This window comes from Barbatula barbatula (assembly GCF_947034865.1).
Source record: "Barbatula barbatula genome assembly, chromosome: 9".
NCBI lineage: Eukaryota > Metazoa > Chordata > Actinopteri > Cypriniformes > Nemacheilidae > Barbatula > Barbatula barbatula.
This window is the reverse complement of record NC_136772.1, coordinates 4,975,000-5,263,357: the sequence shown is the minus strand read 5'-3', so window position 1 is coordinate 5,263,357 and position 288,358 is coordinate 4,975,000. Positions and strand designations below refer to the sequence as shown.

The window sequence follows — 288,358 nt, the reverse complement described above, 5'->3', positions numbered from 1 at the left end:
TTACAAAAAGAAACAAGTATGCGATATCACCCAAATGTATGAAAATACAAACATTCTAATGAATGTGACTTTTCCACCAATTCGCCGAAAGATAATACAGTTAGGATTTGCTTCTAGATTGAGTTGGATTGACTCGTGATGAGTGTTCAGAACATGCTCAGAAAACATTTCCTGCTCGATCATTAGTGCGGGTTTGGACTTTAAGATCTCACTCAGGCTAATTCCTGACCTGCTCTGGGTTAGAGAACAGAACGACCACACAGCAGCTTCGGTCAATTCTCCAATGAGCGAAATGATTTAAATTTGGCAAAGGTTTATTTCATTGCGCTTGATTTACCTGGTAAAGAGTTTGAAGGGTCTCGCTGCTCTTTAAGCGAACAGGAGGTTAATTTGTTTTAGTCAGGGACTCTGATTAAAAGCTTTACAGATGGCAGGCATGCACTGATAGCCTCCTTTTTCACAGACCTGTCTGCTTCTATTAAAACTAAAAGACAGGACAAAGCGTCTTGTCACGAGGGCCCGTGAGAAATAGACTACACACTCAAAAACAACCTGAACTCAAACTACCTCAACCTGAACTTAAAAGGCCTATCCAATTTCAATACAACCAGGAGAGAACTCTGGGCATTAGTGAGAATTTGTCTATAAACAAACCCCACAAGAAGAGAATATGCTAATAGCTGTCTCTCACATTGCCAGACTGGGGCTGAAGCCATCACTTTTATTAGCTTAGGAAATACGCTAGGCCCATAGAGTAATCCAATTCTGTAAATCGGTTTTACCCTAAATAGCGTACCTGTCCTTCCAGTGAATAAGAAAACCTGAACGGACCATATGACAAATATTTTTTTGTTTTCCAAAGAAATGTAACACGCGGTTGTTATTCAGCGGATAAACTGCAGCAGAATGGGCGTATAAAGTAATGACTTGTGGTCCCCGATGAGCGTTTGGTACATCATCTCTGACAACGGTGACAAAATAGATCCTTAACCCTCTTCATATTATTACCAGTCGAAAAGAGAAGAGGCAAGAAATACAGCAGAACGTAATTACCACGAAACATTAACGGGTGCTTGATATTTTCCCAACCACGCGAAACCTCTCTGAGGATTCCTACGTGCCTTGATATTCTGAATGCGGTGAGAACTTTTAATTATACATGAATGAGTTTTAGTGCTGCTTCTTAGTAAGGACCTCTGAGATTTGAACGCTGTATGCCGAGCTACCAGAGGTCATGATTTGATAGTCGCACAAGGCTGAAGGTATGATTAAATTTAGCTGGAAAAATGTAATGTTGAAATTTGATAGGATAGAGATTACTGTTAAAGAAACGTATATAATGCTGGCAAGAGCTTTAAAGGTACAGTCAGTTAAATCTGGCGACCAACCGCTCATTCCACCCCTCCCCCCTTTCGAAACACTACGGCAGCTGACAGAACATGGCAAATTACATGCAAGGGGACCCGCGGTGCACATAGATAGAAATAGCTCATTGTAAGGTAATTAAAACATAACGCTTCATTGTTTAAGCTCATTATTCCCTGTCTGAAGGCATAGCTTTGTAAATTATATCACATTTCTATCATAAGATCATCCCAAAAATTACACACTGGGCCTTTAAATGGCACTTGAGTTGGTTGTTATCCTCTGCGGGTCAGTAGTATATTTCAGAGTAAAAAACAGAGTGTATATTGATTGGAACAGTATTAGATTGATGTTGATCAAAAATGTTCAGTCATTAATGACAGAGACTGAATTCTTTCCTTTTTCTGCATTAGACTTAAAAGATATTAGGTAAATCTATGAAATTTCGGACTAATTTCTCCATACAAAAATGTGTGGGTTATTAAATGTGGTCCAATTACACATGAAGACGTAGTCTTTGCCTCAGGGAAGAGAGACAACTTCCATTCATCTGCATTTGCTAGAGGGAAGGAATACACTTTGGTGCTCTCTTTGAGTTTAGTTTAGATTGCTTGGATCACATGTTGCAGGGCTCTATACTATTCTGAACTGAAATACCTTTAAAAATTCATACTGAAATTGAAAAATACATTTTTATTATTTAATCTTTTTGTTTTTCATAAATAGTAACTTACCCATACACACTTTGCACAGTAAACAGAGTTTTTCATAATTTTTTAAATAAATGTACTTAATGTATAGTAGAAACTATTTATTTGCAGTGTATTTAAATGGACTGTAGAAGATCACTTAATTTTTTTAGCTAGTGAATATATAACCTCAATTATTTACTTGACATACTCCTAGTATTTTGAGCTGTTTAAGCTTTCAAAATATGATTAATTTTGCAACATTGTAAAATATTATGTTTAACAATGTAAAATAGTTCTGTTTCTGTTCTGTATTCTTATCGTTCAATTTTAATCAACATTTGGGAAAAACCTGTTCATGTGTGTCCCGAAACTCTTTAATATAAAGGACAATAAATAATCAATACATTCTTATTTCGCTGTAATATTTAAAAAGAGGAAGACATTTTACACTACTATGGCAAAATCTACCAGGACATCATTACATGGTGTGGATTAATAATATTCCTTTGTTGTGCAACTAAAATTTCTAAAATTGCTATGAAGTAAATTGCACCCACCATTCAAATAAAAGTATATGGTCTGTCGTGCATCATATTTCATCTCCATCATACCATAAGAGCAAAGTAAATGGTAGAAGGCCATGTTCTCTTCCTGTTGGGCAACACATGCCACTAAAACACTTGACCTCACATTTCAAATCACCTGCCGGATAGATTAAAAAAGACGGACTGAGGGATGTCAGTGGAGGATGAATTAAAAGGAAAAAAAAAAGTTATTTGGTGGTATGATTTGACACAGACCCCCCAAATCTACACGCAAGTAAGGCGTACTTGTAAATCTCATTGTATATGGGGTTTATTGTCTTTGTCGAGTCGAGTCGTGACATGGCGTAACACTGGTTGATCATGAAGGGCCAAAGCGTGAGTGTTATTTACCATTCCCTGCTGAAATGTAAGCTTGATTCTCTCTCACACAAACTCTGTTTGATGTTTATGGTTGTTTGTTTATAGTCTTGATAACGTCACATATAAAAGGTAAAATAGTAAGTTTAAAAATTTAACTATTTAACAATGTTTTTTTAATAAAACCATACCAATCCTTTACATCCTGCTCAAGTCGCGCTGGCAAAGTTGATGTATTAGCTTGAACATCTTCATTTTTAGATCAGATTCGCACTTGAAGGATATAAAGAAGTACCAATGACATTTTATCACCTGTCAGTACAATTGCTTTGGAACCTGATGTTCCGAATATGGTAAGAGGCGTTCAATTTCCATCACACGCTTGCAGTATTCGACCAATCACCACGCACTGGTTAACTGGCCAATCATAGCACGCCTCGCTTTTTCGGAGTGATAAGCGGAGAGGAGAAACAAACATGCCCAGTATGTGAAAAAAAGTGTTTTTTAATCTTAATTCGTGTATACACATTCATTACATCTAAAACAACCCGTAATATTCGTTTTAGCCATGTCATATGACTCCTTTAAAGAAGAGCATTCGCAACATCAAAAGCAGTGACTTAGAGCACCTAAAAAGTGCTGCCTGAAAACCAAATCAAGATGTCTGTAGTTTGATATTTTCTTGCCATTTTTAACCCTCCTTTAGCACAGACGAGTGAAGCCTGCGCTGTTTCTTTCACTACTTCACTGCAGGTGGGAACAAATTGAGCTGAAGCTCATTAAGGAAAGTGTTGTGACTATGACGATCTAACCTTCAGCAGTCTCTCTGTGGATCGCAGACGCCGGGCAGCTGCGGTTGTCCGTGTCCCTCTGCTGTTCGAGTGTGCAGACTCAGCCATACTGAATAATGCAGGACACCTGCCTGGGCTGAAGGAGGCCCGCTGTTTGCTGAAGAAAGAAAAAATGGCCCACTAATTGACATTGGTTTCTCATGCTGCGCTAATGAATTATCCATGGGGCGTGGACGACGCACGAAGCGCGCTGTCCCGTGAAGTGCCTGGTGGTGTCTGGGAGAGACTCGACAGATAAATGATGAGTGATTTTAAGTGCCATTTCATTTATTTCGCCATTATGTACCTGAGCTTATTTATCTCGGTTGGAGGAGAAGTCAGAAGAGGGAGATGTCAAATTTCATCAGGGAAATTATAGAAAACGTCTTCTGTTTGAACGCATGACATACCACGACAGTAAGTCATTACATTGAAAGAACAGGCTATTAATATACAGGCTAAATGTGTATTAGAGGAATGCTCATTTTTGTCCTTTCCTACACATTTGGATAGTTTTATGCTCCATATATGTCATATATTATATTAGGTATTTTGATAAAACGCATAACATTATACGAGAGCCACTATGACATTTCCTAAAGTCTTTTCCATACTGATAGCTCATGATCTTGTTTTAATAGGACAAGATCTGAGACTTTCTCTAAAAGACATGTACAGCAATGAGAAAACATTTCCTAAAGTCTTCCCATTCTGGTAGCTCATTGAGATGTTTGTAATTGAATAGGACAAGATCTGAGACTTTCCCTAAAAGACATGTACAGCAGTGAGAACGGTAAGAGACTATTTAATAATTAATGATTTTTATCTAATTTCCTGATGTTTAATTAAACATCTCTAATGTCACAGTATGTGGTGACAGCAGATAGAGATCTCAATTCTTTGACATGCACTGTAATCTAAAGCTCAAAAACCAGTAAATGATGTTTCAATGAACTAAGTTCGGGAGGAGCATGAGCAGATGATCAACCCAGTTGGTCCGCTATCAGCAATAACAGAATCTACCCTATCAGCACAAGAGAAGCTTTCTACAAATAGACAAGCCGTCTTACCTGCATTCTCTCTACAATCTCCAAGCACTCCTTCAACACCCGGCTCCTCACCACAAGCCCGTTTTGCTCCCGCAGGACAACAAGGGGAGCACCTCGGTTCGGGCTAATACCGATCTCAGAGCCCTCTCCCCGGACAGCACACCACGTACGCATACCTTATACCCCGAATTATAATTATTATCGGTGAACACGTTAAAAGGGTTATAAAAAGATATTGTATTTGCATTCAATGAACCATTTCTTTGATCAATACAGTGACAGTTTACATGTTTATTATCCATCTTCAATGTAAGCAATCAGTTTAGAAAGACGCATTTTATCCTGTGCATTACTGCCCACAATAGGTGCTGATGTAGACAAACAAGAAACAAACAGCTGTAAGTATGTTTAAATCACTGAGGATGCCAATGTGTTGCATATAAAAGACGAGTCATTTAACGTCTGTTATTGTAAATTGAAGCCGCACACTGCTTGGTTTCATACTCGCCTTCTAATTCACTTCTTATTCCCTCCATGCTCTTATCTGAAATTACCGTTCAAAATTACTGTCTTTTATGAACAAGTTTAAAGCCTAATTAGTTATACCTTGTCTGAGAAAACCAGAAACGTAATTCAACAATTTTCCTGTCATATATTCTATGAAGGCTTAACAAACTCAGAATGAGGCATTCTACATTTCATATAACAAAACTGTCTGTAGTTTTACTTCCCTTGTTTTATAAAAAAGATATGTAATTAAACATAACTGAAGGAAGTGATTAGTATTCTAGGGATGGGAAAAATCTTGGTACCTCTGTGGAACTTAAATATGTGCTTTAAGTGAACTTCAACAATGCACAGGGCCCTGCGGAGAATGCTTCTGTTTCTAAAATGATGGAACAGACTGCAATGCAAGTGACAGAACCAATATCACTATATAGGATTACTAATACTACAGTATATATCCTATTATTTTTCATTAAATGCAAAATAATCTATGCATTATGACTTGGATTTTTCTGAGTTTAACTGTCCTGTTTGAAATGTTATGTAGGGACTGCAAAAGTTATTTTGGGGTCAACGGAAAAAAACAACAACATGCACTTTCAGAAAAATGTGATCGGGTAAGTACGCGTCTTTCATTTATAGCTGAACTTAAATGGAAGGTGTTAAATGAGTCTTGCTGTTTCTCTATTGTGCTTGGCCAGGGAATGTTGCCAAGAAGTCTGTTTTTTCAGGACGAGACCGTGAGAGTTATTTTGGAGGTAGAGAGAGTAGAAAAGATCCTTTCCTCCTCTCACCTGTTCCTCTCTACAGACTATAACACCTGATGAACTGTGCCAGTTAATAGACCAGGGCAGATAATCAATAGCTGAGCTGAACATTCTCAAGTCCCATTTCCCAAAACCAGTGAGGTGCTAGACCCCCCTGTCTCTCTACCACTGAGCTCTATGTTCTCCTAATGATTCTCTGTAGTCTTGCTGACTTTTCAAAAAAAAAAAAAGAGATTTTTACCACTCCAATACTTCCTCAAGGATATAACCAAATATCCTGTTTTGGACATATACTGAAATCCTACATTCTAGGTGATACTTCCCAATGCTTGTTTTCCAAAAATATTAACTACAAACTGCAGCGTGTGGCGCAGTAATGCCTTCATTTGCATGTATTCATTTTGCTAGACATTCTCGGCGAGACCAAGAAACAAGATGCTCGCAGGCTGATTACTTCTCCTCTGTGACTCTTAGTTAAAATCAGCCCACATCTTATTCTCTTTGCCTTGTCACGTTTTTCTTCTACGCTATCTTTGTCTTTTTCAGCCCCTTTCATCATTTTCTATGTTCCTTCCTTCTTACAGTGCTGGGCTTCCTGCTCGCTCCAATTGTATTTGCATCCCTTTTAAACAAACACTCAATGCACCTCACGTCTTAATTTAAAATATTAATTCTGCAAAGCCCACATGATGCGAGAGGGAGTACTGTATGATATTTCTCTGAAATGAATAGTTACTTTCTATGAGTGTGTGAAATGAACCATGGGGACACACAGGGGCGTGTTTTAGTTTATCATTGCTGTTTACTCTTTATGGGAGGAGACTGGGGTAGGCCTTTTGTGTATCAAAATGTATTTCAAACTTGGATATAAGTATATAAGAATAAATAATTCTAAATGACATAAAAACAACTACTTATTGTAAGTCGGTGCTTGGCATTTCTGGTCTAGCTATGATGGGGTATATGAAACTCAAATTCAGTGTAAAGGCCTATATAGACATTCTGACATTGCTTTACATAATACGATAGATGCAGGATCCATTTCAGCTCCACATCTGTAAGCGTGCAGCAGCCCATTGCACCATGGCCCTGATATTGTCCTTAACAGATTTTCAAGGACTACAGAGAAACGGTTGGAATCGGAAAACATTCCTTTATTTCCCGGGTGCATGATGTCACTATTCCGAGTTTTTGGATAACCTCCACCCAAAAGAATATGCCAAAAAGTGTCGAGGCCTTCCTAAGAGAAGAGGTCGCTGGAGTAGTGTTTGGTTAACAGAGATTCTAAACATTTAATCGGCCATAAATATACCTGGGCGGACCGCCAAAGTAAATGCATTGTATGGGAAACCCTGTACAGTTTATTGCTAAAAGCCAAAGCTTATGAATACATGTGCACTGAGAAGCGGATGTGGTATGGGTCGGACATCTTCAGACACACACTCTAAGCAGGGAACCAAGCACGACAGACTGGGTCAGCTTTACAAATCAGAGCGTTACGGAAGGAGGCACTTTATACAAAACGGAAAAAATCCAATCGTTTTGTGAGAAGAGGGACAGCGGTGAACAATAGACTTGATAAATGTGAAATATAAAGTGTTTTTTTAAACTAGAAACATGAACGTTCATTGTTATGCACCCAATAACATATAATCAAAGCTTTGAAAACAGCCAACTAATGGTACCTCTAAATTGATGTAATATACCCAAAAATGCCCCTGGTTTAGTGCATTTTATAATTTGATCTCCCTTTTTATACATTTAACCTTTAAAACCGGATGTAGTCATAGCAAGCAGAAAATGTTTTGCCCTGGAAAATATTCGTCCATCAGTTAGGCTTGGCGACGTACTGTTGTGGGGTGAGCTTTTGTAATCTGTTGAGTGAGGCTTAATATAATGCGTGAGTGGAGAGGGGTGCTAAAGCCGGGCCTGTTGTTGATGGTTTTGTATATCCCTCTAAAGCTACTCAAGCAGGGTGGAGGGTGGGCTCACTTTCAATATTTATGAAATTGGCTCTGTGTGAAATTGGTTTTTGCCTAATGGATCCTTGCATCACTGCACCCCTTAAAAGACACTGGAGTCACAAGAAAGGAGAAATGAAGAGAGCAACAGAGTTGAAAAGGGATAATAGAAGAGGTGTGGAGTCATAGAGAAATGGCAAAACCCGGACCTGATGCAAGAGACACTAAATCAAGCAATGGTTCAGCACACAATTTAAGAAATTGCCAAATAAAGACATTAACAATTGAATCTCTCTTGATTGTACTATTTGTGGACTTATCAGGTAAAACAAATCATGACTTTCTGACTGAGCCATTCTCTTCAAATGGCAAGTCTGTGTCGCGCGCAACCAAGTCACCCAGAACGCTGAGCATAATTAACACAGCAGAGGGACAGTTTCAAGAGGAAATCGTTTCCATGCACGGAAGGAGGCTGTGGTTTTGCGGCGAGCTCTTCACGCCGTTTTTATCACCTGCAACCAACCAGGCAGCTAATGAGTATGACCGTGAGCTAGTGCGCTGTAACGGTGATATGAATGCTGGGGAAAAGGAATACGTGTAGCCGCTCGGACAGAATGGCACGTACTATAATACCGTGGTACATTAAGCAATAATTGGAAGGACCTCTTGATTATGAAGTCAGCCCATTTGGCTGGGGTGCCACATCTCCCTTCTTTCACAGATGGTTAGCTTAGATTAAGTGGGGGAAAATCAAATGTACGGGGCCTATCTCATTGGGGCAATGCTGGAGCATCTTACTCAGCGGCCCTGGTAATTTGCGACGAGGACGGGGCTCCCGGATCCCTCTGTTTCTCCATATGCCTGTCTTTTCTGCCTGTGACATTTACTAGACTATCTGGATTAAATCGTTTTCATGGGCCATCCGCATAGGGCATGTTCTGCAAGAATTTCCATGCTCGGTCTGAGATTCCAAGTGCTCCAAAGTGACATCCTATCCCGTGAGGAACACCCCCTAAATATTTATACATTTATCTCCCTACTAGTGAGCAGTTTGCCACACAGAAAGGCCAAATGGTTGCATTTCAGTAAGTGACAATTCTCTTGTTAAAAGGATATTTCACTCAAAAATGTGAATTCTGTTATCATTTACTCACCTTTGAGTTGTAAAAAAATTACAAATTTACAAAAATTTACAAATCACCTTTGAGTTGTCACCTTTCTTAAAAATTGCTTTCTTCTGATGGACACAGATAAAGATTTTTGAAAGAATGCTTGTAAGCTAATATTTATTGGACCCCATTGACTACCAAAGTAGGAAAAATACTTTATAAATTTCTTTGTTCTGTTGAACACAAAAGAAGATCATTTTGAAGAACATAAGACAGCAAACAGTTCTGGGGCACTTTTTTCCTACTATGGTAGGATGAGGTCCAATAACTGTATATGCTTACAAGCATTCGTCCAAATATCTTCCATCAAGTAAAGAGATGTACACAGGGTTGGAACAACTAGAGAGTGAGCAATTTGTGAAACAAATGAACTATCCCTTTAAGAGGTCAAATTTACCTGTAGATTGGTTGATTATTTGTGAGTTGAACATTTTTAAAATTGGTTTAAAATGTTAGTATAGTATAAAGGTAGCACAACTGTGAAGCAATAGTGATGAAAAAGCAGAGCAATATGGGGTATTTCTGAACGCTTTGGGACACACATTTCTCTGCGTCAGTGGCCCACAATGCTTCACTGCTTCATGTTAAGAAGGAAGGACTTCCAGGAGGAAGCTCTTCATTATACAATCGCTTAAATGAGCGAAATGCCTCAGGAGGAGGGGAGACAACTGACACACTCATCCCTCTCTTTCTCTCTCCATCCATCCTGTGTGCTCATGACAGCTGTCAGCCAAGCAGAACGCCTACTGCCAGTCAGGTAATTCATATTCCCAGCCTGCAACCTGCGAATGGGAGGAGAGTGGCTGGGGCGGGAGAAGGGATGGAGAACATTGAGGGATTAGAAAGGTGATGGTGCTTGATTCTTAAATTTTGTTTACCGCTAACTAGAGTTTGGATTTAAAGACAAATTAAAACATGACCTGTGGGAACATAAAGGTGTGTGGAAGAATTTGAAAGGCAGAGAAAGACCTTCGATTTTTTGTTTCATTGTTTTGCTAGAAATATATACAAATTAATTTGTAAACAATTTCACATACACAATATACATGTCACTAAGGTGATATCAAAGTGAGACTTTAAGTTCTTTTTCACTTGCTTGCTTTGAGGGGTGAGGGGTGGAGTGAGCTGAGCTGTTGGTTGAAATTCACAACCTCATCACTAGATGCTACTAAACTTCCTATACTGAACCTTTAAAAGTAAATTTAGTTTATTAGAAATTATTTGGTGATCACAGGCATCCATGGGTCAACATCAAACCATCAAACCAAGCATTAGCCAGAGATGTCAACAGACAGCCTAAAAAGAAATTGGAGTTTGATACACACATTGAACACGACACAAAGAAAGATTCTGTGTAGGCCAGTGAAATGCTTTAATAAACACTTTCAAACAGTACATTCATATCGAATCAGAACCATCCAATCATTAGAGCTGCTGTCTTTCTCCGAAAACTGGGATAATCCAATGCTTTGAATCAAACTCTTTAAATCAAGCTTTGTCTTCTGTTTTGTGTGTCTCTACCAGTCTTTAAGGCTCTCTTAGTCAGACAGTACATACAGTACATCATAAAAAAACTGTATTCGTGTTTTAGACCAGAACTGACTGATTTGTCCTTTGAGGTTTAGGACAAATCCATAAACAGAACGCTGAAAAAGCCTTCCCACTTGAGATCTGGGCAGAGGGAACTGAACCTGCTCTGCCTTGCGTGACCAATAGTTGATACAATTGAGCGTAATTCTCCATAATGGGAAGGCAGGCTCAAGGCTGTTAGCAGTAATGAGAACACGGTACGTGCTTTAGGGCCGCACTCTCTGATGTCCCTTTTTTTCCTTAGCACACACACTCCACTTTAAAATAAGCCTGACAAAAGACTCTGACAGATACAAATGTGGACCGCACATGGCTTATATTTCCGTCACCCCGTCAACACCCAATTCAGAAGCAATATTGCTATTTATATTAAATGGTTGATTTATAAGCTGGACCGCAGAATAGATCTGTTGTTTTTCAAGCAACAAGCAACATTCTCCCCTATAGGTGGAAGTCATTATGAGATCTGTAAACGGTGCCCTTTATTTGTTGAGGATTTGACCATTTGTCATTCGAGAAATTAGGTTTTCAAGGTTGTTTTCAACATCTGAGCTATAAAAAGGCTTCCCCGTTTGTCCCATTGATTTGTTTGATGGTCAGAGAGTTCATTTCGTTTACCAAAAAAATTCAATATCTTGTGGTGTGAACTATCCTTTTAAGTCTTTTTTGAGATTACAGACAGTTCATCTAAAATAAAATAAAAATGTAAATCATATACTTTGTTTTGTTCTGAAAGCCGAAAACGTTTTATTCGGTGAAACATAAAATGAGAATAAAAAAAAACTTTCTTTTAATGTTTTCCATACATGACAGTTCAAAGTGTCCAGTCCCAAAATGCAAAAAAAGTCAATTTGAGAACTTTAAAACGTTCATTTATTATATTATAGTAAGCTAATCTACACCACAAATATGTTTCTGGTGTAGGTTAGGTGTGAATAATAGCAAACACCATTACTTCTTGAGTTTCTCTCATTTAAAACACATACAGGTGAGTTAACAGTGAAAGGATTTTATTTTCGACTCAACTTGTCCTGTTTTTTTTCTTCTTCTGTCCTCCAGACCTGTATGTTGCAGGTTGGCATAGGAGGTATCGCCTGCGGTCCTGTCCCTGGCATGTATTTCTGGCACCAGCACGTGCATCTCACACCCCCTCCAGTCCTTCACATGTTACAAGCATGTTGCCAGCGCCGGACTTCCGCACCCCTGCTGAGCACAGCGAGACCGATCACATCACCCTTCTGCTTGAGTCTCACTTACTCCTGCACGCACACCAGCAGCAGTGTGCGGGACAGCCACCACAACAAACACAATCAACCATACGCCCGCCCACATTCACACGTTCATTTGGTGTGCATTCAGAAAGGCACAAGGATGGAGATTTGTGGTCTACTCACAGCTTGGTTTTGAAATGATTACTTTGAAAGTAACTTTTGCAGTTGAATGCGCCTGAATCGCTACATGGGAACAATACATCATACTCTCTCTGAGTGGATGGTTGATGGATAATTTGCAGGAATTACCAGGCAGTATGAGCGACTGTGAAACATCCACATAAAAAAGGACTTTATGACAAGCAGATGCCTTATTGTTCTCTGGTAAATCACCGATCAGAGCCGTTGGAGAGAGCGTGAGCTTGCCCAGTCTGAACACCCTCTGAATCAGAATCTGATCCAAATTCCAGGCCAGCCTGCAAGGCTCAACAATACGATTTTTTTCCTGCTAGTCCAAATGTATTATATATTACAGACTACAGTCATGTATATTGTATTATATCATACATATTTTATTCATGTACATTTATTATACTGTATAGATAAAACATTTGATGAATTTATTAATATATTTGTTTCTGCACTTGGCTGTCAAATCTATGCCACCTGCTTTACAAGACAATTTTACTTTATGTATACTTTACAAGTATTGATTTAGGTGGGTAACGCTGTACAAAATAACAACCAATGTGATGGCTTTGTGGTTTTATAAACAATGTTCACTCATTTTGCTGGCCAAGTTCGTGTAAGCCAAACTCAACTCATGAGTCATAAATGATTAAAGACAGTGTAAAATCGTGGTATCTGCGCACACTTGACTTACTTGAACATACGCGTCACTACGCAAGAAATAACGGTGCACGGTTTTGTATGAGGCATTGAAGCAACAGCGAAGAATCAAGAAACAACCTCTGATTTAGCATTGCTGTGGTCAGTGGGATTCTCTGGCCAGCAGAGGGGGATATTGCAGCTTCTAGGTCTATATAAATTGCCATTGCCAGTTCTCTCAGTCAACCCGTTTAAAAACAGACACTTGGAATCACGTGAGCATCACAAAAGAGTGACGTTATATCTTAAGAGATCAGATGCAAAATCCTGTTAATTGATCTGATTGGTCTGAATGTTTACTATGTGTGGAGAACATTCACTCAACATCATAATCTCGTTTTTGACGGAGGTGGCTTTCAGAGGGTTTTGTATCTGAAATCTATATCTGGCCTAAAACATCATAGCACTCTGAACCAAAACATTTATAATTACCCGATCCATGACCAGATGTTTACAAATGCTTGTCCTCATATTTGCATAGCTCTCATTAAATACCTAGAAACGCTGGAGGGGCAAAAGAGAGATATCAGATTCTTAAGTACAGCTGCCATTGAGATTTTAATGGCTTCTTCCAGCTCAGCAAGGCCTTTGAAAAAACTTCAAGGAACTCCCTGCTGTTAGTGTACATATCATCATCTCACCTAAACCAATACTGCACTCCCTCCAAATTAGGTTTATTATTAGCTTGGATACATACATTATTGATCCCAGACAGGAGGCGGTATAACCAATTAGAGGCTTTCGGATCTGTGCAGGAGCATTCTGAATACAGAAAACCCTGTATGTGGATTAAACAGACCAAGGGCCCATGTGGAATGGAAAATTGGCTAATCGGTGGATTTTTAGAACAGTTAGAAATTATAATTAGACTTGATAATGCAGTTAGCAATTCTGGTAACATATAATTGTTGCATTTAGGATTTAAAGGGATAGTTTTATATTAATAAAAAAGAAGTCATTTACCTGTATGTTGGTATGATCTAGAACAACGTGCACTATATTCCAATCAATACATTCAGCTTTTGCATAGGAGAGTCCGTGTTTCATCATCTCTTATGAGCTGTGGTGTTAAACCTGGGCTATTTTAATCAAAGCCTTAGCAGTCAAGGGAGAGGGGGAGATTGACATTGATGAGTCTCTATTGATCAGAGATGTTAAGAGTTGCATGCATAGATTCTGTTGACATGCCTGTCCCACACGTGGCATCATCTAATCTCTATGAAATCATCTAATCATCAGGTCACACTTCATAAATCAAGAACAATGGCCTTTATTGAATCTAAGTTTTAATTTTGATCTCGCTCCCTGTCTTAGACACACACACACTGCACACTGGTACGTTGGAGGAGGAAGGGCGAAACGTGACCAGTAAGTTTACCTTACTACCTATAACCTTTAGAGCCTGTTTATCAACGTCACGTCACGTTGAATGTTGTGCCATCTTGGGAGGACCGCTGCTAGAGCGTTCAATGAAGGGTTTTGTGTTTCTTGTTTGATAATAAAACATAACTATGATAGGTCAGTCTTGCTGTGTTAAAAACTGAAATAGCACTGCGCAGAGTCGTTCAGGAAAAGCCCCTGGTTCTTTCACTTTCCATTTCTCCATATATCAAATAAAGCAAGTAACGGTACATATCAAAACAATAATAACATTGGAGTATTATACTCCCAAGATGGCGGTGCCGCTGCAACATAGGGCGTGACATCAGCTTCAAATTCTCTGTAGAAGTGCGCATAAATCATTATACTATCACACCACATGATACATTTACAATGCTGCTCCAGACTTAAACGCAACAAGCCGAACAGCACACCAAGACAGTTATCACCAAAATAACATGAAATTCAAATACAATAATGCATTACGTGCTCTTCTTTTTTCCGAGACTTGATAACATAGTTCATCCACAGCCACAGGCTGTACGTGTTTTGCGTTTTGAATGACGTTTTCCGCTTTACTTCTTTTTTTAAGTGTCGCGGTTGTCAAACCTACTTCGGTTGCTTCTTCCGCTTTACCAGTTTGCTGGTGAACCACCCCCCAGATAAAGTTAGCAAAAAACAAAGTGCGCCCGTTTAGAAAGATGATATGATTGGTCAGTTTTATTGTCACTCAAAATGAATCTCTCCCATTGATATACTGAACTGTCAGCCGGCGTTATGCTAACAGGGGCGCCCCAACCCTGTGTAAACTCATGTTCGACTTCTTGCAGGCTCTTGAATTACTCTCGTGAGACTGGGAAATATCACGTGGATAGAGTCTGCATCGATCCAGGAAGTCAAATATACATATCTAATAGGGGAAATTGTCCTATTTTTATTGAAAATAATATTTAAAAGTTTTTAAATATTACTTTATACGATAGTTTAGGTCATAACAGAGGGCCTAGAGAGCCCTGAGGGTTCGCTGTGTCACACTCCAGTGTTGTTGCGCTATCATCACCAGCATGCATCAGTCACGGTAATGACAACAATGATGATTGAATCAGTTTGTAATTATGGATATGAGCCGCTTGTCTTCTTGCTCCTACACGGATAAATCAGAAATGCTTGAAGGAACAGCGAGAGCGAGGACGTGCCGCGCCTTATCTTCTCAAGAAAAGGCTCCAGGCAGAATAAATAGTCTTAATTGGGGTAAGGCGACAGAGGCAGGCGTCTTTCTATGTAACCTCATTTGAGCTCGCTGTGCCTTCCTTGTGTTTGCTCGCTAAGAATAACCTGATAAAAAGAGGTCTCAGGTATTGAATAGACGTGATACTACAAAAAACTCGATCGAGCAGAACAAGTATTGCAGTGACTTAAGCTACTTGCTCTAAATGTTTGGTGAATAGGGTTAGCCGCACATGGTGCATTTCAATTCACTTTTCAACACTACACTATTTAAAGTTGCAAACTTTTCTTGAGTACTTTACCATTAAATATTCTTGTGGAATTCTTAACTATTCCTCAAAATATAATTTCGTAGTGTTTTTCTGAGCACAAATATATAAAATGATTCAATCAAGATTTTAAAGATAGATTTTAAAGATATTTAAGTTTAGGTCATACAAGCCAGTTATAAAAGCTTTAAATAATATATAATGTCATATCTAAGGTAATTTTGTTTCTTAAGTAAATGTATCTTGTAATTTTTTTATATTTGTCCTGGAAATAATTTTTGTAGTACAGAAATACTGATAAAAAAACTAATAATATTAATATTACTAAACACACTAATAATATTTTCAAGGAACTGGAAAGACATCTTTTCTAAACGTTCGTACAAATTGATACATTTGTAAAACATAAGCTTGTTACTGTCAGCTTTCTCCGAATGGAAAGCTTTCAGCTTAGCCATAAGATCATTTTTATGCACAATAGTTTGCAGATTTTTAGTAGTGTGCCTATACTGTATGTTGCCAATCTTGTCCCCTGAGCATCCCTGAATTAAGAGCAAATATAATTACATATTTGAAAAGATCAAGAAAGCTAACAAAGTTCACCATTTCTGCGACCCCCGCAATACATAATTGATTTATCTTGCTTCCTTTTCCCATATTCTTTTCTCTTTAACATTTATTCAAGCACATTTTTGATCAGGGCCTCTTGTTTTTCTAAACACGTAACCCAGGAGCAACATCTCGCTCTGTTGCCGGGAGCGACACATTAAAAGCACACCACTCATGATACATATCTACCACAGAGAGCCAATATGACTTCAGTTCACAAGAGTAGATGATTGTGGCTGATCCAGAAGTGAATCAGGGGATTGTGGCACGTGTAAAATAAGAGTGAGATCAGTTTACAAAGAGCAGGTATTAGTCAACCAAACCACAACGCTCCTGTAATATTAAACAAAGTCCTATGCAAACATTGTGCGCGGTGACATGAGGGGAAACCTTAAGAATCCATCAGCGCAATGAAAACTCTATGTTTAAGACAGGAGTGCATGTAATCCATCCACAGAAAGCCAGAAAGGTGCAGATACAGCATCTAGACTAACTGGGACGTAATTACTATCCCCTGCTACAATGGAACAAAAAACCTTCTAGCAAAATTTTAACAACTGGGAGATCGGCACCAAATTTAATGACCATCTTTGAGAAAATACACAGCAGCATTTCCAGCCTCAAGATGAAAGCATTTAAAGAAAGGTTTTTTTTCAAGGCTTTTGTGATAGTTTGGATAATCAATATTCCTGCAAGTTCCCTTCAGAACACATTTTCAGTCTTTTCTGTTGAAATCTGAAAAAAAAACCATTAAAATCTGCCTGTAACTAGACGGTGGTACAAACATATATTCTCAGGTGTGATAACAGTACAAGTGTGGATAACATATTCAAAAGTGTCTGCAGAGAAGAGAAAAAGAGATGACAGTCCAAACTTCCAGCAATCTCTATGCCAGAGAAGGTGGAGAAAAATGGGAAAAAGTGAACAAACTTTTCAGGAACTTTGCCGAAATCCCATTACGAGCACAAACTATTTAGCTAACACCTGTTTATGTCGAACCTTGCCCGTTTCCCCAACCGGCCATTAATATTCAGTGGCTGCGCTTGTCTCTGAAGATTTGTAACTCGCTTTGAGCACATTAAAGCCACTCTCATCTCCACGTAGGCAGACACCAGCGCTTTCATCTCCAATGCAAAGCTGTTCATTTTTACAGGACAGGTTCAATAAGTTACAAGGGTGACATCAAATGGTATATCTCGGAGATGAATATAGTAGGTTAGAGGAGGCTATGATACTGGAGTAAATACTATAATTTCTGGGGGCGTCAGCAGGGGAGGAGAGAAATGAACATTACAGAGGTGTTTGATTTAGGACCAGTCCTGTGGAAGAAGTATGCATAAGACGTTTAGAACACCAGACTCTGCACCTGTTTTTGCTCTAATATATGAGAGTCTTAAAGCTTATACACATTGAGTGCATTTACATGCACAAAATAAATAGATATCTATTAAAAATCAGCTTATAAAAACGTGTTTTAACATGGTTACATGCATATCAAGAAACCGGCTACGCAGAAAACCGCGACTTGCCAGGTTTCTTGCGTGACGTCACCATCGATAGTCAGTCTAGTCATTAAAAATGCTGCGGGAAATCGTTCAGAATTGTTTATATCTCTTCTCATGTTCGCAGTACATGCATGTGCAACAATAGTTTTCATTTTGCTGTTTCTAAAGTAACTGCATTATTCGATAGGGGATTTTTTTGTATTATTTTACTCTTACTTCCGTTTGAGATGTTTACTGTTTCACTGTCAGACATGCACACATAAACAAAACTGGAGAGAACCGGCAAAGGTGTTTTCATGCAACATGAAATCCGAGTAATGGGCAAAAAAGTCGAACGGTTTTTGCTTACTCCGTTTATGACCTTTCCCAGTTAAAAGAAAAACGTTTTACATGTTCACATGACCTCACAAGCTTTCCTGTTGCTCAGTAGTTAGAGCATTACGCTAGCAACGTCACGCTCATGGGTTCGATCCTAGGGATTGCAAATACTCAAATTCAAATGTATAGTATCATGCAATGTAACTCACTTTGTATAATAGCACCTGCCAAATGCATAAATGAAATGTATTGTACTTGTTATTAGCGTATTAAGCATAATCAGACCGCCGCCATCGAGAGCGTCAAGGTGGCCGGAAGTCATTAATTTTCAACGTGAGCAGCGGCATTGGCCATTGAGGGCGTCATGGAGCGTTTAAATCTTGAAACTTTCTGGCAATGAGCTATGATGTGGTTCGGTGCGCACCAATCGGAACGTAGAATTCCAACGCTTGAGAGGATTCCAGAGATTTTAGCCCTGTAAACCTTGGTTCCGACCACATTAGGTCCCAAGCAAAATGGAGGAGAGGTTGTTTTATTTGCTGTGGCGGGTTTCCCAATTATATACGGTTTGCATTTGCGTACAGGGACATAAATAAAAAAATGATGCGTGGACCAAGGTGTCTAAGATTGTTTGTGTTCCTGGTGAGTTGCTGATGATGTGCATTAACTTTATACATTTTCAGTAAATAAGTGGGAATGTCATGCTAACTTTAGCGCAGGAACATGCAAAACAGTGTTACTGCTAGAGAATATAATTTCGTTAGCAAACGCGTAACTACAATAAAGTTCTTTCCACTGATCAAATTCTTGTGGTCAGTCTGCACAAGATCAAGAAGCTTGTTTGCTTTGCGTCCCCTTTAAATACAAGATAAGATTTCGATCTATGTCAGGGCATCAGCGCACCCAATACTCTTTCAACAGCGTTGTTGACAGGGCAGCCAGAGAGATTTTTTTACGCTTTGGACGGCGCCGGTCTGAACACACAGTAAGACAACTCAGTCATTGATCTAAAACATATTTTATTAGAGCCCATAGCTGTTTTAGGATAAAAGGTGGGCGTCACATATATAATTTTATAGTTTTATTTCATAAACACTGCATATAGGAATTAATAGTCCGTCTGATATTTCACCTGTGTTTTGACTTGCATAACCTTATATGTTTTGCTTATAGTCAATGTTTTCTTGTACAGCTGCTTTGTAACAATGGAAATTGTCAAAAGCGCTATATAAATAAAGCTGACTTGACTTGACATATCCTTACATGGATGCAAAAATGTGTGAGTAATCAATTCATATATTTCACCTACATTTGAGGACAACATAAGAATCTGTTAGTGAAGATGTGCTAATCTCAGAGTTACCAGATTGTTTTACCTACAGTACACTCTCCATCAACACACCGCTGACATTGCACGCCATACGGTTAGTCATATGCGTATAATAAATAAAATACAAATATGAGAAATTGTGCTAGCCCTAATACATGAATGCAAATCATGTAATATCATAGGGAACTATGTGGAAATCATTTGTCAGGCAACCTTTGAGCAGGCCATTTATAAACATGAGATTCCATGGTGGGAAGTCTGGCCAATAAGCTTCATCCCGGGAGAAGAGAGGGTCATGAGCTTGGCAGAAGGATGCAGAGTTTCACTGATGGCTTTCCAAAGAATTTAGGCAAGTTCTTCATATGAAACCCATGGAAGCACTGTATGCTGTGACCTCTGCCATGCTTTCAGGGTAAAAATAACCCAGAAGAAGCACATCTGAAAAGGTTCCTAATGAGTGCATTCTTACAGCACAATAGAAGTCAACAGAAAAAAAGCACAGCATGGACTTTGCTACACAATATCTGCTTTTAAATCTTTTCAAAGAACTCTCAACTATGCATCAAGGCTCAAAATGTATCGCTTTTGATCTTTTTCTTTTTCTCGTCAGTTTGTTCTTTTTGTACTTTTGTGGTACAGGCTGAATAATTTAGATGGCTTCTGTTGGAAAGATCCCTGGTTTGATGTTCAGCCAACAACAATGAAGACAATTAGCCAAAACCTCCCTCTCCAAGCAAAGTATATAAACAGAGATGGACCATTAGGTTCTCCGGAATCCAATATTAACTCTCCGTGGATACACAAACCTGAAAATGAACAGGTAATGTGTTGTCATGGCACTGTTTACACTGGATTTGCATTGTTGAGAGGCTTATAATTATGTGGTTTAGTTGACAGCACAGGGACACTCTTGTTGATATTATTTCGAAATGCCTCCGACCTTCATCACAGGTCTGAATATCAGATTTTAGTTTATTGTTGCCATGGTAATAAGGCAACACAGGAACAAAGTCCACAAAAATGCATTAAAGACTAAATATGTAATTTCATCTTAATGGGATTTTTGTTTCTGCTTGTTTTCAATAACGATAGAAAAATGTTCAAAGGGCCAAAATAATATTTCCAAGTTATATAACCATGAGTCTCATTACTCACCTGATGAAATCTGCATTGTTCTAGTTTCAAAAATGAGTGCCCAAGCTTCTGTCAAATACAAACCTGCGAAGGTTTACTTATGCCAGCTGACTGCACATGAACGGCACCGCAGTGAGTCTGACTTCATTACCCTCTTTAAAGCTATGACAGTTAGTCTCATTCTAACTTATGATGTCAGTCTCTCCCGGGCCAGGGACAATGTTTTATTCATCTAGGTAGCATTCAGTCGCATTGTAGCAGAGTTTTCTAGTAAACACGGATTTAATGGGCCAGGCTCGTTTTTCGCTGTCTGGCAGAAGTAGAAGCGGTAGAGAAAACCATGTATAAGCAATGAGGAACAATGCTAGTCTGGACTTGAGAACCAGAGATAGGAAACGAGAGACAACTACAGAATGAGGTGAAAAAGAGAAATACACGCCTGGCAGTGTAGTGCTATGTTCTCGGCAGAGAAGTGTCATGTAGTGTGACCATACTGGTGACACTGTTGTTGGAACGTTATTTTTTTAATGTAAGTTGAATTTGAATTAAACTGAACATTGTTTTATATGGTCAGTGTTTGGCCACTAGGTGGCGCTATAATAGCAAAGAACTCGAAAAGGGCTATAACTACGCAACCGTTTGCCCGGTCGACTTATTATTTGGTATGGTGTGTCTTTGTGTCATGTACCATGACTGTATAAAAGGACTATGGCGTTTCTCAAAAAACATGGCCGCCATCGGCCAATGAATTTTGAGCACTCATTAGACAGGGTTAACGGGGGCCGATCGAAACGACACTCGCTGGGCTTGTTCGACTCGTGGTCCTGAAGGTCTGTAAGAAATATGAACTCATTCGGCCACCGGGGGGCGAAGTAACGGTTTTAGAGTGCATAAACAATTGTGTATCACGTGACATTTGACATATACTCAAACTATTTACATCATATGATCCTCTCATTCTGAACAACTTTGCCTCTGGACACGCTTCTGTCGATGAAACGGTTCGTGAGTTATCGCTGATGATGTTAAAAACCTACTTTCGCGAACTAGTCCCTGGTTTTTCAACCGATCGGAACCAAACCAATGCAGATGACTTCTGTGTGAATGTAAATAATCATTGAAAAAAAGTTGAAAATTGTATTCATACACGGTAGGGAAGGCCAAAAACTGAACTGGGCGGAGCCTATCACATTAAAATGGCCATAAATCCAGAACGGATTAACACATCATCATGGGGTTTGGAACATATCTGATCAAAAACATGTTGAGTTTTTTTTGTTGTGTGACCATTACAGGGTCCTTTATTATATTAACGTGAAAAATTTACGATAAAGGTTGCTACTCCTTAATAAATAATCCAACTGACGTGCAATTAAGAAGTATAATACATATGAAGAACCCTGAAGGAATGTTTGAGACCGCACACTTCTGAGCTTCGCGTGATTCCCGTCTCATCTACCCGAGGATTGCTGCTTAATCCTGTAATTTTTCTGTGTGTAGGGACAGTGTGTTGGGGAGTGCCCCCTGAGCCTGTTCAATGATGTCACAGTGCCTTGGATGGCTCAGATGACGAGAAACCCGTTATTACTGCTTGCAGTTATATTTATAAAATACTTTTCTACAGGCACAAACTTTACATATGCTTTAGAAACTTTCATTCAATAACACACTTTCTTGTTCGCAGTATAATGTATTACCCATGCATCGTATCAAATGACTTGCGTTACTGGTTGGTGATTTTTCAGAAGGCTAAAGTAAATCACATTGACTCATGGGTCTCACGTATAAACAGTAGAGGATGTGAGTTTGGTCGGTGAAATTCGAGGAAGAAGAAGTTGATTACCCCGACAGAGTCATATTCATAACACACCGACCAGCTATTACTCTGAAAAAGTGATATAAACACATTTCTCCCTGACTGCCCTCATCAGCGAGCTTTCTCCACTGCGTATCAAATGCGAGCGCTATGTTCTCCCCGACGGGGCCAACAGCCGTCAGACGTGAAATGCCGCCCGGGCGAGAGGGCTGAGGGGGCTGGGTAGTGCATCACCGGGAGCAGGCGACATACATCAGAATAGCGTAACCTGTCAAGGCGTGAATGGGTTTTGTCATGAATGAATAACTACTGCAAATGTAGCGGCAAGGAAGAGAGCTTTACGCTACTAAGCCTTTTCATATTCGCTGATCCAGGCTTCAGGCCAGACAGAAAATAAACAGAATCTTCCACAAACACAAAATCTCTGTCCCAGATGGTAATGCAGAGCGAGGAGATTTTCTTTCTGAGTTAAGGTGTGACACAGAGCCGAAACTGATACAGGGCTTGTGAATGCGTGAAGTCTATTTTAACTAGGAGTATGGTAACCTGTATGTGTAAGATCCAGACAAACCGTGATATTCAGTCGGTGTGTGTGTTTGCCCAGTGACAGCCACGTCCGCTCTAGGCAAGTACAGCTGAGTACAGTTGTGATGGGTAATGAAAACATCCATTGGGTGTTTAAACACAGTGAATAGTTTCTGTCCTGGGGCGACATTTTATTTTAGCCAAGCATAGAAGATCAATTGTTACAGAAGTTTTACATGCAGAGGGCGTCTTGGACAAAATAGTGAAGACTGCTGACACTGCATGGCATATTATCACTCACAGCAAATGAAACACCTTTTACAGATATACAAGTAAATAAGAAAAGTGAAAGAATAATGAATAAAGAGACTGCTGATGAATGAACTGTATTGTTAGGGACGTTCAATAAAAATGTCTGCAAATTGTATAAATGTAAGTGTAAAAGTAGAAAAGTAGAAATGGTATATGAAAAGTTATATCAGAAATAAATTTAGTTATTCAAAAGCGACCTGCAAATGAGGTAAACAATGGAGCAATTGGCACAACATAAGGACGACAAAACGCATAAGTGCAGTAAAACTGGTCTCATATCGCCTACCACAGCATACAAAGAAGGCAAAGACAAAAGAAGTGGTTTACTATTAAATGTATCAGCGTTCTTACTGCGGCCAGGTAGGGCAGCAGTGGATTAAACAACTCTCACTGTGCAAAGAGAAGAACGAGAGAGGAAGGACAGATTCCTCGCCACATTGTGTGTACTTTTCCTCACTCCCAAAATACCTCCTGCTGCTATCCCATCTGCCTTGGCACTCCTCAACCCGGCAGCTGGCACGCAATACCCACCAATATCAAAATGGCAACAATGGATTCAATACAAAGGCGAACCATAACAGTTTAAAGGGATTTTAACTTACGGATTGTTTTGCGTCCGTCACATGCCTTCAAGGCAACCGACTGGCTCCACACAGGACATGATGTGTTATGCCTGTTATTGGAAAATCAATAATAGCTTTGTAAACTCCAGGAGGGAAGAGTCACTGTGTTTGCTATAGAAGTTAATCTGTCTTCAATTATTTTTCAAACTGCATAGAGAACGTACTCAGCTACTTACATGACATCGGTTCCCCAGAGATACGGGAACGAGTGCTGTTTAGGAAGACGCTATGGGGAAAACTCCTTTTTCTCCGATGACTGAAGCTTTTTTCCAATAACGTAGTGAAACTTAACGGCCATTGGTCTGTGAAAAGAAAAACTTTTAACTAATGGCAGCGTAGCTGCACAGACCTATGGCGATAGAGGCCGCCAAAGGGGGCGGGAGTTATGGCTATATAAGCAGACACATTGCTGCAGTGCCCTCAGCTTACTTCGACTAAAGGGACGACCATGCAGCTTGTAAGCACGGCAAGGAACGCAGTACTCATTCCTGTATCTCAGGGAAGCAAGGTTACTTAAGTAACCAACTATGTTCCCTATCGATACTTCACTTGTACTGCGTAGCAGGGCGCTATGGGGAACCAATACAATCCCAACATGCTACAAGAGGAACGATAACCCAAGACTACCCCAGAACTAGGTTCGGCAGACAAGCATGAGCAGTGGAAACCTGCCGAGTAGACAGGGCCAAGCTAAGAGGTGGCCCAGTCCGGCAATCGTCCCAATCACAGTGTGCCTAGTACTCTGTACCTAGTGTAAGTTCTCTAAGCAGAGAGGACCCGAGCCAGAAAGGCCGGGACATCCAGACTATAGAATATGGTAAATGTGGACGGCGAACAAATCCGCTATAGACACACCGCTAGACCAAGCCCAGGATGAGGGATATGTATTGTAGAGTATTAAAGGCCCAAGGAAGAATATGCTAGCATGATAGCCTCAACTATCCTGCCTGTATATCGGCCATGCGTTTAACCCATGCCAGCGCTAGAAGCAGATAAGTTTTTAGCATAAGGAAACGAAGGTCCACAGACAGCAGAGGCTCAAAGGGAGAGCTCTTCAGAGCCCGGCACATGTGTTGCCCTCAGTGAGCACAGATTGAACTGGGCCCATTCCAAGAGGCAGAGTACCAGGGAGAAAAAGCGCCTCGAAGAGAGGCCTCCCTTGTGATTTATGTAAGACACCACTGTCATACTGTCCTACTGTCATAAGACATGGCGTCCCCCATAGAACCGGCAGGAAGTTGTGAAGGGCCAGTCACACTGCCTGCATCTCCAGGCAGTTGATCTTCAGGTCCCTTTCCTGATCCTGCCAGCGACCAAAGCTGGCACACCATCGCACAGAGCCCCCCAACCCATGTTGGAGATCTGTCGTAACAACCATCCGTCTGCATGTGGTGCCTAGGGTCACCCCCTGCTCTAGTCAGAGTGGATTCCTCCAAGGAGCTAGGGCGGTGAGGCAGATTCGATCCATTTCAGATGCCAAGCTTGTGGTGGCAAAGAAGCGGCCGCATGCGAAGGATGCCTAACTGCAGTATTGCAGTATTGGGGATGCAGAGGCCATGAGACCCAGCATTCTCTGAATCTCCTTGAGGGGTTCGAAAGAGGTTGCGAGTCTCTGATTGGCCAGTGCGCATTCTGGCGGAGCCTAGCTGTCATTCGAGTAGAGTTGAAGACTACTCCCAGGAACAAAATCGAGCGAAGTTGATCCGGAGCACCAGGCATTCTAAGTGGCTGAGGAGAAGGGACCTGTGCCTCGGAGGCAGCCTCTGGTAAACTTTTTCCTCTGCGCTGTTTAGGTTCGGCTCGAAGACGAAGTCCGCTGACGAGGGGCTTGACCGCATCCCGGCAAGAACCACTTATCCAGGCATCCGCGAGTGGGTTCTTCCAGAGAAGACCACTCCACGCCCAGCTCCTCCACAGCTTTGGTGAGTACCCGAATGAGCTCGGCGTGTAGACATGGCTTGGCCTCGCTGTGCTTCGTTTTACATTTTTAAGTTTTACTTTTCACAAAGCAATGGCCGTGTAGTTTCACTGCGTTATTGGAAATAATATTGGAAGCTTCAGTCATCGAAGAAAAATGAGTTTTCCTCATAGCGTCCTTCTACCTAGTATGAGTGAAGTATCGATAGGGGATCTTAAAGTACTGTACTTAAAGACAGTTTTTTATCTGTAAAAGGCAATTCACAAATTACTCTACTCTAGGTTTTATAACTTTTTGGATAACGGTTAATCTGAGCGTACATATTTGATCTAACCCCTGAAATTCATTTATTAATTGAGCTTGGAAATACAACAAGGGAAGAAAAAAATCTGTTGCACATTTCCGTAGCACATTCACCCATCTGATACACATACCTGCCCAACACATGCTGGGATCCAGGATTACAGTCCCTACGATCCCCATTGATGTGCCCAGTAAACAAATAAAGGGCTCTTGTCTTAACAAGATGTTCAATTATGCCTTTATAAACCTCATACGTTTACAAGTAAATGTTTATGAGAACCATACTTCATGTACCTAAAGCCCTCCATAGCAGGGGCAGAAGTTAAAGCAGCAGCAGAGGGGATCCATAAAATGCTTTGGGATTGTATGATTACTATTGGTGCAAATGTAAGTTTCATTGGATTTATAGACCCATTTCCCTGGAGTGTTCATTTTAGTCTATGACATAAATCTTCTGGATGACCAGCTTGGGGAGAAAAGCAACTCCGAAGGACCTGCAAGATTGTTATATTATTGCGAAACTATGACAATACCACAACATATTGTAATAATATTATGATGTGTATTTATCAGTAAGAGACTCAAATATGACACAACCCGCATTACATCAGCCGGCGCTATAGATCAGCAGAACACGGCGAAGGTTTTGGCACGACATTGTAATGCTGTTTGTGTTTATGAGCGGTGTTATTTCAGTTTTACAACCACGGCCTCGCATCCGTATGCACCTCACCTCTCGTTTCCTATCTCTTGGCAGAATTTAACAGTGGTAATTAGTTCATTAATCACATTAATGGAACAGAGCGAAACAAAATATTCCCCAATACCATCTTTACCCATAATGCCATTCTATGCAAAGAAGAGGCGGTCCTCTTCAGCTCAGCGGAGGGGAGGTGAGACACTCAATCTATCAATTAGCTTATCGAGGCTTCTTGCTCCTCCAGCGCTAAGCCAGGGACATTTCCCACAGGACACGTTTCATGAAAGTGTTTCATTAAACACCAATCAGGAATCGCTCGGTGACAGGGAATGGAAAATAAATTGCTATTACTTTAAAAACTGTGTGATTTGTTGGAAGACGTTTAAAATGTGCATGGATGTTTCTACTTGAAAAATTCACAGACTAAACAGAAAACCCCTTGCCAAGGATTTAATGTAGAAGGCTTTAATAGGCTCATCTCTCTTTATAAACTGCTGTTTTTCTTAGTATCTTATAAATTCTCGGTTCAATCAGATCAGGAAGAAGCTCCGAAATTGGCTTGCACACACTTTTATACTTTTCCAGAATGCAAATATCTTCCCTGCTGGAACTAAGCTGGCGGCTGTGTTTGGGAAACTGGTAGCTGTTTTTTTTAGCTGGTCTTAAATGGTCATTAGCATCAAAGCAGTGATTCATTTCGATTTAAGGTGGTGAATCATTTTTTGTAATATGGAGTTTGCTTGACCATCCAATGACCGGCTTCGAAGTTTAAAACAGCTAATTAAAGTTCAAATTGATTGCATGGTTTGAACCACCTAAGTACGTCACCTGAATAATAACTAAAATTGTTATACTAGTCAATAATAGTAATATTACTTTTCAAACAACCAATGGCCGTTGAGAGACTCAATTCTGCTCAGGATTTTCTCTTAAACACCAGCTGGCAATGAAAAAAGATACAGCTGAAACCAGAACTGTCAGTGAGACAGACAAATAGTTTGCTGAATTATGTGTGTAATATAAACATCATAATTTGTCACACAAAAATGTATTAATGTATTAAGGAACAAATGCACATTGCACAGACGGCATGAGCACATCAGAGATCTACAGTAGAATTAAAATAATCTCGATTTTCCTCCACATTTGAAGACTTTCTTTAAACCCCCACACGTGACAATACACCCAGGAAACCGTTATTTTTTTTTGTATGTGTATCTGCCTGATGGCAGTCTCAAAACCTACAGTATGGAAATACATATGAACACACTTCATCTACCTGTCAGTAGATTCTGAATTGATGTGCGCAGGTCACACGTGTCCGTTTTGTTTGTCATCTCTGTTCTGTGTCTGTCACCTGTAAACTACACAAAAAAACAGTAATTGCTTGTCTGGGCTGTCAGCTCAGCTTTTGGGGAACCTACGCTTGCCGACACCAAACAGATATTTACACACGAAATGAAATTATGAGTTTTTCAGTGCAGCGCTCCACAGAGACTTTACTCACAGACCTGTCAGACACACTGAGTCAAATTGTTTATCTAATCTTACGGAAAAAAACGTACGAGCGTAAGAATGAATCTTTATCGTCTGTTCCTGTGAAAGCATAGAAATCCCAGACCTTGCCCTCCGTTGTTAAGTTGTTTAGTTGTTTTTTCATGCTATTTATACACCTAGGAAATAACCGTACAAACGTTTTTTTTAGTGTCTGTTGTTCCCTTGTACAGTTGTGAGATTAAACAGAGAGCAAAATGATATTTTGGTTTAAGTCAGGTGCGTTTTAGATTTAAGAGATTTAAGAATGTTTCACAGTGCCCTGGTATTACAAAATATAGAATTCTTACAATATAAACGCAATGATTTCTCAACAAATTCCTCTTAGACCCAACGGGCTGTGAAATCCACATTATTGATAAAAATTTGACCATTGTCTCACTTGTGTCTATTTCTTCTGAAACTTATTATTAAATATACCAAGCTAAAAAAGATCCAAATTGTAGCAATAAAACATTCCTTTGGGTGCACAAATGGACAAACAATACAAACTTTGAATCCCAGAGTTGCAGAAACATATGAAATGTTTGCAATGATGAGATTACGTTCAGCCTCGGGTTAAATCTCCGCTGTCCGAACGTGTTGTTTGCCCTTTAACATTAAGATAGATCTTGTGTTCCCCACAATAAATGACAGAGCGGCTGGTCATTTTCAAAGAAATGATTTCCCAATGCACCCAAAACAAAGACAAGGACATGTCTATCTAGAAAAATCCTCTCTACACTTTGCATGTCTCACAAAACCATTTAAATTCAAATACATAAAACATGCCATAATGCATCCAGTTTCTTTGAGCCGTCTCTTCTTTTCACCCCAATAGTATATCTAAATACTGTAATAGTTTACATATACAATTCATCAGCTTTATTCAAAATTATCACTTTTCTCAACAGTAAATATATATTAGTCTACATTATTGTAATGAGAATTGGAGGAAAAAAGTGCTAAATTCACCTAAATAAAATTGCACAGGCTTCATTTTCTTCAAGCAAAACTCAATTTACTATTTAGATATTATATATTTGTTCTACATTTCTATATTGCAATACCTAATAGCTATAAAAGTACAGATGGGAGTCAGAAAATGAATATTACATCTTATTTTTAGATCTTTTATATAAGCATTTATCATTTCTGAGACTTTGCTGAAGAGGCTTTCTCTTCCAAATGCATGAGGTTATTGTCTCATGCACGATCGGTTAAAACTCAAAAATGCAAAAATAGCAGCCAATATTGCGCAACGCTCTATTTACTGACTTACAGCAATATTGAAGTCAATTTCTGCACCATCCCAGGCATATCAGTCTGTCACATGACGCCTTAATTTTACAGGGGACTTTTCAAATGGCAGCTCCTCAAGAGAAATCCACAGCTATGAAACCTTTATTTTTAGACAGATCTCAGGATGACATTATCACAGAGCAGACCAGACACGGTCAACAGTCCAATAACTGCTTTTCATCTCCATAGGTCCAATTCTATTTGCATGATCCGCACAGAAAATTCTCATAATCTTCATGTTCGTGTACCTCAGTTGGTAGAGCATAACGCTGACAACATGAATTGAAAAGTCACTGTAAGGTGTTTTAGATAAAATAACCTGTCAAATGCATACATTACATTGAGGCAAGAAGGAGAATGTCTTTAGTCAGTGTACATAACATATTTAAAGACAGTTTAATGTTCTGTTTCATACAAAAATACTTCAAAGTGAGTACACAAATCACTGTTTTAACTGTTTGGGGGTAGCCAATGTCATTCATCACATCTCAGCCCTCAGCAAAGTCAACCGGTGATGTCTGGACCCCTCACGCCCCCCTTTTATTAACTATAGCCTCTTCAGTACCATCACTGTTCACACGTAAGAATATTGAATACGTATTTAAATGTGAATGCATGCATGCGCACGGCTTACTTTAATTCCTAGGGGTTCAACAGTTGGGTGAAGCTCAGAGAAGATACTCGCATGGGATAAGAGAGCATCCTTGTGGACCCAGTGTGTGTGTGATGATTAAAGACCACACCACAGCCGTCCAGAGTTAAAACGTGAATGAAAGGATGATCAGCACTTGATCAAATTCTCATTGCCACCCTCACAGTTTTAACACACATGTGTGTTACGCTTTCCTGTGGCTCAGTGGTTAGAGAATGTTGCTAGCAACGCCCAGGTCATGGGTTCGATTGCAGATAGTCAGAAAATGTAAAGTTCAATGCAATGTAAGTCGCTTTGGATAAAAGTGTCTGGCAAATGCATATACTGTATGTAAATGTGAATGTGTGCTGTGGGCTGGGATCACAACTGGGTCTTGCACCTTTCTGAATTGAGAAAGCATTTTAAATTCCACTTTAACTGGAAGCAAGACAAATGAGTGTGGTATCAGATTCTGTATAAAAGGAGTGCTTTTTATATTTAGGAACGGCTGTTTTACTGCAGTAGCCGCTAATGTCACCTTCATACCTTTCAGTTTACGCATTGATGATGATGCAATGCTGTGTAGATTGTGGGGAAGTACACCAGTGCGGATCCAGCAAATAGATGAAATAAGAGCTGCATGTTTCAAACCTTTGTAGGAGAAAGGCAGGATTAGGGACAGTATGTCCAGATTTGTTAGAATTATTAGTTTTGTAAGTTCCTGGGGCATCATTTATAAAATGTACGTACGCACAGATTTGATCGTATGCAAAAATCCACGGCAGGTGCTGCAGGTTTTTGGAAATATAAGCCATTCCTGCCGCTTATATAGGATTTGCATATATAATATTAATATATAATATTAATATTTCAATGAAAAAAAAGTAAGAAACCATTCATTGACAATTTTAGTTCTCAATGAGAATTAATAAAGTATAAATGAAAACGAGCAATGTAATGTAATGTTTTTGTTGTCCTCAAGGCGGCGATGAGTCTGCCTGTAGCACTGGACAGCTAGTGTAACTTCTTCCTATCTCCACACTTACAAGAGCAGCAGGAACCATGTTAAATCCATTGTAACCCAGGGAAAACATTTGTAGGGCAATAGATTTGCTTGAGAACACTAACAAGAGCTAAAATAGAACACAGGCAGTAAGAAGGAGCATTTTTCCCTTTGCCTTTGTTTTCCAAACAAAAAGTTCAAAATTACAATAAAGCATTTGTGATTTTGGTGAGCTTGGTTTTCTATTTTTCTAGTCTCAGCTCTCAGACGTCTTCTGATACATTTGGCCACTTTTCAGGAAACACTTCTGAATTTCAGAAGGTTTCTGGGAGGTGTGTCACATTCTTTAACAGTCCGCCTGGAAACAACACAAAGCTGTCTTATCGAAAAATAAAGCTGTCGTGTTTGCAACAGTTGCAATAAGAATTCATCACAATTGACTAAACGCTTTAATCTTAAAGTCCCCGTGAACCGAAAGTTTTTACTTCCGTATTCTGACACATTTCAGAGTGAAAAGGAATTTCAAAGGAGAAAATGAGTGGGCGTGGCTTGTGTTTTTCACTGCGAATTGATTGGATGTATAAAAACAGTTGCATTTTGTTATGAAACTAGCAGCAGACTGACAGTTGAAGGGGAGGAGTTAATGGATGCTCTGTGCAAGCCGTCATTTCAGGGCGGAAGTGCATTTTCAGATTTTTACTGAAGATTATGAGAGTAGATTAATTTTTAAAAAGAAAATGACCCAACATTGATAGGCTATTACAATAAACTCTGCAATATTTAATGAAAAAACAATTGTAATTTAAGATTTCACTGGGACTATAAAAGTATGCAAGGTTCACGGCATAACGTATAATCGTTTTTGCTGCTAACTTTCGACACGTTTGTGAATGTACACGGGTCTGTTACTGCGGGGAAATTTCCACACCTCTAAACATGACGCGGCACAAAACGAAATGTGATTGGTTGCTTTACCTGTCAGTGATATGGCCTCTCGGGCGGGTCTTGGCCAAAGAGAGCTGCGAATAGTTCCAGATCTTCAGTATGGAGGTCTGGCTACGCGAGACTACTCTTTTTCTTTAGTGGTACATGTGCAACAGTAATTTAGAATCACTAAAGCCACCATTTCCCCCTGTCAGAGGAGCACAGGTGAGACCTGGAAGAGACCTCCCATTACCAAAGAAGAAAGCCTACCCTTATTGTTGTTTATTTCTGAGCCTAAGAAAGAACTGTCAAAGCTCTGGACAACACACATACATGTATTTGAGATAAAACTCTGGAATTCTAATGATTTGATATAATGTGCTGTGGTCTCACCTTCACCTCACCTTTTTGCATTCAATTTGATTTTGTAGATTAAATATTTGTGTTTTAAAAAAATCAGTTAATTCCAAGGCTACAATTTATCTATTTTCATAAAAATGTTTGCAACTTATTTGTTAACAGAAAATCAAGCAAAGAGGTTGAGAGAGGTTAAAAACAAGAAATTTGGATATTTGTGGAAAACAAGAAAGTTTATTTATTAAAATTATTTATTGTACCACATTGATATGAATCGGATTTGGTCTACAGGCTTTAAACACTTAAGCTAATAACTGGCTCGGACCAGTGTTTCAAAACATATGTATCAGGACAATCCTAAAATGCACTTTCCAGTGTTTTGAATGTATTTTTGAGAGCAGGATAAAGACAAAAATGAGACAAAGATATTAGTCATGTCCCATTGGAAGAGTCATCCGTTTGGAGACAATAGATAATCTACACACCTTACATCAGTAACATCACGCTGCTCATCAGCACTACTTCACTAATGATCAGTCTAATTCATGATTGTATCACACATACCGATTAATGAACGTAATTGCCAGCAGAAGACAAACAAAGCAGAGCAAAGGTATACACAACAAGAAAATCATTGTCACAACAATAGTAGACCTGCATCACTCAAAATGCGTCATATCCATTCACCTTTAGGTTTCTTACCTTAGAATGGGAAATTTCTAACTTCACCTTACATGCAATTTGCAATGTTGCAGTAGCCCTAAACGGACAACTGCTCAACATAGCTTGTTTCGAAAAAACATTCTCTCCTTCGCCAAAGAAGCGAAAACGTGACGACATCTTAGCTCTGTGTCAGCCACCGCAGTGCTTCCAAAGGGAGGGGTGAGTGGTGGAGTGAGCCGTTGGTTGCAATCCACAAGTTTTAACCAAGCTGGATAACACTAAATTTCATACACTGGACCTGTGTTGAATTAAAGCAAGACCCTTTCTTTCAACATTTTCTTTTTGTGCAAACTTTAGTGCTACAAAATGTAACATCAGGGATTTCATATTCCAGTGCTACAGTTATGACAAAGCCTGGAGAGCCATTAGCCTTTTCCAGAGATCGTCCGTAATGAAACCCACAGGGTAAATGATTGATGTCAGGATAAATTAAAGCGCGATCGAAGGACGTAACGCACGGTTCAGGCTGACATCCATCAACTGAACCCAAAACTTTTAAATGGCAATTAGAGGACTGATTGGAAAAAAGAGAGTGAAACATACAGTAGCCATTTGTCAGGTGCCAGAATATCTCGAAGACATGTCATCAGTCTATCAGCCTGGATTAACATGTCATCACCTTTGATTTATCTGCAGATGAGAAAAGCAATACCATTTCATACCTCTCATTTGTGTGAGATAGTACTGTTTCTTTTGACATTTTAACATATCCAGCATTATCACAATATGCTTGACAGTAACAAATGAAACTTCGGTTGAAAACCATGCCCAAATTACGTTACGATGTCACATTCTTTTGTTATATAATATCAATATAGGCCTATTCCACTCGCTTTTTGCTGGATTGGCAACTTGAGGGTAATCTTTCGACATTATCATACAAATTTCTTAAATTTTTTAAAAGTATGGAACATTTCAGCATGAGATGAATGAACCAAATCCATTAAATAAGATAATACATATATATATATTTATTTTAATATTTGCACTACTCGTTTTCATTAAGCAACTAGATTTGGGTTTCAAAGATTTCAAAATAGTAAATGAAAAAGGAATCTATTCCTGGTATTATCTTGATGTTCCTAACACTGCATTTCACCAACCACGTTAATCGCAAGTCTTTCATTAGCCTATCTATATGAATAAATATGTTTATAAACATCTGCATTAGTATGTGTGATCAAACATTTAGATCCAGTTCACCAGGACAACTTAAGTCTTTAAGTAAGTGTGAAAAGGTAAAAGGAAGTTTTTAAGCAGACTTGTACTCCTACACAAAGTCATGCTTGCATACTAACGCAAGGAGAGCGAGAGAGAGAGAGAGAGAGAGAGAGAGAGAGAGAGAGAGATTGATGCTGTCATTCCCCACTGGACGGTTAGAGGACACAGCCTGTGTAATGAATTCTGACACTTCAATTAGCCCCCAAAGATAAACAATGCAAAAATAACCCACTTGTTTTCAACAACAGTCCTTTCAGCTTTATTGGCAAACTAACGCAATTCATTTTAATGGTGCCGTAATTTGCGCAAGAAGTGATCAATTATACAGTCTTTTTGACACACATGAGAAATTTGTGAAAAACTTCAGCTCCGTATGCATGACGATTAGCAGACACTAGCAGAAACACACATTCGGACAGTAAAACGTTTAAAGTGTTCAGATCTGAAGGAGTTCTCACCCGGGCTGTCTGATATTGCAAATGCATAAGCATACTGAACATATTGGATTGACAATCCCAGAAAAGTTATTTTAGACCCAATAACAACACTCTTAAGCGACAAGTTGCCAGGAACAAGCTAGTTACTAAGTAATTATATACTGTAATTTAATTAATTTTCACTTGAAAAGTAAAGTAAGGGATTACTCTTATTTTTTCTGTTATTGAATTACAGTTACTTCTGATATAATTAAACTAAATACAGTGTGTAATACTGTACAGTGTGTGTAATAGTGTCATTGACATCAAAATTCAAAGTCTAACTTCACGTCCGTGCTTAAATATATAATTCTCACATTTGTAATACGTTGTTGAGTTAATAATACTACTTTATTTTGTTTTATATTCTTTATTTGAACGAATTAAAAGAGCCGATTCGTGTCTATCCTTGAATCACTATATAGGATATAGAAAGTAATGAGCGATAAGTAATTCAATACTTTTCGGGGAGGGTAATTTTTACAGTAATCTTATTACACTATTGAATATGTATTTAATAATTGAAAATCATAATTAATGACTTTTTCAGAGTAACTTGCCCAACACTGTCCTCAGTGAATACAAAACTGACACTGACTTCTCAGCTAATGAGAAGACAAACATGTTCAATGTATTATTACATGAAGTGAAGTATTGGTGTTTGTACCTGAATGACTGGAGATAGCTGCCAGTAAGCGTTAGGAATGTGTCATCTGAATGATTTCAATTGCTTTAAAGGGACAGTTTTGTCTATTGTTCTGAAACCATATTATTATTTATCATCGCAGTAGGCAGCAGGTCTTCATATGATACAGTAAACAAACTCTGCGGCAAATTAAATGCAAAGTGTGGAGCTAAGCATCTCTTCACATGCGCTAATAATCTGCAGGGTCTTGCCCGCACTGAGACACATGATGTGTGTGCTTATGCTGTCTGTGGGCAAATGTATCTAATAATGTTGTATGTGTTTGCATGTGTGAACCACCATTAGAGCTGCTGGCCTGTCTGAAACAGACATAATTAGAGGTACAGTTATGCAGTGACTATTATACAGTATATGAATATGTCTGTTTACTGGAGTCTTCCTATGGAATGAAATGAAAGGAGGTAATAAGATGATATATCATAATAAAGAGTGCAGGAACAATCTAAAAAGTGTGGGGGACACGTTATAAACCTAATTAGGATTGGTTTATGATTATGGATGGCATTGGCAACCTTTTCTAGAAGTCCGACAGAGTTATTAGTTTTGTTGTAGTTTCATTTTTAGTTGTTTTATTTTAAATTGGCTTTTATTTTTAGATTTTTTATGTATATTTTGGTAACATTTTTAGCTATTTTGTTATATGCTTTTGTCATTTTATTATTTATTTGTTAAATTTTTGTGTTGCTATATAAGAATAATTCATTTGTTTTTTATGTTAAACATAAAGTCACAGGGGCAAAGTCAAATCATACAAAAGATTGCGTTGATATATATTTATACATATGAGAGATACCACGTATTAAAATATGTAAGACTATAAATCAGTTATGGAACAAAGGCATCAAATCAAACTTTCAGTGAGTTTAAAGTGACGTGTTGTAAGTGTAAATAACAACAATATATACAGTTCAGTAGGTTGAACAGTTTTGCACTTCGGTTTTGATAATAATAAAACACTTAAAATCAGCAAAACAATAAAAAAACTTGTACGCCTCAATTTCATTCAGGATCAAATAAATGTGACAACTATTATCATATTATGGTGCTGATGTAAAATATGGATAAATAGTGAGGTCATTTCAACAGTAATTTCAATAGGTTACACAAACCTTTAGCTTTCTGCTTTGAGAAAAGTTTCAAAATAAGAAAAAATAACGTGCATGGAAATGAATTAACTGATGTCATGATTCATTTCATATTTTGCTTTAATTCGTCACAGATTGTCTGACAAGGTATAGAGGCTGAGAATGGAATTGAAAATAAATTGGTCACTGACATCACACATCCAATCTCATTTGAGCATACACACACGTGCAAACATGCAGTCAATGCAGCGATTAGGTGAACGGAAGGGACATGCTAATGACGTGCATTAGTCGCTCACTTTGGCTCGGAGCCTAGTCCTAATGGCCAGGTCCGGAGCGCAGCTGCAATTATTGGACATGAGTGTCTCTCTGAAATTACTACCGGCCACTTTGTTTTGCCAAAGGCCATAGGTGGACAAATGTTGACTTGAGACCCCGCGCTGAAACGGTTATTACTGTTAAAACCCAATAACGCTGCAGACGGCAGTCATATATTTCCTGTGGGGATATTACTACTTTCAGGAAACTTTCAAGAGTTTGGGTTAGCCTGTAATATTTTCCACCTTAGCGCGGGAAGACTGGACCAAGAGGGCATAGAAACAGCGGGTGGCCGTTCCTTAATACCAACCACCAAGCTGTGAGTGGAGAATACACCATCATTTACACAACTGTCCCTGTAGAGCTAATTGACCCCACCGGACTGTCTACTAGCTCTGGAGTCTGAGGGCAGTATGAGTGGTCAGAAAAGTGCTCCATTAAAAAGATAATAACAGATGAGATCTCTTTAATATCTCAGTTATTTGTCATAGACATACATACTATTGCAAGGAGTGGTGTTCAGTATTACAGATATTCCCCTGATAAAAAAGACTCAGAAACGTCACAAATTTATCTATTCGTTTCAAAAGAGATCTCAACAGGACAGAAATTAACAAATTGAATACAAATACTCCCAAAAAGTACTTGTATGAGGTCTTGTTTTATAACATCTGTTTAAAATATCACAAAAGCGCTATCAAAATGCAGGATTTCAAATGTGATATTGAATCTATACAAACATTCGATAAACAAGAATTTGCTTCTACGAACCAAAGGCCAATTCCTACACATAAAATTGACATGTGCAGCTACTTATTATTTTAGACTTGTTCGGGTTATATGGATCTTTCAATAAAATTGGAGGAGTCTGGTTTGACTCGCTCTCGCTCTCCCTTAGTCTTGTTTTGGACTAGACCCCTCAAAGTCTTGGTCTTGGACAGGGGCCTTCCTGAAAATTCTAGGGGGTCCCCAGCAAACCTCTAACTCTTCATTCATGCATAATTTCCCAGTTACTTTACAAACTCACTGTGCTTTATAAAGTAGATTTTGAAAAGATGTAATGAAAATCACTACGGTACAAATTCATTTGAATAGTTTCTTTTTCGATTTGTACATCCAACATGATTCCTACTTTAGCCAATGATTTAATATGTTGCCTTACAATATCACACTTCTTATTTATTTTACACAGCCTTAATGTTTCTTTATACAAAATATGTATAGATGTATCTTATTTGGGGGTCCCTCGCATCGTAAAGTTTGAAATCCCCTGGTTTAGGTGCTCTTGATTAAAACACTAGCCAAACCAATTTGAATGGCTGGTATATTCCTAAAAATGAAAAAGTCATGTACATGTACATTCAATGGTGGCACTACTCTCCGTTTTTTCCAACACTGCTAATTACAGCATATGTGTGAGACATTGAGAGCGAATGTGAACTGTAGGAAAGAATGTTTATTTTGGATTCAGCGTGTGCCATTTTGTCTTTTTGTTGGAATATTTATCTAAAGCAGTGAATGGATTATTAGCAGAGTTCATGACCGACTACATTTCACCTTGCCTTGCATTTTTCATTGTATAAATTTCCATTCATTGCTTGTTCTCATGGGACATATACAAAGAAAGGAAAATTCTCTGGGCTGGCGAGAATATTCAAAAACTTACGCTGAGCTTAGAAACCAGGCGGCAGTGAGAGGTGATGAAGAGGAACGTGCTGCTGACCCGGGATGACTGCAGGACCCCCTGGCCTCTCTCCTCACACTCTCTCCCAGCCATCTCTGCAGAGGTGCTCGGGTCTCCCTCTTGACTTGCTACGTCTCATCCACCTGCAGCGTGAAAGGCGTGACTCATGCCTACAATAAAGATTTTTTGTTGGCACCAGCGGTCAGGGAGGCCATATTGAGTTGTTTGCTTGCCAAGCAGTGAGGGTGATGCTTGGCTTTACATTAGATCTGTGAGCCAATTCTACATACAAATTGAAAAGAGATCGAGGGGCAAAAGTTGATCAACACAGCTGTAGGCTTCTTTCTGATCAGACTGAAGTTTTAGGACTTTAAAGGAATCTTCGAATGAAATCACCAATTTTTCTGTGTTTAAGTGCTGTAATCGGATTATTAATCAAAAGTTTATTTTGGTGTGCCTTTCCGTGCAAGCATGTGAGAAATCAAACCGTTAAGTTTTGGCTCCTGATGTGACGTAAAAAGAGGATCTTATTATAATTCATCTTAATCTACACAACTCCACCCGCCGCAATCTTCAGCTCCTGTGCTCATGCCCATGTGCAAGAGGAGAAACTCTGCTCATTTAGAAAGAGCCATGTTTAAAAAAAGACGCAGAACAATTACCCTTAGAAGGATGACAGTGCGAACGTCTGGAGATCATTTCACTTCAGACCGGCGCTGCAGAGACAGGCCCAACGGTGATTGCGAAGACAAACTCACGAATGCGCGTCCTGCCACGGCTTTGCTTGACGGCTGTTTCCTGATTGCTAATTGTGATAAAAAGCAGCACCTGAGGATGGAACTGACCTAGAGAAGGATCCTGATGTGGGAGAGAAATAATTGAGGTAATTTTCTTTGTTCCACAGCTGTGTGATTAAAAACAGGGAGACAAGAACATTTTAATACGTTTCCGTTATCATAGGAAGAGAATGAGTCCGAAGAGGCAAGTATGTGTGAGGAGCCGGCAGAAACAAAAAGACACCGTTGCAAATTGAGAGAGCATTCTCCAATTGTGTGATGAATAAAAGGAGACTGCATCATTCTCTATTCAGACTAATGAGACATTGTGCCCAGCCGACTCTCCCTCCTGATGTACTAGAGCACTTTCCTCTCTGCGATTTTGGTGGAACTGGGTGTTTCAAAGGCTCAGTAAGTATGTGGACGGGACAATAATCCAGTCTGGTAGTGATTTACACTAAGCTTTGCTTTCCTCTGAAACCTTGTGAACTTCAACCCTTCCTGCTGCCTACACAAGCAACTGCATCCACTGAACCTTGTAAGCAACTTATTCGGAACACTCCACATGTGCAGCAACTCCGCAGGCCACACAAATAACACTCTAGGAAACTTGGATCATGTGATAACACACAATCTTAACCAGGGGCGGCGTTTCACCAAAACCTAGATTATGGCAAGATTTCCTCTCGCCATACAACGACGACATTCCAAAGTAACGGAACCTTATATTATACCACATCATATCTAAACATCCACGAAATTGAAAGAATGCACAAACATGCACAGAGACTTGCGGGCAACTAACCCTACCCTCAAATCGTCGTATAAAATGTGCTTTTTAAAGGTCTGATTTCTACAGCAAAAGGTGATTCCAACAAAATATTTACTATACCATCTGCCATTTATACTGTGTGTGACAACCTCTTCAAACCCTCAGCCAGATGTTGTCACAACCACCAACGCATCCAAGATTGATCGCATCCAGAATAAAAGTTTGTTTACAAATATATGTCTGCGTACTGTTCATATAATTTTTTTATTTATAAACAGATACAAATACAGTATGTATACATATAGGGAATATTTAACTGTAGTTATTTATATTTACCAAAAATGAATATTATATATAAACGCTTATAGATTTTTATGTAGGTTTTTATAACTACATAATTAATATGCATGGTACACAGACATATTTTATGTAAAAACAACATTTTATTCTGGATGCAAATAATTATATGACAGCAGTAGTTTTAATATGATAAATTACTCAAATTTTAATTGTTATTGGCTGTTTTACTTAAACTTCCATGCAGTACTTCACCCAAATAATAATTTGTCTTTCAGTTTGGCTACAGTATGTTTTTAGTTTAAAACATTGTTTAATATAAATAACTACGAAATTGTAGTTTTATGAATGTAAAATTTCTAGGTTACACACACAGACCAGCGCATGCGCATTAAACACAAGCCTTGTCTTGTCACCACTAGACTGCACTTTTTTTGAAGGTAAGTAAACAACTTCACAAATCAGTTGATAATTATTAATTTGTTTCAACGTTGTCTGTTAATGAAGACGTTTTGTACTTAAGTGTCACTAACGTTAGACTGAGATGAAAATGGCGGACTTCCGGATCCCGTTCACTTCTCCTCCTTAGGTGAGGCAAAATAGAATAATAATTTGATATTCCTGGCACTCTTTTATTACCGTGTTATGTGTAAGTATATTTTAAATAAAATAGGACAAAAAATAACCTTTTGATTTGATTGTATTTTATACATTTGATTGAGGCGTTCTCTGAAATAAGGGAAACCACAAGAAGCTGTTGATTCTCATAGATGCTTCAAATTCTTCAAAAACTAAAAATCCTCACACCACCAAGTTCAGTTCCAGAAGCATGGTAAAAAAACTGAAAACGATTATTTTAGTATATTTATATTATTATCGTAAAAAAAAGATTTCATTATTTTTCAATATTCAAAAATACGATCTATATTATAGTATGTTCAGATAATATCAAAGTTGCATTGGGGTCAGTGTGACCCCAAACATAACAGGAGGATTAAAAGGTGCTAAAAGGTTCTTCATAGCAATGCCATATAAGAACCATGTTTGGTTCCCCAACGAACCATTTATATAACAAGCATTTCTTAATATTTTATTATCTTTTCCACTCTTCTGTGAATACTTGACAGACAAATGAGAGAGAAAAAAACGTAACCCTCCTTCTTTCTCTCAACAGGTAGTTTTAGCTTTTGTTGAAACTAGTAACTTGGTATTAGCTCCTATTGTACTTTTGCTCTTTGTATGACATATCGCTTTATACGTCGCGTTGGTTAACAGCGTCTGCTAAATGATTAAATGTAAATGTATTTGGAAAAACTATTTGGGAACCAAAGGGTTCAATGTCAAGGTTCTTTATGGAACAATTTAGCCAAAAATGGTACTTCTATGGGATTGTGAGGCTTCTTTTATTTCTCAGTGAGTAAAAGAGCATATACATACATATACATGTGTAAATTGATGTTCTATGCATACTGCTTCACAAAGGCTTGCTATTGCACTCTCTGTTGTGCTGTAGGCCATTTGTTTTAAAAGTATTCAAACCCTTCCATTTTCTCGGGTCCTTCGATTACAGTTCAGTTTGTAAGCGTAGGTTGAAATTGTACTCTCTGCCGTTATGAAGGTTTATGAAAATAGCAGGTAACAGAATTCACACACATTCAGATGACTGCAGCTGGGGCTTTACAGTAACTGCAGAATTAGGCTGTTAGATTAGATTTCTTACACATACTATGCAGACTATAGCAGGCATCTGAACACAACTTTTTTCTACTGCAGGGTAAAAAATATATGCACAGCATGGGGAGGACATTTTGTGCTTAAGTGTCAATAGACAATTCCTGCATAGGCATAAGTTTCAGTGCTCCTGCATTCAGCTCATGTGGTGTTGTGGTAAAACACACCACAGGCTGTTCATCACGGGTAATCCGTCCACCCCATGCATCACTAAAGCGATTCCCGTGGTAATGAAGTGCTGCTTGCGAGCATCTCCAAGGGGATAAACTGAGGGAAATAGCATCAGCCTGTATGTGTAAATAAAAGTTAGTTAACAAATAAGTAAACAAGTAAAAATAAGAAACCAAACAAAACAAACATATTTCAGAAACAAAATAAACTATTTCAGACTTAAAGGTGATTTACTGCACATCTTTTACAGAATATGACTGTATTCAAATGTGATCAGTGGCATACTTAGACATTGTAGCAGATGTTACGTGTTTGATTTAGACGATATGTTTCTTTCTCCTTAAAACAAATATAACTGAATAGCTGTTATGTATTATTTAATCACCTTAAACAAGAGTTGCAATTTTACTACCGTGGGTCTCTGATGGTTTATGTAGAGAAACTCTTTAAAGTGACATTTTCCCTGCCTATATTAAGGGGGAACATCTCGTGAGCATTGTAATATATCACACCAAGTAATAAATTAGGTTTTATACCATTTTTACAGATTAGCCGAGCACAGCATAGCTCAAAACGGCAGCGGCGGAAAAGTATCCAACGTGGAAGAACGTTAAAGTGTGCGGTGGCAATCATTCTGTTACATTCAAAATTATATTTTGTAATGGAATTCAGTCAATGCGATTGCTCTGGAGATTGGCTCATAGGTTACCTGTAGGCTGAGGCATATCGACGGGCGTGTTGAGGGAAAATGAAAGACACTAGCTTGGTGGCTTTTGCGCCTCATCTCTCCACTGCAGGGGAATGTAATATGCGTTCTATAATGAAAGCTCTCAGGGGAAGTCTTCCTCTGCTTAGTGGTCTATACCGAGCCCACTCAATCATGAACTCCGTGCGCGCTGCTGTACGACAGGGCTTTTAGTAACACTAGACTGCGTAGCCTGGGATGTTATGAAAAAAGAGATGAGATGGTAAAAAACAAGATGAGCTGAGACGGAAAATGTCTTGCACATTTTACACTTTCCTTTTTCTTGGCATATGACGAAGCACAACATTTATCTTTGCTTTTATGGAAATGAAGAAGATGCTCGGTTTTTACTCTGTTGTGAAGTTTGCCCTTTGCCCTAGATGATTCATAAATGAAAAGGATAACTATGACTAACGGCTATTATTTATGTATATTGAAAAGTGTCAAACTGCACTCCCTTATTGCAGACAATTATTATTAAAACATACACGTAAGGCTTACATATGGAGCTAATGGCTACTTTCACAGATACAATCTTTAAAATTGACAATAAACGTAACACTGGTGCTGGTGGTTCAGTGGACAGTACACTGTACTGTCTGGCCAAAAAAATATAAATATAAATTCTGTCATGAATTTCTCACCCTCCAGTTGTTCAAAATCTGTATACATTTCTTCTTTCTGCTGAACACAAAGAAAAGACGTAGCTTATCCAAAAATGAAAGATTGTTTGTCATCCAAAATTTTGAAACGTTTCCTGACCCATCCATAAGTGTTAATATTTGCTTAGAATTACCTGGTTCTGTAAGACAGTAGCTAATTTGCTATGATGTGTGAAAAGGAATGTCACCTTTTTACCACATGATGAATAATTTTATGGGAAAGCCTATTTGAGTAAAAGCACATATGATCCTAATTTAGTACATTACCTAAAAAACCTGCCGAACAACAGGTTCAAAAACAGCAGCAGTCAATCATCACAAAAATATCAGGTCATATCTATAGATCCAGAGATTCAACTGATCTTACTGGGAAAATCCATATGATAATGTTGTGAAGGAAACGCGGGGGTGAAACAATGATGGATTGTATCTATCACGTGCAATTATGTGCTTGGAAAAAGTGATTTGACTCAGTACGAGGACAAATGATAAAAACCATACTGATCAAACCAACTTACAATATTGGATTTCTAGTTACAATCCCATGAAATGTCACTGCCAGGAAAAGAGCAAAATCTATCATGCACAGGCAAACGCCACAAATAATCATCATTTGTCATCTTGCATTTTGATTTGCATGGTTGTTGCGATGCAATTCTGATAGGAGAATAAGAACCTCATGTCTAATTCTGAGTCGAACAGAAATTCAGACCAAACTTGAACAGTTCAACAAGCACAGCGGTACGTATGTGTTCATGCTTACAACCGGTTCACTGTGACATTTTATGTTTTAGAAAGTGTTTTCCAAAATCTAAAAGCATTCTGAAACCATTACGTCTGAGAGCCTGAAATGCTGAAATATTGCTTCCCTTGAGATTTTCCAGTTTCGACGGACTCTTCGCTATCCATCAAGAGATTCATAATGCTGTGAAAAAATGTCAGCTCGTGACATTCAAGAAATCTCAGAGTCATCTTAATGTCACGTACACAGAACTTTAGATGCATTACAAAATAATCCACAGAGACTGACATATCAGGTGTTGTATTTATTTATATTAAATTAAAAATATAGATTCAGGTAACAAAACTGTGAAACAGTATTTAAATGCTAGCTTTGGGGAATGAGAAAGCAATAGAGGAAAGATGAGCTATTCAACCAATGACTCCTCGACTCTCTCTTCGTCCCTGGATCAAAAATGACGAGACTTGACTTTAGTTTTGACAAGCCGTCATTCAAGACCATCGTGACCAAATTAACCCTTCAGGCAATTAGTCCACCTGACAGGGTGAATAACACACGCTGGCTTATGAATGTCCCGGAGAGAGGGGCGAATCTGCAAAGGGTCAGGAACAGAATTGTGGCTTTTTGCAGTTGTTTGCAAAAGCTGAGCTCAGAGGGTTGAGCTCAGAGGGTTAACAGCGTGGGTGGCTGCGGTTGTGAAAGAAGATGAGGGATTGCTGTATGAATATGAACTATACACCGAGAAAGAATACTAGACACTACTGATGTGACCAGGAATGAAGTCAGGAAAAGCCTAACTCCGGCTCAGAGAGATCCTGGGAGTTACAAATGCTATTGTCACATTCCCCACGCTAGATTCTGTACAAAAAGAGAAAATCAAGGATGTGGGGTGATGGGGTAAGGAGCATGACCAAAAGAAAACATCCTCTACCTCCTGTGCTCAGGCGGAGGCTAACACAATGCACCAAGCTTGGCTACATACAGTCACAAAAACACAAAAATTACTCAAAGAGACTGCAAGGTCTACAAAATCAAATATGTGCTGTTCAAATTACAGATATATACAGCCATCAAATAAGAATAACTGGTCACACACAATATAGGTGGAAAAAGAAAATGGAAAAACATCAGTTTAAAAAGGGGCATGAGCTTTCCAGCTATTTACAAATACATCTGGCCAATTCAACTGTCTATAAAAATACTATTCACATTTTCTCATTGACATACAGTAGTAAAATGATGAGTTTTACCAAAATGTCAATGCCGTGGGAAGATGACATCCTCCTTTAAGTTGTCCTTGTGATATAAAATGACGTATTAACTGTGCTTAATCTATCCATACTCCCGACTATATGATCACATGCAAAGTTCCAGTGAGCATAACAAAAAGAACAAACAAACACAGTGCTTGTTTCCATGGTGCTTTTGAACATTGCTGCAGATGCTGTGATATGCAAGCACACGATCAGATTAGCAGAGGACAACTCAATATTTAAATACTGAAAATTAATTTAATCCAGAGGCGTCGCTAAAATTAAAGAGATGAAAATTCTGTCATGAAAAACTCAACCTCTAGTTGTTCCAAATCTTTATAAATGTCTTTGTTCTGCTGAAAACAAAGCAAGATATTTGGAAAATAAATTGCAACTGAGATTTCTGGAGCATCATTGACTACCATAGTAGGAAAAATTAAAATGGAAGTAAAGGTTGCACACAACTGTTTGCTTCCCTAAACTGTTTTCCCCATTCGCTTTCAAAATCTCGTTTTTATGTTCAACAGAACAAACTATGGTACTACCATGGTAGTCAATGGTGCTCAACAATTGACAGTTGCTAAAATTCCTCTAAATATCTTATAACTGAACAAAGAAATGTATACCGTTTTGGAACAGCAAGAGGGTGAGTAATTTGTGACAGAATTTCCAATTTTGGGAGCACTATCCATTTAAGAAAAGCCCAGGGCATCATTTTAATGGGTGACCCCTTCTCCCATTGGCCTATGATACCAAAATGGATCTTAGTCCCCGCATTGAAGATACCAATGTTTTTTAGACAATAAGTGCCATATCATACCACAAGTACCCCAATACAATTACAGAAAATAAAATAATATTGCTTATATATATATATGCAAGCGTTAGTTTGCAAATCTAATAGCCCCTCAACACTAAAAGATCAGTCATATTGTCATGACAACACTCTTATATTGTAGGATTCGTTTAAGGTCAATTAAACAGGGATTTCATGTGTACCTTAACACACGACTTAAACCATGTGCATTACAATTACCTGATAAATAAATGTGCATTGTATTAAAAACATTTGTTAAATGCAATGTGAAAAAGTGTGAACATAAGGGGGAGAAGCCTTCACCAATATCCCTCCTTACATACATGAACATCTCTGAGCCCCTTATAAAATCATATATTTACACAAGTTCATGTCCAAGGTCTTACAGCAAGTGTTTTTTTGAGATAACTGTGAGTTACACCATTCAAAAATGTGCATTGAGACAAAACATTTGTGCTCTATCCAAACATCACCTCCCAGCGTTCCTAGAGAGAATCAATTTCTTCTTTAAAAGTGTTTACATCCAGTACAGTTTCTCTATCTCATGTTCCTCAATTTGCAGCTTGATGAATTAAGTAGATCTCTATCCACCCTTTATTCACAGCAGCTTTGCTACATACGATTTACTTGATGCAGAACGCTAACAGTAGTTTAAGCACAATAGTTACTGTATATTCCCATCACATAGGGCTTTTCTATCTCCATCCCACCTGTGGAAACCAACAGCGTCTACAATAATTTATACTCACGTTACAGTGGGTGACACCTTAGGTCAAGGCTATTCAACTCAAATCTCGAAGGGTTGCCGTCCTGGACAGTTTAGCTGAAAAGCAACACACCTGCTTTTAAAAAAATCTTGAACAATATTGATCCTTATTATTATGGTTGGAACTAAACCCTACAGGATTGAAACCATATAGCCCTGCCTTCTTTGGGGATTTGGGATAACCTAGGCCATAGAAGCTTTATATAACTAAGCATTTGGGCTTATCACAAACAATAAGCATGAACAGAAATATCATATGGCCTTAAATCTACACATTGTACTTACATCATAACTGTAAAAACAAGTTCTCCCAAACTCTATCGGAGCTAAAATGACTCATTTCAAGTATCTGATTCAAGATCTATAAAAGTGTCTCTTATATTACTTTTAGAGGTGCGTCTAAGAATAGTCATATTTAAATATTATATCAATATCTTAGTAAGCATTTGCTTTAGCTAGATACGAATTTGCTGATGATTCTTTTTCAGACGGTTGAAAAGCTTGCGATAAACACTTTCATTCGTAAACATCTGTGTTTGGCAAAATCACATGTCGCTAAAATTCCCTGATTTAATTTTGCAGTAGAGCGCCAAAAATGTCATTTGTCTAATCTATTGTTACATGGGAACAGTAATACCCATAATGAAAATATCTTTCCTTTCTATTTTTGCTATTTTCAATATTTAAAGTGCTCCATGGAACCGCTAAATCTTCACACATACAAAAAACATGATGCAGCAAAACAAACGCACATGGATAGGTGATGTTTGCTTTAGTCATCTCGACTATGATCATTGTAATTCAATCAGTGCTGTTGGCGTTCAAAACAAACTCATGCGGCTGTGCCAGGTTGTTAAGTGCTATAAAAACCTCACATCTCCCAGCCACCAATGTCACATTATTATTCCTCTCAACAGAGAAGCAAAGTGCCTGGCAGTGTTCAAAACTATACACAAATCTGGCCTTAGAAACATGGATGTCATGGTTCATATCCAGGATGTCACACCTTTCGAGTGGAACAAAACACTAAACCTCTAAACTGCTGTTACATCCATGAGTATTCTGGAACTTCAACACTCCATATAGAAAGTCATTATGGGAGACAGTTCAAATGGAGATGACAGATTTGAGGCAGTCTCATCTCTAGACCTGGGGCAAACGTTCCCTTCCTGCATTCTCATTTGTTCCTTGTGGCATGATGGTATTCCTGTCCTCTGTTTCATACGTCTCCAAAGTCACATTTATTATGAACACAGCTAGAAAAAGCAGCCAATCCTAATCATTTCCCACTGGTTATGTGCATCTCAGACTTCTGTTGGATGGATTCGCATGTGATATTTAAGTTTATACAGTTATAACAGTTGTCCGGCCATATTTCAAAACTGCAGCCAGGAGTTGTGTGCTGTCTTTCGCACAAACTTGGTCTCCCGTAGCTGTGTAAATATCCATTCAGTGTACGTCCGACATGTTGGTCACTTCGATTTTAGCTTCTGAAGTTCACGGTAGACCCAGTTTGGGTTTTAAATTCCCCACATTAAATGGCAACAACAAAGGAAGGGTACCTTAAAGTGACAACCATGTGAGTGTGCAGATCGATGCTGGCAAGATCAACAATAAAAACACGATTACAATAGACGGTTGCAGATCTCGTTTTATGAAGTTATTGATTCAGGCTGCAGTAAAGCCTGGCTTCTGGATTTCATTGAGAGTTTTTAGTGGCATTTCCCAGCATGGCACGTTTCTTTTATCATGTATTCATTACACATGTTGTTTTCCATTGCTGCTGTGTCGCTCAGTAGTCTAATAAGGACAACGGGACTGTTACCAGTGTACGAACAGGTGAAAAATAAATCCAGTCTTGCTTAAAACAAAGAGATGGCTCAAAAGTATTAAGAGGAAAAATAAAAGTGCCTTACTTGAGCGACATTATTCATACTGTAGGCCTACAAACCATGTATGCATGGAACAGCATTTAGTGTTAAATTCAATTGCTCACTGGTCATATCCTCCATCCCAGAGCCCAATAGGAAGGCTACACGACAAAGTATCTTAGTGAGCTCCAGATTACATGGATTGCTAAAATAAACTATACCGTGTTCAACACCAACAGCAACAATAGTCTAATTGATAAATTACAACCATATTGCAGCTTTAAATCAAAATCCCAAACCCAAATAAACACAAAATTAAAACCCATTGCATTTTACATCCAAATTCAGTGTGGCATTGGGCTTGTACTTAAATACAAGTACCTCTTGCACGCAATGGAACATTTGCCATATGATGGGAAGTATACAGTTTCAAGGGTGGGGTGGGAGACAGGTCTAAATGGTGATTAAAGTGAGAAAAGACAAGCAAGGAGCTTTGACTGATGTGGTCATCTGTGACCAACGAGTCTGGATTGACTCAAACGCATCAGTTCCAGGTTGTTGACGGTTTAAATCCAGGTCGGAGAGGACAGGAGACAACCGGATGCTGGTGTGAGAGAGCCAGGGGGAGAATACAATAAGAGGGTCTCTCTTTCTACCTGTATCCACTTTTGCTTCCATGGGCAAATTTTGCTACACAACAGTATTCCTCTGGCGGTAAGGGGGAGGTGGCAATACCGTGCCCGGCTTTAGCGCATACTCTGTCAGGTACTCCTGGTTCTCAGCCACAGCGGGCCGAATCCGACCGTTCTGCCGGTAGAAGAAGCGTGTGCTGCAGTCCTGCAGATATTCGGGGCTGTGAAGAGTTGCCTTGGGCGGAAGACTGTGCTGCCAGTACTCGGGATTGTCGAATGTCTTTTTAGGCTTTTTGTCGGCCATGATGGTCCCGGATTGAGCGGGATGAAGGATGTGCTTTGGATGAAGGGTGTGTCCAGGGTGGGCAGAGTGGAGGGTGTGGCCTGAGAGTGTGGAGATGCCTTGTTGGCCTTGGTATAGAGGCTGTGTTGTGATTTGGGCACCGGGTGCTGCTGGTTGCACTATTTGGGCGATATTCTGGCTGTTGGAAGCGGCAGAATTAGCTGCTGCTGCTACTGTCGCGGCTGCCGCTGGGTGGGGGACTATGTTCTTCCTCAGGACATTGTGACTCTTTTCCCCAGAGTTGTGGAAGGTGTTGAGGTAAAGCGGGTCATTGACGTACTCTTCTTCCACTTTGGGCTGCCCATTTAAGGCGCTGTGGTAAGCTCGTTCTAGAGTGTGGACCTCACCATTTCGGCGATGGGTGACGAATGGGTTTTCCTCCACAGGGTTGAGATAATCTGCATGAGAAAAGAGATGAGAAAAAGTGAGGTAGAATTCAAAGTTACTGTAGAACATTCTGATGATTGCCAGCTAGTGCTGTAAGGTAATGCCAAGTATCATTGATCTCTCAGGATTTCCTGACAGACGCAGTGGGTTATTAGCGCTCTGGGGATTTCTCTGAAGTCCTGGAGTAAATCAAAGTTCTAAGCAGTGACTAAGGCTTGAAATCTTTTAACTGAAGTTCTTCTACATAGTTCACAAAAGTATTCAAATTTTTATTGAGGTCACTATAAAAGTTTGTACTGTAACAACACTGCTGATAGCTAAACTAAAATGTTTTAATTAGGGTAAAATCACTTTGTAACATGTTTTAGTTGCACAACTATTTACTATCCCTGGGTAAAGTAGAACAGTGAGAAACTAAATAACCAATGATTATATTAACCAAGGGTAAACAACTTAAAGTGTTAGACCACTACATGAGCTCTTTTCGCTCAATCTTCTCTATCACCTTTACTCGCTCCGGTTTATTTCAACTACCTGTGGGTTTTTTGTCCTGCATGGCGCTCATGTATCCATCCTGGTCAGTCTCAGCTCTGGCTCCACGTTCGCATAGTATCACAGTTGGATCTGCGCTGTAACGCTGACCACAGCTGTCCTCCCCTGTGCTCGCCCTGGGAGAAGCCTTCTTCTTGAGAGTTCCATTACAGCGGCTGTCTTCAAATGCCTCGGAGGACCCTGAGGCCCCCTGATGAGCCACAGATTGATTCTGAGAGGAACAAGCTGGGCTTACTGCGGACACAGCCACAACCCGAGGGATAGTGGCCATCATCTCCTCCATGCCAAAGCTTCCATCCTGGTATGCAAACTGGTTCTGCAGACCCAAATAAATAAATAAATAAATTTGTCTCCAGTATTTACCCAATGCCATAATACAAAAATACTTCCATAGTTCACTATTACAAGTCACGGCACTAAATAGTTAACATTAGTTATCCACCATGGTATTTACATGGTACTTTGAAGTACTTCTAAGAATGCCATGGTATTACCATAGTCCCATTTAGTAATTTTCTCCTAGTTGTATTATATTTTTGCCGTAATTTTGAAGGTGATCTCTTTGCCCAGGGAAAAACTGACTGTGTCCTGAATTTAATGTCTGTTTCCTTATTTTGCTTTACCCCTGACATTTCCTTCGTCTCACCACTAAGCACAAAACACCCATCTTATATATATCTCTCTCTCTCCCCCCATCATCAAATCTATCTCTCCCTCTCCATCCTCTTTTCTTCAGCAGCCACCCACGTTGCTCTTTGATCACTCCCGAGCTCATTGCTCTGAATGACGGCTTCTGTGGGGAATGTGCTTGACTGAAGAGGAGGAAATAGACAACTTAAGATTGTTACAACTAAACTTACACAGAAGGATGGGCAGTATGACCAAAGTCTTTGATTATTTATTGAGAAACGGTTTTATTGTAATTAAATATTTTTAAATTTTTACACAAATGTATGTTCTTCAGAAGAAAGAAAGTAACACAAGTTTGGTCTGAACTCTAAACATAACGGCTTACCCTACATGCATAATATGATGGATTGGACACATTCATACAGCAAATATGAGCTGTTGCATTTACACGTCAATGTCAAAACCACAACTGCAATACAAATGCACACGACCCACCATTCACACCAATGTGCTTATTCTATTAAACTTAAAAGCATGTCGATTAGAGATGAATTCACGTTAACATTCTGATCCGCAACTTGGGTTATTTGACATTGTTTTGTTTTCCCAAAGCTCAGTTTATAAGGCAAACTGCAGGCGAAATATTTCTGTAATGTTCCAAAGGGGCTCCGAAGGATTGATTTCCCTCATTGATATTCATACCACTCACTCTCTTTTCACTCCCCGTCAGACGAAAACAAAAATGCAAGTTAGAATGCAAAATGGCACGCACCGTTATCAAACGCGGTCTAGACAAACAACACATCCGCCCTCTTACTCACTCTCACAACATTACCAAATCCATTCTAAAACCCTAGCAAAGACTGATCGAACCTTGTAATGTTGCCTCTCTAAGTTACAGAGTTGAGCCGTCTTCTGATTGGCTGTGCTTTTCTAGCCCTGCCACGTACACAAACAGTTAATAACACGACCATGGCTGACAAACAGAGAGCAAATACCCATCTCTGGACTCCCTGTCTATGAGCAAATATCATCTTCCCTTAGTGAGGATCCAGTATTTACACTGGCATGCCTCTTTAATGAAAGCCCAGCCACGGGGCCCATTATAGGCACAGATATTTGGGGGTCGACTTTTCCCTCTCCACAGGAAATACTTAATTTGTGTCGCAAAGACTGCTGATGCTGAAATGCTCGAAAAATGTGATGAGTATTGAAATAAAATGATTTCTTCAAGTGAAGAATAATTAGTGCCTGAGAAATAGTTTTGGATTTCTTAATATCCATAATCAATAGGCAGGCATTATTTCCTGAGAATAGTCTTTTGAAACGCCCCTTTCTGTTATCATCGCATACATGGTTTGATATTCAGAGGGCTGGCAGGTTCACTTTAGGAAAGCTGGCTGAGTTCCTGTCAGCAGCAGGAAGTGGGCTGGGCTTTGGGGTGCTTTTGTGGGCGGGTATTCATTGACTTAAGCCTGTGGGAGCATCCATCTACCCCAATGTTGAAGCCAGGCAGACAATGGACTCATTTGAAATCTAAAGGTCTCCCAAAATACTGTATGTAAATTTGAAGGTTGTGTGTATGCATGATGCTCGTGTGACCCCTTGTCCTTTATACTGTACGATTTTAATAATAGACATATTTCATGTAATTTTATCCTAAATGGAGCCACTAGAGCTTATTGATTCTCTCAAATCTCTTTTCACAGAGAAGTCAGTGGTTCACTATAAAACGTTTGTGAGATTAATAACATCATGATCAAAAATGTTCAAAAACAATGCTAGTAGCTGTTTTTAAAATAGAAGCACATGCAATTATAATTTGTTATCAACTCAAGTGCTCATACAGGAGAAGGGGCGTATTTGTTGGAATTCTGTTTTGTAATTTGGTTGAAATGGTGAACAGACTGCAGACAGAGAGCGGACAGTACTTTGCTGCATCATGCCAAAATTGACAACTAGGGACTAAAAACATGAAAAATTACAAAAGAAAATCGAGTGCCAATTTTGCCATTACATTACAAACTCAACAATTGGCGGCATAGCCCAAAATCAATTCGACGATTCCATTGCGACCTCAAGTTTTCATAAAATGGTGGGGACGGGTATTTTGAGAACATATCAGATTACACTACACAACTACAAAAACAAACCACACAAATCCACCAAACCATGACAGAGCGTGATGCATTACACCACTTAACTAAAGGGATGTGTGTAAAGTGGGAATTGGTGGAATACTCACTCTATTGGGGTCCATGCGTGATCTGGTTGTATATGCCAGAGGAGGAACGCTGAAGGCTTGTGGCACCAAGTACTCCTCAGCGTCCATCAGATCTTCCAGCTCCTCTTCATCTAAAAGACTCTGGAAGAACTTGCTGTCGTTGGGGCTGGGCAGCTTCATGCGGTCATCTCCCTGTACAGACAGCATTGAGTTTCAGAAATTAAATGTAAATATGTATTACATAAGATAATATTAACCTGGATCTTACCTGCAAGATGCTTACCTGGATCACTAGGTAACGTTGTGGGTCTCTTGCCATTCGACAGAATTCTGCAGCGAGCTCTTTAAATCTGGGTCTGCTATCTGCATCTATCATCCAGCCTGGAGGGGACACACACAGAAAACAGCTTCAGATGTAAACCGTGAACAACAGAGCACAAGCTAACACAGCGAAATGTGCTTTTCTTATTTTGTGGCGTCATAAGACATTCGTAGAAATCGTTTTAACTTGTCAACCAGTTTATATAAACAATCAAAAATACAACGTTTAAGTATGTAAATGGGTGAGTAATTTCGTTTAAATTGAGTTTTATAATGTCAAGAATCTAACAAGATTGTCTCTAAAAGCCTTGTGTTTGTGCGTTGCTTTAGAGAAACCTGTTACATGGCAAGAGGTGAGAGTGAGGGCCATCTACTGTCACTCATACTAAATATCTGCACCACCCCAGAGGAACAACACTGTTCCTACATCACTATCTGTTTACAACTACAGCATAAAGGGAGGATGACATCTCAATTCACATCACAATTTCCTCACACACATATGTGCTATAGTCGGCATCCACTTAGGCCAATTATAAACTTTTGATCTCATGATATATATATAGATATAAATATATATCTATATATATATCTATAGATATATATATCTATATATATATATACATACACTCACCTAAAAGATTATTAGGAACACCATACTAATATTGTGTTTGACCCTCTTTCGCCTTCCGAACTGCCTTAATTCTACGTGGCATTGATTCAACAAGGTGCTAAAAGCATTCTTTAGAAATGTTGGCCCATATTGATAGGATTGCATCTTGCAGTTGTTGGAGATCAGACCAGGAAAAAAAAATTCAGTCTTCAAATGTCCAATTTTGGTGAGCTCGTGCAAATTGTAGCCTCTTTTTCCTATTTTTAGTGGAGATGAGTGGTACCCGGTGGGGTCTTCTGCTGTTGTAGTCCATCCGCCTCAAGGTTGTGCATGTTGTGGCTTCACAAATGCTTTGCTGCATACCACGGTTGTAACAAGTGGATATTTTAGTAAAAGTTGCTCTTCTATCAGCTTGAATCAGTCGGCCCATTCTCCTCTGACCTCTAGCATCAACAAGGCTTTTTCGCCCCCAGGACTGCCACATACTAGATGTTTTTCCTTTTTCAAACCATTCTTTGTAAACCCTAGAAATGGTTGTGCGTGAAAATCCCAGTAACTGAGCAGATTGTAAAATACTCAGACCGGCCCGTCTGGCACCAACAACCATGCCACGCTCAAAAATGCTTAAATCACCCCTTTCTTTCCCCTTCTGACATTCAGTTTGGAGTTCAGGAGATTGTCTTGACCAGGACCACACCCCTAAATGCATTGAAGCAACTGCCATGTGATTGGTTGATTAGACAATTGCCTTTATGAGAAATTGAACAGGTGTTCCTAATAATGCCTTAGGTGAGTGTATTTATACATTTTATTATGAAATTTTTCGGCGGAAATTGAGTTGATACGTGTAAAATGTAAGCGACGCACACTTACATTTGACCATGACCATGTAGACGTCAATAGTGCAGATGGGAGGCTGAGGAAGTCTCTCTCCTTTCTCCAGCAGGTCGGGGATCTCTCTTGTTGGGATTCCATCATATGGCTTTCCTCCAAATGTCATCAGCTCCCAGATCGTCACTCCTGCAAACATCAATAAAATTCCGACTGCTTGTGAGTTTGACTAATATGAGCAATTCCTATAGAGTCGTGATGCATTCAAATATTCGAAATAATATGCACCCAATTTGTAATTTCACAGATCAAGGACATTGAACAATGTTTTGTGATAACAGATACAGGAATCACTAGTTTTGAGTGTGAATTGAATTTTTTTAAAGCCTTTTAGACTTTCCAACTGGCTTTCTAAATTGTATTTGGTCCAAATATTTTCTGTTCACTTTTTAATAAAGGCATGGCTCTGTAACCTCATTCTCGGATCGGTATTACTCTGTTTCACATTTTAAATTTACATCTATTTCTGAAAGTTTATCTGTAGATAAAATACTTTAATAGCTGTATCAATTCAACCATGGTTATCATTCTTTCAGCTCAAAAAAGGGACTGAGCTTGTAATATATGATGTTATTTTAAGTTGCATACAAGACAGGGTCGTCTCACCGTAACTCCAGACATCACTCTGGTGGGTGAACTTCCTGTAGTGGATACATTCCAAGGCCATCCACTTTATAGGCATCTAAAACAAAAATAACATTTGAGTCTTTTTAATAAATCAATCTGTCTATAGTGTATTATTCATACTAGGGAAGGGCCGACACCATTTTTTTCTGTGCATCACATACTATAAAATAATGAACTAGTCATATTCCGATGCTGAATCTGTTTCACTTCAACAAATCCAGACGGATGAGATCTAATAAAAGTGAAGATGAAGTGGAGTACAGGAAAGGACACTGCAGCAGGTGGGCAGGAAGTTTGTTGGAATAAGAAGGTGTATCGGGTACAAAACCATAAGAGAAATGATGATGTGAAGCTAAGCAAACGCAGCAGTAAATTAATTTCTACAACATTCAAAGTTAATGTGAGTAGTGCTTGCCTGTGCAAAATTCATTGCCACAGTGTTACAGTCGTATGGATGGTTGCCAGGGTGTTACAATGTAGTTGCTAAGGTGTTTATAATTTTTTTCATCACTATGTGGCTACTCGGGTGCTTCAATAAGGTTCCTAGGCTGTAGCTAGGGAGTTTGGGGTGGTTGCTTGCTGACCCGGACAAAGAACCGTGTTCCGATTCAAGATTTTCTGATTTTCTGTTCATTAATTGCTCTAATGCAAAGTAAAGGAGACTGTGGGACATAAAGAAAACTGACACGATAAACTTAAAGTGTCAGAATCTCTTGACTGCTCAGAGGTTGTACCTGATAAACGTGTTCTTCCAACAGTGCATATGGTAATAGATGCTACACAAGACTGAAAAAGGCATGCCCTTTACCCCGTTGGAGCCACGTGACACTTACCTTGCCCCCATCTGCATTATATTCCTTTTCATTTGCATCCAGAAGACGAGCCAGACCAAAGTCTGTGATCATTATATGATTGGGGGATTTCACCAGGACGTTACGAGCTGCCAAATCCCGGTGCACAAGTCTCCTCTCCTCCAAGTACATCATACCCTGCAAACAAGATTAGACCACGGCACAACATCATCATCAGTTGTGGTAGCAATGATTTAACAGTTGTGTAGCGATCAAAATCATTGCTTACAATTATCATTAACATTATCTTTTATGGAATATTAACATCTAATACAACGACATGATGACACCATCATTATCTCCTATGACCTAATATCATTCTTCTTGTAATTCTGCATTAGTCTAATGATAAAATAAAAGATCCATCACATCATTAGGAACAATTTGACATCAAATTTCTAGATATATGATCATCATTATATGGCTTGATAAATTACTGCCATTTAAAAAAATCTACACAAATATCTTTGTTTAACAATATTTCATTTCTGTCTTCTTTTCTTGGGATAGGAGGGGAGTTACAGTAACTATGCCATACAATACGAGATTTGGGCCAATATAGCACATTTCCAAAAAAAAGCGTACATTTAAAAGCTATACATCTTAATTTACATAGAAAGCCCCTGCTTGTAAGTCACTGAAATGTTCCTTTCTGAGTCAGAATTTACTCAAAGTTACACAGAAAAATAAACTGGTAAGCTTTCCTGCGGCTCAGTGGTTATAGCATGGTACTAACAACGCCAAGGTCATGGGTTCATTCCCAGGGGATTGCGCATTGTTAGAAACAAATGTATAGTGCAATGCAATGTACGTCGCTTTGGACAAAAGCATCTGCCAAATGCGTAAATAGTAAGGAGAACCCTTTAGTATAAATGTAAACTTTTTTTACGCTGGTATAACTTTCAAAGATACTTTGTAAAAGGGTTCAACTGACAAAAGCGTGGTGTGGTTTTATTAATGGAGATTGTTCACATTGATAAGCAATGAGCCTCTTCTCAGTCGTGGCCATGTTGCTAAACAATGAAAACTCCAGACATCAATTTTCTGGAGGAGCAAACAATGCATGTAATCGATTTAAGTCCGAATGGCTGCATGCAGGCCCTTTCGCAGGGCCGCTCTCCATTTGTGAGAAAACAGCCACTCTGATCTTTCCTCAAACAGGCTTTCAAGTGCCCTTGAGCTGGTGGCTGGATGAAAATTAAATCTAAATGTGATTGGTGAAGAGGCTGGGACAGCTTTACTGAGAGAGAGACGGACAAGGAGGGAAAGAAAGAGAGAGAGAGAGAGAGAGAGAGAGGGAGAGAGAGAAAGAGAGCAAGCTTGGGCCCTGGAGCCCAGTGTTATATAGAATACCCAAGTAGACTAAAATATTAAATAAATTATTTAATAAATATAAAATATAGAAAAATAAATAAATTAAAGGAGTGGGGCCAAAGAAATCCAGGTTTGACCTTTCATGAGAAACCCCTTGTGTTTAAATGTGTGGTTCCCTTTCTGTCGGTCTCTCGACGTTGTGTCGAACCGACAGATGGGGTTTGACTTGAGAACCTATCATCTTCTGACTATTTTGAAAAGGCAATGAAGTTGGCGAATGAAATTTGCATGCCGGACTCTGCCCCCGGATATCCGGGTATAAAAGGGAGACGCCGTGCTGCATTCATTCACCTTTTGTTCTTTGGAGCCTTCGCATCTGATGACAATACTTTTAAAAGAGCTAATTTCTCGACGGCGAGCAGCGTGGGTGACATGGGGATTTCCGTGAGCGTAAATCCGTCAGCCACCGGCTCGCGGACCGTTCATGCCCTGTCTCGCTCGTCTAGCCACTCCCTAAAAGACGGCACCTCGCCGTCTTGCTCCTTCCCCACGTAATGTCTGCCGTGCGCTCTCGGGCCACCGCGAGCATCCGCAGGCGATGCACAGCTCCGCCCAGCCAGTGCTCACGGCTGGACGATTGGTCATCGGGGCGTGGCGCGGCCCCGGTGCCTTTTTGTCCCCAAGGTGCATGAGGAGCTCGGTAAGATTGGGAACGCCCCCTTTTTGGTGCGTTTTCCGTCAGACTCTGTCACTTTCTCTTCCCTCGATGGGGGGGCAGCTAGGGGCTACGTCGACGTACCCCGGGTGGTGGGGCCGATCTAGCCTCCCGTCCGCGGCTTGTGGGTTCTCGGCACCCCGGTGTCGGGAGTTTGCAGTGCCGCGGACCAGGCTGCCCCGCTCTTCACACCATGGCCGTCCTGCAGGTCCATCAGTGAAAGAGTTACACGAGGAAAGACCTACCCAAAGGTAATGCAGGAACTCTGCGACACCACTAACCTCGCCCTCAGGGGCGACGAAGGTGGTGGCGCAGGCCCTGGGTCGGACGATGTCAACGATAGTGGTCCAGGAGAGGGACCTCTGGCTCAACCTTGCCCAGATGCGGGATGCAGAGAAGGTCCGCTTTCTCGATGCTCCCATCTTGCAGGGTGGGCTGTTTGGTGAGCCCCGCCGCGGGCCGGCCGCCTTCCGGCTGTCGAGGTCCCGTTCGGGGTCTGCTCCTAAACAGCCCCGGCCACCTTTGTCGTTGTCCCCGGTTCCGGCGCCCCCTCCTCAGGCGGCCAGCCGGAGGAAGACGTCAAGGAAAGGTCTGCCGTCTCATCAGCAGCCGCCGCGGAAGTACAAGTGCTCCTGATGAGGTGAACCCAAGGAGAACAAGATTGGGCCTGACCCGAGCATTCCATCGCTGCCAGGTCGGACTGGGATGGTTCCTGCCCCATCCCAACATCTGCTGGGCCCCTTCGGGGGCCTGGTGCCCACATGTTCACAAGAGCTTTCGTTCCCCCTGGGTCTTTCTCACAGCCGCTCTCACCCTCTGCGGACGGTGTTCGGCGACTCGACCTTGCGTCACAGTGACGCGTAGTGCAGAGTATAAACATAGCCAGCCCTCAGCACTCTCACCTCGACGGTGCGTTGAGCTGCGCCATCGCCAGGCAGGAAACACAGCGGAGCTGGTCCCTTCCCGTGGGGTCTCCCCCGGCGGGGGACCGGCACTGCTGGCTGTCGAACCACCCCATCACAGGGGCGATGAAGCAGATTGTACCTCTAGTCCCCGTTTCGGTCTTTGGGTGCTTGGGTAGCACTTTCCAAGCCGTCATAGTGGCTACAGAATACGGTCCGTCTCGGCTATGCGATCCAATTCGCCAGGCCTCCGCCCAGGTTTCGGGGCATCCTCTTCACCTCAGCAGAGGCAGAGATGCTCCTGTACTACGGGCCGAGATTGTACTTCGTCGTCCCCAAGAAAGGCGGAGGGGTTGCACCCTATTCTTGATCTGCGTACCCTGAACAAGCACCTGCAGAAGCTGCCATTCAGGATGCTCACGCAGAGGCGCATCTTGACGTCAGGATTGGTTCGTAGCCATCGACCTGAAGGATGCATACTTTCATGTCTCAATTCTCCCTTGTCATCGGCCGTTCCTACGGTTCGCTTTCGAGGGACGGGCATATCAGTACAGGGTCCTCCCATTCGGCCTGTCTCCACAGGCCTTTACGAAGGTCGTGGAAGCCGCCCTCGCTCCCCTCAGGGAGAGTGGTGTGCGGGTACTCAAATTTCTTGACGACTGGCTTATCTTGGCACACTCGCGAGATCTGTTGTGTTCACACAGGGACTGGGTGCTCCGGCACCTCGACCGATTGGGATTACGGGTCTCCCGGGCGCAGAGCTCCCTTTTTTCTTGGTATGGAACTCGACTTTGTCTCCATGATGGCACGACTCACCCTAGAGCGTGCACAGTCAGTGCTGAACTGTTTGAGCCTTCTCAGCAACTAGCGGTCCCCCTGAAATTATTTCAGAGGCTCCTGGGGCACATGGCATCCTCGGCGGGGGTGGTCCCCCTCGGGTTGATGCACATGAGACCGCTCCAGCACTGGCTACAGAGACGAGTTCCCTGGAGAGTGTGGCACACAGGCAGAAGGCGTATCGTCATCACGCCTCTCTGCCGTCGCATCCTAGCCCCCTGGTCTTCAATGACCATTTTTTTTACAGGCCGGAGTCCCTCTCGGGCAGGTCTCGAGGCGAGTCCTGGTGTCAACAGACGCCTTCTCGCAGGGTTGGGGTGCGGTGTGCAACGGGCATGCAGTATCGGGTCTGTGGACAGGCCCCCGCCTGTTCAATTGCCAAGAGTTGTTAGCTGTTCTACTTGCGCCCCTGGCAGTAGGTGCTGGCAGGTCGGACAGTACTACTGCCGTAGCGACCGCCAGGGTGGCGTTCGCTCACGGCAGTTAACGCAACTCGCCCGACGCCTCCTCCTGTGGAGTCAACAGGTGACGAAGTCCATGCGTGCCACACACATCCCGGTGACCTGAACCAGACAGCCGATGCGCTCTCTCGTCAGTCGACGCCTCGGAGAGAGTGGCGACTCCACCCCCTCGCAGTTCAGCTCATTTGGGTGCAGTTCGGGCAGGCGCAGGTGGACCTGTTAGCCTCCCTGGACACCACCCATTGCCTGCTTTGGTACTCCCTGACCGAGGGCCCCCTCGGCACAGATACCCTAGCGCACAGCTGGCCGCGGGACAAGCGGAAGTACGCCTTCCCCCCAGTGAGCCTCATTGCACAGGTCCTGTGCAAGGTCAGGGAAAAGGAGCATCAAGTCTGAGTAGTTGCGCCTTACAGGCCCAACCGGACTTGGTTCTCGGAGCTAATGCTCTTGACGACAACTCCCCCCTGGCCGATTCCTCTGACTTTGCAGGGGAAGGGCACATTGTGGCATCCGAGACCAGACCTCTGGGACCTCCATGTCTGGCTTCTGGATGGGACGAGGATGGTAGAGACCATTACACAGGCAAGGGCCCCAGCCACGAGGCAGCTTTACACCTTTAAGTGGCGCCTCTTCTCGTCCTGGTGTTCTTTCGGGCAGGCGCAGGTGGACCTGTTAGCCTCCCTGGACACCACCCATTGCCTGCTTTGGTACTCCCTGACCGAGGGCCCCCTCGGCACAGATACCCTAGCGCACAGCTGGCCGCGGGACAAGCGGAAGTACGCCTTCCCCCCAGTGAGCCTCATTGCACAGGTCCTGTGCAAGGTCAGGGAAAAGGAGCATCAAGTCTGAGTAGTTGCGCCTTACAGGCCCAACCGGACTTGGTTCTCGGAGCTAATGCTCTTGACGACAACTCCCCCCTGGCCGATTCCTCTGACTTTGCAGGGGAAGGGCACATTGTGGCATCCGAGACCAGACCTCTGGGACCTCCATGTCTGGCTTCTGGATGGGACGAGGATGGTAGAGACCATTACACAGGCAAGGGCCCCAGCCACGAGGCAGCTTTACGCCTTTAAGTGGCGCCTCTTCTCGTCCTGGTGTTCTTCTCGTGGAGAGGACCCACGGAAATGCTCGATCGGGTACTTGCTGTCCTTCCTTCAGGAGAGGCTGGAGAGTAAACTCTCCCCATCCACACTGAAAGAGTATGTAGCCGCAATTGCCGCTCATCACGAACCAGTTGCTGGCAAGCCTCTGCAGCATGACCTGGTCATTAGGTTCCTGAGGGGCGCGAGAAGGCTGAATCCGTCCCGTCTGCGCTCCGTTCCCTCTTGGGACCTCAATGTGGTCCTGGCGGGCCTTCAGAGGCCCCCTTTGAGCCCCTAGGAGGCCGCTCTTCCTCACCTCTCGATGAAGACGGTCCCCCTGCTGGCACTCGCTTCCATCAAGAGGGTAGGGGACCTACAAGCATTTTCCGTATCCCCGGATTGCCTTAAATTTGGGCCCGGTTATTCTCACGTGATCCTGAGACCCCGGCCTGGCTACGTGTCCAAAGTTCCCACCACTCCCTTTCGGGACCAGGTGGTGAACTTGCAGGCGCTCCCCACTGGGGAGGAAGACCCAACCCTGTCCGTGTTGTGGCCGGTACGTGCGTTGCGCCTCTACCTAAACCGCACGCAGAGCTTCAGAGCTCTGAGCAGCTCTTTATCTGTTTCGGAGGTCAGCATAAGGAGGGCTGTCTCCAAACAGAGGTTACGACTGCATACCGATCACAGGATTGCCCGTGCCCACTGGCAGTGAGGGCACACTCCACTCGGGGTGTGGCCTCCTCATGGGCACTGGCTCAGGGCGCCTCTCTGGCAGATATTTGTAGAGCTGTCGTGGCCGAGGGCAGGTGCCTCTCATCTTTGCCAAAGCTCTGGGACGCCAAACCCACTGGATGGTTACAATTTCGCGCTAGCGCTCGCGTCTGACACGCCTAGGCCAGTTACCGTCGCTTTTGGTCAAGATTGTAACGCGGCATAGTGCTGTGGCGTTTTCCATAGGAACCCCATCTGTCGGTTCGACACAACGTCGAGAGACCGACAGAAAGGGAACGTCTCGGTTACATATGTAACCTCCGTTTCCTGATGGAGGGAACGAGACGTTGTGTCCCTCATGCCACAACACTTGCCGCCCACTGCAGCAGTCAAGAGATGCTCTCAGGCTCCTCAGCACAAAAGGTGAATGAATGCAGCACGCCATCTCCCTTTTATACCCGGATATTTAATTTAGAAATTAAAATAGCCAAATCTGCTTGACATTTCTATTCATATTGAATTCCTAACTAGATAGTGAGAGTGTCACGATAGATCGTTGCGGAAGAACCATCGCAGGCAAAAACGGACTTTAATAATTGACAAATAATACACCCACAATGGGGGAAAAACTTAACTAAGGCAAGGTAGAAAAACAAAGACTTCTCACGAGGGAGCATAAAACAAAAGACAAGATGTTTAACGCAATAAATACTAGGACTCGACTCACTACAAAAACATCAAAACAAGGGGCATGGTACTCTACAGTAAACCAAAACACGATATAGCAACTAGGCATACGAATACAACGAACGAGCACAAGACAATAGACATAAGGGCATTAAATAGGGAGACTAATAAAGGAGATAACAATGGGCAGGTGTGGGTAAAGAGACACAGGTGGAAAGCAATACTAGGAACAAGAGGGGTGGGGACAAAAGACGAGACTGGAGAGAACGCATATTATGTCCTTATTGACAATAATATCTTTCTCTCCACACAAAACACGGGAGTCTGTCATGATTCTGCCACTAGACTAGAAAACCAAGACTAAAGAGGACAGAACCATGACAGAGAGATCGTAATAATAAATAAAGCATAATAAAAACACGATAAAGACAGATATAAAAAGTTAATAATTGCAATGTCTTGATTTGCAGAAATGTAAAAAGTCTAGACTCCTGATTGAGACCAGATCTGAGGTCATGTGTATGCAATGACACAATGAGGATAAATCCTTCAATACATATTGAAAAACCCAGACTAACTGGTTGATGGTTTTCCACTACTAGACAAAGACTTTAGGTAAGAAAGATCGGGAGAGAGAGACATATGAAAAAGCCTGCAAGAGAGAGGTTGATAAGATCAAAGTATTAATAGCATCTTTCTGTACCATGATTTTATAACATCTGATTTGCAATGAAACTTGTAGGGCTAGACGTATGTAATTATGCAAATGTAAAATAAAGTGAACCTTGAACACTTTACGTTTTCAATGAGTGTTGTCAGGAAACTACACTGCAGACTTTAAAGGGGTTATATCATACACTTTTCTTATTATAAGGTCTGGTGATAATAATAATGGCTTTTGACCCATAAAATTGAACAGCCCATTTCTTTGTAACTGTGCCTTTAAGAAACGGCCATTCAATGAGTGGTAAAACAACCAGTAATGTGCTACATAAACTACAGACTGAATTTTTTCTGTGAAACTCCATGAGTTTGATGAGGCCTTGAACACTAAATATGCATAGTAGCTAACTTAATTTGATTTAAATAATTTAGCTGCCCCCTACTCTGCAGTCTATGTTATACACCATCCAGTGGATTCCTAAATGTTCACTGCCATAAAATCTTAAAAAAAAATGTATTCAAAATGTACACATGCTATTACAAAAACGGCATAAGCATCCTCCTTCCCATGTGTCTCTTACAGTAATAAGTGGTGATTAACCAAACAGTGGTTGTAGTTAGTAAGGCCACAGATGGGGATAGTATGAATTCGATTGGTTACAGAAATGATAAATGAAACAATAAGCCTGTAGTGTCTCCCAGGGTGGAGGTCAGTGACCTCTCATGAGAGGCTCTCAGTCCACCGTTGCTATAAAGGGATGGGAAATAAATGATAATCAGTCTGAGTCTCTGTGGCTGCTGCTTTAAAATAGACAAAGAAGGAAAAACTCCAAGGTGTAATCCAAGGAAATGGTGTGGGGATTACACACATAGTCAGTTACTCCTCTCTATGCCTACCAATAACCTGACATTTCGTATGGCGCTACATTAAATCCACACATACAGCTTAAGGTTTTAAACACACACATGTTGGGTTTCCAAAGCCACAATTTTTTACTTTACATTCTGTATATTCTGTCCCCTAACCTGCCGTAAAATCGCAAATGAAAATAATAAAATCAAATGCAGAGACAGGAAGTGACACATGGAAGGGAGTGGGACAGGAAGTACACATGACCTTTCGGTTGCTGTCCCACTTCCGCACTGCAGGTGCGTTGCATAAATGACACGGTCAAAGGTCTTTTCAAACATTAATGAGCCGACATTAACATTAATCGTCTATCAAAATGCAATCATCCTTGAGTTTGCAGAGCTAAAGTGGAAAGGAACTGAATACGTCACGGGGTAAATAATCTGAATATCTGCATAACTGTGCTTATATCCTATGACATTGAAAAACGTATTCTACATGGATGCAAGGGAGACCATGTGTATACCATAAATGACTGTACTACACTCATAGCCCCCAAAACTCAAAAAGCACACTTAATAATCATCAATTTCAAATAAACCAATTTTTTGAGACAATAAGACAGTGAAAAGATTGGAATTATTCTTCAGTGTGATTGGTAATTATGTGGATGTTAAAACAGTGGCTGAAAAAGAGGACACACAGATGTGGCTCTATACAGAATCAGAGGTATTCCTTCAGCTGCTAGATTCTGTGATGAGACGAGACAAAAATGGGTGGAGCTTGTTTAAAAGCAGCTGTTTTAGTAGTAAGACTATAGAGAGAGGGAGAGCATAATTCAAACACACCCACATGCACACTCTCTGAGGAGAGAATCACTGCCCACTCAGAAAATCTGAAGGTTCCCCTTGACTCTTATTTATGATCATATGGAAGCGAGCAGACAAAGGTTCAGTTGATAGGATTGTACTGGAATGCATTTTGTCAAAAACAATTTGCCAGCCATGGCCGGACATATATAATTAATTTGATAGCTAGAATACGTCTGGCTGTGGGTGGACTCTGGAACCACCCACATATACAGACATTTACTACAGTTAAAAAACTGTAATTGCACTGCCACTATAGGAACACCAAACAGCAATGCAAGTATAATCACCATTTACGAACCAGTTTCACATATTTCCCACTTAAAAGACACACAAATAGTAACTTGCAAAAACTGTTTAACTTGCAAGTTACAGGTAAACATTTTGATGACTTGTAAAGCTAATTTGATTGTATCTAAAAAATGAAGGCAGGAAAAGTGCAAATTCTGTTTTGGTCGAGCCATTGTTGTTAAACAGATAGAATATAATAAAAAAAGAATAAAACATGTTGATGCTTAAAACCTGGTTAGGCATCTCTTAAAGAATTCATACATAATACTTAAATGACTTCAAATCTGCATTAGAAGGAAGCAGGCTAGCGAACACATTTTTAAAACAAAGACTAGGTGTCTCACACAAAGCTAAGAACATCACCGCGATACATATTCAATATCCTCTTATGTTGAAAATACAATCTACACAGTGTTCACATTTGTGGCCTCACTTGCTCAATGTGGGTGTGCAAGCAGTGCAGTTTCCTTTAGTTGTTCTGCATTTCTCACAGGAATGAGGCCGAGCCCATTCCACAGTCAAAGCACAGACCGCTCTGCCCCATTCTCTCTGGTCCCAGTGTATTTAAAACAGATTACTTCTGCAGCCCAGACAGCCAATCAATACTAACTCTGATTACAATAAGCCACAAGATGGCCGCGCCACACAATATTTATCCCCAGAGTGGACTTCAGTGTAATTAGAAATCAATGGCTCGCACAGGCCATTAATGCAGTGAACGTGCTGATAGAGATTGTTGTATGCATCAGTGTGAGGAACTTGAAAGACAAGATGAATGTCTTTATGAAAGAGCTGATCGCCTAAAGAAGACAAACCCTGTTCGATGACAGGTCAATATTTGTTCAGAAAGGCAAGTGGGAGTTCAAATGTTTAAGAAAGTGGGTAATATCAGCTCAGGACTAAAACAAAGTCTGTGTTGAACATCAATAAAGTGCAGTAAACAGTCACTTCCTGTTCAGGTTTACCAAATTATCTTGTTTCGTGTAAAAAAGTAACATAACGATATCTCTTAACGTGTTCCACAGAACAACGTAAGGGGGATGAAATTTTAGATTTTTTTGGGGGGATGAACTATTTCTTTAAAACCAGATATTGTTCTGGCACACACTAATGGAACCTCAGAAAGGATTTGTCTCCATGTGAAGTAATCGTGTTTCAAAACTACTGTGGAGTTTTAAAGAAATGAAACACTCTCCAGTTTCATCATTATCGGATTACTTTCTCTACGCCTTTACAGCCTTCCATATAAACTGCTGTGATTAAATTAACTTCCTTTTCAGCTCACTTTTGACCTTTGGAATTGTGTCTCCCATTTCCTGGGAGACATATTTAAACCGTCTTTGACACTTATTAAGCCTTTTGTCATTTCGCAGTCGTTTAAATTTCTTATTATTCACAACCTGAATCCTTGCGTGTGCTTTCTGTCTCAATGGAGAATTCGTGGTCATGAAATAAGACTGACAATAATTTGAGTAAAGAGCAAGGAAGGTGACCTGTAAGTACCTACCGCTGAGAAACTGATTCTGTTCTCGACATCCTATACTCTTGCTCTCTTCAGCCCTTTCTTATACTAATAGCCACATCTGACTAAAATCAGTCTTTTCCTCACAGAGATGAACAACTCATCCCTGTTTTAGAGTACCGTAGAGATGACGTATTTTTGTATGCAAAACAAAGAGGCGAGTTAGCATTTTAGCACTTCCGGTTTCATCGCCCCAAAAAGTTAATGTTGTTTTTGTTAAACACCTAAAATAAGATCTGTGGTTAACCAAACCTCTAAATAAGTTTATTCAATGGCATAGCACACTCCAGTTAGATATAAGCCTGTCTGGGCTTATTAACAACCGGCTGCTTGTACATTATCTCGCTTATTACACTGTTACTTGCCGTGGGAAACTGGACATGAAATGTGAATATGAAATATTATTAGCTAATTTTGACCGAATGCTGACCTTCCGCGAGGAAAAGCTGTTTACTTTCGGTTTTAAGGTAAGAAATGACTTTTAAGTGTCACAAACAGGCAATTTGGTTTAATCATTTCAACCATGTCATACATGGTATTAAAAATTTGTCAAAAAGAAATTGTCAAAATGATTTACTGCATCCGGGTTACCGTGTGTTTTGAGAGATTATTATCCGGGAATAACGAACTGCAAAGTGCAAGTGTCGCAACTGGCCAATCAGAATCAAGCATTCCAATGAACCGTGTAATAAAACTACTATATCCTTTGGCGGCGACATTAAACATAATCACACATTAAAAACCTCACAAGTAATGCAACGTGGACACAAAACACTAAGAACGTGGGTGGATATTCATTCACAGAGTAATTACTTACCATGGAACACGTTGTTAATAAAGTTTGAAAAAGTTGAGTATGAGATGACGTTGATATCGAGCGAACACACTGAAGTCTGTTTATACTGTAGCATCATGTTCGGGCATTGTACACTGTTATAAGCTTAAAAAATTTAAAAAAATTGTGTTAATATGTAAATATGATCTTGATAGACAACACTTGTAAGTATCATAACCCTTTGTTCATCGCAGATCTTATTTTTTGTGATCTTTCAAGAGTCCATGGAGAAAATTCATAGGCTTTTAGCCGAGGGAACCAGTGTGGTACTAACTTTAGGGTTGCCCTACAAATATACATCATCTCCGCGATGCTCTATTCCAGTGCCGCAGAGCGTGGAATCGCATTTTTCGCTGATCCGTACTTTATCTTAAAGGTGTCATCATCAGTATTCCAAATGTCTCTCTTAAAACCATTCCATTAATCCCAAACTGTCAGTGGATCACACTCACTTAAATTATGACAATCAACAAAATGGGAGACGGGGACGTATGTCTATCGATTATAAATTCGATCACACTGTGGACTTTTGCCAGCTGGCTCGTATTAGGAAAAATTGGGGCTTTGACCTTGTAGATAAAGTTGACTGATCGAAAATGCTGTCATGTGCCGAATCAACCGTCTTGGTATGTCATTACATCAGCGTCCCAACAGCATCAGATGTGGGTTTTTAAATTGTAGCAGCATTCGAAAATATGAACTACTTGTGAGAAATGATGTCACTATTAGCCGGCACCTGGACTGTACATTAATAAAGGTTAAAGAATCTCCCTCAGACGCATGCTGGCTGTGTGAGGCTCCCTAAGTGACCAATTTTCAAGCCTTTGGAAAAAACACAGCACGCACAAAGGAGAAATAATAAGAATGCATGCCGCACAGACAAAGGGCTAATTAAAAGCTGAGCTGCACAACATGGCTGACAAAAAAACAGGTCCGTTTAAGTAGTTTGTGTAAACATGCCACTGAAGACTACCGGTGCAATAATCACGAAGAGGAGGGGGATGACAGGAGATGACAGGTGGTGAGAGCGAGAGAAACAGAGAGCAGTGCATAGAGATGGAGAGAGAGCGAAGCAAGAGAGAAATTAACGGTAGACACATAAGAGCGCAAATGTCTTGCAGCGTGTATCTCTGGGTAAATGCAAGCTGCGCTGTATTAAATAGCCATGTTGTGGTGGTAATGACATGAAACTAGTCAAAATCTGGGCTTTTGAAAGGTGCATAAGCTTTCGGAATAGCACACATTAAATGCCTTTTCTTCCCAACAGTTATTAGGTATATACTTGCCCTGAGATACAACACCTGTCTCTGTTACCAAGCAGGTTTATTGGTGCATTCAAGCCATGTCAGAATGGTAATATTTATAAAAAAGTAAACGAATACCGACAAAAAATAGAAGGTAGATAAATATTAGGAAAACAAAACATTTAACTGTATCTTTGGGTACACAAAAGGGTGACTTTGGGGTACAATTACGTTCCCAAAAAAGGTCAATATTTTATGTGTTGTACCTGTAGCGGGACATAAAGGGACCCTTAAGGGTACCACCCCAGTGACAGCTATTGTAACTTATAAAGTACAGTTAGTACTTTTTTCTGACATTTATTTTGATGTGTTAGTTGTAGGTTAGGTTAGAGATTTATTTTCTCATTGTTGTATTCGAATTCATAAAAGTTAGAGTGAAAAAGAGAAAATGGAAAGTGTGTGTGTTTTTAAATGTGTGCCATTGTGTGTTTGACACGGCCACTGTCCGTCACACTTCGGTACCCATTCAGCAACGCTCAAAGTGACAGAATACCAATAGGGAACTTAGAAAGGGGAAGGACAATCGGGCCACAGTGAAACCATCCCGGACGCTGGCAGAAAAATAATTAGAAACAGGTGAGGCAGGACCCTAATCCAATCCTTCAGAATTCCGGACACTTGCTCTGTAAATCATAGAATTTACTTTAACAATATAGTTCCTGTTGATATCTCATCGAAAGTAACCATGTGCAGTGCTGAGTTGTGCTAAGCAATGGTATAGTTTATACTGTTTTGCTTCCTTGAACAAAAACATACATAACAAATTTCAGAGTGCCATTTAAATGACAATGAAAACAATACTAAAACAAAATATTTTTTCATAATTTATATTTTTTGATTTTTTTATATTTGGAATTATTTATTAATAATAATATTTGTCTGCATTGATTGTTTTTAATTCAAAAGCACCAAACAAGCAGTTTTGAATACAAGATAAATACTGTGTGTTACATTTCTTAGGAACCATAAACTGTCACATATTTGTAAATATGAATATGAATAAAATCATGTCATTCCACAAAAGCCAGTTTAATCACTTTAATACTTAACCTTTTATGCTCTATTGCTTCTGTTTATGTTTGGCATTTGCATTTAGGTATTTCCTTGCATGTTTCCAAATTGCATTATATACAATATGTAATAATTTTTGTATAGGACTATATATATGTGTATATGTTTTTTTGTCATTTGTTATTTAATTTGGTATAGTATATGTTCATAGTGATTTTCTGTTTTCAATAGGGCATTGTATGTTCATTTAGACAGGGAACAGACCGGCTCATTCCACTCTAGGCTCTATAGGCTCCACAAATCGCTATTCTTTATCAGAACCTGACCGTGTGCATTATGGAAAATGTGACTTCTCTGTCAAACACCAGGAACTGCAAATTGCAGGTTTATTGATATGTGTTGAATAATAAAAGGTTTTAGCAGCAGTCTCAGTTCAAGCTATTTTATTCTTCTGTCTAGTTTTCATTCCGCAACTGCTTTCTAAGTCATAGGTTTTACCTCTTGTGTCACTCTTTTAGTAAATCTGTAAAATAATCCTCAGTGCATGACAGAATCAATGTGCTGGGACACATTCAACATTTTAGACAAGTGTGTTTGCCATGTTTCTAGCATATAGAAAAGCATGATATTGTGATACAACAAAATATTCTTGTATATAAACATCTCTGTAGTTATTACTCATTTCATTTCCATCTTTAAAGATGGTGCTAGCAGAGCGGTCACAATTAATGTTCAGAAAATTAATAGAAAGTCATCACAATAGTTGTCCTTTGAAAAAAGGGTTTTTTAAATCATTTCACTACGAATACGGTTTGGTTTAGTTCATTTCATGAGCTGAATAAGTCACTTAACATTTTTTAGCTGAATTTACTTGTATAACAGTGTGTCCTTGAACTCTGTTACCAGATTTTATTTTATTATTCTCTCTCTTAATTTCTCTCTCTGTGATCAAATTTCCTCCAGTGACACCTTTATTTGGCACTGTAGTGCACTGTTCTGAACTCAGGTGTTGGGCCTTTGGGGAGCCAGAACATACGGCAACACATGACCTTGTCCTGACGGACTGGTCTGTACTTGGCGTGGGGCACAGGGCGCCAGATGGGCTTTGTAATGTGCTCGGTGTGAGGGAGGAGCGAGACCTATGTGCTCCTTTCCATCAGGTGAGACCTACGGACCTGTAGACCTGTGGAGGTCTGGGGTGGGGGGCCAAATTCATTAACAACACAGTGTGATGGCCACAATAGGGGAGAGGGGGCATCGCCCCCATCCAAAACATATTATTTGTCCTCTGTTGTGACCCACAAGCATTAAAACATACACAGTCATATGTTGGATGAGATCAGAACTGTTGCCTCCATGCAATTTCCAGATTTTTTTTATGACAATATACACTTAAAGGGATCGTTCACCAAAAATGTAAATTCTGTCATTATTTACTTTAGGGGTGACCCCGAATAGTCGAAGAGTCGATGCTTTGATAGGAGAAGCCTGATTCGACTACCAATCTCACAGTCAAATCTTCTCAGGTGTAATGCAATGGGGATCATGTCATTTTGTTTATATGGGCACTGCTCCGCCAAAAATATTATTTCACAAGCTCGCCTCGCAGATAATAAGGTGGGACGGATAGTATGCGTATTTGTAGTGCTGTCCCAGGGAGCAAGCACCCGCCCCTTGCTTTGTTTTCAGGGAGGTCCAATGGCACGCTATAGACCAGTCACAAACTTGAGAGGTTTTTTAGTGATTGCTCATTTTTGGTTAATACTATAGTGAAAGTGGCCGGATCTCCACACTACTTTCTTTAAGGAAAAAGGAATAGTGATTACTCTCTCACTCTCTCCCTCTTTCTCGTACTCTGCAATGCTGTTATTCTCTTCACATGACTTCCTGTTGTTAATTCAACCTTATATCCTCCAATTTGCTGCTCAATTTGCTGAGACTGGAAGAATCTCGCTAAACTGCAAGTGACGTCTGGCAACATTTTAACCATTTAATGGCAAAAAGAGATTTCCATGGAAAACAGAGAAACATTTTACAGATTTGGGGGCAAATAGCAAAATAGTGCGAGATCACAATTTAGAAAACGCGCAGATGGGAGTGAAAATTTCTGTGGGTGGTTTACAAACGAAACGCATTCCCATAATGACAATCTACCAAGAACAGCGCAAATTAGCGCAGTGTTTCAGACATGCTCTGCATGCAAAATCGCCTACTTCCATACTATACAGTAGGTGAGAATGAATAGTATGTCTGCAACCTCAGTATGCAAAAACAGTAGGTGAGAAATACCCAGATGGTCTACAGATTTCGCTAAGATTTGTGTGCATTGGTTGGACAGTACTCGAAAATTTCGAAAGGAAATCTAATACAGATGTCCATCTTTCAAATGTAGTATACCTATAAAATCATTTTTTTCTTGTGATTATGGTTTTATCAACGCGAACGTTTGTTAATTGTCATAGGTCAAAGAGCATACCGGTCACAGTAAAACATGGCGGATGTAGTATGTCCGAAATGTATTCATACTACTCCCACTCATCCTATATAGAACGCACAGTTTTAACGGTCAATAGGTAGGTACTTATTTGGGCATTAAATAAAGATGCAAATACCAGTAAAATGACAAGCGCAAGCCTCAGTAAGCATAAACATGAACTTTATAACCTAGCACGATAAGAAGGTTAAAGCCACAATATGTAAATTTGGACCGCTAGATGTTGCACTTTCGAAACAACAACAAAAGGCAAAGCTAAATGACGTTTCGTACGGGAGTCGAATTATGGGACACGATGTTTCACCATCATGTTCACGGACGAGGTAATCAGGCCAGCTGACAGTCTTGCCTGGGCCCGGGACAAGATAATCTTAGATGGGCCCCCCGTGCCCAGATCTCTCCTTTTCCCTTGCTCTTCCTCTCCTCTGCTCTCCCTCTCCTCTGCTCTTCCTCTCATGTTCCTCTCCTCTGCTGTTCCTCTCCTCTGCTGTTCCTCTCCTCTCATGTTCCTCTCCTCTGCTCTTCCTCTCCTGTTCCTCTCCTCTGCCCTTCCTCTCATGTTCCTCTCCTCTGCTCTTCCTCTCCTCTGCTCTCCCTCTCATGTTCCTCTCCTCTTCCTCTCCTCTGCTCTTCCTCTCCTCTCCTCACACCTTTCTCTGCAACCTATTTACAGACTATGTTGATCTTGGGAAATAATAAATAAGATTTAACAACGCTTTAACAAGGCTCAACAATTAACAATTCTGTTGTACTACAGCTGCTGATACTAAAACTTACTACAGCTGCTGAAACGTCCACTTTAGGAATGAATTAAACAATCAAGTTCAAAGGCAAGATTTGCAACAGAAAGCAAAATCCAAACCATTGAGGGTTATTTTAAGTTAAAAAAAACTAACCAAATGAGTTTCCAACCGAATGAGGCGTCAAGCGCGAGTGATTTACATGTTAAGTCAATGCAAAGACGCGATAGACGCGCTGGCAGACGCGCTTGCGGCGCGAATAGCGCAAATGAGGCGGCGCGAATGACGCGAATTTCACGCGCGAATGAAGCGAGTAAACACAAAATGTTCAAGCGTCCAACTACTCGCGAATAGCGCGTTTTCGACGCCTCTTTGGCGCTCGATGTGAACACACAGTCATTCGCGCTATTCGCGCCGCAAGCGCGTCTATCGCGTCTTTGCATTGACTTAACATGTAAATCACTCGCGCTTGACGCCTCATTCGCGCTCGATGTGAACACACAATGAGACCTGTAACTTGAGCAACAGCGCAAAGCCGCGAAACTCGTTCTGAATATTTTAAAGGCGTAACAGCTGATGAAAAAGCAGAGACGATTGTAGACGAAAATGAAGAGAGATTTTATCTTAGTTTTTATTTTATGCAAAACATTTTCGTCTCGTCTTTTTTCGTCAACAATAATGCATGTTAATTTAGTCTTAGTCAGCGTTTTTGGACAGTGGTGCCGTCTTGTCATCGTCTCGTCTTAGTCATGAAAAAAAAGGTCGTTGACGAACATATTCTAGTCTCGTCTGACGAAATTAACACTGCAAAGCTCGTAAACGTTGGCTGCGCTGTTTCTTACCTTGCTCTACATTGACTTCACTAGTTCCAGCTTCACCGTCACCACCTTTTTTTAAATATTTGTTTAGAAAATCTCTAAGGCCTCTATTTTCTTCTTCTCTTAGGAAGAAAACAAATAAAAAGCTTTATACAAGTCAAATATATTTTTTTTTTCCACAAATATGCCTATTTTAAAACATTTTTTTTAAATTATTCCATAATTTAATGAGGGCCCAGTTCTGGGCCCCCCCTATCCTGGGCCCGGGACAACAGACCCGTTTGTCCCCCCCTATCGGCGGGCGTGGAGGTAATGAATGAATTTTATTTCATGTCATCGTAATGAATTTGCTTGCAAGAAACGTTGAATGTTATGCTACGTTAGGCGGCAAATTACAAATACAAGGGAGACAAGGGACAGGTCATTATTTTAAATAGGAATTTCTCTGGATTTGCACATTCTTGGGAAAATTTGGGATAGTGTAAGTACACAACTGCATGAAATATATCATGCTGTGCTTTATTTTTAAGTGAACTAATCTTTTAAATGAAATCTTTCAATCCTGTATTAAAACTGTATATCTATTGAAATCATATTTTTCGTCATGTGGAGTTTACTCTCATTTGCTGGGCGATTCATTAACTTCCAAACAGCTTCAGGTTTGAGTAGCAGTTTTATTACACACACACTGGCTCTGTTCCATTTAAGAGTCTTTTTCTCTTTGTTTGTCTTTCTCTCCAAGTTCTCCATTGCCTCTGACCTGGCCTCAACAATTGTTTACAGATTCACAGCGAGGTCTGGCCTTCCGCGGGCCACAGTAAATAATACACACCTGTCTGCTTTTCAAAACACAGGCCGGCTCGCTGATGTCTGTTAGGTGTTGGTCTCGCGAATCAAAATTTACCAGGTTGTGTTCGGTGCCGGGGGCCCGAGTGTGGAATGGGGGTGTACGTGTCTTTCCTCTGAGGCAGGTCTGGCACCACTGCAACAGTGAGCAGGCTAAACCTCTGTGGCAGCCATGATAAGAATTTTAGCACAAGCCTTCTGGGAGAAGTAATGTTTCACCTCAACTGTTTTGCCTGTCATCAAACTCACTGTGCATGTCCTTAGACAAGAAAAATATTCATGTAAACATAGTCAAACACTTTTCTATGGGCATGCCTAGTGACTATATGCACACGCGCACATCTACACGTATCTATCATCTACATATGTCAGTTATTTTTCCCAGCAGGGTTAAACTGATTCTTTTATATATAGAATGCCTCTTTTCAAAGCACTGTCATGGCTGCAATATCCATTTATTTTATGTCAAAACCATGATGCCAAACAGATCAATTAGGTCACAAAGACCTCTTTGTTTGAATGATGCTTACTGTACATGTCTGTAATATACCGTACAGTATATAGCAAAGTGCTTTTTCTGCAATGAGAAAATAACAGAAGGAAAAAATGATTTGCTTGAGGCAACACAGCACATCCACTCGTATGCTTGTTTAACTTAAAGGGCTTTTCCAAGTGGGTTTGTGTGTTTCAGAGCAACTGACAGCACATGGCTGCCTTAGACTGTTTAAGCGCAAGCATGAAATAGAGTGAAAGAAATACGAATGAAGAAGAACATGAGATGATGCCAGGTATGTCGAGCTGAATAAAGATTGACCTGGACACTATATTCTAACTAAAAAAGCAGCAGTCTGCAACTGTGTTGTAAATTTAAACGATGATCATGAACACTTCACCAAAATGAAACTTTTGTCATCATTTTCTTCCTCTATGTTGGATCCAAAGTGAGTCAAAATTACACGAGTAAACAATACAATTTTCATTTGTAAGTGTAATATTCCTTTAAGCTCCAGTCTGTCAATCTTGGATTCGCAGGAGTCTTATATTGCCTGTGCATATGTCAGTTTATTTCCACCATAAGCGCTCAGCGTGTTGACTTAAAACGAATTAAAACTATGCGAGTAAACCGACACTGTAGCCTTGGCGGCAAACCTAAGGGCCGACGGATTGGCGTGTCAGGCAGAGATTTAAACAAGCTCTTCTATTTTCTCACATATTTCTGCTTCAAGTGGGCATCTGTGCACCCGGAGCTGCCAGTGAGCAGTCCATGATAGTCTCTTCCTACAACCACAAGGCTAGTCAGCCTTTCTGTGCATGCTAGGGCATGGCAGATGGCTGCCTGTGGTAAATACGGCTAACTTGACCTGATGAAATAACACAACATCCGATCCAAGTCATTATCGTCTCCAGATAATTGCAGAGGGCTCGATGAAACAGCAAGACCACAAGCGATTTTATTCAGATTTGCAAACATCCCATTTATGCAGGTATGTAAATGCCTTTAAATGACTAAAAGAAAAGCCGAAATCAGAAGCAGGGTTGTGCAACTTTATAACAGAAATGAGAATTTGCTTAATTTGAAAGAATGTCTTTCAATTTTGAAACAAGGTTATTATTGTTCTCAAAAACTAAAACTATTTCAATATTTTTGTTTATTGAAAAAATATAATGTTGTAAAAATATTACATCAGCAATAATCTGATAAGTTTAAGTGAAGGCACTTTAAGCATTAACTAAACCTAAATAAAACTTAAACAATATTAAAGGTTTGTAAAACATCTATGGTCACATCAGCAACAAAACTTTTTTCATTTCTTAGTTACTCCCAAATGTTTTTGATAAGGTGAAAACTGTGTCTGGGTGGCTTATCCCACGTTACGCGCAACCTTCCATTAGATTTTAAACAACAAGACAATTCCATGGAGGTCAAAGCAATTAGATTTGCTCCGTTAGGCAGGCAGCTCAGTCACTCCACTACCCAGACAATTGAAAGTGAAGCTCTGCTTAACTGTTGGTGTCCACTTCATCTCTTCAACCAGAAAGTTGGTTTAGTTTATCCAGGTTTACCGAGCTGTCCCTGTGCAGAGGAAAGCCTCTGTGGTCTGTGAGATCCGTTTTGTTTTCTCTATCACACCTGTTTAAAATTTTAGTAGCCTAACTTCGCAGGAGAGAGAGAGAGAGAGAAAGTGAGAATGAGAATGTGTGGGTGGATGACAAAATCTATTTCATATGATTATCGGAAAGTAGATTTTAAAGTAACCTTTAAAGTAAATTATACTGTATGGCATATACCTTTTGTTGGTCTTGAGATGGCAGAACATAAAATGTTTTTAAATGCAAGGTTCAGTTCAAAAAGGAAGCTCCGGGATCAGACATGAGCCGACCGGAATGACATCTTCACAATGCTGAATTATGGATTTATCGAGCTAATTAGGTTACATTGTTCAGGGAAGGTGTAATTTTAAGACATCTTCAAATGTGTTCATCTTTGGTCATAGCTTTTAATTAGCACTGTAATAAGCGAGACAATTGTCATCTCGACTTCAAACCATTGAATATCAAGCATCAATACAATTACATCCATCGACAATTCATTTGCCTGAGCCTCACGGTTGAAGAATGGGGGATTCCGACATTTCCACAGATGAACCATGATTAGATAACAGCGATAATTGTTGCCTGTTATGGAAACCGTATCATCAACCTGATAATAAGACCATCTTGCTGAAATGAAATTCTGTCCAGTGCTGTACCTTACTTTTAAACCTTCCAAAAATGTTCTCAATCTGTTAATAAAAGCAATATGCAGACCAGACGATGGCTCCTTGTGAAACTCATTGGATACTACTACTAAAATTGAGCCTGAACCGGCAGCTTTGTGACAATATCAAACATGTTGGGCATCATCGAGAAGGGGCGCTTATCAGCCACCAACTGAGAGACTCGACCGTGCAAGCCCACTCCTATTCTCGATCTACAAAAACAGGGTTTGCGATAAAAAATCAGTTGAAAATATCAGCAAGTGTTATGCTGGCCTTAATGAGAGTGGAGGCATGTGTGAACATTTTCCCGTTTCATGCTGTGTCTACTGTTTGCCTGCGCTGTCACTTTCTGTGCGTCACAGTCTGTTTCCTTAACAATTACTCCTCTAAGCTGCTTCGATAAATGCCACTCTGAAAATACAGACTCTAGCGGTAAACAATCACAACACAGTGGCCACATGTGTAATTACTGCGTGAATGTTACGGTACAGCGTTTCACAATTAGATTTTAAAATTTCAGTCCTGCATGGCTGCAGCTGGTTGTCTACTTCACTTTGTTAATTTGAGACATGGTGCTACTGCTCTACAAGTTATTGAAGACACCCTCAGAAGCTCTCATCTGCTCATGACAATAAGTTACATTATTTTGTGTCTAAAACCGTGAGCCGCGTCAAATGACTCGCACACCGTGAGTCATTTGACGCGGCTCACGGTTTTAGACTGTGTAACTCCGAAAAGTGTAACTATTTCCATCTCAATGTGGCACGCCTAGAAAAGTGCGCGCGCGTCGCCCCCTATTTGCGCGTGCCTGCCACGCGTCTACAGTAAAAATACAAATATGCGTGTGGAAAAGACGCAAAATGTGAATCGGGCCTAAAGGGATAGTTCATCCAAAATGATCCACAATCTGGCATCATATACTCACCCTCAGGTCGTTTTAAACCTTTATACAATTCTTTGTTCCAATGTTAGCAATCGTCCACTACAATAGTAGAAAGAATTGCTTGAGATTCAAACCTATGACCTTTGCACCGCCAATGAAACGCAACTGTTCTACGGGAATTACAACACCAACACACTTTTGCACTAGCAGTGTTTGCAGAATACCTGGTCTCAGGTGTTAGAAGAACAAAACAAGTAGGAGGTTGTGGGTGGGAATATACTGTAGTTTAGGCTATGCTAAGATAAAAAATAAGGGATTCTGTTGGTAAAAGCAAAAGGTTCAAGTTTGCAGATTTATTACTGCTGCTTGTAGGCTGAAAGGAATAGTTCACCCAAATAATGGTCCCCATTGATTTTCCATAGTAGAAATAAAAATGATATAATATAATTAATTTATTGATCTAATATCAATAATTATAAATGATTCGAATTTATTAAAAATAAAGTTTCATTCATGAGATTCAAGTTTATCAGAATCAATATGTTGGTAGTTGAATGACATTACATTATCATCAAAATGAATGTGTAACCTTCAAAAACGACCTGACCTTTTATCCAATAAAAAAAGTAATTGCTGGTGATCTTTGGTAAGGGTAAATGTTTCAGCTTCACACATATCAGAAGTGAATTGACTCCTGTTGAGCGAGTCGGCTTTTATGTCTATATCTATCTGATCAGGCTTATTCTGCACCAGATGCCTATATGAAATGAATTAAAGGCAAACGGTAATAGAGAACAGAGTGTGTAATAAAATGTGGAAGAAATAAAGAGGAAATGCTGGTTAAGGGCAGCTGGCACCTCTGGCCAATCTCATCTCAAGGCATTATTCATTTATTAATCTACTCATCAAATTTACTTCTAGTGCTGATTATTTCATCAATAATCTATTGCATGAAGTACGTTTCTTTCAGATTTGCCGCTGACTCTCAGATGCCATTAACCTGTTGAGTGGAGGGAAGAAACAAAAAAATAGGCTTGTAATCGACTAGGACACGTTTGACTTCTTCTCTCACCGGATGGATCTTTTTTAAAGCTGCTTCAAATTCAATATATTCAATACATTTTTCTGTGGACCACAAAATGAGAATTTCGATGTCTTTTGATATATATATATATAGTATATAGACTGCGTCTGTTCATTCTGAAGAAATGTGGTTCTGGGAATAAAATAAGCATAAAATATCGAAACAACATTCAGCATTCAGATTTGCAACGGCGTGAGTAAACAATGACAAAAATTTCCTTTCTGGATGCATAAGACTGATGTAACATCTTTGGTGCTTTGGTACTCTTTGGTAACATATTTTGGCGTCATCAAGAAGTGATGTAGATAATTTGCTTTGTTAAATAAATCCATATCAAAATAATCATCCAAATGAACAAATGTAGCCCATGTGCAGAACATATCGGAAAGATTCTTTTTTTCTATTTGCATGCAGCACGAGACAGATGTTGGTAAACAGTTCAATGTCTGAGCATCCCCAAATGTGTCATTCTAAAGACAAGTGTGTCGCATTGTCTCTTGCATTTTAAGTTTAAGGATGTCTCTAATTGTCTTGTGCATAAGGAGAGCACAGATATAGAATTTTGTGCAAAGAGGACAATGGAGAATTCATCCTCTATATCATCTCACTGCCTGCAAAAAACACACAGCAGTAACAGTGGCTGTTCTTGTTATCGTATATAGAACTATTCAAAGCTTCTCCCTGCAGCTCAGTGCTCAATAACTGATTGTTAGTGCAGTGCATGAGAGCACTTTTATTGTGTCCTTCCTCTGTTTATTTTACAGTTTTTCTTCTAAGTTGTCTTTTTGGCCTCATTAGAAGCAGCTCCTCATAGCCAGGTGGCCTGTGTGTGTGTGTGCGTGTGTGTGTTTGTACAGTGTATCAGAAGAGCTGCATGAGGAGGGCATTGCAAAAACAACATACTCTATGTCTGTAATAAGGTGCTTGTAAATAATGTATATAGGACGGTTTTACTCTATCAATAATGCATGCGCCCCAACAAAACATACATAGAAATGTTGTTTTCCGCTTCAAAATGAGCTGTGCTATAGTAGCCAGACAAGTTTGTGCAATAAAAATAACTAATTATGTGGAACAAAGAATTTACAGACTCTAAAGTTCTGTTTTCCTGATAAAGATGAAGTGCAGATGATCACTGAAATCGTTCACAAAGGCTTACAGTACTGCAAAAGTATAGAAGATTGTGCACTTACATATCCCTTTATACGTTTGGATAATACATCAGTCAAAGGTTGGATTAAGGTATTATTTTGAAAGCAGCAATTTAGGACAGCGAGTATACGAGATGACATTTTTAAAGCTTTGGATCTTTTCACCCACTAGCTTTAAAAAAGCCACAGGGCAGACACATCTACTCCTCCAACACATCTTTGAACTTTGTGCTCATATAAAGTCTTTCATAAGGTCTGTAAGATTTTCTCGTTTCAGGTAACAATATACATTATACAATATTCATATAAAGTACTCGTAACGCACTGGAAAGCCTCTGGATTTATCATGTGAGCACAACAACAAAATCACTCAATAAAAGAGTAGTTGTCAACAAACGACGTTGCCTTTTTTAACCTAAGATTTAGTTTTAACTTTATTTCAATGTAAAGGGGAAAGTGCAAAGGCTTTCAATAAACATATAGCTTTTATCAATTCAATGCTGTTCTAAAAGCCATTTCATCTTGATTTTAAAGTAATTGAAGATAAAATTAGCCAAACTGTAAGACAAGCTTAAATCTGCTTAAAAACATTATGTTAACGTTCAACCCGCTGTGATGTAACGTCTGTATGAACCTGCGTTCCTATTCAAGGTTCAGCCCTTTTTCCTTCTCCTTTTAAGAATGTTTTGTAAACAATAATCTTTGAAATGTCTGCTCTGTCACTGTTCAAAGATACAGTATTTAAATCATTTTCTTAAAGGCCCCTGTTAAAGGTCTTGGATCTTTTGAAAACAGAGGCAACGGAGAGCTGCGCACCTCAGTGGTGTCAGAGATGTGGCTCTCGAGTGACACAAAGTAAAGCGGTGACAATGTGAAGTTCAGAACACAGAGAGCGTACATGCCGCGCTGCTGATCTGTCCTAGCAGCCTTTGAGGCGCTGTTACTCAAAGATCAACCACATGCACTTCTATGTGAAACTGAGAAGAGGAAATATAAGCACCAGTGGTGTGGGAGGAAGATAAACAGAATGCTACAGACAGCAAACCTGGTTGGGGATCTGTTATCAAAGAAATCTGGCAAATTGAGAATCTCTGGGTGATTGGTTGGAAGAAAGACCGAGCAAAGAACTGATCCATATTTCAATGCGTGTTCAAACGGCAGACGCACCCCAACACTCACTTAGCTCCACTTAAAAACTAGTTTTACATGTAAAGAAATACATTACCTTTTTGCAAAAATGCCTGTAATGTGAATATTCAGCTCCTAAAAACTTTTAAGAACATGGCATCAGACTTGAAATGTTTTTTTAATTATTGGTCTTATGTGTACATGGAGACGGACGTTTGTGGTGACTGTGCCACAACGTGACTTGCATAATGAGGGTTGCATTTTTTTAGACGATGAGTTAAAAATAGGTCTAAGCTGTCTCAGAACCCATGAGTTTTATTCTGCTATGCATCGTCCAGCTGTTTTTAAACGGGAACCTGCATAATAATACCGGACACTTAACCCTTTAGTGCTCATACCACCACATGACACAATATTTAAATTATTTTAGATGTAAAAGAGCCTGAAGGGTCCTAAACAAGAATGGACAAATCACTACAAAATGAGTATTTGTACAATCGCAATAAGTAACCAAAAACCATTTGCTGTTGTATGATGCTGAGTTCTAACTCAAATCTGGGTCATAGGCCATCCCTACTGGGATTCACAATTCTGATTCCTGAATCTCCTCTGGCCAGTCAGGATGTTTTTAGTCTTACCTTGGCGATCTGAACACACCAGTTGAGCAGTAATTGGGAGCCAATGTTGTCCTTGTGCTCATGCACATAGTCCAGTAGACAGCCGTGGGGCATTAGCTGAGTGACCAGCTGGATGGTGGGGCTCAGGCACACACCCAACAGCCGTACTAAGTGAGGATGCTCCATGCTGGCCATGATCAGAGCCTCCTGGGGAAAAAAAACAGGGACTCAGAAGACAAAAAATAACAATTGCAATTTTTCGCTATGAGTTAATAGAGTAGCTAGTGTAACAGTAAAATCAGTTCACTGCCTGCCTTGCTGAACCAAATATGTGACCCAGTCTGTGAAAACCCAGCTTTGTGATTTAATTTCTACATAAGATCATCCTACATGATGTAAATATTTTTTTCAGAAAATCTTGATATCTTTAATATTGCCTGCGTAAGGTCATATCAAAGATCATAGTGAAAAAATCATAATAAAATAATGGTTGAAATCAAATTTTATTCTAAATTGGTCTTCAAAGACTGGGCCACATATGTTGATTAAATAATGTGGTCATACTTTTAAAAATTAGGGAATGTTTCCTTTACAAAAGTACAGTATAAAATAATAAATCTAAAAGTTAACTTGTTGTTGATTAACTTGGTTCTTATGTACATAGCATGGATGCACTAGTCGTTACAATTTGTTATATTTGTTCAAAATGGGGATTCGTTCTACCCATTTTAAGACATAGTAACGTAGGCTGGAGGAAATCAATCTAAAATCTGATGGACCTTAAATTAGTATGATTAACATCTGAGTTAAAATCGTGATCTCTTTTTTGGAAGGTGACATGATAAATGCACATGTATTATTCAATATACAAATGCATTTTGTTTTAATGTTGTGGGTAAAAAGTAAAATTCCATAAACACTATTTAATATAAAAAAAATGAATATCCAATGGCTAGGTTGGCCATAGTAACAAAAATACAACACATTAATTGATCCTTTTGTAATCATGCTATGCCAACAGATGTTCATTTAGATTACTGATTAAAATCTGGACAAATATAGGGAGGGACTGTTCTGTTACTATAGTACGTTGTAAATTGGTGGAGGAGTTGTCCTCTTAACTCTCTGGGGTACAGGTCCCCAGTATGATTATTCAAGTGCACACAAAGAGTGGCACCAATCAGCGTTTCAGTAAATCAAGCAATCCAAACAAAGATGAAATGGTTGTGAGGCTCCTAAACTAAAACAGAGCATGTTTATACTTTTCATGCAATCACACATTGAATTGCTCCTGTAGGTATATTTTTGGCTTATGTGCAACATATTTCACTTCTGTTAAAACAAAGGATGGCCCAGAGTATCATGTTATCATGGAACAATACAGAAGAAACACAGAATTGAAAAAAATATATAATTTTCAGAAACAGCTGAGGGGATAATTCTGAAATAATATGCAACTTCGGGCCATAAGGTTATATTGCCGCAATAAAAGATGCCTCAGCCACTAATATGATTTCTGGCCTCGAAGGGAAACTCTTACGATGTTTGAACATTTAAAAAAAACTAAGTCTGCAACACACATTTGACATCCACAAACATACACACAAACCCATTATCTGAGCACTACATAAAATTACACACTTGACAGTTATATAATGAGCATTCACGCTCCTGCTATTCTCCAGCTGGAGAGATGATTGCGTGCGTTCATGCTGCTCGGCCAATCAGCAGCAGGGGCCGGCATCCACGCATTTGATCCGCCTGCACGCAAGTCTGTGGTTTGAGCAGCATTTGGAAACCTTGTTCTTCAGGCCTTGGCAACAGGGAGGGCAGCTCATTACCAATAAAACAATACTGGGAAATAATGTAGTCCTTATGTAGACCATGCACTGGGATTAACACCGTGCAAATGTATGTATGTGAAGACTTTCACCCTCTAAGATAGATGCAGAACTAACATCAAAGTGTGTGGTCATCTACACTCGTGTCCGGTCTGTGCAAGACTGAACTCAACATGGGCATAAAGAGCCTTTGGTAAGTGTTTCATAGTTCTTGCATCATCTGAAAGGGTGGGCCAATTTGAGGTTTACATACATTTTTCCTTTTGAACCAGTATTCGCTGAGAAAGCCTAAAAACACAAAAATAGGAGCTGTAGGCCTCTGAACAGAGTGACACTCACATCCATAAACTCTACGTTGGCTTTGGGGCCTGTTGCCTCATTCAAGATCTTTATGGCCACAGGAATCTTCACAGTCTCGCCCTCGGGTACCCAGATGCCCTGAAATCACACAAATTCATTTTTTGAAGATGGCAGCTTTGTTGTTCGTAAACTAGATTTTTACATTTCTGAAAAAAACATGAGTGGTGCTTGTGTAAAATGTTGCAGTTTGTATGCGAGGATGCTGCTATACAGTTCATAAGGTGTTCCGGGTGGGTGCTCGTTGGTTTGGCTCAAGCCTAAAGAAGACTGTCTGCTTCTCAAATATGGCTCAGGTTCTCAATTAATATGAATATGTCCACAGGATACATTTTTTGTCATTTACTACATTTAAATTCCTTATTTAGACAAATAAAAGCAGCTCTTCTCAACAAGTATGTAGCACACATGGTCTGTAAGTCCACTACAAGTCAAGTCAAAGCTCATTTCTGGAGGTTTTGTAAAATCCCCCAAGTGTTCTAATTTTAAGCAATAGTAATGTTTATAATTGCTTAGTGAGTCATAAAATCACATCTGTAAAAACAAGCTAGGTTTCCTGCTTCAACATTACCCTCAACCACTTTGAGGTCATTACCTTGTAAACAGTGCCAAAGGCTCCGGCTCCGAGAATCTTTACCCTTTTCAGCTCAGTCTCCTTCAGAATGCGCAGCTGGGCCTGGTTAGGGGCCGCACCGCTGGGCGTTAGAGGCTCCACCAACTGAACCGTGCAAAACAAAAGCGTGAGGCTCCTTAAGTGATGTTGTAAATCTGGGACATTCAATCTGGACAATCAATTAATGTTCAACACTAACTCAAATCAATTGCAACTCATACACCACAGTTTATGAATTCCGTGTAATTTATTTATTCTTTCTGTGCTATTATGTGGTGCACATCCGAGTAAGGGTGTCCAATCAATGCATAAAAACCCCTGGCGATCAAGCAACCATTGAAATGCAAGAAAGGAACAGAGATAAGAGCAAAGCAAAGAGAGAAGATACTGGAACAATGACAGAGAAATAGGGAAGGTTAACCTGATAAAAAATATGAAGACAGAGGGTGGAGGAGAGAGAGGGAAAGCAAAATAGAGAAAGACAGAGCGTAAATCAGTCGTTCTATCGACCCTTCCCGACGTCCCCCGGCTCATCACAGCCGCCTGATTAAAAAACAATAGCACTTCTTCATTTAAATGGAATTGTAAATCAGGAGCCAGGACACAAGAAGGCGGAGGAGAGCCAGGGGAGGGGCTTTTCAAAGATGAGCTGTGATACGGGGAGCTTGCCGCACCAGCTGGTGCTGAAACACAGACCAGGAGCTGTCCGTGGTCCTGATGTAGCTCAGAGGTGCTGAAAGCCTAAGCAGAAATCATGGGGTTCACATTCAACTTAACTAGACAAACAAATTTTAGATCATGCATACAAGGGGATACTTGTGTTTTACTTGTGGTTATATGTTTATAACCTTAACAATATTATAGTATGTTTTTTTGTGTAACTTTATACAAAGAAAATATATGTGCTGTATTTCTCACCAAAGTTATTCATTGTTTTAAGTGCGAACCTTAAAAACAATAATTGGGAATATTAATAAAAAACTGAATTAAATGTTGTTTGACAATTATTCTAAACAAATTCAGGTTTGTGTCAATGAACAGTTTGTAAAGGCGAGGCTGTGTATATAACACATAAGAATGTTGAAAACGCTGTTTTAGACAGTTTGGGTTATTGGCATGTGTGATGTCCATTTTCACATCAAAAGTATATGATTTATTTTAGGAAGCAAACGTGGGCTTGCTCCACATTTTTGGAGATATTATTCTCTCTGCTCAGAGCCGCGGGTCATACGGATATATGCACATTTGAGGAGGAGGGGTCGGAACCTACGGATTCATACGCAACCTGCATTCTTATGAATCCTCCACCTACACATTGATATGAAAAACCTTGTGATATTAAGATGTATGAAATGAACAAGTACAAAGAGGGATAAAAAGAAAATGAGGACAGGTTAAAGGATTAAGAAGACAAATAACACATGAGTATAAAATCTACGATGCGAATATGCTTTGACATCATGCCAGCGAAGACCTGACTTCTCATTCATGTTTATATCGATTCAAATATAGCATTTAGTAGTGTCATCATTAAAATAAGACTGCCACATGTGACCATACAATCTTTACTAATGTGCCAAGTCATTACACTGCTTGGTAACAGTAAACAATTAGGATAATGATGTATATTGCCTAGCTAATGGATCACTATGATGATTATTTGTAATAAACGCAATTCTTTATTGAACATTTGAATTGTATCATAGTGCTGTTGCCCCAATAAGCCAGTCAAATCCATTTGTTACAGTGATTGAGCCCCGCTGTTCTGCAGGGGCTCTCGGGGCTTATTGCTTTTACTGATATCTGAACTGATTCATGACAGCTGATGCAATTAATACCACCGGCATGGAATTCTCTTGAAAATCTAAGGAAATTCTATCAGGAAATGATCTCACCCATCTCCTCTCACTAGTATGTACTTCCTCTCTCATTGAGATGCAGGGAGGGCCCACAGATCACACTCAGCTACTTGCTCTGATTGGCTCTTGACTTTTTGAGGTTTTCAGGACTCATGGAATAGAAGAGTGAGGTATATAAGGTAGGAAGCTTGAGCGTGTCTAACCTCAGTCTCCAGGAAGCGTCTCAGGGCTCTCTTCTTCTTTATGCTTCTCCTCCTAACTGATATTGCAATGCTCAAGCCCACGATGATCACCACAAACAGCCCACCGATAACCCCTGCGGCAATGAGCGGAGTCCTGAGCCAAAGAGAGGCAAAACAATTAACATTACAGGCCACACATATCAAGAAATTGAAATTTGGACATTTCAAAAATGACTTTAAATGCCCAACAAACATTTTATTCTCATATAATGTTTTATAAGAATAAATAACATTGAACAACATCTAATTAGATTGAATCATTACATATTATTAAAAAATAGATGAATTGTGTGTGGTTTAATATATGAAACAAAAATGAAGAGCCATATCATTCCAAAAGGTTTGAGCATGTCTTCAGCACAACAGAATGCTCATAAAAACAATTGCGAAACTAAAAGAAGATGGATATATTCATGACAGAATTTTCCTGTAAGTCAAAAGTGGAGTAACATCATCAAAGTGGGGTGGAAATGAAAAATCTTTCATCAATGAGCAGAAACCTGCAAAAAGCAATACTCTCAGACAGATGTTCAATAAGAACTAGATAAAGGCTTTCCAACTGATGTCATCTTGCATAACTTTGAGCATTCAGCATGAATTTCAGCATGAACATTAATGAAAGACCTAATTGAGGTAGCATGGAAGTGCCGCTGTGTTATTCGTAAACTGATCTATAGCATGTATACAATAGTGGTGAATGAGAAAGGTGTTCCTAAAAAACAAAGTCTTAAACTGCGTTTCAAACCTGGGATTAAAAGCTTAGAAAAGTGCAAATCATAAATTCTTAAAAACATTTAAAAAAGTTGTTTTTAAAGGGGATGTGCAACGGTGTGTCATGCATTCTGACTTCTTTACAATGTTTCACGGCTGGCTTCTTATGCTTGATACACTCCCCCAGTGTTCGTATAGGTTTGGGAACAGGGATAATGTGATGATGTATTGTGTGCTTGTGGTTTAGTTACGCCCCCCACCCGTCGTCTGTTTTCTGAAATAATCTTACAGCTGTATCTGTCTTGTATAAATGGGATCAAACTAAATACTATTCGAAGATACGAAGTATGCATTACTACTCTATAGGTGCTCAAAATGAATATGAGATTGGCTGAAACTGCGTCTGTTACATCCGCTTCAAGAAATGTAATTCAAAGAAACAAATTGAAGGAATTACTATGATGTTTCAAAGTAACAAACGGAAAATTATTCATTGTTATAAAATAAATAAAAATGTTAATGGTTATACAGTATTTGTAGGTCCTTAATCAAACATGATCATTGGTAACATTAACCCTGCTAACCTGCTGTCACATTCTTCTTATTTCTTCCAAAGAAGCACTGAAAATGCTATTCAAACATTTATTTATTCTCAAATAACAGTTGTGGAGTGCCCCCCCATTGCATTGTAATTAAAAGCAAGAAATATATATACTGTATGTTCAAATATTTAGGAATTTTGAGGATCATGTAAAGCATTTCAGTATAAATATAAACATATTAATACAGGTATAATAAAATATTATAACTTTGAATGGAAAAGCCATACATTGCTAATATGTAAACTTCTATTGACCGTTTAGGAACATAAATTAAAGATCAAAACGCAAATAATGATAGCACAAATTCTCTAATAAGAATGAATAAACAGATTAAAATAAATAGATCATTAATTTAAAATCATTAGTTTTTACAACGCTAGAGCGATTGCAACAAGCTGAAAATTGAACCAATGTATTCAATGTCCTATTAAAGGGACAACTGCTTGGAACTTGGTTGTTCCAAATATATTTGTTCTGTTAAATACAAAGGAATATATTTGAAAGAATGTCAGTAACCAAACAGATTTCACCCCCATTTACTGCTATAGTGAGATCTGTTTGTTACTCACATTCACCCAAATATCTTAATTTGTGTTCATCAGAACAAAGACATGTATACAGGTATATACAGAATCTACACTTTTCTTTGTTGAATAGTTCACTAGCAACAAGCCTGGGTTTAATTTTATTAAAGAAATGTTTGCACTCTGTTCCATCGTCCTGTGCTTTTATAGCTTGTTTTGTGCAAGAAAAGCTATCCTATCCATACACCTAGATGAAATATTGTGCCTTGAGACAAGAAAAGCCAGTCATTTCTGTCTAAAATTGAGCAAGGGGAAGCCAGACACCGTAAGATGGACTCTGTGGATGTTATTGTTTGGTCTTCTCTCCTGTGTAAACGTGAAACTGTAAATTTGTGGAATGAAAATGAAATCCCACCCAATAAGACGCGAGCGTGAAACATTGCCCGGGCATGATGAGCGATAGACTGCTAGATTATCTCTGGGCTAGATGAGAATCTCCCCCGTTAATTCGATATTGATCTGCAGTCACAATACAGAAGCTTATGGGCCGCCATAAGTATAGATCCCACTTGCACGAGGGAGCCGCACGCACTGACAATGAGCAGGCAATTAAGTTGATGCTGCATTGCTGTCAGCGTGTAGCGTAGTGAGCGGCTGCCGTATATTGCAGGAGATGCAGGACAGGGTGTCTGACATCTTGTTTTATGTAACCTGCCATGTCTTTTCCAAGCTAGCAAGAGACGATTTGAAGAGATAAAAAAGTCTGAAGTGCTATGAAAACACATGCCTGTATAAATGTGTTTTCAATGTCTAAATAATGATGGCATCTACTAAGCCCTACATTGCGTTTCTATCTTCTTTATGTGACTGTGCTGTTGTGAGCGTTGCCAATCATCTGCCTCACCTCAGACACACTAGAGACGTTCACGTCTCCCCAGAGTGTCTTTGGTCTCCAGGGTTACTGCTCTTTTTCTTCAGGGTTACTGCTTGCAGTCTGTAATCTAATAATCTGTCCAAACAACCAGCACACATTCTACAGTAGAGTTACTTGTATGTGTGAAAGTGAACAAGATTTATCTATATACGTAGAAAAGGCCTGTCACCTCTTTGCAAAGCGATCTGTGTCAACTGTTATTTTACTTAAAAAATATATATATTTAAAAATGTTTGGTAATGTGATTTTATTTTAATATTGGATATAGTTGTGGAATTTCTCGATTCTAAAACAAAAGTGTAGTCTTTATGTGTATTTTTGGAATTGGGGCAGATATTCTGTCTTTTATCCAAACAACTAGTAGTGCATTTAAAGTTTCCTTGGATTCAAACGACCTTCAATGACCTTGGCATAGCTACAGCCATGCTTTATCAGTCGAGCTACAGAAATATCAAACCTTAAACTGGATACAACTCAGGCTTAGTCCACACTTACGATGGTATTTTTATAAACAGAGTTTTTCCTTCCTTGTTTAAAAAACCCACATCCACACGAAGACGCAAAAACACGCTATGAAGTGCACACTAAAGCATGCCAAACTAACAGGTGGAGATAGAATCTTAACCATAAAGCCATGTTGGCCAATCAGAGGCCTAGAATCTGACATCAAACTAAGGAGATAGGGGCACCACATAACACGTCCGAAGAACCACACGACGCAAAAACCTCTTGTAAATTGTCTCTGTCTTCTGACTGTCTTCTTCTCTCTCTAATTCAGGGATGAGTTGTTGAGTGAGACTAGTTTCCCCGACTGACCAACCCTCCCTGCCTTTACTCGAGGACTGTTCAAGCTCCGCCCTCTGTATCGATGTCCTTTACTCCCACCCAGACTCCAAATTTGGACACTTGTCTCTCTGAACCGACAAATGACCGTTTCACCGTCAACACGACAACACTGAAACCGGAGTTTCTAAAAATCTTCACCCTTGCAGGACTTTTCAAAAAAGTTTGTTTTAGTGACTGAGTACTGTGTTTGCGTGTGGATGAACGGCCAGAACATACCCGTGTTCGTGTGGACAGGGCCTCAGATTTTAATGGAATACACTGGACCACCAAAACCACCAAATAGCAGAATCCTGCAGCTCCTTCTCATGACTTATTCAAACCCAAATAATCAAAAATGACATTTTTATCCTATAAGGCATGATGGCTGTGGCCCGCACCTAAGATTGGTGATTCTAAGTTTTGACTTCCTCCCTGCCAGCGCTCTGTATAACATCACGGTGGATTGGAAACAGCAAATGCATTTGCTCCGAGCACTTAATGGTATGTTGTTCCTGTTCTCCCATGAGAGCAAAGGAAAGTGATATCAATTTATCAAATATGATGCAAAGCAAATGCACTCACACACATACACAGAGGCCTCACAGCAGCACATTAATCACAGAACCGTGGCTTGGTCATTATATAACTTTCCATCTCCAACACCCCAACCCTGTCTGCTGTTGAGTTGAAAGGCAGAGAGGTTTTATGTTGAAAGGCAGCTGGGACTAAAACAATGACAAAGAGCAGAAAGCGGAGGGTACATTTTAATGTGCGATGTGGGGTTTAAAAGTTAAATAGTGAAAATGGTACACAGCGTGAATAACCGTGTTTCATCCATATGCGCTTTTCATGCCCAACAGAACAACTGTCTATAAATATAACAGATGACTTTTGGATTTTTTGGTCACAACATATTTCCTTTATTTAGATACGAGAGTTAGTTCTGATGAGTTGTGATAAATGTGTAAAAAATGCAGGCCATTTGGAAACAACAGTTATAAAATATTGATAAAACACTCTTTAAACATCAGTCAGGTCCCACTCTTTTGACATCAAGCAATTCATGCATTTATTTTTCTCATTCTTGCATGTTTTAAAACCAAAAGTAAACTGTCAGCTGCTTATTCGCTCGGGATGGAAACACATCATAGGAAAGATTCGATGTTCTATGTGGTCTTAGCTTTTGACTGCATGAACATTACGAAGTTAGAGGCTGTGTCATTGTGTGTGTGTGCTCCAAGTAGAATAATACAGAATTATGTGGTGACATGAATCTCTGGACAGTGATGCTCTATTGATGCCAGTGCGACTAGAATCTAGCTAGACGTTGGACGCAACACCAAAATAGCGGCCATGAATAAATGATGGCTTGAGGGAGGTCGAGTGAGACAGAAAATAAAGATGAGAGAGAAACTGGAGCCAAGATTCTGACCTTGCAAACCTACTGACAGTGGAAGTCACTGTGCCTTAGAGGATGAGTGTGTATTTGTGGAAGAGAAGAGAATGCATGCCACTCAAAGGATGGAGCCAAATATTAGACATGATTACTGTTTAGACATAAAATATAAACAATATTATACCTGTCCATCATGCCAATGCAGTCTTGTAGACGTGGTCCAGTGCATCTGAAACAATTAAGAAAGAAAAATACAAATAAATTAGTAAATCAGTTAAAACAAAGACATTGTCACATTGTTTAGTTGTGGTCCACTAATGTAACAAGATAAGCAAGTTTCAAGAGTGCTAAATTTCATCCAAAGGCTAGTTTACAGAGCCCAGATAAATAATAATAAATTAGTGAAATGTACGCCTTTGTAAATTTCGATACAACACCCTATAATATTCTATTAAACACACTTCTTCATTTACAAAGTGAATCTGGTAATGTAATAAATATCGATTTTTGGCATGTTTTTTTCCGAAGAAGTAATTAAAAAAGAATGTAATTATTCAAGTAAACAAGAAAATAAGCAGAGAGTGAGTGGTTATAATATTATTGTTAGATTAATATTAATGACACCGCTGACAGATTTGTTTGGCTGAATTTACACCGCAGCGCCTAATGCACAGAAGTCCAATTCTTCTACACAACCCTGATAATGTTTGACACAACTGTTTAGATTAAAACCAATTGTTTAGAATAGCTGCCATCCATATTCCGTATTGACAGTTTACACTTTGACAGAGTTCCATTTTCTTCAAGAACGATTGACTAAAATAAAAAGCAATAGTGACCTTGAGCTTCAAATTTACTGAATTGACAAAGATGATTATACAGTGCTCATGGAGAATAATAATCTTTGATCTAGGGTTTATAAAAAGGAATGAAAGGTTAATGTCTCTGTTACAGACAGTTTCTCTTTAGAAGGAGATTAGTGAAGACAGAAAGTGCGTGTGCGTGCATCTTTTAGTGGAAGTTATCCCATCTGGAGAGCTATTCCTCCATTCACAAGCAGATGTTTTTAAACAGCTTTACTTTAACCATATTCTCCCGCCCATTGAGAGTACAAGTCTCAAAGGGGTTGAGATGATCCTAAAAATGCAATATAAAAAAGGATCTTGGGGATATAACTTTTCTGCAATATTTAAAATGTAGGTGCAAGGTAAGTCAAGAAAATTTAAGGTACGATTTCACAGAAGCAAAAGTCTTTTTTAAATGCATATACATTCGTCAAAATGTATGGGGAACACGAGCATAATACATAATAATACATATATACTACAGATGTAAAGATGAGACAATCATCATTTGCAGGCTTTCATGTGACAGGGAAGAAAACACAAATCCTGTGTAAAGCGAGAGTGCCCGATCCCCACAGTGGACTTTTTGTGCAGGAAATCTGAGCTGTCACTCATCTAAACCCAGAGGACCTGAGGTTAAGCTTCAGGTGCCCAGCAGGATAAATTTGGAGAGCGTGATGGTTATCATTTAGTCCAAAGTTAGATCGCCGAGACACAGCAAGGGCAAACTCTTTCTTCTAAAATTAATGACGGTTTATGCACAGGCAGCTCTGAGGACACAAGCGCTCTTAAAAGGGTCAGTGAATTGAGGAATAGGTTCTCCGAACATCCTCGGGCTAAAACTGACGTAGCAAACAAGCACATGAATTAGTCTATGTGAAAGCACTGTTGGTTTTTTTGCTTTAAAAATGGAGAGGAAACACCCCTTTCTAATATTTAATGAAAGTAGGTTACACAATATTTATAAAACTATTCTGCTATTTTAAACTATATTGCTACATTACAAAACGTAAATAATAGACAAGCAACGTATTTTTAATGCGTGCCCTTTTTTTTAAAAGCACCTGCCGTCTTTGTCGTGACACCATTAGAAATACTGCACGTAACACACACACAACTTGCAAACATTTAGCAAACACATCCATACCCCTGGGAACAGTTGACATGGCAAGGGTGACACTCATTGTTGGCCTCTGCATATTTGAAGATGAAGCTGTTTGTTCCCTGGAGGCCATCAGGGCATTTCTCCACACAGTTGGGCCCGTCTTTAGAGTGAAGGCATTTAATACAGTGATCAGGACCCTGTGTGTGAGGAAAAAGAGAGGGAGAGGAGGTAAAAGGAGACATAAAATACCAGCGAGCACTGATAATAACCATCCCTCACCACATACACAATGACCATAACAATCAGCCGGCGCAGGATTTATGGTGGTAATATGGAAAGAGGAGGCAGAAGAGGGGGAATTGTTAGCTCGGATATCAATATAAGAACTGTTAGAGTCACACAGGCACCTCATCAACTAAAAGAAAAATAACACTTTGCAGACAATATAAGAATACGCTCGTTCCTTTAAAGGTCCGGCGTGCGCGTTGCACTCACATCACCTTGAGAAACATCTGCATGCAAATACTATAAGCCTGCCGAAGATATATGCTTCTATAGGACTGAACCTCTTATGAGAAATGAATAAATGCCTTCATTTCACGCCGTACACCGTCTCTGATGCAATAAAGCAGCACCGAGTATACGGCCATGCAAGCCAGACAGAGAACAACCAGCTCCACTCTGTGAAATCTGCCGCTTTCGGCAAACATATGCACGATTGATATGAATTAGTTGGTGGAGCCGTGGCCTAGTACTTACATAATGCCAAAAAGGAGGGAAAAGCTTGACTAGCCTAGCATGATTTTTTCTTTCTACATTGGATTATTCATTAATGAATTGCATTTGTCATAATTAGCTTTTAATTGGGAATGTTGACTGTACAATTTGGCATTGATAAAGAACGGCTATAAAGCATTTTAGCCAGTATACAAGGCGACATTTCCCATCATCCTCTGTGGCAGCAAAGAAAGAAATCATCAAATACAAAGATAAAGCAATGTGGCAAAAGTCTCAATCAAAGCAATCAATCAAGGTCTTTCTTCTTCTGTAAATAAAAAAGCGAAACCACAATTTAATACAGACCAAAATAACTTGAATGTGTGTCACGTTACGTCAAACTCGATACAAACTAGCATATAGGAGCATCCCACAAGGAGCCGGCAGCCTTACTGAGCATCCATCGAGCTTCTAGGAAAGACCAATTATTACATCTCAAAACAGAGATAAGGGTTGTGCAGAAACTCCTCCAAGGCTGAATAAAAAGAAGCTAATCTGAGTCTCAGGTAATTGTGTTGCTTCTCCAGACACCTGCTGCATGAACATCTTTATTTCCTCTCCACTAAAAATGAACAAACTATCTGTTAGTGTTGTTTAATTACGCCTTTGTGCAGCAGATGTTTCCTTGTTGTTTTACGGATAGGATAGACCACTCAACTGTAAACAAGCTAATAACAATAAACACCGTAAGAGCAGGCTAGTCTTAGCTTAAGGGGTAATAACATTCATGTGTCTCCTCCTACTACAAAGCTGTGCAAGTTTGTAAATTGTCTAGATGATGCAGTGGAGAGCAATTCGACCACTTACACGAGAGGTCTGAGAAACATGAGACATGATGCAGACGTGTTATGTGTACTGTAAATGCATCCGGATGTTCAAGATGTATAATTTCCACACAATATATGTGAATGAAGTCTAAATACCCCTCATCTATGGCTATACCAAGAAATTCTAAATGAAGTACAACATGAAAGTATGTCTCTATTCTCGAATAAGAATTTCAGTCCTCTCTTAGATAACACACACATATACAAGTTTCAGTAACTCAGATACTAAGATCCTTGGTAGACATCTGACAGACTTTGGTTACTCAGATGGGTTTATGGGTAATATATTGTTCGGGTTATGGTTTGCCTGTAGGAAATTGTAATAATCTTTATTATTATTTCAATAAAATCTAGGGATCTAGCAAAGAATCTACATAAAAGAGAGAATATCGGTTATATAAAGAGGCTTACTGTTCTGGGCTGCCAAACTGCTAAAGAAAGTAAGGACACGCACAGTTTTACAGAGTTTGTGTCTGACTTGAGTCTCGATGGGCTCATGATCGCGTCATCTGCGAGACCTCTCAGTTCGAGTCGAGCAGACAACAGCCCGAGGCCTTGGAGCATTAGAGACGGATTGGCAAAAGCCTCTTTGTGCGACACACAAACACACGAGTGCAAGACCACGTTGTCATCCATTTAAACCAAAGCGCCCGAGGCTGTTTTGAAAAAGGTACAGAGTTGAGCACACAGCCTATCTGTGGGAATGCTCCCCTAGTCTGATCAAATTCATGGACGTCAAAACAGCTAATTCGTCCAACTCTCAGGTCCCTCTTTGGGGCAGGGCGCTCTGTAAACACTTGCCAAGATTAGGCAACTTAATCTACTTTCTCACTAAATTAACAAGAAGCTAAATCAATCCCAGAGCAGCAAAAGTACACTTCAGGAAGGGATTCAATTAATCATTGGACCAAGCCAATCGAAATCAGAGTCTGCTGTTCAGCCCGGTATGTGCTCCAAGGTAATAGATATTGAAAGAGATCACGTTGAATTAAAATAAACATACATCCAGAGTCTACAATGAACACTGGCCGGAGACCGAATGCAAGTAAAAAATTGTCTTTGGAAAGAAAAACGCTCCATTTTTTATTAGGTAATGCAACTTTACAATATTAGAATGATAGTCTATAATGATAGAACCTGTTAGACATACAAACAGCTAAATGTCTTGTCATTGCATGTTAAATGAAAAAATATATATTTCTGTTGACAATAAAAGAAGATATTTTAAGAAATGTTTCAGTTCATTCAATTCAATGGAGGAGTATTTCAAAATGACTTATTTTGCATTCTGCAAAAGAATGGAAGTCATGATTTGGCACAACATTTATAAATAATTTTCATTTTTGGATGAACAATACCCTCTTATCCATCAAAATGAAAATATAAGGAGCGCAAAATCACAATCTCAACAGTTTTTATGACACTTGAATATGTGAATATGTGTGTGTGTCAGACTGGTCTGGACAAATAGGCCAGGCAAAAAAAAAGCTATAAAACCATACATACCCAATAATGTTATAAATATTGCAAAATACAGTTCATGTTCCAGAAAGACAAAGACATGGCTTTTAAAATTCCCCCCATTTTTAAACAGAGACATATAGTCCATTACAGGCAGAATGCATGATTCTGTTCAGAAATATTTTTTGTCATGCTGGTTGGAAATCTCTTCACATCCTGATAGCAATCAAGAAGTATGGTGGTCAACAATGTTTTTGTATTTATATGTCGCCTGTGAATGGCATGTGACCAAAAAAACGTTCGACCAATAAAAACATTCTGGCGATAGCCATTGGTTGAGACTGGTCCTGTTTACATATTCATCCAATGTAATTTGGATGTAAAATCCAAAATACTGCTCAGGCTGACTGTTCAGTCATGGTGGAAGCAATAATGAAGATCCCTTACAAAAAAGCTTCAACAAATTTGTATTTACTGTAACACCATGTTATTTTAAGGATTATATGACTGACTCAATGAAAATGGTTCACTAGGTGAAAAGCAAACATGCAGAGATGAAACTCACAGGTCCAGTGCAGGTAAGACCATCATCTTCAGCCACCTCACACTGTGTGTCACACTCTAAGCACATTGAGCCATTAGTAAATTCCCGCACGTCCCTGCAAGAATGAGAGAGAGTAGAAAAAAAGAGAAGGATTGGGTCACATGGTACATCACAATAACATACAGTAACAATTTGTAACAGTATTAGAGAACATTGGTATTTCATCCAAAGGGTCTAAACAGCGTTTATCACTCAATCATCACTAATCTTCAAAAGGATGTCAATTTTCAAACTAGATGTTAAATGATTACATACATTCAGAGACCCGAATTAGAACTGAGTCGTACAGTCAGGAAAATTCAAAGCAGCGCTATGTCACACACACCGAACCATTGTGAAATCACAGCCAAAAGAAAATTCAGTCCCTGAGATGCTGCACGGCCGTACACGGGTGACAGTGGAATCTAACACATTTGTCTGGTGTTTATAGCACTTGTGGTTCACATCTCAGATGCTACTACGATATCTAGCAACAGCTGGCAAACACATTTATCATTGACCAAAAACAAGCAGTCATGGCTTTCACCACCTATCCGAGTGACAATTCATCAGGTGAGCACAGGGGCACATCTAACCATCATGCTAAGAAGATCAGCCAAGGACTTTTGAAACAAACAATCACAAAGTGCTTCAACACTTTCGTTTTGTCATCCTGTAACTCTGGTGGACATTTTGAAACCTGACATCAGTTGGAAAGAGATATGATGTATGGTAGCCCAGTGGGGGAGACAGAAGAAATACGAATATGTGAAGATGTATGCCACCTTCCCTGTTGAAAAAAACATTATATGCTGGTAAGGTAGGTTTTGAAGCATGGTAGCTGAAGCCGGTTTGTGCTGGTTTAAGATGATCATGTGCTGGTTTAAGCTGGTCATGAGCTGGTTTAGGACCAGTTTAAACCAGCTCAGGACCATCTGAAACCAGCACGTGCTTTCAGCACCAGCTACCATGCTTCAAAACCTACCTATCAAGCATATGCTGTGTTTTTCAAAACTTCAGACTGGAGATCAGACTGCCTGAGCAACATGTTAATTTCATTGAAACTATATGTATATATATCCAATTCTGAACCGTACTTCCAAGAAACCATTCGGCTCTTGACTTTTTGTCAATTTTGTCCTAATTTAAAGTGAGTCGTCTTGTGTGAACAGTGGGTGCGACCGCAGAGATCAGAGACAGAGCAAACACAGACTCTGTGATCACCTTGAAAAAACAGATACATTCACACACAGACACACAGATATCGGAACACTGGGTGGCAAGGATGACACGTAACAGTGCGAGACAGTGGTGCGTCTGTGCACCTGTAGCCTTGCCGTACCTCTCTGAACCCGCCTCCCGCTTCTCGACAATGTCGGGCCTGGTGAGCAGCTTGGGCCTAGAGCCAGACAGTCTGCAAGGCAAAAGAGTCATGTGGGACGATCACAGGGTGAACCAGCCCTGAGCTACACACAGCCTTCAATAAACAAATGCACCCTGCTCGCTGATTCACTGTCAATCACTGACAGAGAAGACAAGTGACATCACCAAGTAAAGTGATAGTTCATCCCAAAATGAAAATTCTATCATCATTTATCACACTCCTGTCATTTTAAACCTGTATGACTTTCTTTCTTCCGCAGAACAAAACAAAGATTTTTTGAAGAATGTTGTTAACTGGCACGTATGAATTGGTTTTGTGTCCATACAATAAAAGTTAGCGGGTGCCGCAGCTATTCGTCTACCAACTTTTTGTCAAATAGCTTCATTTGTGTTTTGCGGAAGGAAGGACGTCATTCAAATTTAAAGTGTCAAGAGGGTGAGTAAATGATGACAGAATTTTCATTTTTGGGTGGACTATCACGTTAAGCCCACAATTAAGGGACACTTTCACGAATGGGGTTGCATATGTGGGAAACGGCCAGTTATACAAATTTTGATTAAACTAAATCTAAATGAAAGCTTAAGATTTTAAAAAGGGTAGCACTACAAATCAAAACTATTGGATACCATCAGAATACCACAGATAAGATCACAAGAGTTCTCGCAACAATAAAATGGGATTACGAATTAAAAAGCATAGATTTTTCTAGGGGACAAGTAAAACGGCATTTGTTGTTGTTCCAGAATGTGAATGTGTGTGCTTATTGTCTTGTTTTAGCTCTGGGCAAAGGAAAAAATAATAATAATAAAATTTGACTGGTTCATTCAGTCAAATCAATCAAATGCTGATATTCGTCTTTCCCTTCGAGCGTTATGAAGGCACAAAACAAATAAAGAGGGAATTCAAATCCAATCTCCGATTTACCTTTTCGACAACACTGATCAACAGTTTCATTGTGTATTTATTCTTTTTTTATGCAAAAAAAAACAAGGCCAGCGTATCCCTACAAAACAATAGAAAACCCCTTTTTCAAAAAGGATAGACTAGACCAAGATGAATTATGGATAGTTTGTGTTAGGTCCATGCGTAAATGACTTGCGAGTTTTCATTTTAAACTGAATTTGAAATGTACATACCGCTCAACAACCTCTTACTGTAATCTTTGCTGACTAAAGAAAAACAACAATGACAAGAAAAGACAGACCTACTGCACATAACACGTTTTTCTAAAATGTATACACATAAACGTTATAATGTATATATTCTGTAAAGCATATACTAAATCCTTACATGTGCACTAAATCCTCCTGTCTACCCAAGAAATTTTATCCAGGGCTTCTGATTCTTCACACGTCGCCATATTTGATGTAGACATCACATGAGGCTTGAGATGAACCCAAGCTCATCTTGCTCACCCAAACACTGCTATTTGTTTATCAGCTCAACCTAGTTTATCGCAACCTGCCTTTCAAAGCCTGAGGACACGCTGCTCTGATGTTTTGTGCTTGTTTGCCTAGAGGATGCAGGCATGCATCTTTGTGAAATCCCCAGGGACCAAAAATGGCTACAACATTAGCAAGACACGCCTCCTACAAGTGAACATGAATGAACGATGAATAAACAAAAGGTTCGATTTCCCTTTCAGAATAACTTCAGCATGCTTTTGTCATTAAAAATGTAAAGATAGAAGCACTGTCACAAAGTCTTTAAGATCCTCATTTATATGTAAGCTGCTCCGTCATTTTGACCCAGATGCACATTTGAGTACACTATGGAAAGTTAAATAAAATGGAGGAATGTACTGTATATTAGTAAAGATCTTGCACAAATCAACCATATATATAATTGAACAGCTTACCCTTCATGCAGGTTGCAGGACTCTACACAGGTGCGGCCCCTGCTGAAGAACCGACAGGACAGGCACTGGTCAGGCCCCGGACCCCAGCAGCCGGCATCCGAACACAATGGATCACATACCATACGGTCTAAAACTGCAAAGGAATGCAAGTAAATGGCTATAAAAGTTGTTCTATTCAATAAAATGTGCTAGGACTATATGCATGTACTAAACAGTGTTGCGAAAAAGTTGTAATACTATAATTCCACACTGGCAATTCCATTATTAAGAGACAGAGCTCTAATTAAATTTTGTTATTATTCATACCAAATGTCACAACGACAAAGTAATTTATGTCCATAGTTGCAATTCAATTTGCTGTATGCTCCTCTCGGAACGTTGCTGTCGTACCCCCTACCTAGTCTACAGTCTATGCACTCTATAGAAGAAACAAATCTTGTCAAATTATGATTGAACAACACACACACCATCTTGTATGGTCATGGATCTCTAACAGTTGTAAAGGCTGGTTGGATATGAACTGCTGTATTTGGAAATTAAATTCTGAAAGGACAGAATGGTCCAAACGCCCACCCACTGAGGAGCTGGATACTGCAACAGCTGTGAGAGTCGCAAAATAATGCTGACACGATAGCCTACTTGAAGAGGACTCATAGACACGTGTGACAGATGCAGTTCTAACCTCTGAAATAAATCAACTTCTGAAACGAATGGGAAGTTGACAATTGAAGGTCCAAAAGAGAGAGACCATAAAAAAAATTTTAATCCAATGATCTAAAATCGATGTTTAAAAAAGACAAACAGAGATAACATGGATCAGGTTTTGGAAGTGTAGTGAAATGTTGTCATTGAAGGCAGGGTTGGCATTTTTTTCAAAAATGCTTTAGAAAGCTGAGATACGCTTTCACGCGCAAAATAAAGACTCCAGCAAAGAGACGTTGGAGAGCAAGATCATCTAAACATCAGGCACATGGGGGTTGCTTTGATTCGGATCAGTAACATGGGCTGATCTGGAACCATTGTGCTGCCTGTATATACTCGTGTCGTCTTCACTTAATTTATTAATTTGCTTTATTATTCACATGGTAAAAACTATGATAAAGCTAAGCATTTCATGTCTGCGTTGCACAGCATGTTTGAGGGCGTGTTCCTGTTTGGTATTGATTTCAAATACCAAAAACAGTTCACAGAAATCAGTTACCCTACCTTTAATGCATAAGAGGATGTACAGTATCGATCAAATACAATGGAGAGGAAGATATTTAGAAAAAAGTTTACAGAAAAAGTATTTAAAAAAAGTTTTGTAATTTTACTGTATGTTTAGTCATGGCAATATACAGACAATAAAGCAACAAGCTAATAAAGGATTTTGCCTATTTGTCTCAGACCTTTGGGCCTCTGCATCTTATCATTCACATTATTATTTCGAAAAGCAATTCCTTGATATTGATTTGACTTTACTGAACACAAATGATCAGCTTTGGTGGCGTATTTTCCATGTGGCATTATCATTATATTTAAAAAATCAAAGATGATCAGCAACAAAAAAAATGTAAACACTTCAGACAGAACTACAGAAAGTCTTCAGAAACAACACATGGTTGGTTGGTTTCTTAACGCAGACGAATAGGAAACACTTTTTGTGTTAGATTGTTCAAAAGCAACCCAACATCAAAGTTTTGTCCTGGTTAAAAAACCCACATATTTGGGATGTGCTGACGTCAAAAGAAGCGCTAGATTAGTTTCCAGGGACACAGGTAAGAGCTGGAGGGATCGGTGCAATCGACACAAGGCTATGGTTGACGCGAGACAAACAATTGCTGTTGCATCACAACATCCTGCGTAATGGAAAAAGAGGACTTTTTACATAATAATAAATATAACAAGAAGGAGACAAATCCTCGACACACTGGAGAAAGTGCAGTCCCTTAAGTGATTATAGCTTCTGGAAAAAAAATCACATCTGAAATGTCAGAAATTGTTGCCGTCTCTGTCTGCAATTAATTCGCCACAACGGCTTACGGAGCAACTCAACATTTGTAAAAAATGGATAATAAGATTGTCAACCTGTGCTAAAAACGCACCCTATTATGGGTCTTAGAAAAAAGTCACTTCAGGTTTAAGGTCCTTAGATGTGTTTTGGGCCCCGGGTATTTACATTACATCTACATTTATGTATTTGGCAGACGCTTTTATCCAAAGCCACTTACATTGCATTATACTAGGCCTATACATTGTATCTGAGTATGTGCAATCCCCTTGGATCGAACCCATGACCTAGGCGTTGCGAGCGTCATGCTCTTACCACTGAGATACAGGAAAGCATTTCTGAAGGGTAAAAGGGTGGCATCCTAGGGGCCTGCTTGAGCCCACACAGTCAATGGTTTTCACAACGGAGGGAAACATCTAGATGCCTCGTGACCCTTCCATCTGCTAAGAAACTCTGGACCCTCATGTCCCCCGGTGGGCTCAGTGAGGTGTACTCACCCAAGCAGAGGTAAGGGTAGCGGCACCACCCTGACAGAGTTTAGTGCCTTAAAGTCAGCGCGCTCTGAATGAGATGCCGTGAACCCTCACAGCGGTTAGTCAGGACACAAAACAGCTGGGGGTCTGAGACGGGTACTGGGACAAACGAATGACATCCGGTCACCCCCCAAAATGACCGGGACCTCTTCTTACAGGTCATACTTTGCACATAGCAGGTATATTAGGTTTTTGATGTAAGATTGGTCTTTTTTGAATGGATATTACAACATTCTCGCACTAACGGAGGCCAAGAACTGTGATGAGGTGATGACATATTGATTTTAGCTGATGTACTGCAAGTATACTTCTTGAGTTTAAAAAACTAGTTTCATAACTTTTATCTCAGTAAATGAACCCAACCATAAAAAATAAATAGCTCCTAGGAAGCATGTTTTGAAGGAATTGTTCACTTAAAAATTTAAGTTCTGTTTAAAGGGTGCAGAATTTAAAGCAACAATGAGCCGTTTTTCGACCTTAAAATAATCTCTCTAAAAAATTTTTTTGTGGTAGGACAACTCTTAACTGGACGAATTTTAGTACCGCTGCTACCTAAGCAGCCCTCTATTGGCTGAAATCCCACTTGCACCTTTGGTACGCAGGTAGGTTCACAAGAACCGCCCTTCACCTGCTATACGGCATACGTCACGTTTTACAAACAAATAGACTCTGTTACTTTACTTTTCGGTTACTTTACCTGATCGGTGGACATATAGTATTTTCTAAAGGACGTATCTGGTTTGTAAACAAATTCACGTTTATCGCTGACAAAGTGAAAACTTTGCGACAGTATTTACAACACACGTATCAGACAATTGCACTTATCAACCACATGGGGTAACCATACATCAAAACGGCTCGTTGTAGCTTTTAACTATGGGAAATCTTGTGTGTTAATAAACATCGCAGACTAAAGCCTTGTATATCCATGTCCCGAGGAAACATTTGTTGCTCATATGTATGAAAACGTTTTAGCTACAGTAATATACAGCTATACTTTATGAATTGCAAACTCAGTTGAATCTATATCTAATTCTCCAAAGCAAAACGGAAAAGACCAATTAAAAAGGTAATACCTAAATATGAATATATATCTCGTAGGCTTTGAAAGAGCAAATTTGAACAAATCTAGTTTTTCGCCCATAGGAATAAGATAAACGTTCTCAAAATAAATGGTACAGAGCAAGAGACTCACTGCACTCTTTGGGGTCCCGGTTATTGCGGATCAAGGCCTTCTGGGTGTTGGTGCGGAAAAGGCGCGTCCAGTTGACTGTGTTGTAGTAGCAAAGTTGGCTGTTGTTGGAGATGTAGATGTTTCCTGCACTAACCTCATTGAGCGACTGCAGCTGCAGTGAGGAAATCCACTGCTGCTTTAACACCAGTAGAGAGATGCCACTAAAAAGAAGAGAACAAAAGGAAAAGTTTGTTTCAAAACAAAAAATCTAGATAAATCACTACACACATGATATATATATATAAATGTAGTAGTTCACAGTTATACAAAAACTACAAATTTTCCATTTTTATTTATGCTATGAATACATGAAATAAATCATGTTATGCAATGAACATGTTTCTTTAGCTCATTTGAATTCCAAGTATATTAAATAATCTTCAATGAATCATAGTCATACATCCACTTTATAAAATATATCTCAAAAAGTTTACATGAAAAGACAGAGTTTGGATAACTCTGCTCAGCTTGGTTTTGAGACTGAACAAACACTGAATGGTGATCAAAACATCTAAGAGCAATCTTAAAAAATGAGATCGCTTCATAATTTCATAAACAAAGGGAATTATTTGTCAGTACGACAGTGCGATGTTGCTATTCCAAAGCAAGTGTTCAGCTTTCGTCCCCCATCTACAGGCGGTAAGGATCTCCCACTGCAGATTTGTTGAGATCGGTTAATCGGGGCCATAATCACGGCAGTGTTTTTTAATCACAGGCGGGCGTGCTGAAGAGCACATCAAAGAGGCTTTGAGACGGCCGTCAGAGAGAGTCAGAGAGCTGAACGTGCAGGTGCACTTAGACACTGACATCGCTCTCATCGCACTGACCTGACTCTCTAAGAGATCCCTTCCGCTCTCTCTCTTCTCCGTGTTACATGTATTAGACGCTGTGTTCTTCTTTAGTGTATTACGTGACAGACACTAATAGGTACTGTGGTAATGCTTTCAGCAAATGATCCTGCAAATGTTAAAACTGGCTGGCGGATACATTCATGCACCCTTCTCTTTTTGCTTCTCCTGGTTCTTTAACTGATCAAACGGTTTTGGAACTGTGTGAATGGAGCTTTTCACTGCAACTCTTTGAACTCTTGTCCAGAAAGGCTCGGCATCTTTAAGAACACAAAATCTATCCAACATGGACCATAAAGGCTGAGATGAAATGCATATTATATGTGGAGGGGATGTTGTGAAAAAAGTTTGCGTTTATGAAATCACGTAAACATAAGAGTTTGGTTCCAAAATTTTACAAAATCATGTTTTTTATTGTGTTAGTTAGCTGTATTTCTTGAGTGATTATGGCTTGAATCAAAACAAACCAATTGCAGTGTGTTTGATAATAATTGGAATGCCTAAAAACACGATGATTGAATTTATCACATTTTCATTGAGATATCTCATTTTGGAACAAAACTTTTCATATATTACAAACTAAGCTTAAGGTGTAAACGCTGTACCTTTTATAAACATGTTGTTTGTTTATGTAATTTTTTTTGGCTTAAGTAATAACATACATCCGGGGAATGATTTTTTAAGTTTTTCTGAATGAAGGTATGTGTTTAGATAAAATTATAATTATGTTTCATTCTGTAAACTACTAACAGTATTTCTTCCAAATTTCAAATACAAATATTGCTTCTATTTGCATTTATTTGTAGAAAATGAAAACTGAGGAAATGGGTTTGAATAAAAGAAAAAATGCTCTGTATTTTCTCAGTTCATATTCACTTTTAAGCAATATAACAGTTATATTTGTATTGAGGAAAAGTTCAAAAATATGTTTTATTTGATAACTTCGTTTATTTGATTTTATCACAGTTTTCATGTGTCTGTGTTTTCACTGTCAGTCTTTCACATTGCTGTTGGTTGTCTTTATGTCACTCCTGAGGTTTGATATTGTGGACATTTAACAGACAGTGGACTGTAATGGCTACAATACATCTAGAAATGCTGATTAAATGACAATTTTAAATGATCTCGTAATATTTTTGCGGCTGTACATTTGTATATCTGTACATCTGTTTGCCATGCTAAGCAGCTCTCTGTTGTCAGAAATACAACCCGATTCCGGAAAGGTTGGGACGTTTTTTAAATTTGAATAAAAAGAAAACTGAAGAAATTTCAAATCACATGAGCCTATATTTTATTCACAATAGAGCATAGATAACATAGCAAATGTTTAAACTGAGAAATGTTAAACTTTTATCCACTAAATTAGCTCTTTGTAAACGTAATGCCTTCAACAGGTCTCAAAAAATTTGGGACTAATTTAGTGGATAAAAATGTAACATTTCTCAGTTTAAACATTTGCTATGTTATCTATGTTCTATTGTGAAGAAAATATTGGCTCATGCGATGTGAAATTCCTATTATAATTTTTTTTAGGTCGCAACTTTTCCAGAATTCGGGTTGTAACTATAATGTGGTAAATCAGCTCTAATTAAAAAATCCAATCAGATGTGGATTGTTTTGAGAAGTTGAGAAGACATTTTACCTGTAGAGAGACCTGCCACCAATGGTTGCCAGATTGGAGAAGACACTCAAATCAGTCATGTTTTCCGGCCAAGACTGAATGTTTAGAAAACCTGGAAAACACAAGATGGCACATTCAGTGGTAGTTTACCTGGTATAGGATGGCACTAACAACACCACTACCACTGTAAAGTGCCTGGTTTTCATCTCAATTCCTGTATCTATTTTGTTGATTTTATGCAGATTGAAGCATTGACAGCTATATAAGCCTTTCCAAAAATGCATTATTTATCAAGGACAATCCTCTGTATACGACAGAAGATGACAAACAGACCAGCGAGAGAGAGAGCCTGCTATTGTAAAGCAAACCAGAGAACATAAATCACTTCAATTACTTTTAACAATGAAAAGCCTGGATGATACATATTGTGCAATGATCAAGTCAGTTGCATAACAGATTTTTGATTGCCTTGAAACTAATTCATTACATTCACAGGAACGTGTTTAGAGGTAGTTTGTTAAGAGGCAAGTATAAATATTATTTCCATCTCTACTGAGGTTTTATCATAACCATATCTCTAGGCCATAATGTTCTGCTCATAATAAAAAGATAGTTTAGAAGAGAGACACTATCATTCCCGGATCGCTTTATTTTGCTCTGTTAAAATTAAGTTTGGATTCTAGCCCATTAATAAGTCCAGTGAAAAAAAGCCCAAATTAAATTTTTCATGCAGCCTTCTGATTAAGGCATTTTCCGCCAGTGATGGTTTTCTGGAGGAGAGAAAAATCCCATCAATAAATCATAAATCTGAATCATCCAAATTACACATATACTGACGTTGATGCTAATCGAGCTTTTAGACATTGTTCACTCCAATTCTCACAGGTTATTAATCATGCTGAGAGTTTAGAGTTTATTAATGGCAAAACTAGCCACGGTCTTAACACAAACACGGCTAAAATGTCATCATTAAAAACTTTTATAAACCTATCCCTCCAGCCTAAAAGGCTGAAACTGAGTTAACTAGTGCATTTGCGCTTTCGGCAAGCGTCATTTTGTCTAAGGTTGTACAGGCAGATTAGATGAAGTGTCTCAGTGAGGTGCTGTTAGTCTGGTGTCTACTGACACTAATTGCCTTAACGACAAAACTGCTGTGATGGGAATTCGCACTTTGTGAGTGTGTGTGCGCTGCTTGCCAGTCTGTGTTGTAATCTGTTTGCTTTACGTGTGGAAGCGAGACTTCATCATGCTAATAGTGCTAACTAGGATCCACCGAGCACCTGTCGGTTCAAGACTACAGACAAACATCAGGAGAATAATGCTGGCCCACAAATGAAGTACACACAACGCAGCTGCCGACTCGAGAATTGACAGAAAAGGAAAACGTAGGATACATTTCATATTATGATTAAGCTCTTATCAATACTTGATTGTGATTGGTCAATCGTATGATTTGATGTACAAATTACTGTCGTATATGGATTGCTAAACGTGACTGTTGTCCCAGCAGCTGGGTCCCTTTAAGGAAAGTCTCCCTTCACACGGCGGCCAAATTTGCAACTGTATTTCAGGCATACGAGAGCAAGTCCAATCTACCTGAGGAAGAGAGATGTCTCATAAATTGTTGGCTAAGGTCATACCTGTTTCTGAACAAATATTGAACCTGACATCATAAAAAAATACAAAACAAAAAATGGACAGGTGACTCCAGCTACTGCGCTCAAGCTGTCAAGTACTTATCACTCTGTACAGTCTTAAATGATTGGCTCTTTTTACTGGAGGGTGGGACTTCCATTGCTAGAGCGGTCGTATTGAGCACTGAAAAATATTGAGGTCACCCAACAATAACCCTTTCTCACAGCTTGAGAGCCCAGAGGGTGAATCAGGATATCCACCTTTTTCCACCTCCCTCTCAAAACATGATAGTGCACAAAGGGCTTGAACTGAATACTGCACGGAGAGCTGCAGGCTGTTCTCAATCTTCAAATACTGGAAGGGAGGCGTCTAACTGAGGCTATGAAATGTTTTTTTAATGTCCGTCAGGGCTGATGCTTCCGGTTTGGGGTTTACAGAAATTTAGACCGGTCAGTTATTACTGTGTATCCATAAAAAAATGAAACTTACTGACTCCTAAGCGGAGAAACATGGATTTAGTGTTTTTTAACCATGAAGAACACATCTACTTCTGTGTGAACTTCAATGTCAGTCGGTGCTTAATGGCCGAGTTCATATACGAGTCCAAGCATCAACTTCTGATAACAGTTTCGATTTAAAAAAGCTAACTGTAATGAAATACATATAGAATGTAAAGCTCTGTCTGTCAAAGTCTTCAAGCAGGGGCCACGGAGCAGAAACACCTTGTCAGTGAAGATGTTGTTCTGTCAGGGACTGTGACCACCTGCATATAGATGTGACAGACTGACATACATGCCTGACTGACTTTTGAGAGCCTGCTTTGCTGTCACCATAGAGAGAGAGTTACAGAGTGAGAGAGAGAGATTCTCTCCATGTGTTTTCAACTGCTTTCATGCTTCTTGTAAGCCTAGACTCCTGGTCCCCTATGGGAAGCTCTATTCAGCTGGAGAAACCTCCCTCATCATGTATTCATCATACAGAATATACAGACTCCCTGCTGAGCTGTCGAGAAATGGACACTGGTACAGATGCATAGTTACACACAACCCACACTTACATCTACAAACACACACCCAAACCCATAAACACGCAGAGCTTCCTCTGTATTATGTTACAAGTGTATTTGATAAACAAACAGTATTTCAATAAGAATACAATTCTAGAAAGAAAACAAAAATTATAAAAATTCAGTCATCAACTGTCCTTTTAACTAAAATGAACAAAGATTAACATATACTGAAAAACTATATTGGTAATTGCTAGTTCATGTAGTTGATGCATTCGCTAATGTTAACAAAAACCTTATTGTAAAGAGTTATCAGAATTATAAAAACATTTTTAAACGATATTTACTATTCTAAAATAGCATAAGAAACTCTAATTTTTTTGGCATATGGATGGATAACCCTAGTTCTGCCTCATCCTACATTATATCTTGGGAAATTTTTTGTGGCTTTACAGATAAAAAAGACTTACCGGTAATCTCCCGAACGGTGCTGAACACATTGAGTTTCTCTGGATCCAGGGGCTCTATATTGTGGTATACATCCCTATGACACACATGAAGGCCAATAGAAAGTGATGACCATTTATTTTTAGCCATCACAAAAAATTCTGAAAAGTCTTCATTTACTAACCATTGAGTTGTTCCAAATACAATTAAAAGTTTTTATTCTGATGAACACAGAGAAAGGTATTTGGTATAATAATACTTATTATAGGGTCCAGAAGTGCAAACTTTGGATATCCATTCATTCTGGGAAGTGCTCGGCTAACCTATCAATGCCAGTATGCTGAGTTTTTGTTCTTTACGAGGGTCTATTGAGCAGCTTTTAATAGCATCATTGAGCTGGAGATCTTCAGGGAGGCCATGTACTGTACAAAACACCTGCTGATGCAGCATGACTGAGCGTGTGTGCATTGGGAATACGTGTAAGAAATATATGCGGTGGATATAATGTCGTATGTATGCGTATCAGGGTCGGTGTGTGTGCACATGGCATTCCCAGGGTATGTGCCAGTTTTGGCCGTGGATTGCTCTTTAAAAGCAGAGTCAGCTATGTGGGGTTAGAAGGCCAGCCAATCAGACACAATGGTGTCAAAAAAAGGCCACCGGGGGAGTGAGGTCAACTAGAGGTCAAATGACTTCTTGAGAATCTGACAATCCAATATTTCTCCCCCCTCACAGTGCTCACGGGGCCAATGCATCTTGTATAAAAGCACATTAACTGCGGCTGTCTTCAGAGACCTTGTGTAAGTCAGCAGTTGGCACAGAGGTCTCGCAGGTCTTTCTGGACTGTCTACACTTACAAAATGTTTGAAATGTGCTTTTAATGTGTCCTATTAAACCGGCAGTACTTTCTACACCGCTATGATGCGAAGGGCTTTTCTAATGCTTATGTTCCACAAATCCCTTCTCGCATCATTAAAGCTGCTGTTAGCTGATAAAAAACACTATAGGTCAAATGGCTTCCTGTGATCCAAAATTCAATATTTAGCCTTAATGAAAAATGCCAATGGAGGACGTGAAAGCGCAACTCTCACCCTTTAATCCCTGTGATGAGAAACACAAGGTTGCCGTTGATCTTGGTACAATTGATGAATCGGTCAATGTTGCTGGAGTCGACGGTTTGAGCCGTCTGAAGACTGGCAGTTCCAACGCCATCACATGCTGTAAAAGTAAACAGAACCAAAACAACCAGGTCAAAATTTAATACCACAGTAATGTCATAAGCTTTACTTTTTTTATTTTGTTTATAAGTGGCTGATATGTTGATGGTGGGTTTTGAATAGTGACTGCACCTTTTGGGCAGATATCAGTGCAGGGAATGCACATCTTGATCCTGTTCTCCTCCACCTCCATCTTGTTGCTCGGACAGGCCCTGACACAAGAGCTGTGGTCCACCACAAAGTTATCTGTCACGCCACACGCAGAGAGAGAACAAACTGTTAGAAGCCCCTGAACAAACTCTACACAATCCCTGTAAAAAAGGCCATTGACATTTTGTAATGGTAGAGAAGAAACATCCATTCTCAGACAAAACCATTAACACATCTTTTCAGACACGGTGGGGACTGTGGCGTGCTTTTGATGGAAAAGGCCCATTTCCGCTGGTGTCTGTGCGGCGTGGCATACATCACCCGAGAGGAGAGGGCCAGATAAAAGAAGACGGAGCTTTCACAGGCAAACATCTATTTTCAAGATGATCCCACGCAAGGCAGCCCTCAAACCTTGAGCTAACCAATACGAGAGAATGCTATTAAATGTGTGTTTACGTCTGTTGCATATGACGAGCACAAGCTTGGTACATCAGAAACAAATGAGGACAAAACGTCAAATGACCGGAACAACAAAAATTTGAGTTCAAATAAATTCCACTATGATCAAGCCACTGAGTCACATTATAACCTGAAGAAACACCACTGTTCCTCTTAGCCTTTTGTGATGGCGCAGGGCAGTCTGGGTAACAGGGCTGGTGGCTGACTACTCCACAATAACAATTCATCATGGACTGAGCACTGAAGTGGGCATCTCTCAGTGCGCAAACCCTTCATTCTGCACCAGTGACAGCCCAGCGAAGGGGAATAATGGGGCTGACGCTCACCTATCATCTAGCCATCACTGTAATCATAGCACCCTTTCATTCCATCCCTGTATTCTCTTACTTTCTGTCTCTATTCACTCCTCTTCAAAGCAGTCAGATCAGGTCACAGGAAACTTTCATCGTTTCAATGAAATACAGACAGGATTTCTATCTCTATAATAAAACCTCAAATACAGCCTTCCTTCATTGTCTTTCTTTCTTTCTTTCTTTCTTTCTTTTACATTTGTTTCTGTCTGTCTGTCTGTCTGTCTGTTTCTATTTATTTATTTCTCTCCTACTCTTCCTTTCTTTTTCTCTTCCATTCTTCTCTCGTTCATTTATTAATTCTTACTATTCCTTCCTTCCTTTTCACTTTCATTTTTTGCTTTCAATTTCTGCGCTCTTCGGATCACTGCCAAGAAAAGAGGAACGAGGTAGACTGGGTGCTAATGGGGAAAAACAGAGGTCAGGAACAGGAATGAGATTCAGCAGATATGACCATTCCTGGGGCTTTACGTGTGGACCGCACCATGTCAGAGAGTCTCAGGTGCAGCCGATACGCCTCGTTTACATTTAATCTTAAACATGCTTACACGCCTCCCTGTGCACCTCGACCTGCCACCTGGTAGCCATTTATGTGTCTACGGCTAGAATCTTTTATGAGCATCATGTTTGCATTTGCTTACGTGGGCACTTTTTGACACAGAATGCTCCGTAGGTGTATTTCGCCCGAGGGTTGTGCTCCAGCTGGAATGTGGTGGGGCTGTAGACGAAGGGCTGTGGGCATTGCGTTACACATTGGCCACTGTCGTTGAAGTTTGTGCAGGCCTGGAACAAGCAAACAACATTACTGACAACATACTGTACGCACTTAATAATGAAATTTGCTTGTGCTCCTAGATGTCAACCAATACTACATAATACCAACGATGCAATAATGCTTCTAATAAATAACAATGAGCCCTGCATAAAGTAATAAGAAAGCTGAATAGATCTGACTTCAGAAACATGCGTTTTCTGCCTTGAAGTTGCTGAGATGTAAAAAAAAATAGAAAGGCATTGATCCAAATCCCAATGCAGGCCGTGAAAGTGCATTTTCAATTAAAAGAGAACAATTGAGAAGTACAATATCAATGATTACAGCTGAGGATAACTAATTATAAAACGGAAAAGTGTGATAAATCGCTTTTCCGAGTGCATGAGGAGAGAAGAGTAGTCAGAGACGGTTGGGATGTGCCCAGGCAGCCCCTAACAAAAGAGCCACGTAGGTGTGGCCCCGTTCTAATTCACGGCAAGGCATTGTGGGAGGAAATGAGATTTTAATGGTATCTCTGGTGCAAAGAACGTGTCCTACAGGTTTTTTTTGGTCAAAAGCGAGTCATCTGTGGGCAACATGGATCTCTTTACAGACGTGCCGGACAAAAACTGCAGATAAGGTAAAGAAGAACTGGAATATGTCTGCTGCTATTACTGAATGAGTTCTAGACTCACTAAACTCAGGTTTATGATGGCTGATAAGGAAATCGACAGGCTTTTGACTATGTTTGGGGTAAAAAGGTGTTCCATATTTAAACGTACTGAGCATTCAAGGGCTCATTCACTCAGTAGTTTTGTTCCAACTTCTGTTCACAAACAACAGAAGTAGAGGGTTACAATTGTTATTTTATAACCAATGTTATTAACAAAAACAGACCACAAGTAAACTTAAGGCCAGGCAAGTGCTTCCCATGAAACCAACATTACAATATAGTTTAACCAGAAGATATCTGTGCTGTGAAGTAGAAGTCTTGACGGGTCCACTTAGATCCGAAAACCCGAGGTCCGGCCCGAGACCCGAGCGGGTTCGGGTCTAAAAGACTCACGGGAGCTTCGGACACGGGTCGGGTATATTATTAGGTTCTTCGGTTCTCGGGAAATATAAAGTAAAAATGTTTTTTGCTGAATTGACCCGAGGAAGACCCGAACTATCCTGTACAATAAAAGCGCGTCGCTTGTGTGTGTGCGTGTAGTTACCAACTCTCCTCTTGCGAAAAAAACAGATCTGTGCAGGGGATTAATCAGGAAACTGGATTAAGCTGTGTCTTTATACTGTTTTGCGTAGGCTATTTAGCCTGAGTTTGCGCAATTTGCCAGAGCAAAACAAGAGGATAAACGTTTCCATTGCCATATCAATTTCATTTCCATTAATAACGTTTACATTTAGGTGTAGTCGGGTTTGAAAAAAAATATACGATGGGTCGGGTCGGACACGGGTCTAACGTTATCGGGTCTGTCTCGGGTTCGGGGCTTTAAAAAAATAAAAAATTGGCATGTCGGGTTCGGGTAAAAGTGATTCGGGTCATTTCGGGTCGGGTAAAGATCTTTGGACCCGAGAAGACCTCTACTGTGAAGCCTACACCATCTACACAAAAAAACTCACAGAATTTTTTTTTCTTGGCAAATTTGGCAAATTTTTGCGCAAATAGCATAAACAGAGACGATTACATTTTAGTTAATTCCCCTATCTGTGTCTGTAAATTAGGACTTGCATGACTACTCATTTTTGCTAGCCGACGAGTCGTCCAGAAAAATACCTTACATACATGACTCACTGCACGCTGTGCAACATTACCAGTCTGACAGCTAGCTGGAAAGTGACAAATGAAAGCAAATTGGCAAATCTCCAATGACAGATTAACGCTGCTTACATGTGGCACAAACACTGACCTAAAAACCTTCGGTGAAAAATTGTATACGGTATATGGTTGACAAGAATTTTTGCAAAATTGCAAATACATTCGGCTGTTAAAAGTTACCAACCGAAAAAGATGACAGACAAACTCTGCGATGTGATCGGTGAACAGGAGGATTTTTTCCTTCTATTTCCAGCTGGAGTCATATTATCCATGATTGATCGACACAGGCCAAAAATATGGATTGTCAACTAGAACCACTGGTACGACTACAGTTAAGTAAACGGGAAAGTTCAGCCAAAGATGAAAATTTTCTCATCATTTACTCACCTTCAGGTTGTTTAATTTTCATTGTTCTGCTGAACACAAAATAAGAGATTCTGAACAATGTTTATAACCAAACAGGTCTGGGTCACCATTGACATTGAAACTGCTATGGTGGTCAGTAGTGCCGCAGAACTCTTCGGTTTCACGCAATCTTCAAAGTGTCTTATGTTGTGTTTAATAGAACAAAAACATTTACTCACAGGTTTGAAACAACTCGAGTGTGAGTACATGATGACTCAATTTTCATGTTTTGGTTGACTATCCCTTTAAGAGGTGTGTAGAAGGAGTAATGCAGACATACGAAGCAATCGGTGTCCTTTGGGCCCGAACAGCCTCCGGCACACTCGCGATAACAGCAGTCGCTGACGTAGGGCCCGAAACAGCGGCCATCACACTGCTCAGCACACACTGTCTTCGTCACTGAAAGAGAGCAAGAGAGAGACTATTAGTGTAAGATGCATTACCCATTTTGAAGGAAAAAAACAGACTAAGCAAAACAAACAGTATAACTAATGTAATTTTCTTGCCATACTGTGAGTAAACAAAGCCCTGGCCAGGGAGAACATGTGGAGACATGCGGTCTCTCAGCTGCAAAAAACTGCTTCGATGTTCGCAGTAATGAACACAACAGATATTTACAGTAATTTCCACCATATGGTATGCAGAATGTATCTCCAGTGTACTGGCTAAATGAGTCTGGGAAGGTTTTCTAAAATAAGACCAGAGATACGAAAGTAAGCAACTCCAGATGCAAATGCTTGGCCGCAGGATTGCAAGTGCACGGTCTTGATGAACATCATTCTCGCAGTGCTTTAGAGGTCACAAACTTAGTACTCAAGGGGACTGCAGAATTACATTTAACCGGATGTGTTATTTTTCAGCTATGAATGTGTCGATCTTAATGAACTTGTTCAGCAAAAAGACGCTTTAAACTGTAGACCTGAAGATACTTAAAACTCTAAAATATAATTCAAGTTTTGCCATTACTCTACCATCTCTGCCCTTGACAGATCATTTGTTTTTAAAGAGTTCACATTTTCAGTACATTATTATATGAGGGACCAGTATGAAAGTATTTTGTGTGCATAGATTGAAAGCAACTTAAACAAGCTGACCTTCCTTTATAATACCACTCTACCGCTGGCATTTACAGCAGAGCAAAGCCATTACTGCACACAGACCAAATTGCCTATTTAACAAATAAAAATACATTTTACTGAACTAAAGACCTGCTCTGAGGAGCAATGACATGTTTTCATTTGCCATAAAAGAGGCTTTTAAAAAATACTGTATCTCTATATACAACACGGAATGCTATCAAACTAAATAATTATCCTTCAAGAATTTCATTAGTGGCTTAACAGTGGTGTTTTATAGCTCAGACACATTTTAGGTCAAGAACCGCAACTATTATTTAGATATAATCCCCGCTTAGCCATTTACAAACTAATGGCGAATGTAATTATGTTTGAAGAAAATCGATATTTGAATAGACCACATTGAAATTGAAAATGAAGATTTAACTTTGCTAAAATGACAGGGATAGAAAAGCAAAAATCCGGCAAGAATGTTTCATGTCCTCAACTTTGTGAAATAGCTTCATTAATGTACGATTAAACTTGAATTTATTTCACAGTTACTCCATTTCTCCATCCTTATCATTTGGGCAATTATGAGTACACGAGCTAGGAGACTGGAGGGAGCTTTGGATGTAATCGCTGTCACACTCTATGGTAAAAAAACAGAGGTGAGGAGGGTGAGATGAGAGGAGAAAAACGATATGATTTATCTGGTGCTGCGCAGTGAAATGTAGTGTAGTGTCTTTGTGCAGAGGGTGCAGATACTTCCTTATGACTATCTAAATGAGATCAGAATAAACGAGATCCACGAGAGAGAGATAGAGATAGAGATGAGATGAGATGAGATGAGATGAGATGAGATGAGATGAGATGAGATGAGATGGAGAGGAGAGAGAGAGAGAGAGAGAGAGAGAGAGAGACTTTAAATTTTTAGGAAATGGAAAATGTTCATGACACTTGTTGCACTATGAAGATCTTTACCCAATCAAATAAACTGAATTTGTCACTCCAGATTATATAATATAAAACAGACTAATGTAGCATGATTTGTGGCTTAAAGGCTTGAAAGGCTGTCAAACTTCAATTTTAAGGTACTTTATTGGCATGATTTCGTGTTCTTACAATATTACCAAAGTATTGAACATATAACAAAAGACATACAGTAAGCACAAACATTAGAGTCAAATGTAAATGGAAAAAAAGATGCTGAGTAAGGCATCAATATAGAATTAAATATAAAATAAAGCATATGTAAGTAAACAAATTAAAATATCAATATCAAATGAAGATTTCAGGCAGAAACATGAAAATGTAAAAGTAAACAGTGTATATGTGCATATGTGCATTGAACAGATTAAAGCAAAAGTTTGTTTCTGAGGGTGTGCAGCTGATGGATGAATGTAGCAGCAGCTGATGTGTGTCTCTTCTCCCCAGTTACATCTGCATTCGCTCTGTTTCTGAACACCTATCAAACTCTGGCATGAGCTTTGACATTTAGTGGAAGTGTTTCTCTAACATCTTTAAATTGATCACAATAAGAAAGTGTGTCTCTGTCTCGACCTCACCAGTGTTACGCTGTGCACAGACTCTTTCTTCTTTTGGAAGCCATGTTTGTCTGTTTGCCTTTCTCTATGGCCAGACTGTGATCACAGTATTTGGTCAGCATCCGTCTCTGTACATCTCCAACAGTGTAGACATATTCTGCATATTATTTTCTTTTAAGGGTTCAATGGGAATGGCTTTAGGTCTCAGCTCTTAGGTTTTAAGTGCTGTATATTGAAGTGTGTTAGGAGGACTTGAGTTAAGGTGTGTCCAGAATTTGAGAGAATGTTTTTGGATGAGTATTATCAGGGGGAATCTGCCTAATTCAGCCCCGCATGCATTATTTGGTGTTCTTCACTGAACTCTTAAGATGTTTCTACAGAATTCAGCATGCAGGGATTCTATGGGGTGTTTTTCCCATTTGGAGTTATCTGTCAGACACTGTGGACCCCAAACCTTACAGCCATATAGAACTATAGGCATAATAACACTATCAAAGATTTGACACCAGATTGTAACTGGAATATCTGTTTGGGTGAATTTGCCTTTGATGGTGTAAAATGTTCATCTAGAGAGAGAGAGAGAGAGAGAGAGAGAGCAGCAAAGCATGGTTTCGCCATTTGAATAACCGATTTCGCTCGGAATTCTTGAAGATGGATTAAATTGAGTGTGTTGGCACACAGATGTAGAGAGTGAAATTACAGATACATTTACAGAAGAGAGAGGACATCGGAAGCACATTATGATAAATTATAGTGTGTCTGAGCGGGGAAAAGACTCCACATGACCAGCCAAACCATTTTACTGTATAGAGGAGTCTTTAGAAATGATGGTTCATTAAATGAATAAATGGCAATATCACTCTGCACAAGGTTGAGGTACATGACATTTTTCCGCCAATTCGGTAAATGCTATAATAGAAATGGCAGTGAAATTGCTCCGCTCTGCACATCTACAGTATGTGATGATACTGTCATGTATACAAAAATATAGTCTAGGTGGCCAGACATCACTTTAGTAGGTTCAAACTGCATCTGTTTTGCTATTTTATTTGCAACGTTAATAAAATGGATAGCAGTCGCACATTTGCCTTCTTTGTGGCAAAACAGAGCAATACAGATTCAATAGACGAGGAACATGAAGTAAATTTGAAGTGAAAAGAGATAAATATTGTTCCCCTTCAGTCGGTCTCTCGACGTTGTGAGAGACTGACTGACTGGGGTTTGATCTTGAGAACCTACCTTCTCCGAGATAATTAATTATAAAACGCCAATGGGCTTGGCGAATGGCACGCGCACGCCAGTCTCCGCCCCGTACATACGGGTATAAAGGAAGATGGCGGCGGTCATTCACTTATCCTTTGTTCTTCGGAACCTGTGTGTTGCTACATGCTACACGCGATACTCGATTTCGGGACTGATTTTAACCTGCTGGATTTACGACGCGGAGCAGCGGACTTCTCCTTTCGGTGGACTTCCCCTGGGCGTTTCTGCAGAAGGCTACAGAACTTAAGAGGTAAGTCCCTCCGGCTACGAGCATGTCTCGTAGCTGTGTCCTCGGATGCGACAGACGCTTTTCGAGCGTCTGACGGCCATGATACCTGCGTCACTTGCTTGGGGCTCAAGCATGCTGAGGCAGGTTTCACTGATTCGGCATGTCCCGTGTCTGCGGACATGGCAATCAGGGTGTTGCGGTCACGGTTGGCTACGTTCTTTTCGAGCGCTGCCACCACCCCGTCTGCTTCCCAGGCATCTTCAGCCGCTGTTTCGGCGTGCTTGATCGCTTTGGCGAGCGGCGGGGGTGATTCGGGGACTCCTATGGATGTCGCTCCGTCAGCTGCATGCTCGCGGACCATCCATACCCCTGCACGCTCACCTGGTTCGGCCCCTACGAGCGGCAGACGGCCGTCTCATAGTGGAAAGACTTCATATAGGGATGATGACTCCATTTCTGTCGCTGCATCAGACAGCTGCCTGCTGGCATCTGATGCGGAAGACTCCTCTGATCTCCTGTCGTCAGGCAGTCTGACGCTGAGATGTCGGCTATGCTCTCTCGGCAGCCGCGTGCATTGGGTTGCAGTGTGTGGCTCCACCCTCCCCGAAACGCTCGCGGCTGGATTCATGGTTTCAGGGATCGGGGCGTGGCCAAAAACTGCGCCCCGCCACGGTGCCATTCTTCCCGGAGGTGCATGAAGAGCTCTCCAAGTCCTGGAATGCGTCCTTTTCAGCGCGTATTAGGCAGGAGGGTTCGGCGGCTGTGGCTTCCCTGGATGGAGGAGCGGCTAGAGGCTACGTTGACGTTCCCCGGGTGGAGTGTGCAGTCGCGGGCCACTTGTGCCCGCACACAGCTGCCACTTGGAGGGGTCGACCTAGACTCCCGTCCAGAGCATGTAAGCTCTCTTCGACACTCGTGTCGAGGGCGTACAGTGCTGCTGGACAAGCCGCTTCTGCTCTCCATGCTATGGCGGTCCTCCAGGTCTTTCAGGCGAAAGTCCTGAAGGATTTGGACGGCGGGAAGCCCGACCCAACTCGCATGAGTGAGTTGCGCACTGCCACAGACCTCGCGCTACGGGCGACGAAGGCCACGGCGTGCGCCCTGGGTCGATCGATGTCCACAATGGTGGTCCAGGAATGGCATCTGTGGCTTAATCTTGCGCAGATGAGCGACGCCCAGAATGCCCGCCTTCTGGACGCGCCCATCTCGCAAGCCGGGCTGTTTGGTGATTCCGTGGAGGACATAGCGCAGCAGTTCTCCGCGGTTCAGAAGCAGACCGAGGCGATCAAACAGATCCTGCCGCGCCGTGAGGTGGCCACCATCAGGTCGTCACGTACTCGGCCGCAGTCTGCTTCCCAGCAGCCCCGCCCTTCCGCGGTGGCACCTCCGGTTCCAGGACCCTCCCATAGGACGACCCACCAGAGACGTCGAGCCCCGCGGAAGAAGGCATCTGTCCCCCGTCAGCAGTCCGCCAAGAGCTCTGCTAAGCGGCCCTGACGGGACGAACCTGGGGGAAGTTTCATTGGGTCCGATCCCGGCCTTTCCAACGCTGGATCGGGGAAGGACGCTGCCTGCCGCGTCTCCATCAAGTCCGGGCCCTTTTCAGGGCCCGGCACCCACATACTCACAAAGAGAGATATTTCCCCTGGGTTTTCCTCCACAGCACTCTCGTCCAGACGGTGTCTTGGACGGATCGGGCCGCCGACCGCAATCTCGTTGCGTCAGGCCGCCTGAAGCAGGTAAACTTAAAGAGCCGTCAGCCTCCCGGGGGTCCCCCCTGTGCGAGATGACCGCACTGTCAGCCACCGATCCGGGTTTTACAGCCCGTACTTCATCGTGCCCAAAAAGGGCGGGGGGCTGCGGCCCATTTTGGATCTGCGTCGCCTGAACAAGCACATGCACAAGCTGCCGTTCAGAATGCTGACGCAGAGGCGCATCCTGGGTTCGGTACGTCACCAGGATTGGTTCGTGGCAATCGACCTGAAGGACGCGTACTTTCACGTCTCTATTCTCCCCCAACACCGGCCGTTCCTATTCTACCCCGACACCGGCCGAAGAGCAAGCTCTCCCCCGCGCAGAGCACCTCTTACCTCGGTATGGAACTAGACTCTGTCCGTATGTCAGCACGTCTCACCAACGAGCGTGCACAGTCCGTGCTGCGCTGTCTGAGGTTGATCAGTCAGAATCCCTCGACGCCGCCGAAGAACTTTCAGAGGCTCCTGGGGCACATGGCGTCCTCGACGGGGGTAATCCCTCTCGGGTTGATGCACATGCGGCCGCTTCAGCACTGGCTACAGAGTCGGGTTCCCTGGACGGCCCCGTTTGAGCCCCTCGGAGTTGCCATTTCCCTCATCTGTCGATGAAAGCTGCACTCCTGACGGCGCTCGCCTCCATCAAGAGGGTGGGGGACCTACAGGCATTTTCCGTGTCCCAAGGGTGCCTAGAGTTCGGGCCCGGCGATTCTCACGTTGTCTTGAGACCCCGCCCCGGTTACGTGCCCAAGGTTCCCACCACTCCCTTCCGGGACCAGGTGGTGAACCTGCAGGCGCTCCCCTCAGGGGAGGAAGACCCAACCTCTAGTGTGTTGTGTCCAGTACGCGCGCTGCGCCTCTATCTGGACCGCACACGGAGCCTAAGAAGCTCCGAGCAGCTCTTTGTCTGTTACGGAGGACAGCACCCGGGGGGGCTGTCTCCAAACAGAGATTGGCGCACTGGATTGTGGATGCCATCACGGTGGCATACCATTCCCAAGATCGCCCGTGCCCGCTTGCAGTGAGGGCCCACTCCACTCGGAGTGTGGCCTCCTCGTGGGCACTGGCACAAGGCGCCTCTCTGGCAGAGAGCTGCAGTGCTGCGGGTTGGGCTACGCCCAGTACCTTCGCAAGGTTTTACAATCTTCACGTGGAACCGGTTGCAGCCCATGTCCTCAACGCCCCCGGCGTGTAGGACGGACTCCTGGTTTGTGCGAACGCCTGCGAAAGCGCCTTCTCCCCTCACCAGGTGAGACTAGTGCGCTATTGTAGAGTCCCCAGTCAGTCAGTCTCTCACAACGTCTCGTTCCCTCCATCAGGGAACGGAGGTTACAGACGTAACCGAGACGTTTTTATACGTCTCTCTGAGACTTCAACAGAACATGCGGGCACGATGTAGTAAAATGTGTTCAACTGTGCTGAAAGTACGACACACTTCTTGTTAATTGAAAGCATTATCAAAACAAATTAGCCGAAAAAGTTAATTAAAACATGAAAGGGCAGGTGTTGTGTATAACTTTGTGAATGATAGACGGTTTCCATGTTACCACCCAATTAGCATCCATCTCCTCTTGCTAACAATGCAACATCATGCAAATTATACAGCGTTTAGTTTCCAATTTCACAAAAATCATGCTTTCCATTTTTTCTTGCACAAAAAAGCAATATGAGATGAGTGTTTCGACTGCATTTTTCGAGGCGGCGGTAATGACATGTTTTTGAGCGGTCCGACTTTGCGCTTGGGCGGGTGATGAGAACACGTCGAGGGAAATCAGAGATACAATGTGTTGTGATCAAGCTTGCCGAGAGGAACTCTGGAAGGGAGGCTGAAACATCCAGCTATGTGCGACTATTGAGGAAGCTGAAGTAATTAATCTCGATAGTTTTAAGTGCAGCTGGTCAGGTGAGAGTAAAGGGAGAGTCAGGCTGCGATTGTGATCCGCAATTATCCTCCACGGGGAGGGCAGAGACGTGCCACGGCCTGCCGGATGGTGCCATCATCGGGACGGCAGAGAAAGCTGGAGAGCTCTCAGAGAATGGAATGAAATGTATGTGATTCATGAATAAATGGGTTTCGTAGGTTCAAAGGTCTTCAACTTGATACCATAGAGAAAATGAAATCATCTTTAACTGTAAAATAAAGCTATTGTGCAATGAAGATTCCACTGTGATTTTAGGACAAGTGCAGGATGTTCCTATTAATGGTAGCAAAAAAAGGGGCTAGGTACATACTGTACCGTATATAGTCACTATTAACACTCACAGCTTTGACATTGGTTCTCCTTTGGTCCCCAACACCGTCCATTACATGCTCTGTGACATCTCTGACCTGCAACCAGAAAGAAACAAAACATATAAACCATACTTCATTATCCTGTGTATGGAAATATCTAATTTGATTTCTCAAAAATCTATCGGATCATAAAAAGGGTTTCAACACTGACAACACCGAAATATACAACTTAAAAAAATGTAATATATTTTTACAGATTTTTCTAATGTCCAAAAAACTGTAATTTTATAGAATTTTACAGATTTTTTACAGATTTAATTTATTTTTTAAACATGTCAAATTACAGTATGCAAATATACAAGAAAAACTAAAGAAAATATATATTTTTCTGATTAAACAATTTACCGGCAACCCAGCTGCCAACGAAAATCTTTTTTTTATGGGATTTGTTTTAACGGTCTACTTTTGAAATGTGGTCAAAAACCTTCAAATTACAGAAATTTTGTATTAAATATTATTTTACAGAATATTTACAGAGCCCCAGAAGCCAGAAAATTTCATTTTTCAACTTTAAAAAGATTTTTTTATTTTTACTATTTCAACAAAGTTGAAATTAGTAACATTTGTTATAAGTAACGTGTTAAAAAAAGGTGATAATATGACTTTTTGAGCACTTTTTTTACAGTGAAGGTATAATAAAGAGTTTCGTTGCTTAATGTATCATGTAATTCTATCATACTATCATATTGTTCTTGTAGTCATTCATACTAAGCTTGATCTAATCTGTAGATCTTTTCACATTTTCTATGCTGATTTTTAGGGACAGTCTACAGAACTACAATCGTGTTGAGCATACAACATAATAAAACTCAAAATATTTATTAAACAAAATGAACATGGCACGCGTAGAAGTTTGTTCACACTGTTTAACGCTGAAATCTGAATTAAATGCCTCTGATTCTGTTTTCAGACAGAGCTCGCTCATTTGTTCTAAACCTGTTCAGGCGTTTTGGGAAAGAGCCCCTGACTGACAGAGCAATATCTTCACTGACCTCCCGAGAGCTCTGCATGCGTCTTTCCTGCTCCAGAGGAGACGCTCCGTATGGCTTTGCTACACTGGGCTGTTTCCGTTTTTTCAGCCACCCAAGCTTAATTGACTGTCGGGTAATTGCAGTGTGAGGATGTCTGACTGATGGAGTGTTGTCCCCTGTCTCTGTTCCACTTCACTTAAGAGTAATTATACTTGTGGCTTACTCACTTCAACTACACAGGCCAGCCACTTTTGACTACCCCCCCCCCCCCTTCGTCACCAATTTTGGTCACCAAACAGGTCTGCTGTTCACTTAGGGAAACAAGTTCAAGTTGATAAAACTGAAGCAACACAAGAGTAAACTATTGAAGACATCAAATACTGAGTTTACATCAATCAAAATCAGTGAGAAAATGTGACAATCACCTTGAAAGAGGGCTCAAGGTCATAATGTTTACACTAGCCATCAAGATTATTCTATGCTTTACCTTCTGCGCAGCTGCCTCAAGCCTAATCTGAAGGTTAAATATATTGGGAAAAGTAATTGATAAACACTGGTAGGAAGGGCAGGACTGCATTTTAAAGAGCATCTGTTACTCCAAGAGGTTTTAAAAGAGCCAATGTAAATAACCTCACTAAATAACTAAATCAAATCAATGAAGACACCTCCTCCCTCAAAACAACAAGAGATGATTAAAACATCCTTGACAGTCAGAGAAAATGGATCCAGGATTGATAGATCAGATCAGTGGTGTGAATGCAAACCCATTATTTCTATCGGTTGTCTTCTTCTGTTGCAATGACAAAATTGTTTGTTTCTTTATCTGTCTTCAGATAGAACCGGGATAACATGTATGAAATATTATTTGACTTTAATGGTAATGTTGCTCTTATCAAATACCGAGACACAGTGAAATGAGACTGCATCCGATTGAAACGTTGCACAATTTCATCCATAGTTCACACTTTAATCATATTGGCTTCACATGATTATCCATGTGTTGTCATTTCAGATATTCATCAAAAATATGCTTTCATCCATGTACTTGTTGAATAATCTCCCTGTAACTTTAATATTTTTCTATTATTTTAAAAACATCATTTTGAAATGACTCGCAAACGAAATTTTCATCAATTCTTTTTCCTATATTGCAAATAAATGCACCAAAATCATTCAAATGATCAAATTAGGGCAATTCTCACAATAGCTGCTGCTATTGGACGGCACAACCAGGTGATCAGTCCGGGCATTCTTCACTATGTCCTGCCAGTGGATGGTATCAGCATGACACAGAAACTTGTTCTGGTCCACATACACCCCTCCATTCAGAATTTCTGTCGGAAAACAAAGGAATAAAACGTCAGTGATGTACATCAAACATGTCATTCGAGTAAAGGTGACCTTATCAATGCTTTGCATTATTGTTGAAGGGATAGTTCACACAAAAATGTGTGTCAATTTTTTACTCAACTATTCTAAACCTATAAAAATGTCCTTGTTCTGCTGAACACAAAAGAAGATATTTGGAAAATTGTTAGTAACCCAACAGATCTCGGCCCCCATTGACTACCATAGTATTGACTCCCCTACTATGTCAGTAAATGGGGGATGAAATGTCTGGTCACTGACATTCTTCCAAATATATTCCTTTGTGTTTGGCAGAACAAAGAAATGTATACAGGTTTAAAACAACTCGAGGGTGATTAAATGATGACAACATTTTCATTTTTGGGTGAACTATCCCTTTAAGACCTCAAGGTGAGCTCTCTGAAGAGCATAGACAATCAAAATATTTTGAGGTCTGCACAACAAGACTCATTTTGCCCCTTCACCGTCACTGATGCCCTACTTCTTTTTAAGATTAGGTTAGTCAGCAACATCCCCCATTGACCCCCAAATATCCGGAATCGGTAGTCGAATATGACTGATGTTTTTACAAAGAGGCAGGACAAATATAACTCTTATTGCTATTATTAATAACCTTAATTTGTTTTTGTCTTGCTATCCTCTTCGATTTATTTTCCTTCTTCCATTTTGGCCCATTGAGAAATGACTTCCCTCAGCAGACATGAACAGAGAAAACAAAACACTTACATTCCCTGACAATGTCAGATCAGTCTCAGATTTGGATCTCTGGCATTCTGGACAGCAGCACTAACAGGTTTGTTATTTCACATTTGATCTGCAGGGAGATGCTTCTCAATCCCTTGCCCCAATGTGCATTATAACGTCTTACACGGATCATCGGAATCAATCTGGGTCTCCCCTCCCAAGGCTTTCACAAGTAAGATGCCCTGTCTGGGTACACTGGGCGATGATGAACATTATGATCTTAATATTTCCCAGCAACCGGCGTCTGGAGTAATCCTCACTCGCGTGGACAAAACAGCGGCGAGCTTATGGCAGATTTGCATTATTTACAGTACTGGATTTCTCTTTAGCAGCTGTATGCGATTAACTGCGTGGCACTAGAACAGATGAGACATATTCATAACCACGGGCCATCTGAAACTGATAATAGCCTAACAAAAGCTTGATTAAACTGTACGCCACGGACGATTGGAGATGTTGTTATTGTGTATTTCCTTTCTCTCTACAGGGCATTGCGAAACCTGTCGCTCAACGGATAAATTAATTTTACCGCCGCTTCCGTCTGGCATGCCGGGAGGGATGAACTTAAATGTCTGGCGCTCTCCTAGAGGCAGGAATTAGATAAACAAATAAATACAATGGCACTTAAATCTGCATGGGGTCTTCTAGCGGCCCAGCCCATTGAAGAACGCCGCTTGCTCTCAGTTTTTCTTTAGTGCTACTGAAGGTTGTTAATCAGAAAAGAACAAGAATAAAAACATATGGTCAGTCAGTACCTATTTTAATTTATAAACTCGATCATACAGAAGCAGATCAAAGCACATTAATCTATTCATACCGTGACATTTTCCAAATGTGTTTTTACATACATATGCAAAACATAGTCATCATCTAAATCAGCTGTCCACACCTGAAGATTGGTGCCACTTGTATCATTAATCATTTATGATATTGTGGTCTAAAAATAATTTCTCACAGAAAAACAAAGCATAACACGTTTAATATTAAAAGGTCAGTTTTACATTATCTTTACATAAAATCACTACTGTTGAATGTAACAGACCAGTTTGATGTATGTCCCTCTTGTTGCAAGTCGAATATTATAGCATATTTTATATTTTATGAGTGAACATGAATGAATGAAAGCATATTGCTTATTTACTTATTTAGATTAAACATTGACTGTAGATGTCACTTTATAGATTTCCATTTTTTTCCATTTCATTGGTTTATTTTTGCATGTGTTAAATATTTACCAAACATAAAGCAAAAAAAAAGACATTTAAAAATGCATATATTGGTGCTAAACCTAGAAAAGAAATAAGGCAATTTTACATTGTGTATTGTCTATTTTACATTAAAATCTGCATCTTAATATTACACCTGGCACAGATTGGCATCAAGTTACTACTGTATCAAAGGACACACAGCTGGAGGGATAGGAGAAAACACACACACCATTTCTAGATGCCAGAACTGGCACTCGGTTCAGCATCTCCCTACACAGTTGTGACAGCTGGCCTCACATCGGGACTCATTCAGATGACTGTTTGACTTCTTCTTGGGTCCATAAAAGCCACAGGTTCAGTTTTGTCTCAAATGGAGTGAAAAAGACTTTCGAGTAATGTCGCTAAACATGCTATTCTGTAAGCTTCCTTCACCAAGCAGGCACTATGGGATCACATTCTACAAAGTGTAAATGCAGTGCTACCTATATAGGCCGCTCACTAGGATTTGGAACACAGCCTGTGTTTTTCGCTCTGTCACACACACACACGTTTGAATGAGAACACAAGGATGTGTGATATCGCTGTTCTTGATATATGGACAATGGACATTCAGACAATAGAGGCTATATTGAGCTAGTTAGCTAAATGGAACAGCATATTACATAATATTGACACCAGAGATATTCAGTATGTTATGCAAACTTAAAACACAAGACCTGCAGCTCAACTTAGAACTAGAATCTATACAGCACACTCCTCAAGCATCTTAACCTACTGTAACACTTCAGCCTCAAAAAATAAAAGATCAGGTATATCCAAAATATTGCCATCTATTCGTCAAACAGTGGCAACATCAGGGCAGCCTCACGCCAGTCACCGGTAGCAGTCTGGCACTTCGTGTGGCACAGTGGGACCTAGGCTGGCAGTGCTTATGAGGAATGATACACCAGACTGTGCCAACTTCCCCTGCCGCCACTGTACAAATAGGTGATCTTCTGCGCTATCCATCAAAGTGAGGCTCTGCACCGCACAGATCGGCCTCTAGAGCCGTGTTACCAAGGAGATGCTGTCTGGGTAAAAAAATATGGCGAGTAAAGTTGAACAAACAATGAGACGGAACACAGAGTGATTTTTCTTATAGATGAATGGAACAAAAATTACCCATAAACCAAAACATTAGGGCTTATGTATGAAGTGTTTCACTTGTAGTTTTAGTGAGCGTTATTGCTCTTGTTCCCAGTGCATGAGGGTATCAACGATAACAAGGGTTTTCAAAATTCAACTAAAAGTTGTGAGGGGTCTCCAGAATATTTCCGTAAATAAACAAACAAAGATGGAAAAAGTCTTCAGAATGTTGTTTAGTTTCTTCACTTTTGCTACATGCATAGTTGCCAAAATTGCGGGCACTAAAACAACACGCTGGGACTGAACAAGACCTAAGAGAGACGTATGTCAAGAATTTTTATGGATGTCTGTATATCACTAGATGGGTATTTTTCTAAAAATTGGGAAGGAAGATTGGTCATTCATATAAATCAGACAACTTTCTTTGCATTTTTCGGTTACCTCACTCTGATTCCCGATGGATTGCAAATGATCTTTAGAACGAATGAAAATGTGTGCGGACTGTTTATGCACATGTTAAAGCTTCCTATTCATAAACGTATCATACTTATATCGCACTAAAAGAGCTATGTATTGTTCACTAAAGTTTTAGCCACGATCATAATGAGCTTCGATGATAGGTTTTTCATGAACGCTTCAACCAAGGTCAGAGAGAGAAAGAGCTCCTCACATAAATTTAGAGGAACATGGGTGACAAAAAATAAAAAACACAGACCGACTCCATTTGAATTCGATTGCACTTTTATGTATTTAACTACTGACCTGAAAAGAACAACGGTTTTAATTTAACTACATAAAAGCATTTATGAGGAGTTGATGCCGCAGGCGTTCGGGGGAAGGCGCGGACCTGTGCAGGAGTAGTTCAGCAGGCGTTCATTCCGTGCTGGCTGCAAGCAAATGCACTTTTAACGAGACACTGTTGACATTCAAGCATGAGTGGCTACGGCTGGCAAAGCATCATGGGAGCCTCTTGATGGTCCAAATATGACTGTCGCTGACAGCAGAACATGTGTTCTACCCGTTACATGTGTCTGTTTCGGTCCTTGCAATTCTTCTGGACCAAGGACTCTCTTGTAGCACACAATGAATCTTTTTTTGCTCAAGAGTGCAGACAGGCTGCTGAGGGACAGAGAGCTGACCCGATAATGACTCTTGAAAACCAATGACAAAGGTAATAAATAACAGGCAGGAAAAGCATTGAAATAAATCCCTTTCAAATCCAACCAAGGTTAATACAAATAAAAAAGTAGAAATTTAGGTCGGAAAATAGGATGCCCTTTCTGTTCACAGGAGGGCAATTTTAGTGACAAATGTTATAAGGGAAATTGTCACTGAAACGGCCTGATATACGGCCAGTAAAGAATTGAAAGTGTATTAAACCCTGCGAAGAGAAGTGTGTAGCAATACCCCGAGTGTAAAAAGACAGATGTTCACAATACAGTCAAATTAAACCGTTACTGCTAAATAATGTGAAAATGCATTTGAAATCCTGTCTCAGTTATGTGCATGGTTACCGGGTTAGGGTTCAGGTCTGGACGGCTATTAATGTATTATTGTTCTCTGCGACAAGAATAAATAAACTGCTAGAGGGATGAGGGTCTCAGACTGTTAGGGGGGATTTACCTACAATCTGCTTCGCCCCCACACAGCAGCAGTGATTTCCTCACAGCGGTTATTGTATTTAAAGAAGGCTGATTACATTTAGTTATCCCTACGCAATTGTTTTCTTTGAATGTCTATGAAAAATGGCCAAGATTTAAGGCTTAAGGAATTATCCGGGGCAGAGAGCATCTGCTTATTTATTTGAAAAAAAAGAAAAGAGGAGGAAAGGTGTAAACAGCACAGAGTAAAGGGAATACAGGAGGGCAAGACTTCTCTCTCTTGTTCTAATAACTGTAATGACCTTTATGTTACCATATCTGGGTCAGGTATTGTAGGTGGGCTTGTTTGCTGAATTAGAGCAGTGAAACGCTTCATACAGTGACACATTTATGAGAATATATATCTAAAAAGAAAGCTTATAGGAAACAACATACAGCAATGCTATGTCTGCAGATAAAGACCGTCATCCATGATAATGTACAGCACATGTGGTTTTGGCCAGATATGTCCACTGGGAAGATGTGAACGCAGTAATGGCAGGTCAACGTTGTGATGAATGATGTTATAATAGAGCAGTGCTATGCATGCCTGACTATGACTAAAGTGAAGCCTTAGGGGTTATGGGTTAAAAGTAATGCATGCTACATTTTATTATAAAATAAAAAATAAAAATAAATAATAAATAATAAGCTTAAAAGATTGAAAATAAAATCAGTATAATAGGTAGGGAAGCACATGGGGCTTCTGAATGATGCTATAGATATTAGAGCAGAACCTGGTTTATCTCATTGAGCTTTGTCTCGGAAACTCCATAGAGACAATAAAAAACGGCATACCGAAATAAGACCCACGAGGACCTGAATACAAATAACCCCACTGTGAACTCACTTAACCTTGGGTAAATGTCACCATTCCCTTGTTTAGCTGCAGAGAAAGCTGCAGAATGCCTTTGAATTTATCCTCTTAATTTCTAGTCACAGATGTATATTGTTCATTGAAAATTAACGTTTAAGCCGTTGTGTGTCATTTCTGAGCCACGAGCGGCACTAATTAAAATTGCAAAAATAACGACTCACAGTTTTTAGGCAAAACATGTCTTATATAAATACTGTAAGAATGACTGTACAAACATTCCCTATCCTTTATTTCCAAGATGACTAAAAAAAGCATCTAACAGGTAGACCTGCAATGAAATCAGAATCATTAACTGAAATTAGAATAAAACCCAACATATTATTATTCCTTATTTACTTCCGATTAAGTGAATATGTTCGTAAAACATGGGTTCATGCAAAGTGCTACAAAGTGATGTAAGTATGTTTAGGAAAATGATTTCATATGTACGCTTAGATCCCTACTCGGGAGGCAGTTTGGGGTATATTTAGCAGCATGCATTCATCCGCATGGCAGACCCCACCTGGGTGGCCCAAACGCTTGGCAGGACTGCAGCATGGTCTATTCATGTCCTATTACCCTCCAATGCATTAAACACAGTCCCTAAGCCTTATTTCTTTGTGCCTCTATGCAAAAAATAAATACATTAATTATTAAGACATGGAGGGGACAGAGGGAGCTGCAGAAAGACCTTGCTGTGCCCGTTTGCTGAAACATCTACATACACAGGATTCACCACTTTAGATGCACACCAGCTGTTTTTTCAGCTTTTCTTAATTCGTCTGGTGTTTGCCATGTAACAGGGCTTGTTTCATTATGTCATGTCTCCTGTATCCACTACATTTGACCACATTTAAGTGCGAGAAAAACAAATAATAATGTTCCAAGTGAATTAAAATATATTACATTTTTAGGGAAATTAGTAGTTCATTTGCCAAAACAGATAACTGAATGTTCACAAATCATATATTTTATTGATATCATGTTTTTGTTTTGTTTTACTGTGTTAGTTACCAAACCTGCTGTATCTACTTAATTATTACTTAAAGGTCCAGTTTAAGATTATTAGCTGCATCTAGTGCTAAGATGTAATCAAGGTTTTGCTTCTTTGAAGAAGGAGTTATTATATATACGAAATATTCCCTGTAGAGCAGTTTGTCTGTTTAGGGCTACTGTAGAAACAACATGGTAAATTCTATGAAAGGGGACATGAAGTGTATGTAGATCGAGCTCTTTCTAAAGTAACAAAAACATAACGCTCCATTATGTAAGGTCTCTGAAGACATTTAATTTCTGTCAATAGATCCTCCAAATAAATTACACACTGGACCTTTAATCAAAACAACCCAACTGCAACTTTCTGTTTTTGCAAATGACCTCTTCACATTTTAGTGGCGCTTAAAGATGAAAATTCTGTCCTCATTTACTCACCTTCGAGTTGTTCCAAATCTGTATAAATGTCTTTGTTCTGTTGAACACAAAAGAAGATATTTTGAAGAATGTAAGACAGCAAACCATTCTGGGGCACTGTTGACTAACAATGTATTTATCCTACATTGGTAGTCAATGGGCGGCAAAATCTGTCTGGTTATAAGCATTCTTCCAAATATCTATCTCTGTGTTCATCAAAACAAAGACATTTATACAGATTTGGAACAACTTAGAGTAAATGATGACAGGATTTTCCTTTTTGGGTGAGGTATCCCTTTAATTGTTTCATGTGCTGTAGCCATTTGGCAGGTAAAGTCATCTTGAAATGTCTTTATATTCCCCAGAGACAGTTCTAGGGTCAGTGGATATCCAGGGCTTATTCCAGTGGCAATAAACTGGATACATATTTAAAAAATGTATTTTTTTTAAAGTTACATCAACAAAAAGTGTTTAATTTTAAATCAAGAATATTTTTAATAGGGGCATTAAATTGTATTCTTTACACAATGCCTGTTTTGTATACACATTTTGCTCATTCATCCATCGCTCACTGTTCATAATTTCTATTCAAACACAGTGAATGCATTTAAACGCCATGACACCACGCTTATTATGAAGCTGCATACAGAACATCCACACATTATCATATCAATTAGCTAAAAGTATGACCACAAAATGAAGAATTCCAGACATTCTGGGACGTTACATTTACAAACACAAACATCAGCATAGAGAAAGTTAAACATGCTCAATTAAAAATACGCCTCAGGGCTTGTCCCCTAAGAATGTCTGATCAGGGTCAGGTGAACCAATCCAGCATCCAGCAATTGATTATATGACCAGTCGATTCTGAAAATACAATCGACATCCCTATCAAAAACAAGAGCTTCCATCTCTTATAAAAGGTCAAATATATTGTAAACATTATGAAGATGAATTGATAGACGACCTTTTAAAGGAAGCCATGTCTGGGCGTTTTCCAATCATTTTCTCATCCTCTGTGATTTCCGATCCCATTAGTCTTCTTCGATGCTCCCTGTAATGTATGATGCCATGCAGCCACATATAATCCATCAGAATATTCTGCATGATCTCTACTATACGTGGTACTTCTAATAGACACATAATTCACATCTTAATGCGTAAACATTTCTCTATTGCATGAATGTTATATCTCAAATTGACCAATCAACCTATTACATTTCTTCTTCCCACCCCCCTGACATTGCGGAAATTAGAGGTCTATGATTGACAGGAGCAAAGATAATTGGCTTTACACTCGTAAGTGTTTCAATAGTGTTTCCCGCTGTGTGCTTGATGAACAATGTTAAATTAAAAACAAGCAACATAAAGAACAGGGGGATAGTGGGGGTTGGATGCACATCTTCACGTAGACTTGTAGCTTTACAAAGAACTCACGGGGAAGTTAAAGGATGCTCCTCTAGTATGACACTTGATGCTAAACGATATGTTAAGGATTCAAATCAAAAGATGCTAAAATATTATATATATATGTGTGTTTGCATGTGTGTTTGGTTTTGTGTTCACTCCAGGGCTGTGTACTGTACAATCACTGCCAATGTCACACACACAGCCAAAACCACTAGCAAACTCAACACTTTGTTGCTCAAACATCCAAAGCATGCACAACACCAAAGAAACACTCCCCTTAACCCACTGGTACGTACATCATCATCAGACTGATCAGGGCCGCGTTTCCCGATAACGTTGTCTCTTAGCGCACTACGAAGACTCTAAGGTACACCTTAACTCCCGATATACCTTTCTACGTGTGTTCCCCGTACTATACCTTAAGATGTTGCTTAAGGTAAACCTTATTACGTGCGACGTTAGCAGGTGCTGTCCATGGTCCTGAATAGGTTGATATCGATGACTCGAGAATCGATTGTTCTCACTAACCTTCACTGCGCGCATAGTGTAAACTATTGAGAAAATGATGTTCATTTTAAAGATTGCTTTAGAAATAGTAGAAATTGCATTCATCAGGGCTCACGGAAATAGTATGAATAAATAAAGAAATATGTGTGTATGTATTTATAATTTAGCAAGTGTGCGATCCCGCACTCGCGCGGTCATAGGTTTTTCTGCGTTAACCAGCTACATTAACTGGCTGTTGGCTTCGCTTGCTTTTGAATGGGTCATTTATAATCTCATAATTTGCCATGGTGTGTTAATGTTCTCCACAATCTGTTTTGATTACCCACCAGCCATATCACATTATTGGGGTAAATCACTCATTTGTGTGATTTGATGACTTACCCAATAGAAGCGCAAACATGCGAGACATACCAACAACCCCTATGGTGGGGAAAAAAGACCGCAAGAGGAGAGCCCCCAGCAGTTGAAGTTGAAGTTGGGCCAACAATATGTGAGAGCTGCAGAATTTGCTCCTGTGGCAGGCGAAATGTTTGTAGAATCATCTCTTCTGACATGGTAGGCAGGGGACTAAAATGTCCTCTTATGAAATAGTGCACATACACCAACCGCTCCACGGATAGCGCCATCGCTGTCTCGCTGCCATAGTTTGACTGAACTCCCCATAACATTCATCCCTTATAGACTCCTAAGCCTTTCCTGCAAAATGGTTTGCCAGCTGATGTGCCTTGGGATAATAGGTTATCATTAAAAAAGCTGACAACCTTGAGTATTTTATATGGTGAATTTAAACTAATAAATCACATTTTATATAAAATTATTATATACAATTTTATATGTGAAAATGTAGAATGAACAGTCAAAAGTGATAAGGTATAGCTAAGAGCGGTCCAGACCAACCTTACGAAAGTACGGCTAACAGAAGGTATACTTAACTAAGAAGGTTTCGGGAAACACCTATTAACGACAAGTCACAACTTAAGGTATCATTTAAGAACGACGTAGCATTAAGAAGGTTTCGTGAAACGCAGCCCAGGTCTGAACTGTGTCTGGGATAAGTGCAACTTTGATGTCTTCTCCTGTTCTGCACGCCTTCCAGTCTTGTGCTTGATTTTCAGCTCCAAAATATAGCCCCGGGGCTTGGGAGATGTGGAGAAAATTTTTTGATTATTAATTGACATAAAAATTCTTTGCACGCATTACATTAACTTTTAATGAGGTCCGAGTCTGATATTTGAGAGGGTGGAGAGCCGAAACATCTTGGAGTGGACAGGCGAGCAAGTTTGCAGCATTATGAATGCTGTTCGTCCACATGGTATGTGAGAGAGAGAAAAGGTGAGGCGTATGTATGCAGCTTGTCTTTGCTTGGAGTTCCTGCACTACGCCTGGCCCTCCAACCTTGTGTGCAGCCTGTACTGAATTATTCAACATCTAGAGCCGTTCTACTTTTTTATCTGTGTTTTTTCTCATACTGCATCTCTCAATTGCATGCATTCGCTTGTATCCAAACACTCACAAAACACACAGACACTTACATAATCATCCACATAAACCACAGCTCAGGATCACAGACCAGCTCTCTCTCCGTGTGTGTGTGTGCGTGTATTTGTGTGTGAGTCTGCCAAACATAATGACTGATTTCACAAAGGTTCGAATCAAATTGTAAAGTCAGGTGCTAACAACACTCTAGAGACTTTTAACTCCATTAGCAGCGGTTTGCAGGTAATGGAGACAAATGGAGGAAGCAACAACATGTGGATGTCAAAGCTCACTTAACACCGATGCACGCTGCTATCTGAACTCTGTGCTGAGCAGCACAAACGTGCTTAAACAGGTAATGTTGTCATCTCCTCAAAATACTATACTTACTACTGTATGAATGTATTTACATATTCATAAATTACAATTTTCCTGCGCCCCATGCACGAAAGATGGGGGAAACATCCGGTTCAATGTAAACAAACAAATTATAGAGTAATGGGACGATGATTTTAATGCTTGACGGCGTATATTTAGCAACTTTACTGATTCGGTTGTTGTGACAGTAAACCAATGAGCAATTTTTAAATGATGGAGGGTTTTAAATTTCTTTATTGATGTCGATTGTGTGCTATTTAAAGATGTGGTAAATCATATATATTTTTGTATTTAAAAGTGAACTGCAAGCGTTACACGGGCTTGTGTTTTTATTGAAGACCATACAGTGTGTTGATGATTACTTGAATCTATTTGAACTCATTTTAAGAGCTCATCCAGTCTATGTGATGTTTTATGTTCGTTTTCTATTTGCTCGAGAGAAGAGGTCCACATTTTGAAGTTTGTCTTTTTACAACGTGAAATAAGCTTCACCTTGTTGTATGTGCAGCCACAAACAGCAGGTGTTGCTCATCAGTTACGAAATTATATTTTAATCAATTACCACATGAAACCAACAGTACTACAATACAAAGAATAAGTTATTCACGGTGCAATACACTACTTCCGCCGCTTCACCAGATGTGCGTTCATTTACAGTAGCGCCCTCCGGGAACTTGTGGATAGCCTTAAAAATAGAAACTACAGTCTTGGTTTAACCAAAATGATAAACCATAGTGATATATCCCGCACCAATCGTGTTTCAGTAAAAAAGGTCAATACAGGAAAACCTGTACTAGTGAACCTGTACTTTTTCCATGATTTTAACTTGTAGTTCCCATAATCTTTGTCAACTTCTGCTTGTAACTACAGTAGTAGTACAATTTGTGCAGCCACCCAGTGGACAACATTTTTGCTCACTTGAACATCGGCTGTTGTACAAGCAGATGTTGTAAGGTTTTATGTCGTGTCAAATCCTGCATGAAGGTGCAAGTTGGTCATAAAAACAATATCCACATTGTAACTTTTCCAATTGGCTCAATTGTTCTTTATATCTGAATGCGGTTGCTTTCTATCATAATTAAACTATACATTGCATTTTTAATGAACAAACAGATAAGGAAGGAGAATGTGCAAAACTTTGTAAATGACATCTCTTTAATTCTCAGCAAGAATTATGCGCAGATGCTGTGCAGATATAGATATGTTTAGGTAACATTTACAGCATCATAGTTTTTCTCTTATCTCTTTATGTGTGCATTATTATTTTTCTTTATTTCAGGATTGTGCAACGTGGCGTTTGAAGTCAGGAGATGTTTTAATCATTAAGATCCTTAATGATGACACGAGATTCATTATTAATAGGCACGGTTTCTCCAGTGACTGGGTTGGGCGAGTGGGTATTAGCACTAGCCCTGTGCTCTCTATTTGATCTCTGTGTAATTACCGCTTTTTCTTTCTTCACAGGCTTTAAATACTGAAGCCCTGAAGAAAGGATTCTTAAATTTTTCTACTCCATTTCTGGGGGCTTTGTTTTTTGTTCTGTCATCCTTTCATCTCCATAGAGAAGAAAAGTACATTCTGCATTTGTTCTCTATATTCAAATACGTGTGTCGAAAGGAACAGAACATCTACTACAGTTGGTCTAAAAAACAAAGAAAATACAGGTATAATTTTTGCGCCGAAACACTAAAAATCAAAGCACCATTTTGCATGTTACTCTTTTGAATCATTTACATCCTTACAGAAAAGTCCCCTGAATTCCATATGGGCAAAAAAAACACATGACGTTCCATGTAAAACGAGTGGTTTTGGAACACTATTGTGAGTGTCCCGTGCAAAATCCAATGGAAAAAAAAGTATCCCGTAAGAGCCTGTATGCAACAGTATTTGTTGTTTCACCAATTTACATGGGATTCCCTTGAAAGTGTTCCAAAACCACTGGATTCACATGTGATCACAGTGTGAAAAACATGCCAAATTCGTGTGGTTTTTCTGTAAGTGAAAATTGACTGTAGTATTATATCATGTTTCATCATCAAATATCATGATTATAAATGTAATCATACATTGATAGACAGTATTATGTATGATATACTGTATATTAGGCCTAATATGCATCTATAAATTGTATCAATTCTATCTTACACATTACGTATTTTACATTTTAATGTATAGTTAGTTATCTTCGTGTATCCTGGTTTTATTACCATCATAATGTGCTTTTTCTGTCCTTTTTGAGGGCAGGAAGGTCAATTTTCTTTAATGATTAAAATTTTGAATGCCCTTCTGCGGATGAACATTAATATTTTATTTCATTCTCTTCTCACAGCTTATATAATTCCCAAAAGCTTTAATTAATGAGCTTGAAAAGAGTCAGCAAAATTAGGAAATAAAAAGCACAAAGAATATGTAAGTAGGACCAGTTATAAAAATGGCAAATCTTTTTTATCACTTGTTTGTGTTGTTGCGTTAACATTTGTGGCTTTTTGAGACATTTGTTACATTAATACAATCCTTTCCCAATAGTTATTTTATATTATATTGCCAGGCGTTCAATGATTATGTGTAAACATAATGGCACTAGTAAAATTACGTTTTTTGAAAGCGCAGCCTAGCGTGAGTTTGAGACGGGGCAACCGACCAATATCAGACAGGACGATGTGTTCAGGTAACCAAACACTGAATTATTCTTTCAATTGGGTTAGGTGACAAGCTAGTGGTACAGAAATCATTTCACCTTTAATAAACGAATGCTATTTTTGTCAACGAAAATACATTCCGTCAACGACGCTGTCTTTTCTACCTCCATAACCTTGCGTTTGCGGTTTATGTCGCTGGTTATTACTGCAATACAGCTGCGCCAACAGATTAATAATATAGCCACAATCCAGATTTGCTGCAGTGCAACTGTTGTCCTTCAGAAGGAGGATCGCTCCCCTGCGCCTCAAACAGTGAAAAATCGAGTATGACACAAACGTAATTGCATGGGAAGTAATCAATTAGACACACAATTGGAAGTGACCCGGGGTCTGGAAGCCTCCGCACGAAAGATGGAAATGAGTGCAAGCACCAACAAAAGTAATTTTCTTTTTTCCTCTTGGATCGCACACAGACTGCGCCTAGCCCAGAAAAGAAACAAAACGGGTAAAAGAAGAAAGAGGGAGACAGAACTGTGTCTGAGAAAGTCACATCCTGATCTCTCTCTTTTCTCGTTTTTGGCTTTCATCTCCTGTGTGCTGTTCCAGAACGCTTTCATGAGACGTTGAGCAGGACTCATGGAGGTTAATGCATGATCATTGAGATATTCTCCTTGAACTGGTGCAGGCATTTAAGAGTAAAAATGTGGAGCTGCCGGTGTGTGTACGACCCTCTTTGTGTGTATGCCGAATAAACGCCATTTATACACGGTGCTTTCAACAAATACTGCACAACAGAGGGCCTAAAACTCTATGCACATTTATTAAAATCTAATGAAAAAAATGTACTAAAATGAATTGATTCTGTTGCAGACTTAGAGTACTGTATCCTCCTTTCTGGGCACAGATATCCTGAAAGTAGTGTAGCCGAATACAACAGTGTTGTGTAAGAAAGTTGTTCAAGACCAAAGATACTGTAAAAGTGAACAAAAGGGCAAGAACAGCACACAACAAAAAATGTGATCAAGTTATTGTAAGAGACAGCCTGAGGCCCAGCAGAACACAACCCCAGTAGAGCCTTTAAAAGACTAGCACAGTTCTACATCAGAACCTTGAGAAAGCACAAAAACAAACCTTGACAAAAACAAAGTCCTCTTTCAAGATAATTTGCCCTACATTGTGGGAAAACCCTAAATGTCTATATGACATGATTAACAAAAAAATGAAGCTCATCTGAAAATTGGGACAATGAACTACATTGTAGTGTGTAAAAGGTAATAAGAGATTCATTAAAATATACTAATAGAATCAATAAATAAAGCTGCTAGGGAGGTAAAATAATAATGCACTCCATCTTTACACAAAGCAAAAAAAATATATATATATAACACTTATATTATGAGATACATTTTTTTTTTCATTTTTAACTTTGTGATAAGATCACTGACATTGAACTTATCAGGTCAATGCAGTGCATTATGGGATTGTTGTCTCTGTGAAAAATATATACAATGCTTCCTTAGAATATAGGCTAACCAAGGGATGCTCCACCCAAAAATGTTAATTCTTTCTCCGGCTCTATAAATGTCTTTGTTCAAATAAACACGAAGAAAGATATTTGGGAAAATGTAATTAACTGACATTTCTGGGACATCATAAACTACCATAGTAGAACAAATATTGTATCATTTGAAAATAAAATATTTTGTCATATCATATATATATGACAGAATTTCCTCTTTGGGTGGAGTGCTCTTTTAAGGCAGCATAATATTAGTAATTAACTTTAAAGTGCCTAACTTCTGGAACAGCCTTGGTGCATATGATGTCAAACAAACAAGTAGCCTATGTGTTCACAATTGACAAAATAATCATATTTGTAGTTTAAGATTTTCAGTTGGGTAAAGAAAAGAAACTGCACGCAACTATAGAAAAAGCTTTTAACAAGTTGCGAAAGGCGGAAAATAGAGAAAAATGTATAACATTTACATACGCATCTGTTTTTGGAGGCTGTAATTATTGTGAGGTAATTACCATCTAAACACAAGCATTTGTGCTTGGCTGCACTAAACAAAAAATAAATAAATAAATAAGGATAACGAAAAACAATAAGGACGTCCATGAATACTGAGTAAAAAAGTATTTGTCTAGGCATGAAAAACGTGTCTTATTCTTATGAAACTGACAACCCAGTGCCACTTTGAAATGTCAATGAAAAGATGTGAAGTTTAACCTTTGCCTTAGCAGTGGGACGGGTATAATTAATACAAATCGCCTGCCTCCAGAGGCCTTATGGGCATGTGGACAAGAATGAACTGCTGCTTGTGGATTAACAAAGCAGACGGCACCACATTCTTTGAAGCTTGTATACATAATGCATTGTCATGCTAAATAAACTCCCTTTTAACAATAATTTTTGAGAACTGTTATTATAAAGCTCAATACTTACAGTCGCTATAGGCAAATCTTAAAATTATATTATACACATGAGTTACCTAAATGCCTACATGTCAACACATCTTCTCTATAGATTTACAAACTACAAAAACATTCACAAAATGTATTTATTGCATCAAACCATTTAAAGGTATAATTACAAAAAATATTATATATTTATATTATTGTATTGTATATATTTTGACTGTTTTTGTAATAATTGCATAAATTGTATGCATTTGTTTCTTTTTCCGGCTCCGAACACTGAGTATTCTCTTAACCTCCGGAATTTAAAATAATAAAAAAAAACTTTACAGTATATAATGTGTATAGGTATAGACTTCAGAGAACATGCTCCTAAGCAGGTATAATGAAAGCAAGTTGAGTTTTTTAATGGCGAAATAACGTCATGTTTCTGAGAACTCAAGACAAAAAGAAACTTAATTATTAAAATTATTAAAAGAAATATACAAATTACGATTACATTGAAAATTCCCCAATTCATACATTCCAAGAAGTTTATGAATAGCTCCATGAGAACTTAAAAATCTCAGTCACAAGAGAAGCCCTGTGACTAACGCTCGGGCACTAGATCTCACCAACCCACTATCTTCGGAAAATCAATAGAGCAATATCAGAATATACCAGCGAAATAGATTTTATCCTGAGCAATTTCTACCTCCACGGATTTCAGTTAGCAATGCCGAAAGGCTCATCTGTTCAGATTGTGGATCAGGGCCAGGACAGGGAATAGCCTTTATTCTCCTCGATACCGCTTATGGATGGTATTGGTCACTTTACACATCGCTGGAGAAGTGCTAAACATGAGGAATGAGATGATGATATGACAGGGGATCAAAAGAGTCATAATGTGTAGCTCTGACCAGCACATCCAGAGAGAGAGAGAGGGAGGAAAACGGGAGACAGATCTCTGTGCTCAATGCAACATAATGCTTAATTAAAAATGTATATTCAAGCATTATGCTACAATTGGTTAGTTTCTTTAAAAAAAGTAGTTTTATTTAGGGTGCATGACTTTACCTCACTGCTATTGCTCCTACTATCTACAAGCCCTTGCTACTGCACCCCTTGATGTGGGAAAAAGAGAAAAATTGTTCAAGTTAAGACGGTAGAGACAGCGAATTTCACAATGACAGTAAAACTGGACAGAAGAGAGAAAATGTATAGGCACATGCAGGAAGGGAATGACTCTGATGAGAAAGACTGAGTAAAATGAGCGGGCAGAGGTTCTGTGTCGTCTTCTCCCCTATGGGCATGGCTGGGATTTCAAACACTCCTCGAATCCACTGCTGTTCCATAGTAGACTGCCTGAAAAAGAAGATCACGCTCCTTTGGGAGCGCCTGTTCCTCTCAATGTTCTTAAAGACTGTCATCTTTCAAGAAAGCGGTATGAAATGCAGAGCTATGATGTAAGCACTGCAGTGTGACATTCGGGTTATGTACACGCCATCGCTTCGATTCCAGAAGAGAGACTGGAATAAGTGGAACAATACACACGGACTGAATTATTTACCCCGTTAAGCTGAACCGGTCTGCTACGTCGTGTCTCTCTGCTCTCTTTCATTTGCCCAGCATTTGAAAGCAAGTGAAGATTTTTCTTGGATCAGAAAAACTGTTTCGTAATAGCAAGATGGTGTTTGTCAAGAATAACTATGACAAATAATTTTTCAACTTGCTAGAATTAAAATGACTTTCAATATTCTTAAATAGAAAATACAGAGTTTCAAATTACATTCAGTTTATCATGCCCTTCTTAAAGACCCAGTGAAATGAAAACGAACATTTTTCCTTTTATTACAAATGAGTGAGCCTTAAAGACGTCCATAAACTGATATGCTTGGTGGAGATATTACCGTTCAAAACTGATTGTCTGGCACGTGCGCTCAAACAAATCCAGAAATTCCAAATCTAGAAATATGCGTAAAACATATGTACACCGGTGTTCATATATGCTTTACAAACTTTACTGCACTATAAAGACAACAGCAGTGTCCGTTTGTTAACGCCGAGAATGCCCATGCAAACACTATCCAAACCTCTGTTTACAAGCGCTTTTTTAAAACTGACAGATCTGAACTATAATAAAGACTTGGTTCATGTGAGAGCTGAACAGTAGTGCAGTTATTAAGATGGTCAAGCTCTGTGATTCTCCACCAAACCTTTCACAGAGTTTTATGGATCCAATTCCAGGTGTAGATATTCAGCCGTATTTCACTGGCACTGCCAATGTCCATGCCGTCCAATCCTCCAGCTAAAGGATTTTTGATGGACGTTGTGCGGAATCAATTGAGCACGATATCCATATTGATGAATAATCTCTGTCTTTTCTGCCATAGATATCGTGGAACACTGACCAACTTCACAAAAGCCTGACTGCAAAAATTATTTTGTAAAGAAATGAAGGCATAAACTCAATCTATATTTCAAGCATTTAAGCATTAGCCTTAGGATCAAAAGGATTTTAAGATCACGAGAAACACAAACTCAATTAAGCGTGTCTGAACTTTTGACCGGTACTGTACATTCTCAGCCAAACACAGTAAGTCATTAGATTTACGACTTTAGTACAGATGCATTAGGTTGAATATCAAAGCATTTACATTTACATTTAGTCATTTGGCAGACGCTTTTATCCAAAGCGACTTACAGATGAGGAAACATTGGAAGCAATTATAACAACATAGGCAACAAAATACATAAGTGCATCAAACTAGTCCATAAAAGCCTAGCACAGTATACAAAGCTAAGAATAGTGAGGTTAGTAAGTGTTTTTGATTTATTTATTTATTTTAATTTTATTTTTTTATAGAAGGAAAGGGAAGAGAATTAGGAAAAATCAATCAGCGACGTGTTGACGGAAGAGATGCGTTTTTAGGCTGATCTTGTAGCAGCTGGTAGATCATTCCACCAATGTGGAACAGATCCAGAGAAGGTACGGAAACAACAAACTCTTCTTCACAAAGATATTATGATCAAAGCCATGCCATTTTATACTCGATCAAGAACATCGCAAGAGAGTGTGAGAAAACAAAAGGCTGACAAATGAACGTAGATCATGTGACCTGTGGACTCACCTGTGAGGTTCTTGAGGCCGAGCTGACGGAGACCAAAGTTGCCATCTCGCCGGTAGTTGAGGAAGACAGCCAGTGCGTAGCGGTCTTCGTACATCCTGGTCCCGCGAATGATACGCAGATTCTCCAAGGGCAGGTATTCAAACTGATTCAGCGCCACGAGCACGTATCCGGTCACCTCCCGAATGGACTGTAAATAGGAAACAGTGGCAAATATAATAACAAAAATATTGGCTTTTCCCAAACGCTCCCGCAATCTTCTATTGTTTAGGGAAACACATGGCTCTGTCATGAACAAACGACACTTGTTGAGCCAATGTCGATGAATAGAATTCAGTCAGGTTGCTCAAAGAGACAACAATTACGCTTGGGAGGTTAGTAGCACTAAAATAACACTTCAGATGTGGAAATTGGAGATTCTACTTGAGATTCACTGGGGGAAGACAAGTTGAGGACGTATTTTTTATTTTTCAAATCAAATGCAATAAAAATTGATTTGCATAGCATTTGGAGGCTATTATGCATATAAAAGATGGAAATCCTCTCTGCCCACCCTAAAGATTCAGCTACCCCCTCACTTCCTGCCCTTGTTGCTTTCAACTATGATCGTCAATGGTGGCCAAGAACTGTTTGGCTACAAGCATTCCAAATATCTTTCCCTGTATTCATCAGAACAAAGAAATGTATGCAGATTTGGAACAGCTTGATCGTGAGTAAATGAAAAGTGATGACAGAATTTTATTTTGTGAGTGAACTGTCCCTTTAACTCTTAAAACTTCCCCCAACAACACTATTGTTCATATTTTGGACATTTTCTCTAGGTGTTACTTTTACAGGCAGTTCAATTGTTTCTCCGACCATACATCTTAGTTCTTTATTAAAATACATCGGTAGAAAATATATGAAACATGTTCTATGTGTGTTTCATAATTGCAGATCAACAAGTGTCTTCATTTTCAGTAACCTGTTTGAGTTTAGGTTCTTCCCTTTAAAACGTTGTTGGGCTGTTTTGACTGTTTTCTGACAAATGTGAATTATGAAGTGCCTGTAATGTACAGTTACACACAGACTCATCTCAGGGCTCTCAGCTCATCAGACACTCCTCAGCTGAAGTGTGTGGAGTGGGCAGCAGTAGGACACAATAAGCTAGTGGGTACACTCTCTCACTCTACACTCTATTAGACAGATAACGATCACGGGGTGACTCAGACCCATCCAACCGCATCTGTGAGACCCTCACCGTGACATACTGGTGCCAACACGGCGCCTGTCATTACGGAAGACACAGTTTCATTCATTTTGACAGAGCACCTCCTGCTGTGAATGATGACACTTTTGGGGGCGGAATTAGCCCTGAGGAAGTCTGGGCATTGGGAAGTCGTCTCATTGACAGCAGTCAGTAAGCGTGAACTTCAGCTCAGGCCCCATGCCGAGTGACAGGGCCCGTCCTGCAGCTGTCATCATTCGATGTCCAGCTAATGGGCAGAGACGCGAGGGCTTTTTAATCTGAGTTTTAGTCATTTATCTGGGTTAATGAACTGTTCTAATAGGCGCTCCGACTGCGCAGATATAGCAGGAAGTACATCCCGCACATGTACAGTACGTGGGGAATCGCTGATGGTGGGTATGAGGGTTTTGTCAAGTGGGGATGTGGGATGCATGGGGAGCAGATCAGATCAGCTAGAAATATCTTGTAGACGGCTTTATGAGATGTAATAGGAGATGATGTATACGGCCCCTAATGCAACTGTTTGTTGGTAAAACTTCACTGTTTCATAAACATAGTGATTTTGTTCTATAGACCACTTCAGAAAATGTAAACTGTTCAACGCTCTTTTAACGCTGCTCCAGGTGAACTTCCTGTTGTAGTTTATTCACACTACACAAATATTTGAACAAAATACAACCACCAGAACATTTATAGATCAATATATATATATTGTTTTTAAATTATAACTGAAATCGATTCTGTTACGTTTATTTTTATTTACATTCAGAAATAAACTGAAAAAATTTGAAAGGCACTAAAAGTATAATAATACACAAGAACTTAATAAAACTAAAATGAAAAATTATTTATTTCATACTGCAACATAAAAAGACAAATAAACAATTAAAAAAACATGTAAAAGAATAGTTAAAAACTAAAGATCTGAAAATAAAAGCTAATTTTAAATATTAGTAAAACTACAACTAAAAACAAATATATAATTACTTTTATTTACTTTATATGCAAGATAAAAAAACAATTGAAACAGGAAATGATTCTGGACCAGTGTTTATATCTTGAAAAGTGGTCTATAAACATCAGAAAGAAAATGTAATATGGAAAATGTTTTTGTGACATTGAATTTCGAACTCATGGAAATGAATTACTGATATAATAAAAGTAATAGAAATAACAGTATGCAAGCGAAATATTCACTACCATGTAATGTCATACTATAAAAAAGCCAAAGAATAACATAGTACTGATTTGTTGTACAGTTTTTTGTCACAACATAATTTCTATAGTTACATTTCTGCTATTCCAGACATTTGAAGAGGTTACTATCATTGTAAAATGTGGGGAAAAAGTAAGATCAAGTGACTCTTAACTTTGGAATGATAGTATTTTGTATAAAAATTGTGCAAACATGACTTTATACAGTAAGTGTATATCTAATATACTGTATGTAAACAAATGAGTAGGGTTTATTTTATGGAGCACGATGGAAAACCTGGAGCAGAGTAAGAAGAGATTAGAACTTTACTGTGATTTACAGTCAAAGTCAACAACAGAATGATTTGAATGAAGGGGAAATTGCTGTCCCTCCTCTCACAAATTCGAATCCTACCAAGACTTCTGAAAAGTCTGGAAGAAACGCTAACTGAACGCTAGCCAAGCCTTTGACCTTGCTGGGGTTCCTCTGTTTCCTCTTCCTGTCATTATGGCCAATGCACTCCTGCCACATCCTGCCAACAACTCCTGGTCACCGTGAACTAAACCCATCCCAGTTACCTAGCAACCTCTGAAAACTGCTGCTGTCTAAGAGACAGAAAAAAGGAAAGGCCCTAAAAAGTAGAAGAGGGAAAAAAGCAACATCTCTGTTGTACTTCTCCTAATTTAATTAAAGGATTACTCTGCTGAGATTTTCAACACAGCCTATTTGGCTTCCCATGTTCACTTTCCAGCACCAGTTAATTCCTCTTTCTCAAACTAATTTGTTATTTTCAAGCTACTGGATCGATTTTACCCAGAGTAGAAGAGCAGAGGAGGAAGAAATAGGATGAGAACGAGGACCCTTTTTCTTCTCTCTGTTTGTTCAATAATGAACCACATAAATAAAGGTAAACACCTTGTTGTGATTACAAGCTCGGTTTATAGCTAATGGCATAGTGTCAATGAGAAGCTCTTACCTGCCATTAACAAAAACAACACATCCAATATGACTTCACCAGAGAACTGCTACACACATAATCAATGGAAATATTAGATGCTTTATTCAGTTTTATAGTAGATCTAATGCAACTGTAACAGTACATTACTTGTTGTTGTGTTGTTTAAAGTGAATATGAACTTCCAATGAACTTCCAATGAATATCAATCAAACAGCAGTTGGTTTGTTTTGATTTAAGCCATGATAACAAAACACACAGCTAACTAACACAATACGGAGCTATTTTGTCCCGTTACTTCTGTTTTCACTTTCTGCTCATAATTTGGGAGAAATATTGTTAGTAGTTCACAGAATGAAACAAAATAGCATGCAGATCTGTTCTGTTTTCTTTACCACTTCTGCATATCTAGTCTGTTATTTATAGGCTGACACATAGAGTCCAAGGATGCTTTCAGGAACCAATAAGAGAGGCTCTTTTACAGGTGTGCTAATAGAGCACTTAAAGAAATACCCAGCACTAGTAGCCATTTGGAGGCCCCTGTTAGAGAATACAGGCCTGCAGCCTTGATAAAGCCAATCTATAAATACAATTCATGCTCTTCTATGAGGCATGAGCGGGGGAGATATGAGAAAAAATAGGTCCTGGTGCTGGTTTTGGAAGCTCAGATGACAGTGGTCCACTTAAGGCTCTTGTGATGCTGACAGGAAAAGTTCACCTAAATGTCAGAAGAGGACTTATTGTTGATAAGAACCCTGACAAATTGTCATATGGACAATATGACTCTCCAGAACATCTGAAATATGAACGGTACAGTATGATTCGAATTACAGTTTTTTGTGCCTTTAAGCCTGTGTTGACATATTTGTGTTTATATAAAGGGAAAATAGACTTTAATGTATGACACAGGCACATTATGACTTGCTACTTTAGTTATAGTTAAAGTTATTCTTATAGCACAATTTTTCTTTTTCCACTTTTAATAAATCAATAATTTTATTTGTATAGCACATTTTAAAACAACACATGTTGGCCAAAGTGCTTTACAGACCCAAAATTACAATTTAAACATAAAAACACGACATAAACAAGATACAAAAACTCCTGCATAGCTACTAATGGTGAAAAACAGCGGTGAAAAGATGAGTATTCAACAGGGATTTAAAGTGCTCGATGAAATCCCAGCGTTTAACAGCACGGCCTCCCTTAGGTTTTAACCAAGACTTTTTTAACAAGACATTTTGAGAGGATCTTAGGGGTCTCGCAGCACAATGAATGATACTGTAAAAGATCTGGTCTTTGTTTGAGTCTTCCACATTTCTGGTCCATTTTCCTGAAAGAGAAAGTTAAAATAGCCTACAAAGGACAAGTAAAGCCTGTCTGTGTACCTCCACTAGGTTATGCAATAAGCAATATACATCATAACACCACAATCTTGCATCATTTACTGTAATTGTGTATTCCACCTCTATCATATACAGCACAGGCACCTGAGCCATCTCTTTAAAATACAGTAACTCAACTGCACAACACATCTACATGTAAGACAGGTTTTAACACTCCTCTCCGTCATTTAATGAATCAAAGTGGCTGCTAAATAACACGCAATCTTTCAAACGACCAAAAGCCACACAACCGTTTGCGAATTACCCCCGGGCCTACCTTTGAAAACCAAACAGCACTCTACAAAGTGAAAGTCACAGCTAGCTGAAACAAAGAAGGGGAAGAAAGATACGAACAGATTCACTAGATTTCCTAAGATTCTTTACCTTCCCGCTGGTAAAAGGTTCGAGTAAAGGAAGTGTACCACGAAAACAAAACATCCCTTTTCAGTCCCCGAAACGTGCTCGGTATGGAAATAGAATCCTTCAGTCCAAAAACAAGCATGGAATGGAGAGACAAACAGGGATGAGAAGAGGGAAAGAGAGTTGAGGATGAGGTGAATAGTGAGTGCACAGCCAGTCGAGTGGATCAGCGTTGGCCTTCTGTATATTTTAATGCATAATTAATACTCCACCTGTTCCAGTTTAGAGGAGACAACAGCGAGGGAGAGACAGAGAGGTTTCAAAAGACGAAATGGTAAATGTATAGCAAGACCATGGCCCTTTGCATACTGTTATCCTAATTAACCATCATTTACATATATATAGATCTTGTTATGCCTGCTGGAAGGGTGGGCGGAGACATGCACAGAATGTCCTGGGTTTGGATCATTGCGTGAAAGCTTCGCTTTTCTCTTCTGTCCTTTAAAATGACCTAAGGGTTTTATAATGAGTATGTATTTATCATTATGTTAATATTTATTCCGAGCATTATAGAACTTATTAGTGGAGTTAGAAAGTGTCATTTATTAGCATTTTTAAAGCAGCACGCAATAAACTGAAAGGGCATGTATTTTCAGGTTTGCCAAATCCGCGTTTTTTCCAGAGAATTGGACGACTTTAATACTGTTGCCATGGGTTGTTTTTGCTATTCTGTTGGGTAAAGGTGGACAAATTTTGTTCCCGAAAAGTACTTTTTGGAAGACAAAATCAACTTTGAAGTACACTGTAAAATGTCAGATACTATTAAAACGTCCTTAAAATGACATTTCATGCAGTGTGTAATGTTGCTGTGTGCGAATGTATGCAGTCTGTCAAGTTGTAAAGCCGAAAGTGAACGGATAAGAATTATTGGCCTGGGGAAAGAGTTAAATCTGAATCGTCTGTCATTCTAATTTCAGTTCCGGCTCGGGTTCGTCTCACTCTGTGTAATGCCCGCCTATATGCTCCATTTGAGAAAATCTGGCAACCCTGTGTATTTAATCCGCAAATGTGATTTCACTTTTGATTTATCGACTCATTTTCATGCACTTTTACTCACTGGGGCTACTACTAAATCTTTTTAACCTTTAAACGTACGGTTAAATGCTTTGTACCCCTAATATAGGTGAATGAACATGCACTGTAAAATCCCATGATCCCTATTTCTTGTACTATGGTTAGAGTTACTGCTAAAAGAGGAGCTATCATTTCGCAAAGTTATTCAATCCTGATCCCTCGCGATTCCAGCTCCATTTATTTCCATTTATCCCTTTTGACGGAGACACCAGACGTGCTTTGTGTGAGGAATTATGAATGAGAGGCGCAGCTTGATTCTCATTGGTTTAGATGGTGCAACAGACTCATGTCAGCCTTGTTGATAAGCAAAGCCTGCAGGATATTTTGATTACCACAAAACATTCTGTGACAGCAAATACAGTATATGAAACTCCAGAGCGGAGATGACAAGGGAGGTGTTCTGTGTAATTTCATATCGCAAGTTAAGAAAATAGATTCTTGTTTTTTGGAATAATGTCTGTCGGCTAGGGTAAAGATAAACATACAAATATTGTTTCCAGTCAGAATCTGTTAAGGCCTTGACTCATATACTACAAGAAAAACAGTCTATGTAGACATGAACCCTTTAAAACGATAAAAAAATGTTCATCCAAAGCTTTGTCTTGATATCGTTCTCTATTATTTAAGTTATCAATAGAATATTATTAATAATATTATTAAAGTCAAATTTTCCAAGCGTTTCTGTATATACGTTTGCTATTTTTCTCAATAAATATCATGTTTTCATGTCCTTCTGTATTTCTACTCAAAGACGAATTTTGAGAAGTAAGAGTAAGTTGACATGTTTTGAAGGAGTGAGCCGTCATCCAAATCTGACAGCACTGTAAACACAGGTTTCTATAGTCTCTGTTCCCCTCACACTGCTGTTATGAGCCTCCGTCTCAAACAGAGCGGACAGGAGCAGACCGCCGCCCACCACCGAAATGATGTCACCAATCATTAATGGAGCTGTGGGCTTTGTTTTAGCAAACATTCTTTTCAAACCATCTGGCTCTGCAAAGAGTTGATGCTGAAACATGATTTCTTGATCAGCGACTGAAATATGTTTGAGAAACAAGTCTGGCACAGGAACGCTCTATCTGTGTGCTCAATGAAACTGGTTTCAGAACATAATATAGAATCATATAGAACGGGCTTTACCAGATGCAAAGATATTTTACAAAATAAATATTGCAAACACATGACCCTAGCACTCCTGTAATTTAAATGTTACAAAAAATATCCTGAAATAAGAAATATTTACAAGCTAATCTCACGTGGGAAATGTGCTAATTTTACAAGGTGTATAAAATTGTTTTAAAAAGGTTTATATTGTTATTGGAAAAAAGCATGAATATGTTAAAATCCTAAATGAATAAATTTAAATATTTTTTGAATTAATAAATGTTAATAAATTAGAGACCTTGTAAACAGTTACAGTCACCCAGCCTATTTTCTTGTCTTTTCTTGACAAGTTAAGCTCATTAAAAAAATAAGTTTGACTGAAACTTGCTTTAGTTGACTCTTTCAGTGTCATTTTCTTTAAGTTCATATTTTTGTTGTCTGAAATAAACATACTTTATTTAAGAATTCACGAAGAGTTTATATGCACAAACGAATAACTTCTTTTCTATGCTCTTATTGTGCATTCCAATTCATATAAATCAAACTGTAAACATAATAAAACATAATTAAAACATAATTAAAATAGAAAACATAACTTTTGAACATTTTTTTAATGGAATCTGTTTTTGCAAATACGCTCTACACATCTCTTGACTTTTATTTGATTTGATTACATTTTGAAAATGAAAAATAAACTTTTACACCAATATATTTCTCCGGACTATTACTTTAAAACTTCTTGACTTGTAACTTTAGTCTCGTCGTTTGTGACTAAACCACAAGAGTCAACACATCCGTAAACACAGTTATCTCTAAATTGCAAACAAACATTTACACTTGATAATGTAAATGTAAATGATATATTTCAATAAACCACTTTAAGTGGTTAACAAAATCACCTGAACCTTTAAGGAATCATGAATGTGAATAAAAACCCCAAGAAAATCAGAATCCACACTGGGATTTGAAACAGAAAAGGCTTGTCTTGAAAGTCGATTGGCATGATTTGGTTAATCGCAGAGAGTGCAAGGTGTCACAGGCGTAATGCTCATTACAGAAAGACGATTCAGATTGAGTGGGTGGTCCCTCAGGATCTCACACACTCTTTCATCTCGCACTCCGAGGGGGTCTGAAAGTGTGGGCGCACTTACAGGGACGCCACATTCAAAGATGGAGTCTGGCTGGGATTGTGTGAAGAGCCATGATTGCTGCTAGAGAAAGAAAGGCCTGTCACTCTGCATGAAGTCTATCTTTTATCCAGGTTTCCACCTCATCCCTGTGGACCCAAGATCACAACAGCAGAACAGTGGTGACACCAAATACAGCACTCTCATTTTCTCTCTAGAGACCGCGACCCGTGCGTGTGTATGCGATTTATTGCGACTCACTGCTGGGAGATATCTCATGAAAACAGAATAAAAGGCCCTGTGTTTCCTCAGATGTCTTAATATAATCCTTCATCTGTTTGTTTTATCTACACTTAATGAAAGCAGTCACTTTGGTGCCCAACAACGAACTATGCAAGAGTTGCTGTGCTATTGATTTGGCTCAACAGTAATTTAGAATGATCTCTCCCCTCTCGCTGACCCTCTCCATGATACCCATCCCATCCATTTACTCTTTGTCCTCGACATAAGCGCACATCTGACAGTAAAAACCCTCCCTCTCAATTTTAAATAGTTCACTTTAGGAGATATAGCTCACCCCATGTCGTTCCATGCTATATTGTTTCTTATATTACTAATTTCTTCGATGAACAAAAAAGATGTACAGCAAAACGCCCAAGTCTACACAAGAAAAAAACATATTACGTGTTCAAACGAATGGTCATGTTTTTCGAACTCGCTCATCATCAGTCACGTGACACGAGAAAGAGGGATGTTGGTGTCAAAGGTGCCTTGTTTTTAATTAAACTCAAGCACAAATCTATAGAGCTCTGGTGGAGCATAAAATTATCAGTGAATAACAAAATAAATATCAGTTTATCGCTTGGCCTTAGAGAACTTGGGAATAAATGTACAAATTGTGCGTTCACTTTTTTCGGCATGGAAAAAAAGCGAATTTTGTGTTCACAGAAGAAGGATAATATGTGATCGGAAACAACTGACTGCGAGCAAATTACATTTTTATTTTAAGGTGAACTATTTCTTTAAATTGAACCTTCATCAAAATCGTGTTTATACATTCCATTCATCCGGATTTGTCTGCTCCATTTGTCACTCCATTTTGTCTTCAAAAGCATTTTCCGTCTGATTTAGATGAGATTCGGTACACGCTGTCTGTGTGTCCGTTCACTTTTTAAGTCCTCTGAACACTGACGTGTCAAATATGTGATGCTGACAGTAATCGCAGAAAGAACTCGGGACAAACCTTCACATTTTCATTTGATCTGTCACTGCAAGGACTTCTTCTGTTCCGGTTCCTGTGCTGATGTTTGGAATACTAAGAAATGGGAATATGGTAGAATTTCTCAAGAATGCCTTCTTTACTTTGTCTCTTTGGGAAAAAATTCAGAACGGCAAAGCTTTTTGAAACGACAACTATGCATTTAAACACTATTTGGAATTTGCTACTATAACAAATTAAGGAAATTTTTATTCATCAAACAAATTATTCATTTGTCAGAATTTAGATGCAGTATGAACTGTATGTGGCCAATGACTATTTACAGTACACCCTTGGAAGGTAAATTCTATCATGACCTATACAAGAAAAAGATCTGCTTTGATGCATTAACCTCCTATTCTGCGGTCTGGCTCTGTGTGCGTTGAATGTCAAAATCTCAGTGCTAGGTCTGAACCCAGTAGATATCACAGAGACGGAAGAACAACTTTGCGGGCGCCGAGTCTAGGAAATGACATCATCGGTGGCAGACAATGATGTATGAGCTTTGCCCTGACGGCTGGCAGATCAGATTCTCTGTCTTTTAAGCAGATGTTAAATCAAAGTTTATGCACATTCCACCTCTTTGAGTTTTAAAGGTCTCTTCAGCTGAGTTGTTACGAGAGTTGAAAGGTAGATTTTCCAGACATTAGAAGAAAGATGGGGATTCTGCTGCTCTGTGAAACAGCTCTGGATGACTTCTGATGGCATTACAAACCCTGAAACTGTTCTGGACTGGCTGTGTTTCTCAACCACTTTACAGTTTCTGGAAAAACACTTAGCCTCCAATATACTGTAGCCCTGATCACATTACCTTTTCGGACAGATGATATTCTTTCTAATAGCATACTTACATTTTTTCTGCATTATATGTTGTATATGGAACAGTCCAGTATATGAGACAACTAGTCGACTTGCAAAAAAAGTTTATAATATATATTGTGCTTTATTCTGTAAGCCTAAATCTGGAATTTGTATCATACACAATCATTTACTTTATGTCACTCCGTTCACTTTCTCACTATGGTATACATTGACAGAAAACATCATAAAAGATAATATACCAAAGCTGTCAATGAGGCACTGTGTTTTTCAAAGTTCCTAATATGTACCATTTATGTGCATATGTGCATACATTTGATACCAATATGTACATTAAAGAACTAAAACGCACTCTTTGGTACCAGTATATACCTCTGAGGTACTAATATGCATTCTTCGGGTGCAAAAGTGTCCTTTTCGTTAGGGTACCTCGTATGTGACAGCTTGGGTACATTTCATTACCATTGCTTCTGACAGTGTACAAAATGTAGGCTATAGTAAGGACCCGATTGCCCTAGTTCCAATAAAAAAGACCAACAAAAGATCCAGGGACTTGTCCTACTCATTTTCAGAATCAGGGTAAACAACCCAATGCCCTATAATGCGATTCAACTTCATTAGCATAAAGAGAGTCTATGATCTTATACATTCTGCAGCATAAAATAAACATTTGACGAAAACGCAAAATCCATAAAATTCACTTTGTGTCTTCATCTATTACTATCTGCAGCTCCAGCAGAACAAAAACCATTCCAAGATTCTCCCACACCGGGCTGTAATGGCCTTCTAGATTTGTGTTATTTTAGTTTCAGACAAAGTGAGAATGAGAGATGATTGAGCAGAAGAGAGGAACGCCATGTACAGATCTGTGACTTTGAGACTTCCATCATATCCTTGAGAAGTGTAAATCTAACACTACATGCTACTGTCTACAGAGATAGAGCTAAAGAAAAGAAGCGTCTCTCCTCGTGGGAGCAGGGCTCCATCAGAACTCTGATAATGAGGGGCTCTCCTCATAGGAATTCTCCAAATAGAGTGATTTGTAATTGATTTGGTGCATTAATTACCGTCCGGTTCCGCCTGTGTCATGCTTAATATTGCCCACGTTTGATGAGAAGTGGACCCGCGCTGGGATCGTTTGGTCGAATGGCAATTATTCAATTAGTTGCCATTGCTTATCTCAATTCAGTGGCAGCAATGCCACTAGTTCGTGATGTCCACTGGTGTGGAGAAGAACCATGCATTAGTTTAGAAAATAGCCGTACACATCAAATAATTTGAACAGAAATTACAATTTGACTTGTTCCCGTAATGTTTGTAAAACAGTGATGGGACGCCCCAGTGTAATATATTAATTAATCCGAAAGAGATGCAGAGGTGTCAAAGGAGAGGAACAACAATGACTTGAATTAATATGCAATTTACTCTCATTCATTTTATCTCTTTCTCTCCGTTTCTGTCCCTCTTCTGTTTAACATTTAACCTGTAGGTTTACTGCAAAAGACAAAGTCAAGTAGTCCTTGAGAGCCAATTCTGATGAAGATCACAATGAAAACAATGTGCTTTTCAAACAGCGTGATTCCCAGTCATTTGAAGTCTGTAAAGGCTTGTTTATGATTCTCTGGCCATTTAAAGCCTCTGTAACTGATAAGTTTGTCATTCATGGGCTTATTTTCAGCAGTCTCTGAAAGGTTTTGTCGGGCGTCTCACGAGAATCGACCCAACGCTGGAAAGCGTCTGCCTGAAACTTCTCAACCAGCTCGTCACTTCTGATTGGTTTTGAATGACTTTCCCCCAGATATAAAAAACAGCATCAGGTTAATTGCTTATGTTCAAAAATATAAATATGCATAAGATCCGCTGCGTAGAAATTAAAACGCTAAATGAAGTCATTGTTCATTAGTTTAATCACTTCGGGCGGCACTGAAATGAGAGACGTGTCCCTTTGAACACAGCTTTGTCATATTAATCAAAATAATCACAAAATGATAAGAGAGAGTTTTAAATGATTTACGTGATCTCTAAATATACCTATTGAAGTTACCACGGACGCGCTTTGGGGTTGTCTCTTTGGTCGGTTTTTAGAGAATTAAGTGCCTTTTTCATTTAATAGTGAAACCACAGCTCATTTAGTTAGACAAACTAATTTTAGCGGTTTTATGAGTAGAAATGTAATTTCTGATTAGATGAAAAGGAATACAATTTCCGTTGAGGCTTCTTTAAAGGCTGAATAGATATTCGATATTAAGAAATGCGACTTGGGTTTGACTTGGATGATATTTGAAAAACATTATTTACATATACTCAACAACCTCAACCTACAATGAAACAACAATTTCTTTAGAAACCAATTCCCAAGGAATCTGAGATTTCTCATAGTTTAATCTATCATATTTTAGTACAGTTTCCAATAAAATTTACCTCAAATTTTTCTCCAAAAATTCCTTATGGCAACAAAAAACCATGAGATTTGGCGTACAATAATAGTAACGGTGCATGCGTACTTTTGTGACCCCAATTTAACTTCTGGAATACATTCAACTTCTGGAATACATTCACAAACAATGGAGTGTCTGTAGATTATTTCTGATAACAATCAAAAGAAACCGAGAAGACATTTACATTAAGTTATTTAGCAGACGCTTTTATCCAAAGCGACTTACAAAGAGTTCAGGCAGCAATAAGCGATATGTCATACAGGAGCAATAATACATTAGGTGCTAAAACAAAGTTTCTAGTTTCAACAAAAGCTAGACCACTACCTGTTGAGAGAAAAATATTTGTTTTCATTTGTCTGACAACTATTCACAGAAGAGATTAAGTAGTTTTTGAGAGATGTGGTTGACCGAACCGAGTTAGGAAGAATGTTCCACCAGGAAGGAGTTGTGAAGGAGAATGAGCGGGAAAGCAATTTTACTGCCCATATGAGAAGGCAATACAACAATTTTGGATAAAAGCGTCTGCCAAATGAATAAATGTAAAATGTAAATGTACAAGACGCCGCTCATTTGCTGAATGCTTCAACCGGTAGGGCTGTTGAAAAAAGAGGCGTGCTGCTGCGTTTTGAACCAGCTGGAGTGGTTTGATACCCTTCGCAGGAAGACCAACAAGGAGAGCATTGCAGAAGTCCAACCTTGAGATTATCAGGGCCTGGACAATGAGTTGTGCCGCATGCTCAGTGACATCTAACCATTCTAATGTTGAAAGAGACATATTTGCATGATTGCGTTGTCTTTACAATGTGATCATCGAAGGACAGCTGTTCATCAAATATGACTCAGTGGATCCTGGCTGTTTTGGAAGGAATGATTATTGTATTGCCAAGTTGGATGGTGAGATCGTGTTGTACCGTGGGGTATGCCGGAAATATGAGTAGTTTCTGTCTTGGCTGGGTTTAGCTGGAGGTGATGCTCTTTCATCCAAGCTGAGATGTCTTCTAGGCAGGCTGTTATGTGAGCTGCTACAGTGGTATCGTCTGGGTGAAACGAGATGTAGATCTGGGTGTCGTCAGCATAACAGTGATCTGAGAAGCCGTGTGCCTGTATGATGGGTCCCAAGGATGTTGTGTAGATGGAAAAAAGTAGCGGTCCAAGCACCGATCCCTGAGGGACCCCAGTGATCATGTGGTGAGCAGTGGACAGCGAGCCCCCTGAAGGAAACGGCCCTTTCAAGGGTTTTAGCAATACATGGGAGAAGAGACAGGTCTGTAACTGTCAGGAGTAGATGGGTCCAATGTGGGTTTCTTAAGCAGGGGCGTGACCTGGGCCTGTTTGAATGTGGATGGAAAAGTGCCGGTGAGCACGGGAGGTGTTGATGATGTGTGTGAGTAAAGGTGTGAGTGTGCTGGAACCGTTAGAAGATGAACCGTGGCTAAACTTGCCTGTCCAGTATTTAGAATTTAGACTTGGATACCAAGCTCAACCACTAGATGTCAGTGTACCAGTGTACGGTTTGTTTAAATGCCACAAAACCACAGGACCCATTCAACAAATCATTTATGTAAAACAATTATTATACAGTAAATATGAACATAAATTAAATTAAATATAAATAGTTATATTATCAGACACTAGCCAAAAACAAACCAGAAATTAACTGGGGGTCAGGCGCGCACACGTCTGATGAAATGGTCTATACAACATCTGTCGGTTGTTTTAACAGCAAATGGGAGTTTAAAGGACAAATGCCTTTAAGGTCAAAGCCATCTTTTCTACCATCTGTTGCAACCAACGTTTCCCCAATGACCAATAAGGATTAATCCACTTTTTCCTCATGTGTGTTTTCTCAAGACCTTTGCCATCTGAACCTGTGATACAAACAAAGCAATGGCATGTTCCCCCCCACCATCAATAACTTGTTTTTTTTTTAATATCCTACTGTGTGCATTGCATTCGGTCCTCAAGCCCTAGACTTTCCACCTATTTTCAATCTGCTTACATCACTGGTAATGGAAGTTCTGTATAATGACTTTTGCTATTAAACAAGCCGTGCACATACTAACCAAAATCTGAGAAGGGTAGAGAATTGAGAGTAGCTACAGATTTTGCTGTAGTTTAAAACTTGAATTTCAAAATTGTTGTTTTGTGGATTGATTTGTTGGCTTTTTATATGCTCTCAAAGGAAAGATGTTGCCTATGTGGATGGCTGATGATCTGAAAGCTCATTAGCCTGACCTCTCTGGGTGTTTTTCTAAGCCAATATTTACCACTCCTGAAGTGTTTTTCAGATAGCGAATCAAATCATACTGAGCTTTTGGCAATCTTGCTTGTTAGCTCCACTGTGCACACTACCGGGCAGTTATCCTTATGCCTTCACAGAAAAGCTCAGTTTAATGGATGCTGTAGTGATATAAGCTACAGTGGTAATGTCGATGGTTTTTTTATATAATAAATTCAAAAGAGAAGAAAAGATTTATTTATTTTCTCTCTTTAGCTCTTGAGCATTGACAACTGGGAGAACGCCCAGAATTTACAATAGACTTCCCTGAAGAAAACTGAACTACCCACAAAGCTGTTCATTTGAATTTGTGTAAAATTAACAAAATGTTTGACTTAATGAAGAACTTCTTTCAACTGCAAATTTTATACTGATTATTTATCTAAAAAACAAAGCAGAATTTACGTCTTGTGAATATCCATATCTAGTCTAGTTTCTTCAAGGTGCCTCAAACCAAGATCTGACACCAGTAAACGCCAAACAACCAAATCTACCCATGAATTCTCAAAAGCACTCACTGCGAACATGACTTTTTATTTCCACACCGGAAAACATGTGCCTTTACTTGCACACATTCATACAAGTTGTGGGTAGTCAGTGGGAAGTCACCTGAGGCTGAGCTTGACCATACATGTACTTGAGAAATAAACTGGACCCCAGGAGCCAGTTTGCTATCTGCACACCTACAGCAGCCTTCACATACAGTAGACCGCCTTTTACACTTGCAATCTTTAATTCAATGGGCGTGTTTTCATCTTACAAAGGGTAAATGTGCTCTTCGTATTGATCAGAGCACCTGGAAGGACACAACGTGTCTAACTCTGTCTATTGATGTTTTGCTTGTGATGTGGATTCAGTCACTAAAGGCGGTTTGGTAAGACAGAACTGATATAAAAGAAAGAAAAATGGGGTTTATCAACTATCGCAATGCATTATTAACACTAAACAAGATTCTTATTTTTGTATTTTTGTCTGAAGAGAGCACACACTTGTTTCGTTTCCCGTTTGTTTGTCTATAACACACTAGAAATGTGTTCATTTAAACTCACTTAATACTGGATGTCATCTAGCATAATTATTAAAACAATGATGTATTTAAATTATAAAATAATAATTCACTTTATATTTTACTCTCTCGTGTTAATTTAAGTTAATAAATCGCAGGAAACACAAACACTGATACAAATGTACCATTGAGAAAGTCTCTAAACATGTCTGCCAAAATCATAAATGTGATCAATTATGAATTAATGAATCTATGTCCAGAATATTTTAACTTTCAAAAGGTACACATTTTTGATTTATTACTACACAAATTTTCCATACAAACGTACGATTTGTGCCTTACATCTCAGGGGAATGTTTCAGGACCCGTAGTGAGCAAAGTCAACCTCTCTATTTAAACTGTGTGCTCACCGTCCCCCTGCAGGCAAATTTATGAGCTTTCCCGAGAAAAAGGCCTCCCGGCCAGGTAATAAATTCAAACCTGCATCCTCTCAGAGGTCTGAGGCATTATCATTAAATTTTCTAAAGGTTGCAATGCTGTCAGAACACCGTCCAGCCACATTTTGATTTACAGGCAACTTCAGTCTCCCTGGAAATAAGCGGCTTTTCAAACGAGCATTACTCACGTAGTCGCTTCACGCTCTCCCTCGCACTTTTCATATTATTTGAATTTGACGACTCGTGAACAAAAGAAGAAAGAGCACGAGCAATTTGCTTTTCATTGCAACTCGTGCCTAAAACTATACAAAACGTCTATAATTACCCAGCGCCGACTGTATTTATGAAAGATGAAGTCCTAACAGTGGTGCAGGGAGGAGCCGGCACGATTTAACAATGCTTTAATTTCACTGTAAAGGCCTGTAATTACACAACTGCTCCTTATTTCTCCATGTTTTTCTTTCTTTTTGGTTCTGTCTCTCCCTGCGTCACTGTCCCTTCGTTGGCTCTGTCGGCGACGGTTTACCCCTCTTATCTTCGCTGCTGTCAGGGTGAAAGATATTAGCGCTTTAAAACAGCATCATTAGCTGATGAGCAATTAAATTAGTCTGTCGCCTCTATTTAAGGGAAGAGCTGAGGACAGCGTCTTAATCTGCCCTCCCTTCCCAGCGAGGCAACCTTTGTTTTAAAACAGTACAATGAAAGGGGACGGATCTCATATTGAGCTCTTTTAGACGCCGAGGTGGCACAAATACTTCAGCGGTGCTTCTGGGAGCTGAATATATTGGTGGCCCGCTCCGTCCTAATTATTACCCTGTTCATTAGCCCAGGTGCCGCGCCGCTGCCTCCTACTTCACAAATCCGACAGTATGAGAAACACAAACAACTTCAGATGATTAGACTTACTCGCAAGAAAAGACAATGGATTACATTCTCTTATACGTTTTAGGCTTTGTCTACACACTTATGCAAACTGTACCAATGTCTCTACTTAAACTTTTAATGAATCATTTTAGCCCCAGGTGTATTATAGGTTTTTATAGCGTTATATAAATTTGAATATGTAGCTTATAAGAGACAATCTTTCTCAATCTTTTCTTTCTTTGCGTAGGGTGCATCGCTGTGGCCTCCAAATAAATACTTAAAACCTTAAACTAGAGTTTTAATTCAACCAAAAACATATTCAGTTATACAATGCTGTAACATCAGTTGTTTTGGTTGGTGGTGTTATTTTTCTAATATTTGAATGCATAATATTTTTGATTAATGTATTTATTTCATAAAATGCCACAAAACCTGTGGTCCCACTGGATCCATCTTGGGACCCCCAGGGGGCCACAGCCCCAGTTTGAGAACCACTTTTTCCTGGAAATTTACAGGGATAGTTTACATAATTAGGTAAATTCTGTCATCATTTCCATGATGGGTAAATGATCACAGGATTTTCATCTTTATTTAATTAACACAGCATGTAGGAATTTATAGTCTGTCTGACATTTGACCTGTGTTTTGACTTGCATAACCTTATACGTTTTGCTTATAGTCAATGTTTTCTTGTATGAAAATTTAAAAAGTGCTACATAAATAAAGCTGACTTGACTTGACCTTTCCCTTTATATTGAATACGGTTGATGTTGAGTGGAAACTGAATTTCCATATTTTGTGATTCATATTTTCTTAATAAATCATTACTAGTGGTCACCCATGTTTCCCTGCGGGTTTTGCAAATATGTCACCAATGAAAAATAAAATTAAAAAGAGCTTGTCAACTTTAATTTTAATCGATTAAAAAATAGTGGGGGAGTTTCCAATTATGGATTGTTATTATAAGACTTTTATAGAGCTCTTTTTTAATTCATAAAAAAAATCTTGAGGACATTTTTATGAATACTTCAACCATACACAACTGCATTTAAGTTTAGAAGTTAATGTTCACATACCTTTGGCCGTGTAGTGTAAATGCCAACAAAATCTAGCAAATCTAGTTATACACCGTGTCTCATGCTTGAAGAACATTTCTAGAAGCGAAACTCAAAGCTGGTTGGACCACAGCGAACTTTCAATGTGTTTAGCACGCACATGCTGAGATACAAGGACTTAGAGAAATTGCCCAGGCAGAGCTTGTGCTTTTTGGTGAACTTGATTAATGGCTGCGCTAGTCCCTAGTTAAACCCGTAATTATAGCCCGACAATTGAATTTCAGGGGGTTTCTGCAGAGAGGGAAAGGGTAACAGAAAAGGAAATGTGCGGTGCGAATGTTGTTCTCTTATTAAGCTGCGTCAACACACAGGAGGCAAATACTGCACATGCTAAAGCCTCAGGATTAAAAGAGACAGAATCAAAGAAATAAAGAAGAGGGAAGAGTGAAAAATGAGAACCAAGAAATGAGGAGCGAAGAAGAAATGGGAAAGATACAGATTGAAATGAAAGCAAAAGAGAAACATAATAATGTTAAAGAGAGAGAAATATATATTCATAAGCGTAAACTTGAAAGCTGAAGATGAGTTATGAGCGTGTTGAGTGTCTCATGTACAAGCAGATGGGATTCAAGGGTTTCTAGGGAGTTTATGACGATGTCTTAATTTGTTTTAGAAGAGTTCATTTGGCCGGCAGGGGTCAGTGACTGTGCCCGGTTCCTTGGAGGGCGATCTCACCTTGCCCCATGGCCTTTCCTCAGTCATTATTTTCAGCTACACGAGAAATTAGCCGTGGGCTAATCAACATTCAGCTCTTCGGAGTGTGTTATTACACAGCAATTGATGGATGGTACAATTACACCCAATGTCACTTGGCTAAATGGATATGTAATTCTAATGAGTTCGTATTTAAACAGCCACTAGATATTGTGTGGAAATGGAAGACGGCTCGGGAAACGGTAAACAGAGTGGACAACGCAAAGACATTCGTTTACAAAACTGATTATGCTGACATGGCGTCGGACCAGAATAAATCACATTTTAATCTCTCTAATGAACATCTCTTAAAAAGCAGGTGTGTCCTTGATTTAAAAACAGACCTTTTCTTGCACGCCCCCTCGTGCGATTCATTTCCTTCACCTCGGGACAAGGTCACAAGGACAAACATCGACCTATCCTCATTATAGTCAAGTGGCACAAAAGCCCACCCCTCGCGCTCAAGGACCCCCGCCATAATAGAAACAAAGGACGGGGGCTAGCGCCGGCCTAGCTAGAATGCCACAAAACAAGATGGATTCCCACCAAGCCCGGCGTCTGCCGTCTCTCTGTCACACGCAAATACACACCCACAGACGCCTGTCTGACTGTCAGCCTCTCTGCGGAGAGCCGGCGTGGACGGGCGGCTCAGACGGTACTATCAAGCGTCAGAGCGTGTCCCAGCTGTTCAGCCCTTTTTCTGCAGGTATTAGTCATCATTTCCATTGTTTACACATTCTGTCCTTTCTCTAAAAGTCTGTCCTCAGGGCCTCCTTCCACAGCTAGCTGCTTCGTCTTGACTGCTATAAAAACAGTGACTTTAAAATGGTCAACAGAGGACATTCGTTCTTGTTTTATAACCACGAAAATAAAAAACAGTTTTGTTTTCGTAAGCATCTCAAAACAGTGTTTTGAGTAAACGGTATATATTTGAATACAGCTTACACAAATATCATTCAAATCAACCCTATACATTATTTGGTATGCTATTGATCTTTTTTGCATGATTCATCAATGTAAAAAATGTCTGTAAGACAAGTATAGGGACCAATTCTCACTTTTAACTAGTTGCTTGTTTGAATGTCCATTATTAGCATATTGGTTGTTTATTAGTACTTATAAAGCACATATTCTACATGACCACATTCTACATCCCTAATTCAAAAGCCTACCTAAACCTAACAACTACCTAATTTACTATTAATAAAGAAAAAATTAGGGGTTCATTGTGGTAAAAGTTGTAGTTAATGGTTTGTTAGCGAGAATTGGACCTCAAAATAATGTGTGACCAAAATGTCTTTATAATCTGTCATCAAAACGTATGGAACACTTAGATAAAATAGTATGATTTTTTTGTGCACTGAAGGGGTTAAGATTCAAGGGATAGTTCAGTCAAAAATAAATATGCTGTCAACATTTTCTCACCCTCTTGTCGTTTCAAACTTGTATGACTTTCTTTCTGCAGAACACAAAAGAAGATATTTTGAAGAACGTTGGTAACCGAACAACGGCTTCTATTGTATGGACACACATCCAATGCAAGTCAAATGGGTATCGCCATTGTTCGGTTACGAACATTGAAGAAAGAAAGCAATTTGAAATGACAAGAGGGTGAGTAAATGATGACAGCATATTTATTGTTGGATGAACTATCACTTTTTGCCAAATTGCTATTTGGACCTTGAGTGAATTTACATGGATGATCGAACACCAATTACTTTTGATAATCTGACAACATGCAAGGTCACAAAAACAACTTAAACATGCTGTTTTTCAACTAAAGGTCATGAACACATTAGGCAATTTGGTTTTGAGGGTTGCCATGTTTTCTAATGATCATATTTCTTTATGTAGATGTATTTGTATAGAAATATAATATGCTTATAGTGTCAGGCTACTTCAGTGTTTCTCAAACTTTTTCTGCCATTCCCCACTTTGGAGGTAGGGAAGGGGTCCGAGCCCCACCTGTCCTTAAACGGCAAAAACAAAATGGTAATAAACTTTAGGTCCACTGTCTGTCTTGGTTTTCTCTTCTGGTGCCGAATCTCCAGTTCATTTTTCATTCCATGTCAAAACTTCCAATGTGAAATCATGCAATCTGATGTTGTTTTACGTAAGGCTCCCATCAAAATGTGTATGGTCAAGAAACAAAGGAACTAATAGAGATGGGCACAAAAATGACCAAATTTCCTGGGCTACTTGAAAGTAATGCAACCTGTGCTGCCAAAAGTTAACGTAAATCACAACAATAAAAGTGAGTAACAATGTTTTAAAGCATCATCATGAGTAGTCTGACTTTGTTCGGGTAAAACTACATCTCAGAATCCAATCAATTCCCAATTTTCCTTTTTTGCCCAATGAATGTTCCTCTTCACTCTAAAATACATCATACTGCAGTAAAATGTGGTGGGAATGAGGTTCCTGATTTTAAAGCCATGGGCTACAGTTTAGCATCCACCAAGCAAAAATACGAAGGACATTACAAACTAAAGCAAAGTAAGAGAGAAGAGGAGGGAAAGAGTGCACTAACAGAAGGGCACGGTACTTCCACTGTGCCAGGTTCTGAGCTACTTACATTACAAACATGATTGATGGATAACCTTTACCACACTAAACAGTAAGCACACACTTTCATACTCGAAACTTCAAGCTGGGAATCTGTAGTTTAGACACACACTGTTGAATTACCCCGGAGAGCCCGCTAAAAGCTGTCTCATATCATGAATGAATTCTTTTAAATGAGAAGTGTGAGATTGGCAGATATCTCCACTTAATTCCAGATGGCTTTGTTATCTGGGAGCAGACGTTAATAAAGTGTGTTCAGTCATTGTTAGGTATGTTGAGGCCGACACAGCCCACGCTGAGATTCTGAAGTGTGTCTGCTTTTGTTAAAATTGATTTCATTTAGTGCGTGATGGTCTTCTCTCAGATTCACCTTCTCACTACGGAGAACGGCAGGCAGATAGGACGACGAGCCGGCTGGTGTAAGTGCCACCCCGGACGGACTATTGTGTCTTCCCGGCTGCGCTTCCCTTCGTGGTCTTTTATTCGACGACCACTGTTCTGTTGAGATAAGAACCCAAAGGTTCTGTCTTTTGTCTGGTTTTTCTCTCTTTCTCTCGGGCTTGTTTTATCTGTCTGGCGCGCTCTTCTCTGGGATTGGTGAGCGTATGTGAGAGACTCGGAGAGCTTGTCAGGTTGTGCGCTCTGCTGTGGTGGCTGTAAGACATCTCAGTTAACACAGAGGAAGTTTCCAGCGCGCAAAGGGGCTTGTCACCTTTACAACATGCCCCCAGGCTGCTGAAAGTCACCTTGCTTTTGGGTACGTGAGAAAGTAGTGGTGCTTGTAATAGTGGAGAACAGGGCTACTTGTCACACATTTCTTAGGGTAGGTTGGTTTCAAAGAGATCCTTTAAAGTTTTGGCTACACAAATTCATTGAATATACATAATTGTTTGTAATGACGTAACTGCTGGGACTGTTGTCGCCCTATATGGGGTAAGTTGTCACAATGGAGGCTTTCATCAAATGGCCTAATATTGGCTGTCAGTATAAATTTGAACAGGTAAACGAAATAATCATTAAACAAGTAAAAAGTAAAATACAAAAATATTTATCACTGTGCGGTGTTCACGTCTATGAGTCCCTTTTTTTGTTTTAACTAAAAAATTATTGAATTCATTGTTGAATTTAGATTACTTCAAGAATTTCTGTCATATTACAGATACATGTGAGTTCATAAAAATAACTTTGATTTAAATGTTGGAAGATAAAACAAGTAAAAAATTGAATACAAAGATTTTAATCTTTTTGCAGTGTTCCAGTCTATGAGACACGTTTTTAGTTTGATCTTTTGTGATGATGTAACCCAACAGCTGGGACTGTTGTTACACTATACAATGGATACTTTCATTAAACGCCCTAATATGGTTATCGATACAAATTTAAACAGGTGAACAAAATAATGATAAAACAAGTAAAAAGTACAATACATAAATATGAATCCCTCTGCATAATTTTCTATTATATTACAGATTTTTGCTATTTATATTTTTGCTTGTAATAGGGATAAGCTAGTGTGGGTCCACTAGACCCATGAACATTGGTTGAGTAATAAAAACATGATTACCTACTGTGCAATGGTTAAATAAAATATGAATTAATAAAAATACTTTTTATATCAAATGATATATATTAAATATGTGTATTAATGTATCAAATGTCCATGAAGATTAACCAGTCACTAAAAATGTACATTCGCTCAGTAGTTGAAACTTGCCAGAATGTATTACAAAAACAGTTGTGCAATTTGACTTTTACTGTACCTCAAGTCCACACTTACTGACATATAGCTCTGAATTCAACAATTGAACATCAGTTGCAGGACATCCCTCCCTGCCTGAGGGAAGAAGGATGTTAGAGGTGAAAAAACAAACACAAACAAACATGCCAGGAAAATAAAAAGATGTCAAGCTGTCAAAGGGAGTGCAAGCATTTATGGAGATGGTTATTGATTGTAAATCTGGCAGTGCTGACATGGGACACGCTGCTTGTGATGTTTATTAAATAAAACCAGCTAACAGCTCAAGCAGCAGCGATGTACAGACACAAAGGCACGGACAAAGATCCTGGAGAGCCTCAGAATGAAAAACCAGGTCAAATGCTCAAACAAGCCTAAACTGCCTATCTGTTACAAATACTTAGACAAGAAATGATTAAATGAAACCAGGACTATATTGCCAGTTAAATTCATACAGTTATCTACAATCTTTGATTTCGGCAGAAGTAACATGTCACCAACGGACCAAAACAAAACATGCAAGTAGGAAAGCCTATTATTTTGTAGTAGAACTATTTATAGTATTAATAAAAGTATTAATAATCCAAGCATTCCCCAGCACCTTCCTTTTGACAAATCATGAGGACTAGAGGGAAATTACACTTTTAATAAATATATTCTACTGCAAACTCTATTAATAAGCATAACATCACAACAATCATCCACGTTTATATTTGTTATGAAAACTGAATTTCATCTTTGTTGCGGATAATGTTGTGTTTTGTTAGGGTGAGCTTGTTGTAGTTGCTACGACACATCATCCGTTTGAGTACATGTTTGGACAGGTAGGTGTGGTCGAGACAAACCGTGGAATGATGGATCTGATTGTAATGAAGATGTCCATCAGGGCTTGTAGCATCATTAGTGTGCGCCGTGAGAGAAGGATGCCTCCTAACTACATATCATGCATCTTCCTGACAACAGAAGCACAGCGCGTGAACTTCAGCAGGTCTCGCTAAACACTGACCCCGCCATTATTAAGCACATGACCTGCAGCGTTTTAGCAGAGAACTCATGCCCCTGAGGTCAAGCACATCGCCCCCTAATGCACGAATGCATGAACTACAGCTAAGATTAATGGACAGGTTTTTCAAACACTTTTTTATCACGTTCAAACTGCACAAATGTTACCTAATTTTTTTAACCACAATAAGTATAGATTCTTTGTACATACTCGGCTCTCGCCTGATACAAGGACATATAACTGGCAGTCATCCACAAAACAGCTCTAAACCTGCTGACAAACAGTTACAGATCCTCCCACACACATCCAAACAACCTCTATAGAAAACAAAATACTAAAATGCAGCGCTTAGGTTGCTTGCATTGTTACCCTTCCCTGTGTCTCACCACATCTCTTCAAGTTCAAAAACTCTTCGTCTCCCGAGGTTCTGTCTCTCTGACAGAGCTGGATGACACTCGTCATTACGAGGAGTGAGACACCCCTGATGGCAACACTGCCTCGTGCGCCGTGCCTCTGTGAATATGAACCTGTGCTGACATTCGCCGCAGGCAGGAAAAGTGAGGAGATGCTCGAAAGGTCCACGAGCCGAGAATAATGTCTCTTGTTTCTCCTTCTTTCTGGCTTGTGTGGGAGTGTTTGTCTTTTCTCCAAGACTACATTAACCTGTGTGCATAAACATGAGGTAAAGCAAACCTGCAGGAACAAAATATATGTGGATTTTCTGTATGGTACCTTGATTTTTGCATAAAGCCGTTTTATAATCTGAGACTAAGCCACGACATTAACTGCTGTAACAAAAAGCAAACACTGATGCATTTTTATGTCTTAACGGAAGACAACATGTAAACATTTACTATGCTGTGCGGGTAATTGTTTGGTGGTGTGTAAGTGTTTGCGTATTGTTGTGAAGATCCCATCAAATTTTTTAAACAGTTTATGCAGAAATCCAAGAAAATGCAAATCGTTCATTGCCTGCAACTCTAGCATCCAAGACAAATCTGCCAAAATTCACACAAAGTGCATGAAATTCTCCATCACCCACACGTTTTTCTCTCCTCCCCTTTTAGGCCTGTCTTCGTGTCATATTAAAGTGATGGAAATGAACTTGAGAGTTTGCTAATTGGGAATGTCACTCCCATCCAGGCAGCGCTGACAGACATGGACTCCCAAACAGTTCATCCATCTTCATTAATATTGGAGGCCGCTGCAATGGCGTCTCTCAGATCACAGCTGATGTAACGCGGCATGCGTGAAGCGATCAGCCCTGGAAAAACGCTGCCATTACAGGGACCTTCTTAAAACAGATTTATTACAGAATGACCAAAATGCACATTGATGGTCCAATGATTACGAATAAAAAAACTGGGTTCTGTGAATGTGCTTCTAGGTTTGTGAGATGGCACCTTCTATGAGCAGGAAACAGATGATGCTGAATTTCTGTTCTAGGTTACTTCAAGTGTTTATAAAACTGGACTGCTGACAAAACGACAATTTGGAATAGTCTCTTAAAGGTGAAGTTCATCCAAAAATGAAAATTCTGTAATCAGACCTCGTGTCATTGTATCTAACCTTTGACTTCCTTCCTTCCGCAGAACACAAAAGAAGATATTTTGAAGAAAGTTATTAACCGAACAGCGGTGGCACCCATTGACTTCTGTTGTATGGACACAAAACCAATGCAAGTGAACGGCTGCCATTGCTGTTCAGACACCAACATTTTTTTAAATATCTTCTCTTGTGTTCTGCGGAAGAAAGAAAGTCATACAGGTTTGAAAGGACAAGAGGGTGAGTAAAAGATGATAGAATGTTCATTTTTGGGTGAACTATCACTTTAATTTGTTTCGTGGCTGTATGTCTAATAATTCATAAAACAAACAACAATGAGATTAGTGCCAGCTTGAACAACAAAATGGGACATCAAAGTGTAAAGCACCATGTTTGTGAAAAGTGCCAGGAGTCATCATGGGCGTAACACCTTGAAGGCCTCATGCAGAAGGTTAATAGACTGCTTAAAGGTATGGTAAGAACCTTCCCCCACCCTACAATTGTTCTCTGTTTGAAAGCTGAGTGCTGTCACTTGTAACAGACCTGCTAGTTTAGTCCTCACCACGCTTATTAACTTCTATTTGACTTCTGCTCTCTGTTATCCGCTAGGTTCAATTTGGGGTTATAGACACAAATTCCATTACAACCCCCTTACAACTAACATGCTGTCTACATAGGCGGTATTCAAATCCATTATAGAGTACAGTATGTAGAGTGTGAAAATCTGTAAGAATACTGCCTTAGAAATAAGCAGCCTATACGATTCACCGGGATTTGGACCTGCCACATGCAAACACTTTACACAACAATGATTTATTTCTGTTTAAATACTATTCTCTTAAAGTTTATGAAGGTAAAATGCAGCTCATCTTCATAAAAATGAGCCGCATATTGTCAAGGTTAAACACAGAATCAAATATTCACTTCCCACACAGCAACGGTGGCTTGAACAAAACTTGCCAGGAAAGCGATCCTAAACTGGTGTCTGTTCCAAGGTAAGACTTATTAAAATCAATAAGGAGAGTCAGAAAACAGACTATTTTTATATAAAGTGGGGGGGGGAATGTTTCTGACAGCAATCACCTTCTAAACTCAAATGTGCACATAAAAACTCTAGTGCAGAATTTATAACTTAGCGTAGTGTAGAATAAACAAGTACACACTTCTAAACATTGGTGTGTTGCATTGGTATAGATCACCTAACTGGAAGTTAAAAGTGAAACATTTTATATCAATAAATATTTGTTTATTTACAAGAAAATGTGCAAAGATGTCCACAATCTTTTAATAACAAATTATATAACCTGTATATAACTAAACCGTCAAAATGTCAGGTGAAGTATGGTGTCACTTTAGCCAAAATACAGCAGTGCTGTGATGTAAGGAGATCAAAATCTAAATATTATTCCAGGAACATTGTCTCTGTTTGGAGGACCAAAACTAACTGACTAAACAGGACAATAAGAGGGAAAAAGAAAGACCATCCATGAGAAGGAGACAGGGTGGTATTAAAAAGAGAAAGAATGTGTTTGGTCCCAATCAAGCAAGGGCTCCATGGCAACACCGTATCTGGTAATATGTCCAATCAGACCTCAGACTCTAAGCACTCGGCAGCATCTAATCTTCACCTTAATGTCATGCTGCCTTGTGGAAATATTTATGCTTTATTTGGAAATGATAAACGTTTATTAACTCTATATAGGCTCATTAAATCCTGAACTAAGCATATAATGCATTTTATGAGGATGGAAGGCTGAAAGCTGGCCCAATCAAAGACAGCAGATTATTGTAAGAGGATGTCGTCTCCCACCATACCGCCGTTTCTCACACGGACCGGACCATGTCGGAATGAAATCTTTGGGATGCCTTCCCACCTTTGCTTCGTGGGAGAAAGGTGTAAATTGTATAAGGGTGGAATTACAGTTATTTATCACATGGTGGGTTTAATTCATCAGCCCTGAAGGCATGGGAAGATGAACTCTGTTTACCACTGAAGCTATTCTGGCTGTTTTGGAAGCAGCCATCAGTCTCCGGCTATCTTTAAAAAGAAAGCATCAGTTTCAATCACCCGAGAGACGGCAAGTCAAGCGCTGAAAAGATTTCTCCTCTCCTTCTTCTCATCTCTTCAAGGTGAAGTTTGTCCCTGCTGACGTGTCAACCCTGGGGGAACGTGTTATTAATGTTTTAAAATAATACCGAAAATACACGCTTGGCTCCGCCCCCTTCCCCTCTGCTGTTGTTCCCAATTAACATCTTCAATTAACCTTTGCAACTGGGTGCCCCTAGACACAAAAAGACCTTGATGGCCCACAAAGATGGCAGCCATTTTCGAAACCTTAAAGCATCTCCCCTCAAGCAATATTTTGCTTTACGTCTGCGATCCCCTATGGTGTGAAGAAATAAACATGCGCTAGAATTGTTTTAAGATTGATGTCTCAGCACAGAGTGTGTTCTTCCCCCTAACCATCATCATGTTGGGGCCGAGGAAGTAATATGACTCGGTTTATCTGCAAAGATACTTTGATACCAGCATTCGTATTGGCCAATTACCTCTGAGGGAAGCCAACGGTTACTTGGACTTCTGCTGAACTGCAGGGAAGGCGTTGTGTGTTTCTTGATACGATAAGACTGTCACAGGTTACGGCGCATCCAAAATCCAATTATCAATGCAGAAACCCCAAGCTGAATTTTAACAACCTGTGAGGACGTCAATGGAAGGGTCGGACAACTAGAAAACTCATACAACTCATACAACAATTGTCAGTTTAGCCACAATTGAACATTCTTTCATCGTTTACAGTACTTATCCACACATCATTCCGAGTTTCTTTCTTCTGCAGAACACAAAAGAAGATATTTTGAAGAACGTTGGTAACCAAACAACATTAACCCCTATTGACTTGTATTGCATAGACCCCAAATACATTTCTCTGAATATTATCATTTGTGCTACACAGAAATAAGAATGACACGAGGGTGAGAATATGTTAAACGCCTTCTGACTTTTGAGCAAACTATTCCGTTAAGTCTCAGCCCTGTATACCTCATCCCATTCAGCTAAATAATCAGATGAATCCTGAAGCCTATACAGTACTTTTTGTCTCGTACATCGTCAGAAAATATTTCTAGAAAATATGAGACTTAGATTACCATAATGTTTCCAGTTCTTTGAAAAAGCAAGCTTTGCACAATAAAACCTTCCTCTGGAATGCAATGAACAGAAACTGTTCAATGAAGACAAGTGATAGCTGCTAGCTCACAGTCACAAGCAGCCCACTGAGAGCTGTATGCATCTCAGCTAAAATCATAGCCCGTGGGCTCTTCTACATTTCCACTTAAATCAAATCAATTGCAACGGGTTTGAAGTTAGGCAAGGGATGAGCGATAAGCTGCTAGCTGGCGATGTGTTGAGAAGGATCAGACACACAATATGTTCACCTGTCCTGTTCCACAAGAAAAGATCCCTGACCTTTCTTTGACCACCTATTATCCTCATCATGTCACTGGGCACACTGACGAGGACAGGGCTATTGTGATGGAGGGAGTCGAGCTGTGAGGTCAGACACTGTTTCCTATGTCAGCTCATTTTTCTTCTGTCCGGCTCAGATGTAGTGTGGTTTTTCTTTATCTTTTAAGTCTGCTTTTGGATGACATTGCTTTGATATTAATTTGCACACCACACTCGATGGAATCTGCTGGTCCACTTCACCAAAGGGGAATTCTGGTCTCAAACTGAATCTAAACTCTGTAGTGTGAATTGATTGTAAAACTGATTAAGCCATATTGAATCACTCCAAATAGAGTTTTTATACTGACACACGGCTTTCAATGTTCTTGCCAAAGTACTTTTGTAAACCACAGCTTAAAAACCAGCCTTCAGTACACTAAAGAAATGCAAAGCAAATATTCCACTCACCCTGAGGAAGGACAGGTCACGGCTGCGATCGATGCTGGTGATCTCCAGGTTGCCCATCACCACCTCGCAGTTCTCGTAATATTTGCGAAGGGTCCGATACTGCTGGTCCAAGTCTGACAGAGTGCTCAGTTTATTCTCGGTGCCGGTGCATACTGCAGCGAGAGGAAGAAAGAAAGAGAGAAATTACATTCTGATGGTATAAACAACAGATGCACGAACTGTATATCAGACCGGTTGATTCTCCAATCTATCCACCAACGCAGCTCAATCAGGCCTGAAGCCCCAGAAGCCTCTAAGACAGACAAGGGGGCTACAGCCCAGACGGACAACTTGACAAGCAATTAAACAGAACCATGTCTGCTCATCAAATACCTAGCACCAATCAAAGACATCTGCCATCTGTTGCATCAGCTGGCATCGCCTTTGAGCCAAGCGTGTACCCTCCTTCTCACGCCTCGCTGAACCACTGTCACAACATTGCAAGCACATCCTCACCCATCCCGTCCGCCTAAAACTGGCAATGCTGACAAATTTACCTTAAGATTAAGATATTAGTACACATTCACCTTGTGCAGAACACAAATGCAAACAATTTGAAGAACGTTGGAAACCAAACAACAACGCCCTTTTTAACTTTCACTGTACAAACACAAAGACGTTTCTCAAAATATCTTCTTTTGTGTTCAACAGATGAAAGAGTCATATACAGGTTTTGAACGACATGAGGGAGAAAATGATGACAGCATTTTTATGTTGGGGTTACTATCCCTTTGAAAGCGGTAGAAAAACCATATTGCCCTAGTAAAATCGACACACACAGGGTTTTATAGTGAGACACTGAAACTCAGATCTGGTGTTCGGAGCTGGATGTTTTCAATAACCGTTAACATGTATTAGAGCGAGAGAGGGATTGTGAAGGAAGCTTAGTCGTAATAAAGCATTATTGCACCCACGAGGGCACTGTTGTGAAATTATAGGTGAATTGTGGAATATAATCTTGTTAGAGGGGAGGTTCTTACACCCGTTTCTGACAGCTAAAAAGCCCTCCGACATCAGAAGCATGAGCCAAATAACATGTACTGCAGGCTACTCTCTTTACACGCTGTCTGGAGTACAGCCACTAAATCAGATTTTACCACAAGCTTTCCATTTCGCAGAACAGCTAACAATAAATTCAGTCATCATTTACTCACCCTCATCCTTGCTTCTGTGGAACAGAAGTTTAGGCTGAATTTAACAATTGTGAGCAAACTGAGACTATCCATAACAACCTCTTTGTTTTTAGACTGAGATGTATAGCTATGCTAATCCTCAGAAAGAGGGAAAAGGGTGCTCCGTTTCTACCTACGGTCTACACAAAACTATTTTAGATCAAATATTTAATAGCTTTTATATAAAGTATAGGCTAAACATCTTGTAACCTGTTGTGAAATCTGGTCAACTGCTATGAAGTGCTACATTTCCTCCACAATACTCTAGTAAACCTAAAAATATACAGCACACACAACTATTGGGAAAAATAATAAATTGTTAATAAGACCGAATTGTTTTTGATCAATGTGTCCTGGTACTGAAAACACGTAGTAATAATTCACACTACTCACACTTCTTCTGCCATCTTCAAAGATTTGTTTCACTGAACTTGAACTATGGAATAGACTTCGCAGCAAAATGGGTTTGCATATGTGATTTTGCTTTATAACTTGGCAACCAAAAAGGCAAAAAAGTTTCTATATACAGCCACAGACAAAATTACGTTTTCCTGAATTTCCTTTTATAAGTATGTGTTGAGGTAAAAATTATCATTTTTGCGTCATTCTGTGATATACAATATTTATCACAAATTTCAAATAAAAAGATTGTTTGTATGAAAACTAGAGAAACAGCTGAAAATAAAAAAATGATGCTCTGTATCATTTCAGACCTCAAATACTGCAAAGAAAACAAGTTCAAACAAGGTGAGCAATACAACAGTAATATTTCTACATATTTCAGAAAAGTATAGCGATTTTTCTTTTCTGAGAGGATGTTTCTTGTCATGCTGTCAGTGTTTCTCACATTGCTGTTGGATGTCACTCCTGAGGTTTGATTTCGTTGAAATTCAACAGACACTGAACTGGAAGGCCCACAAAACATCTAGAAATGCATATTAAATAAAAAGTCTCTATTTATTTCCTTGGCTGTATTCTTTATACATGCATTCCTCTAGAATGAAACGCAGACTCTGTAGGTTTAACTAATATAACTTAAATACATTCTTACTATGGCATGCTGAATTGGACCTACCACATTTCTAACGCCTTTAATCAAAGAAATAAAATGCTCTCTTTCCTTACTCACTCATAGATGCACAAACAAAACTGTTTATCATCCCCCCATAGTTCTAACTCCTGCCGGCCTTGCATTTGTCAGCGAGGTGTGTATATATATCCGACACGAGCGGAATACATAAAGCATTTTCTTATCACCGGGACAGCAAAAGATTCCTTTTGGACTATGAAGTGAGCCGATGGGAATCTAAACAGCAAAGCCATTTCCTTGAAACACAGGAAGACAAGAAAAATAGAGTGAGAGAATGGGAAGAAGAAACGAATAGTTAATAGGGTTCCAACACCTTTGACCAGTGAATTCCCATGACTTTTCTAGTTCGTTTTGTAGCTTTACAGAAAAAAAAGACAAAGGGCAAGGTCTACCCTAGACACCTAAAAACACCAAAATTTCAATTACATTTTCAAGTCTGGAGAATACCATTTGAATGTTCAAATGACAAAATTCAGACCGGATAACATTCTCACTTCCTATTTGTAATCCCTTCAACAAACTGTTCTGATTTGACAAGGGACTTTTCACATAACAACCTCTATTCTCATTAGTTTCAGCTTCACTTATAAATACTCTCATCGGACTTGCATTCCTGTATTGGTATATTAATTTCAAAAGTAAAGCAAAAAAATGCTTTCATCAATGAAGCAGCTGTTTATTGAACACCGATATAAGCGGGAGAGGAATTTGGACTGTCTGAGGTTTATTGGACCCACGGCAATGGCAGAAAAGGTCATGCCAATAACCAGCAACTCTTTGAGCTTAATCAAGTTGCTTTCTGAAGTAAACATCATCAATGCATCGGTTTCGAGAATGTGAGCCGATTGTAAATGAAAGATGATCGCCTGAGGGCTATAGCGATGGTTTGATCTAGACGACCAATGAAAACGTTCTGCATCGCTACAGTCAAGTTTGGCCGTGTGACTGGTGACAGCATCCTTGGGCTGTTAAGAGGGCATCTGGTGAAGGACTAAATGGTAATAATGACAGTCATGATTACATCCCCGCGTGACAGTGCTACGGTCCGGTAACCGTGTCCTCTACCGTCTCGGTCAGAAGTGCACGGGTCCGCCCGCTCCATATGGGACGGGCAGATATTGGTATTATAAACACTTTAGTGACTCAGCTGACTGAGCACTGCAGCTTTGTGCCTTTGTGACTTTAAACTCACCTGTGAGGTCAGGGCATGGTGACATTACCAATATGTCCGACCAAGGGTTGTGCACCTATACATAATCGGTTTATTGCTTTTTAAAGCACCCAGAGAGACAATTTATGAGGTAAATGTCTCATGAAATCATCAGGAAAAGTGTATTGGATACAAGACAGGGGATCAGATAAAATGCAGTGTAACCTTTTGAAATGAATATAGGGGTTCCACAAATTCGACTGCTTTTGCCAATGTCTAGTTTTACCAACTTATTGCCACAGTTACAGAAACGGAGTACTTTAAAATGACACACTTGTATTGGTTTTAGCACTCTAAGCCTCAGGGCTGGGGAGTAACGAAATTTAATTTAGTCACGTATTTAAAATACAAAACATGAGTAACTGTATTTCATTACAATTACTTTTAAATGGGTGGTTATCAAATTACAGTTACAAACAAAAATAATTTTAGATTACCAAAATTGTAGTTCATTTCAAATTTCATGTATTTCATTTCAAAATTCATATAAACTGTAACCAATTAATGTAAACACCAATCTGTGATTCTCTGACAATCTGCAAAAGCATCCTAAACTACAGTTATGGCCATGAGTTTCAAAATCCTCTATGAATATGCCAAATTTTAATAATTTTGACCAAATTCTATTACATTTTATGTAGCACCGTCCTGGATAACCTATTGCACACAATAGAAATTTACATATAGCCTACTCCAGAAGACAATAGACTAAATATATACTGATTGCAGATAAAAAAAATTACATAGTCCTAAATCTTGTTACCTGAATGATCAACGACTGTTTTCATGTTTTGTGATAGTTGTTTGTGAGTAAAAAAAGTCATTTTAAGGCAATTGTGACTTTTTGTGTTATTATGGCAATTGTCACATGACAAGTTTTTAACTCAAAATTCTGACTTCTTTTCTTAGAATTGTGAACTATAATGTTCAATGAGGGAAAACTGTCAAACTGCTGTAGTTTAAAATAATATGCAGATGAAGGCCAAGTCCTTTGTTTGGTGATCCATTAGTTTTATGACCTTGTTAGTATTCCAAAGTATTCTAAAGTATTTAGATTAAGTTACAACATTTGTGTTATCTAACGAAATACGTTACAGATTACTATTTAAATATAGTATGTATTTTGTGATGAAATACATTTTATAAGTAATCTTCCTAGCCCAGCTAAACCATAATACCTAGCCCCAGACAATTTTGTTACTTACCACCCTCCACAACGTCACGACACGGGACGGCCCAATCAAACAACAGTCCGTTCTGGGTTTAAAAAGTGAAAACAAGGTATTCATAGAGTTCTCATTGGAATGGGTCATGCCGAGTACGCTCCACAATTTATTTATTTAATCTCACCGTCTCATTGCTTTAAGAGAAGAATTTAAAGAATCAGAAGGAAAACTTAAACTCAAAAATGCTTCAGTTTATCCTGACAGGAATTGGAAGCGAATAAGCTCCGGTTTATCTCTACTGAGCTGTGGCAGATTTGCAGCGAGACTAGAAAAATTGGGACTCTAACCAAATCGTTTTGTTTTTGAGCCTTTATCTCATATGCTTAATATGCGGCTTCCAAATCCCTCTCATTAAGACAATACACAGCGAAAGGTTATTTACATTTACAAGAATCTATTACAGATGATCTCATTTAGTGGGCCTTTATTTAAAATTATTTTTTTCAAGTGCATTAAATGTAGTGTAGTTAATTAAAAATATATACAGTGTCTGGAATACTCATAACCAACCCACGATTGTATTCAGTTCAAAAATTGGGCATGCCTTCACACCGTTACCTGATTTACATAATTTATTTTGTAACCCGGACACTAAAACAAATAGATGGTGCTGTTATTGGCAACTGAAAGCATTAAATTGAACATACTTTGTAGAGTTTGACAAGTGAAATCTTTCTGCAAAACTGGGTGGGTGCAGACACTGTGTGGGTGGGATCACTGTCTGATTTTATCTGCAAAACGTTAGAGTTTTGTTAGACGCATATCGCCGTGTGCATGTACGTCAAACTCAGCCTAAGCAACAGAGACGTGACATTCTCTGAGCCCCTGTTAACGTGTTACCTGTGACAGGTTTCCTGAGTGAGAGAGAGAGATATGGGGGGGATTATCCGATATGATGTGTTTAGCAGCGTAAACTCTCTCCATGGGGCCACAAACGCTTCACAGCAGGGAAAACTGCCAAACTCCTGCTTTAACCCTACCAGCAGGACATCTGCCAGACAGCTGCCTTCAATAATGTCTCTGTACACTTAGAAACATTTAGGAACTTGGAAATTCTGTGTCAACTTACTGTATGTTTAGGCCTTACATATTTAATCAAGTTACAATTTATATCTCCCAATGGACTTAAAGGGATAGCCCAACCAAAAATATTAATTCTGCCATCATTTATTCACCCTCCTGTCGCTGAAAACCTGTATGACTTTTTTTCTCCTGTGGAACTCAAGAGAAGATATTTTGGGAATGTCCTTACAATGGAAGTTAATGGGGTCCACATGTTGTTTGGTTACCAACGTTCTTTCCAATATCTTCTTTTGTGTTCTGCACAAGCAAGAAAGTCATACAGGTTTGGAATGACACGAGGATGAGCAAATGTTGAAAGAATGTTCATTTTTGGTTGACCTATGCCTTTAAAGAAAGCACTCAATTTGGTGGCCCTAATGCATTTGTGCTATTACAAAATCAAATAAATGCCCTAAAATCCAATCTGACGGACAAAACCAACGCAGTCCCACACACATGTTTTACCCCATTCTATAGCCGTCAGTTTAACCCAAGAACAAGCCTGTATTTTCATCTCATCGGGCCCTGAATTTCTTTTTCTGGTGATGTTGATCGGGCCATAAATCCATGTCATCTGCTAACAGCAGGGATATTTATTATCACAGGCCTATCACATAGAGGCCATAAGCGAAGGCATTTAATCTGCTGCTGTATGATGACTCTCACTGTTTCAGAGCAGTAGGTCATTGGCAATTAGAGAGTGTAAGAAATGTGCTGACAGTTAGTGGAACTCCGTTTCTACACACAACACATTCAGGTTTCTTTCTAGGCTGGTCAATCAGTGGAGGCATCAGACAGGTGTAACTGAAACCTTCCCTAATGGTTTCTACGGCACATTTATGGCAGAAGAGCCCCACCATCAATTACAGCCCCGCCTGACCGAAATCCTGCAGTGTATCGTTCATCCAGAAGACCGTCTTGTTCCTTCATGTGGCCCATGGAATGAATCTTCGTCTTATAGATGAACAGCACTCATTAATTACAGTGGCCGGAGCCTCTGGCTCCTCCTACTTTCTGTTCTTGTCATTAAAAAGGGAGAGAAGGATTTATTTGCCTAATTTTTTAGAATGGAGCGGTTTCTCAACTGGGGGATACAGGTAGGAATCTGGTTTGTGTGCAGGGGTTTATGTGGGACTGATATGGAGAATCAGTGTATGATTGGCCGGTTGATTCCAAAATGGAAATTCTGTCATCATTTACTCACACTCTGTCATTTCAAACCTGTTTGACTTTCTTTCTTCCACAGAAAACAAAAGAAGATATTTTGTAGAAAGTTGGTAACCGAACAGCACTGGACACCATTCACTTCAATTTATGAATTACCTTAATGCATGACTGTTTTAATACTCAGGGTTGGATGATTTTCAAAAAGCGTGCAAAAAATAATAGAGATGCTATCCTTAGTAGAAAGTAAATTTATCCTATGGGATTTTATAAAAAAGTCTACGGTCACTATAGAAGAGCTTTTTGTGCAGCGTATCCCAGATCGTCATGCTACCCACATTTGTGTCGCCACGGTGATGGGCGAACTGTGAGAGGCAACACTAATCTTTGTGTTCCATCACTGCAGGCCACTCATGACAGGGTCTGCTGTTCTCCACGTTTCCCTCTTCATCAGTCTTACAGTTTGTAAAACGGGGGTCTGACCACAGAACATTTCTCTACCTCCCTCACTGCATCTACTCCCTTCTACGTGAAAGTGTGTATGACATCATCCGTAGAGCAAAAACAGCAATATATACCTACAGAATATTTTATTTAAAGAACCATGTGAGATGAGAGAATGTGCTGTACGAGCCAGTAGAACAAAATACACGGGTGCAGAATAAACCACTGAGCACAATAAAAAAACTAAATCAAGAGGCCTTATTCTAGAAGACATCACATTCTGCCTGAAGGGCTATTTCAGATCTGAGTCTGAGTGGTACGTGTGAGAAGCAACGTAACAGATGGGTATGTGGGGTTACACGGACGACTTAATGAAAGTGAGACAGCACTGCTATCCTGACCTCTTTCATCAAGAACATGATGGCGACTGCTTGCAAGCAAAGAAAATAACCCCATCTACAAGACTTCACAAGCCACGGTGATTCCAGCCGAGCGTTGTTTGTTTCTTTTTAATTTGTGGAAGACTGTCTCACTCATTATGCCTCCAATCGTTTATAATTCGTTTGAATGCTGAGCAGAGGAATGTAAATTGCATAGGGCCTGACATTTAAAAAGATATACAAACACTCCGCCGATCCAATCACGGCACGAACAGCAGCAGAATTCAACCGTGGCAGCAATCTTCACTTACATTAGACAAGGGCACAAATTCAACTAGTGATATAATATATTAAGTGGGTGAAAGGGTTGGCTGTCTGATGAAGAGCAGGGCCAAGAGGATGAGCTATCAAAGCTATCATGGGAAAATATTGCTCCCTCAGATTCCCAGGCAATACAAGAGCACATTCACACAGAACAGATTTACAGCCAGCTCTGAGCTTTAAGCTCAACGTATTGGCTGTTCAGACAGCAGCAACTCAATAACCGGGGATGCATGCTTTTTGCTGCAGTTATCATCACAACTTCACCGTATTTTGCTAAATTTACATTTATACAGTTGACACAGTGCAGACTTTTTATCCATCAATGTAACAACATATGCTGTGTCCCAGATGCTGTTTAACCAATTCCGCATTTGCGTGTTACTGTTGTTTCTACAACCGGAAACTGAGGGTAGTGCGGAGCAGCGGATATTAAGTCACTGATATGCGACAAATTGTAACACTCCCGTCCGTTTCCCTGCCTGTTTTTCCCCATGGACTCATTTGCTATCCCGCACCTGTCTGTCATTTGTATCACGCCGTTTCCCGCACCTGCCAGCGATCATTGTCATCATTTAAGACTATTTATACCCTGTGTTTCCTTTGTTCCCCTGTCGGTTATTGATTGTCTTGCGTTTCGTGTACCAGTCTGTTCATTAAAGTTACCTGTCTTTTTGTAAAACCTGCATTCTCGTCTGTCTCGTCCGGCGCGACACCGTGACACAAATACAAGGGATACAAGGTATGGGCCATTATTTTAAATAGGATTTTTTTCTGGATTTGAACATTCTTGGAAACATGTGGGATAATGAAAATACACAACTCCATGAAAAATATCACGCTGTGCAAGTGATTTTGCGATATTTCATAAAAAAATATTCCTTATTGTGACTTTAAGTAGATTTTAAGTCAAAATAACAAGAAAATAATTTCCGATGTGTGAATTCCTTTATTGTGGTAAGAAATCCGATGGGTTGAATGGGTCTATCCTTACCAAAGCAAATCTGAATCACCTGAATGGCAATTTCACAGAAAACGATTATTCATAACAAAACAACATCAATAATACTAAATACATCTTACATTTCTTTACACATCTTATTAACATCTATATAATTGCCCCAAAAGCTTATTATTTAAAAAAAGTATATTTATTTTTGACTATGGTGATCAAAGGGCAATAGGTCTATACCAGGCTTTAAAACATTATGACTAATGATGACTTTTAAGACTAGTCTAAGAGGTTTTTGCAACCAACCCCATATATCTTAACTTTAATTTTAGGAGAAATGTGTTACTTTTTAAATTTGTAATAATATTGTAAATAAAGAAACCATAAATTAAATAGCATACATTTCTGAATATCAAGACTGACTGATTCCAAACAATCAAACTGATTAATTACTGTCCAAGATGCAAGAAGCAAGAATGACCAAATGCAAAGCCTGAAATTCCAGGATAACTCGACAAACATTCTGAGAAAAATCTGAGCACAGTGTGAGATGTTATTGAGATCTCTTATGAAACTTTTCAGGAGATAAATTTGACAATTTAAGAGTCTCTAGCTAAAAGGAATAATCTGAGCACAGTGTGAGATGTTATTGAGATCTCTTATGAAACTTTAGAGGAGATACATTTGAGAATGTTAGAGTCTCTAGCTAAAAGGAATAATCTGAGCACAGTGTGAGATGTTATTGAGATCTCTTATGAAACTTTAGAGGAGATACATTTGAGAATGTTAGAGTCTCTAGCTAAAAGGAATTATCTGAGCACAGTGTGAGATGTTATTGAGATCTCTTATGAAACTTTAGAGGAGATACATTTGAGAATCTTACATTCTCTAGCTAAAAGCAATAATCTGAGCACAGTGTGAGATGTTATTGAGATCTCTAATACAATTTTGGAGGAGATAAATTTGAGAATGTTAGAGTCTCTAGCTAAGAGGAATAACCTGAGCACAGTGTGAGATGTTATTGAGATCTCTTATGAAACTTTAGAGGAGATACATTTAGGAATATTAGAGTCTCTAGCTAAAAGGAATAATATGAGCACAGTGTGCGATGTTATTGAGATCTCTTATGAAACTTTAGAGGAGATACATTTGAGAATGTTAGAGTCTCTAGCTAAAAGGAATAATCTGAGCACAGTGTGAGATGTTATTGAGATCTCTTATGAAACTTTAGAGGAGATACATTTAGGAATATTAGAGTCTCTAGCTAAAAGGAATAATATGAGCACAGTGTGCGATGTTATTGAGATCTCTTATGAAACTTTAGAGGAGATACATTTGAGAATGTTAGAGTCTCTAGCTAAAAGGAATAATCTGAGCACAGTGTGCGATGTTATTGAGATCTCTTATGAAACTTTAGAGGAGATACATTTGAGAATGTTAGAGTCTCTAGCTAAAAGGAATAATCTGAGCACAGTGTGAGATGTTATTGAGATCTCTTATGAAACTTTAGAGGAGATACATTTGAGAATGTTAGAGTCTCTAGCTAAAAGGAATAATCTGAGCACAGTGTGAGATGTTATTGAGATCTCTTATGAAATTTTGGAGGAGATAAATCTGAGAACGTAAGTGTCATATTGAAGGAGAATAATCTGAGCACAGTGTGAGATGTTATGAAGATCTCTTCTAAATTTCAGTGGAGAGAAACATGAGAGAATTATATTTTTTGTCTCAGGAAAAACATGTGAGAAGCAGGAGACTTTATGTCTCAATTTGATGTTCATTTGATCTAATTTCTGTCTAGGAGAAAGATGTGAGATGAGAACGAGATCTCTTGTTTGATTTTCCTTTCCTCTGGGTAAACAACTTAACATAATACATAATACATTTTTAAGACAACAAATCACTTTTTATAGTGTACATTAATTTTATATCTCTATTTCACTATCTTTCTCTATTCCTCCAACGCAATTCAAGAGAAACATATAAGACAAAGTTGACACCTAAAAGAAACACATTATTCTATCAAATCTTCTGTTTAATGCAATTTTTCTCTGGCCAGTACATTGCTAGTGCCATGCTTTACCGACTGCGTTTCAGGATCAAGCTGTTCTAACACGATGGCGAAGATCCTAAACAACTCACTGTTAATAAACAAACAAGAACACTGAGAACACTTGACAATACATTCTGCAGGTCCATCAGAAAATCCAGCATTACTGTCACGCTTTAAACAAAGACAGAACAACAGAACCGTATGGACGGGTTGTTATATAAATGTTCATTACTGCAACATCACAAAGAAGCTGCAGGTTAAAGCAATTACAGACCGGCCTTTGTGCGTGTTGAATTGAAGTAATGCTAATTAGACATGTTATTACAGCCTAAACAAAACATCCCTGCCGAACACGCTCAGGCAAATGCCTCTCCTTCACACTCAGACGTGGTCTTGAATTGCAGCAGGTTGTGCGGGTAATGATATTGCTGGTTGAACAGATCCACTACATTTCCGTAACGTCAGGAAAAGCCACACCAGGGGAATTTCTGAATTATTAATGCCTTGTGTCTGTTTTGGTGGTGTTTGGGTGAATCGGAACAACTAGTCAATGAGGTGCATGAAGCGGATTCTGATAAACACAATGGAACGGAGCGAGAAGTCATTAAAGCGTTCCAAGCCACCGGAGATAGTACAACTGTTTTAAAGGGGCAGTTCACCCAAAAATGAAAAATCTTTTATCATCTACTCACTTTCAGACCTGTATGAATTTCTATCTTTTGCAGAATACAAAAGAAGATATTTTGAAGAATGTTGGTATCCAATCAACACTGGACTTCCACTGTACGAACACAAAACCCGTTTTACATTTCTCAAAATATCTTCTTTTGTGTTACACAGAAGAAATACTCATACACAGAATCCCTTGATGGTGAATAAATGATGATATCTTTTGTGAACTATCCCTTTGAGACATTTATACTTTTATGTATATGTATATTATGTATATAATTATGCTTATCCTCATGACCGTATAACTGCTAATGTAGGCAAGCTGTATACATTTTGTGAATAAAAATTCAGTTATAACCTCTGCAGGCTCAATGTTCTGCAACAAAAGTCTCACTAAGCCTTTCGATCAAATGTGTGATGCATCAGGTGACGGGCTCAGGTTGTCTCGACTGAAAGAAAAAGTGCAGAACACATCCCAAGAGTTCATTCAAGTTGACTCTAATTTGTCATCTTCTCTTGGGACATGCCGAGTGTGTTCACTGAGGGCTTAAGACCTGCTAATTGTTTAATCTTCAAGGAGGTCAGTCTTCTCACTTACACAAATTAGCCCGGAGCCACGGGAAATTATGCCCGAGGCCTCTTTTCTGGCACAGAAGTCACTTCCCAGCCAGGCAAAAACTCTCCTAGCTCTGTCTCAATTTCTTCTTCCTTCCATCTCGTTGACGCTCGCTGTCTCTTGCTCTTTTCCCCTCTCACTGTTTTCCTATCAGGAATCGATACGTCGTCTGGGACATGAGAACGGAGATGAAAGAGGAGTTGATTTCTTGGAAGACCGTGTCACTCCTAATACAAGATGAATTGCTTAACTCGCCGCAAGGAATAAATACAGCCATTGATCTAGGGGTAGATGTTTGGGGTAATTGAATAGACTTACAGATCTCAGCTGGCAGCTGAACAGAACGGATCAGTTCTTACAGCAGCTGACGGTGACGCAACAATAGGGCTTTCACAGACCTCCGCTGTCGCACACAAGTGAAGATCTGGGAACAGTCTTCTTGACCCAATAGATATGCTACACCTTGAATAATGCATTGTATAGACCACCTCGTAAGATGTAAACACTGGTGCAACAGTAGTTTCTAAATCATAGATATACAGCAGCAGATGAAAAAAAGAGACCATTTCAAAATTACATTCGGTATATATTAAAATATTTATCCTAAATTAAAAATATAAATTGAAATTTATATGCAGAATAATGATGGATTTTTCAGACCTAAATACTGCGAGGAGAACAAGTTCGTATTCACTTTTAAGAATTACAACAGTAATATTTGTACATGTATTTATTTCACATGGGATTTCTATCACATGAGTCTTGTCATGCTGTCAGTCTTTCACATTTTGGATGACTTTATGTCACTCCTGAGGTTTGATTCTGGTGAAATTCAACAGACACTGGAATGCCCACAATACATTTAGACACTCTGTTAAATGAAAATTTGGAATGGACTCTTAATTTTTTTCCATAGCTGTACAATTAAGATATTCATATAACATTTAAATGTTTTTGTAAATGTTCTGTTTTTCCGGACCAGCATTGGACCCATGTTCCGAAGTGGTCTATACAGTATATCATGTGCTACGCCACGTAAAGCCTCCAAACACTTTTGTTTAACCAGAGCGGCATTAAACAAATTTTTCAATGTGCAGAAGACTTTGGAAGTTATGTTATGTTCAAATAAAAAATAATGGAACACAAAATAGTCAATCCTTGACACACTATACAGTAAGTGTGCCGTGATATTATTTGGATAATTCAGCCCTGAACACACTCGGTGAGACATGCGAGTTCATATTTGAAATGTAACTTTTGATTTGCTGGTTTGGTATCTTTGCTTTCCCACTGTAGATGTCAGGTACCGTCTGGCATTGAGGTTTCTGTAAGAGCCGCCCATCCTGTTCTCTACCTCTTGGGTTGAGTTCGATGGAAACATAATAACTCACAGTCAAAGATGAAATTTAAGAAGTGTTCCTTAAAAGTACATCCTTCATTTCCAGAGCATCACTTCAGGAAGCCCAGTGCACTCAGGCCCAATCAGCCGAGGCAGAGCGCAGCCTCCTCAATGAAGAGCTACAGAGACTGGCATATTTGTGCTTTACACTAGAAGAAGAACAGTTCTGCACTCTTTAATCTTTATCAGTAACAACAAATGTTAAAATAACTCACGTAACCTAAATGAACAGCCCCTGCTAAGCCATTTGGAAACAGTAATAAGGATATGGGATATAAAAAACATAAATAAATATATAAATACTGGCATTGGAAATAAGGATATGGGATGTTTAAATTGCACAAGCCATACTCAAAGGCCCCGGCTCTGAGCAGATTCCACTTTTTTAACCAATTGCCTTATTGATAAGGCACAAAGTGTGAAGTTCTTTCCACTTACAACATCCGTAACAAATTAAACTAATTTACGTTCACTTGCTAAAGAGCCAGCAATAATGAACCCTAAGTCTTCCACTAACAAGACCTGAGAACTGAGACCAAACACACACACACGCTTGAAGGCAGCATGTGAAGATCTAACCTGCGCGTGCCATAATTGTTATATACCCCTTGGCTCCTGGCAGTTATGCTTCCTGACGTCAAATTAGGCGCTAATGAAAAACAAGTCACAGTGAATAAAGCTCAAGCTCACCAGACCCTCCATCTGCCACCAAACGTAATGAAGAGACTCTGAATGAAGAACTGCAGGAGGACTTTGGAAACAAGCTATCCGATAGAGGGGTGGCAGAGACCGAGGATTCCGTAGAGGGGGGCTTTCATCTCTCTCTCTGTTTTCGCATTACGCCAGCCAACGCTCTTCACATCTGAGCCCGCGCAGCTGCCAGAAGAAGCCACCGAATGAGAGACGCAGAGCGCGAATTGGCTAGTCTTTATAACTCAATTTCTTGAAAGTGAGGCGACATGTACTCTGACCTTTCATTGCTGTCATTACAGGGGGAGCACGTCTACGTCTGTCCCCCGGTGGAGACGCACCTGATCCTGGCAGTGGCAGCACTGCTGTTGGGTCGTGCAGGGGACTTTTGTGGGATGGATGTAGCAAAAGGAGATGCGGAGCACTGCGGTGTTTCTGTGGATAACTTTGGCTAACGTAATGAGGAAGTTATCATTCTGGGCTCAAAAAACTAAGTCCCACTGTTTGGCAACACTTTAGAAGTTCTGCCTGAGGCTCGGAGTTAACCAATTAGTAAATTCTCAAAATTTCTTGTTTTCCACTGAACAAAAATGAAAGGGTTTGCAATAACGTTAGTGAGTAAATGTTGAACTTTGTTACTTGAATACAAAAAAAGTAAAACAAATTAAAGGTTGTTTTTAACCCACGGTTTGTTTTGTCTATTTTTTACATAACCCATTTGACCTTATTTTTTGTATTAAAGTTTGCAAAAAAGAGTGATATACTTTCTAATGCGGCTGCAAACTCTCTTGTAACTACACAGCTTTTTTGGTTAAAATAACTCAACAGTAGGTTTTTATAAATGTTTTACCGAATCATGGGTTCATTTAGGTCCTGTGTTCTTTAGAGTGTAGGAGCAAAAATATATGATGGATAATAGATAGATCATGATTTTTTTTTCGATATATCATAAAAATATACAAATCAAACTAAAATAACATCAACGTATTAAGTAAACTGAACTTAGTAGACTTAAAAATAGCTTGTGCTGCTAAAACAAAAAAAGTGAAACGGAAAGAAATACGAACACCAGTAAAGAATGTCTCTTAAAAAAAGAATATTTTATATTTATCTGAATTTATTTTATCCTGTTCTATTTTCAGAGTTTTAGCTAACGTTTCAAAAAGATTTACCTTACGGTTTTTGAAGGCAACCAATGTAGGTGTATGTTTCTCTATCCTTCTCTCTGCTCCTGCAGTTGGCCTGGGGCCCTGCCTCCCCACGGCACCTGACAGTGCAGTTATATTATCTGAGTGCAGTGGCAAAGCCTTATTGCTTTTCTCCAAATCTCATTTGAAGGATTCAACGTGTGTTAGAGATTAATGATTAAAATAATATTGCTTGAGAATAATGATGGCGGTACAGCCACTGGTTCTGAGCTAACCTTGAAAGATGCATTCGATTTTTTATTTGGAATGGAATGAAAACTTGCCTCCCTCTTAGGACAATCCATATCTCCCTCTAATACAGTGGTGGCGGTCGAACCAAATGGCTGAGGACACCAAAGACTGTGGCATGCTGTGAAAAGCCCCCCGGAAATATGGGAATACAAAGGAACAATACGATGCTTTGGCTCACCTCTGCTAAAGATAAAGATGTGTTCCTGTGGCAGTTTAATGTGCAGAGAAAGAGAGCACTTATCCACCATCGCGTCAAACCGTTCTAATCTCTGAGACTGTCACAGTCCACGTGAGCCTGGTTCGACAGGGCACGATTACAAACTGTTCTCGGCTCTGAATTTTCAGCACGGTAATGTACTAATGATGATACTTCTGTCCTTGTTTACACACCCTCATGTTGAAACAAACCTTTATGAAATTTTTTTTTATGAGAATGTTTAACGCATAGACTGCTTAGGATGCATTTCTGACCGCATGCTTTAAAATCGTCACATTTATTTCTATATCTACTGTCTGTAACACCGTACTCACACAATGTCACAACGCATTTGCAAATGTATCTTTTCCATAGTATTCAGTTTTTGTCAACACTAACCACAATGAGCTACATTAAGTGCTGCATTATCATACCAATGTTGTTGCCAGGGTGTTGTAGATGGTTTTCAGTGTGTTGCTAGGCCTTTAAAGTGTTTTGATGCTTTAAAGGTCCAGTGTATGAAATATAGCTGCATCTAGCTGAGGGGGTTTGTGTATATTACATTGCATTTCTGTCAATAGATACACTGTACTATAAAAAAACTGACTCACTGGACCTTTAAGCACATGTGGATGCCAATTTGTTGCTGACTGGCAAAATCAAATATTAATCTTGATTCTCACTATTAACATATTTAATGGAAAAATATATATTTAATGAAATATTTTCTACATTCTACATCACAGTGCCAAAGATGAATACTTAGTGCCTTACACAAAATGTAGTCTAAATATAATATGTGGCATGTTTGCAAACAAATTTAGACTGACACTACATATGTTTAACCTGCAAAACAGATTTTTTATTAAGTATTAAGCATAAACCCAGATTTCCATTAATAAACAAGAAATGTCAGCTTGCTGTCATTCAATCCAACCCACATAAAAATAAGTACATAAAGTAATCTGCAATTTTATCATTCAAACAGAAATAGTGGTATGGGAACAAAAGATACAAGTTAGAAAGAGCATGTGTACACGTAAGACAGCACGTTTCCATCTCGGCCTTTTTGCTTTCTGTCCTTTGCAGAGGCCATTTCTGCTCCCTGGCTGCCTCCTCATTTTGAATGACATTATAAATTTCAGGTGAGCACAAGGAAAACATTGACCTTTCTGCCCAGAGGCCCGTGGAATCGATAATAAAGGAATTAAGTGAATTAGGCAGCAGCAGTGGCCCATGCTAACTGAGGAAGGGTGGAATAATGTTGAGGTGTAACGATGAACTCAATGGCTTGTAAGTAATGCTCCATCAATCGCGCCGCCCGCGAGCCGCCGGGTCTCATAGTTATAAAAAATCTGCCCGTTCTCTCGCATGCATTACTCACCATTTTAAGTCCAGACATGCAAAGTGTCAGACAGACATGGGGGATGTTTTTTCGCGTACGACCGTCTGTACCGCCGACTCAGTGAAGTGCCGGCGCAATTACAACACTCAGGAGTTGTTAACAAGAACAAACATTGTCTAAGTTAAGCATAATTTCCACCCATTACGTCTATTATTGCATTCGATTGCGAGTGCACGAGCCTCGGTGAGATCATGCTTTAGGGAATGAATGCATTCCATCATTGGATTTATTCAGACTTGAATGAATTAGTGCTAAATAGCAACACGGGTACTTGTCGTGGCTGATTTGAGTTTTTTTTTAAAATATGTATGGTAATGCTGTGTCTACGATTAATTCACAATTGTTGTGGTAAGAAAAAGACGCGCACACACTCAAAATCTAACATTTATATGTTCCCATATTGAAGAATAATTGCTTTTTAAAAACATAAAAAAGAAACATTTACACTTAACAACATTTCCGCTGTTTTTGTTTTTCATAGGCGCAGTGAAATAAAGATCCAGTGTCTGTTTCGGTTCTCCACCTTCAACATGACTTTGCTTCGTGTTTACTTGTACATTTAGTCATTTAGCAGACGCTTTTATCCTTGCAGAAGCTCAAATGCTTCTCAGACCTCTTAATTGCCGACTACGCCTTGGTAAATGGCACAGGCTTTTTATAATTTGCAAAACAAGTTTTGAAAAATCCTTCGCCGCAGCTTTCTCTGCCTTGCCAATCATATGGACTTAATAAGGTTACTGGTTTCTGTATGGAAGAAATACGTTTCTTGAAGAATCAATTCCAAATGTAAAACATTAAATGTAGAAAGCAATAAACGTTTTAAAACATGAAAAGAGTTTGTACTGACTTGGTTACTGTGTGTTCGACATTAAAGGGAAATTAAAATGTTGTCATCATTTACTCACCCTCTTGTCATTTTAAACATGTATGACTTTCTTGCTTCTGCAAAACATACCCATTCACTTCTATTGTATGGACACAAAAACAATGTAAGTCAATGAGTACCGTCATTGTTTGGTTACCAACATTCTTCAGGATATCTTTTATGTTCTGCGGACAAAAGAAAGTCATATAGATTCTAAATTACTAAAGGATGAGTAAATGATGACAGAATAAGATACATGTAGATAAAGAAGAGAAAGCATCTCAAGTTTTTGTATCCATATGTTTAGTCCTTACTGGCAGACATAAAAAGCTGGTAACGATTACAACATATTTATAAACACTATCCTGACCACCAACAGGCCAAGTCTATTTATCATCCAGCCACATTCGAACTGGCATCTGATGCTTCAAGGGTATGATACAGTGTCGCTACTGAGGGAATTCAGCTGCTGGCCAGGCAAAACATTTAAGAGCGCAGCTGCTAAACCTCCACAGCTCTGGGAGAATCCATCTGTCCCGCTCCATACACCAGGCCTGTAGATCAGTCTGATTGACCCTGATAAAACGCGAACTTGACTTGGCACCAGATTGCATTGTTTGTAAAGCCAACATTACATTACACCACAACCTTCACCGCAGGCCTGGAGCCATGACTACTAACTTTGTAGTCTACTCTAAGCTTTTGATAGTAATGAACCAACAGATAGCAAGATTCAAGCACAGAAGTTAAAGACAACTGTAGTTCTTGACATCACGGTCTATAAGACACTGACAGCTTCTACAGAGGTACTAGTTCACAGGAACAGATCTGTCTCTCTGTAGTTGCTCGCGGTGAGGAAGTAATGATGGGTGTCTCCGATCACTTCAGACCCACAGCAGGAAGTCATTTACTAGGTTAAAATAGCTGGGAGCAGACACAAGCCAATCAGTGATAAGAATTTATCAGAACACACATGACGTTTAATGAACCTTTTCTCACAGAGGAACAATTGACTTGCGTGTCACTCTGCTCTTCATCCTGTGATGTCATATCTGCCATATGAATCTGATCAAAGTGCATCTCTCTCACATTTTATATAGATATAGCTCCACTACTAGACGTTAACTAAATCAAATAATTTCTTATAAATCGATGGTTTAGTTATAAATGTTAGTTTGTGTGTACAGTGCTTGTTTTTTTAAAGGCAAAACATTGTAGCTGCAATAGACTATCCATTTGATATGCTGACATACAACTATAAAGCTATAAACAAAAAAGCTAAAACAACGAAAACAAAACAACAACGAAAAATCAGAAAAGCAATAATAAAGTAGTGCCAGAAATTACAATGACAGCAAATAGATAAAATGCAAAAAAATGTACACTCTAAAAAATGCTGGATTATCTTTAACCCAGGGTCAATAAAGGATGTAGCCAACTGTTGGGTTATATAAACCCGGAAAATTGTATATTTCACCCACTAATGGGTTAAAACAACTTGGCATCTTTGGGTTGGAACAACTCAGTATAGATTAATTTGCAACCCTGCGGATGAATTCATTCTTTTTAACCCAACATTGGGTAAAAAATAAACAAGCTTTTTACAGCATAACAAAACAAAAAACAAGAAAATAATGTTTATCTTATGATTAAATAAATGTATACAATATAGCAAGTCTTTAAGACCTGAACCCAATAGAAAATCTACGGAGGGACTGAAACTCTGTGTTGCCCAGCAGGAGCCCCAAAACCTGAAACATCTGGAGAACACCTGTATGGAAGAGTGGGCCAAAGTCCCTGCCGCAGTGTGTGTAAACTTTCTAAAAGTTTTCTGTCAGCTGTGGCCTAATGGTTAGAGCGTTGTGCTTGTGATCAGAAGGTTGCTGGTTCTAATCTCAGTGCCAGCAGGTCATGACCGCAGTCCCTATAGCGTCTGTCTGTTGGTGTGGAGTGAGGCTTACACACTGCACAGCTCTTCACTAGCTGGCCTCCGTTACACATTGGAGCAGGGGCGAGCATGGCCAGTTTTTTGTCTTCTATAGCCAGGTTCTCGGTTCTCATGTCCTCATAACTTTCAAGGCATCCTACTAGCAAGAACATTTAAACTCACCGGACTGAATGATGTTTATATATTTCATTTTCAGCTGCTGCCATGTTCTTTTTATTGCAGAAGGATTTAACTTACATGACAAAAATCGTAGGTATATATGTTAATATATATATATATATATATATATATATATATATATATATATATATATTGCCTCCAATTCGACTGGTGAGAAATAAACGGAGTGCTTTTTGTCACGTGGTGTTGCCATGGTGAATCGTGTTATCTTCGCTCAATTGATGATGGCTTTTTAAAGCCGCGATGAACGCGCGTAACCTAGAGTAAACTTACTCAGAGTGGATTGAACTCATTGAAACCAGCTGTTCTGAAACAGAAAACTCAGAGTAGCGATTATCTGAGTAAATCAACTCAGAGTTCATATTTTAACTCAGTGTTGCTTAAACCTCCTTATTGAAACGGGTCCCAGGTCAGCATCTCGGCAAAATACCTTTAAGAGCTCCAAACAGGATTAGTGTCAGAGCCGTTGATCTACACTATTTATTCCAGTTGATACATCAGTCCATTATATTACTGAGCGACAGAAGCCACATAAGACCACGCATGGGTGAGACAAAAGTTAATCTTTCAACATCTCTCTATTCATTATTGTCAAACGTAATTATATGTTTAACCAATCACAGGACGACATCGTTTCTTTTTCAACCCCAGATCATCCCCCCTTTGCAATTCTAGATTCACTGAATCAATGTGTGGCAAGAGAACAAACGGAGACTTCGTGATGGAGAGTTTGGGAGATACTGTATTACATGAAATGATGAGAATGTCTTGTGTTCTTGTACAGAGGCCAATTATTCATCATGTGTGTTTCGCATGACTAGCCATCAGCTTATTTTAAATGTTTTCACCTTAACGACGTGGGTCATCCCAAAAAGAGTCTTTATTGTAAAATAAAGGTCTACATTCTTTATTTCAGAAACTTTATTTGTTTTTTATAAAAAAATCTGCTGCGATAGACCTTAAACCAGTACGGCTAAAAAGTCCAAATTAAAGCAAAATGTCTACAAGGTTCAGTGACTGTTGCATTATAGACCGTTTCAGCAGCAACACCATAAACAAGCTGTACGTGGCCCAAACTTAACTTCAGGTAGACCACCTCAAAAATCACAATTAATATACCAAATGTATTCATATGAAATTAATATTACTATCAATTAAATTGAAAATAAATTGTTATACTATACCCAGGGGTTTAATTGGGCTGCGGCACACAATTGGTTTGTGCGGCGCAGCAAGGATGCAGAGTGAATGGGTCGTCTCAAACATTGTGAATTTTGTATGAAGTTTTGACAGAAATGTACTGGAAATACTCAGGTCATACATACAATTCTGTGGACATTAATAATTCAAGTTATTTTATATTGACACAAGGAAATGGCACAGGTCTACAGAAAGATTTTATTCTTACATGTAGCTTTGTAAACTGCTGGTGTCTGGAATGAGTTTGATCAGCATGGCAAAGGGCTCATTCAACTTATATTTTACAGTTTGTCAATTAATACGACGTTACGCTTCGTATCTCCCACAGAGCCCCGGCACATAACAAATCCCAATTTAACCCCTGACTATAACCAAACACAGATCGGAAGTTAACTGCGGTCCAGCGTGTGCATCCTCAAACGTTTTATCTGAATACATGTATATATTTAGCAATACACAATATTTAGTCTTGAGGCCATTTTTGTACTCTGTAATTACAAGCTATAGATAGAAAATAATGAAACCAAACAAATATATTTTTTGTATCACTCACCATTTTGCCAAGATCATTTACTGAAACAGTAAACGGTTTCTCAGTCAATTCTTTCATTCGATCTGTTGTGGATGACCTTTGGTGGAAGTTGCTGTGTTTACAAGGGTGACTCATATCTGGTCGATCTGCACTGAACTGTGGGACTTCCACAGGAAGTTATCAGCCAGCCGGGCTTAAGGCAATCATATGATGCCACATGACTAAAGCAGCGCTGATATTACATCACGAAAATGTTCACATTGCTCCATAAACCACCAGTAACATCCCGAACCATCGTCCTCGCACAATTAATACAGGTAAACAAAGACTTTTCCTTCAAACCAAACAGGGTTTGTACAAGATAAACACCTTTATATCCTGCTGGAAATGTAGCGCAAGCGCCCAAAAATGTATCAACCCTAAAAGACTAGATTGGAAAATAGGACAACGATTAAACATTCTGAGAATAAATACATAATATTTTAAGAATACTCTCATAATTTAATGAAAATAAATTCAGGTTACAGGAATGAAGTATAAAAGCATCTTGAAAATAAATCGGTAATATTTTATGATTAAAGTTAGAATTAAGTTTTAAGATAACCTTAGCAGTCCAGATCCTTAAAATAATTTGAAGATGATGAACCCATAAATCAAAGATTTCTTTGTTGTTGAATATTATCAGAAAGTCCCTACATCCATTAAAGGACTTATAAAACACATTATTATTGTGATAATGTTTAACTTTATAATAGTGCTACGAAAGTCATTCTCAAAAACGTTTTTTTTATATGGCATTTAAACATTATCAGAGGAAAAGTCACCTCCCAAATTTGTTTGTCTCTAGATGTCTAAAATACTACAAACCCTCATATGATTATTTACACAGGCCCGCTTTCATCTTCCCCCTGTGGCATTTTTATGTCCTGTGGATGCAATGGGGCATAGAGAGCCAGAGGTCTGAAGCCTGTATGTTATGCCATGATTGACAGGATCCTGTGGATATGCTGAAGCATTTCAGCAACTTTCCCTGCCTGACTGGACCATAATGAAAACATATCCAACAGAAACACTCCAGCTAACGTGACGACGAGAGCGTTGCTCACATAGACCTTGAGAACTGAAATGGCGGTTGAGTTGCATGCAGTCTTACATTACAGGAAACCTTGAAATGCTCACAACCGAATAGACTGTGCATTGTATTTCTACTAAAAATATATTGAAGGATTACGAGTTTATCGTTCAACAAATCTTTCAATAAACACTCATTTGACCACATTAACAAGATGCTTTCAGATGCTCGACAAATGGATATCGAGGATATAATCCAAAACGTCAAAAGAGCTCAACTTGTCTATCCTTCATGTTTCAGTAACAAGAAAAGGAACATTGAACTAGAAATTCTGTATTCCGATTGAAAAAGCTTTAACAAAGTGACAACAGAAACAGCCGTGAACAAGACCTTCTGTCTTGAGAACCTATTAGCACAATTGTGCCAAACCATCAAGTCCTTAAAAGCAACGAACACAGTATACAGTATAAGTGTTTTAGCCTTTGTCCTGGAAATATTTTTCATATTTCCTTCACAAACAAAACTTATGTAAAGAGTAAACAAAACTACGTTTTGTGTTTATGTAATGTCTCTTGAGAAAATGAAGCACTCATTCCATAAGTTTTTCATAAATCATTAACAAAAAATACAGAATTTAAGTCATGTACTTATGTATAACAATATATATATAATCGTGCATAGGTCTTTAATGGTATAACTGACAAATTTATAACAACCCATGCACCAGTGGAAAGCTATATTATACAGTTTTCAGATTATGTAAAAAAATCTCAATTTCGAAAGACTGGTTTTGTTGTCCAGGGTCACATATGGTGTGTGAGTACAATTTAGGTGGTCTGTGAATATACATAAGAGCTTGTTTAACCATACACAAAGAAGCAAAACAAATGCAGGAGATACAGCTTGTCGTGCGTGGGTGGGCCGTGCGGTTCCAGTCCGCTCCTCGGATCAATCTCTTTTTTTATGAGGGAAAAATAAGGTGTGAAACCAGCAAGCTGTTGCTATTGGTGGAGGATGCTTTTCTGCTTAATGACTTGGCAGATGAGCAGAGAGCAGATAACCCTGAAGACATCATCTCAGACTGTTTACACAACCTACATCCATCACTTGGAGCTGCTTTTAATAAGATGGCTGTTGTCCGAAGAAGCATCATACCCAACTAAAGAGTCTGAGAGCAAAGGAGTCATCTGGTGTTCAGGAGGTGACCTCTCCGTCTCTGTGAGAGACTGGAAACTGCCACAGGGAGACAGACAGTTGGGTTGGCAGCTCTTGAACGTTGCCTGAATCATGCCATCTGACACAGGGATGAGAAGAGCAAAGAAACAGGGCTGCCAGCACTGGGCACACACATGGTTAAGGGCCAGCTGCCACCACTCCCGCCTATGTGAGGACTTAAAGGGCCGGACAGGGTCCTTGCCACAGGTCCAAGTACCCCACCCCACTCCAAATCAGACCTTGAATCCTCTCGTCCTCGAGCAATGCCATTCACACATAATGGCAATAAGCCAAAATAGAAAGACAAGCGCAGAGGGGCAGACTCAGCCTGGAGTGTGTATGAGGGCGTGAGGTCGGATCTAGGAGCTTGGAAATAACAGAAGAAACGAAAATATGTTGTTTGTAAAAGTACTACAATAAAGTTTTGTGAAAACTGAAGTCTCCCTTAATCCGATTTTACAAATGTTCCCAAACGCAACGTTCATTTTAGTCACGTCCGTATTGCGAGTACATTTCCTTATCTACACTGGAAAGAGAAGACTTGTCTAGACTGAGATATTTTTGATGTCTGGTCTCAGGGCTTTATGATTATACATACAAATGGTCCAGCTGGACGAGCCAGTAATGAATACATTCCCTGAAACGATACACCTCACATTTTGCCTGCAAATGTCACATCCTTAACATGGGAACTGTGCAAATGTCTGTGCTCGCGATCATCTACTGGCTGACCTTTGAGAGCCGAACAGATGATGGTCAACCTTAAGCATGAGCAGTTCCAACAGCGTTCCACTTAAAGCAAATGTACACACGCTAAGGTGAACCAATAATGATCAGCCATAGATTGACAAGTAAAATTAATGTAAACTGCCTCAATGCTGTTTGACATTACCTTTATGAGTTACTCATAACATACAGTATATGCTTTGCGATAGAGAGTAACACGTTTGTGCACGTAGAAAGGAAGTCATGAAAATGTAGTTCATGTTTCAGAAATGGAATTTGAAGATGCTGTATCTGAGTCATTTAAAAATGTGATATTTGTGGCATGGAATTCAAATATTCTTACAGTACACTACGAATCTCTCAAACAGTTTCAATAAGTAATACTGTTTATTATAAAAGCACAAGCAGTAGGTGTAACCACGTCTTTTTAATTTAATGAGTCATCCGTTTAAATGATTTGTTCAAACAAATTCGAAACCGCATCTGAATTATTGACTCACTTGGTTCAATCCGTAAAAACCTCAGCTGTCTGTTTCTCAAAGACGTGCAACCATGCACCTGCTGGCTTTGCGAGGAGATCTTTGTTGGGGAAAATAAACAATGTAAGGCACAGACATAACTACTAGTTGTTGTTTAAAATAAAAATGACTTTTTTTATAATTTTGGTGAAACTTTTACCTCAACCCCCATCAACCCTGCTCTTTTTCAAGCACAAATGGAGGCTTCTCCTGTTTTGAGGCCCCTTTCAAGTGAAACGGATGAAACATACTGTAGCAAGGTAGCGGTACTGATATCAGTATTATATTGCAATTCACTAACAGAACAGATAAAAAGGTTGGAAAACAGCACTCACAATATTTTATTTCAAGCATGCAATGTTGGGCATTCGAGTTGAGCACTCTTGAGTCCTGTATCGGAATCTAATCGACTCAAAAACATTCATAAGTACTGTAGATATATACATAAAAGAAACAGCAATCACAAAAAAAAGAGAAAAAAGGCGACTGGGAGAGAGTTCTCGATCGCATAAAAGCCCTGCTGATATATTCAGAAGAAGAGTTAACATGAGAAAGCAGGGCTGGTGGAAGATCAGAGAATATAAAAGAGAAGAGAGACGTCTTGGCCTCTCTTGGGGGTCAGATATAAGCACAGATACCAAATTGCCAGAACTGGGCTACAGTACATCAAGAGGCTTTTTAGTAAAATCTGCTGAATTAAAGATGCCTAATGTGGAAAGCGCAGCATTAATTACTCTCCTCTTTCTTATGTGGATGGAAGCGCTGTTTTTTGGTTTGATTCTCACATCTGAAACAACAGCAAAAGCACTTTGATCCTACACTGTCTGACAAAGTGTCCATTATTCCACAAACCTATAAAAAGACTAATTCCATGAAAGGGAACTCAATTCTAAGGTAATAAAACACAGGTGCCAGGTCTTTATACAACTCTGAAGACAGTTACGGTATGTATATTATATTGCATTTCTGTCAATAGATCCTCAAACATTCACGCATTGGACCATTAAGTCATTATGGAGGACGTCAAAACCTTGGCCTACAAATCATGTGTGAATCATATCGATCATGACCGTAAAATGATCGGTCAATAACTAATAATGTATGGTTTCAAAATCGATAAGGCCAGGTTCCTTTAGCGGTTTTACCACCATGTGGTCACCGGTAACCAACGACTGTAACTGGATGGAAAAGAACAACAGATCAAACACGCTCTAGGTTCAGAATGGGATGAACTGTTCCTTTAAAAATGAACCTTAAATGATGGTGAGCACTTTTCTTCACTGCTTCTGTTATTAGATATCTACTGAGGATACGGCATATGAACCCAAGAGCCTTGAGGTCAGCATTCACAATATCTGGCCAATACCAGAGTGGTAAGAAATATTGAAACTGCTCGATTTTATAACACATATTCATATAATGTCCCTCCTGCACAGTCACACTGTGACATAGGTGACCTCCCTTTGTTGTCATGGTTTGCTGCCACAGAAGAAAGAAATAAAGGATGGCGAAAGACACCTTAACCTTTAGTCTTGCAGCTAAAACAGTGAGAGAGACGGAAAAACGGCTTAGATTCCTGCAAGGAGCTTGGTCTAATAATATATTGAGGATTAATGTCGTCTAAATGATTTGTCATTAGACACCAGGCTGGTTTTGACAATCACCTTTGTAGTCTGTAATTTCAGCTAAATGGTCAGTGATTCCCGTAATCATTTTCTCATTTTTGGTACACGCATGCTTGAGTTCTGCAGGACAGGTTTGTTTCGCAGGCAGAAGTAGGACGGATTTAGATTGAATTGCTGAAGAAATGAGAGTTTAAACTGAGGATTGCAGCAGCTGAAGAAAAAATAATTAAAGTGAAACATTAGAGAGAAAAGTATTGCTTTAAAATAAACTTTCATTAAAAACTCAGCCACAGATACTATAAAGCGTATAGTCCTTAACAGATCATGAAAATCCAGAAAGGAAGATATATCTTTTATATATGAATAGAAGTTATATTTCAGTTTAATGACTATTTCAATGTACACTTATGTTCTTCACCATTGTATGATAATAATGTTTGTTCTTTTAATCAAATTTGTGTTTTTTTAACCTACAGTATATACTTACATAAGCAGCATTCTAAGTTTAAAAACCAAAAAGTTTTAAAAGATTGATACACATAAGAAAACTCAAGATCTTCAATAGACACGTTTTTGTATTCCACACACAAAGCTATCATCATACAGCATCAGACGTCATAACTTACGCAACATATGGACTAGGCATATGGTTTTCTTGTGATAGTGCTTTTTTAGAATTTGATCAGTGTAAACATTCTCTAAATACGTGCGGCACACTGAAGTGAGACAGTCATAAAGGTTTGGAATGACACAAGACTGACAGAACCACACATCAAGAGGGACTCTTATATTTTGAAAATGGTGATCAAAGTCAACTCAAAGCTCAAGTTATGATGCCTCAAAAATGGTGTCAGCCAACTCTGCCCTCGGTGGGGCTCTGTCCCTGTCCGCTGCGGCGTGTTCAAATAATGCCAGAGGGCATGCTGGGAAAATAAAACAGACAGGTCTAAACATCTGGACCAAGAAGCAGATAATAGTCACACGAAGGCACACGCCTACACCGATGAGGAGCAGGCAACATTTTCAAGGTGTTTGCCACCCCCTCCTAACCAGGTGTAATGCGTTTTGAGAATCAAGTCATTTTTCTGTCCTTACTGAACAATAAATAGTCAAATTCGCTAAGAAAAAATGCAGCCAGTCAGAACCTTCATCTAAAAAAAGCCAGAGTTCTTAACACAGGTTTACACACTCCTTACCAAAATCTGTTTAAGCGTTTAAAAATTTTTTTGTATTATTAATAAAAAAGTAATCATATAAACATTTCAAACCACTGAACAGGCTTTACTCTGTCAAGCTTACATTCACATGGCCGAGATTATATTACATAGTGATCGTAGTGAATCATGTACAGAGGAAATTCTTGACACGACAATTCCACAGATCGTATTTGACATTCAACAAATCCTCCTGCGATTCAGCCCTGTTCACTCACACCAGCCCTGTTCATCTCAGATGTCAGAACTGAGTATGAAGAAAAGCCTTGACATAAACAGACCCTTAAAATAAAGATCAAAGATAAATCATGTTACAATGAGGTCTCTTAAAGGGACAGTTCAACCAAAAATTAACCCTCTTGTCATTTCAAACCTGTATGACTTTTTTCTTCTGTAGAACACAAAATAGGATATTTTGAAGAATATGGGTAACCAAACAATGGCGTTGCCTATTCACATCTGTTATACGGACAAAAAACCAATCCAATCCAATGGGTACGGCCATTGTTCGATGACAGAATTTTCATGTTTTGGTGAACTAGCTCTCTACCTGTGATGTTATTTAGCTTGACCTGACCGGGTTATGAGAAGAGTCTGTTTATCTGTTTTCTCATAAAGCGTCTGAGGAGATGTCATCTTTTACAGGTCTGCCCATCATACCGTCTTTAAAACCCAGCAGCTGCTCTCAAACTCCATATGTTTCCTTCATAGACAACAGTTCTCTTTCTGACCTTTCTCCATGACGGCTTCCGCCGAAGGAGACAGCCTGAAGAAAAACGTCTTTTTAACAGTTTGTAGAGAAGTAGTCGAAAAATACCAAGAAACAGTTAGTGTTTTATCTCGGGCCAAAACACCATATACGAAACGCTTTCTGTTCACATTTAACAGGGCCTGACAATGGGGATTACTAAAATGCAATATGTCCTGGAACAGAGCCACGTTGTATCCAGTAAATCAGTTTTAAAAGACTCTAAATAGTTGAGCCAGAACAAGTGATGCTGTATTTCTGCTGGGCTGCACATGGTCTCCGACAAGACAAACCCATAAGAGCCGGATGTAAGCCGGAAATAAATTGAATGTCTGAAAGGTCCCAACAGAATGAACAGGCCCATAGGAAAGAGAACATGTGACCATTAGACAAACCCTGCCTTCAACCACTCAAAGTACGACTGGTGAGAATATCTAAAAAATTGAACTTAATAATTGAATGCTGTTCGCAAAATGGAATGGAAAAGAAATCCAACAGAGCAGATGTGAATGATCTGGTTGCAATGGCTATTTCAAGATGTCAAGCCATTCATGAGGGAGAATTTTTTCATACTTTCTCCAAAAAAGAGATATAAATATAATTTCAATTCAGATGTTCAAGAACCAATTTGTGATTCGATTTTGTGGCACTGGTGATCTAAAATGTTGCATAAATGACAATGAAAATAATGTCATCGCTTATGTTACATGACCAAAACAATTATTTCTCCAAAACATTTACCTGAATGTCCATGTTAGAGACTGTAATTATGGCAAGAAAATCAGTTGATGTGCCTTTGCAGGTGATAAGAAGTAATGTTTGTTTTTATTTGTGCTTTTTGGCACTAAAACTCAAACACTTTCATTTATTGGCAAACCTACAAACCCAATCTTGGCACTAAAGCCTGTTGCTCCAGCGATGTCAAGAACAAACATCTCTTTACCTGCCTTATGCATTTCCTTTGCAGGCAAATGCCCTCGCGTGACACCAGAACTAAATACTATAACAAACAAAAACAAAGCAAGCTCAATTGATTTTACACCCTGCAGGATTAAATGTGAAGAAGTTGATTTTCTCTTTCTCCCAGTTCCCAATTCTCTCTGGTGGGGGGGGGATGATGAATTGAGTAGGAAGGAAAAGAATCTTTAAATAAAGATTTAGAAAGAAAGATCAAATATATATTATGCATTCAAACTGTTCTTCCTGAAGCTTCTTGGACCTTTTTCTTTCAAATAGACAGCACTAAAAATGTTCTCTTACACTGTGTTCACACCAAACGCGAATTAAGCATTTTGCGCAAGTAAATAGCATACAAAGTCAACGCAAAGCCGCATGCAGACGCGAACTCGCGACAAAATTGTCTTCCCCGAAGGTTGAAAATATTTGTCAGATCGCGCCATTCACTTTTCCTGCGAGTAATAAAGAGCGTGACCAAGAACTGTTTGCTTTCCTACATTATTCAAAATATCTTCTTTTGTATTCAACAGACCAAATAAATGTATGAAGCAATTTTTCCTACTATGGTACTCAATGGTGACCAAGAACTGTTTGGTTAAAAGCATTCTTCCAAATATCTTTCTCTACGTTAATTAGAACAAAGACATTTATTTCTTCAGGTATACATTACTGTATATTTACCAGAAAAGTGGAAGGCATGTGCGTAAAAGTGTGTTTGTTTAGGGTGATATACTTGAAACACCAATGCTGAAAGATGAAAACACAAAGAGGGCAACGTGTGTGATTTGTTTCCTCAGACAGCACCTACAGATGCGTTTCACGCTTCGTGCTGCGGAACGCAACGGGACACCCGTCTACGTAAGGTTCTCCAGACGTGTTTGATCTTAAACCCTCATAATTCCATTATGAAAAACGAAAGAACACAAAGAAAAAAGCAGGCCGGGGGGCGAGTGGGCGTGTGTGGGCTGCTGGTGGATTCGGGAGGGATTTAGAGAAGGCAAAAGAAGAGCGAAGCGATTACACAGCAAGGCATCTCACGCGCTAGGCCTCTCCACTTCGGGACCACTCGAAACTCCTCACAGCAGATGGTCCTCCAACCATCCAAGCTGAGGAGAAGACACAGAGCGCGTCCACCAAGAAGAGCCACCCGCGGCTCTCGCAAATGGCATCAATAAATGGAGCTGTTTTCAAGGAGGATGAGAAGAAAAGGAAATTGTTATCACAGACGTGAGAGAAAACCAAGCAATTATGCAAAACACGGTGAGAGAAATGAAACAATGAGATGAAGTGCCTCTACAAATCACTAAAATGGGTGATGTATACAGCATGATGATGATTTGTACTAAGAATGGGTCAAGATTTGTCATTTTTTCACAACACAAAACAAGATATTTTGAAGAATAAGCGCACAATGGTACCCATTGACTTGCAGTGGTTTTGCATCCATACAAAAGAAGTGAATGGGTAAATCCTCCAATACAGGTGAATAATCCATTTACTACAGAAAATACTGTTTGCCCCAATAAGCTCAAAATATTGTTTACTCTCACAAACATATTGTTTTCTTAAACTCTGTAAAGCATCACAACCACATCCCAACACATGCAGACAAACAGCGTCCCGAATAAACCTAATTATTCACAGCCGACAGACTTATTCAACTACTCGCTTTGAAAGCATGTAGTGACGTACATCCCTAATTTGTACAGTACTCATTTGTGATATTTTTCTGCCATGCAAAAATGGACAAGCTTGTCACTAAGAATAGTCTTTTCAGGCCTCTACTGCCTACCTTAATCGTCAGTGGCATTTGAAAAGGGCACGCAGGAAACACACTGCCAACATTTGTATATACTGTAGTACATTCTCACATTGATGGGTGAACTTAACAGCCTCTGCTTTCGTTTGGACTGTGATTCAAGGCCCTATAGGAGGTTCATTAGTCTGTGGACGCCATTAGTTCATCCACCAACATGGATCCATATTCTTCTATTTTAAACCATAGATTATTTATGTTCATGCATTCTATCCTGCATATGAACACACACACACATATATGTATAAAGGTCATGTTGCTTTATGGTAAATGCAAGTATGCAGGAGCGAACACACATATGGTATTTAAATCCACATTTGGGTAATGTCACTACCATATAGCTAAGCATATAAAATGAATGTCTGCTTGACTACAAGTGATCCGTTCTCTAGATTCTGTATGGCTGGCTGTGATGTGGCATGCGTATTTCTGATATTATTAATGATATCATATTAAAGTCCCACAGCTCGGGCAGTGTGTTCTCGCTGTAGGAGTTTGGCACAAGCTCTCACTACTGTGTAATCCCTGCACACTGCAACAGGGAGCACACCTGTCCAAACTGCAAACACAAAGACAGCACCACAACGCTATAGGATGAAGCATGTTACTGTGTGGTTACTTGGGTAAGGCGGGTGGCTATAAGGAGATTGCTTACCAAAACTGGGTTATTTGTTTTAGTAAATAAACCCTTTCATTTCTTTTTTAAACAGCTGCAAAATGTGTCTGTACAAACATTAACTCTCCTTTTGAGCAATAATTGTGACTGCTAGAAACACAAGCTGATATATAGAGCAAAAACATAACTTAAAGGTGATGTGTGTAATCTTTTTAAAGGCTCGGTCGAATATACTATTTATTCAGAGAAAGACCATTCACAATGAAGCGTTCTGTATTTATTACCCTATAATGATCTATTTCTATCTACATACACAGCGGGTCCCCTTGCATGGAAATCGCCATGTTGTTTCTACCGTAGCCCTAAACAGACAAACTCCTCAACAAAGCAGGTTTCATAAATACTTAATCTCCTTCGACAAAGAAGCGAAAACGGGACAACATCTTAATCCTATGCCAGCCACCGTAGTGCTTTCAAAGGAAGGTAGAACAGCTCCATGCTGCTAAATTTCATACACTGGACCTTTATGTACTGAGAACACAAATGAGCAGAATGCATGACACTTAAATCGAAAGTACATTGTGTGGGATTCAAACCTGTGACCATGCATCATCATCAGTAACTCTAACCTGCAACACTGAGGAAATAACACCGTAACATGAACACTGCATTGTGAAGTGACTCAGCAGGGAGGAAAATTAAACAAACAAAATAAACAAAGTTCTCTAGCCCAAAAATAATTTCCTAAGAATTCTCATGTTGAACTGAAGAGACTAACCCAGAGGGACGTAAAGGCTTGATGCAAGGCACCGAGGCGAGAGAGAAGCTGACAGTTGGGTTGATGAAAGAGGATGAATGTAGATTGGAGGAGTGAAGGGACAGGATGATGTTTGGGTACAGGGCAGCTGTTAATGTACCATCTGTGAGATCAGCCCTGCCAGGCCACTAATCAAGCAATCTATCACTCACTTTCCTGATGCTGTCAATTACACTCGCTGCTTCCCTTTTACCTTCTTAACTTTTTTCTGTTCCTCTGCTCTCACTTTACATGGCTTGAACAGTTTTGTGTGGTGTTGCTGCCTGTGCAGAGCGCTGTGGATCTTTCAAATTAAACGTTGTCTCAAAATGGAGCTGCTTACATAGACAGCAGACAGCCTCTAGAACAGAGGCACTGTTACATGCCTTATACAAACCTTTCTTTTTTTGCATTTGATTGTTCAGTATGTCTAAAATGAGTATGTGAAGATTACAAGGCTCTATCTAAACTCAAAATCAGAGAGAGAGGGAGAGCGAAAGCAAGAAACAAGAAAAGCAACAAACAAAATCAGTGTGAAGATGCATCCAGCTCCGTTAATAACGGTGTGGGCGCGTGACGGACCCAACACAATAAAATCTGCAGTGTGAAGAGAGTAAATCATTAAACACTGCCTGATCTCTGTCACACTGCATCAAACCGTCCCATTCCTGATACCTGTGACTCAGTCACGCTCTGCATTCAGAATCAAATGAGGACGTTGCGTTAGCTCACACTGGCTGCTTTTTCTTAGATTACATTCCCCTCCTCCTAGCTGCTTATAAAAAGCGACCCTTGGTGTAGCTATTAACAACCTCTAATTTAGAGGTCACACGCTTCTGGAAAACACACCGCGTTCAGACGGCAGTTGAATCACGAATCTAATTTCAAATGTGTGGGGAGGATCGTTCCTGAGCATGCGCACCCTTCCGATGGGGTGCTGGGGCACCGTGGGCCATAATCAGAGGGAGGGGCGGCCGTTTGTAATTGAGAGAAGATTTATGGTTAGGATCTAGAGGGTTAGGATGAGGTGGTAAGCAACACAGGTTCTAAATGACGTAAAGTTCAATCATTGTCATCATTTTTGTAGTACAAAAGGAACAAAGTTCTGTTGAACGGTAAAACCTCTTTACAGCCGACAGAAGCAGTGAGGAGCTTATCCTCCTCAACACACACACACACCTGTTCACTCTCCCATGGAGATACAACCACAGAGAGGAAAGAAGAGGAAAGAGTGACTGGCAGCCAGCCAGGATTACTGTACTACTTCAACTCTCTCTCTCTCATTTTCTGCTACAGTGTCTTTGACTTCCGTCACTGTACAGTGAAATTAAATATATGCAAAACCCAGACTTGGTACGGCATTCTTGCTATATGACTACACATGAGGAAACATGCCTAAGCAATGAGGAAGCTTTCCCCAATACGCATACACATATTTCTCAAAAAGCAGTGGTGGATGACTCCTTGGATTTTGAAACAAAACTAATTCTAAGATGTTTGATTCACGGTTAGTTCGCTTATGCTGCAAATTCCAACCTTGAATATTAAAGGGGTCATACGGCGCGAATACGTGTTTTTCTGTGTCATTGGTGTGTTATAAGTTGCCCATGTATTCGACACGTAAAATGGCAAAAATGTATGTGATGAAACAAAATATGCAATCTATCTAAAAGCGAAAGCTCACCCAGACCTGCCTGAAACGCCTCGTGTAACCACACCTCCACAAATCTACGTCAGTTCGTGGTATGATTTGACTAAGACCACCCAAATGTATACGCAAGTAAGGTGGGAGTACCTGTCAGTAAAATTGCTTTGGAACCTGATGTTCCAAATATGGTAAGAGGCGTTACATTTCCTGTTTGAGTCCTGGTTTGGCGTCCTTTCCCGATCCTGCTCCCCTCTCTCCTCCCAATAACGATTCCTGTCTCTCTACACTGTCCTATAATTAAAGGCAATAAGCCCAAAAATATAACTTAAAAAAGTAAGTTACTTAAAACAATTGCTGCTTTATAACCTTCTACCAAACTTAAACTAATAAATAGTCTTACGCCAAGCATATTCCACAGCAGGGCTGGTAAAATACCATCTTTTAGAGTACCGTGGCACTTTATCTTGGTCATTATGTTGATTTTGTACGTCAGTGGGTTAGCCAGTATTTTTTTTCTTAGCATGAGGGCAAAAGAGACACCTTTACCTGTTTGAAATATCAGGTGCTTAAACTAGTAAAGTTTAATCTATGCTCCACTTTAAATGTGAGCCAACAAAAGTACACGTTTTAACACAGGCCAAATAAGTTCGGTTAAGGGGCCTAAAAGTGTTGTGAGTTAGTGAGTACTAAACTTGGAGACATATGACACACAAGTGATCTTTGCAGATTAATAACAGCCCACATTCACATGTAAACACGGCTGCTTCTGGATGAAAATCCAACTCGTAATTACACAGAATGCTTATATGATATGTGAAGACGTCAACGTTTGTCTGGTTCAAGCTCATTGGAGCTTTGTATGCTCCTATCTGCAACTCTGCACATCTGTGTGCTTGTGAGAGTGAAAGTGTGAGATTTAATAGAAGAATACTGCATTATTACAGCACTTATAGTGACGAATGATAAAGGTGAAAATGTCCTATGGCTCCCTAATGACACTCAATAGCCCATCAAGCACTCAGGCTAATAGGCATTAGAGCAGGACTGCAACTAAAAATTGAACTTATTAGGGCACAAAACAACATAGCCACCCACGCACATCGTGCTCATAGCATGCCCCATCAGCGAAGTGCTTTATTTTGCCTCTGAATGAAACCAGCTGCATTGCAGTAAGACTATTGCGCTGGGAAATTTTACAAGAAAAATGGAAAAGTTACAACTTAATAATATCTAAATTCTTTCACCTAAACAGCAATACGATTAACTGCAGATCAAATAGCCTTTTGCTTACGGGTGTGTGTCTCAGATCTCAGATTTTTGTTTCTGTTTTTTTTTCTAAATTCAAAAAAATGATGATACATCTAAAAAGACACACACACACACACACAAAATTGTTCCTTGGTGAAATGAATAAAATAACACCATGTCTACAACGGACAAAAGACAATTGAACACATTCGAATTTAAAATTTGGTCCACACTGGATGCGGCGCGGCACAACGCAACAATCCCATTAGAACAAGCTGCAGCATCATTTGTTCTTAATATGGACATTTAGGAGAATTAACCATTCAAAAAAAATGTAATCTAAGAAACATCTGAGATCAAAACAAAACAACCAAAGATTTCTATGAGTAACAACTGAGCAACCCTTTTTTCATGGGTGGCTGCAACACTGCCTCTGTCTTCGGTGGTTTACCTCTCTCTCGCAACCGCTTTGTTGTGGATGCATCTCATTTTTGGAGATTTTATCTGTTTTACTCCATTGAGTCCTCCTGTTCTCTCCTCTCTTCTCATGGGCGTAGTGCAGTGAAGCATGGCTCTTTATGTTGGAGTTCAACCATGTGAGAGACGTTTCCAGTGTGAGGTTATATCTGGATCGGTGCCCTGAGCATCTGTCCACACAACAACAGGCCAATTACAGCCTGACTCTATCCAAACATGACCCAATGAGAGGAAACTATGTGTTTAACAATGTCACCTCTCATTTCTCTGATATACGTTTTACAAGTTAAAATAGGGAATAGTTCACCCAAAAATTACGTTTCTGTCATCGTTTACTCGCCCTTGTGTCATTTCAACCCTGTATGACTTTCCTTCTGAAGAACACAAAAGAAGAATGTTGATAACCGAACAATGGTGGTACCCACTAACTTACAGTGGTTTTGTGTTTATATAATAGAAGTGAATGGGTTCCACCATTGTTTGGTTATCAACATTGTTCAAAATATAATATACCTTATATTAATGAGAAATATTAGCGCCAATGTTGTTGCAATGAAGTTGCCAATAGCACCATTTTTTATAGACGTTTTTTTTTACTTGAAACGCATACAAAACACAAAATCACTGAAATTGTAAAAAATGAAATTGTAATAGCGACATATTTACCCTGTCAACTACGACTGCCATTTTTTTCACCGAAACAGCCTCAAAGAAAATCCAGATTTTCCCTCTCATAATAACTTTGTGGTGGCATTCAACTCGTAAATACTTCTGACATAACTTGAACGTACCCTAAATATTAACACATTTGGTAAACAATCACCGCACTGTGACGTTCTTAGCAAATTCTATCATTAATAGGACAATTCACCCTCAAAAATCCTTTTTTACATCGTTCACCCTCAGGTTGTTTCAAACCTGTATAAATGTATTTGTTCTGTTGAACACATAGAAAGATATTTAGAAGAATGGAAGCAATTTTCAGTTATGTGACATTATCCACTGCCATAGTAGAAAATAAATACTGTACATTGTTTGTTCTGTTAAACACAGAATGAGATATTTTGAATAGTTTTGGGGCACCTTTGACTACCGTTTAATTTTTCCAACTATGGTCGTCAATGACGTTCCAGAACTGAAAATCGCAAACATTCCTCCACATATCTTTCTCTGTGTTCATCAGAACAAAGTAATTTATACATGTATGAAATATGGTTAGGAAATATGGAGTAAAAGATGACGGAATCTTCATTTTTGGGTGAACAATCCCTTTAACAGCTAGCGTTTAAGAACGCTCTAGTCTAAAACGTCACACATACCCACAGCATCCCTTAAAATGAGCAAAAATAAGACTTTCTTTTTCTGGAGGAATATGACTAAGACACAAGAGCACACTGTTTGAGTGGTAAGTGGATATCAAAATAATATTGTGATTAGCTACTGCGCGGTCAGGGAGAAAGACCATAAACACCTTGTCTACACCGGACGCGGCAGGCACAATTTGACATGACAACCTGCTTGTTCTAAATGGGTGTGTTGAGCCATATTACCAATATCCAATATCTAAACTATACCTAACTGTACATTTAACCACAAATACACACATGCTTTTCCTACCACATCTGTCACACCCTGCAGAATCACAAAGCATCGTCACCCTTCTCTGTAATACATGAGATTCAATCCAACAGATAAATAAGTGTTAGTTTCCACATCCTATTCCTTTCCACACACTCTCTCTCTCTCTCTGCATTCTCGATGAGACGGCATCAAATCAGAGGCCTGCCCACAATTCCATCTGCTTACATGAACACTGTAAGGTTTCGTGCGTGCATTAATGAGTGGCGTATGAAGTGATATGCATGTGTTTGTGAGCTTGGCATCATATCTCAACCCTCAATAAAAGATCCAAGTGTCAAGGCGCTTCATATTAAAATGATGGAAGGTTTTTTGCACACATGCAATTGAGATATGAAAATAGTAGGCATCAACAAACATCTGTGTAATTGCAGTGCCTCTTTTTTTGATGGAATAAAAGTGAAGTGTCTCATTTGGCAACAGAATTGCAAAAAATATTTATGTTTTCAAACAACCTACAAACATTTTCCTTGGCTTCTGTTGCAAGGGGAAAAAATATATATGACTCATCTTGCACTTCCACACGTATCCAATCAAATCATCTGGAGAATGAAAATGTTCACTCCTCCTATTACCACCAGCCACTGAGTACGATATATGTAGCAAAACATGTTTACGTGCTATATAGTAAGCTGACGGCTTTTCCAACGAGTCGTGTCCTTCTCCACCTTAAAAACATAAATGATGACTGAAAACTGTGAACACCAAGCCAGTTATTGAGGTTTTTCTAGATACTAGCAAAAAATAGACTTCGCAAATGTAAAACTAAATCTCAACTATTTTCATAATACAAACCAACAAGCAATATGCTACAAAAATACAATACGTGGAACAAATCATTAGCACATTTGTGAATTTCTTACATATTAGATCCTTATTAGGCTAATGTGAAAAGAATACGAATCACTTCCAGCCAACCATCTTTCACGGCAACGGGCACATGAAGAGAGAGATAAAACGGTTTGTGTGTACAGAGAGAAAGAGAAGTCTTTAATAAGAAGGATGACATGGCCGGGTCCACACCATAAACCTCGGGTAAAAGATCATCCCATGACCTGTCACTCACCTATTCTCTCTCTCTTTTCTTCCCAGGGTTTGGTGGGCTAATCCCACACATTGAGCGGAGTCAAGGGGCAAACACAATCTCAGAGCTGAATGAGACGCGCTCGCGCACCTGGAGCACAGTGCAGTGAGACGTTCGTGTCTCCCCAGCCGCCTTCCCAGTTTACCCACAATGCACCGGGGTGTTAATTGCTTTTGGGAGGATTAGTCCTGACTGAGCAGGGCCTAAGCCATAGAGTTTTTGCACTGTCACACACACGCCGGGACCCAGGAGTCCACTTTGGCTCTGAACCAGCGACAGAGAGACGTTTCCTTGCAGCTGATTGGATATTGAGTCGAGCTTAAGCTGATTGATAGAGCACGGGCTGAGGTGAGGGGCTCATTTAGACCTGTGATCTCACGGGGGCTGTCAAGAGACACGGATGAGCAGATAGAGAGAGACAGAAGATGTAACATCAAGTATTATTTAAATAGTATTTCATTGAAGAATTTAAATTCTTAAAGGATTAAAGTATTAGAAATATGATTTATTACTTTCACACTGATTGTATGGCAAATACTATCAGTTAAGCTGCGTGTGTATTATGAAAATAAATAAACAACACATTTAAATGGAATTAAAGATGGTTCTCACAGTTTTTTTTTATATTCTGCTAGCCTGATACAGGTTAAATATTTAAACAGACAATATTTAAACAATTTGTTTAGTTTAATGACAAATATCGTTTTTGTAATTTATATATGATTCTGTAATTATTGAATTTATAATCAGAAAATATATATATTTGGGAAATTGAAAACTAAACTGTACATGTGTCCTATGGTGTTGGCAAAAAAAGTAACCATGAAAAAAAACTCAATTTTTTTCTTGATATTTTCTGAACTACCAATTTATTCTTTATGTAATTTTTTTTAATATTTTTACACACACAATAAATAGGTAACTCATGGATAAAAACTAAGAGACCATTTCAAAATGTACTATTATCATATATCGACAAATTGAACCATCGTGTCTGTTTTCATCTCACATAACTGATACACTGTTTATTTTAACAGTGTATTTATTTTATGACAAAGTGATTGATGGATTGACTCTTGAAAGAAGAGTGACAGCTTAAAGTGTTCAGAGACAGCTAAATGGATCTGGAGCAGCCAGAAAACCGTCATATCCTAATCCCGGTTTATCCGTGCATCAGGAATTTCAGCCCAGTATGGTCATTAGACGGGCCTTTGCATATTCAGACACTGAAACCGCCTCAGGATAGAGCTTAAAAAAACATTTCCCTAATGAGAGACATTTTAATAATCTGAAATGACTTGTGTAACCCTTATTAACTGATAAATTCGTGTAACACAACTCGACGGTTTAAACAACTTGCTTTCATTTTGGCTGATTCACGTTTCATGGAAACGCATCATACGATCGATACTTAATACGGAACCGCACGTTTATGATACGGCTGTCGAACATGAATGACTGCATGTGAAGTCATGTAACTGCGCAGCATGCTGAATAAATGCTCATTGCGAGATTTGCTCATAACGTCTGATTGATTAGAAGATTGATCCTCGCTCCCTCGGACGTCTGTAGTCTTGCCTGCTCGGCTGGGAGGACCCGGTGCCGTGGCTCTCTGCCATCTCATTAAAAAGCACCCCATCGGGTGATGCTGGGAAGGGGGGAGGAATGTTCTCCGGAATGCCAAAGCCCTCCTCTGAGACGGGAAAACCAAACACCAACATTTACAGAGAGCCTCGAAGATAAAGCACTTCGGTTTGTGATGTCTGTGGAACATTACGGGCATTTGTAACATTAATGGGACGGTACACCCAATAAGGAAAATTCTGTCGCCCTCTTGTCATTTCAAAACTGTGTGACTTACTTTCTTCTGCAGGACACAAAAGAAGATATTCTGTAGAATGTTGGTAACCTAACAACTGGGGTACCCATTGACTGTCCATACAATAAAAGTGAGTGGGTACCGCCATTGTTCTGTTTTCTTTAAAATAGCATCTTTTGTGTCATAAAGGTTTGAAATGACAAGAGGGTGGGTAAATGGTGACCGAATTCTCAGATTTAGGTGAACTATCACTTTAATATCACAAAAACGTTCTTTACGTTATGTAGGAGGATATTATGTAGAAAACAGTACACCCCCCGCCTCAATTACATAGGCTGGGTCACATATTCGCGTTTCTTAAAAACCTAAATTAAGAAATATAAATACTGGTGTTTATTTAGTCTTTAAAAGTAAAGGAACACAATATCAACATTTTCCCCTCCTTTACTTGCTAAGAGGCCATACCTCTTTGTTCTCTGTTGAAATATTTTGATTTCCCAGCACGCAACAAGAGATCTAGAGCATTTGTTTTGGATATTCGAGAAGTATCATCCCGCTGGAAAAATCAGAGCTAAGCCGCTCCCCTGCAGACATTAATTGTAAGACGAAGTGGATTAGTGAATTAGGGGGATCAGGAAACTTGTCCGCTCTGAACTGGCCCGGTAACTGACGGAATGCACAGCCATTAAGTTAAAATGCATATAACTGATAATTCTACACTACAATATACACTTAATCTCACAACTGTACTTTCGAAATATCACCTCTTTTAGACTATTAAAATTTAATGCCGTCACATAGAAACATGCATTTTCTGTAAAGCTCCTTTGAAACCATATGCATTGGGGGAAATGCTTTTCAAATAAATTTGAGCTACTGACCGATACTCTCTGAACTATATTATTGGCGGCATTTTAGTCTTAAAGGCTTTTACGGCTGGGCTAATTTGATGATATCTTTTGGTGGGAGTTTGTCGGGGATCAGGTCACAGCCTCTTCCTCTCCTCTGATGAGCACAGGTCAATGATAATGAGTGAGAGGTTCATCGAGCCCTGGCTTATCAGCACTCACCTCGGGTCAACCTTTTGATCTCAGGTCTGTGAGACCAGAACGTACTGACCACAGGAGGATAAGAGATGGGTAAGGGGGGTCTCCTCTTTAATTATCGCCTCTCTTTCATAACACGCCATGTCATGGACTAAAAACTCACTCAGTTAAAAAGGGCTGTGGTGTACTTTCTTATAATAATTTCAATTTTTTTATCATAATTATAACCGCATTTCATTACCTCTTTGACCCCAAGGTTGTATATGCTTTCTTCACATGAGATGAAGCGTTGTGTTTCACCTATAGGCTTTGTGCCTATTCCTCATATGACATGAGCTTTCTAAATAGTGATGTGACAATTTATTGAATGAATAGGAGAGCTTCAAATACTTCACATACATTTCTATTCAAACAACAAACAACTTCAACAAATAAGTTTTTCACATACACAAAAGTAAGCTGATATACTCATTTGACCTCAGTTTGCCTTGCATCTCTCGACCAGTAGGGGTCACTGTGTGTATAAACTCCAATGTTTTAAATATGTGGTTTGTCACATGATTGCACCAACCTGACCTACCACCCCAACCACCAAACTGGTTTCCCATCTTCAGAAATCTAACAACCAGTCATCCATGCTCTAAATGTACCAGAAACACAACAGTAAATACTTAAAACCGCCCACGGCTATCAGTGTTGGTCATAGAAGTACGCAAGTTGTCTCTTGAGAAACATGAGGCGCTATTACAATAAATCACGTCAAATAACACATTGCCAACTATGCACCAAACCATCTAAGGAGGAGCATGGCCTGGTGAGCACATCTGGACATGTGTCAAAAGAGGTCATGTTGTCTACTTCATCTCCAGGGAAACACTTTGTGTCACATTCAATTGTTAAGTCAGTTTGCAACACATACTGTAACCCAAGTTTGTGAGTGCAAATGCTTCTAGCTACTTGATTTCATGCTCCAAACCCTGTATGACTTACTTTCTTCTGCAGAACGCGAAAGATATAGCCCAACCATATACCCCCCCCCCCCTTTGACATTCAACATATGGATATATAAACCACCGACACATTTCTAAAAATGTCTTATACAGGACGATACTTTAATGATATGAGGGTGAATAAATGATAACAGAATTACAAATTTGGGGTGAACTGTCCCTTTAAGTGCTGTGATCTTCCTACTGCCACGTAAAAGAATACACATTACATATAAACACACTGACCGTTTGTGTTGAACACTTCACTAGAGTATGACCCTGGCATTACGGCAGACTACAGCTCAGTTTTAGCATTCACTTCTAAAATAACACACAGGGCGTGATTATAAAACAAAGGCTCTGTGTCCAAAAACAATGCTTGTCTAAGATGAGTAAAATGTCAAATGGCAGATCTATTAATTGGTTTTAGGAGTGACAACAGTTGTGTAATCGGTATACGCTGGGCAACAGATCAACTCAAGTGATTTTACAATTCCTCCCTTTGTGTGGAGTGCCTGAGGCATTTACTGAGCGTGTGTTTGTTTTACAATGTTCCGTGACTTAAAAATCCACACACACTTCTTCAGAGCGTTCGCTGGTGCTCAGCCAAGTGACCATGACAACACAGACACGACTAGAAAAGACGCACAAACTGAATTTTCAGGAATGGGCAGATCGCATTGTCGGTCTCCTACTTTCACTTACTGTCTCAATGTTTACATCTTTCTTTGTTTCCTTCTTTCTGAATACTGTGTTTTTTGTTCTATCTCTTCCTAAGCCACTATAACAGGTTGCTGTAACAGTAGGGGTTAGTGTTAATAAGTGCGATGCTCGGCCAGCTCCCAGGTCAGTGCCCCGTCGGAGTCTGGAGACATTCATGCGACTTCAGTTCTCAAAAAACACGACGATCTCAGCAACACAACCTTTGTGTGCTACAAATCAATCCTTGCAGCCACAAGCTTTTTTTCGTTTGTGAATTCATTTGTCACAGCATGTTGGGCAAATATTCACAACTTGGAAGTAAGCCTTAAGAGATTACAACATAGTTTTTTGTAAACACTTAACAATAAGTATCTAATCTTGAATTCAGAAAGAACATAGACATTGGAGGAGTGCAGGTGATAATAGAGCAATGAATGAAAACAAACAGTGTGAAACCACCTTAATTCAAATCGTGCACAAATGCACAAACGCTTTCGAAGATATATTAGTGAAGTCCTCTTACAGAAGCAATGCATTTGTTATCATACTAAGATAAGGACGGGAACCTTTTTACCAAGCCCATAACGCTCACAGAAGCATACTGACATTATTTGTTTCGAAGCAAAACAATGCTGTATATGGCTAATTTATGAGCGTTAAAGTGTGAGACTTCACCCAAAAATGAAAATTTTAACAACAATTACTCACCTTCTTGTCATTTCAAACCTGAATGACTTCCTTTCGTCCACAGAATATAAAAGAAGATAATTCGAAGAATGTTGGTAACTGACCAGCTACGGCACTATTGAATGGGAAAAACCAATGCAAGTGAATGGGGGCTGACCCTGTTCCGTTAAAGTCATACAGGTTTGAAATGACAAGAGGGTGAGAAAATAACGACAGAATTTCTATCACTTTAAGAAAACTTCTCACACAAGTACACAGTTGGCCCTCAAAGAATAGGCAAACTTACACACACACAGACACACAATATCAGTTTACAACCTTTCCTTTTGAAAGCAGTGAACCACGTGCTGCACAAGAGGACTGAGTAATAACCCACAATGCTTTGGTTTGTGTGACAGAGTGTGTACAAATCAATGTAGTTCACTCATTGTCTTAACAGTATCTGTGGTGTGAAACGGTGCACGACAGGTGGCACGACCCAGAAAGATAGGAGGCGAAAACAGGTTCTGCTTAACCCGTTCGTCTACATCAGACAACTCAACATATACACACCTTAACATATGTGCATGTACATACATGCATACACACTGCACATGCAGAAAAGTGCATGGGCAAAAATGCTGATATAACAGTTTATTTTATAGTACAGTTCCTGAGCGTGCCAAACTAATAATTAACGGAATAAAAACAGCATGCATTGTGATCAGCCGTATTAAAACAAAAGTGTTGCAATCCCCTCTCAGCATAATTGTGCGATGTAGCTGAAGATGCTCATTAAGCATATTTTCCCATTAGGTGCACAGTGACCTGAAATGCAAAAGCGTTTGTGTGTAATTGCATAAGTGTGAGTGTGTATGTTTGGCTAAACTCTAAATTAAATGCTGCATAAAGTTCACCTGGGTTATTGCATATTCTAGCATCTAACACCCTGCATCAGTTTTCTCCCATCACCGCTAAGAACCCTTGCAACCAGTCACAACACCAAAACAAGTGCCTTAACAACATTTTTAGCAACCAACCAGAACACTCTATCCTTACAGGAATATTAACCTGTTTTACAATAGCAAAGTGTGGTTACTATCGTCAAACCATGATTTAGTTTTGTAACGGTAGCCTCCACCTATCAACATATTATCAAACAAAACGATGTCAAAACTGCCTTGAAACCATAAAAATCTCTAAACCTAAACTTTCCTGTTGACATGAATTTGTGTTCTGTGGCTTTAAAAAAGAAAACTCTCAGACTCATGTGACACAGACCAAGAGAGATCAGCAGGGTATAATTATGAGCCCACTGTGCATTCACAAACTGACATGCCAACTGTTGCAGAGCTGTATAGAAGTGCAGTATGAAGAGTTTTTTGTTACTCTTGGCTTGCGCGGCGTGGCTGTACTTTGAAAGGAGAAAAGCGTCTGCATCTTACCTGCAAAGACACAAAGAAAATAGAAAACATTACAAACTGACTTTATAACACAATTCAATTCAATTTTAAGTATATAGAACTTTTCACAATGTGCATTGTTCCAAAGCAGATTTACAGGATAACATAAAAATTCTGAAAAACACAAAAAGGTAAACACACAGCACAGTACATAGTGTTTATAGAACAATCACGATTATTCTAGTAAATAATATCTAATAAATGCAGTCTCCCGGTGGTTTATTTAGCATATTATGCATTAAGTGAATGCTTGGCTGAAAAGATGTGTCTTTAATCTAGATTGAAATTGGGAGAGTGTGTCTGACACTCGAATAGTATCGGGAAGGCTATTCCAGAGTTTAGGTGCTACGTATGAGAAAGCTTTACACCCTCTGGTGCATTTAGTTATTCTAGGTGTTATCAAAAGTCTGAGTTTTGAGTTCTTCAAGAGCATGATGGGTTGTAGTGTGATAGAAGCTCTGCTAGGTAGGTAGGGGCTAAACCGATTAAGTGATTAAAATAATTTTAAAGTCAACACGATGCTTGTTGATAACATTGGGGTTATGTGATTGTATTTTCTGGACCTGGTTAGAACTCTGGCAGCTGCATTCTGAACTAACTGTAGTGCGTTTATTGATGATGCAGAACAACCATTAAGTAGTGCATTACAGTAGTCAAGTATTGAGGTCACAAATGCATGAATAAGCTTATCTGCGTCAGCAACATATAGAATATTTGTTGGGAGAAGGCTGTTTTTGTGACATTTGAGATGTGATTTTCGAAATGACAGGTTGCTGTCTTATATAACGCCTAGATCTTTTTCCTGTATTTGTAGGAGAACAGTGCAGCCTTCACCTTTCAGGTTATAATCCAAAATATTCTGCTCACATGTCTTCGGTCCGATAATGTTTTATATCTGGTCTTGCTAAGATATATAGCTGAGTATCATCTGCATAACAGTGGAAGTTCCAAAGGGCAGCATGTATATGGAGAATAGCAAGGGTCCTAAAACCGATCCCTGAGGTAATCCATAATTTACTTGCGCTAGATTTGATGATTCCCCATTAAAATGGACAAATTGATGTCTGTCTGATAAGTAAGAACTGAACCATTGTAGTGCCCTGAATACCGGTATAAATGTGTAAGCGATCTAGAAGTATGTTATGGTCTACAGTATCGAACGCAGCACTAAATTCAAGCAGGACTAGGAGTGAGATGTTACCTTTATTTCATGCTATAAGCAGATCGTTTGTAAATTTAACAAGTGCAGTATAATGCGGTCGAAAGCCTGACTGAAATTTATGGTCTATGTCATTATTTTGTAAGAAAGATTATAACTGAGTGGACACTACTTTTTCTAGTATTTTAGACATGTAAGGGAGATTTTAAATCGGTCTAGAGATCCTAGTTCATTGGGGTCTAAGTTTGGTTTCTTGATAAGAGGTTTATTGACGGCAATCTTAAAGGGTCCTGGGACATGGCCTACATTAATTGACGATTTGATAATGTTTTAAATGGGTCAATTGCAACAGGTAGTAAGTCTTTTAATAATTTAGTTGGTATTTGGGTCTAATAAACAAGTTGTAGGTTTAGCTGTTGTAATAAGTTTAATTAAATCTTCCGGTTTTATAGGTGAAAAACACTGGCAATGGGTGGTACTAATTCATAGGACAGACTTGGAGGTTGAGTTTTGTCTTGTATGTTTTCGATTTTCTCTGTAAACAAAATCATGACTTCATTGCTACCAAGGTGCGGCAGAATAACCAGGTCAGGTGATGTCTGTTTATTTCTTAATTTTGCAACTGTACTTAATAAAAACCTTGGATAGTTTTTTTTTTGTTTCTATGAGGTTACGGAGGTGCTCAGCCTTTGCAGCATTTAGTGCCTTTTTATAACAGTTTGCACTCTCTTTCCACACCATTTTAAAGACCTCTAATTGGGTTTGTTTCCATTTGCACTCCAGTTAACATGTTATTCTTTTAAGGTTGTGAGTGGTGCTATTGTACCATTGTGCTATGTTTTTCTCATCAATCTTTATTGACTTCATAAGTGTGACAGCTTTTAATGTATTAGAGAAAATAGTGCCCAATTTGCTGTTAATGCCATCGAGCGATTCTGTATTTATTGGTATTGTTAATAAAGGAGTTCGATCTGGCAAGCTCTTTGCATTATTTAAACCAAAAGAAAGCACAGTTTGGTAAACTGAATACGTTTGACTGGAGCAATCTGTATATATTATAGGTATAACCCCGACACATGGGGACGTAAACAGGTTAGGAACCTGATTGCGGCAGAGAGAAACTGTCTTCTCCCCTTCTGCTTTCCTGTACCAGACAGACAGGTTGCATATCTGACTTGGCAGTGACGACTGAATGTAATCTTGCCGTGCACCACACTTGAAAAAGGGAGTGTTTAACCCTTTCTGCATAGACAAGGTTAGAAATCTATCTGGAACGCATTGGGAAAAGCCAAAGAAGATAGGAAAAGGGGATTGTAATTGCAAAAAAATTTGAAAGATGTGCTAGAAAGGTCATGACCCTGCTCTCAACGTGTCGGTTCTTGCAAGGAATTTTTTTCCAGCTAACAAAAAGTTTGTGTATAAGGTTCATTGTGCAGGGGATTTATGGGTAATTTATGGGGATTATGTGATTGTGGGTAACGTTAGCCTATAAGAAAAACATGCACAGATACACACCCTGCTTACAAAAACTGCTTGAACCAGCCTAGGCTAGTTTGCTGGTCTCCTAGCCTAGTTACGGATGTCTGGTTTTCTAGGGGCACTGGCTGCCAAATAAGCTAAACCAATTTAAATTCATATACAGGGAACATTTTATATAGCACTGTTAAAACACAAACCAAAAAATGCTATGATTTACCTAGATAAATTATAATCAATTAAAATGACATAAATAGAGACACACAAGATAAAGACCCCACACACCTTTGGCTTATAATTCTTGATGTCCTATGATTCATGATGCCCCTTATCTTGCACACTATTTAGGATGAATAGTGTGTATTCAGTCTCTTTTCCTTTCTCTCTGCCAGACAAATCCACAGTGCTATTGTGCAGTCTGCAGAGCTGCAGCTTTGAAGCAGGAATATTGGTAGCATTTGGTTTATGCATCAGTCAAGCCTGTGTGTGTGTAACCCATCACCGCCTCAGTGCACAAGAGACTATTGACTCAAACAGAGTTAATATTCCTCTCATCTCCAGATAGAATCTATTGTCATGTTGATTCTGTTGGAGAAAGATGAGAGGACGAGAGAAGGAGAGAAGACGCACATCCAACATCTCTTCCTGAATTCTCAGAATAAATAAAAGTACCGCTGCTATCTGCAGGACACCAAGAAACAGGCACCATCCTGCAACCATAGACATAAAGTGCCAGGACTAGGCGCTAGTTAAATTAGGATACTCAAGTCGTACAAAAAAACATTGCTGTGTGCATTTTAAGACAAAACAATTGCATTGATATATTTTTAGATATGTCAGTGTTGTCTTCATTCAAGACACCTCTAACATTTAAGTTAACCTGGGAATAGGCTTAAGTCCAGGAAAACACCCGAAAATGTTTAAACATTTTAAAGACAGTTTAAAATGAAGAGTTTGGTTCCAAAATAAGAGCAAAAATCATGCTTTTAATGAAACTGCAGTAATTTTTGGAAATGTTTATCTTTGCTATTCTAGATCTGTAAACTTTTCAACAATTCTTACAGTATAATCATCATTTTCATGACCCTCCTGTCTGGGAAACCCCACTTTAAAATATTTAGCCACCTTCTGATTGGCCAAAGTCAGCATATGTTCTGATCCCCAGCATCCACACAAGATGCTCAACCAACTGGTTTAAACTAAGTAATTGATTCAGATTCTCAATGACTTGCATGTTGTTACAGTGAAGAAACCCTGAGCCTGCTCGCACTTAACTAAGTGGTTTCGGAGCAAATCCTGTTTACCGAAAAAGTTTGACCCCTTGAATAACAGTAAATCTTTTTCGGTTCTTAATTTTATGATTTTTGAGAAGGAAGGAGTAATCTCTCCAGAGGAGGCAAAGCAACAGAGACTACACGACTATGACCTGCAGCTATTTGCTATAGAGCCCATTGATTCTCCATTAGCACACACAAACCCGGGCTAAATCAACCCTAAATCAACCTCGGCTGTGCTCTTCACATGTCTGACAGTGAAATCTTAATTAAATGTGGTCCAAGGCCAGAGAACTGTGTTCAACCAACGGCAGTTCATTTGTCCCACATGGCTTGGTTTAAATGACCATTCTGTTTGTCTTTCAGACTGATATCTGTCGCTCTGTTTTCTTTCTCCCCCTTTTTTATTTTATCCTCTATTGTGTGTAGACATAATTAAGCATGTTCTTACTTTGAGTAAGTTTCTTCTGCATAGACATAAGCAATGCTGAGTGTAATGGACTACTAATGGATTCAATTCAATTATTGATATTGAGTTATATTGAGTCAGTTTCATTTTTGTTTGTTTGATAATTTTGTTATTTGGAACCTGTACAACAGGGGTCTTCAACTAAAACTGCTTGAGGTCGAGTAAATGAACCCTCCTTACCAAACAAGGTCTGGACAATAAATTCCCATAAACATGACTTGGTGGTTTTTGGCAGACCAAAGAAACGATTGACATCATCACATCGAAGTATCTGACAAGCTAAGTGCTTCAGGTCTGTTTCATATCTACTCTCTGAGCTGTCGATTATATTCTATCTTTAAACTTGAGTTGAACATGGAATAGTTTCGCTAACTAAGAATAGCTTTATTAAAACATTTCTAAATAAAATAAATGTACATGATATGAACTGCCTTTACAATTCCTAACGCAAAGTGTACTTTATATAGAGTATATATACTATATAAAGAAGAGACACCATAAATTGCCACTTTGTTTGACACATGAAAATACCACACTGATTGGCTATAGCAGTAAGGGGGAGGAACCATTGCTCAGAGATCAATATAGTGCTTTTTACAATATTGCAGTTTCAAAACAACTTTACATGAAAAAGAAAAAACACAGAAGAGAAACATTTGTGATTGGTACACGAAAGGTAATACGTCCCGCTGTCTAGGCTGCAAAAGGGCAAATTTTAGTCCCAATAGAGGAAAGCAGTCGCTGATGCATACAGCCTCCGGTCCTCCCAGTTCCTTCTGGAACTAGCTGGCTGCAATAATAATTTGAATTTCACGCCCCGATGCCTCAGCCGGGACAAATGGCCTAAGAATGTGAGTAAATTTGCTTCCCCGATCCTTCTGATCAATGAGACCACCAGTCGAGCCCTATTGATCTGCCATTTGCGGGCTATAATCAGACCTTGTACCTCGGCATCCCCTTCTGGCCTCTTTGGTTCTTGGCAAAGCTTGGCAGGAGCCATAAGAGGCAGAGTATCACAGATAACAGACTTCTCACCTCTGTAAATGGAGCTAAACTGGTATATATGGAACTCCCAAGGGCCTCCAGCACTTACAGAGCTATGCTCGCCACGAGGACCAGTTTCCGCCTTCCACTTAGTCAGCCGGTGTGGCACAAGTAGGACAGGAACATTCCCGGACCGAATAATAACTGCTCTTTTAGCGAAACTCCAAGCTCTCCTCCTACCCGCTACGACTAATCTGCCCTTTTTGTTTCTCACCAGGCCAGTTGTTCTATTAAGTCTTGAATCTGTTCCAGTTGGACCACACTTGTATTATTTCTAATTACCTATTAGATTTCTTCATCTAATTAGATGTGTTAAATGGGATCACGCATCTTTTTTCAGGAATTTTATTGCAGCATGAACAAGGACGTGTGCCGTTTGGGCTTCTTCATGACACACATCAAGGGCCCACACAGTAGTTTAGAAATCCCCAGGCACCATCTCGCCAGAGATTCAGATTAGGACGTGTAAGGAAGCGAGAGGTCTTGATAGGGTCTTGGGCGAAAGCAGTATAGCTGAACTACAAAAGAGGATAACAGCTGGCACACAGGACCTGGAGCAACAGCAGAAACCAAAGAATTTGAATCATGACACTCTAAATGTCATGACTGAAGGCAAGATTGTTATCTCATGACAACTTGCTCGATCAGTTTTGAGGTTTTTAAAGTATGCAAATAAATGACGCATGACACCTGCTTCATGCCAAGAAAGAAGATTTGAACAGAATACAACCAACAGAACATTCCGAACAACACCGAATCTACCAAACTTAATTTCTCTTCCAATACTGATTATTTAAAGTGATATCGGCCGATACCAATAGTTTGGTGGTTATTTTAACTCACATTCATATTTCATATTTATAAACTTTCTAAATTGGAGGAATTGTAAAGTTCTCATTGCCTCAAGAAGGCAAGAAACATCCTACAAGACTCATCCCACTCCAGTCATTCTTTACTTGAACCATTGCCCTCGGGCAGGAGGTACAGAACAATTTAGACAAGGATAAATAGGCTCAAAAAACTGTTTTTATTCCAAGGCCAAAATGAACTTTCAGAGTCCAATATTTGTTCTAAATAATGTGCAATTACTAAGAGATCGTGCAATTTATTTTGAAAAAGTGACGAATTTGTGTAATACTCCCCCCATACTATTTAAATATTTTGTTCTGTTTTTCACAGAAGGTTTTGCATCCAATTTCGTTGTACTATGTACAGTGACAAATAAAAGTATTCTATTCTATTGTATTCTAATGTTAATAATTCATTGAACATCAAACTAGTGATGTTTCTTAACATTTTCTATATACAGAGCACAAATTCATTGCATTTTCATGTCATCCTTTGACAGGATAAATCGGCCCTGATCATCCGCTGTATTTAAAATATCGGCTGATATTGTGAAAAATAGCTTTTATCGACCAATACCGATTATTAGCCGACATATCGGTGCATATCACTCTAAAAAGTTGCTATTTAGCACTAAAAGTGGTTATTTACTCATAATCACAGGGGAACCACTTTTAGTGCTTTATAGCACTATATCTTGTTGCTTCAGCGGTTCTTTAAAGTGACCGAATATGGCACCATTTCCGTATGAAGCACCTGTTAAGCCCTGTGGTTCTTCAGCGGTTCTATATAGCATCTCAGTCATGAAGAACCTCTGAAGCACCGAAATATGGTTCTATATAGCTCTAAAAGTAGTCCCCCTATATGATAACGAGCCAAGAACCACTTTAAGCGCTATATTGCACTATTATTTCTTAGAATTTAAGGTAAAATTTTATACGTAGGATTTACAAAATTATAAGATAATTAAACTAGACCAGTGTAAACGTCTAGATAAGTGGTCTATAGTGGATTTGGATCAATTTCATATTAAAATCTTCCGTAAATTCGACTAAATTAGAAAACTTGACTCCAAACTGATAAATCGGAGCTCACTCAAGCAAGTTTCCTTTGGCTCTCTGTTTAATCTCATTGCTGCCAAGAAGAAACAGTTGAAACATTAAAGATATACTGCGACTTTTCATCCTTACTGGTACAAACATTTATGCTCAGTAATGTTTTTGCAACACGTTCTAGAATTGTGGTCAGCACATGTCAGGCCAGATGAACTGTGCGCCACACTCATATTTTCTCAGCTGATGATGAAGTAGGTTTTGAAAAAGCGTCCAAAGCACCGTCTTTCTGAGCACACTTCACAACCTTACAAAACTAATGACACAAAGTGATGAAGACGTCTGCAAACCTTTAGATCGATCAAACGCTTGGCCTCCAGCTCTAGAGCTCTCTAATGCTGGAATGAGGCCATCTTTGTGGATGTGAGAAGGAACAGGAGGAGACGTCGTAACAAGCATTTCTGCTCTGGGTGTCTTGAGACTCTATTAACACTAAAACAAGTGGTATGCACGCACACACACACACACATACTAATTAACAAAGTTTTCCAAACGAACCACTGCGCAGAAATAAGTGCATCTGGGAGCTTCCCTTCAAAGCACCAATGGCACAGTGGTGTGCCAAAGATTGTGGAATGCAAATGGGGCTGATGAGAACTTGCCAAAAGCCATCACACTAAAAACAGAAGATCAGACAAAATACTACAAGAACTTAGAAACAGAAGCTCGTAAACAATACTAATTCAGAGAGCCTGGGGAACAAAGTGCTTTGTGATGACAACTGGAGTGTGTTTTGACCTTTAAACTGGGTCGTGACTTCTTGACAAGCTTTGGGATTGAGACAATAATAACCGTGATGGATGGGTGCCATGGGTGAACGTAGATCGATGTGTTTTAAAAGACACCCGTCATGACGGCGCATCAATAATTCTGATGAGTGGAAAAATCACGAATGAGATCTTTTTAACAACTCAGTTAGGAGATTAGATCAAATGGAGAGTGAACGGAACCTTTTGCTCAAGTCTACTCCATCTCAGACACTTCTCATTAACAAAAGACCCAGAAATCCCACGATTGTCTCCAATAGAGGTTAGGAAAAGTCTCAACAATGGCACAAACTGAGCTCAGGTTTGCCAAGTCAATATCCAAAAATCAATGTTATTAAATGTTTCAATCATTAGTCATCAATGTTACCCAATTCTAGATTATATGACCTTTGCAGTCTCTAATGTCTATATAATCTATATTCGTCCTAAACAATTAAAAAAAACATACAAGGCGAAGTTTACACCAAGATGACGCACAACTGTGAACTCTGCCAGAGCTCCTAAGATTCTCATGAGCTTAAAGGAGCAAATTCGGAGCAACAACATTTTCCTGCGGAGAGTAAGATCATCCCATGCATCCCATAACAGAATTACACTGATTCGAGGATTTAAGCCTTGTCTTGTTGAAAATCTGTCACTGTGGGTGAACAGGAACGAGAGAAAGAGTTTACAGAAAAGGTCAAAAGAAAAGTTCACTTTAACTGCCACTCTACTGTATAAATGTGAAATCGCTTCTCTAAAGGATGACATCCAGCTGTGAGGGAACACTGAGTTTGTCTTTGGTGATGTGGGGATTTTCAAGCCACACTTTCATGTTAATCTTTGCTTCTTCATACCTTTGGTGATGTTTGGTTTAAACACAAAAGACATTCTGCTACTGCAGGATAATATATGTGGTGTGTTTCGAAAAACCTGACACGAGAAAATTGACTACTGTGTGAGCTGTGTCGCAGACGGGTGTTTAGAGTATAGACCGCTTTCTTCAGTGTAAAAGAAGCAAGTAGATGAGCATATATCAGATTAAAAACTGTAATTTTCACATAAATTTTAAAATGCAGTAAATAAATGTCAATTTGCAGTACTTTGAGTGAAACATAACATAAAAAACGTTATTTTACAAAAATATATATTTTATGTTTTTTGTTGCAACAGCGGCCGGAATATCACAATTTGTTGTAAGTTTTTTCCAAAATTTTGTTCTTTTGTTTTGTAACTCAAGTGTTACATAATGTGAAGCAGCAGTTTTTGCTTTATTGCATAACTTATCAATAATGTATATCGCTTGCATTTTAAAATTATGTATTAAGCGTTGCAGAAAAAGCATGCTTTTCACATGTGAGCCCATGGGTTTTACATGGAAATATAGCACTTACACAAAAATGTTCCAAAACCACGTTTCAAATGTGTTTCTGCTCATGTGAAATTAATTTCTGTAAGCGTCAGGCTTACGTAATACATTTTTGCGTAGAAATATTTATTGTAACAAAAATGTACAATTCATACAACACAACACAATACTGTAATTTAAAATAAAAAATAATTATCATACTGATATAAAATTTACATTTAGTCATTTAGCAGAGGCTTTTATTCAAAGCGATATGTCATGCAGGAGCAGTAATACAAAAGGTGCTAATACAAAGTTACTAGTTTCAACAAAAGCTAGACCACTACCTGTTGAGAGAAAGAGAGAGGGTTAGTGTACATTACAATGTTTTGTATTTGTCTGTCAAGTATTCAAAGAAGAGATGTGTTTTAAGTAGTTTTTTGAAGGTTGTGAGAGATGTGGTTGACCGAGTTAGGATGTTTCACCAGGAAGCAGTTGTGAAGAAGAATGAGAGGGAAAGCGATGATATACATTTGGAGTTTTACTGCCAATAAAATGCAAAAACTTTGAAGTTCCTGGAACAACTATACCAAACTGTATGCAGACATTAAAAATAATAAGTAGAATACATTCAGAACAAAATATGAAAAAGAAATGCTGAACTGTCAAAGCAGGGAAGGGGAGTTTTAAATGTTTACACTACAGTATTTTCAGAGAGCAGAGGTGGGTAATGATCACCCTAACAGGAAACCGCCTCTGGCACTGACCGTATACACACACATACACAACATATCAGAACATCTACTGCTAACCAAAGGGCTTGTTTCCTATCCAGGGGATAAGCCCAACTTCCAGAAGAGTTGGTGGCATCGTGCACTCTAAGAGTAGGACACAGACAGAACTCGGTTTGGTCTTTCCACACTTTACTGGCCTCTGCTCACATGGCGAGACCCTGACCCAAAACATTCTCCATAAATAATTCTGCCTGCATCACTGTGTGTAACACAACCCTGGTTTAATCTAAAGAAAGATCTTCGTGTTTGGACCTCATGAACAAAACACATCAAAAGGGGTACAGGGTCTTTTCCGAAGGATTTCAGTGAAGCTCGCTCACAAAATCCGGTTCTGCTCTGTGAGCAGGTGAGAGACGTGTCTGTGTCAAAAAAACATTTAATGATAAAATGACTCTTCTCCTGCTTTCTGTTAGAGTTCCAACACACTTTCATATACTTAATAACCTTGAATAAGCATTAAAAACATGTACGCTTGGTAAAAAATATTTTAGTGTATTAAAGTAACAAATTCATCTTGTACTTGAAACGCGTCACTTTTTAACATACAAAATTCAAACACAACTTTTATACAGAAATGTATATACATGTATATACTGTAAATTATAAAAAATATTGCATTATTTCATTTAAATAGCTTTAAATATTTTAATAAATTAAACTTTTTAAAGCATTTATTTTATCAGGAAAACCTTTCATGTCACTCATCAGTGAGGGTCAAATGATCATATATTCTTATTTACTCGACACAACAAGCATATTATGTTGACTTTGTTGGCTCAGAAAAGGCCATTTTGACTCACATTTGATGCTTGACATACAGTATGTTATTTTGGACCCAGGTCTTGAGGCACACTAATAAAAAACCCGACATTGTCTCCAATTCCTTATCTCATGACATTTCGTTATCATCATAATTGACAAATGTTGTTTGCAAAGAAGAAAGCAAGGCTGATTCACACCAGTGTCCCTTAAATGAAATACAACAAACACACGCATTTTATATCCCGAAAATATACTGACCTTTTAAACCAAAAAGCCTTGATAAGTTTTATAAATCGTATCACGCATGCTCTTGGACTCCTAACTGTCAATGTGTTATTATTTCCTCCTAAAGATGAGGTGAATGTGACTGCTCCCTTAACACTCCAATAAAAAATTTCAATTTCCCCTAATAAATAGCCTGATGGATAAATTATTACATTATCCCATTCATTAGACGCCTAACCAGGTAATTATGCGTAGGCACACCGACGCTCTCTCCCTCTGGTTAACAAAGAGCCGTTAATCCAGGCGTAATATCTCTCTCTCTAAATTTCACTCAGTAAGCTGTGTGGAGGCAGAAGCAGAGAAAAGTTTGCAGTTGTCTACGGCGTGTTCTCACATGAGATCCGCTAATCGCAGGTGATTTTTCAAAGTGAAGGTAAGATGAAGGCAACGGCAGTAGAAACAGCCGATAGGCTTGTCTTCAGCATCTCACATCCTTGGAGCTAATCACTTTCAACTGCAGCAGGTTGACGTTGTGCTGCGCCAAATGTGAACAAATTAAATGAGGCAATTAAAGACTGAATAAGCCGGCGTTGATAATTGTGGCCCGATATGCCAGCAGCAATTATAATGAGCCCAGTTCTGTTCAGAAACGCAGTCTGGTTTTACTACGAGGGCACTTGGGGTCACCGTCTGTACTCTGTATTGCAGAACATGCTATACGATTTTCCCAATTGTATCTGCCGGAAGATGTTTACAGTGGGAATAGCAGCATCCCCTATACATAAAAATGCAAAGTCCTCAACGATTTCTTCAATCAGCAATAAGAATAAAGTCTCACACATATCAATGCTGTGCTAAGAAAAAGGTCTGTCAAACGATTAATCGCAATTCATTGCATCCAGAACAAAATTTATGTTTACATCATGGGAGTTTGAGACCCATGGTTTACATAATATATGTCTATGTACTGTGCATATTAATTTTGTTTTTATAAACATACACGTACATGCATATAAGAAAAATATACAAATTCATTAACGTTTATAAATCATTTCATTTATCGGTTAATATAAATAAACGCATTTAAATATTTCCTAAATATATATGTATGTCCATGTTTTTGTGTTTATAAATACAAAATGAATATGCATAGTTCACAGACGTATATTATGTAAACACAAACTTTTATTCTGGATGCAATTAATCGGGAATAATCGTTTGACAGACCAAGAAATCCCTCACAAATGTCCCATTAGGGTAAAGATCCCAAAAATGGCACAGACTAAGCTCAGATTTGCCATCATGTACACTTCTAATGAAATAGATTCAAAACTGGTTTACCATCTACATTGCTCTTAATGTGTTTAAACATTTTAATCAGTTTCCCACAAGCAACCAAAGAACAAACATCTAAAGTTGATCCTCAAATGAAACGCAACTAAGAACTACGATCAAATCTTGTGAGCTATAAAAGAGCAACCTCCGAGCAATGAAATTTTCCCCTGGGTCCTATAACGTCAAGAGGCCTGTTGGTTACGAGAGGACGGCTGGGGCGGAAAGCAGCCTGGCGTAAAATTGGGCCGTTCTGTTATATCCCGCGCTGAGCTTTTACTCTGCTGGTTTATTGTTCAGGAAAGCTTGCTTGCTAGTGTTAACTAGCCCTGTCACTTCCTTTAGAAAAACAACCACGGATCTCTGTTAATCATATTCTTCATTCGGCGGCTGAGAGAGTGTATTTGTGTAAGCGAGTGCAAAGCCTTCCCTTTTCAGGTCAGACCTGTTTGCTGGCTGCGGAGCTTATATAAGAATATAACTGAGGGATAGGAGGCACAGATTTGTGTTCGGCTAAGTAGAGATACTTAATGAAATGAGCCGTTGATGAGGCGAAGGCAAACACAGAGTCAGCGAGAGAGGAAGACGAGCACAAGAGCCTTAGAAATGCCTGTTGTTTTGAGCAGATCTGCCTCTGCTCGAGGTAGATAAACCTGCCAACACAAACTGGCAGATAAGACTGATGATGCCAATACAAACATGTTACGATGTGCAATGTATCATTTGGGATAGGAGGACTGTTGCCCTATGAGATATAGACATTATTGTGCATTTTCACAAAATGTTTATCCTAACAGGTCTATATGATTATATAATATATTCATATTACTGTTTAAAATTGTTGGTATTTTAAATGTATAATAATGAAAACAATATTCATTTTTATTGACATTATATATATATATATATGAGTTTATAATTATTACTTAAAACATATGCGATTATGATTAATCAAAACATTTAATACAAACTGAAAGAAATATAATAATAAACTTGTGAACATATTTTTAGCTTATTTAAAAATAAATAAAAATGCAGAAGTAATTCTATACAGTAGGTAAGGGATCATATGAATTCTTAGAAAACAATTTATTTTGTATTATTATAAATTTGAATAATAATACATTTGAATTTGTATTGTCACTAAAATATATTATTAATAATAATAATAAATAGAAAAAAAGGAAAAATAACCATAGCTTTTAATTGAAAAATATCCTGTTATCAATTGATTTAAAATGACAATTAATAGGATCTGAAAGGCAGAAGAACAACATTGAATTGAAGGTTACGTAGTAAGACATATTGTACTTGCACTATTTAAAAGCACAAAAAGCCCAATGAAAACGAATTAAAAAATAGGAAAAAAATAAGAAACAGTCAGTTCGGATTGCCTTGGCCGAGTTGTTGAATTTCGCTGTAATAAAGGAATAAATATCACAGCCTTGGTCTTTCTCTCTTAGACTCAATGTCTCTCATCCAGCCCTTCCTAACAGCACATCAACCCTGGCCCACACTGTCTGCCGCAGCCGTTTTTAATACACTACACAGCTTCATCTGTCGGTCATATTCTGAATGCTTCACTGCTCATTTAAAGGACTGGAAAGGAATGATTTTGCTTAAATAACACATTTAAAATACATCAGACATTGAAATCTATCTGGTTATGTGTGCCTTTATGTATTCAAAACTTCCGTGCATACTTAAAGCCAAACCACGTAGGATAACATTGCATGGTGGATAGAAATTAGATACGATTATTCGGTATGAGCCATCGTTCTGCATTTACTGTAAATATATCTATTAATGGTGATAACTGGGGAATTGTGAGATTCACTTTTCCTTCAAAGCTCACAACACAGTCCTGTAAAAAACAAAGAATCCTGCCAGCCTACTAGTGCGCCAAAAAGCATCTCACAGGTCTCTTTTTACCTCGCTGCGACACATAGAGATGTAAGAGTGCCAAAAGCCCTTTTCTTCAGCAAGCAGGCATGAAACATTTTAAAACAGGACACAGGCAGATCTTTTGGCTGCGTAGATCAGAGAATCATGATATCCAACACCCTGCACCTCTCATCCTGCACTTCTCTCGCTCAGCTAAGCTTTCGGTCGAGCGCTCTGGAATCGGCTCCCAGGGACCTCGCTTGAATCGCACAAGTCCTTTAATCAGCACGGTAATTGAAAAATTTAAGGGAAAAACAAGACTCTGATTTCCTCGGGATGGGCCTTTGATAAGGCCTTCGTTTGGAGAGCTTTGAAGAAGAGTCTCCTCTCATCTTCTGCCGCTTTACTCTCGCTCAACATCCGGAAATAGAGACGGAAAAAAATGCAAAAAGGCCAAAAAGGTTCTCTTTTTTATCGGAAAGGGCACATGTATGGTATTTCTCTGCTTCGGATCAGTCGCACGGGGAATGTCGAATTGACTGCTAAGGTGTCAAAGACGCTGTCATTAGCATAACACTAGGGCATGCTGGGGGTTGGGAGAATGATGAGGCTCAATGTGACCTCCATTATCGGCACCGGAGTGTGAAATGACGTGCGCGTGTGTGCATGGGCCCCGGTAGGGTCTCCAGGTTCGGCTCTTAGGCAGTAATGGCGAGTCAGTGGGGAGTCGTACTCTGAAACGGCCTAATGGAGAGTAATGAGGAGAGACACGTCGTGCGCTGGATTTCAACCCCGACGCCACCACGGCCCATCTGCACGCCAATCATCGGAGCGACAACTGATAGATCCCGGAAATCTGAGATCTCTCCCATGTCAGACACATTCCCGAGGGGAAATGAGGAATGAGGTGTTGTGTGGGGATGTCTTAGCGCTACTATGGGATGTTTTGAAGATTTGAATTGTTCAGAGGTTGCTCGTATAGCTCAAGAGAAGAGTTCTCACTTGTGCTTTATTTAAAATGAGATTCACCTGAAAGGTGATATTTGGAAGAACAGGTTGGAACAACCTGAGGTTGAGTGAATGATGACAGAATTTTCATTTTTGGAGGAACTATCCCTTTAAGTATCAAGTTTGTCTTGGACGTTTCTCCTAAAGTTATTAAGGAGAAACAAAGAAATAGAAAGAATGAGCAAATTGTTAAAAAAGTATCTAGAATTATAAAGTAAAACATATTCTGGGATAGATTTGATTAAAATGTTGAGTCTTTCTCAGAAGAGATACAGTATCTGTGATTTAAAGGGACAGTTCACCCAAAATTGAAAAACCTCATTGACCATTAACCTGGATTTCTAATGTTACATTTACATTTATGCACTTGGCAGACACTTTTAACCAAAGCAACTTGCAGCACAGTTTTGTATGCTCCCTGGGATCGAACCCACAACCTTTACTAAAGTATGCTCTACTACTGGAAAACAATACTGTATGTTTCACCCGAAGAAGCTCACCAAGGTTTGGATTGCTGTGGGTCTCCAGGAGTGGGAATAAAAAACACCTTCACTAGAGCTAAACAAACTTAAACATACTCAAAGTTTGTTCTGCTCTGTGTTTTTGAAGTCACCCTGAGTTTGAAGCAGAGAGCACTGAGATGTATCAGACGGCACAGTGATTTTGTCAAAATCCATCGAAGGGCCATACAAAATGATGACTGGTCTGTATGTTGCCCGTAAGCCACTGGTTGAGGATCCCAATAAATATCTGCCCTGAGTCTTTCTGTATTCACCACTGAGTTTTGCCCACAGAACAAACTAAAGTTCTTTGGATCAATCTCTTCCGAATTGAGACGAAAGAAATGTACCACAGAGATGCCGCACACGTACATCTCTTAAAGAAACAGCTCATCCAAAAATATTAATTCTGTCATTATTTATTCACCCTCAAGTTCATCTAAATTCATATGACTTTCCTTCTTCCATGAAGCAGGAAAAGATACGAAAAAATGGGAAGGAAATAATACAAAAAATTGGGCAAACTGAAATATTATCTACCCTTTAAAGGCAGGTCTAACTGCCTAAATTCTATTTGTCGAGCATAACCTGTGACGTCACATGTTGGATTTCACTGGTTCAAGAGATCTTGTGCACATTAAACAGTACAGACACACGTTTTAAAGATAACACACATACACAACAGGTCACGCAGCAGCTGCTGGTGGTTCAGCGAGTTGCACAGTGAATGATGAAAACAATTAAGAGCAGTAATTACCTCAGTACATCAGCGTTCAATATGCTGGCCATTGATTTGAAAGAGCGCACAAGACTTCGGATGAGTGGTAATCCAACAACTTTACACAGAAGGGAAATATTAAGGGATGGCCTGCTGTTGTATCTGGCATCTATTCAGGGTGTGTAAATAAATCTCTGGAATTTATACTCATCTCGGTCTCTCACTTAAAGTTATACGATCGACTACATCATATCTGCAGAATGGATGAATCCAAAAGCTTTGAAAGCTTCTCAGGCAGCTAGATACAGATTTATACTTCAATGTCATATCCCACAATCCTGTGCATAAAACTTGATGATTGGTGCAAATGATAAATACTGTGATGTATGGTCCGTTATAAATGTATTTTTTTCAACTTATGGCTTAATGTCTACCATGAAGCACTACCATAAGCACCGTTATCAGTAAATGTTTGTTTGGGTGTGTCTAATGATGAATTACAAAATTATTTTATTGTGCATTCCAGTTATTATCAAATAAACTGCAGTATGGTTGTTTTTATAAAGCAATGAGTTAATAAAACAATAATTCAGTTATTAATAAATACAGCTAACTAACACGATAAGTAAGGGATATCGTACAAGTAGCTGGTTGTTATCGCCGAAATAAGCCCCAACATTGTGATTAGGCCCCGACTCGGAGGGTCTTGAAGAGGCTTATTTTGCTTTTTACATGTCTACTTGCCACATGAGAAAAAAAAATGTTTAGCTCATTTTTACCGAATGCAGACCTTCCGTGAGGAAGAGCTGTTTACTTTTGGTTTTAAGGTAAGAAACGACGTTCAGATGTCACGAACAGGCAAATTGGTTTAATCATTTGTAAATATAATGTAATGTATGTTATTAAAAGATGTATTTACATTTAATTTGTCAAAACTGTAAAAATGAATTGCGGCATCCAAGATACCGTTTGTTAGTAGTTTTGAGAGGTTGTTCTCTGGGAATAACGTACCTGCCGTGCAATAAAACTTATCTGTAGTTATCTGTTTTTGCAAATTAACTCTTCATTTGTTTTATATCATAGAATACATGACATTGTTCCTTGGAATTTTTTGTATTCTTTGTACAGAACCACAGGATCAACCAGAAAACAATTTTTAAGATAAAATACATGTACTATCTCCATATTTCAGTAGGTAGGTGTTCTTGTCGATTAACTCCACTGAAAATATCTGCAAAGGGGTGTGACTCGGAATGGCAGACAAGTGAAGTGACCTAAAGGATCTTTGCTAATGTCCATTAATAAGAATTTCTCTGGGTTCATGGGTCTCAAATACATCACTGGAAAGCCTGCCAATAGTGATCAGAGATGATGAAAAAAATGTAACGTGACGTTTAGCCAATAAATGTCATCAGAGAAGCAAGCATTAATCAATCCCTCTGATTAATTCTGATTCTCACGGCGAGCATTTATTTATACAATCATTTCCGGTCTATTACACGCAGGCACCCCACACGCCCCCATAGCTCAAAGTCACGCATCACTCTCAGACAACTTGTAGACAGCAGCGCAATGCAGTGCACGCATCACGTGCGGCAGTTGTTTAGAAATAAGATTTGGTTTAATATTACAGCGATAAGCAGAGGAACAAGATAAAATGATTGAAAGCATCGGTTATGGGAAGAGGTATATATATATATATATATAGAGAGAGAGAGAGAGAGAGAGAGAGAGAGAGAGAGAGAGAGAGAGAGAGAGAGAGAGAGTTGGGTAGTTCCAAAAACGTATTCCTCCATTCATCGAGTCACTGTTCAAAACTACTGAAGTGTGACAACCGAAATGCTAAAACATCCATATGGCAGCACACAAAGTGAAGAATACATAAACATTCAAGAGCCCCTCAGGCGCACATACACACCTGCAGTCCACAAGAATGCGCCACTGTATTATACACCCACCGTATTTCCAACAAAACTACTGCTAACAGCCTGTGCTGACCTAAAACAACTAAAAATATGATAAACAAAACATGCAGGTGAGACGACATAACATAATACATAAATCATCTATAGTGACAGGAAGGATTTTGTACAGATCTTAACGGTTGAATGCAAGAGCCTGATCTAAATATCTTCCTTTCACCTGAAGCTCCGGGCTGCCACTCACCCGTGCAACTCCACGGTTGTGTCACTGTTACTGATAGCATCGGCCCACACGGAGCCACCACAACCTTGAGAAATCTACCAGGAGCCTGTTTGACGAAGCGTGAGGTGAACACAGATCTCCATCTTATTTGCTGGGCTCATTTTCTCGTGGAAAAACGAACGATAAAAAGGCATACATTTTGTAAGAATGATCTCTTCAGCAAAATACTCTATAATGATCTTATGCATTCTTAAGTTTCATAGAAGATAACAGACAGATTGGGGATACTAAAGTTTGCAATTAAAAAATTCTATATTTTAACAAAGTCTTGAATTGTCTGGACTATATCCACATTTATTTCATAGCTTTTTTTAGGAGAAAACATCTGTCACAAAGGTCTAAAAAGGTCAAGCCAAACATCATGATTTAAGAAATGATATTTAAAGGTACAGTGTGTAATTTTTTGGAGGATCTTGTGACAGAAATGCTAATATACAGTACATAACTATGTCTTCAGATGTGTGCATAAGACCTTATATAATGAAGCCTAATGTTTCATTACCTAAATTAGCTATTTCTATCTACATACACCACGGGTCCCCTAACATGGAATTCACCATGTTGTTTCTACAGTAGCCCTTAATGGACAAACTGCTCTACAGAGTGCATTTCATAAATATTGTAATATATATATTTTAAGAGAAAATTCCAAAATACAAAAGTAAAATATAAAACACAAAATCTCCTCCAAGAGTGGCAGACATATTTAATGTATAACATCTGAGTTATCCGCACACAGTATATTCCCTCCTCCCAAATTCCAACGTTACAGTTTGCTAAGGCCCCTTTAATGTTTCTTTGAATTAACTTGAGAGAGCATCTTTACGTGTGTACCATCCCCTAAGGCAGATGGATGAATACCAACAGGCCTCACAGAGAATTAGTTCTACCTCTGAGGCCATTCAGAGCACAAAGCAGAAGCCTCAAAGTGGCTGACACGGCTGATTCTTACACAAAAACAAGATAAAAAACAATGTAAGGTCTTATAATCAAAAAGAAGAAGGAATTGGCGAAGAGAGGAGAGGGAGCTTTGAAGTGTCTGTGTTTGCATTCGAGTTTCCTCACAGGGTTAAGCCTAAAAATAAAGAGGGTACGTCAGGCTTTTAAGGGCTGTGCTGATAAAGTGGGCCGTTGCTTCTCTTATTTGGGCCTGTTATTCCTTCGAGTGTTTTTGAGAGGGGACAGGCCGGACCACTTGCTAGCCTGACTGTGCTGTGATTTAATTCTTGACGGTCAAAGCCTCCACTGAGTGAATGAAAAAGCGACACAAAGTTTACAGTTCACACAGATCTATGTAATGATATAGTATATAGAATTTTACAATTCCATAAAATGAATTTGGACAGTTCTTTAATAATTGAATTAACCATTCTTTATTTATAGCCATATTTATGCTTATTTAAGACTTCAATCATAATACATACTAAAATGTCTTGGTTGGGCTTTTTTGACCGATTAAAGAAACTAAACCTATATTAAGTTAGATAATATGAATTATATTATATTTATAAATATTATTTATTTATTTAAAATTATATTATTATAAAAAAATTAAAAATTGAATAAGATTTTTTGCCTGCGAGTTACTGAAGCAATGTTATTCATAAAAGAAGAGAATAATAAAAAACTATCTCTCACCAGGTATTGTTCTAGATTATATTGAAACAAGTAACTTGTAACTAAGGTATTAGCACCTATTGTATTATTGCTCCTGTATGAAATGTCGCTTTATTGCTCCCTGAACTCTCTGTAAGTCCCTTTGGATAAATGCGTCTGCTAAAAGACTAAATGTAAATGTAAGAGGGTTCTATACATTCACACATTTGCCATTATGCATTGTTACACTGCATTCATGCTACACATTTTTAGTTCGTGCCTTCCCATCAAACCCAAGACCTTAGCGTAGCTGGCTCCACACTCTACCAGCTGAGCGACAGTTACACTGTAACCCTGCATGCATGCAACATCATTTGTCAGATTAAGGGGGCCAGGATCAGCTGGCACATCGGCAGCGCACAGCATCGTAGACTTGGCACAGTGAGAAGGCTGTTGATTCCCAGCTACGGCGCCCACTCCTGCCACCCAACCCTCTGTTTATTTATACCCGCCCCAACCAGGTTTGGCACTTCAGACCTCCCCCACGCGCCCTTCCCCTCAGCCTCCAAAACGCAGGCTATATTTAGCAGTGACCGCGTTTGGCAGGGCTGCCCGTGGAGAGACAGGTGGGAAAGAATTCCCCAGCTGCACATTCCCATAGCCTGATGATGGGCCTGATGGGGGACTGAGGCGATACAAAGCACAACTGTCCCTTCTTAACAGCTGGTGAAGCCTATTACATGGGATTAGAACATGCTAACATGCCCCCTGTCTGCAGACTCAGAGCCTACTTCACCTTGACCTGGACTGAGGCACATTTGTTTAGCATTTGTCGCCTATAAAACAGGCATGCGTGATGCTACAGTACATACGTTATAATGATCAAGTTATTAGTAGGTTGCCTAAATGACTAAGGTGGATTATAAATGATGCTGGTAATCTTGTTACCTGGCATTCACATGTGATGATAATCTTTTTACAAAAGAAAATAATTTTTTTATGTTTTTAGATTGGGGTGTCAAGAGCTAAATGGCTTAAATCAAAACAAACTAACTGCACTTTGTACAAATAAATGTAAAAATGGGTTGTGTGGGTAAAAATGGGTAAAAAAGTGAATATGGACTTGTTTCCTTTGCAGTATTTGAGGTCTGAAAGAATACAAAGCACCTACTATGTTATTTTGACCTGTGTCTCCCGTTTTCATTTTCTGCAAATAAATGCAAAAAGAAAGATGAAAGGTGAGAAATGATGTTAGTAGTTCACAGAATGACACAAAAATTTACATTTTCCCTTAACACATACCTTACATTTTTTCTGAAATAGTCTCTTCTTTAATTTCATAAATCTATAAAACATGAACTCTATAACCTAATGCCCTCTACAGTGTATTATTAACTCACCTCAAACCACTGCTAAACATATAAAAGCCAACAAATCTAAATAAACTTGTAAACTCATCCACCATTCTAACCCAACCTTATTTTATTTTCTCTACCATGAAATGGATGTCCTTCTAGGGTAACATCCCATCATTCTTTGCTGCTAGAATAACCCCTGCAAAAAGAACAGAAAACCTCTTAAAATGAACACCCCTGTGCTCTTACTGAAGGACTGTTAACCGTTTAAAGAGAATGATCTTTTGTCAGCGACGCCCCAAGTATAGTCCATGACAGACTCAGTAGTAGCCATTAGGGACCACAGGAAGCTTTGAAAGACCTTCAAAATTATAAGTGCCGAACATATTAAATGCAATTTAAGTTTATAATAGTTTTTTCATATTGTGTAATACTTCACTTTTTGACGTCAAGCAACTAAACGTGAAGACTGCATGATAAAAATATGTGTGAAATTGATCCTAGTAATCATTCATTACGCTATTAATTAAATCAATATTCACAACTATCAAAACTCTCAAACAAAAAAAGACTGATATTTTTACAGAAAGGCAGCCATTCAAAAAGGGCATGAACAATGTGTGTCCTCCATTAAAGACCACAGGCTTTTGTTGAAGTGAAGCATCGTTCATGTAAGAAAAAGCAGAACATGTCAGAGAGAGCGATCGTAAAGATACACCTCGCGGTTTAAAAAAATCTGCTACAGCCTTCTCAACTCCTTCGACACTTAATAACGTTTGACATTTAACATGGAACAAATAAAAGAACAGCAATATGGGTGTCTGCCTCTCGGTTGTGAGAAATGTGCTTTACGTCGAACTATAAAAATATCTGAGACGATACACCCCCTGGTTCTCTCATTTGTCACAAGAGGCTCAGCGCAAAAGAGATTTTGATAGAAATACGAACAGAAGAACCTTGAGCGGTAAAAGCAATAGTACGGTTATTCCATTCATTAACACAGATTTCTGAGAAGACGGGGCGTAAATAAAAAAGGAAACGATTTCTTCGGTTAACCTTGGATCTCAGTGTATTGACACACGGAGACAGGCCATTCGTGCAACTCAGCAGGATATTTGGAAACGCTGATGCCAATAATAGGTGATGTCATTTTAACCAGAAGATGACAAAATCCATGCCCCATATGAATGATTAGAGGATTTTACACGGAAGACTGATAAAAATAGGAATCAGAAATAAAAAGAAAGCCATTAACCAAGCAAGCAGATTATTGAGCAAGACCAAAAACAGCAATATAGCTTTTCTTTCTAAAATTTATCCATGATCCTGTGTTCCTGACAGAGACATAAATAATATAAAATCAGAGAAATGATCTGTCAGGACTTGGACTTTCAGACGAGACCTCAAACTCACAATATTGACTTACATAAACAGCATTTGACCACAACAAAGATCAGTGAGTGTATGTGGAGAGATGCTGTACTTCTGGCTATAAATGCAAGAACTCTGCTCTTCTCCTGAGGAGTTGCTGGCCGGGAGAACCGCAGGCAGAATTGTTCAGGCTCAGACAGGTGGGTGATATGGCCGTATGAAGCCTTGAGGTACCAAGTCGTGGGAGATTAGTGTGTGTGCGTGTGTGTGTTTGCGGTTTGCATGCTGGAGAGAAGGGGTAATGGGTAAAGGGCTGAGTTTTGGGTTAACGTAAATCTTGATCCTCCAGTATCACTCGAGAGTATAAAGTAATACAGACAGATAGACAGGAAGGAAGGAAGGAATCCATTTTTTTTTCATATAAAGATTAGACACAATAGTTTACAACATTTATTCCTGCATAATTTGCAAATCTCAAATCTTTTTAGGAGTAGTTACTAGATAAACTATACAATCTGTTTAAACAGCCTGTTGAACAAAATTCTGAAGGAACACGATGAACAATCACACCACCCAGCGCAGCTCCAGAACGCCACATAAAAACATGTTCAGGAACGCTTAAACACACCAAAGCAGCAACTGAACAATGAACGAGAGGACGGCAGGGCTTAGTCTCGACAGCAAACCCACACGCTAAGGGATTTCTGTCAGCAGCGATCCTGACAAATGTCTTTGGCTGACACTACGGAGTGAAACAAACGAACTGAGACAGCTCTGAAGGTGAGGAGACAAAACTGTAAATATCCCTCTGAAAGCTGACTACGTGCTTGTGCGAGTCGCCGTATATGTGTGCGGGTTCCGATACGATCCCTACGCTGACTGATACTAGCAGGTGGCATACGGCGCAAGGGCCAGATTTTTGAAGGCCATTCTAAAAATATCTTTACACCAGACGCTGTGTTGCCAGCATCACACTCGCACCCAACACGGCACGAATTCCTGCCAAATGGTTGGCAGAACTCTTAAACGTGTGTTTAGTACCGTTGAATTCCTCTCTGTGTGCGCTGGGCTCCACCCTGCGCTCCGGCCCCGGAGTCACAGGCCGGGGTGGCTGGTTGAAAGAACCCAAATGATACAGACTTGATTCTGGCTCCGAGTCGGGGAGAACCCGACGTAACCATCGGTCTCTCATCTGCTCCGCTGCGTCACGCCACAAATCTCAAGGGGATCCTGTGAGTTTTCAAGCGCAAATGTGCACGCACGGGACATACGTCTCCACACATGGAGAGATAATCCAGAGCAATGCTTTTCAGGTGACAGTGCAACCTTTAGGACTAAGGTATGTCCCGACAGGCAGCTGTGTACACACCTGAGGTTTGTCATGGGATTGACAGCAGGCATCTGGATGGTTTGACTGTATGCATGCTGAATGGTTTCCCGCTCTCTGTGATACTGTGGTAGGGGAACGGCTCCTTCTGTCCTCTCCTCTGGCAAGCTTTACTGTTTGCTCTGAGATGGAGGCAGACAGCCCGAGTGATGCCGAATGTCTGCCGCTTGGCTGTCAGGTTACAAAAAGCAATACATCCAGCCGTCACATCCTCAAGTCAGACTCCCATCAGCCTGCCATCATAGTGTCACTGGCCCCTGTGCAGAAACCAGCTTCACCTTAATATGTGCTGACATAGCAACAGCCTCTTAAGAGCATGGAACGTGTGCATACACACAAACAAGACAACAGATGCTAACATACATACGTGCACACCATTAAAAGAAAAGAGAAAAGGAAACGTGAAGAAATGAAAGCTGTGCAAATAAAAAGGGCCATTAAAGGCAAAAGTAAAAATAAATGGAAATGTTTTGTAATAGGGGTGTTGCAAGATATCAGTATTGACTTTACTTTGATATTAGACTGTATACAACACATATAATATTATTTTAAACAAAAAAGCAGAACAAGGAAAAACAATTAATGCATTTCCGGGTGGGATTAGGTTTCGATTGAGAAAAAAGTGGGCTTGGCAGTACAAATACTGTATATTAAGTGTGATTCATTTGCCAAAAAAAGAAACAATAAAAAAACTAAATCAAAGATTAATTGAAATACTTTTGACATTATTAAAAACAACAAAAAACAAAGATCTATAGATATCGTGAGAACATCAGTATTGTAAATGATTTAGGGCACAACAATTGTGTTGTTACAGTGAAGAGAAAAATCATTTCAATTCACCATTTACTCACATCATGTCATTACAAACCTGTATGACTTTCTTCTGCAGAACACGTAAGAAAATATTATGAAGTTGATAACCAAACCACATTGGCCCCCTTTAACTTCCATTTTATGGACCTACCGAGACATTTCTAAAAATATCTTCTTTTTGTTTTCCACAGAAGAAAAACTCATACAAAGGTTTTAAACAATATGAGGATGAAAAAAATATTATATTCCTTTAAAGTCTGATACTGTGATAGTCCTAGTTAAAAAACTAGCTTCAGGACTGTTTGCAACTCATCTTTTTTCTTTTGGGTTTAGATTATAACCACGTTCTGGTTCACACAACTCTTTGTTGGATGTGCCCACTGAGTAAACTAGCAGAGGAGCTGGAGAATCTTTGGTCTCGGCCAATGCTTTGCTGACTGCCATCAAAACAGAACAGCACTGAATCTCATTCATAAAGCGTGTGCTCCTCTCAGACAGATGGAGTCTGAATAAGTATCCTGCAGAAACTTCACTACTGCATACATCCTCAATTCACAATACATCTCGGTACAGCTAGCATGAAGGCAAACAGAAACGAGAATACGATTTAAAAAATAGGATTTGTGTCCAGATGTCGTGGGCTGGTCAAGCTTATGTTGCGCGGCAGTTGTTGTATGAGGCCTGCTGGGTCTAAATATAGTTTGATGGAACCGGCTGTTGAACTACCACACTGTCCTGTATCACGTTTGTCACTGCGTGACCTCTCGCACAATCTCTGCCGCTTTAAAGCTCAACCGGATCTTGGGGGAATTTGAAAATTTCTCAAGAACACTATTAGTGTGTGCCCATCACGCCGCTACTAACACAATTAAGTTCCCCTAAATTTCCTGGCAAGGAACAAGTGCCGAAGTAGCCTCCATTGAGATCTATGACTAAATGTTCTTTTAATAGAAAGATCCCTTTTGAGTCTGTGCTTCAGTCCTTTAAAGGGCTTTAATTACAACATAATCTAAAACGAATGGCTTTGACATGGTCCTTCGTCATACATGCTCTGAAACACCTTTCAACAAGACCCCACATGGGATGACACCCCAGATAAGTCTTGGATTTCTGTCCCTTTTCCCTCTTTGGGAGAGCCATCACAATAGTTGCCAATTCTGGAATTGGCCTCTTTTTTTAATGAAATAAAAAACGGTTATAAAGCACTGCATCTTTAAAACTATCAACTGTTGTGTTCCAGACAAAAACTGACATGATAATTGCAGGCTTTCAATTCGCTAGCAAGTCTGACAGGTCCTGATCTGGATACGATGCTAGCTAGCTTGACTACTCCTGATGCATAGCATCCGCGCATGTGAGCGGATAAGACGTGATGTTGTTTTTTTGCCTGGCTGGATAAGTAGAAGACTAATGCCGGTACCGTAGAACAGTAGCTGATAACCCAGTTTACATCTATAAACATCTATAAAGTGCAGTACTCTGTATGTGAACCATGGGTTTAGTGTAACCCTGATTGTATTATTTGTTTAACTATGATTAAGTCAAATTTATTTGCATTGTTTCAAAGCAGCTTTACATGGAAAAAAAAGTCCTTAATGGAATTTGCAGAAAATAATCTAATATCAGCAGTCTCCCGGTAAACCAGCCAACACGACGCAGTGGCAAAGAACCAAAACTCCAATTATATATATAAATGGAGAACAAATAATCTCGGGAGAAACCAGTCTCAGCCGGGAGTGCCAGTCCTCCTCTGACGCATTACAGCTGCAGTCAGTGACTTTTGAGTAAAAGTTACGGACTGAATGTTTATTATTAAGAGGCAGTAAAAGATATTTTTTATGATTAACATGGAAAGTCTAATTGGTATTTGTTTGTTGAATTAACATTTGTTGATAACAGATGAGTCTCATTTTGTGACTGATATCAGACAACAGGGATAATGATGGAGGCATAATGCAACCGAGTGCAGCTATAACTTTTAACTGCTGCCATAGAAAATTTGAAATATATACTAAGTAGTGTAATACTGTTTCTATGGTTTGTGTATAGCATGGTTACAGTAAACAAGTTTATTATGGTCTCAATACAAACAACAGTTTAACCATGATATTTGTATTTAAACCATAGCCAACTATACCAATTGTAAACAATCCATTAAAAAACATGTTTACTACAATTCACTTTGATAAATCCAATAGAATATAACTATGAGTAATTAAAAAACTACTTCCCAAAAAATTACAAGTTCTTTGATAAGCATCTTTTAGAAGCACACATAACCAGAAGGGGTCTACACTCCCTCTCACAGACACCAAAATACTCACCATAAAGAGACCCACTAAAATCCGACAGCGTTCAGAAATCAATTAAACATTGTTCTCTTTACAAACCTTGAATAGAATTGAAGAAGTCAAAATGCACAAACTGACTGCATTCATGAGCAGCAAGAGTGCAAATAACATTCATCCAATTGACATACCAAAAGCTCCACAGTGTAGCTTGTATTGCAGTTTCACCTAGTCAATGAGCTCTCATCTGCTACAAACAGATTAAAGTATGTGATGGAGAGGTAGGCAATTCGATCACCTCAGATCTTTGCTCTCTGCTTAATTAGTCTACATGTTGTATGCTACACGCTGTGATTCAAGTGAAAAAGCTGGGAAAACTACCTGTAAAAAACCCAGCACTGCATCTCTGCAGGTATCAATAGCATTCATCGTCTCATCAAACTCTCATTCAGAGAGGGAAACATCAGTAGGATGCCGGACTGTTTTCTTTCATAAACTGCTTCATTATGGATAATGTCTCTCCATCACTCTCTCTCTTTACCTCTGACTGTTTGTGACAGAAAACCATATATTTTCATGATAATCTACAGATAAATTGCCTCGCTGGTTTATGGTTATTACCTCACTGCGGTGAGAGAGGGAAGTTATCGGTTATAAAACGCAGAGGGTTGTGCACAGGACAGCTTCACAGGGTTATAAGGGGAAGTGTCTGGGAGACAATGTTTTTTTAAATACATGAACCCAAATCCAAACTTTAAGCTGATTGAAAAGTCATAGATTCAACAATTCAATAGAACATTCTGAGTTGGAGAGAACAAAATCTTTTACAGTATTACAAACATAATAAAAACAGATTACTGAACACTGAAAATGGATTAAGATCACCAAGAGAGCAATTTCGTTTAAAGGAGACAAGCCTTTAGAGTCTCCAAAGCATTTAAATGAACAGCCCAATCTATAAACCTGGAAATATGCTGTCCAGACTCGGCAGCGATGGGGCTCCAGGGCGCCGTTTTTGGGAGTTCCATAAAACTCTGTAGTGAATTATGAGCGCTGACAGAAGTGTCAATGGGAAACATCGGTCACTACAGAAGACCCCGGCGTAATGTACTTGGAAAACTTTTAAAACATCAACTGTGCTAAAATTCATATGTAAATGATGTTATTTTAGATTATAAACACACCATTTGAGGTCAGCTCATCCATATTCCGGATGCGGTTCTAGATAAACAAATCCATCAACAGCCCATAAACCCCTCTCTTTTCATTTGTCTCTGACTGGATGAGTATTTCGCAGGTAAAAATCTCATCGCTTTTAATTATTTATTTCCCCAGTATTGACCGACGCTTCACCACACTGGTTCTCAGTTCATTAAGAACCAGCGGCGTTTGAAATTGGTCAATATATTTAACAAACAACCTCTTCAGAGGAGTTACTTGCCATCTCAGCACCTCCACCAAGGCCGGATTCGGACTATTGGGCCACGGTTGTGTCAATGTTATTTATTCCTGACATTATTGGGAAGTATAGTGATGGAAAAGATAATGAACTAATCTGCCCTCTGGGAAATGCTTCTTATAAAATGTGCTACAAAAGGTTACAGAAAGAACCATTTTGGGTTCCCAACCAAGAATTTACTTTTTTTATCATCTAAAGGACATTTTTCTACTACAAAGAACCTTTTTGTTTGTAAAGAGAAAGTTTTTTTGGATGTTAAAGTTTCTATAGCATCATGTAGCACCTTTATTGAATTATTATATTTCATGATTTTTTAAATCTGCAATTGAAATCAAAACGTTTATAAATGGATGAAATGATGAAAAAGGCACACAATAAAAGCCCAGCATAAACAGAAACTATTGAAGTTAAAAATCATCCCAGTGTTGATAAACGACTACAATTTTGATAAACTACAAGCTGAGATTCAGTTTTTATTTGCATCGTACCATTGTATTATTAATAAGTTACTTCTATTCTACAATGAGGGGGGAAATAAAAAAATATGAACGAATTGGCAACGAATTTGACCGTCAGTGTATTTTTCAAGAGTTGATTCTGTTGGTTTTATATGGTAGATGAAAACACAATGGACCTCTGTGTATTTCATATATGTGGAAGGTTCCCCCTGACAAAGTTCCACCAACGAAGCACATAAACATCCATATGGGCCTGCTCGCGATCTCTCCATCTGGAACAATCCTCCCTCTCAGGACAAACACTCTGTTACATGTATGACATCATAGCCCTGGCACAGAGAGGCTACAGGCTGGGCTTACATGATTTTGGATGCTGTCACTCTTGTGAACCATGAGAGGAAAAGTCTTGTCGATCCGTATGAGTAGACTGTGCCAGGCGACCCTCACCCCGAAAGTCATCCATGTGTGCTGCCATCTATGACTACAGAAGGGACACAAGAATAACCTTCCCTCCCTATAACAAAATTGGTTTGATTTGGGCTTAGGCTAATGGACCACGATTGCTATGTTGTTGTTAAATATTCAGCCGCTAAAGTTTTTTACCTAAGCATTAGAGATTCTTTATCTGGACTATGTAGCCTTTGAGATCAATAACTAACTTCATCCAAGCATCAGTTACATCCCTGCACACATATCAGCAAGGACGTGGCATTTCCGCCGGCCATCACAGATCGATCGCATTCATCTTGCTCAATCTCACAGTGAGAGCTTCACACACCAGAGCAGGTGATCCGCTCCACTGCTAACAGATGGACATCTGCCCAGGACCTTGCTGTTTCTCACCACAGCTCTTTCCTTTTCTCCTCCCCGCTCTTCTCCAACATCTACTGTATTTGTTTGCAGCAACTTGGTTTCAAACCAAAACCAATCATTCTTTCTGTCCTCTTCAAACACCAGGCACTGACCAAACTCAATAACCAGCTATATTTATCATGGCGCAGGAGACGCTTCATGGTTGTGGAGTCTGTGTGTAAATATTTGGCTTGAGTCCATAATCTATTCATCTACAGTAGAACCTCAACGGTCATTATCCACCCAGCGGTGAAAAAAAGATCTAACAGTCATTTCTCTCTTTATGACTTTGTGTGTTAGTATGGCAGTGTACATTATAGATCCACAAACCGCACATGTCAGGTATGGCATACTTTTAAGGGGGGATCATGGGGGTCGTAGGCACGAGTATGCAAATACTTGGACAAAAAAGGGACAGTTACAAAATAGCTCTTTACCATGTAATGCCACCATATGTAATTTTCTTTTTACAAATAATAAGAACCCTTAAAGAAACAGCCTCATTTACTGTCCCATTATTTGAATGCCCTACTACTTGGTGGCATGTTGATCTATCATTGTGATCCAACGGACTTAACACCAACCCCCCCAAAAGGACCTCCTGTCTGACTGAGCAGTTCGAGGCCAAAATGAGCTGCGAAATGGACAAGACTTTATGCTGATCATCAAAAGCATGATAGCGGACCATAGAGAGCTCTGGCAGACACACCCGCGACCCAAAGGAGTGTGTGCGTTTGGGTGAGAGGGTTGGTGGGGGGTGTATTCGAGTTCCAATCCAAAGAGTCCAGCATCATATTTGGGATAATTATGCTGAAGAGCTTCGTCGGTGTGGATTCTGCTTCCAACAAATGGCTGGCAAAGTGAGCTAATTAAATGCGGAGCGGTCAGAGAGCGGAGCCGAGATGGAGGGCTGGAGAGAATAATGACACTCGTGAAGAGCAGAAGGAATGAGATAATGAGAGCAACTTGCACGACACAACACACGCTACATCAAGACCTAGACAAGACATCGTGCAAAATGGACCGGCGAGCTGCGTGGCGCGCACACAACAACAGCAGGAGGGGATTTTGGTGCCAAATGCACACACAAAGCGCTCAGAGCCAAACCAAATCTGTGTAGCAAATGAAGTGCAGAAAAGAGTGATATGAAGTAGAGATTGCTGTAGCCGAGTATCGAGAGCAAAAATGATGCATACCGTGGCACGCCGCCATGGTCGGTATGCGTGAACATGGATAAAATGCTTATGTTAATGACCGGTGGCATGCGGAAAACAAACACTTACTCTTTCTCTGCACGCAACTCGCTCCTCGCAGCTTTAACGTGAAGGACAACGTGGAAAACCTCTCGTGCGTGCAGCGAAGTCCACTTTTAAAATGTTTGAAAGAGATGATGTTTTCATGAAATGATTATGAGAGCCATTTTCTTCTCTGTGCCAAAAATCCCCTCTGATGTCATTAACTGGTTTCACGTACTTTGTGAAGATTGCATCCCACATGCTGACAACATTTAACAGGAAATGAAACGAGAGGGCCTAATGGAGCTGTTCCTTTATGACTAAAATGTGCAGAGACCTTTGGAACCAATAAGATATTGGGATGTTTGTGCAAAAAAAAAGGGGGAACAGAGTGAAAAAGACGTAAGATTTAGGGAAAAAATTACTATAGCATGTGCTGTCCTAAGCCCACCAATCTAAGGTTTCATCCACTTTGGAGGTATTTGTCTAATAAGGCTCTGTGAGGTTTCTCAATTCCATTTTGCTTCACAAGACACTTCAATTAAAGGTCATTTTGATAATACAAACAATAAAGATAAATGTCTATGTTATTTTATATTTAAATATTTTATTTAATATACTACAAACTGTTTGCTATGTCACACCACAATACATATATATATATATATATATATATATATATATATATATATATATATATATATATATATATATATATATATATATATATATATATATATATATATATATATATATATATATATGTATATCCATATCTATGTATTATCTATGTCTACTGTATATAGAGACTGTTTTTTTCTATTATTTTATTATTTTCTGTGAAAAAAGAAATTTGATAAATTATATTGTACATCTATTATATTATGCATAGATTACTAGAGATTTATTCACCCTAGCCAATTTTTTCTTACATTTGACACTTGGCCAGTGATCATTTTGGATCTTGGTTTTAAACAATCGCCTGAGGTTGGCAAAGATCAGCCACGCTGACATTATCAACATGCGATGATAAATTCGATTGAGAATGAAGTGTAAGACCCGACAATCCCTGCACGCATTTCCCTAATCGAGTCACTCATCCACAAATATTACATTCTTTCACTCAAATGGCAATGCTTTGAAAAACCCTGTATGAAAATGAACATTCATCTCTATGTGGCGGAAAAAGAGTCCTGCGCTAATTCTGATGTTAGTTCGAGCGAATACGCCAGACACAAGCGCTGACATATTAGGACGAGCATCTCATTCATGGCCATCTCGCTTTCAAAAGTGCACGTTATTTTTGCTTGACCCCTCTTTTCACTCAAATTGCCTGACTTCATTAGTTGCAACAGCCTCTACAGTGCCAGCTGCCTCTGCTCGATGTCTGCTACCTGAGGCGATGACCAAATTGTGGTAAAGCACTCCTGTAGCGAGCCTTTAACGTTATACACTAAGCACCAGACACATTTACTGGCCCTCGGGGTCTTTGTAGCGTTGCAGTTGAATGTAAAGTGTTTTTCCTTTTCTTGCCACCGAACCACTTGACCTTTCCTGCAGATTTGTGTGGGTATCGAACTCGCCCAATCAATTGGGAAACTAAATAGCGACCGGGACTGAAGGAACCTTGACCCGGGTGCAGCCCGAGGATGGTGACTCCATTACAGAAAAAGAGAAGAATTTGAAAGAGGATCGGTGCCCCGTTTTGTCAGCCTGCATGGAGGAAATAGAGGGAAACTTTGGGTGATGAACGTTAGAAATAACGACAACACAGGGGAGTGTGGATAGATCGCTACAAGGCACAGATAGTAATGGGAAGTAAATATGGTCTAGTACCTCATCTTCACATTTAAAAAAGCTGTTTGCAATGCTTTCGGTAGAAACTACAAAAAACAAGATTTCGTTTGAGGACTTTGGAATGTTGGCAATTAGAACCGGATGCTTCAGTGAGCGAGCCAAAGAGAGTTTTTGTAATTTTGTCAATAGTTTTTAATGTTGTTGTTTTTATTGCGTCCGACTCAACTTGGCCATGTGTGATAGCTGGCATGATTTCACTGCATTGATATTGATTATGAAGTCATGTGCAGCCTCACACAGCTCTAGGACACGTTTACTGCGCTGACCTCACCGCTTATCAGCTTCAGCAAACAAAGACAGAACAGAGTAAAACATTAAACCGGCCAGACACCAATTTCAGAACAACTTATGCTAAGCGGCCAGACACGAACCAAAACTATATACGTATATGTTCTTCTGAAACCTCCATCCCCTATTGACTCCCATAGTATTTATTTCCCCTACTATGGCAGTAAATGGGGGATGAGGTTTGTTTGGTTACTGATTTTCTTCCAAATGATATCGATATTTATACAGATATTTATACAGAACCACCTGAGGATGAGTAAATGATGACATAATTCTTTTTTTGGCTGAACTATCCCTTTAAGTGCCAAATAGCACGTCAAGACTGATTGTCGTGAAAATGTATAATTCCTACAGAAAGAAGCTGATCAGGTCACAACTTGGCCTTCCATAATGCAATCACATGGGGTGGATGGTAAAACTGTCACAACTAAGAAGGATGGGACTGCTTTTAAACTGTATAGTATTACCCAAATATGCTTTTCAAGCTAAACTGCAAGTGTGCAGATTGTATTGTGGGCTCCGGTGTTCTGGCATGAAGCTGGAAACATGGATCTGTGCTCAGAAAGAACGGCGGCGTGAAAACAGCACTCGTGGGGAGGCATTTAGAGGTATTACTGCCAACGTAGTGACGGGAAAATGAGCTACATTAGCAAGCTACCTTTCCCTCAGGGGCTCAAGCTTGCTAACTGTTGGGCCTGTATTCATTAAACACACGCATAAGCATGTTACCAAGACTCAGGGGGGGTTTAATGGAGTCTGTGCGGTTGGGCAAAGGAAGCAACCCCTCAATTTATTCCTTCTACAAGCTGGTTTTATTCTAACATTGCGATTGGAGACAGTGGGCTACATCCTTCAGCATAGTGCTTAGACTAGGGCTGGGCTATTTTATCGTGGATTAACACAAGTGTTATTTTATTTCGAAAGTCCGTTGCTCACTGGCTTTGAAACTTACATACAAGCCATTTGTCACAGAAGAGGTGGGAGGTTGATCGGTACTGGCTTGGAAAGGGCATCACCACGCATCTCAACCAATGAGAGCATTTGGGTTGGCCTTAGACTGCTGAAGCGCACACATGAACCAGGAACACCAGAACTGGAGAAAGGTACCTTACTCTTACATACAGGTACAAACAGCAACGATAACGAATTGTGCTGCATGCGTTGTATGCAGTGTGATGCTAATGTGCAAACTACTGAATTGAGTTCTCTCACATCTTCTTACTCTGAAACGGACAAATTAACACAAAATTACACAGAAATTCCCATTTTAGCAAGAGTCCATGTTAAAGTAGTCCGTTTTATGAACGTTAACAGCTGGGAAACAAAACGGACACGTCACAGTATATTAGATCCGTATATCTGTATAGAGCACTCTTAAAGGGGCAGCAGGATAATAAACATCTCTGTTTAAAATGCAAACAACAAAGGATAGGCCCAAATCACTCCCTCATATTAAAGGAATTATGTTCTCCTTGTATGAAAGAAATTGTTAGAAAAAAGTAACATACAACGATTAAGTTGTTAAAGGTGTGCTTTAAATATACTTAAAATACAGTACACGTTACACTTTGTGTTGAAAGAGAGTTAATGTATAAACAATAAAATCAATAATCACTCAAACGTATTTTCTATATTTGATAACATCAATGTTTAAGTTGAGATTTACAAGAAATATTTTAAGTTATGAAATACTGTTGTAAAAAAGCACATTATTTGTTTAAAGTGTTTGCAAACCAAATCTTATTGTACTTTTGTTCATATCGCAGTACTTTTATTAATGTGACCATTATTTTAAAAATCATGTAATTAACTATTTGAACCATTCCCCATCACTACTTAAGACATTAGATTGGAAAACAACAGGTGCCTGTTTTTAAAGGAGTGAGTCAGAGTTGTTATTCCAGGTCATTCGAAGGGCAGTTTCAGACGGCCCTTGGTACTCACGGTCACAACTGAGTCACAACCGTCCAAGGAAATGGGGAGCCTAGCCATCGAATGAGTGAATCAGTGAGTAATTTCCCTCAGAAAAGCGACATGTCCTTCTGCTGGAATACACTGACAGGCCGAAGCTATTCTGAGGAAAGACATATCTACAGGGGCAGTGACTGCAGTTGGCGCAATGCAACGGATATTTAAAGCAATTGGTGATTAAGGGCAAGTGAGTAGAAGCTTACAGGTTGATGACGTTAAACGAAAAGTGCTTCAGAATTCTCTGACCCACTCGTGTCAGACTAGAATATATTGGCACAGCGTGACATCTAGGCAATAGGCAATGATAGAGAAACAGGAGACTTTCTAAAAGAAAACTATGTTAATGCTAGCTCCTGTGAGAGCCTAAAGGTATTCATTTTGTTCTGATGGATGACTGCGGCATCGTGAAAAATAATCTGTTGTTAAATGTAGATATAACCCAGTGTATTGCCATTATTCTGAGACTGTAGTCTAGACAACTTCAAAATGCTCATCAGAATGAGTAACATTCTTTTTTATGGGTCAATGACAAATACTGAAGTCTGAGATGAGGAACGGAGAAATCTTTTACAAATCTAGTTTAAAATGCATTTGCCGAGCTATTAAGATGTCATTTTTATATTCGTGTTGGTTTCATGCAAAAATGATTTTAAAAAAATGATTCAGTGACTCAAATGTCAAGAAGTGTCACTGTCAACCGAAGAAAAAATGTCTTCGCTACATCGTGCTTTCATATGCAAGGGAAAAGTTTCTGAAAATGTATTTTGGGTTTGACATTTAAAAAACTAAACTAACCTTGTCATGCAATAAAAAGGTCACAATATCTGTCCTGATCCAAGCAAATATTGATCAAAATGTTAAATATATATTATTTATCAGATATCAAGTAATTATTGTTATTGATGATACAATTAGATATTAAAACTGCAGCACTATAGTTTACAACGTTTTTATCAAAAATTAAGCCTCTAATATGTAATTTTTCCTCATTATTACAATAATTGGACATATCCTATGGACGTATTTTACTTACGAGGTAAAATCATGTTAAAATACATGTCTATCATATACAAAGTGTTTTTAAGTAAAGCAGTTCAGTCTATTGAAGTTATCATTTGTAAAAATCAAATTTTTTGATATGAATAACCGAACAGATCCCGACAAAAAAGTCACATCACTGACCTGTAAACCAAACAAACATATGCAAGTCTTTAAGACTCAAAACACTGACTATTTACGACACAACAGAGCGAACGAGTTCCATCTCCTCGGCTCTCATCTCGCCATCCTCTCTCTAAATAGATTACCACAAGGGCCATTACCCTCTTTTTTGGGAGCTGTCTGGGGCCGTTCAATGGACCCCTTGTCTGCAGTCCCCCATTCTCCTAATGAGAATTTGGGGTGGATTCAGAGAAGGTGCGTGATGTCAGAGGGCAAGGCCTCCAACGCTCTTCCCAGAAGTTTTAAGCATTGCAGGAGCAAAAGGATAAGAGCGGCCCCTCGTCTGAGCCTAAGTGGAAGAAATAACAATGTATCCACTTCAGGGGGTAAAAAACATTGGAGCTTGAAGGCCTAGCTGCATTTGTAAGCGGGTCGTAATTTATTCTTTCTGAAAATCCTCTCTTTTATTTAATTTGATCAACTATAAGTAAGACGTTGAAAGGTCGATTTCGCGATCACCTTAACGTACCAAGATTAGATGAACTACAAGGTACAAGCAGTCAAATTTACTGTGGGTGGTGCTTTCTTAAAGCATCACAGCCAAAACAAAAACCAAGCAATAATTAAAATGTTTTAACATTTTACAAAGCGGACAAAACACCATTACGAGTCATTCCAAAGCAGTGCAGTTATTTTCTTGTGTTAAATTGTATAAAACGTACTTCATGTGCATTTCGGTTCAAATCGCAGCCAGACAGACAGTGAATGTGGCTTTTCAAAGATGCTAATGGAAGGCAAGCAGAGGCCTGATTAAAAGGACACTTCCTCCTTAGAGACCAGGAGCAACTAACTTCCTTTTCCCTCGGAGCAACGGAAACCTTCACAAGAAAGCAAAGGGTCCTGATAATGGGCGACTAATTAAATTAAGCCTCCTAATAAAAGAGGAAGTTAACACTTTAATTCTCTCTTTGCCATCAAAGGCACCAGAAAGAAAAGTGGAAAAAACAGAATACATAACCTGCAGTTATACATCTCTGTGCCGTACATGCTGTACGCTGATTTACAACAAAGAGTGTAAAAAAATAAGAAATAATTAAAAAAAATGGAGTTGAGTTTTGTTTCAGACAGTAAAGGGATTGTTTTTAAACTTCTTCATGCTGCACAATAAAACTTTAAGTTGCCCTGCAGTGTTTTCCAGCATCCACTTGCTTAAAGTACAGCTGAGCACACAAAGTATACTGCAATTTAAAAGTTTCTGAACAATTTAGAGCACATAACTGTATGAAAAGCTTGATGTCAAACTGCATGTACAGTATTTGAGGTAAAATCTCATCCTACTCTGTAAAAGAATGAAAAACAGGGCGCGGGGATATCATACATTTGCATCTGTTATTACAGAAAAATAGTCTGTCAGATAGTAATCTGTTGTAGTCAGAGGTGGTGGTTAAAATATTATTTAAATTAAAAGTATGCTGGTACATACGTTTTTGGTTGGTGGTCTTATTTTTCAGATTTTTGACTGCACAACACATATGATACATTTATATATTGTATATAATGCCACAAAAACTTTGATCCCAGCTCCATCTTTGGGCCCCCAGTTTGAGAACCTCAGCTCAACATCCAGTTCACGTCAACATCCAGATGGTTGTTATCGTAAAATAAAGCCCAACAGGGCTATCGGGACCTCGATGGAAATGCTGTGACTGACCAATCAGAATCGAGTATGCCACAGAGCCGCTTCATAATCATTACTATAAAATACCCAATATTCGAGTTCAGTTCTTATAGCTAAATAAATGGGTTTGCTTTTCGACTTTCTTCGAACACTTCAAGTCTGAACTAACTCTTTGGCATTGTGAGGCAAATTCGAAAACAGTTTGGTAAACGAAAATACTCAGATTACATCAAAAACAGCTTTCCAGGCAGCAAAGACAAACACAGTGTTGCGTCGTCATGTGACGTCTAATGTAAAATGTAGGTCTTGAAGCTGGCGCATCCTCTCTGACCAAACGGGGAGAGATGTTATATAAATGATATGCAGAACTATTCATCGAGGTCTCCTGAGAGATAATTACCAGTGGCTTCCTACCCTAATTGGCTAAATCTAATTTTTACTTTCTGTGTTATTCTCCCTCGCGCACACACTTACTTACTTTCTTATTTGTGTTTTAAAAAGGAAGCTTCTCTGTGTCCTATCATCCTTCATCTGTTGAGCTTTGGATGATATGTTTGAGCTTTATCTGAGCATCTGCTCCAGCTGGCAAACACACTCGTGCACCAGACATTACGAATCTCTAATTCCAGCTATTCGGTTGGACTAATTACTATTGGATGAGGACGATATAAAATTTGTCAGAGAGTGAGGTGAATGTGAGGAATGTGAATGGGGACCGGGGCTATCATGCACCAAAATGACCATTAGAGTAATCAATGTGACCTTTACATTCTTGGACATTCTTCTGAAAGCAATAGACAATACAACAACTGTGTGAGCAATGACCCAAAATAGTCAATAATTCAACTTAGACACTTTACATCATGTTAGAGTTTTGGATTTGTTTCCCGACACCCTATTTTAATGCATGTAAAGCGAGATTTTTAGTAACAATGTTTTAACTTTACTCACACGAAGCTATAATATGGCTTCAGACTTCAATTTAGGATATAAAGAATGTTTTATCGTGCCTGGAGTCCCATCCGCTGTAATGAAATCAAAACAAGAAAATCCAGTACATCCATCAAAATGTCCTGTCTGCGCTCCATGAAAGAAAGTCATACGCGCTTAGACCGACGAGCGGAATCAGACAGTATTTTTTATTTTTGGATGAACTCTCTTTTTAAAATGTGAGGGGGGAAACACTGTGCTGGGAGGTGGAATTATTCAGATGTATCTTGGTATAACAACCTCAGAATATGCTTCCGTAAAAAACATGGACGACAAAAGCCACTGAAACATGCACTCATTAATATTCCGTTCATTACTTTCTGACAAAAAACAGTCTAGACGCCTCAATGACAATTGAAATTGAAATACGTTTGGATAAGTAGCTAGTAATATTTGAAGATAAGAACAAAACGTTTTTCGTTCAGTTTTAAACTGATTTCACAAAGAAGATCTTGTTCTACGCTTTTTGATAAAAGTGTATATAAAATTAAAATAACGCACACATTATTTTACGTAATTCACACCATTCAAATCAATATTATCACGCATATACTCACTTATCTATTATCACGTAGCCGCTCAATTAACACTAATGTGCTCAGCCAGCCAATAATGCAAAACAAACGCTTGTATCCGTGGGATACAAGAGGTCTCCTTTTTATGTCTGGCTTTATTGAAAAAACAACTGTCCAACTGTATATTCCTCCTCATTTAACGCATATGTGCTCACTCTGAGCAATTTATTTTCCCTCACTGCCTAACCATCAGGAACTGAGACAGACAGAGCTGGCGGTCAGCGACGGCAAGAGAACAATCTCAGCATTGCTGCATCTGCATTCGTGTGGGGGGGAGAGAGAGGAGGTGACACTGAAGCATAATGAAACTCCATTTATCTATTCATCTTCCAGGGCCGGACGAACGGAGGGAGAACCCTTCACACGGCCGCAGATTGATGGCCTGCCAATTCGCAGCGCACCACTCCACCAGCCGGGGCGTGGGCCGCACACAAAGGAAAAGCCGTTAGCCATTTAATTAAATGACAGTCAAGAGATATGGATTATGACCCAGGGAGTAAAACCTGGGCCATTGTACCGTGACAACATTGCTGTAAAAGGCAGCAGAGCAGAGGGGCTGAAAAGCTGAGACAGGCTTTTCCTTAAGTGTGTTTTTGAACAATGCAGTCAGCTAAATAAAGACCCAAACGTCTTTCGCTACTAGCAATGAAATCAAAGCGCATGCTGTTAAACAACAGGCTCCTTTTGACTGTAACGGGAGGTATAGTACATGGAAACCACACACACAAAATGCCACAAAAACAAATGGTTAGACATATTTAAAATAAGTAAAAACGATAAATGCAGCAAACGATAGAAGAACTTTGGAGAACGTTCCAATGAAATTTTCTCCTATTTGTATTCATGGTTTCAGCAGCAACAACATGAACAAACATTTTGTGGCCCAAACCTACCTTCCGATAGACCTCTGCAAAGAATCAATAACTGTTGAGTTGTTTTAACTTAATTTAATACAAATACAATAAAATATTAATGTTAATATATTATAACCTAACACAGGTCGGAAGTTAACTGTGGGGCAGGCGTGTGTGTCTTGATAAAACCGCATATTGTCTGTGTAACCTTTTCCCATTTCAAAGAAACTTTTCTACAACAGGAACGTGAATGTTCTTTATGGAACCATACAGGCCGACAAAGAAACTTTTAAGAACCTTTTATGATTTTTCCATGTCATAAGCAAAAGTACAATAAAAGGCAAAAGTCCTATCTTTGTTTAGTACAAAACCAAAAGCTTTGGAAATCTATTACAAAGCATAATATGATTAAAATACAAACATTACAACAAAGAACCATTAGAGCTTAAAATATGATATGAAACATTTAACATAATAATGCACAACATCTACGTCACTTACATGTATCAAATGAGCCAATTCTGTGACAGATGTAACTCCTTTGAACAAAAGACCAGATTTCTGTTGAAGATCAAGTGAGGAACATTCTCAAATCTTGCTGAGATCAAATGTTTGTACAAAACCTCATGATCCTTGTGGAGTCCATGCCAGCTTGAGTTTTATCGAAGCAACAGCTTACCAAATGTCGCATTAAATGCTCATTTCTCAACTCAACTAGTCCCTTAACTTCTTGACTGTTTGCAAGGAAAGTATATTAAATTAGTATTTTTTGCAGACTTTTTATATTGTGTTATCACGACTGCAACATCTTTTGAAAGCGTTACAAGTTTGGAACAGCACGAGAAAACTATGGCAGACATTTTAGTGAACTGTCCCTTTAAGAGTTGCATTTTAATGGCCGTCTGATAAGAAACAGCAGTGAGTTACGATGAGTTTACCAACATTCTGTGTCTACAAGAAAAACTTAAGGCATCACATAATGTTAGTCTAGTAATACAATTCAAGTGCTATTCCACCCCTAATGAGTTGATCAGGAGACGCAAACAGACCATTTCCATTTAGCCCGCTAGCCATAGAAGTTCTGTGCAGGTACCGAAGCCACCGGCTGTTCTTTAGGCTACGCTATCAGTTCAGCTACAGCTGCTCTTTTAAAGATAAGTGCAATATTTAACAATCCCATTTTGTGAATGCTATTTACTGACAGTAATAAAGAGATAGTGGGGAAAATGAAAACAGAGGAGGGAGTCGGAGTCGGAAGAATAAAGGAAAAAAGGATGACAGAACAAATTAAGTTGAATAAATGTGGAAAATTAAAGCATTGCAGGGAAAGAAATATGAGAAAAACACCTTAGGCTAGCTTGATAAGAAGCTTCAGCTGGAAAAACATCTTCCAATCCGTTTGGCGTCTCCATTAAAAAATTTGTTGCCAACTTAGAATGTTCAAAAGCTGAATGTGATCATGGAAAACGTGTTGTAATCTCTAAATGCTCTGACTTGACCTGCACGCTCTCTACAACAACATCTGTCACCCCAACCGTCGCTGAATATCTGACGATTGCATTAGGAAGAGCGACGTTTATTTCTCTGCCCCAGAGGAGCTGTGATCCAGGCTCACCCTGACTTACGTTCTGCTCATCACTCAATAAGAACAGAAGAAGGCTGTGCTCCAGGGGCATTTCTCAGTGCCGGCGGAGAGACGCTGTTGGCAGAATTACGCTCCACCGGCCATTATGGTGATTAGAAGGAACATCAATCAAAGACCGTGTCAGAAGCTAAAGGGGACATGTGGACGAACAATTAAAAACACCTCATAAAGACAAAGTGGCGAGCCTTCCGCCCTCCTCGGAGAAGATAAAATGCAGTGCATTGTTCAACTGGTACGCCGCAAGTCGACATTCCACTAGATGCAACACATAAATCAGAGGAACTTTCATCAAGTTACATTCGTAAAAAATAATGCACAGTATAAAGGGCATAAAGACAATATTTACGCAGTAATGACTGCGATTTCTGCGAGATCATCTAACAATGCTAATTGTATAGTGATGAATACTGGGAGAGTCTCTAATAGATGGAGGGGAGACTTATCAAATCTTGAACCCCACAAACATTAAAAAGATTAAGATTTAAGTTAGAGAGTTATAGAGAATTAAAGTGATCGAAAACTTTTTTTCATTGTACTGTATAATTATTATATCATGAGAGCCACTAAAAATGTTAATAAAGTTCATAATTTAGTTTTCATATTCCAGGCCCTCTCTGACCATTTGTAATAAAATTGACTGTTGCCCCTTTAAGACCCCTCACTTACAGTATATGCCCCCCCTTCCTTATAAAAATCGCCTTTTCCACTGGTTTTTGGTCAACTCTAATATGGTTTGCATTGCCCCATTCTACAATAATAGGCACTTTTTTTATTCACTTCGCAATCCACACAAAAATGGTTACACACAGCCAGAACAGCACAAGTTTAATCATATGTTCTTCTGATGTTAAACAATAATACAGTATTACCCAACATGATGTTTTTGCAGCTTAGTCTATAATAAATGGCCTTTCTATGGAGAAAACGATAAGCACTGAAACTTACTGTATTCATTTATTTAATTATTTTTTACAGGTTAACAAATGTTCACCTAATGGCTGGAAAACATTACAGGACTTATATTATCCGAACTGATTTTTTTAAAACTAGACATCACACACTTGCAGACTTTTTGAAAGATTCGGATAGAAAAGCACTAACTGATCAAATCTGCAGACTGGCACAGACTTTCTGCAACAAGTCCATACTGAAAATCTGGGCAAAATCTGAGCAAAAGACTTGTATTTTAGTCTTAAGCCGTCAAAATGACATCATCAGACAGGGGAAGTACATTTTAAAAACTGTGATTAAAGATGATAAAACTCATAATGTGTGCACTATAGGTAAATAGGGACGATTCTGATTTCATGGGGATTTTTGAAGTGTTACACCTTAAAGAGACAAATTCTGTCATCATTTACTCACCCTCGAGATATTCCAAATCCGTATAAATGTCTTTGTTCTGTTCTCAAAAGTGCCCCAGAACTGTTTGTTTCCTACATTCTTCAAAACTTTTGTGTTCAACAGAACAAAGACATTTTCAAAGAAACATTTCCTACTACGGCAGTCAATGGTGGCAAACAACTGTGTAGTTATGCAAGCATTCATCCAAATATCTTTCTCTGTGTTTATCACAACAAAGAAATGTACACATATTTGGAACAACTTGAGGGTGAGAAAATGATGACAGAAATTTCATTTTTGGGTGAACTGTTCTTTTAAACACAGCGGCAGTCACGGTGAATAAGCAGCATTTAAACTCCGGAACTTGGAGGCAGGTTCATGAACTGTACTTTAACATAAGCGTGGATGGGTCTCCTGAGCACTAAAGAATGACACTTCAGCAGAAGCGAGAGGTCAGCGCGGTGACAGACCTGCCATTTATCAAACACTTCAGACGAAGATCATAGCTGTACACTGAAACTGACTGACAGTACTGAGAAAGCAGCAGACAGACATCCAATGATCCTCCGTGATGCGATATAGCCCTCAGGTATGACATGTGATCAATGGTGTTTGATCATCAAGAATGCTGCACGATGAAAATAACTGCCTGATTATTTATGATGCACAACCACAAACACATCTCACTGACCTCTGTCTGTCTCTCTCACACAAACAAACTCATTTCAAATATAGATTTATATCCACACCAGTACAAGAAAAACACAAATGCGCATGTTAAAAGACTGCAGGTTACGCATGCAATAACACCTACATACATGCACGTAAAACATACAAAGTCTTATTTCTCTAGCATTGTATTCTCTCTCCCTGTTTGTCATCACAAACAGACAAGACATTTGCCCGTCTTTCTCACATCACATTTAATTCACACATTAAGCTCATGATGAAATTCCAATGTAATTTTTTTCAACAGTGGAGCTGTGGATCTGCACAACCACGTTGTTCAAATGCCGGTAATGAGCCGTAAGAGCTCGCTGCCGTGCAGAGTGCCGCTGCAGCGTTGAGATGCAAATGAAGTCGGCATCCTGCCCGCCCCTGTGCTCGTACCACCTTTAATTGTCTTCTTTGATCTGCAGCTAATTCCGCTAATTGGGAGCCTATTCTAGACGTTGAACATTTTGCTTTGCTTCCAGCGGCTATAGAAACTTGACTGTGCCCTACTCTCGAAACCAGAGGGTGATGGGTAACTGGATACCTAGATGGGCAAACAAGCACAAACAAGCTCATTGAACTCCAACGAGAAGAGAGACCAACATACGAGAGATAGACGAGCGATCAAACGCAATCACGCTGCATGGCTGAGCACACATGCTGACTTCTGCCTTAAATTGGATTGACTGGAATGCAGAAAGCATGAGGGAATCCGTAGTCACCCATCATCGCTTCATCCCACCTTCCCTACAGTAATTTCTAGAATTTTCTGTTCAGTTAGAAAATATTTTTTTAAAGATGTGAAAATTTGTTCAGTTTTTGTTTATTTGCAATGTACCAACATACAGTATCACAATTAATGATATAAGCTCAAAATTTACTTGAGCTAAACATACATGAAAATAAATATTACCACAATAATTTGCACCACAGAATTGCACAAGAACTTAAAAAAGGTTGGGCAAAACAAAAACTTGTTACACTGTGTAATCTATGCAGTATATGTGCATCTAAAATAACAGAGGTTTTCAAAATAACCTTCAAGCATATAGTATTACAGCTTCTCCTGATGGGATACTTAGAGAAACAGAGCAAACTCTCCAACAGTGTTCTCAATATGACTCCGTGCAAGCCAACGTGTTGGATTATCCACCACCTGCTATGTACTTCACCATTACTGCCCCTTACCTGTGTGCTCAGCATATGGACACCAGTAAACACCACTCTGTTACCTATCTGCTGCAAAACATAATTGGTTTTACTTGAGGAAAGATCTTTACAGAAATGGTTTAGAAAATATCTTATCACGGGATTCTGTTTTGTGCTTTATTGATTAGACATTGGGGAACAAGTAGGATCCATCTCAGGCACAAAGACCCTCTACTTGCCCTCACATCACCATTTAGATGCTATAATCAGATGTTGTGTTCTGATGATATCAGTTGAATTATTATACACATAATCAGCTTTTCATTAAATGCGTACTTCACCCAAAAATGTTAACTGCGTCATGATTTATTCACCCTCATGTTGTATAAAACCTGTATACGGCTCTTTCTTCGGTAAAGCACAAAATAAGATATTTTGAAAATAAGATATAAATGTCTCTATTCAAAATATAACTTTTCTTAGAATGACATGAGGGTGATTAAATGGTGGCAAAAATATTTTTCGGTGAACTATCATGTAGTGAGGTAGGCGGGACGAGAACCAGGATTCAAGGCCGGCTGTACGCGCACCTGTCTCGCTTCACGGAGGAGATCGGGAGCATAAAAGGACGAGCGACCGGACCACGTCAGTGAGAGAGGACCAGGCCTGGCTTTTAGTTATGGTTTGTGTTTGAGTCGCCGGTTTGTGCTTGAGTCGTCTGAGTCGCCCGTGAGGGGGCTGCCGGCTGTCTATTTACGTTCATATTTATTTATTAAAGATGATATATCTTTGCCGGATTCCGTCTCCTTCCTTCCTTTTTTTGAACCTTGTTTCATATCCCTTAGAAATAATTATCAGTTGGTTATCTTAATTAATAAGAGTGTTTATGATTGTCAATACATAGAACATTTTCCAAATGCAGATTGGTTTAATCAAATGCATATTCCATGTCAAGATAATTCTTGTTTACTTGATACCGTAGATAACTGTAAAAAGCCAAAGTGAAATTACACAAATAATACCAGAGGTCCAAAATCAAAACCCTGCATGCATACATACATACATAAACACCACAAAAATGCGTCAGAGCCAGTAAAAGAAGAGGAAAGCAATGAGAGTCTGCTGCTGAAGTGAGGAGATGTCCCCTGCCAATCAGTGCTTGGCCTTTTAGCCTTCGTCCCTGCCCGAGACGCCGGTTTGACGGACGATGTGAGTGCCGGTGACAGTTCTAGCCGCGGCGAGTGTGTATGTGTACAACCGGAAAGGCAGCAAAACGCAATACGGGGCAGAACACCGCTGCCAATTTGCAGCTGCGTGTTGTTGGAGCTTCTGCTAGAACGACTGCAAATTCTCCTCGCCTCACATGCAGCTCGCATAAACAATCCTTCCTCTTAGTTATTCATTCATGCCTTCATTAGCATCTCAGCCATTAGTGCAACATCCTCAACCCTTCATAGCCCGACGGGCTGTATCCTTTTTGTCAGCGAGAGAGCAAGTGCCATCACTTCTCGCAATTCTATTGCTGTGAATGTACATTCATCTCTACGGGGTCTAGAAGTCTCACTATAAGCAAAAGAGAGATAATTTAAAGGTTTGTTTATTCTGTATTTATAATGGCTTACAACTTGAAGTTGAACTTTCACAGCAGTGATACACAAAATGATCTCATAGGAAATTACAAGTATTTTAGGTGTCGATTTTGTATTAGGAAATATGTGAATAGCAGAAATGAATTATTAATTGGTTCCAAAATAACTTAGAGAAAAATAAATTAGAGACCATTACAAAAGTTCACGTAACCATCATTTCTAGATGTATTGTGTACATTCTAGTTCAGTGTCTGTTGAATTGAACAAAATCAAACCTCAGGAGCCACAAATTCACGCAACAGCAAACTGTGATAAAAACCAAGCTTATAACATATAATTATATAATTCAAAATTTTTTACTTTTCCCAAATGCAAATATTACTGTTGTATTGCTTAAAAGTGAATATGAACATGTTTTCTTTGCAGTATTTAAGGTCTGAAAAAATATAGAGCATCTTTTATGTTTCTGTTTGGGAGAAATATTGTTCTCAGAATTAAACAAAAATTCGCCTTTTATCTAAACAAATACCTATAAATAGTAAATTCGGAAAAACTGAAAATCATTTAAAAATGGTCTTTTGATTTAGTGCGCAGCTGTATATACTGTATAAATGCATACAAATGTATATAACAAATGTTTACATCATGTAAATAGTTATTATGTATATACATTTATGCATAAATAAAAATTAAGAGTGTGGTTCCACAATGAGCAATTTATAAAAATATATATTGCGTTTTATTTTGTTAGTTTGCTGTATTGTTTGTTATTATGGCTTAAATCAAAACAAACCAACTGCAGTTTGATTGACATTAATTGGAATGCACAATAAAAAAACATGATTTTTGAAAGAAAGATAGAGTCTAATTTTGGATATTATAAATATATACATATATAAACAACAAGTATATATTACATATATTTCCTAAGTAAAATCCATGTTTGTTTGTATATATATATATACACATTGGAGTGTAAAATTGGACTCGATTTATCGCGATTAGTGGGCTTATAATTTAGATTTATTGGTTGAGCTGTCAGATATGATGACAAATGCCAGTTTGACGTCATTTGACATCAACACATAAAGAAAAGAGCATAAACGAACCTGCAGTTTTATGTTTCAAACCAAATGATGCTAAAGAGTAAACTTGGGTTTTACGTGATCTTACCAATTAAACCAAATGTGCATGTAAGTGATTTTTGAGTCTAAATGCATAGTGGGCGGACCTATCGTCTACTCCCCACCCCACCTGCTTAATTGTGGCAACAATCTGGAGTGTCTCTCTAACAAGCATTTTGTCAGGTTTGTTGCTCTAATTAATTCAATTTGGGAAATGCAGGGGCAGATGGCTACAAAGCAGGCAAATGAACCCCACTCCTTGTCTCTGCTGATGCCCCCAGAAGCTTCCACAGGGAACTGCTACAGATGTGATGGCTGAAGTAGATTTTGCAGCCAACACACTATCACCCGACATTAGACGCTACTGATCTGTACATTTTGAAGAAGCATGAGTGTAAAGAAAGCAATACATTATAGTTTAATAATACAGATGGGGCAAACCACCTGATCTGAACTGTAAGAAAGCATGTTTATAATATACGTGCAGGAGATATAATAAATGCTTGCTGGCAGGTAAGCAGAGGATTTGCTGTGCTTGGCAGAATATGGTATAGAAACTGTTAAAACTGGCCAGTGATGTGGCTATTCTCTGTTCAAACCAGTGCATCCAGGGATCCCTCGGTCTCGCTTTGGGCTACACTCTTCACACCGTGACGGATGGCTAGAGAAACGCACCAGAGCGATCGATAACACAAAGCAGCATATCTGCTGATTCAGGGGCTCTGCGTACAGCTTTGTGCAGTCCCCAAAAATTAGATTTTAAGCTTAGAGCCTCTTATGCGGCAAAATATTAGATGACATTTAATAATTTGCACAGCTGAGATTTGTAATAAGAGATTTGTTTAAACTGTAATGCTATCAAAAGTGCATTAAGAATAAGAAATCTGAACATTTATAGGGACAGTTCAGCCAAAATTAAAATGCTGTCGCTTTCTGTTACAAATCCGTTTGACTTCCATTTATTGCGCAAGTTTTAAGATGGATATTTAAAAGGGATGGTTTGCCTAAAAATAACTCTTCTTTCGTCATTTACTCAACCTCATGTCATTTCAAACCTGTATGACTTTCTTTCTCTGCGTAACACAAAAGAAGATATGGTGGTATCCAAACAACACTGGCCCCCATCGACTTTCACTGTATGGGCACAAAACCACTATCTTTTGTGTGTGTGGGGGGGTCTTCAACAGATATAGAGTCATACAAGGAATAAATATTTTTGGGTCAACTTTCCCCAAAATGCTCATTTAAATTTTTTAAGTGAAGGTGTCCCTTTATGAACGTGGTAATATTCAATTTACGCGGTACATATGCATGCACACAGAGACAGTTGCTCTCTTTGCTGACCGTGCTCATAGAGGAATGCTGGTGGGTAGAGCAGCTAAACCTGCCAGCTCCCCCAGGGGCACAAAGTATGAGTGCCCATTAGAATGATAGGACCTGGCAGCTGGGTGCCCTTATACCCTCCTAATTAATCCAATGCCATGCTGACACAAGCAACAGTGCTGATTGTAACCAGTTGAGCACAGGCAGGGTGTGAGGGGAAGGACTCTGGGCATTCTGGATGATGCTGGGCATATGGGAAAGTCATGATTTGATCCCTGTGCTTACAGGGCAACAGAGGCTACTTCCAAATTCTCACTTTCAGATTGTATTCGAATTGGATTCCCTTTTCAAATTCCCCAAAGTATTAAACTTATTCAAACTTTTGCAGATATTTTCAATGTTTGTGCTTTTGGACTTGACACTAAAGCAATTTGAGATTCAAGTTAAAAAATCTTCCACTGACTTCCAATGACATTTACATTTTTAATGCCAATGATTCATTCTTGCATTTATTTGCATACTGAAATGTAAAAACCCAAGTGCCACGATGACAACAAAGCAGCTTGGATGCATCATTTCATTTGCACAGAACCGACGTCGAAAACCTGTGCTTAACTTTAACACTATTCTTTTGATGAAATACCAGGATTTCTGTTCAGATTTTTTTCTGCCTTACTTCTGCTGGGCTGCTGGTACCAGCAACACCTCCATAACACAGAACTTATATTTTTTTGTGTCACAGCTTGGAATGACATCAGGCTGATTCTAGATTCCAGCCTTTGAAGACACGACAATAAAGGTATCCATTTTCTTACATTTTAACAAATTATAAAAAAAATTGTCCCTGACTTTTTAGCGCTGAGTGTTCTGTGTACGGGTCGAGGGCGTGACCGGCTGGTGCCATTACAGCTCATCTCAGGCGGAGAAGGGTACTGAAAACATGCATAAAGGGAGGTGAACAAGTGTTCTAATGAGATGTGTGCCTGAACGAGTCATCGACTTCAGGAAGAGTGCGCGAAGTGGAAACGGGCGCAGCTGGATGTATTCAAAGCCAGTTTGCATACGAAAGAGAGGAAAAAACATGACAGATAAACAAGAATACCTGGAAAAGGGCCCAGCTGTTGTGTGCAGGCATTTCACCAGAGACTGACACAAGAACGCCTACAGATGCCAGAACAAAATATATATACAGTACTCGGGCTCTGTGAAGTCTAGCCATTTATCATGTAACTATCACCTTCTGGCTAAAATAACAGAGACACCTTTGATCGATGACAAGATTTCACTTTCCCAATAACAAGATCTGACCGCTTGACAAAAGCTGGCATCTTGAACAATGTTTCATTCATTCTATTGCCTGACTCGTCAGCTAGTGCGCTTGTCAGCGGGCGAGTGGGACATATAGAGAAAGGCACAGGGTATTACAGTTACATTGTTTGCCCTATGAAAATATGCAAACCTCAAGCCACAAAACAACTTGGAGTTACATGTAGAGACGCTGTGTGTTTTTGGGAAAAACGTATTCCACCACATGATCGAAGAGTCCTCTCGGAGAAGGGTTCTCCATCACAGGGGGTGTTTAACTCAGACAGAGTGTGCTTGTTGTTCAGGGGTTTCTGGCCCATCTCCGAGCGTGGTTTTCTTTTACAGGTTTAGCCCCAAGAGAGAACGCGGAGCTCTGGTAATGTAAGAGGAGTCTGGGAAATGCCACGCTGACTATTATCTATCCTGAGGCCACAGCAGACCTCAACATAGGCTACGAGGGGTACAGAAGACGGAGAGAGTGCTTTAGTGTCACATTAGGGGAAAGGGACACTTGGGTTGGGTCAGGATATGCATGTGCGGTCATTCTAGGCGTTTTGAACTCCTGGACACCTATATGTTATTGCATTAAATTTACATATCCAAAATATATGGAAAAAATGTATGCTATGGAAACTAACTTAAAATATCGTCACTGTCCATCTGAAACCTTTTTAGGAAATAGAAACACTGCACCTTTAAAATGATTGTGTTGTCAAAGTTGACAAACTTATTTTAGATATTTGCACAACCCAGTGACAAATATAAAGGACTATATATAATGATTTATTGCGAAAAATAAAATCATGAAATATGGAGATACAAGATTTTAGAACGACCGCAGTGATTTATGTCTTGAATGTAATGTAAGTCACTGTGGATGAAGTGTCTGTCAAATTCCTAAATGTAAAATTAAAATATCAGCGGGAGGAAACAGTAACAAAACAAACAAAATAACTAACAAAGTACTTTGTAAATAAACTGCAAGTCCATAATATAGCATGCTATGAGGATTCAATGCATGAATCAAACTCATTCAGAACGCTGGCAATTCCTTGTGCTGCTTTGCTTGCATTATATTTCATTACATCCCTGCATGTAGGCACAAATCATAAAGAACGCTGACGCAGTAGCATTCATTTCTCCTCTATTCTGCCTGTACATAATCTCCAACATGAGACAGATCCCATGCAATCAAATGCCTTCACTGCTATTGGTCTGTTGCGTGTGATGTCACTGCACAGTTAAACTTCTCTGAACAGTGTTGTAACACTGGAAATCAAATTGCAAAGTTCTTCCTCGAGGCTCACTCCCACAGTACATCCCTCTGAATCACTTCCTTTAAAATTCCTCTTCTTCCGTAACCAGATTTTTTCCTCATATCTTCCCAGCCGCTGCGTTTGCGGAAAAATCAATTAAAGACGAGTTTGGTCAAGGTAGCGCAACATAAATCACGTACATGAGCTTTTGCCTTCAAGGCCATTAGAAAAAATGTTAAGAGAAAAAGATGTCAGGAGAGCAGGAGTACAGCAGGTCCTCTCTAATAGAGTTTGGTCAGGCTATAAAATCAAAAAGATCAAGAGTTCCTTCAATCAACAGCAAAAGACATAAAACAACCGGCGGCTGTCGATAGATTTACACAACGTCCGCACAATCACAAATAAAATCACTCTCAAATACAATACCAGGCTGTAACTTAACAAGCGACAAGGAGAAAATTGGAAAATGTCAAACAAGTGAAGGCAGAGAAGTGAAAGATTTTTTTTCTATTACAAAACATGCCCTGTAAAGGCTGGGAGTGCCTGACACATACACTGCAAGCCGTCAGCAACACCAGCATTTCAACATAAACACACTCAGTATTATAACATTTGTTTGGATAAAGTTGAGGAAAACTATAATGTAAACATATAGAACAAATGCTACAACACGGATTTGCCGATAATGCTTTGGGAGCTGTAACTTCTGGTTTCGATTCAGTTTATCCTATCCAAATCTGACCTTTTACCAAGATATACGAGGAAGCCGCTAAACTTGTGAGCTGAGCTACGATGATCTGAAATGCTGACAATTCTAACTGGCCAATGGCTCCTCAAGAGCGCACACAGTGCCGAGTTCTTCACGAGTGACTATTGATTTAGGAGGACCTATTGACAGAAATACATTTAAATATTCATAATGTATAAAGACCTTACATAAAGAAACCCTTATGCTTTTAGTACCTTGAATGAGCTACTTTAATCCATATACACCGCGGATCCCCTTACACGGAATTCGGCATGTTGTTTCTACAGTAACCCAAAACAGCACGTTTCCTAAAAACACGACAACAGCTTAGTCCTGTGACAGCTGCAGTAGTGCTTCAAAGAGGAGGGGGGGCAAGGAGTTAGCCATTGGATGCAATTCATGCCATGGTGTAGTAACAACATCCACCAGCAGGGGCCAAATGGATATTGCCAACCAGTAAAACCTTGACCCCCACCTTAACTTTTGGTGGAATAAGCAAAGCTGACTTTGGATCAGTGGCTTCCAGTAATTGTAACCTACTTCTAAAAACGTTCACCTTGTCAGATGGTTCAATATAATAATGGCATATCTGCTCTGTGATGGATCACCTGTCCAGGGTTTCCTTTGGCCCAAGATAGCTGGGATAGGGTCCAGCTCTCCCTCCCTGAAACCCCAAAAGGGAGAAAGCTGTACAGACATTTGACGGATGGATTGCATATGTTGCATGAAAAGCATTGATTTTAGAAACTAATGGATAGTTGGTAGGAAATCAGCTTATTCTTTATGATCAGTGTCTGCAAAATTCTAGTCAACATCTAGACTCTAGAGAGTCTTGTATAAGATATGAATGAAGCTAACATGACTTTTTACCCCCTTTCATAACCTGGATCACAATCCCATGAGCACCCCTAGGGTGAGCCAACGGTGAGTTTGGAAAGAAAAGATGCAGGCATGAGACAGAGAGAAAGGGAGCGTCATACAGCATCTGACACTAGATGTCCGGTGGTCGAACGGGATAAAATGTCCCTGTCACAATTTTGTGGCTCCCCTGAGTGAGGTCTGATTTATTGGGCTGACCAGCCTCTCTGGTGTTGGACGTTTTACCCACCGCTCCTGGGAACTGTACCCACGCTCTTTACACTCAACCTCATGCCAAAAAAAGTACAAAAAATGAATATCTGGCCCTTAAGTCGTTGGAGCTAAAATTAGAGACTCGCTCTCTTTTTTCATGTCTCACTCCATATTACAAAATGCACCTGCATCAGCGTTATGTTCACCTTGCTTGGGGGTTTAATGTGTCTTTATGTGTGTGTATCAGGAAACAGGGGACAGTCCAACAGTACACACCTCAGCATGGTGCCCATACACCGCAAGTCTCAATCTCAGCCGTGTGCGTGCCTGTCTGTATCTACAAGCAGGTCACCAGTGGACCGCCTACATTAAGCAATGCTGTCTACAGTCAACAGCCACAAAAAGCAAAACTCAACAGAATTGATATTGGTCTTTTGAATAGGATTTGTTCATTGTACCAAAGCCTGCAGTGCTGACCTACCCACAAAACTCCGCTGTACCATATCACCTTTAACAGAGTAACAATCTTGCTTCAGTCAATTCATTGGGGAAGAAAAGCACTGTATGATTTTTCAGCTAATAACAGACTTTCACAGTGTAAAATAACTACATTATTCAGCGGCAAAGTCAGCCAATCACTTGTAAGCTCTCTTAAACTCTCTTTTCTAAGGTTCTACAGGTCGAATGACAGTCTTTGCTCAGCACATGGCTCATCCCTCCTGCAGTCAGCCAGGCAGCCAAGGTCAATTGCATTTACCCCTTTCAACTCGTTCCATGCTTTATGTGGCTTTACGGCAGACGTTATATTTTCTCTGCACCAAGGTGACTGCCCGGCCGCAGGAGAGCTTAGCAGATGCATCACTGACCGTGTTAACAGCGCATGCACGGTTTTTAAAGTTTTAAAGCGTCACCAAATTGAATTGTAAAAATAATTTTAAACATGGTTCCTAAACATGTTCCCTGTCATTGACAGACAGACAGTCCCGCCTTAACGTCACTGCATTGCATGATTCAATGTTATGTCATGCCGGCTGGGATGCTCAGATAAACCGTGGTTTTGTTTTCATTGCACCACAGTGTTTACTTAAAGGAACAGTTCACCCAAACATGAACATTCGGTCATCAATTACTCGAGATATCCAAATCCGTATGCATTTCATTGTTCTGTTGAACACAAAAGAAGATGTTTTGAAGAATGTAGATCTTTCCCTGTGTTCATCAGAACAAAGACATGTATACAGATTTGAAAAAATTCGAGGATCTTTATTTTTGGGTGAACTGTTCTTTTAAGTGCTAACTTTTATAACAGGTATATTCAATTGGAATGAGGGTAAAATTGCACACATCTTACTGAAAAAATGTTTGTCTTAAGTGGATGTATACATCCACACAAATACATACTGTATGCATAATATAAACACAAATATATAATGCTATACGGGTAGATTTAGCTGTACAGCATATCAAAGGCAGACGACTACAGTCATAAATCAAGCAACGTGCTAATATTTAAAAATAATAATATAGCTAAATTAAATATACTTCGATTAAATAATGTAAAGTTTCTGATAATTGCAATAATACCGTGAATATTCTCTTAAATTTTCTCCCAGTATAATTTGTATTAAATATTTGATAATGATGTACAGTACAGTCTCTAAAGCTGCTTTGAATAGTGCTATATAAATAAAATTTAATTGAATTTTTTTCTATTTATTCCCCTTCCTAATTCCTCCTTTCTGCTCAAATTTTTTCTCTCTCCTATTCTCTCTCTCTCCCTGATGTCTGCTATTATGTGCCACCATGGGCCGCAAAATCACCTATAACCGCTCACTTCCATGAGAGCTTCATTAGCGGGGACAAAATGTATCTGTTGCGCACAGCACAATGAAAGTCTGTCCCTGAGAGGGAATACAAACATTTAATTATGCAGCAATGACACAGAGAGACTAAAAGAGCGAGAAAACGCTTAACTCCTCCGCTAATTACAACTTTTTAATTTTGACTGTCCATTCATCCACATATTTGACAACTTTTCCGATATCTCTTCACATGCACACATAAGCCGGTAAAGATTATGACTAGTTGGCCACGGCAGTCGTCTTGAAATAGTCAATATTGCTACTATGAATGTAAAAAATGCCACAAAACAATGAATAAAAAAGGAACGAAAAACATGAAACGGTCAGTTGTGTAAGGTGCGGTTTGTTTATAGAATTGCTCAAAAATGATACGGACTCTTCATTATTTATAAGTAAAAGGGTAAGGTGTAGGTTTAAGTAAGAAGAAACAGCTCACTTTGTTGTCCTCCGAGAGAACAACAGAGGGAAATTGGGGATGCAGAATTTACTTTAATTCCGTACAATCGCTTTTAATTCCACGCACCGTGGTAATGAGCGCATTTTAGCAAAGATTAGGCCTATATCTATTGTCATACTAATTTCTTCCTTTTGTTGCGTGCACACAAAAACGAATGAATGAAGTTGAAAGGCAGACTTGAAGCAGACGAAAGCAGAAGCCAGAAGAGCAGGACAACTCCGTATTAAACGATTGGCAGTGTCAATCAGAGCCAATGTTTGGCTCTCTCCTTCTATATCCTCAAACAGACGAATTCCTCGGAACGGCGCTTATTAACAGCCCCTCTGCTGTTCTTAATTGTAGGCTGACAACGCCTGTCTTTGGCTTTGGGAATGAGGGACAAAAGCAGCTCTCAAACTTCATAGTTATGGATGTCTGAACAGCTCATGTACTTCTGAATAGCACTATGTATAATGAGTCAGAGAAGTGAATGTTATGAATTTTGTCAGTACGAAGAGGTGGAACTCAAGTTTGTGTGAAACAATAGCTAGCGACGGATTGGCATTGCGCTGTTTATTGCCTGCATGGCTGTCTATCTTTCACCCTTGTCAGTTGAAAGTGAAGAGGACTATTATAAAACTCGCCTGCAAGTCTGAACTGTTTATCGGCAAAACAGAGAACATCTATAAAGTCTGCGAAAGTAGAAAACGGTAGCAAAGGATTTGCTGTAACGTCTTAAAGGGGTTTCGTACTTTCATCTAAAATTGGCTGAATGATTCTTTTAGCAATTTGGATATTTAAAGAGCTTGTTTTGAATCATTTGAAGAACATTGGTAACCAAGCAACTCTGGTTCCATTGACTTCCATTCCATTGACTTTCAATTCAACAAAACCACTGAGACATTTTTCTAAATATCTTCTTTTGTGTTTCACATAAGAAATCCTATACAGGTTTTGAAAGACATGATGGTGAATAAATGATTTTTGGGTAAACTTTCCCCAAAAGATGCCAAATTTGAAGATGAAGTTGTAAATGGTATTTTGCCTCTGTTGTTTGGAAACAATTAGATTCCACTACATTCACTTAAGTGTGATTGCTCTCTTTTCAACACATTACTGCTGAACTTTAAAAAATGGGAATCAAGAAAACAGCAGGAGCCAAACTAGCAATCACTACTGTTCTAGATAACAAGAACATATCCCCAGCCAGCAGGGCTCTGCAGTCAGAGGTTAAATGATTTGAACTTCTGACTTACCACGTAACTGACCTAGAAAAGTGAATAGCTCGGCTTCTGTCTGATGCGATTCTTTTAGATTCTCTACAGATGGGAAAAGCTGTTGTCTGTAGTGAATGTGTTGTCTGCAAACATTTTTATGTTATGAATTACACATGAGTTGCCATGCCCTTTTACCCATGGTCAAACACTGCATGTATGAATACTGACAGCAGTTCAGTAATCTGTCGAACCAACAGAAGACGGTAAACACGGCATGTGCATGAATGTAAAGCAATGGCGCAGTTTAAACACTATCTCTCCCATATGGGCCCTGTGATTCTTTGACATCGGGCTTTGTAATGGCATTTTATATTGTGCAGGCGCTAGTTGTAACAAATTCTATCAAATGACCATGTCATTGAATTTATACTATTGCGCAGAGAAGAACCCCTTCAAAAAAGGTACTTTGGAAAGAATGGAAAGAGGGTGTTCACACACATTGAATTAAGATTGAAAATGTAAAAAATTATAACAGCAATAAACACAAGCTCTGCTTATTTTGTATGAATGACCCTTAAGGGGATTGTTTTCCCAAAAAAGAAAATTCTTGCATCATTTACATCATTCCAAACTTGTATGACTTTCTTCTGCAGAAAACAAAAGAAGATATTTCGAAGAATGTTGGTTACCAAACAACACAGGCCCCATTGACTTATTTAAATCATAACATCTTTTCTTGAGCTACAAAGAAATACAAGAAATAGTCTTGAACGACATTGAGGTGAAAACATTATGACAAAATGTGTACATTTTGTTTTCTGGGTTCAGCTAATTTTATATCCGTCCAATGCAAAAATGTTAGAACGTAAGCAAAAACATCTTAAAATATTTTATTTCAGTCTCTGTAACCAGCATTGTTTAAATCAGTCGTAAAAACCTACGGCAGGTCTGAGTGATTGAAGGCCAAAGAAACCGACAGCGAACAACAATAAAAATGTGTTTTTAAAAATAGCTAATTCCCATCAGTCCCTGCTTCTCTGCACTACAGAATAAACCGGGGTGAGGCGGCACCGTCCTAAACCAAGCATGTACTGCAACAGTCAGTAAGACCACGTCCAGCGGGAGAGACACTCGGCGCAGAAGCGGAGAGGAGCACGCTGTGCAGGAACCCGCCTTCGCTTGGCAGGAGTTGGCACTACTAACAGAATCAAAGGCTGCTTTTCTTCCCATTGAAACACATGAGCTCAGAGGTCAACCTGCCTTTCTTGGACCACGATGGAGAAAAACTGAATAAATGGGCTTTGTGAGACAATGGCTTATTGCCGTGTAGGCAGACGTTTGAAGCAGTGTTGCCTCTTGCTTTGACCAAATAAAAAGGGTGCGAGAGATGCTGGTCTCTCAAAGCCGCAATAAAAGTAAACACTTTACCCGTCTTTGTTGAAAGGGCTTCTCGCCTGCGCTACACTATGTTAACATTTAGATGTACTGTGAACTTGACATGTGCATCCCTGGAAATATATAAGGCTGGGTTATATCAAATCTGCCTTTTAAAATAATAAATAAGAAACAGTTAATTATGTAAATGAGCAATTCTATGAAAGATGCATATGACAGGGTGGTAACATTTCGGCAGAAATTTTTAGGCAAAAAATATAATTATGATAAAGTAGGGCAAGAGAGACGATTCTTGTGGGATACTTGGGCCTCATATGGGCACTGACAATCAAAATCTTGTATGAGCTCTGATGCCAGACCAGACAAAACTGAGCCAAGAATTATTTTCTTTCACAGACTTAACACGAATTTAAATCAATATTTAACAACACTGAAATAAATACTACTTAACCGACCTAAACCGAACCTCCGTAAAAGATCTGCCATTAAATAGATCTGGTTTTAATTTAACCTTTTAATATAAAGAGCCCTTTAAATAGGATTTAGCACAACCTAAAAAGCCTTTTAGCACCTAAAAGGTTTCTGCTATTATAACAAGCCCAACAACCTACTCGTTTGAAGCTGTTTTTATTAAGAACTGCACAGCATCAGTCTCATATGCTTTAAATGTTATACAGCTCTATTATAGCAGTAACCCTCGCCCGGAGGAAAATATCAGATATAAAAAAGAAGAGTTTAATTGCTGAACGATTAATTTTCATCAACAGAGACTTCATCCGAACCTAAGCCTATTAAACCGATATTTGTGTTCCTCTTCTTCCCACGAGCATTTCTACTGGCACGACTCCGAAATGTCACGGAAAAGACTTATTTAAATGCACGACCGTCTTCAAAAAGATTGCGAGACATATAAAGACCAATACAGTGATTTAAACACGACTGCGCATAGCAGTGGTCACATGACGCGGATCATTATTGTCAAACCTCTCATCAACTCCACATTAAACCGAACGAACAGGTTCAGGGATTCTACACAGAAGACATATAAACTCGAAACTTTAATGAATAAATTAAAATCAATGTTATTAGTTTTGATGTGGCATGCTTCATGTTTTATAGCACGACGGATATATTTAGCCTACTGTTATGGAAATCTTACTGTTTGTATAGCAGCAATATTTTACTTCGCAGAAATGTGTCGTTTCTTATTTATTTTTACTTGTTGACTCGCTAAAAGTATATTTACGATACGGTTTTCAATTTATGTCATGAATAAAATAACTCGATAAGCCTCTTGTCTGCTCCGGGCAGCGCAGGTTCAATCCGTGTGTGCGTGTGTGTGCGCGCAGCGGAGCAGAAGTGCGTCAACGCGCTTCTTTGCCAAAGTCACTGACACTAGTAATGAACCATAAACATCAAGCTGTGTTCTCCCACATTCAGTTGGTCAACTGAAACGGTCGATTCTGTATTTTAGTCAATGATCAGTTCTTCTGATCTAGACTAATAGCAATATCAGTAGGCTATACAGTAGTCGTACTATTTTAACTGCCGGGCATCCCAAAGTATTCCAAAGCAAACGCACAACATCGTACAATCGCCTCGCTATAAAGTTTACTTGGATTTAAATTGGGTCAATTTAGCTCGACTGTGATGGAGAATCGGTAATTGCAGCATCATTTATACGACAATCGATACCGGTGTTTCATATTGATACATTTTGATGGAGCTACGTTTGAGGATTAGCTGACTATTCATCGTATGTGTGTGCGGGTGAAATAGAGAGAGAGAGAGAGAGAGAGAGAGAGAGAGAGAGAGAGAGAGAGAGAGAGAGAGAGAGATTTGATTCGTGTATCTCGGTTCATATACCACCACCATGTGGAGATCTGGACGCAACGTTGGTATGAATTCTGATTATTATTACGTGGTAAAACAGGAGACACATTAAATCTGCATAGTCACAGTCATATATAAAAAGGGAAAACAATATGTATACAAGCAAACCACAAATGACACCTAAAATCGCAGTGTAAAATAAAAAATAAACGTCAAGACTGTAAATGCACCTTAATACTTAATAGCATGATGTCATTTCAACCTTTTCTTGTCTCCCCACAAAAAAAGTTAAATACGAACCGGTCACCAACAAACACACCCCAGAGGTTCGTCAACAAAGCGACTCTTACACGCAGGGAAACAGACAAGCGCTTAAACTCTTTCTCAGACAGTGTACGGGCTGAGAATAACAAAACAACGTCCAACGAACACTGAATGCCCCTTTCACTGCCACTTCAACAGTGCCATTCTGCGCTATCAGTGCCACAGCTCCAACTGTATGCCAGTCTACTACGCTCAAACACACAGAGACTCTATGCATGAAATCTACATGCTGCATCATTGTGGTGGTGAATGAATGACACTCATTTAATATACCAATCTTATAGATTTCAGACAGGTGTCAATATTGCAAATCAAGCGAATGACAAAAAAGATGTGATGGTTCCAGACACCAGAGGATGGGAACTGCGCAATTCCATCCCCCAAAAAGTATGCCGATCATATAGGTGCGCGCATGAGAACACATCACCTTTGCGCACGAGACGATGGGCAGTCGTTTACTCACCTTGTTGCGAGTGGTTCAGCCGGATCGCCACTGAAGTGAGAAGAAAGCCGAGGCAACACAGACAAGACGCCAGCTTCATTTTTCAAGTTATCCTTGTATTTCACATGTCCAGTATCATATCCTTTATATTTAAAATGTCTTTGGCACGCAACTGCCCAAGAGTGACTTCTGATGTGGTGCTGCTGTGTGTTGCTGCAAATAATTCAACGAGGCGCTCCGTGTGTTTGGTAAATAGTACTCCGTAAACAGCGCAAAAGTTTAGGTGCGAGAAATTCGCAGTACAGTGGTTTGACGGGATCTCGACGCAAAGCTCATGCCATTACTCTCTTCAGACGCTCTTCAGCGCTGATACGGCACAAAGCCCGAGACACGCCCCCGTGCAACTACGCTCCGCCTTGCGCTAGTCTGATTGGTTCAAAATCGGTAAAATTAGAAAAGAGCCCTCCCTCCACTGCTCAACGTAAGTTTGGGATTGGCTGATGGAGCGCTCGCTTTTAAATACACCTGTCTTGTTGTAGATACACGTCTTTTTTATTAGGACGTTTGTTACATCAGCATCGAGAAGTTGTCTCACGCTTGTGTAAAGTGTGTAAATAAACTGCGATTGAATACAATACTACAAAAGTAAAGTTGGTTGGCATATTGACGTTGAACAGAAGGTTACTCAGCTACGTTCTGACACTTTTAAGTCTTTTAGATTACAAAATCCACCTGCACACCTGTCGTTAAAGATGAGGGGAGTCAGACGTGATATTTAAAACATCTGGTACGCTTCACACACCCACAAACAGACAGGTTACGCACTTCTACGTGAAAATAAACGGATGAAATGCCAGCGTTTTGTTTTGACTAACATGCCTACCTGTCTGTTGTCCTACACGATACAAACATACAGTTGCCAGTACATGTGTGTATAATTCAAATGAATTCATTAAAACTATTTATCATCATTATGAAATTAATTGTTATCGAGTTCACACTGGAAACACCACAAGTGAAAACATCACGCAAAAGACAACCCTATACGCGCATTACTGAGCAAATTAATAACAAAAATACTACACAGAGTCAAAATAAACATTAAAACGATACAAAAAAATGAAAATATTAAACAATACGGTATACATTCTAATTTACCACAATAAGAATATTTTCTATTTCTATATACAAAACGTCTGAATGACATTTACTGGATCTCTGGGGCCCACGGAAATCATTGGTTTTAAGAGATTCAAAGTAGATGAAAAGAATGAAACCAGAAAAGGAAAGATTTAAAGTAGATGAAAAGAATGAAACCAGAAAAGGAAAGATTTAAAGTAGATGAAAAGAGTTAAACCAGAAAAATAAACATATCCAGTTTCATTTTCACAGTGCACTTGATTTCTGTAAACTTAACTCTTCTAAGAATCAATTTTGATGGAGTCAAAGAAAGGTTTGTCAGCCTGTTCTGCTGGTGTGTGACATATCTGCATACTTACTGTAGTAGTGACCTTTCGCCACAGGAGGGAGTCACAACCACACTTTGGGGTTACAGAGGGTCAGAGCCAGCAGGAGATCTAGCTGCTTCCTTCATAGAGAGCCATTGAATGACATTGGCATCTCATTATTTAAAAGAGGCTTGTCATCAGCATTCAATAATAATAACCTAGTTTTGTGATTTGATTAAATATTAAAACCTTCTGCGGCTGTCACCTAACAAGCTACTTTCCTGTTCTCATTTGGCACAGAACGATGCAATTAACCGGCAAAATATTCAAATGGCTCTTTTGTTCCATTAATAAATGTTTTGGAATGCTACGTATGACAACACCTTCCAGATGCTCTCAATCGCATTATTCATTCTCCGGATTAGACGAGCGAATAGCAAAGGTTCCGCCGGCTGGCAACTACAGCCTTGATGCTAGGTTTAGAGCTAATTTAATACATGACTCCATGATTTGTCTAATGGATGAGAGTTAGTTGTGCAAGGGTCCTCCTATGCATAATGATTTCAGACACACAATATCCAAGAAATGAAGTGGCTTCATCAACAAGGCAGAGCTTATCTCCCCTGCTATCTTCCATTACATGTCCTCCACCAGCACTTAGCAGCCTGCCACAAACTATCAACTACTAGAGAATAAGAAAACTGAAATTATTTGCGTTCAGGAAATGATAGTTCCCGGCGGACCGTCACAATGGTAAATCACAGGAGATTCATTCACATGGAGTGTTTTTAAAGCTACATAAGTGAGCTGTTCAAGATATAAACTACAATAATAAGTGTTTGTTATCAAAGCAAGTGCGTCCCTATTAAATGTATACAAAACATGCATCACGTGCAGACAAAGTGTAAAAACTCAAATTAAATGAAGGCCATAAATATGATTTGATATACAGACTAGGTAAATATATAAAATTACTTGTATTAAAGGTATGGTTCACCCAGAAATGACAATTATTTATATTCCCTCTCCTTTCAAACTTGTATGGCTTTTTTTCTTCTGTGAAACACAAAAGAATAATTTAAGTAGCCCTGCCTCTTTAATCCTAAACTAAAGCCTGCTACAGACTACAGCGTTTTAAGCGATCTTATATAATATCATGACAGGCCACACTGCGCGTCATGGATCTAATAAACTTGGGAACGGCATGCATGTACACTGTACGATGATGAAACTTCCTGAATCTTAGGCTACGGTGCAAGTTAGAAAACATCATCAGTATGCGCAGATTGTAAACAGACACAGCAACATGAATCACACTTCGTCATTTGTGCTTTTCATATATATAATGTTATACGTTATCTTAAAATGTATCCCTTGTACTACTTTCAATGTAAAGGTTCATGATTATTATAATTTATAATGTGAAGCAAGAAAAAAAGTTGTGCTTTTCATGTGTGCTGGAAAAAAAGAACAGGTGGCAGTGGAAGAGAGCAATATTATTATAATATAATTTTTTTCGCCTCCATGGCGATTAACTTTATTGCCATGTAGTGTTGATCAATACCTAACTTGGTGCTGCATTCTTATTGGCTACTCAGTAGGTGCAAGTCGTATGATCAAGCAATATTTCTGACACTGACTGAAAATGACAGTAGCCATCTTTCAGTCTCTCTCCCTGTATGACGTAGGACCAGCGTTTAGAGCCACGACCACAGAAATCGCCACGGTTGTCATTTTTCGTCTGGGACAGCCCAAAATCGCAAAGTCTGTAGCAGGCTTAAATCGCTCCATAGCAAGCCGCAGAGAGAGTGGAACGCCAGCGTT

General features: G+C 39.3%; 1 protein-coding gene across 2 annotated transcripts; it reads right to left on the bottom strand.

Annotated features, from left to right (window-relative positions):
- Window positions 1–50,156: 50,156 nt before the first annotated feature.
- erbb4b (erb-b2 receptor tyrosine kinase 4b) lies at window positions 50,157–285,186 on the bottom strand (the record flags this gene model as incomplete). Of its 2 annotated transcripts, none has more annotated exons than XM_079465171.1 (27): window positions 50,157–50,839; window positions 51,360–51,696; window positions 54,256–54,426; window positions 54,518–54,615; window positions 56,042–56,188; window positions 56,666–56,741; window positions 57,520–57,675; window positions 84,133–84,318; window positions 86,292–86,390; window positions 86,905–87,027; window positions 88,985–89,117; window positions 94,200–94,244; window positions 96,008–96,162; window positions 99,596–99,689; window positions 102,856–102,988; window positions 106,574–106,773; window positions 109,103–109,193; window positions 112,193–112,266; window positions 113,261–113,387; window positions 113,519–113,632; window positions 114,987–115,128; window positions 117,601–117,719; window positions 125,429–125,494; window positions 127,632–127,763; window positions 146,722–146,908; window positions 176,879–177,030; window positions 285,108–285,186. In XM_079465171.1, 27 exons carry the CDS (start codon window positions 285,184–285,186, stop codon window positions 50,157–50,159), a joined length of 4,119 nt encoding a protein of 1,372 aa, XP_079321297.1. The 2 variants fall into 2 exon arrangements, with proteins under 2 accessions (XP_079321297.1, XP_079321296.1); XM_079465170.1 differs by having other exon boundaries at window positions 51,363–51,696.
- Between the last annotated feature and the right edge of the window lie 3,172 nt (window positions 285,187–288,358).